At 40.4% G+C, this 245,327-nt stretch overlaps 1 protein-coding gene across 2 annotated transcripts; it reads left to right on the top strand.

The window, feature by feature from the left end:
- Positions 1-2,306: 2,306 nt before the first annotated feature.
- XKR4 (XK related 4) lies at positions 2,307-233,311 on the top strand. 2 transcript variants are annotated; one of them, XR_012994613.1, is made up of 4 exons: positions 2,307-3,196; positions 145,140-145,339; positions 229,003-231,174; positions 231,789-233,311. XR_012994613.1 is itself a non-coding variant. In XM_076329703.1 (3 exons), exons 1-3 carry the CDS (start codon positions 2,337-2,339, stop codon positions 229,947-229,949), a joined length of 2,007 nt encoding a protein of 668 aa, XP_076185818.1. In that variant the 5' UTR covers positions 2,307-2,336; the 3' UTR covers positions 229,950-231,551. The 2 variants fall into 2 exon arrangements, 1 of the variants encoding a protein (XP_076185818.1); XM_076329703.1 differs by lacking the exon at positions 231,789-233,311 and having other exon boundaries at positions 229,003-231,551.
- The last annotated feature ends 12,016 nt before the right edge of the window (positions 233,312-245,327 follow it).

The following is a 245,327-nucleotide window of genomic DNA, read 5'->3' as shown; positions in this document are numbered from 1 at the left end:
GTCTAAGGCAATAAAGATCATATGGATTGTAATAAGAACGAAATTAATATGGGGTTACAAAAGGAATAGAAATAAAGGCACAGCTACACCACTGTAACAGAGATTGCAGAGCAAACGTGTATTATTTAAGAACCATTATGTGATGATGTAATTAAAGACTCTTGTAATGTGTCATAACATGCAAAAATAACAAGCCAAATTAGTTTTATGTGTGCTCTTCACATTTCAAAGTTTGATTTTTGTGTGCTTAGCACTCTTTGAATAATACAGTAATGCGTGCTGCAGCCTTTTCTTGAAATCTGGGGTATATATCGGTAAAAGCTAATTTCCAAAAGGCAACTTTATACTTACCATGTACATTTAAGAGTTAGAAGGCAGATTTTTCAGCTGTCCATATGACTACTTCTCTTTAATTAATGAAGTTGAAGGGGCTATATTTAGTCACGTATCTTAACGTAACAGTGCCCTATCGCAGTCTCACTGGCATTCCTATTAAGATATTCCAGCAATGTGGTTGAACTACCTCACTGCTCTATTTTAAGGAGGGAGAGGACATGCTTATAAAGCACTCCAAAGGAGCAAAAAAAAAAAGGGAGTCGAAGAGGTCAATCAGTTGCTCATCCCGTACGTTTTGGAGATGCAGGAGGGCAGAGAGGGCAGAAGGGCCAAGGGTGGGTGGCAAACGGCCCTCCCCGCCCGCACCCCGAGCCCTGCGCCCGGCAGCTGGGCTTCCCGGCCCGGGTAACTCCCGGGTGACTCCCGGGGGCAGGAGGCCGGTGGCTCTCAGGGACCGGGGAGCCACCCTATACCTGTGTCCCCCGCCGGCCTCGGAGGGCGGCGGCTGCCGCGGGGCCGCCCGGGGGGTCTGGGCTCCTCGCCGGGGAGCGGCCGCCGGCTCCGCCCGGGACGGCTCCCCCCGGCCTCGGCCGCTCGCCGCCTAAGTTGAAAACTGCAGGCGGGGCCACCTCTGCCACCGAAATACCCGGGTGAGCTTTGAGGAGCGGCCGCGCTCCGGGGGCAGCCGGAGCTGCGGGGAAAGGGGCGGTGAGAGGCATCGTGAGTTCGCTTAGTGAATTTTATGCATAAAATGCGATTTCTCCGGGTGGCGGAGTAAAACGGTGTGTCCTCAGCTTCCCCCGAACGCCTCTAAGCGAGCGTGAGTCACGGCACAATTCGGGAATTGCACCTCTCAGCCGCATTTCGCAAAGTTAGGGGAACTACGGCAGCGTTTCCGACGGGACGGGCGGGGCAGCGTCCGCCCGCCCCGCGCGGGACTTCCCGGGCCGGGGGGGTCAGCGCAGCTACGCGGGCGCCGGCGGCTGGCTCCCGCTCTGAGCGCCGGGCGCTACGGCTCGGCATCACCGTCGGTCCCGTCCCCGGCCCCCCGTCACCGCGCTGGGGCGGCGGCGGCGGCTCCCTCCGGTCCGAGGATCCCCGCTCGCAGCGAGAAACCCGGGGGGGCCGCCGCCCTCCTCGCCGCCCCGTCCGCGTCCACCCGCGTCCCGCCACTCCGCCCCCCCCGCCGGGGGGGCAGACTCACCCCAAGCGGCGCCGAGGACACCGGGGGGCGGCAGCGGAGCCGGCAGCAGCGCCGCGCCCCTCCCGCTCCCGGAGCCCCAGCCCCGGACCCGGGGGGCGCCGGCCACACCCCGCCTCTCCCCGCCGACCCGCTCCCTCGCCCCGCGGAGCAGCCGGCTCCCCGCCGCCGCCGCGCCCACCTCCCCAGGCCGGGCAGCCGAGCCGCCGCCTCCCCCCGCCGCCGCAGGGCCCGTGCTCCCGCACGCCCGGGGCCGCGCCGGGCCCTTCCTCCCGGCGGCCGAGCGCCCCCTTCCCCGCCCCTGCGCCAGTGCCGGTGCCGGGCGGGGGGCGGCGGCAGCGAGGGAAGAGGGATGAGGTCATCCTCTTTCCCGGCGTCAGTCAGCTGGGTGGTGGCGGCGGCGGGTGCGGGCGGAGGCGGGCGGGGAGGCGGGGGCGGGATGCGCTGCTCCGGGCAGCGCTGCCCTGCCTGCTCCCGGCTCGGGCAGAGCGCGGCGGCGGCGGCCCCGGCACCGCCGGCCCCCGCGGAGGCGGCGGCGGCGGGGCGGGCGGGCTGAACGCGGCTCCCCGCAGGCAGGCGGCGCTGCGGGCGCGGCCGCCGCGGAGGAGCCGCCCGCGGGCGCGCAGCCCGGCGCGGAGCGGGGACAGGGCACGAGGGGAGCGGCGGGTCCGCGGCGGCTGCGGCGGCGGAGGGCGGGAGGCAGGAGGCAGGAGGCGGAGGAGGAGGAGCAGGGGGAGGCGCGGGATAAAGGAGCGCTCGCTGCTCCCGCTTGCTCTCCGGCGGGGCTGAGGGAGGCATCATGGCCGCGAAGTCGGACGGGCGGCGGAAGATGAAGAAGGGCGGCGAGGTGGCGTTCACGCCGCTGCAGAACTCCGAGCACTCGGGCTCCGTGCAGGCGCTGGCCCCGGGGCTGCCCGCCGGCGCCGGGCCGGGCGGCGGCAGCGACGACGACGAGGCGCCCGGGGGCGGGTGCTGCAGCGGCGGCGGCGGCGGGGACGGCTCGGGCGGCGGCTCCCGCTGCTGCTGCTGCTGCTGCTGCGGCGGCGGCAGAGGAGGAGACGGCGGCGGCGGCGGCGGCGGGGGCTCCCGGGGCTCGGGCGGGGGCTCGTCCTCCTTGTGCCTGCGGCTGGGCAGGGAGCAGCGGCGCTACTCGCTGTGGGACTGCCTCTGGATCCTGGCCGCCCTGGCCGTGTACTTCGCGGACGTGGGCACCGACATCTGGCTGGCGGTCGACTACTACCTGCGGGGCCAGCGCTGGTGGTTCGGGCTCACCCTCTTCTTCGTGCTGCTGGGCTCCCTCTCCGTGCAGGTCTTCAGCTTCCGCTGGTTCGCGCACGACTTCAGCACCGAGGACAGCGCCGCCGCCGCCGCCGCCGCCGCCGCCGGGCACTGCCCCGCCGCCGAGAGCAAGCTGCTGGTGAGCAGCGGCTCGGCGGCCGCGGACATCGACGCCGCTCGCCCCTGCACGCCGCAGCGGCAGGCGTCCACCGCCAGCAAGAGCAACGCCACCAACAGCAGCAGCAACAGCAGCAGCAACGCCGCCGGCAGCGGCGCCGCCGGTCCCCGCGGCGGCGGCGGCGGCCGGTCGGCGTCCTGCGCCTTCTGTATCTGGCTCCTGCAGTCGCTCGTCCACATCCTGCAGCTCGGGCAGGTCTGGAGGTGAGGAGCCGGGCCGGGGCGGCGCGGGGGACGGGGCCGGCTCCCCTCGCCGCGGGGGAGGGAGCACGGCCGCGGGCGGGACCGCGCAGGGCGAGCGGCCGCCTGTCCCCCCTCGGGGTCCCTCCTCGGGCCAGCGCGCCCCGGCCCGCCGGCCCGTGAGGGGGCTCGGGGGCGGCCGGGTCCCCGCGGGGCCGCGAGTGGCCGCGGGCGCGGGGCGTCCCGCCCCGTCGAGGGGAGCCCCGCCGGGTCTCCGAGCGCCCTGTGCCGCGCCGGCGGCCGCCGCCCCGGGAGGCGCCCGGCTGACGCGAGGTGCCCTAAACTTCCCGGGAAACCTGTGCCGAGTAAAGTAACCTTTAAACCTTTAAACCCGGGCTAAGTAAAAAAAGGGAACAGGCGGGGGAAAAGGGGAGTATCCCGATAACGTGCGTCTCCCGGTCTCCTGACGTGTGGCCAGGACAGCGTTGCCGCCAGCAGGGAACTTCACTGACAGCGAAGAGTTGCTTTTCAGAAACTGTTAATGAACACCCCGTTGCCGCGTTTGGATATTTATATGTAAATATGCTGCGTGCAGTCGGCTCCTTGCTATGCGTCTGCGTTTTCTGTATATGTGATTAGTAAAGGAATGTCTTCTAAATCAAACTTTTCAGTAGCTGCTCTCAAAAACATTCGCAAGCGACGTTACGTGCATTACGGAAAGGATGTGCTGAAGCAGGTTGTGGAAGGCACTTACTGAAAAGGGAGATGACATCATAGTTTGCAAAAGTAATGTTTTCCTTTATTTTAAGCACATTTCCAGGAAAGATTTATATGGAGACAAAACGCCCTGCAAATACATTTAGTGCTGCCTGAAAAGTGCAGAGTTCAGAATACATAGAATATAAGGAGTTAAAATTTCCACATAAAATCGTGGCAGATAGATGCTGTGTTGAAGAAGGTCGTCCAGTGGGGCAGTGCACTAAAGCAACAGCTGAAAATACTTTTGGGGTTTCTTGTCTGATGGGTGGAAAGGAATTCCTTCATGTTTCTGTTCTGGAAACACTAGTTTTTCACAATTATTTCATTAGAGAGTTTAATTTGTTTTTACTCTAAACTTCTAACTGTGGCCTTTTTAATCTCTGTCCCACCCCTTTGGACAGGGACTGTCTTTTGCTCTGTATTAGTGCAGTATCCAGTACGGCTCAGTTCTGCTTGTGGCCTTCAAGCATCAAGGAATCCAAGTGCTGCTAGATAATAGACTGAAGATCTTGGGATGCCATAACTAAATATCTTTCACTTTCCAGATTCTTTGGTTTATTATAACAAATACAATTTTCTAAACTTGTGAAACTAACTCCAAGTTACAGGTGTGCTCGATATTAACTATGACACAACTTGAGAGGGAAGCGGAATTTTGAACAAAAAGCGATGCTTTGTTCTGGATCTTGTATGCTTGTATGTTCCTGTATGCTCTACCTCTATGGCTGAACACAAGTTAAATTTAGGATTTTCTGAACGAGATGGTTTTATGTAATATTTAGTCCTGATCCTGCAGAGACAGAAGAGTAGGTACAATGGCTCAAATTGTACATAGAAATTCATGTTGATGCTCATCCATATAGAAGATAAACAGTGTGTATCATGCTGAGTGACACAGAAGAGAGTTTTACAAAGTCTGGTGTCGTGACTCTGTATTGGAAAACACAAAGAGCAGGGCTTTGGGTGGAGCAGGGTGTGATCTGACATTGCACAGCACTTCTGTCAGATGAGGTAGCTGGGATTTAGAGCTCTCCAGCTGCTTGCTTTTTGATGAAGCACAGTCTCTTTTAACATAAGATTTGCTCCTTGCAAGAGCACCTAGTCCTCTATATTTAAAGCTAGCTCTAGCTAGCCTCTTTTGATCATATGTAGCTTTTCTTCATGTTTTATGTGCAGTAGCATAAGACTACCAGAATATTAAATTGACGGGGAGTGTTAGGACATTATTTACGTTTTAGCCTCTTAGGCTTTTTTTTTCCAGTGAAACAGAGCCATAGAATTGTTTGTCTGTCAGTAACTTAGTAGTATTTATTTGCAGTTTTCCACAAAAGTACAAATTATATGGTCAGTTGTATGCAGTCTTGCATATCAGCACTTCATAATTGATTAAAGTGACTTCATTTTAATTCCCTAGGTATATTCCTCATAAGGGAGAGCCTTTGGAGTCATCTAAAACTAATAATCAGCACCAAAAAGGAGAGGTCACATCAACCCCTGGGAAACTCTGTATATAATCATGGAGTCAGAACTAACGTGATCTGTGGAAAACAATTATGATTTTCTGGAAAATGGCGCACTCACACTTCGTAGTCCAAAACTTCTGCTCCGCAGTGTAACATCTGCACTGGCCTGAGCAAACAGTTCCTGAGCATTTAGGCTGAAGGATGATCTAAAGTGTTTTCCAGTTGCATGTGTTTGGAGACTAACTCCTTCTTTGATGCAACTAAACAGACCGTGCCAGCTGTGTTACCACCACAAGTGCTGGGGGCACTGTCCCCACAGTTGACAAAACCCACGTTACCCTTTATTCTGTGTCTCTATCTCCGTGTTTTCTCCCAGCTTTCAGTTTTTCCTTCTCTTTTTCTTTTGGCCCTGGTTAAAGCTCTCCTATACCTATATTTATGTCTTCTGTTACCTATTGTATTGAATCCTGCACAAGCAAAAATTACAGTACTATTTCTGTCGTTTCTCTGTCAACAAGGAGCCCTCAGTATGAGAACTGAGGTTTTGGTGTTTGTTAGTTTTGCATATGGGCAAGGATACCAGGGTACGAGAAGAGAGGTTTGCTTGTGCCTTGTTCTCAGTATACTGAGATTGGTGCTCATTCTGCTTTCATTTGGCGTTCACTGTCTTCTGTCTCCTCTTAAAGTGTTGAATTGATTCTTGAGGTCTTCCATTTCCCTTTATTTGTCACATTGCCAAAGGTTTTGGGAGGAATTGTGTCAATTGCTTATTTAAGGAAGCCATCCTGAGGAACTGGGGGTACAACTGGCAATCCCAGGGTTCTTAGATTAAAAAAAAAAAAGTTAAAAAATGTGGTTTTAGTGATTAGTTCTGTCAGGATGATTTTTAACAATTCCAAAGCTTTTCCTTGTCTTACATTCGAGATTAATTTTTGTTTACAAATATATTGAAAGCCAGATCATTGAAAATGATTATGTGTTAATTTTAACTAAAACGTGCTAATGGGAAATGAATGAGGTCTTTAATGCGGCATGGAACAATGCTGGAAATAGGCAATCTAAAATTACTAAAACATTTTTTTCCTAGAGCGTAAAGACGAGGAGATGCAGGAGCAGCTAAGCTGCCAGTCAGTTCTGAATAAAAATGTATCTTGTTTTTTCTTTTGAAATTGGTATAACTTTTTTTCCCCACAAATTTCAGAAGACTGAATTCTTCCATTTTGAAGAATAAGCATATACATTTTTTTTTTTCAGGGGGTTGGATGTTCACAGACTTCCCGATAACACTGTCCCTCAGTTAAAATCCCAGTGAAGTCTCTGAGGAGTTGCTCGCCACAGCTGAGTGCAGAGACTAGGCCTTTTGTTGGCAGCTAATTTCATATTAAAGTATGATCACTGATGAGATTCTGCCTTCAGAGGCAGATACAGATACATTTCCTTATCCACACTTCCGGCGTGTTGTGCTTTTTACGAATATATGGGCATGGAAGCCACACTACGGAGCCCTGTTCTCCCAAGTAGGTGCTGTGAGAGACACGGCTTTTTGTTAGTAGACTCTGGGGAGTACAAGGAGGATGTAATGCACGGAGTCTTTGTATTCCGTTGAAAGGAAAAAAAGGGAAGTGGATGCTTTAATTTATAGCCTGTAAGGACTATGTAGAAGTATATGGGCCAGTAGGATTCAGGTAAACTATTGCCCTTCAAGCCTGGCATGAAAGTATGTAACCGCTGCCCTTGAGCATCCCTTTGATTCACTAAGCTTCCCAGGCTTAGCCCTGGCTTTCAGATTTCACAGTGGATAGCAGGACGTGGTGAATGGATGTAAGAGATAATAGCATTCACTTGGCATCTGTGGAGCTGGTTAATTTCCTTGAAAACTTTTTCTCTGGATGAGATTCCTTTGGGCTGGCAGGACCGGAAAACCATGCTCCTGAAGCTGGGTAAAGGGGTCCTGAGAGCCAGCTCTGGGGGGAGCATGGGTTGTGGGAAACTGGGTAGTTGAGAGAAGGAGACTGGAGGACTTGGTAGTGCCCATTTTACGGTGTCTGGAAAGCAAGAAGTAACTCCCCAGGACAACTGTTGTGCCTTGTAGGGGAATGGTGTGAGCAGGCTGCCTGGGTGCTGGGAGCGCTTGGAGGTTCCCATGGTGGCTGTCATGTTGTCTGAAAGGCTGCAGTCGAAGTCCCTGAAAGGGAACTGTCAAGCTTCTGTAGCCAACAAGGCCAGAGGAAGGGTGAATCATTGGAAAGAAGAGGACTGGAAATTACCCTTTAAAATTATTTCTGGGTAGCTGAGATGATAGTGAGATGATTAAGTACATCCCTCTCAACAGAGTGAGGGGTTTTGGCTTAGATTTGCTAGCTGTGTGGGAACCCACCTAGAGAAGGAGGAGACGCCAGGTTAATCACTGGCCCTTCCAGGTGGCACTTGTCCAGGGCAGGTATCTGTGGGTCTGGTTCCCTGAGAAGTGATGCTATGATTTAGCTATATTTGTTCATGTGTAATACTAAGAAATCATTGTTTTCCTTCTTCCCGGTTCTTATTTGGAAAAAAAAAACGTTGGAGGAGGGTTGAGAGGTGATGCTGGGTTCTTGAAGCACTGTGAGTTGCAGTCTCTATGGTGCCCTGTGGAAGCATTTTCCACAGGACTGGATCATCCGCCGAAGAAATTTCATTGCCTGCATTCATAGCTTCACCTCTGTAATCAGTTGATGCTCTTGCAATTTTCAAAAAAAAAAAGGGGAAATGGCGTCTGCACTGTGTATGAGAAGTCCTTACAACTTCCTCGGGTGCTCACTATTAAGCATGACTGCGGCCCTGAGCTGGAACTGTGAGCAAGGTAGTTGCAATTAAGAAAAACATCACCAGTCTTTAAATCAGCTCAACTCCATCCTTAAATAGGTTCATTTGTTTTCGCGCTTTTGCTCTGCATAGTAGTTTTGACACTTTTGTTCAGTAGTAGTGTAGAGTTCAGTGTGGTTAGGTGGTCAATAATTCCAGCTGCCATTGGACTTCACATTGAGATGTGATAATATCTCAATCTGACACCAGTTTTTCTCACTGTTTTGAAATCTGTCAGATAATTTGTCACATTGAGTCCAAATTTATGAGTCATAGCCGTTTCCTAGACAAGATTATTGCATATCCTCCCCATCTGTCTCTTAGTGTAGTGAAATGCTACCACTCAGCAATACCATATTTCTTTTATTGAGTTACTGCAGTGCTTGAGTTAAAGTCCTATTGGCTAACTATTTTGTTTGCTGTGTCTTTAGGACTCAGGAAAGGTGATAGACTGTCAGAAATAAGAATTAAACTTTTCATTTTTTTCCCCTCAGAAAGCAGGATTAGAAGGGGCAGCCCCTCCTGTAGGTGGCTTAACTACATTTAAACTTTTGCTAATACATTCAGCAGAATAAATATTCAAATTTTTTAAAATTTTTTTCTTCTTTTTTTCTGGAGACAGTGATATGCAGATGAAGGCTGTGCCTTTCGTAATTTTTTTGAAACACAAAAGTGAATCTTTACTATGTTCTTAAAAATCTCTTACAAGTCTGCATACAAATCAGATTTGGTATTCAGTTTATTCTAATAACCTAAGCTACATGTAAAAGATGCTGATGTACTTTAGAAGAAAGATACTATACTTTAATAATTAATAAGGGTTCTCACTATAGAGAATATTTCTCAGTTATGTAAGTGTTCAGATTTTCAAAGTACTGCTTAAGCACTAAATTTTCTGGTTGCTCAATTGGCTTAGTAGGAGAGCTAATATTTTATACACAGAATGCTTTCTAGAAACTTATATATAGGAAGAATTTATATTTGGCTTTTTCCAAAACAGTGGAAAAATCTGTAAGAGTTTAAAGGTTTGTGTTTCAGAGGATTTCATGTCACCATGTACAGGTATTATTCCAGAGTTCTCCGATGGCGTGCCGGAATGGCTATACGTACATACCATAAATTCAAAGAAATGTTTCACGTTAGTTTGTTTCTAGATGTTGTCATCTTGCAGAAGGTTCTTGCAACCAGATGAGTTTTTCTAGCTAAAATTTCTGTGTTACTTACATCAGGGAAAGTGTTTAGTGCTGAAAGGTCAGTTTGCATGTCCAAGGCTCCTGTGGGAAAGCAAGAAAGTGTAACATCACAGCATGATCTATAGCTTCAGTTAAATCCTGCTCCATATCTTCAGGTTATTTACATCAGAGTTTACCTTGTCCGGAAGAGTACTCTCTCTGTCAGCTGGCTTAGTCCTTAATATTTGTCCATAAGGACTGACTTGGCTACAAAGATACAAAAGTTCTAGTAAAATTAAAATGAAATCAATTCCTATGTCACTTATAAGAGTATTAGCTCGTTCTGCCATCTCTGTGTTCCAATTAAGTAGCTTTTAATACACAGCAGATTAATCACAGCAGTGACTTACAGTTTTAGTAAACAGGTTGTTTGGGAGGAATTTATCAGGCACAGACAAAATCAATAGCTTTTTTGCTTGCATTTCAAGGTACAGTAGAAATTTGTGGTTGCTAAAGTATGTTTACAAAGTGGTGCCATTTTTGTCCATTTTAGCACAGCTGTAAGTTGTATACATTATGTCAAGTAGACATATAGGAGTGGAAGTGGCAAACAGGCTATAAAAAGAACTGTTTTGATTTGTTTGATTTTTAAAATGGAAGGAGGCTGATATAAAAGAGAACATGAGGGAGAATTGAGGGAACATATAAAAGGAAGCAGGTTATGAAAAGGCACAGGAATACCAGTTAATCCTTGTATGCTGTGTACCTAAAACTCCAGTTTATTTCCCTTCAGCCACTGACCGAAGAGAGATTATTTGAATAATTTTCTAAGTGACTGCTTGAGAGACTGGAGAAGGAGGCAGGAAAAAAGAAGAGTTTTATGTCTGGGCAAACTCACAGCGAAAATGTTAGATACACAAAGAAATTGTTAGATAAACTCTGATTGCAGTGAGTAGTCATCTGAAAAATGATAAATACAAATGTGTGGTATCAGTTTGACAGTTTATAGGGGAGGGAGTACTCAAGTATTTTTTCATAAATTTTAGAATTAAAAGTTAATAGGTCTTGGAAATACATTTTTCCAAGAGATTTTACCTGAATTTCCTGATAACCATAACCTGAATTATCATCTCCCTGTGGTCTCTGATTGCTGAAGTGGTTTCTTACCACTCCCTCTCATTCTGTTTCCCTCCCTGAATGGCTGAAATGGGTAATAATGTATTTTTTTCCCCCAAGATAAAATAATTGCTATACTATGTTATGATTTCCATTACTTTTCCTTTGACAACATGCTTGTGCTGTTCAAATGTTCATGGTATAAGATTTGTATGGCGAGCCATATAAATCTTTTTGATTGGCAGGGATAGTCAGTGGGGGTGGTTAAGGCTATCAGTTACAAATGATTTGATACCACGAGTTGAAGCAAATGGAGCAAGACTGTTTTGTGGGGTGTTTTCAAAGGAAGTTTGGCAGCCAATGATGTGGCAACAAAAGTAACTTCTTGTTCTTCTAAAATTGGAAGGTGTGACTTAAGCAAGACTAATGTACCAAGGATCAGTACCAGCTGCTTCAGCGAAAGATGCAGATGTTTTAGCATGAATAAAAAGTGAATTAACCTGCAGATGGAAGAACAGTTTTCCTTATCTCTATCAGCTACTACATACCAGATTGATTTCTGCCCTTAAGAATGAAGGTTAGCAGTGCCACAGTTTTTGACATTACTCACTTTAATGGGATATTTTCATGTAAACCTCTGATCTGTTCTAGGATCCTGCCAACTTCTTTGAGTGGTGTTTTTCCATGTGTGGTGCGTAGGATCAGTAGATTAGTTCCAGCAGGTCCAAGGAAAGTATCTTGTAATATCAAGCACTAGACTTCAGTTCTCTGTAGAGGGATCTATACATGCATAGAAAACAACAAAAAGCCACTGTGCTGATACTTTAATGGTTTAATAGGGGCTAGTGTGGAACAATAAGCTTTGTCATTATAAATGTGTAATCTTTTTTTATCTTAAAGTGGGATATGGGTGGAGTTGTGTCTTTTATTTTTCTTTAACCCTGATCTTTACATGCTTGCTTTATATGGAAATCTTTCTGTGAGCCAGATCTAAAATAGGACTTAGCTCCGCAAAGCAGAACTTAGATGGTCTTCAGGCATATAGACCTGAAAATATGATCTAGAAAATTGACTCAACAGCCTTGTTAGGAAGTTTGTTGAGGAGCTTAAACACAACGGACCATAATGTTCAACTTGAAACTGTCCTAGAGGCTTGTATTTCTGTGTTTTGGCTGTGTCTAGAACCTCCCCAGCACACACAGCCCGAGTTCCTGTTTCTCATTTAAGCCCATTGCAAACCAGAAGCTAGGCTGGAGTGGCACCAAAATCCCTTAGTGGATCCGGTTGGCAAGCATTGTTTAAACCTGCTTTATGAGCAATGATGAGCTTAGATTCCCGACAAGTATTACTGAATCTGCCTTGTTTTACAGTACTGGAGAAATGTCCCTTGTGATTAGAGTATTTGCTCAGGTTTTAGATCTGAGTGCACTGCCCTTTCCAGCTGTGAGGGCTCAGACCCTGTCTCCCAGAGTCCTTTCTGCACTGAGGATGAGGTGAGACTGGATGGGGACATTTGCTGTCCTTCCGGCTGGAGCTATGTCATCATGCTGACAGAAATATCATGTTCGTGAGACCGGAGAGGAAGACCTAATACTTAGGGCCCTCAAATGGCACCAAATGCAGATTTCCTTGTCTTTCTTTTTTACTGCTTAATTAAATTTTGTTGCCAACCTTTTAACCTTCTCTCTCTCTTATCCTAAAAGCACACCATCAGTATTTCTGTTTACAAACATTCATCCTTCATGTGTAGTATAACCACAAAGAGGACCATAATACATATCTACATGGAAATGCCTGCTTAGTTTATGGGAGTGGCTCTAGATGATCTGAATTGGCTGAGGGATTGGTTTATTAATTTTTTCATCAACATTTCTCTGTCATATGTAGTCAACCTTAGAAAAAAAGAAAGAGGAAAGGCATTTTTGATGTGTCACTCGGTAGCTGTTTCACCTTTTTCCTCTGCTGTCTTGTGCAAAAGAAAATTAGACAAATTTAAAAAATGCTCGAGTTCCCAGTTCTTGCTCTGAGTTGATTTCCTGATAACATTTTTGTAGTTGATTTTTATCAACGTAAGCAGCACAGTTTTGTGGCTGAAATAAAACCCCAGGAAATCTTTATCTTAGTGTCCCAACTTCTTGTCTCCCAACTCACCACAAGCTCCACAGCAAGTGGAGCCCAAATTTTCAGTATGCATAATTTTGGTTGCCTTTTTTTACCTGAGTTTCAGAAATGAAGAACTACATCTCCCTTTTACTGTCATTGGAGTGGGGCTTATTACCATTTTAGTTTTTTTCTTAAAAGGCAAAGGAGATTTAAAATGGCTCAACTTGGACAGTCAAAAGCAGTGCATACTTCTGAAAATGTTATCCTTTAGTTGTTTAGTATGTATTTGCAGTCTAGTTGCTATATGGATATTATGAATCTTAATTTTTGTAAAATATTTTAAGATACTCAGATGGAAAATGATTGAGGTGGAAAAAATTCAAAACAAATTATCATTTCAATGTGCCTGTCAAAACATGTTTTAAGTTAAACATGTTGAAAACATGAACATCTCTCCATAATGGACATCACTGTGACATTAAAGCAAAATTTTTTATATTTTAAGGATTTCTTTCTGCAAGGGTTTATGCTTGTTATGCCCATAATATGCTACGCAGCTTAAAAAGTTCTGTCCTTCACCCTGTTTCCTTCACCTACCCACTTTTGCTGCTTTAAGTTAGCTCATCACCTCCTCCCTTGTGCTGTTTTCCTTATCTCTTAGTTTGCTTTGTAAATTGGATCCAACATGCTATGGAAAAAAATGGCCTGGGTTCCTAACAAGGGTTAGGAATTTTTTAAAATGCAGTGGAGGTGCTAGAATCAACTTCAGCCCAAAGCTTCCAAGCACTGGGCGTTTCAGCTTCAAAAGCAGTGACATGTATGCCTGAAAGCAGACAAATGAACTGAGTGTAGAACATTTCCACCAGTAACGGTGGAAACTACGTTCAACACAGAATTATTGGAAAAAGCATAAATGTAAACAGAATTCATAGTATATTAAACAAAGATGTTCTGCAAGTAAAGACTGGGCAATTAAAGAAGATTTACCCAAGTGAAGCCAAATACAGTGCAGAGGATAATTAATGTGGCTGAGACAACTCAATAATAATGGCTTTGAACTTTTACAATAGTGCATTAATGTATGTGTCAGAAGGAGACATTGCATTTACAGTCAACAACCATTTGTTAGGAATTTTTACTGCACAGGTTAATTAAGAAGTCATGATAACAGAGTCTGAAAATTACCTTACTAAACTAAGGGCTGTGTTTGGCACTTAAGTATGCCATTCATTATTTTTCCTGTACCTAAAAAATAAAATTTTGGAGATGTATGTTTTTCTATAACCTGTCTTCATTCTGTTAGTGTCACTTCTGTGGCAGAGCTACTCCATTAATGATCCCATTGACTTAGAGAATTAATTAATTGTTGGGTGTGTTGCCTGCATGGATGGATTAAATCAAGAGGGCTGTTGAGAAAACTATCAAAGGGTTCAAAACAAGCCACCCCACCATCAGTCCCTAAGTTTGTCTCTGAAGAGTCTGGCTCAGGCTTTTGTAGAGCCTGCTGGTGGTTTTGGATAAGCAGAGCATAAAAGGCCAGGAGCTGAGAAGGCTTTAGTTCAAATGGACCTGTTCCCTTGCCAGGTAGGGCCTGTTACTCAGATGCTGTCAGGTAGACTGAGAACTTGCGAATTTGGGCTTGTTTTGTGAGTTTGTGGGGGTTTTACATTCATCAGTGTAAAATTACAGCCCCTCTAGAGGGAGAATACTGTCTCATGACCAACCTGTGATTTGGGCCATGGGAGGTTCTTCATGTGGGACTTGCCTCAGGTAGCCCACAGCAGGTCTTTAACCTTTGTGTCTCCTTTCCTCTTCCAGCGAAATGTATTAACAGTGTCCAGCCTCACCTGTGTTGGTAAGGTGGTAAGCTGTTTGGGAGAAGGATTTCTTTCCATTCCTTTGGCAACTTCCTAGCACAGCAGGAGGCTGATATTATGTGGAGGTTTTGGGATACTTCAGTAATGAGGAGTTGCTACTACTTGTGGTTTAAGAGCATGTTCAAAAGAGAGCGGTGTTTTCGAGCAGGTGCCTTTCCTAACTCATCTCAAAGTCAATTCCAGAGCTGGACTCAGTCCTTCTCCTTGAATCTAGCTATTCCTACACTGCCCATCTCTTTATTACACAGTGTGTGGATTCTCACAAGGGAGTCAACCCCTTCTGTGATAAGAGCCAGAACTTTTCTACAGGGCTAACATCTTTTAACAGGACAGGTACCAGACTTGCGATACATCCTACTGCTGCAGAATTCATATTAATAAGTTGTTATCAACATTATTTGCAGTGTTTTACAAATGAGATATTTCTATAACAAAAAATGAAATGATACATCCATACCTTTCTATTTGTTAAATATCAGGTACTCTGATTGGCTTTCCTTAAGTGCAGAAGGTATTGGATGGGAAGAACATTTTGAAAAATGTTGACTGTCAGCTGAATTAAGTATATTTCAGTAATGACATAAAGAATGTTCCTAATGGATACTCTAAGTAAGAAATAGAAGTGTATTACAATAAAAAGTATAATATTTCAATTTTTTTAATATAATGCTATGTCTTAAAGGATTTTAAATTTCCATAAAATGATTCATTGAGCTTTGAAACAATTGGGGTTTAAACTATCAACTTGTATTAACACAGGATGTTTGCAATACCTCAGCAAAACCTATATCCCTAATTTTTAATTTTATACCAGCACCTAAGGAGGAAAGATGGCCAGTAGCTTTATTTGACAGCTAGCACTAATATAGGAGTCCAACTTAAAAGGACACTGTTCATAACTGTCATCATAAAAACCTTACAAATATTCTTTTGAAGTTCACTTATGAATTCAGTTTGACTGTATTAATGACTTGTACTGATTTTTTGAGCTTGAGCTTTATTAGTGCAAATACTTACAGAAGGTGTATTTTAAGCCTGAGTGCCAGAATATTAATCAAAACCTTAATTACGTATTCAGTAGTAATATTCACAATTCATATGGGTCTTACTTAATTTCATTACTCATCCAATCAAGGATCAAAAGCAATGATATACGATTTAAATAGCAAATTGTTTTGGATATTTCTAGTTAGTAGACACAAAGGATTGGTTATTAAAGGAATTAACTTCGGCACCTTGAAAACTGAAGAATAACCTTGAAATAAGAATAAACTTAACATTCAAATCTGTTTACAGAAAATTTACAGAAAGATTTGATCTGTCTAGTGTATATAAACTATTTGCAAATAAACAAACAATAGAAATATGATAGAAATATGTCTTCTAATAGCATGCCATAAATCATTCTTTGGATAACTCTTCATGAATAGCAACCTTAATAATAGTTGTGGGGAAGGAGAAAGGAAGACAGAAGGATTATTTACATTTATTTCAAGTAATTGTTTTGCGTTCAAATATTGCAGCTGTCACTCAAGAGTGCACTTTATTGTGACAATACCTCTTTGACCAAATAAATTCTAATTTGGTTGTAATGCAAAATGTGTCACACTGGATTTATCTTATTATGTCTGCTGCTGCTTCACCTGTGTTTTCACTTTCCCATCCTCAAAAACCTGTGAAGAATCCTATTGAGGGGGCAAGGGTTTGAAAAATGCATCTGAGAACTTGAAGGACCAGTGGGAGAATTGGGTCCTTCTCCCTGCTCCTACTGTCACTCCATGCTCCGTTAAGTGTCCTTCATCTCCACTACAACCCAAAGCTCTTTGATTCTGTGATGTACCACTCGATGCCAGAGGAAGGCTGCTCTGCGGCTCCCTTGAAGCTGCATTTCTATGAGCAGTGTTGGATTCTAGAGGCAAGGAAGCACAAAGCCATGGGACTAGTCTAGGACTCCTATTCATTGCCATCACTGAATGTGTATGTAGCTGTGATTTGTTGCAAGCAATTTCCTGACGCAGGCTGTCCCACGTCTTATTATTTTTTAGGTGAACATCATTTTAGCATATAGACTTCACAAAGAGAAGAAATGCATGAAAAACTCAGGTAAAATCTGGGAGCTGTCAGTGATAGAAGTATCTTTTTTTTAATTTCCTTTTTCTCTTGGCAACTATTTTTATCATATTCAAGCATTAGGTCTGAGAGAGAGATAATGTTCACTTCAAAAGCCACTTCCTCCTCAATAAATAATTCAGAGCCATAGATTGTTCATGAGGAAATATCAACACGCTAGTAGTAATTTAATATACTGAGCAATTGCACTCACTTTAGCCTACATATGATTTAAATAGAATATGACAGTTTAGGGTCTCTATTTGCCCCATGGCATGTTGGGATCAAACTTGGCAAGTGATTGCAGTGTTCCCATATCTTCTTCAGAAGTGAATGAAAGTTGCATAATTCAGAGAGGATTTCTGAATTACATGCTAAATCAGAGTTTGCCTGCTTGTGTTCTGAATCCAAATTGTTGCCCAGGACCAGCTTTAGAGCATGTGGATATTTTTTCTGTCCTTTGTTAACTAGCATCTCACAATTGTGTCTCTTTTTTTTAACTTGTTGAACTATTATTTTGAAGCACAGTTTCAGTATATTAGTTACCTTTGCTTTATCCTGTGGGTGAAAGGCTGTGCCTACCCTTCCTGAGCTGCCTGACCCACGGGATCCATCTGCTGAGGACAACTCGCTTTCTGGAAGTTTTACCTCATTTACTTTTTAAAACAGTCTCTTTTATTTATTTGTTTTTTTCTTCCTTTGCAACTAGTAGGCTGACACCCTATACCGCAGAGTGTTGGCTACTGGTTAGAACCATAGAATAGTTTGGGTTGGAAGGGACCTCTAAAGGTCATCTAGTCCAACACCCCTGCCGTGGGCAGGGACGTCTTGCAACTAGATCAGGTTGCTCAGAGCCCCGTCCAACCTGACCTGGAATGTTTCCAGGGATGGGGCATCCACCACCTCTCTGGGCAACCTGTGCCAGTGTTTCACCACCCTCAGCGTAAAAAATTTCTTCCTTCTATCTAGTCTAAATCTACCTCCCTCTAGTTTAAAGCCATTCCCCCTTGTCCTGTTGCAACAGGCCCTACTAAAAAGTCTGCTGCCATCTTTTTTATAAGCCCCCTTTAAGTACTGATAGGCTGGTTGTGCTGGGAAGGTTTGTGTTTCTTTCTGTCTTAAATAGTTATGGTTAAAAATAGACAAATTCCTTCTCACTCTAATGCTTTTGCCCTAGCGTAGGAAAACGCAGAGCTGGGAGTACATCTACAGCATAGATATTGTGTGCTACTAGAACAAGGCTACAGATCTGTCATACCTGAACTCAGGTTAGGACTTTCACTACATCACTTTTTGTGGAGTGGCTCAGCTGTATTCAGGCTGGTCTGTGCTTGGTGCATCACAAATATGGCATAAACTTTCTTCTGTTCTGGCTCTACACTAACAAAATTAGTCTAAACACTGAATGAGAATAAGGACTCTCATGAAGGATTATGGCTATAATCAATTAAACCATAGCAACTTATCTCTGGTTCACATCCATGGAAGTGGGTTAAGGGATGCCTACAATCAAGAGATGTTAAGTGCAATGCATACTTTATGCATTTGTCCATTGCATCCTTTAGGGTCTGTATCTTCTAGCAAGCCTATCGGTAGGAAGCCTTCTAACTGTAACAGTGTTTATACCAAAGTTATATAATGAAATCATACATGGGGACATGTAATTGTCTTGGTATAAGATGCAGCCCAGGGCTGTATTTCCCCAGGAAAAGAGCAGATTGAGATTGGGGAGTAACATGTTTTTCTGTGTTCTTGGGAAGGAAATAATTGCCCTCACTACTTCTAGTCATCTGGCTGATAAGGGGAAAAGATAGCCAGGGCTTCTCTCACAACCTGTTTGCCTACAGAGAAGGCTGTAGCTGAGTAATTCTTTCTCCAAAGTTAATAAGTAATAAAGTATAATCTGAATAGATCTAGGAAGGGTTCAAGGGGAGCCATCCCCTCTTCATATAAATCCATGCTTACCTGAGGAAACATAATGCCACAAGATTTGGCTCATTACTGTGAATGTAACGCTGGCCTTGCTGTTTAACTTCCTGGTTAACCTGGTCTTTCAGCAGGACTATGCCAGAGATTTTCATTTTGGAAACAGTCTGTTGATCATATGGCATGCAAGTAGAAGCAAGGAACATTAGGTCAGTGGCAGATGTGTTTCTGCTTTGATTTAAAATGTCTTTAAGATGTTCGGAAATTTCCTGTATGTTCCAGTGGGATAAGAGAGTGGATGCATGATGGAGCAATGGTGATCAGCACATAACTCATAACGCTACAAGGGATGTGTTTTGAAGCACTAGCCATTACTGTGCAGCTGGATGAGAGAGATGTCTAAAGATACACTCTTCTTGTCTGAGAAACTGGCCTCAAATTGGTGCTGACACATCTGGAAGAAGGACTTTAAACTGAGAAATGAAAGGAGAAGATTGACGGAAACTCATATATCCCCTATACTTTTTTTTATATATATAAAATTAGTGCAAGAGGTAAAATGGGGAAAATGAGGACAGAACAGTGGATATAGGAATGTTAATAGTAATTTGGTTAGCAAAGAAAACTAAGCTGCTGAGAAAGTAAAGTGTCGATGACACATTGCTGCTAGGATTGTGCTTGATCTGTTCAGTGGCTGGGTGTTGTCCCTAAGGAAAAGCTGAAACATGGATACAGACCTACCAAAAACCTGTGCGAGAAAAGGGAAGAAGTAGGAGCATCTGTGCAGAACTTGAATCAGGTGAATTCATGATGGAAATAGGGGCTTGAATGTTGTATGCTACTGAGGAAAGAGAACTCAAACTAGAGACCTGCTGGTGTACTACTGAGTATTAATGATATAATAACTTGAAAGTCCTGTTGTGAGAAGGGAAGGGTAGGCATTCCGGAAATCTGTGGAAATGTTATCATCGTGGGGGATTTTAACTACTTAAATGGATATGGGAGAACACAGCCTATTAGTAATCATCATAGATGTTTTCATGTGGTAGCTGACAGTCTTCATCAAGTAGCTAATGTATCAATAAGACGTGTTACAGTGTTCTGTTTTTTTATGGGGATGTTTTGGAATTTTTAGAATTTCTCAGTAAGCAATGAGGACACTACGGAAGGCTGATAACACCAAATAACCTTCAACAGAGTAATCACAGATATCTTCCTTCTATGTTTCTTGAGGAAATAAAAAAGTTGCTAAGTGTTTGTTGTGGTTTTTTTTTCCCCAAAAGAGCAAAATTTCATAACTGAGGGAAATGGCTAGTAGGAGAAACTTGCAGATATATTAAATTTCTTTGAAATTAATGATGCTAATACTGCCAGGAATCCGAACATCAAAAAAGAGAAAAAATTGTAGGGTGTGGCTATAAAATAAAGTGTATGTGTGCAACACCATTACGAATATGCAAGCGACACCTTCCCCCCTTGCACCCTTTCCTTCCCAGTTGTCTGATCAGCACTATCTCAGAGGTCGGGGTTGAAGTGAGACTTTCCAAAGCCAAGCTGAGCTGGGCTTTACAGAAGAAATAACAAATAGCAAAACACTCCAGCTACGTAATAGCAACAGAAAAGGGAAGAAAGAGAGCTGCTATCTTGTGAGGGTGGATATTAAAGATAATCTACATATGGCTCGGTGCTTTCCCTCATTTTTCAGTAAAGATGATAATATTAGCATGGTGGCAAAGGGAAGACAGATAATGTAAATGATGGTATTAAAATAGAAATAACCACAGCTGCAGTGAAAGCAACAGTAAATGAGTTTATCTTTGTAAAATCAAAGGGAATTAATAATTTCCATTCCAGAATACTGACAGAACTGGTGAATTACATCTATATTTTGAATCTGTTAAGATAGAGATAGTACCATAGGACTGGAGAACAGCTGCATATTCAGCAACTATAGTTCTATGAGTAAGTGAAGCTTTAAGTGTCCTTTCCTTTAAAAACTTTTCTAAAGACATACAGTTAAAGGAGGGAATGGAATAAAGTGCAACAGGATTTACTAAAGATCAGTACTGCCAGAGTAACCTGGGAACTTTCTCAGTACTGTACTGAATTTTATAGACGAAGGCAATGTAGTGTGTGTACTACATTGTGGCAGGAGAAAACTTTTGAAGTTTGAATCCTGGAAGTTTTCAGCAGAGCTGGACGAGAAGGGGATTAGCAAGGGGCTGTAGAGTAGGAAAGGAACTAACTTGCTAGCAGGTGTGTTTATAAGTACAACCCATGCAACTGAATTAAGAGAGGGGCACTGTGCGGCCACAGCCATGGCTTCACTGAGTGACCCAAAGCTCGTGGTGCACTAAGTGAGAGTTTACATTCCTCTTAGCCTCTTCCTTCTCCTCCTCCCATCCAGGAGACTTATGTTTAAATCACTGCATTGACATTTTGCCAAAATTTCCAACCTATAGCTCCTTTTGTTTTCAAAATTCTGAATTTTATATGAGATAGAAGTTTGCATTTCACAGCCTGGTCTGAGCATATTGGGATTTTGTTTATTCTCCAGGCAGGATCTGAACAGATTAAAAAAAAATGCTGGTAGAAATACAGTCAAAACAAATTGAGGCTTTCTACGTTTTGATTTTGCTCTACAGAGATGTATTGTCACATGCTATGAAATCAGAGGACTTAAAAACTTCAGAGTCAATGATTTAAGCTTCCGCTAAATATCTTCTCAAATAGGATTCAAGCTTGTGTTATCTGTGGCATACCCTGAGACCACAGTTAAATTAGAGCTCTCCATATGTTGCAGCATGCCAGAAAATTTTGCTTAAACTTTGCTATGATAATACACATGTGGGACCGAGATTTTTCAAAAGGTACAATCCTCAGTTTAGACACATAATCTCAGTGAGAGTTTACTGGCTGCTCAGCAGCCGTGAGCATTCAGGTGTTTAGTTAGGTGTCTGCAAAGTGACAGGGGAAACTAACTGTTATAGCTGAAGATGGTGACTACATCATTTAGATCCAAAGCGTAGAGATAAACTACTCCAAACAAAAAGTAGCCTGGGTATTTTACTTGACCATGTGCTTTGTACTTTGTAAGACTGCCTGCTTGGAGTTTTCAGGGTAACAGTAAAAGGAGTTCCGTCAGTTCCTGCAAATTGAGGTGGAGGTGGTGGGCTTTGTGTGTGTAGCAGTTTGTAGTATCCTTAAATCAAAATGTAAAAAAGTTACTGTGGAAATGGCTTTATTTTAATTTTGATACTTTGAAACATTTTCACCTGCTGCTGCAGAATGAGCACAACAGCCAGAGAATGAGACTAATTGAGAAACAGAACCATATTGCTTCACTGAGCCAGATGATATATTCCTTGTCCAAAATTGTAACGACACAGGTATATGTCAAGTAGTTTTGAAGCGCTTTCTTTAGGCTGTGTTTGGTAGTGTTTGTTGGCTGGTTCATACTAGAGTTTTTCTAACCTCAGGCATGGAGGTGTCCCTTTTCCCTGGTGTTACATAAATCTAGGTGCTTCAGAAATTGAGTTAGTCTGAAGAAAAAAAAAATTGATGTTTTGGACCGAGTCTGGAATGCATTCCCTCTCATGCAGAGTACCACAGCCCGAACTGGTGAAGTAGTGCTTAACTTAGTGTTAAACCAGATTAAAGTACAAGAGGTAACTGGGCACGTTACCCTGCGTGCTGGTCTGCAGGCAGAGGCACCCCTGCCTCAGGATCCACATGAAGTCCCCACAGGCTTAATAATGTCTCTGACTCCTTTAATCAGCTTACTGACTCCAGTTCAGCAATTCACAAAGTAAGTAGTATCTTACTCATCCTGGGGGGAAAAAAAAAAAGGCCCAATCAGGCCATTAGGTTGTATTGTAAGTTTGCTAATAATAGTTGCAAAAGGGATTACTCAATCACTGTGAGCAGCGGCAGGTGTTTTTTTTTCCCAAAGAGTTGGGATTTTTGTTTGGTGAGTAGTGCTTCAGCAGCCTTCACAGTGAGGAAACGTATACAGAGCTCTGGTCCTGCAAACACCACACCACCTGTGTTAAGTACATATACAAGCAACTGAAGAATCAGGGCCAGACCTTACTAAGCTCAAAAAAATGCAGTCACATGAGTGAGCCGGAGAAATAAATGAGTAAATAAATCAAATATTAAGTGTGTGTAATACGGAAAAATCATTTTGGGTTTACATTGCTTTTTTTTTTTCCCCCTTTTAAAAAAGGTAACTACCATTCATTCAGATACAGCAAAATATTGTTGGGCCAAAAGATTCTTCAATTTCAGCTGCAGATTTGGACTCATGAGTAGACGTGAGGCACCTTGGATGGCACATTAGTTTGCACTGCCAAAGCATCCAGAGTTGTATATTCTGCTGATATTCTGTATTTGCATACTTCTTGATCTTAGAACTAACTTAAAATTTTTTAGAAGTCAGCAAAAGTTATTCTGATTGTGCTTTACGCTAGTGAAATTTTTGCTGAAAAACAGGACACATTTCAATAGTGAGATTAGCTAGACTGTGAAATATTACCCCTCAGGGATGTTGTAGGAGACCAGTTGCACGGATCATTTAAATGCAATTAGAAAAAGCAGCAGAGGATGGAGCCAGGCAATTTTCCCCTCCCCCCTTTGCTTCCTTCCCAAATAAGTTTGAAAAATGTCATTTGAGGAAATAATAACAGATTCAGGTTGCATTTAGCAAGCAGTTTTGGCTGAAATTGGCAAATTTGAAGATAGCTTATTCCAGTAATTTTGTGCAAATGCCTGCATGTTTGGAAAAGAAGTTTCATGCTAAAAATGTGACTTGTCATTTTGAAATTTGGTGCTTTCATTTATGAATTGGATCATACTTGTTACAGGTTGATGCAAAAATATGTAATCATATTTTTCTTTTCCTGCTTCTGTCTCTCCCCAAGATCAGATTTTAATTGAGCTAAACTTCATTTTTTTCTTTCTTCTCATTGAACCAAAGAATGTATTATTTGCACAGTTCTAGAAAATATACTGAGAAGTCAGTTTCAGGCTAATGGCAGGACAGGCTTCATGTCTCTTCCTGTGAGGTCTCTTTCATTTAGAGTCTGTGATTTACAGATTGAGTTGGCTGCCTCAGTTTAAGTGATGCCTTTAGTAGCTTTCAAGTTTGATTTTTCCGACAATCTGGTGATGTGTATCAATGACTTCAGTTTCAGTATGAGGTACACTTTCTCAGCCCCTCTCAAAATTAGGGTCTAAGTAGCTCAAATTTGGTGCTTAAAGTTGAAGCAGTTCTAAATAGAAGTAAAGACTAAGGATCTTTAGTGGTTCATAAATCTTAGATTGCTTTTCTGAACAAGGGTGAATTTTACCCACTGAGCCCTCGAAAGTTGCCTCCTATGTAACTTTCACTGTATGCATGTCAAATTCTCTGACAGATGGGGAAGAACTGAAACCAGTGAGGCTTCATAAAAATAAGAGTTTTGGGGCTACTGGGATTAACACTGGCAATATTTAGCAATCTATAGTAAAGCAACAGGTTTATAATTCAATATACATAACTTCATTAATCATGTTTCTTTCTTAAATGGTCATCAAAAAATAAATATGTGCTTAGAAAGTTGTCTACAAAAGCTTGGTTTTGCCTAGTTACTTCAGAAAAGTGGTGTTTTTCCCCCTCTGTTGCTGTCTGTTGTTAATTAGGGAAGTGGAGATGGATGTGTAGAATTAGGTTGCACATAATCTCATCTGAATACTTAATCATAAATGATTAAGATGAAGACTTATAACACAGATTTTGACATTCTGGCTGATATAGCAAGGTTAATAGAGCTATATTCTCCCCAGTTACGGATTGTCTGGGAAAGCAGGAAAGACAATAGCGTCTACAGACATTAGAGGGCAATAAGATCTCCAAGAATGTTCTTTCACTTCATTTTTAGAAAAACTTGTGCCGATAGTCTGATGTAACATTAAAAGATCCATGAGAGAAAATTTAAACAGAAAAACCAAAACTGAAAGGAAAATTTTTCCAATAAAACATACAACGGTGGATTCTGATAGAAAAACAAAAGCAGATCTACTTTCTCTGTAAAATCTGAGATGGCATTTGATGGAATAAACAGCTAACGTGATATGGTATGACCAAGGTCAGAAATTGTCCTATACTATCTAGTTGTGCCTTTTTGGGTTAGAGACTGGAGAGTTGCTTGTTACACCCACTCTATAGAGTACCAGACCATTGATACCACCAGGACCACATGAGTTGGATACGGTCACATGCATTAGCTATAGAAATAAGTGTAAAGTTATCAGGAAGTACAGTAGTACTACAATTATTAGTACATTATTAGTACAATATATTACCTCATCATCTCCCAAATAAGAAAGAATGATTGATGCTGCTGAATGCCAGTCTGAAGGACCTGAACTATCATTAGACAATTCTTGATTTGCTGGAGGAAGAACTGAGATACTGAAAAAGATGACCAAAAAAAAAAGCCATGTATGGTGGAAATTGAGCATCTACATCAGTTCAGCCACTATCTCAGCCTGGAAATGTTCAAACTCTGTGGGCATCATAGTTTAGACTGTGCATTTGTGTAGGTGAAAAAAGGACTGCTTCTGACATGTAGAAACATCTCAGCATTAATATAGCTAGTCAAGTTGTGGTCTGTGTCAACCCTAGCTCTGTCTGGGATCTAAAAATTAAGAAGTGTTCTGCACATCTGTTGTGAGGATGTGCTGAGACAGACAGTCTCCAAGGTTGCTGATGAATATTTCTGGGATCAAAATCTCTGAAATTATTAGCTCGCGTGTTGTGCTGTTTTCAGATCCTGTGCTAGCATACCCACACGGTGCCACTTGGCTTTGTGCAGGTGTACTACCTGCTACCGATCACCCTCTGATTGTCTCTTTTCTCCCAGTTCACAGTAGGGCTTAGGATAGGGTACTCACTAGTACACAGCATTGGCCAAAGTATATTGTCACTCAAGTCAATGAAAATTTTTACCAGGGCCTTTAAAAAGAGAGTTAGGAGGCTGACAGTTTAAAAAATCTATGGTATGGGAATTCACAAAGACTGAATTTATCCTAGGAAACCTAATCTTGCATTCAGCTTAAAGGAGAGAGTCTCCCCCAGGAGGGGAGTTGACAGCAGAAGACTGGTTATAGCTGCTTGATGCTTTGAATTATCACCCTGGAAGAGCCTGTCTCCTCTGCTGCCCGTAGGAGGAACCGGAGCCTGGGAAGAAGTCAGCCACTGTAAATATCCCCCCAAGTGGCTTTCTCTCCTGTCCTCCTTGCTTTTATCTTTCTAGCCCTGGGCTGTTGTTGCTGCTCCTTTCTTGCATCCTCTGATATTCCCCCTGCCTACCCCTATCATTCTTGCTCGCTGTTAGCAGATTTCAGGTGGAAGCACTATTTTTCCTCTTCACAAATGCCTCCCCTATAACATTGTCCCACTTCTGGTGGTCATATCTGCTCACCTATGAAATTTATCACATTATTTTTGTCGAGGATAGAAGGATAACTGTTCTGCACCATAGGTAGCTGTCCTTTTTGATTTTGTAGGGGGTGGAGAGGATTTTTTTTTTACCAGACTTCACAACTTCCAGCAGTAAATGAGCTATTTAAGCCTTTTTGCAAAAGCCATTGTTCTCTTTCTGTAAAGTCAAAAGAATTGACATGTCTCATTAGTCTGTTAAACAGTACAAAGATAAATTCTTGTATGAGAAGGAATACGGATGATGATACCAATTAATTGGTAGGCTTCATAAATCTAAACTACAGTGTCTATGAAGGGCTTTTCCTTCTAGAATTTCTCATGAGTTTTTTTTTTTTTTAATTTCCTAGATAATCATAGTATTTTAAATAGATGAATACTAATATTAGGTGGTCATAGATGACAACTGTCAATCTACAGTAAGACATGGCTAGTGTCTGTGCTTTGTTAAGCAAAAATATATTTAACTCCTGTTTGTGTTTCTTTCTTAAACAGTTGGAGATTTTGGTAGAATAAAGTTTTTTAATGACTTTGTAAACAAGATATGAGATGATTGAATTCTCATAGGCAAGTGGTGAGTTGTGATCACTGTTTCTTACTGGCTGCAAATTAATTATGAAACTAATCCATGCTAAAATGTTTGAGGTCTCTTTCTGTATTGTTGTTCAGCTGGATAGTTATTTACTAGTGAAAAATGAAGATTGATACACAAATTCCTGCTATTTTTTACTCAAGTATATATAGGTGTACGTAAGGCAGAAAAATGTGTTGTCAGAACCCACTTCATTTGAAATTCAGCCCTTCTCAGCAGATTTTGTTCCCTTATGTATTTGTTTCATTTACCTTCCGAGCCTTGTCTTAGAATATGTTTCTGTGGGTAATTACACTAAGTACCCCCATTTGAAAGCCTGCTGAGCAGGGCTGGACCTTTAACCTGTAAACTTTCTCAGGCAGAGACCATAACTAAAGTGCTTATAAATTTCGTATCTTGGCAATGATGGCTAATATGCCTGGAATTGGAAAATAATAGCAGTAGCTAATGAGGGGATTTTCAGGAAATTAACACAATCAAGTAGGCCATCTCAGCCCTGATGGGAGAGATGCATCCTTTTTTAGTCAGAGCGTCCTTTTGCATAGGAATTATGTGAGGTCTGGTGAAGGGACAGCATACCCTAATGACTGGCTGCTTTTCCCAGCTGTATCAGCAGGACTAAGAAAAGATATTTCCCCTTCCTACAAGCCTTCTTCCCTTTTATCCTGAAGCCATCATGCCTACAACAGCACTACCAAATTACAGTCTGAGAGATTTGTGATGGGTGCTTGGGAGTAAGTTAACAGCAATGAACTGACAGTGACCTGTAACATAACCCAGGGTTGAAGGTACTGGAGGTAGGCAGAGGTGAATGGTAAATGTGTTAAGATACGATCCATGTAGCAGTCCTCCCTATGCAATTCCTGAAGGGGAGGTATAGTAAATCCAGATGACAGATATGCCTTTTTGTGCGCACACTACTTCATTCATAAGGGGAAAGTAAACACTTTTTTTTTTCCTGGTGAGTTCACAAAACTGCAGACAAGTGACAGTGTTAGTTGGTAAAATATAAATAAATTGTTCATCTGTGTTGCCGATGTTAGAAGAGCAGATGCGATAGATTTTCCTAAAAGAACTTTTCCTTCATATGCTGAAGTCAGGAAGAGCATAATTATAAGTTAACTAAAAATAAGAACCAGTTTTCTTATTGACAGCTGTCAGTAAATATCAGTACAGCAAAAAATATTTGACCACAACGTGTACTTCTAAAATTGCTAACTGCTAAATTTGCTGAGACTGGTCATGGCATTGTTGGTTTTCTGCTGCTAAGAAGTGACACTAATGATTACATTTCCATTTTGAAGCAATTTTTATTGCAGTACTTAGAAAATATGAAAAAAATCTTTACTGGTACTATTTGCAGGAAAATTAATTTTTTTCAAAGCCATTCTACTAAATGGAGTAGAATTTCCTAATAGCTTTTGATTAAAATAGTCTTTTTTTCTGCATCCTTTGAATATCTTCTGCCAGTGCTTTATTGCATTACTTCAACTTTACTGCTGTCAGTGCAAAATTTCTCTTTGAGGGACTTGAATTCTGCCAATAGGCAATACCTCTTCTGTTCTAGACAGTGATGTAAATAATTTCTTTTTTTTTTTAAAGGGACAACTCTATCCAGAAAAAAATCCCCACAACAAAGTTTTGCAGAAAGGCAGTTTTCTAGCATCTCATTCATAAGCATATGTATATGTATTCCTGCAAACAGACACAGACCTTCCCTTCTGCATACTATTTGATTGGCATAAGAGATGGCATAAGCATAAGGATTTGTGCCTAGACCTACAAATTACAATATTAGCCATGTCCAGATCCATCCTTTCCCACTATTTCTGCAGGTACCTTTCTGGTGCTTCGCAACGACTCAATTTCAGGCACTGTTACAAATGCCATCCCTTTATACTTGGACCAATTCATTACTGGTATGAATTTTGACCTAGTGATAACTTGAGGCCTAGCAGCCGTTTCCCAGCAGTAATGGCTGAGAAGGCAAGAATTGCTTAATAACTGTGTATCATTTCAGTTGCTGAAGTGGAAATTGAGAATTCTCAGTATGAACCTTATTAATCCTGTCCAATGTATATGAGGAGGGATGGTATGCACGTTTGTAGTACTGGAATGGTGTGCACCATGGCTCTTGGGACCATCAAGCTGAGCAACACCTCCAATAGACAACCTAAGTCTTTCCTCCTGCTGTTTGGTACGAACACTCACTGTGGCCTGCCTTAAATTAGAAATAAACTCTTTGGAAGATCGCCTCTGCTGGTGGCTTGCTGGAGAGCTCTCTGGAACCTGCATGTTCACGAGGCTCTCTGAATACTTCCATCACGAAAAATTTTCAAAGCATTTTCTTTAAGTCAAGGGGATCACTTGTTTCAGACTGTAACGGCATCGCAGTGTTGTTACTGTTGAGCTCTGCCTTGCAGGACCTTTGTGGAAGCAGGTGGGGAGCCTGAACTGCCAACAGCATAGTGAAAAATGACTTGACAAAAAGCATGTCAAATGAAGTAAACAGTCAAGAATGGGGGTGAGGAAAAATCAGTTAAATCTTACCTAGCTCTGTTAGTAGTATGGGTTACTATTGATGACAACAATAAACAAATTAATTTCACTTGAATTTAATTCCAGTTTTTAAATATAGTATTTTGATGAAAAAGTTTATCAAATAACTACTTTCGTTTTAACTCATCAAGCTTAACACTTCAGAAATGACAGAAAGAAATCTAATGAGGATAGCTTTCTATCATGAAGTTTTAAATGTATCACTGGCCCATGTTTTATTTTTTAAATGAAAAATTCCCATCTTCTGAAAATTCTGGCCCAAGTCCAGCATCAGAGCTATTGTGTACTGGAACCCTCCAAAAAGGTAATTCAAATTAAATAGAAGTGTGAATCCACAGTGGATTAATTAAATGACATTAAATTCTCATGTGGATACTCTGAATCAGAATTAAAAGTGTCTTGATTCAATTTAACTTAATTTTGAGAGTAAATTAGTTAATTAAGTGTGCTGTTATTTTGAATGAAAGTGTCTACACAGAGGTTTAATATGTTTTGACTAATCCACTTTAAAAATTAATTCAGATTAAGTTTCTTGAGTGACCCTTGTACTGACAAACCCTCAGTAACTCGATAAAAAGTTGAAATGAGCAATGCTGAAAGGCTAGTGCTCAAAAAAGAATGCAATTGTTGATTTTTGTCTTGGAATTTTGTACAATTAAGAAGCGGCTTTATTTCTTGGGCCAGAAATTGTTCTTCATGAATAAAATTCGTTCTGTCAAAGAAAGGGAAAATAGTCATTCAGCCTTAAAAATGTAGTGCACACGATGGTGCAGTTGGTATTGTCACAGGAGGTTGCTATATATGATACATTTTTGAACATCAGGGCAGGGAGATCCCAAGTATTTCTGGTATTACAAGAACAGAATAACAGCATTTCTCAAATGGTGAAGTCCAGTTAACATTTTTTTTATTCGGAAAAAAAATCATGGACCACCATGGACCTATTCCACTATTGATTATAAGCTGGAAGGGAATCATTGGGATGAGGTTGTGAAGGGAAGAGTACTGCCCTGATATAAGGAAAAAGCAAATTAATCAGTAGCTTTACATGATCAAATAATGTAAGTTTAAGAGTGGTTACAGTACTGGCAGTCGGGGGTGGAGAAGAGAAGGAAATGTGGCTTGGTATCTGCGCAGCAATGGAGAGGGGAATGGCAAGGAAGAGGGAGGTGAAGAAGCACAGGTACTTCTTTTGATGGTGAGGATTCCTGTGCAAAAACTGTGGGCACTGTTCCACCTTAGCCTGGGCCACAGGTCTCCTGAATGAGCTATGAAGCATTAGCTGGACCTGGCAGGGCGGAAGTTGGGGTGAAAGAGTGACAAACCTAACCTGTGTCTATAAGGGGTTCCCTGAGCCACCATGTTAATCTGTCCCATGCTTCCTGGCACTGCTGTGACGTTTTGGACTTGTTGACTCTGTCTCAGCTAAAGGCACGGAGAGGGAGATGTTTCCTCTTCCTTCAGCTGATTATGAAGAACAACATACAAGGAGGAGCCAGTTTGGTGCCATATGAGACCAAAGTACTACCAAGTAAAGAGCAGAAGGGCATGTTGCCCCTTTCAGATGAGATGGGAAAAATACCAGGAAAGAGGGGTAAGGATTGAGCTGCTGTCTTGAAGAAGTAGTGCTTCCTCCATTGATCCAGAGACTAACATATTTATCTTGGTCAACTTTTTTTTTCTTGATTGATATTTTTGTTATAATTTTTGTGGTAAGTAATTTGTGGACTCTTTAAGACTTCAGGACTCAGTGCTTTGTAATGGTAATGCGATACAAAGAAGCTACAGAGCTAGACAATATCAAATGCACGCTTTAATTATACTTCGAATATTTGTCCTTATATTTATCCCCTTTTGTTATACTGTGTCCATTGCAAGAGCCTTTAAGACCACATATCAGCCTTCAAGCACTTACAAGAATTAGAGCAGCTACTGCTAGTAAAAATGGAGAAACAGGTGCATAAGAAAATGAGATTTTTAAATGCCTGCTTTAATTTTACTGCAAGAATAAGCTCTGGAAACAAAGGCCTGATTGGAAAAGTGCAGAGAATCAAAACCAAGTTGTGTGAGTGTCTTCACTACATCTTTTAATTATGAGGAAATTTTGCCACATTTTCATTCTGTATTATTATCAGAGCACAATTTTCATGCCTTTCATATTCTAAAAACTCCAGAATGACATACACATTTATTTCTAGTATTAAATTGTGCTGCTAAAGCACATTCTGTTTGGCGTGACGTCCTTTCAGTTTAATTTTCTCCAAAAATCCGCTTCATCTTTTCAGAATATAAATGGCATACCATTGACCCTTCAACTTCCTGCTCTTCCCTCCTGTCTTCAGTACTCAGATGACTAAGTTGGGACCGTGTTCAAGTGGTGGCATCTGGCTCTTTGGGGAGCTCTGTGAGCAATTATGTTGGCAGCCTTACAGATGGCTCTTCATGCATTGTGGGGTGAATCTGAGCTTTTATCTTTTAGATATCTGTGATTTGGAAGAACTTGCATGCTGGTAAATAACTGCACTCTTCCCTTCTTGAGCACCCGTTCAAGGCTAAACTAAATGCTGCTGCATTAAAAGCTCCTTGTTTTATGAACCAGACAGAAATAAAAACCATGCAAGTGGTCATCTACAAAGTTGTTTTTAGAGGCTTGGATACATGAATAGCATCCTCCTCAAAGACTCTGCTCTTCGTCTTCCAGATCACAGACATTGTCTTGTTAGCCGAGTATTTTCCAACTGGAAATTTAAGTGCTAATCCCTGAAAGAGAATCTGTTAACTCTTTAAAGAGAGTATTTCCTTAGTTTATAGTCCCCTTTAAAGACTAGTTGATTCAGATGTGTCTGGAGGATCTTAAAACCTGGATGCTTTGGGGTGTTTTCTATTTAATATGTGTATCTCAGATTTATTTAGAATAATCAGAAGACGACCTTCTCAAAAGCTTGTATCTTCTCAGAAAACAGTCAGTTAATACTGAAGTAGAATGTGGGGACAGGCTGGAGATCAGAGAGCACTGACAGGTGCAAGAAGGTGAGAGCTTCCAGACTCTACATCTTTGGGTTTTTTGACCCAAGATAAATGAAAGTGTGGAGGTCAAACAATTAATTTTTATTTTCAGAGCACATCTGACTTGATCTCAAGCAATTTACTTTATTTCTTTTGGGGACATGGAGGCATGTGTAGGTAGGTATGAATAAGACTTGAAAAATTGTCAGTATGGGTAACAGAATTAGCTTGAGCATCTGAAAGACATCAAAGTCCAAAATGAGATGTCTTTAAGTGAAGATGTCTCATTTCATCCCCTTCCTTACCTGAATCCAGAGGACAGCAGATTCACATGTGAAAATGGCATGAGTGCACCTAAGATAGTATGCTCAGGGATTTGTATGTAAAATCTGTGTACAGGGCAGAGGGGGCAGTCTGGTCCAGAGCTTTTTACTTGGAGCCTGTAAAGGGAATTGCTGGTAGGGTTAGTCTGCCAATCTGCCTACCTTCTGTCTGTCTAGAAGGGATGCTTTTAAGCAAGCAAGAGGTTGCAAGAGAAATCCAGACACTGATTATTTACATTACTGATTCCTATAGGTAATGGATTAATAGATAATGTCTTGTTCTCCAAAAACTTGTCCTGGGTCACAGAAAAGCATTTGATAAGTACATTACTGCCAAAACTACGCATTGCCCACTGGGGTCTGAGCTGCTGAATGATCAGCTGCTGAGTGCTGAGTGAGCTCGATGAAATCAAGAGGGGTTTTTTTGCAGGGGCCAGTTTTTATAGTTGCACAGCTCCTCCTGGAGCAACATGAGGGCCTGGGACCTGGCAATGAGAGAGAGACACTCTCAGAAATACTGAGGAAAGGCTTGGGGTATATGATGTAACCTGTAAAATCCTGGCATCAGGACGTTGTGTTGTTTGAGAATGTTCTCTAGAATTTTCACTTTGATTAAAACTGCTTGATTATAAACTTTGATTATAAAATGTTTTATAATGTGTTCTTTATGAAGCATTCCAGGAATGAGGAGTTCTACATAGCATTTCTAATGAGATGGATTTTGAGCAAATACACCGTATCTGAGTTGTTATGCGTTCATAATCTTTTTTAATACTTAGAAGTAGCAACTTCTGACTAATCTTTTTCCAGTTATAAGACCATAATGTACTCATTTGAAAGATTAGCTGATATTCTGTAAGGATACCTAAAGTAAAATGTAAATCAGCTTAAAGGACTTAGCAGAAAGCCAGAATTTTCATGTATCTTATAGAAGACCGAGTTGCAATCTCTGAGGATCCTGTGTTCATACGCCCAGTCACAACCAAGAGACAGTAAAACCTGTTAATGAACTGTGAAGATCCTATGACTTTCATGTGTCTTAGCTGATTTGATTATTGAACTGTACCTGGTTTTAAAGAGTTAATTTCTGCCTGAGACAACTGGCACACAGACAACACGGCAATGGCCTTAGACAACCCTTCTGCTGGCGTTTAAGAGAAAAAGTAGGAAGCTAGCAAATTTTGAAGATGATCATGACTCTCCATTCCCGCTCCCTGGGGGAGGGAGATGAACAAAACTGGCCAGACTCAGAAGGGCCAGACAGGAGCCTCAGGGAGAATGCTGAAGTTAGGGAAGATAAGATGTAACCTGGCTTTTGTGTCAGTGTTTTCTCCAGTTGTTTTTTCCCTATGGTTTCTGAGGAAGCTGTTCTGAGTTACTGTATTTATCATCCAGCCATGCCTCCAGAGAGATGTCCCTTGCAGATGTCAAACTCATTAGGACCTACTGAAGAATGAGGCTGGTATACAGTGAAGACATCTAACTGATGAACCTAGGAGGTTTTTTTCTGTTTAGGTGTGCAGCCTTGGAACTCTTCCTAATATCTTGTGATGAAACCTGAGTATATACCCCTTGTGTCTCTGAAAAGAAACCTGGCTATATAAGTGAGCTAGGGTACACACCAGCAGATCATTTGATCTTGGTAAGAGAAGCCAAGGCTTCAGAGTATTGTGGTGTGCATTTATTCTGTGCATCAGAAGCAGTTTGGTGCTCTAGCTCAGTGGCCTCCAAAGTAGGGTGTATGCACACCAGGGGGTGCATGTGCAAGACAACCCATTGGAGTGTGGGAAGAAAATATTTTTTGTACCATTACTAAATAAAATAGTATTTTAAAAACAGTGTTTATTTCACCTTTAACTCATCCTTTTCAATTTCAGTTTTGTGTATGCTTTACAATACGGTAAAGCGTTAGTACGGTAGTACATGAATATAATTCATAAATAAATAAAATTCATTTTGCTAAAAATGTTTTTACTGATAGGCATGCATGATCAAAAAGGTTTGGGGACCACAGCTCTAGCTGATTTCTCAGGTGAAGGAATATTGGGCCCTTCTGCAGGGCAGGAGAAGGTAGAACTCTGTCTGAGAGAGTTGCCTGAGGAAGATACTCTCTGAAAAGCCAAATGTACAGTCTCTCTGCTGTAGATCTTCCACGAACATCTAAGTCATGTCTAAGGGTAGCATGTGACTGGGGAAAGATTTAGAAAAGGGGCAATTTCTAACAGCATGGAATAATCTCTGTTTGCATAATGTTTAACTACTTCTTAGTAAAAGGTAGTTAAACTCTCATTATAATAATTTAAAAATTACTGCATTTAATCAGAAACAGTGAATTACTGACTGAAGTGACCTAAATAAAATAATTCATCCTCTTAAGCAGGTAAGTTTCCTGATGGAAACTCAATTCCAAATTTATAATAACAAAAACCAACAAACAGTGATTTTGAGATATTTGTTGCTGATGCTAAGTATTATTCAAAATAATTATAAGTGTACAGTTCTTTTTTTTTTTTAATAAAAGAATTTCCTAGGCAGATGAAGTCCTCTCTTATGTATCGAGTAGGGCAGAAGCATGACCAGCTTCATGCAGTTGTATCAGGAGAAAAAAATAGCATGGAAGACAAATGGAAATTAAGTAAATGTCTAGCATTAATTAGTAGGATCAATTTTGGAAGGCATGTTTCTGAACTTACTTTAGGAAACAGTATGAATGGCATGAAAATTCTTAAAACTACAAATAATTTATTATTGGTTTAAGTACTTAAGATTCTGAATGCCTGCTCTGTGCAGCTCCTTGGCTAGCACTGGAAAATGTCCAATAAAAACTCTCTGTGCCCCCAGGTAGTATGATCTACGTATAAAAAAGAGAAAATCAGTGAAATATTCACTTCTCATCTTCCTCTTGGGCTTTAATCTACGTTGTTGACGAATTGAAATACTTATAGCTTATATATTAAACACAGACTGACAGTAATACACCAAAGTCTACCACAATGTATGTACATAAAGACAACCAGGATCAAAGCCTATAAACAATCATTTCCAAACTCTCACCCCAGTGAGCTCAGAAGAGAAGAGCCTGCAGCGTACAGCCTGCAGCATGCCCTAGGTTTGGCAGAACTGGGTCTGTTGACCTGACAGAGTGAAAGCGAGGACCACACAGGAAGAAAGTCCTGAGGGCACAGCTTATGGCAGTGGGTGCTTTCAGTTTATGCCTTTCAGCTGCTTCCAGCTGACACTGAATCATTTGGAGCAGTCAATTCTCTGGTTATTTAGGGCCAAAACAGGTTTTTTGTCAATTTCTGTATCTTACTATTTGTATATGCTATAGTACAAAATTCACATTCTACATTGTCCTGGCCTCTTATTAGTTTCCAAACATATATATGAGGGTATCTGTGTAATATGCATGATATAGGAAAGTCCATGCTTTACTAGCTTTTGTTTCCAAAAGACTTTGAGGCATAATGCATTAGTTGTTTAATGTGCAGAGTCATGGCTGAGTAGTTAAAATAAGTTACTTGCTGCTGCTTTGTTTTTAAATTAAGTGAGCAGTCATGTTAAAAAGGTTCTAGGACATTAACAGCACCTCTTACTCTGCTTGTTGTAAGAACACTGTAACTGTATAGAGGATGAGCGCAGTGATATACACATATAGTTATGCATTCCATTGTGTAACTTAAAACAATTTTGGGAGAAGTAAAGAAGCCTGTGTGGTAAATGCACAGCACACAAGCAAAACTGCCACTAGCAATATTTGATGGACTCAAACTGCAAAACACTTTCAGTGGTCACTATCTGCTGTCAGCACTGCTGCACCCCAGCTCAAGCCATGTAATTCTCCTTTGGAGATTTGAATTAATGACGCTTCTCCCAGACCCCTCATGAGGTGAATCCCTTCCTGCCCCTTCTCACACTGTCAGTCCTTTGCTGACATGGCCCTGACTTTTCATGCTGATCCACCACAGCGGGAGAATGCACACAACCCTGTAGTCCTTCACTGGTTTAGGCAACAGCAGACAGTGTCCAGTTAATCATAAAATTAAATCCACTTAAATGAGAAGATTTTTTTTTTTCCCCCTCAAAGACAGATACTGAACTTGTCTTCTGTACCTAAGAGTAACAAAATTCTAATCCAGAGCTCATCTATGTAATACATGATGGAGAGGTAAGTAGAAAATGTGTACAGCAGTTGTGGCTTGGAAATGGAATTGCTAACTGTGCTGGCATTCCTGCAGTATTGCCAACTTGATCTTTAGGTGATCTCCATTGGCTTAAAAATTGTGAAATTTTAACTGTAATGAATTTCAGAATTTGTTTCCTTCTATTTGTTGGCTTTTTAATATCAAGGAGAACAATTACTTCAAGGTTTTTCCTAAGCATATGGCTCAGAATTGTATTAGTTTTTAAAGATGTATTATTTTTATGTAATCTCATTATACCAGCCTCAGGGAAAATACCAATTATTGGGTGATTTGCATGAGTTGGCAACACTGAAACAGTAGCGTGGTATCGTGCGGTGTATCACATGCTAGTATCGCAGCACTGAAGTGACTAATCTGCTGTGTTAATTCTCTGTTCTGTGGGGGTTAGCTTGAGAAACCCCTTCCTTGACAATGATAATCTCACTGCTGACCCTTTAAGTATCTTAAATTTTTTAAAAGCTCACAGAGAATAATGTGACACTATTTTCTGTTCTCTATCGTGGATCTAATGAGAAGTGATGAAAAGAACAGATATACAACAGACAAAAGAAAACCCACAGGTTAATGCTTCTTTTGGTTTACTTCATATTACACATTACCACTCTTCACAGAAGTCTTTCTAGCAATCTTTTAAAGATGACATTCATACCTGTCAAAATAGGCACCACAACGCATCTTTCTTTACCAGTTCTGTTAAAACTCATGAGTAATGAGTTAAAATTAATTTTGCATGTTCATTTAGTGTTTCAATTGGCAAGTTGAAGGTTTTTATGGTTTTAGACTATGCTGTGATTTATTGTCTTTATGGATTTATTGTCCAAGATTTAGACTGAGTAAAAGAGTGGCGTGCAAGAGACCAAATTCTGATGGCATTTACCCTCTCGTAAATTCGAGGTAACTTCACTGATATTAATTAATAATACTGCAGGTTTACACCGAGATCATGTCCATATTCAGAAAGCTTTCCTGATTAAAGCTAAACTGAGAGGGCAAATTATGATTCGTTTAATTAATAGTCTGTAGTTCAAAAGATTATAATTCAGGACGAGATCCAAGAAGACTCATCTTTGAGCTGGGTTCCCAGTCCACTCAGTGAAAATATTAATGTCAGCTACTGTGAGACTAGAGTTCAGGGCCTTTGGAAATCCCCGTTGGGTTTGTGTTAGTATTAAAGCTTTTGAAAGAAAAGCTTCCGATGCCTGGGTATTTTCAAGGCAGTGTAAGGGCACATGAGACATTCTGAAGGTGGCTATAATGCAGAATTGTACCTTGTAATCATGTGGTTGTTGATCCTGAAGCAATAAAACTTGCCTATATTGTCATTTATTAGACATGCTACTATTGCCGTGTTTACAATTTTATTTCAATACTTAGTTCACAGAAGTATTCAGGGGCTCTGTCAAGATAAAGGGAAGAGAAGACCAATAACTGTCTTCCAAATGGCTATTTTAAGACAAAAAGTAATCACTTGTTCTCAGTGGCCGAGAGGGCCAAGAAGTCTTTAACTTGGGGTGAATATTAGGAAAGACTTCCTGTGCGGAAGGAGGAGGGAATGGCTGAGTGGATGAGATTGCCTTGTCCAAGAAGCTGTGCATCTCCTTCATGGTGGTGTTATTTTGTGGTACGGAAGGGGAACAGGAGCTAGAACAAGTTAGGTGAACATCTGTTAAGGTGTTTGATCTTCTTGGAAGATCCTCACAGTTCTACTGTGAAATAATTACAGTATTCTGTGAAGGACAAGGAAAACATCTTATTTTGGGCAGCTACTACAGCAAAATATTTATGAAAAAATAATGTATGTACTCCTGCAGTCCCTTTTCAGCTGAAGGAATAGTGATGCTGAATGTGTTTAATTTGGAATTAGAATACTAATTATATAAAAAAAAAGAAGCCTTCTAAATATTGGGATAATGACAGTTCTAGGGGTATATTAATGAATCTGTGTGAAGGAAGACAGGGCTGGAAAATGGCTAATCAAAGCACAAGCTATTTTAAAGTGATTCCAATTTTATCTCATGACCTTCACGAAAAATATGCCATATTTGTATCAGTAAATACTCTGCTTTTTTTGGCTTGCTTAGCGCTTCTGAAAATATTTTCTTTATACTCAGGAAATAGAGAATACATAACACTTTGGACTAAATAGGGGTCAAAATACATTTCTTATCATTACCTGTATTTGCAGAGCTCTGTCAGCAGTTGAAACCAGCCAATTATTTTCAAGAAGGGTAGATTTGGAGAAACTTTAAAAATCATAGAATGGTTTGGGTTGGAAGGGACCTTCAAAGATCATCTAGTTCCAACCTTCCTGCCGTGGTCAGGGACATCTTTCACTAGATCAGGTTGCTCAAAGCCCTGTCCCACCTGTTCATGTATTGTTCAGAGCTGATAAAAATAAGAGGGGAAAAAAGCCCTACATAGTGTAGGGCATAACTTCTGAACATCCCAAATAAACATTTAAATATATTAGAAATTTAGTCTTATTTTATGAGTTTATGAAGCCCAGAATCATCATCATCATCATCTCCTAATCGATGGGGTGCTGTATAGTGCCCCTTGTTGTTCTCAGCGTTGTCTGGGGATAGAATAGCAGTGTGTTTAAGAGGTAAATTGTCATTTTTTTCCCCCAGTATAGGATGTAATGGTAGTACAATAAAACTAATAACGGTTTGACAGCTTTTGCATTCTTCTGTTGTATTCTCATTTGTTTCTGTTAGTCACGCAAATGCTCTGATTGATGAATTAAATCCTAACTATGGCACTTTGTGAATTCAAAGAGTAGTAGTGATCTTCTGGAGCCATGCAGACCCTTTACCTGTACTGAAAACCATAGTTGGAGACTGTGAGGTTGGATTATGCTCATAGTTAAAGGTTTTGATGTCTTTATGGGATGCAAGACAGGAAATTAAAATATTAAGAGTTCATCATCACACATAGAGGTTGGCAACATTAAGGCTTGCATTGTGTTGTGGTTTAACCTCAGTTGGCAACTGAGCACCACGCAGCCGCTCGCTCACTCCCCCCCCGGTGGGATGGGGGAGAGAATCGGAAGGGTAAAAGTGAGAAAACTCGTGGGTTGAGATAAAGACAGTTTAATAGCTAAAGCAAAAGCCGCGCACGCAAGCAAAGCAAAACAAGAAATTCATTCACTACTTCCCATCGGCAGGCAGGTGTTCAGCCATCTCCAGGAAAGCAGGGCTCCGTCACACGTGACGGTTACTTGGGAAGACAAACGCCATCACTCTGAACGTCCCCCCCTTCCTTCTTCTTCCCCCAGCTTTATAAACTGAGCATGACGTCACATGGTATGGAATGTCCCTTTGGCCAGTTTGGGTCAGCTGTCCTGGCTGTGCCCCCTCCCAGCTTCTTGTGCACCTCCAGCCTTCTCAGTCGGCAGAGCACGGGAAGCTGAAAAGTCCTTGACTAGTGTAAACACTACCTAGCAACAACTAAAACATCAGCGTGTTATCAACATTGTTCTCACCCTAAATCCAAACCACAGCACTGTACCAGCTACTAGGAAGGAAATTAACTCTATCCCTGCCAAAACCAGGACACATTGCCACCTCCTCACAGGTTCACAAAAGCTGTACCCCATGCAAAGTTTTGTATTCTGCTTAGTGTAACATTTCATGTTAGATGAAATGATAGAGCTCTCTGTGCAGAACTTCCTAACTCATGGGCATTTGTTCTGTGTATTGCTGAATTCCACCAGCTCCTGGTCAATGCAGTAGAAAGTTAAAGTACTCAGCACCTTACAGAAAGTCTCAGTTCCTGATGGAATTGGGTCTTGGGTTTTTTGTTGTTGTTGGTTTTGGTTGTGGGGTTTGGTTTGGGTTTTTTTAATATGGGAATCCCTGGTTTCTTTAGTTCTACATTGAGTTTTGAAAGTGGACTTGCTCTTGCTTTAACTGTTTGGGTTCGACTCCATCAAATTTCTGATACTTTTGGCATTCCATGGACAGCCCCAGAGTCAATCACACAGGACAAGTAACAGTCAGGAGGTCCGTGGCTGCTATGAGAGGGAAAGGAGGGAATACAACAACAGGGAGATCAAATAATCCCAATTTGTTTTTTTTCTGCCACGGAAAGTCAACTAACAGCTACAAAAGGGAAAAAAGATCTGTTGCATTAGGTTGCCTTGTATGTATTATCCTCCATTCTGTTATGTGGTTATTTTTTAATAAACCTTGTTAGGAAACACTTCTCAAAAGGATTTTGATCTGAAATGCTGTTTTGGTAAAAGCTGGAACATTTTCTCAACCTGTTTGTTTAAAAAAAAATCCTTAGGGATTTTTTATGAAGTCCAGAATGAAATTCTTGTTCAAGAGCAAGAAAGGCTAGTAGCAGTAATAGCACAGTGATCCAGATTCACTTTGTAGATCTGTGTTCAACAGTCTGGCTTGAATTAGACACAGAAAGGGTTTACATATGTTTCCTGAATCAAAGAGAGAACTGAGCAGAGTATAGATACGAATCTGGGTCTCCCTCATAGTCATACCGTAGAATAAGTCTCTCTCAATTCCCCCCCCCCCCATTGGAGCTCTCTTGCTTCATATAGATAAATGCTCATAATGCTGGGAAAAGGAAGGCTGATTCTAGAAGTGGTGGGAAGATCCTATGTGCTTATTTTTGGCCCACTGAAATATTCACTCATTAGTATGAAATCAAATGGTTCCAACAAGAGTGACTAGGAGAGGTTTATTTGGCATCAAGTCAAGCTCCAGGGAGATCCCTAGCCACTTAATTATCCTGTGTGCCTTCTTTTTTCTACCCTCCCTTGCCCAGCTTTTATTTAGCAAGTTTTGATTGTGTATAGGTGTGGAATAAATATAATTTCTGAAACCTTGCATTTTTATGGACTTTTGTTTACCACCTAGTTTTAGATTTTAAGACAACAATGAAAATATGCATGTGTTCTTGTGTATTTTTATGGAATCACAGTAAAAATAGTACTAAGCTTATTTCAGACCTCATCCCTTTAATGTCTAAGCTGGTTTTGCTAAGGCTCATTTCTAAGACACTTACATTTTATAATTAATTCTGATATGGTACTTTATACTTTTATAACACCTGCTGTCTCTAAGGTCTTTATCTAATTCACAGAAAGTAACAATTTTAGCCTTATCCCTTTGAGGTAAGTAATAAAAAATATTTTCTTGTATAACTTCCTTTTTTTTCCACTGGAAGGCTGAGAAAAAAGTGTCTCTCCTTCTCAAAGTCTTCACTCTCTTTGATTTCACAGTGGTTTTGTTCCAATGATTTGTTTCTTCCAGGCACTACACAGCAGGGTCTTGGACTTTAGGGTCATAAGCTGGAATAAAATTCAAGATCTTTTTTATCAGAAACCACAGGCACTTATCACTTGAAATCAAATAGAATTTCCATTAACGTGTAATAAAAGTTTTCTTTTAGACTGAATACTAGAGGGCAGTATAGATGAAGCAAACTCTGAAATTTTATTAACATGGGAATCAAAATGTGCAGTAGCCTATTCTTATGGACAAGGCAGAATAAACAGCAACCCATAGCAGATCTGCATAGTGGGGCTTATTTAAGAGCCAACGAGAGCAGAGCTTTTACCCTACCTGATTAGCCTGCACACTCGCTGGTCGCTCTCCGTACAGCGTTACACTTCCTAGGTCTTGACTTTCCCACAGAGGGGTCACTGCTGCCCTGGGAAGGCTGGGCAGAAAGCCATGTTGGTTCATACTGTGTTGTTGTTCACAGTCACCTGTCTAAAGTGTCACCAGCTAAGGTCCCTGAGCATCCCCCAGCATCCATCTCCTGGATGGATTTGATCCATCAGATCTCAGATCTGATCTGTAGGATCTTCCCTGACTTCCAGGATCTCTCCTCCAGCCAAGATCTTCACCTTCTTTCCAGGCCCCCTTTGTCTTTCTGAGACTACCTCTTCTGTTCAACAACCCTTCCTTCTGGCAGCAGCAGTTTTCTCCAGAACACAAACCCCCGATTTCTCAGTCTAAATAGACTCTGTGCAGAAGCACAATGCGTGATCAGCCTCCTAATAGGTGACTCTGTCTCATGTCTCCTTAGTAATAGGAGGATTCAGGACATGCCACTTTTGTTTAGCCCGGGTGTTACTGAAATTTTCTCCTAGCTCATACCAGTTGCAGCTAGCGAGTTGCAGGCTTCTGCTCGAGGACTTGGAAGTTCAGTTTCGGACATTCATCCTCCCCCCTCCCCCCACATAGACCCAATTATCAGCTGCCTGTTAGCATTCACAGTTCAAGCTATTTTTTCACCTATGATGCCCATTTACATTGGGTAGACCAGGGAGAGTCTAGCATTACAGATTTCAGGACTACCCTTGCTATTTTCGCTCTAGCTATTCTCCTAGCTATAATATTCTTAAACCAAATTGAATTTATATCTGTGGAGACTGTTTGCACCAGGATTTCTTATCTGTAAACAATCTGTTGTCTCTTCTCTTTCTTTTTTTTCCCTCATCTCAGCCCTTTAGAGATTACGACAGAATTTGAGGGGGTTTTTTTGTATTCTCCTGGGCGTGTTCCCAAACCAGCCTCCACATCCAATGCTTCTATCTGCTCTGCACCCCTTTTTTAAATCTTGGCATTTAGCTGTGTTAAACTACCTTTTCTGGTCTGAGAAATGATTGATACTCTTGGGTGAACTTTAATTGCACTGTACAAGGATGGTATCATGTGATTCCCATTAACATTTATGGGAGTCGTATAATTAAATCCCTGTGCACCACAATGAAAATTTACCCTTCTATCTCCTCCCCTTTGTTGGGCAGTTGTATGCCATGTAGTCGGAGTAGTTAGAACGTATGAAGAGAAATGCAGACATACCACTCCCTTCTTCTTTCTTCCTTTCTTCTCCTTCCTGCCCCACCCCCCACCAGAAATTGTCCCTTTTTAAGGGGGAAAATTCTCCCTTGTCAGCACTGAATATGCCAGAGTCAGGAGGTGAGTTATGAGTGTTTCTTGCAGTTATCTGATGCTGTCATACTTCCAAGACTTGTAAAACTTGGATGTTCTCCCAGCAGCTGCCACGTAGCACCACAGATGACAGATTAAGTTTAATTTAGTGGCCCTACATAATGGAAAGAGGTCAAGGTTTTCACTTTATTTTGGTTGTTGATTTGAAGCCACCCAGGTTGACAGTAGCCAGAGTCATTACTGTATGATGGATTTGCAATTGCTTATGAAGCGAGCCCAATATTCTTAATAGAGTTCCAAGTGGACAGGTGTCCACATGGCAATTAGCAGTGAAGGAATTATTAGTGCTGTTGCAAGGAAGCCAGAGATGAAAAAAGCATTGGGGCTAAACAGACCTTGGACCCAAGATCGTGATTGCTTGTGGTCAATGGTGAAAGCAAAATTCTGGTATTGTAAAGAAAGTTTTAGTGTCATTGCATATGCTACCCGGATATTACGGCTAAATGAGATTCTTTTGCTGGTGCAATTACAGGCTTTCAGAGACAGTCACCTTTTTATTTATATATTGCAAAGAGGGTGGGTAAATAGCATTTATTTCTTTCTCTTTATAAAAGTCAAACTGGTCTCACTGTGATTTATCCACTTCTTATTAGCTAATTGTACACTGTACTGTGGCAAAAGAAACAGCTTTGTCCATTGCAAGAGGAATATTCCTATTTCTCATCTACATAAACTATAACTTGTCTTCTGATTCAGATAACCAATGTCTTAGCAGTCATCTGCTGTTAAATGCTGAGTCATTTGATTGCTGTTTCTGCAGTCTTTTGCTGACTCCAGCGATGCTTCAGCTTTTTGCTTCCTGGTCAAAACAAAGACCTGAATCACAAGTGGCAGCAGCAAGTTAAATACTGTGAATGCATTTTTAATTTAGAAAAGCCCTCACTAAGAACAAGTTTTTACATGTTCCTAAGTCAAAACAAGCTTCAAGGAATTTGGATGCATCTTTTATTTCCACCTGGTTGCTCAGGTCTTTTCATATCTTTTTTTATATATACGTGTATGTGTGTGTGTGTATGTATGTTTGTGCTTATACATATACATTCATACATACGGATGTATATATATTTAATTTAATCTTTTTTATCTCAGTGTTGACTAAAGTGGTTGTTGTATAAGTTAGGGTCCACATTAAAAATTCTGTGCATATTATAAAAAAATGAATCTCTAGGACTTAATTCCAAAAGGGCACGCACTTACAATTGGTTTGCTCTAGGCAGAACCAACATAAGGCAAGCTGGATCTTGGTCTCTTGAAAACGCAGTTCATAATTTTTAAGGGTTATAGAGATTTGCCTTTGCTTTGCCAATTAAGACTGGAAGTTTGGTTTATGTAAGCTGCATACAGATTGCATACCTTGATATGACAGTGGAAAAATCTATATGGACAAAATGTTCTAAACTTATTACTTTTTTATGAATCTGACTTAACATTTTGAAGCAATGCAGTGTAGAAACTAGGCTAATGCTGAAGAAAGCCTTCCTAGAGTGTGATAAAAACAAAATGCAAATTCCTGAGTGAATACTTAAAAGAAACCTGAAAAGGCTATTAGCAAGCAGATCTGCTTGCTGATTCCACATAGATTAATGTAAAAGTTCGCATAAATCATTTTTATTGTTTAAGTTATTTCATGCAATCGCTTTCAAATCCCAACAAAATATTTATTGTCCTTATAATATGTCCCGTTTTCCCCGTGTGTTACTATAGCCATCATTAGTTTTTGTAATGGACAGGCGTGTATTAAAAGTCCTCCTTCAAGTACACAGGACCTTCATTATCTATCTTCAATTTCTATTGATTTTCTATGTTAAATCTTAATTCATTTTTAAGACTAAGATTTTTAAACAATGCCAATGAACATTATTTGCTCAAGATTTTGACCAATTAGTAGGAATCATATTTCAAACACAGTTATTAAAATATTCTGGTTCTTCAATAGAGGGCTAGTACATATTACGGCAATTACTGTTATTTCATACAAAAAGCACGTCTTGCCCTATGGTCCTCTAATGACAGTTTTATAATGATTTGGTCACTTTTTGGTCTGTAATTCAGCAAGCCCTGCAAACATTTGCCCATCTGAATTCAGCTCTAAATAAATGAGCCTTTACCAGCTCAACAATGGTGAGTGACTTTTACTGAGTGCTGTGTTTAGTCAGTTGATTCACACATACAAATCTCGAATTTTGGTCTTAAGTGATAGTAAGTAGATAATACTTCCAACCTTTTTCTTTTGAATCAATCTCCCATTATATCAAGTGTATATATTGTGTAAACTTTCTTAATGTGTATTGTCTTATCTAATATTTCAACTTGAGCTTTTACTGGAAGTAGGAACATCTGTCAAAGCCTGTTTTCAAAAACCTCAGACCTAAATTTTTGAGTCAGTTAATGATTTCAGTGCACTTAATCCAGCTGGTCACAGAAGAATGAATGTACTAATCATTAGTCATTTTATTTGAAACTTCCTCTTTAACAAGACTTCATCTTTTACTTTCAATAAACCATAGTTGATTAAACTAGGGTTTAGTGAGTTAATGGTCATTAATATAAAAAGCAATATTTTCTTTTATTTTGCAAGTATTCCTGCTGTAAAATATGTCAATTAAGTTTCTGGCTGGAGAAGGCTTTTTCTGTGAAAGGCGTTGAATTGTCACCCTTCGGGATTTCCTTTGCAGTGTGCTGGAAACTAATACTCTTCTTTTCTCCTAATGGACCAAAATGTGTGTGCTATTAACATAGTGAGCTCAAAAACATACTTGTAGTTATGTCTTCCATTAACACCTTCACTGAACACAGGTCAGCTGTGATTATATTCTTGCTAACAGAGGGAGACGCTTTTTTGATAATATCTTCACACTTAAGTAGTTATCTTTTTTTCCATGTAATAAGGCATTGCGTAGTGTGACTTGGGTTCCCAGAGTCTGGCTGCTGATGGGAATCTGTTCCTATTTGCGGTGTGAAGAAATGGATGAGATGAAAAATGTCCCATGGCTCTGAGGGTATGTTCTGTAAACACATGGACTTGTTAGAGCACACAGACAAGGTAGATAGTTTTTGCTGATTCACTTTTGTGTGAGGATGTCTTCTGCGGTAATGCTGCCTTTGTTTTTTCACTGAAAAAAAGATGGAAGAATGAGCATAAGCATAAAATGTGATAAAGATGAATTAATAGACTTGCTACTTACAATGCTGCCAGGACTCATCTGCTTACATTACTGAAATAAATTTATGTTACTACAGTTTGTGCTAGCATGGAAGGACTTATTAAACTACAAGGGAGTGTATTGAATTGTGTTCTAGCTGAGGTAGCATGAACAGCTTTGTTAACTACAGATACACGTAGCTACTCTGCATTGCAGTGTTGAGGTGCTTCAGCTAAATTAACTAGCTAAGATAAAAAAAAAAATACAACAAAAAAACCCCCACAGAAATGCCCACACCTGCACAATGAAGGACAATTTACTCTTCTTCTTGGATAGCCTGCTTCAGGGCAGGGTGAATTTGGCTATGCTGAGCTCTGTACTATTACCCCTGGTTAGCTTGGTACCCAAGCCACTTCATTCGCAGCCAGCCTGGGCATCTTAAGACTATCCTGCAGACTGCAGTGTGATCTTCAGATAAAACAGGGATGATGTGGGAAACAGAAAACACCAAATTCAACTTTCCAAACCTAGGCTAACTTATGAGGGCCAGCATTTTTCCCATGTCAGCTTCCACAGAAGTAATTTGGAGACAACATATAACTCAATGCAGTTGTCTTTCCCGATTGAAAAATTAAAAAGTTATGATAATGTATATCTTTAACAAAACAAGTGACTATTACAAGGACTGAGATGTTCAATGTGTTATATGGCAATACATTGGTTATTTAGTTCAAAAAGGAAGGGAAAAATGAATATTGTGTGCACCAAAAGAGAAGGTGCTTTATTTAACGCTCTGATAACACACGATAGAGTCATCTGCTGAGCCCCCAAACTACCAGTTAGCTCTCTTTCAATTTGGCCACAGGAAGAAGAGAAACATCCAAATGAGCTTGGCAAATGCACTTTACATTGATTCTGTGCTAGATATTTAGCAATGCTTTAGAAATGCTCAAAATTAGTGTTTTTAAAAGAAAGATATTCATCATTTGCTTTGTCCGACAGAGATTTAAGACTGCACCAGATCTTACTTTCTCCACTGGGCATTGTGCCTGACTTCTTGAAACAAAACACCTCTCCAGTCCCCAGTAAGCAAAAATACTCCCATGGTAGCCCCTTCCTTTGGCCCCAGACCCTGAGTTTCCTCTTTTCTTTCACATGGCAGATTGTAGTTGGATTCCTAATATTAGAAATTCATTCAGCTGGTGCAAAACCAGTCAAGGTGGCTTCCTTATGATCTGTTCTGAACTCCTTTCAGAAGAAATCTGCATCGTGTGTGAGGGAAAGATGAAAACAAATGTTTTGTTGGAGCACGGCTGGGAGGAGAGATGGGCTGCTGCTTTGAGAGCTTACAGAAATTTGTAAGAGTGAACAGTAGAATACTTCAGGTTAATCTATTTCAGGGTTTGGTCCATGATACATGCTAGAACAGAATAAAGTAAAACTTGCCATGGAAGAGGAAGAGATAAAAGCAGCTATGCCCTCTAAATGGTTTTATTTATCTTTTAGTGCTAGATAACCACTTAAGCTCTCTGAGTTGATGAAGATAGTAGATAGATAAGGAGCAGTTGGGGTAACATAGCTTCAAGGAAACCTTAAGACAGGCGATGTCTTTGTATTTACATATGCTAAATTTAACAATAACAAAACGTTATCATATATAACGTTGGCTTATGTTAAACTGTTTAAGCAGTTCAAGAAACATGGATTGGTTTCCAAACACGTGATGTATCTCTCTCTAAGGTGACTGGTACCTGTGTAATAACTATTTCACTCCTGCACTGAAAAAAAAATAAAAGTGATCTCGGGCTTTGTGCAACTCACTCCCAACTCTGACGTTGCTTTCTGCCAGTGGAGCAGGCCAGCCATATCTTTTGTGACTTTTATTAGCACGAATGAAGTTAACTGAAAGGTTTGATTTATGTAAAGCAGTGTGTGCATATTTAGTAACACAAATGATTTAAAGCTATTGTTAAATCCCCTGAAGCATGCAAATTTTTGTTAAGCTTGATTAGTATTTGTTAGTTCCATATGTTCAAAATCTTTCCATTTTAGGCCGTCTGTTGTTCAGTAAGGAATTAATTTCCAATTTAATCTTTCTGTCTACAGTGTGTCCTTTACAGGTACAGTCCTACAAGATACTATCAGTGATTGTTAGAGACAGTAAATTGTACTATGCATATCAAAATACAGACTCATTTTCAAGATTATGTTCCACAAAGCTAATGGCCTTTACTTCAACAAAAAGTAGCTCTGTGCCATCTATACGTATATTTTGAGTAATATTCCTGTGCTTTCATAAATTACATCTGGAGGACTTGTCATTTAAGAACTCCCAGTGTCCATGGGCAGCAATTTCTTTCTCTTAGCAAAAAGCTTTTCTTAAAGCTCCAGTTATGTGAGATGTAAAGCTTAGAAGAGTTTTGCTTTGAATTTTAGCCCTTGCAATTGCAGACAATATCTCCAAAAACAAACTTTAAAGGAGTATAGAAGAAAACAGAAAATTAAAACCATTTATTTAAATTTAATCTGTGTGCATACAGACCTAGGTTCACTATTGCTGAGCATTTGCAGTTAGCCACATCTGTTAGCAAAATTAGTGGTAATTTTAAGAACTCACGTCCTGATGAATAAGGAGCTTTGCGTCTCTGCTTCTCCCTGTGTAGAATCCAGGTCTGTACATTGCTGGAGAATGCAGCTAATGTAGCATCCAGTCCTGTAGCCATTTACAATAGGAATTCGCACATTACCCTCTGCTAACTAGCTAACTGTGATTAACAGCTTTGGAAAGATGCTTCTTACCATTAGGTATGAAGAGTTAAAGTTAAGCCCTTTTCTTATTATTAGCCTGTCCATTGATAGCAAGGGTTTGTATCAGTTCATTCTGTGCAATAGGATTATTGTTCCACTGGCCAACATTGAGAGCAGACCTAGGTTTTGTGGCTATAGGCTTAATAAAAACAACGGAAAATTAATTGTGGGATACAACTCTGTTGTTTGCGTTTTTGTTGTAATTAATAACATTGGATAAACTTTTCTGTGTGTTGGACCAATAAATTTTTAAAATTTTTTTTTAACAGAAATTTTTGTATTCAGTCCACAGCTGCAAAATGATTTAACTGAAAGGTCAGAACAGCAATTGCCAGATTTGCATGAACTTATAAATGTCAGAGGTAGGTCCAGTCTGGGTTGCTATTTGAAGTTATTTTGTATGGGATTTTTGGTGTTAAATATCTGAATTTTTCACACACAAGGGGTCTTGGGTTGATTGGTTTCCTTGGTAACAGCTCTCTGCTCTGATTGCATAAGCACACTGGAGTGGTGCAGAACAGCTTACCACAGAAACACACTGGAATTAGTCTGATGTAATGGGATGTTGTTTGAGCTGTTACCGAGTTCTTAATTCCGTTATCCTTTATGTTATTCCCATTAATACTGCATTGTAGTGAAATAACAAGTAGCTTACTTAAGACTAGTCAAATTGCCTTTAACAAGTTAGCTGTTGGCTTCTGAAAGAAAATTTTTAAATGAAGGAAAGTAACCTAACAAAACTCTGAATAAAATATACTGTCATGATTGGTGCAGAAGAACACTTAATTCTTGGTGAGTTAGCTTGCAAGATAAAAATATTTATACAGCTTAAATTTTTGTTGATGGATTGTCTCAGTCATCCTGTCTTCTTGGTCCATGGAAGAGTTCCCTTGGGTATTTTTACCAATTTCTCTATGTCAGTCTCTGATAATCTTCAGAATATGTGTATTTTAATAGGAATTACATTATTCTGGAGTTTATGATTAAATCTAAAATAGCAGAGAGTTATTTCAGTCAAGTGAGATATAAACAGAGCAGAGGAATTTTTGAAATGGGTAAATTTGAAACTAAAGGACATCAGCTACAAAAATTAGAAGAAATTGCATGCACATGTTGTCAACTGCCACATGCCAGGTTGCTGCCCTGCTGCACTGGAGGCTTTTAAGTTTTCTGGAGTCTTGGGAAGCTCCTCAGGCACAGTCCCCAGCATCACCCCTGTGCTGAAATGAAAGCATCTGTGATCAGTCCTAGGATCTCTGGCTGTGGAAATCTGTAAGGCTGTGCCTGCGTTAGCTAGCACAGCAGTGCAAAAGGAGCCAATCTCTGGAGTGAAACATTGCTGAAGTCCTCACGTCCAGCATTTCTCTTGTTTCTCTTTGGACTAGCTCACTGGCAATTCAAGTGTATTAGGTGCACTCTGCGGCACGGCTTTGGGGTTTTTTACATCCAAAAGAGATCTGGTTGCATGCCCCGAGACCTCTTTATGATCAACAGATAAATGTGCCCTCCTTAAAGTAAATAGGAACAGCTGGGAGGTTCGCTTTAGAAACACGCTCCTGATCAAAGCCAAAACCCCTAGGGAAGGATGCCCTAAACATCTCCCAGAGCCCCAGCGATGTGGTCATTTTTATGTTCATAGATCAGCTGGTCAAAGGACATCTGAAAGCTGAAATGACCAGAAAGAAAACCTTTGGGCAGAGAGAAAGGGAGTCCTCTCTAACTGATAAAAGGAGTGTATACATTTGAACAAAGCAGCAGATCCTTACGTGTTTTCCTTAACTTATTTTCTTCACCTCTTTTTGAGTGTGATTAGTATTCGTGAGAGTCATGCCTGGGATCCGTGACTGGTCCCCCTTGCTATTCCCTTTTGAGTCATAGGGCACTTTCTTATTTCTCTGTGTAGCCAATTTACCTCATCCATGGTCTGATAATTACAATAGAGACTTGTGTAAAGGCAGCAGAGCTGTCTTGTTTCTTTTTCCTGTGACATTGAGAATCTCAGTTCCTTTCAAGTCGTTTGTGCTTTGAGGCCTCTGAAACCCAGCAATATGTCTGGTCTTTGTTTTGCTTTTGAGGAAATTCCACTCCTCCTAGCCCATTTCCTTCAGAGAAGCTCCCCAAGGGGATTTTCTGAGGTAATTCATTATTCTGAAGTGTTTCCACTTAAATAGGTCTTCCTAGCAAGGGACTTTCCCTTATTCTTGGCTAGAGAGAGACATGACACAACCTTGGTCAAGTCTATCTACCCAGAAGTATTCCGTGAAACAGCAATTTCATTAACACAGACAGGAAGCAATACACGGGCAGCCGTACCACACCTGTCATCTAGATGATCCTGAAAATCACTAAGGTTAAATACTGGAAATGTTACTTTGAGTCCACTTGAGAGATTCAGACAGAGTATTATCAATATATAGGATAATGACAGCATGCATAATAGCACATGCTAGAAGCTCTCTCAGCACTTGAGTTTATTTAGAAAGTTTATTTGCAACTTTAAACATTTCTCCTGAACCATGTCCTTGTTGCAGATGTTGGAACAAGGTTGTTTTTACTCTGGCTGAGTTTTGTGACCCGGTTTATGGAATAGCCCATAAACAACCATACTGGCACAACTCAGCAGATGACAAACTGTAGCATAAAGGCAAGAAATGAGCTGCGGGTAGAGAGAACCCCTTAAAGTGCTTTCATGCTGAGAAAAGAAATGTTCATTTCTGTATAAGAACAATATGTAGAAGCAAGGCAAGGGACTAAGACTCTGGCTGTCTACTTGCATATGTATATATACATAAAAGACAATACTCCAAAATTTTTCAAGGATTATCAATAACTTTGATAATAATAAAGTCTTACTTTATTACAACTTTAAAAAAAACTTCTGTTGTGCAATGACACTAAAAATCTAAGAACGTTACACTATATTGTGAATATTTTGAAGGCATATAATACACTTTAAAATAAACAAGAAGTAGTGTACATCAAAAACTAATTAATGTTCAATTCCTTTTCCACACATTTTATACAGTATTTTTAATGGTCTATAAGCTAATTAGAGTATCACAAAAGTAAACGCTATTAAAAATGAGTTCTTTTACTTAAAAATGACTAAAAATTACAGGGCTCCTGCTTTAACTGCTCAAGACCATTTGATTTACACAGGATTTTGTTAGGAAAACTTCTGCATTGTCACTTAGACATTTTAGAACAGTCCTCTCAAAGCTAGTGCAATTACGTTTTGTGATTTCAGCTCAGGCTGTGTCGTATTCAGGAGTTACTTATTTTTCCAGAGGTGCTTTCTCTTTGGGAGAGCATAGACTTCAGACTGCTAAGGCTTTACTCAAAGCTGAGTACTGGTTCTCCCCCTCTACCTCAGCGCACAGTTAATTTTGTTGGTTTAGCCTGAACTTCCTTGAGCAGAGACTCTTCCACTGTGTATTCATACAGGGACCGTCTCGAGAGAGCTTTGGGTTTGGTTGGTATTTCTTGGTGATGATGTGATACAAACAAATAATGACATTGTACCAGACATGAGGAAGGGTGGGAAAAGTTGACCTTGAAACGCACTCACAAATGATAAACTGTGTTCAGAATTCACAAATGTCCAGCTTACAAATATTACTATTGTTTATTATTGTTTAAGCTGATGCAGCATCTGATGGAAAAATTAATTTGTGGGTAGGTCACAGCTCAGTCAGAAACTTTATCTTCTTAACTTTTGATGAATGTCAATTTTGTTGAAAAAATCAAATGACAGTTACAACATTTTACAGCCAATCCTTTCCATGCCACCCATTCTCACGTCAGGCTGATCCTCCCACTTAGACCAATACAAATACAAAGCAGCAACAAGTCAGTGGACTTATATCTACTTGAAACTTGTGACTGAGAGAGAGGATTTAGCATATCTATGCCAGCAGAGGATTGGGAGCCTTAAGCTGCCTGCAAGCCATCCATGATATAGCTGTGCTGTTGAAAGGCAGGTGGCTTATACAGCGTGCCATAACTCTGCCTTTTCTTGCCCTGTCAAGTGCAGAGTAGACACAGGCATTGAAGCTGTAAGGCTGCAGCTCAGTCATGTTCTACACTGTCCAGGCAGAACAGGCAGGTGAAATGTGTTCTTCTGGATTTCTTCTCTTTCTTGGTTATCAAATTTTACATCTAAGTTCCCAGCATGTAGGGTAGGACTTTATCTCTTTCTATCCCTAAAGGAGTTTAAGTAGGTTTAAAGACATTGCGTATAATTTTCCTTAATAAAGATTAACAATGGGGAGTGAGATCAAAGTTGATGGCATGTGGAAAGTTACAGGTACTCAGCATTAGGAAGGGAAAGAATGGATAACCCACAGGAGGAATGGGGCTGGTTGCTGCAGCGGTGAACACTGCAAGTTCACTGTGCCTTTCCTTCTGCATGAGTAAACTGTATTGCATAAAATACAACCTCTTCAGAGGCAACAACAAGGTTTCTCTGAAGGATCCTGCAGGGATTAAGCAGCCTATTCAGACATTGTGATGTTAGAAAAAATATAAAGGCATAAAGAATGTAAAAGTAAATAGCACATTTTAGCTGTTAGACATACTTAAAGATGAGAAAAAGTTATGTCTGTAGCAGTGAAAGGGACCTGAAGAATTGTTTGTCAAGTCCCTTCTAAAACGAGCAAGGTCAGCTATAAGGACTGTATTATTTGTCACAAACTGCTGAAAAAAATCTGTTACTTATGGATCTGAAATCTGACTTTGTACAATGTTCCTGAATGAAAAACTTCATCAATAGTATCACATTAGTTAATGCAGCATGTGAATAAAAACAAAGATATTTGGCCAAATACCATTGTAGCTTGATGAAAAAATGTAATACTGTCTTTAGTTCATAAACACCATATGCTTCCACTGACAGTTTAACCTAGGAATATGTTTTAACTGTTCAAAATAATGCCTTTGCCCTTAAAATGTCTGTCGATACTAAAAGCTGACTCTTGAAATTAAATAGAACCCTATTATAGCTGCTGTCGCTCAGTGACTTCCAAATCAACTTTGGTCATTTTATAATTAAAAGTTTTATTCTATGGAGTATATGCAAACGACTAAATGTAGTTGTGTTGTCTAACCATCTCCAAAGAAATTTCTCATTGTAGGATTCTTTAAAATAAAGATCCTTCAGCAAACCTTTGCCATTCTTTTATCTATACTAGCATAAAAAAGCTCTGATGATAAAGCAAGGAAAGTTTCATAATTTTGTTAATGTATACATTACACATTATCAGTATTTATGTGTTTTTGTGGTGGGTTAACATTGGCTGGCTGCCAGGTGCCCACCAAGCTGCTCTCTCACTTCTCCTTCTCAGTGGGAGGGGGGGAGTGTCCTCATCCATAAGATGAAAAACTCGTGGGTCAAGATAAAGGCAATTTAATGAAGAAAAGCAAAGGCCATGCACGGAAGCAAAGCAAAGCAAAAAGATTTCAAAGCAAAGCAAAAAGATTTATTCTCAACTTTCCATCAGCAGGTGATGTCCAGCTACTTCCTGGGAAATAGGGTCTTAGTATGTGTCGTGGCTGCTTCAGAAGACAAACACCTTAATAACGAATGCCCCTCCTCCTACTCCTTTCTCTTTGCTCTTATTGCTGAGCACAGCGTCATATGGTATGGACCCCTTGGTCAGTTGAGGCCAGCTGTCCTGGCTATGTCCCCTCTCAAACTCTTGCCCACCCCCAGCCTACTGGCCTTTTAGCGAGGGGTGGTTGGAGAGACAGCCTTGATGCTGTGCGAGCACTGCTCAGCAGTATCCAAAACACCGGTGTGTTAGCAACACCATTCTAGATTCAACTACAAAGCACAGCACTATCAGGGCTGCTGTGAGGAAGGTTAACTCCATCCCAGCCAGACCCAGTACCGTTATACTAAGCTGGGCTCCAGTTTGCCTCCTGTAGCCAGGCTGGCTCTGCAGTGTAAATAAGTGATTTTGTGGTTGTCGTGGTTTAACCCCAGCCGGCAACTGAACACCACACAGCCTCTCACTCACACACCCCCAACCCCCGGTGGGAGGGGGAAGAGAATTGTAAGAGTAAAAGTGAGAAAACTCATGGGTTGAGATAAGAACAGTTTAATAATTGAAATAAAATAAAGTAAAATAATAATAATAACAACAATAATACAATAAAAGAATATACAAAGCAAGTGATGCACGATGCAGTTGCTCACCACCTGCCGACCAAAGCCCAGCCAGTCCCTGAGCAGTAGCCCCCCCGGCCAGCTTTTGCACAGTTTATATACTGAGCATGACACATGGTACGGAATATCCCTTTGGCCAGTTTGGGTCAGCTGTCCTGGCTGTGCCCCCGCCCAGCTTCTCGCTGGCAGGGCATGAGAAGCTGAAAAGTCCTTGACTAGTGTAAGCACTGCTTAGCAACAACGAAAACATCGGTGTGTTATCAACATTATTCTCATCCTAAATCCAAAACACAGCACTGTACCAGCTAATTAATTGTACCAGAAAATTAACTCTATCCCAGCCAAAACCAGGACAGTGGTATAAAAAAAGTAGATTGGGATAAATTCCCATATCTGCTCCTATAAAACCTCTAGACATCCCCTCTGCTGTTATTACTAAAGTAGGGGCAATATCCCCTTTCCTGTGCTTCAATTACCAGATTAGATGATAAACTGGGTGGCACAGGACCTCACTTTTGGTATGTCCGTACACACAGTGAGGCACTATAGGGTGCTGCCCCTCATTTAGGGCACCTCTGCCCTACTATAGTAACATGAGTCTTCACTCATGCAATTAATTATATTAAAATAATAATTTACAATTCTGAATAAAGTGGCTGAATAAAACATTGATTAAGAATGTGACATTTTTACAGGTTTAATCCATGTATTGACTTTTTCTTGCCCTTGTGCCTCATCCCATCCTCTGTCCCTCAGCTTCCTTGGCTGAACAATATTGATTTCTGGAGATTCAACTTAATAAATACAGTCCACTGGCAAATGCAGCTTTGCGGCTACAAGTAAATTTAAGCTATTTTTTCTGTAATTTTTACATTCAGACTTGCATGCTGTATCAAGCCAACTCTTGTAACTACAAAAAGATAGAATCTGGTTTCTAGAAAGTAGCATATATGTTGTTATTCAAAGTCTGCTACATTTGTTGATCTTTACAACGGTTTTTTAAAGTCCTTTTTTTAATCTTTTCTGTCAATGGCCTAGAAACCTCAAAGTTAAGGCACAATAAACTTTGTTATATCTGCCTAGTGTCAGTAGGTTTTTTTAAAAGACTTTCATCCATTAAAAGGAAAGAAACAGCCCTTTTCTTATTAAATATGCAATAAAAGTGATAGCGGTCTCAGGTTAATTTCATGATTTTGTGGGGCTTTTGGCCTAAGAAAATTAGGGGATTCTAAAATATAAGGAGGAGAATAAAAACACTTCTACATTATTTTTCCCCTTGCCTTTAAAGAACTGTCTAATGTTTTTAAAGAAAATTATTTGAAGGGAGTAGGAGGAATTAAAAAAAATCCAGATTTCAAAGCTAGTGTAGTTATAGAATCACATGAGACATTTCAGAGTTGACAGTAATCAGAAAGAATTGTCTTTAATGCTGTTTTCAAAGATATCAGAAAAAATGCTTTTCTGTGAGGGAAGAATATAATTTGACAAAACATGCCGGTAGTATGAATTCCTTCCATGAATATTGTTAAAAGCAGATTACAGTATGCAACTGAAAATTAGCACCTATCTTCTCTCTGAATTGGCAGAGAGGGGTAAGGACAGCTGAGGCTGTTAACCAGCGAGGAACGCAATTGTGGCTCCCAAGCTTTTGCAACTTTGAGTAGGGTGCATCAGAGAAGCACTCCTCCCCAAAGAGGCATTCGTCCCCCATTAGACCAATAATGCAGGTGTATTTCCATAAAGAGAGAATGCTATTGTTAGACCTATGAGGTATTTTTTAAAATAAAGACCATGTATAGTTTAGGGATCATCCACAGAGTGAACTCATATCACTTGTCTCTCCTACTCATGAGCATGGGGTCAAACCAATAGTTTTGGCTTGGACAGGAGATACTGGAAAGAACACCTGGGCCCTGTGTTCAGATTGTTTTACTACTTCTTGCTATGCCTTTTCTCCTTTCTTCATTCAGCATGCACATGACCCTCCTTCTCTTCAGGAATTATGCAGAGGTCACAAGGGACCTATCTGGCATGTAACAAAAATTTCAAAATTACCAAAAACTATGACAAGATTTGGTGACTAGGATGTCTCAGGCTCTCCTGTGAGACGTAGAAGAAATTAAATTTTGTCCTTTAGAAAACCAAAGATCTTTCCTGTATAATTATTGCACATCCCCAACATCTCGCAAACCTCTCTTGAGATTACAATTCTTTGAGATTCAGCACTGATGGCACTTGCTAGAAGTGCTGTGATTAGTTTAAATCCTAAACCTTACTATAATTTTTAAATACCCCACTGCAGTGCATTTTTATTGATGTGATTGATCAGGACTTTTGTGTTTTATTGTTACTGATCTTTAATATCCAGAGTGTAAAATTTTTATTCAGAAGTACATCTTACCCAATGTAATGTGTAGTGGTGAACAAACTGTCAGCTCAACATATGACAATTGGTATCAATAAAGGTGAATTTTACAAGGTATTTCCATCTTATGATGAAAGCTGACAAGCATAAGACCAAAGGTCTGTATTCAGAGGTGTATCTGAACTGTGTGTGCCATATTTCATAGCCGTGCAGCAAAGATGGTTGCATCCGCATTGTGGGTGTTGAACAGTGACTGTCTCGTCCCAAAGGTAAGTTAGAAAAACGTGTCTCGTTTCTCCTCCTACTACTTCTGCAATGCAGAGGTGTCTCAGCCATGACCCAGCTCCTTCTGTTATTCTTAATAACAACGTAAAGGTCTGAGAGAGAAGAGCTCTTATGATTGTTTTGTGTTATTTCAGGATTTGTACAATTCAAAGGAACTTTCTAGTTGGGGCAACTTTTGGTCTGGTTTATGCTACTGGTCCACCCAATGCAAGGAAAACTTTTGAGGGAGGGAGATACTGTCTGCAGGCCTCTGGGTCCGTCCCCAAAATATTCTGTTGTCCAGATATGGAATAGTTATATTACGAAAGGTACAAAAAACCTTCCGCTCCTGGTCATAAAGGTTGCAATATAACCTTCTGTAGTTGATCAGCTGCCAATTTTCATGTCTGGGACAGCAGAAGGAGGTGGAGAAAAAAACATATTTTTGTGGCTTTACATTTTTTTAAAAACTATTGTACTATATTGTCAGCAGTGTTTACTTTTCTAATGAATGACAGTGAACCTCCATGTGGCTGCTCCTCGGGTTCTTTCATGACACGACTGTGGTTTCACAGTACTGCAGAAGCATCGTGGGCACCCCGTATTCAGAGGAATTTGTGAGGTCCTGCTCTTAGTTATGCAGTGCTTAGTTATACAGTGCTGTAATGGTGATTAGGTAACTGCTGATTATTATTCATGCAGGATTTTCATGGTTATTAGAAGACATTTTAATAGAAAATTCCTGTTGTTTGAAGACACATTTACAGGTTTGAGTTGCGTTGGTCCGGAGTGGGATAACTGCCTCTTTCTCCTGCTTGCGCCTGGTTCTGTGGTTTGCCCATTCAAAGGCAGGGTTAAACGCTTCCATCTTGACTTCATGATTTTTTTACATCTTCTTTGATATGACTCCAGAAGTTACAGCTTTCTGGATCCTAATTATTAATTCACTGGCAATCAGAAAGAGTACTTGTAATGCAGGAAGTGGAAACGAGCTTGTAAATCCCCTCACGGGGTGGCAATGCAGGAGAGGTACACATCAGGTTTCCTCATCTCCTCTTCATATTCTGCTCACAACGCCTCTTGCATTTCACAGGTTTAGGGGTTTTCTGCTGAAATAGTAGAAACCTTGGGAATCTTAAGTGGATTTTAAAGAATTAAATGGTCAGTTTAAGTAATTTTTTTTGGTATTGACCTTAATAAAGAAGCTGCCAAGGAAGTAAATAGGGCTTTACTGTGTTGATTCCGTGCCATTACACAAACATTTTATGGACTGATTAAAAGATATAAGGATAAATTTATCACTAGTATAGTAGATGCAACTCCGCAGTCTACAGTGTACACATTTAAACTGTGGATAAGTATTGTTTCTAGTTCCTTCTCTGAGGTGTATTATATTTTTTTTATTTTCTTTTGTCTGATATATAGGATTGGCACATAAAGGATAAAAACTTTTTTTTATATAATCTAATGATTTTTAAAGCAAAGTGGACTTTGGAAAAATATCAACAGATGCTGTTTGAAAAAGTTATGCTGAACTTGCAGTTTATTCTTAGTTATGAAATGTTTTTAATAATTTTTGGGGAAAATCAAATTCTTGTGTTTTTACTTTAGGAGCTGGATTTAGGTAGGGAATGGATTTCAGGAAGAAAGGTGTAGAGAGAATATGAGTACAAATAAATAGGAAGCATTTCTATACTGCCTACAGCTCCATTTCTTTATATATTGTTTCCAGGAACTTTGCCCAGTTAAACTTTATTTTATTCTTAAATAGCTGTTGACTGTCCCTTAAATGAAGTGGACATGAAAACTTTGCCTATTAGGTCTAGCACCATTTCTTCTTAAATTTGCATGCTAAATAATGCCACAGAAAATATGTCAACATTTCCTAGTTAGCAGCAAAGGATGATCAATGGTTCTATGATAATTAGTATAGTTGACAGTCAATCAAAGTGATGAAAATAAAAAGCTCTGATCAAAAGACTTTTTCTTCTGTGCATTGTAAATTAGCATAAACATTGCCATGCTTTCATAATGCCAGTAAAACAGCAAATATTGCCTTGGCATGAAAAGAATTCTTGTATGTTAAAGGGCAGTGGAATTTAATCCACTGCAATATTCATCTTTTTTTTTCTGATTCCTTTCATTTAGATAAAACAATTTTTGGAAGAAACCCCAACCCAACAACTTGTTCTTGGGTGGGGCATGTTTGCATTCCTTGGTTTTAATGGCTGGGATTGGCAGAAGAAGGTGTATAAACTGGTTGAACAATCATGTATAAACCAACCAAAATTAGCAAGGTCTTAGGATCTGAATGACTATGCCAAGAGAGAAAATAGGTTAACTTAAGAAATCTGCAATTGCATCAGGAAAAAAAACCCTAACACCCCACAATCCAGTGTGGTACCCTTCAGTTCCTGAAACGCGTGCTCCTCCCTTCTGTCCCCTGATCTCTGGGAAGCTGTGGGAGCAGAGCTTTGACAGATCCCATGGGCAACACATTTTTACCTTGTCACCATCTCTGTTTTTAGTGTAGCACCTGTGACTTTCATTTATTTAACTTCACTGCCATTAGTGGGATGACTCATGATATTGTAAGTACTCACATGATTGAGCCCTACTATCTAACAATAGTTTTATTCCGTATAACAATAATCAAGAAAAATACGGAAAATAAAACCTTGTTTTCAGATCCACCTTAGCGTGGATCTTACTTTTAAGAGTCAGGGGATGGATCTTTTATGAACAGTCCTCATTTATAACATTTATCTCTCTAAGGATTAGAGTTAGACACTCAAGAGCTAAGAACATTAAGCATGTTAAACATTAAGATTTGTTTTTCTTGACCTCTATTAATATTCAGTGCATTCCAGCCTATAACTAAAGTGCTGCAATGCACAGATAGATACATGTTTCAAGAATAATCCCCTCTTTTATGTAACAAAGTATTTGTTTCCCTTTCAGCACAATTATTATTATTGATTGCTTATCACACGAGCTACCAAACATTGAAATAGCTTCACCTTTCTCCCTTCCAACTCTTGTAGCCATTACATGTTGTGGTGTGTTTGTTTTTTAATAAAAGAACCTGTGCTCCACTGTTGGTATTTGGTACTTGAAAGATGACCTTCACAATGTAAGGCATCAGTTATGAGTGAAGTTAAGTGAAAAAACAGGGCCATGCCCTCGAAAATTGCCATTCACCAACTACATACTTTGCAGTATTTTCACTTGGGGGGGCGTGGAGCTACACAAGCAATAATAATTTTTGAAAAATGATTTTTTTTTTTTTTTTAATTGGAAGTAACATGGTCAGGTACGGTCAGGTTTTGATTTAATTTGTTTGCTTCTTTTTGCTTATGATCAATTTACCATGATTGGTTTTGTGCTTGGAAACTGATGTGTAACTGAGTAGATAATGAAAAAGGGGCATTCAGATAAACTAGAAAATATATGAAGCAGGTTTTTTTCTTTTAATGAATATACGGCATGCTTTGAACTCTTATGCCAATGAATGTATGGTCAGTGCAGATCCTATGAGTTCTATAGTTCTATATGTCATTGTAGTCAGTTGGCTTCATGCCTGAAAAATGTGAACACGGTTTACAAAGCAGAGCAGAAACCATTTCATCCTCTGAACATGATTTCAGAAGTGTAATTTACCAGCAATTAAACCCCCCCCAGAATGTAAACTGAATTACTCTTCTCTTGGGATTCCTACCACCATTTAATTTGTGTTTGTTTTATCCTTTGGCATTTTATCTTCTAATAAGCCTTCAAGGGAGAATGGAGTATTAGCTTTCTATTTAAAGGAAAGGACAAATAGATGCAGAGTAAGTACACTCTAATGGCCAAAACTATTCAAGATTTTTGGCTTCAGCAGCATGCAAATAAATGTCTGCATTTACTGGGTTGGAAAGGTTTGTTTGTTTTACAAAAGCATTTGCAAGAGATTTATTTACAGGTAATAATATTTATTTACTACCTCTTCTCCATTTGAGTAGAAACAAATTTCCTTAGGTTATTTATTTGTGGAACACCAGCTGTGTCACTGTATTTCTGATTCATCATTCAGTATTCCCATACTTTGACTATTTCTCTAATGGAGAAGCTGACATAAAATTTAAATCCTTCTAGTTGTTCATTTATCAGCTCTCCCATGTGTGATCCACACAGTTTATTGACTTGGCCAGCTGGTGGTGAAAAGTGAATAACCAAAACACTACCAAAAAGCACCACTAAAAACCAGATAAAACCAGAATGGTCTTTCTAAGAGTCTTTTGCCGTTTTCTGAATGAACACATCTCTGAATTGGTTTTCCATTCTTCTAGCCCAATTTCTGGTTACAAAATTAGAGAAAAATGCTTTCAGAAAGGTTATTTTTATTTCATATGCATTTTTTTTCCACCAAGACACTTCAATGTATGTAGAAATACACTAGAGGAGCACAGTCTCAACTTGAAAGTGTTTGCAGTGTGATTAGTTTAGAAGGGTTTGCACTTTCTTGTACATTCTTTATGCTTTTGTTGTCTTCAGGTCTGCTTTTTATACCTCAAATTTCCAGAGAATATTCTGCTATCTTGTGTTATAAACTGTCTTCTCTTTAGAGACATTTTCTGAAAAGAAGACTTTGAAGACTGCAAACAACTCATTAAAGCCCCCAACGTGCAAATATTTACTTGGTACCCACCTATGAGTTGCTCTGTTTGTCTCCCGATAGCAGGGTGAAGCATTTCCATAAATGTGTGCTCAGTTGGGGTTTCCAGCCTGAACTCCCTTCAACACACTCCATGCTGATGGAGTCTGACTTAGAGCCCTGTTCATTAAGTCTAGCTGGTGGTCTAGGGTATGGAGTATTTCTTGGCCCCAAATATGTGTTGAATGAAGGAAGTTGCTGGCAGGTTGGTGCTCTGCAAATGTACGTACTTTTAAATGAGTGTATAAAGCTCACGTGCTATAAATTCCTTCTGCTTTTGTGGCATATCATGTAAGAGCTCTTCCAGCATGGTTCCTGCACAGCCACATAATATCCAGAGCTGTATGGGCCAGGCTTAGCGTGCACCTCCTATCCAGATGGAGGGAGTGAAGCTTCCACCCCACCAACATCCAGGAGTTTGCCCTGGGTGAGTGAATGGGAGTCGACTTGCACTGATGTACTGGCTAAGTTTGAGCTTGAGCTCTTGCTTGGGTTGTGGTCAAAATACAACCAGAATTAATTCTCTGTGCCTGTGAGGAAATTTACACAAAATAGTGCCTATTTATTCACTCATTCATTATGCTTATGTTGTAAGGGGCTAATATGCCCATTTAGGGCCTGGAATGACAAAAAAATTCTGCCCATACAGAACAGCAGTTGGGCTTTGGGTGCATTTGCCCCAAGTGACTACAGGATTAATGCATTTTTCTCAAAAGAGGAACAAAACTAATTGCTGAGACCTTTGTGTCCTAGGGGATGTGTCATGGCTAGAGAAAAATATTCTTCACAGCCATTACCTTCTCATAGTTATTTCTTGCCAGACCCTCAAGGGTAAGCTGTCAGTGCCCATATACAACAGATTATATAAGATCATCATTTTCCACTCCATATAAGATATTACTCTGAAAGCTATATTCTGATATTAAATAAAAATACTTTGTACTATATTAAGTCTTTCATCAAAAGACATAAAAGTGCTCTCCAGTGTTATTATTCATGTTTAAAAGAAGATTAAAATGAGCCATGCAAGGTGAGGTGATTTGCCCAAGGTTACAGGTAGTCAGCAGTGGTTATCCCAGTCTGAGACCCCCCTCCTGAAGTATAAGTGAAAATGTTGGGTGTTTAGGTCATGCAATTTAATGCAGAGAAAAGCCTCCCTACTCATGTATACCACTAACACGGCAGGAGGGTTCAGAGAGAGCCTACATGTCATTAGCCCAGATCAGATTACAAAATAGGGCTTTAATAAGTGTGATGTAAATCCAGTAGACAAGTTCAAATCTTCTTGTTGGACATAAGTATAGCTAGGTTTTACAGAGTACAAAGTACTACTAGATGTAGAGCTAGGCAAAATTTTTTCAGTGGGTCATTTGCCAAAACCTGCAGACTGGGGCTAGGTAAAACTCTTTGCTAATCCAGGCTAAAATGTTTTGTGCAATTCACAGTAAATTCTTTTATTTTGAGCGATACTGTCCTCCCCTCAATCACTAATCTGAGGTTTATACTCGGTTTTCTGTACTCACCCAATGTTTTAGACCACCAAACCCAAAAGAAAGACCTATTATTCTTAGTAGAACAGCTCAGAAAAAAAAAGACAATGAAAATTTTACTTAGAAGTGAAAAAAACTAAATCTTAGTGCATTTTTGACAGATAACTAGTATTACTGTGTACATGGACTGTACATGATGTAAATAGGTTTACAATGTTTAGAGGTATACTTTGTGCCCCTCATCTTTGCAGTATTGCTAACGTGGTGCAATAATATCTGTGTAAGCAAAGATAAAGAATTATTGTGGGCACTGGATATCAATTTGGAAGATTATAATTGCCAAGAGCTTTCCACACTCTTTGTTCTCAGTGTATCTCCCCCGCCCATTTCCACTCACTGCATGGAACTGAGCAGAGCTGACCCCAAACCCCCTTCCCGGCTCTTCTTTTGCTGGCAAGGAGCCTGCCTGCTCCCTTGCCTAGCCCAGGAAATTGCCACAGCCCTCACCAGCAATGATAGTTGGTGAGCCAGAGTAATCCTGTGCTGTGACCTTCCATCTTCTCCTGGGGTTTGGGAAACGAGGCTAGCAGGGAGACCTCAGTTTGGCAAGGACATGCTTCTGACTCTGCTGCGCCCCCTCTCCCCAGTCTGGCATCCCTGCTCAGAAGGGAGCCATCCTCCTCTTACCACATATAGTTGTGTCCGTGTGCATTAGCTGACTTACCTGAATAGCTGTCTTGACAATTTACAGGGACTTTCCGGGTTTGAGGAATGTATGCCACATAGCATGCTAAGCTACCATATTAATGTGAGTGATACATTAGGGTTTCGGTCTCACTCTACCAGCTAGAAAAAGACCTTGCTCGTGCACTGGGTGCATTCCTCTACACCGAGCCTTTCAGAGAAGCTCCATTTACAAGATTTTCATAATTCTGAGGTTTTTAGGGCAGTAAAATTCTAACCAAGACCTCTGCAAAGCTTTTTCACCAGCCACTAAAAATATCCTAAATTTCAGGATAATCCCTCAATTTTATTATGAGGGAGTAATCTTAGTACCAGAATAGCTACAAAACACATAGAGGTACTTCTGCAGAAGCAAACGAACAAACAAAACAAACTTCTTTTTAATGTTAAAGAGTGGCTCCTGGCATCCACACAGATATTTTCTACAACATAGTACCTTTACTCATGGCAAATACCAAGGCTAGATCAACAGAGGGACTTGAATGTTTGTTATTGCTTTAGAAACTTTAATTGCAGCATTTAGACACTATTGAGATCGGTTAAAACTTGCTGAGCTACTGCTTAATTTACATCAGGTAACTAATAACATCTGCATTCCTGCCATTGACTCTAACCTCTTCCCTAAGATGCTGGCCTTGACTCGTCTGACCTTTTGGAACATTGTCTGTGCACCCATCTGCAACTTGTGCTTTTCATTCCACAAAAGAAGTGTTAAAAAGTAGTATTTGTACTGAAGAACCTGACTGGTATGGAAATAAATATCTGCAGTATGTTTGCAGAATAGTTATACCTAGGACAGAGAGAGACAACTTTTTAAAATGACGTGATGATACTGCTTAGTAGTAACTAGCTTAAGTTACTTTTTAATACTCGACCACTGCAGTCTTCATCAGTGTCCTTGGCCTAGTAAGCAATACAGAAAGTAATCTCAAATCTCTACAAAAGCACAACTGCATAAGCCTAGCAAAACCTGCCTGCTATTACCCTGGTCATTTCATTCCTGTTATTAACCCTGATGGTGTAGCACATGCTGACATGCTTGTGGCAGGCTTCATAGACTTGAAGAATACTAGTACTTTGCTCTTCTTTTCTTCCCATTTTCCATTTACAGCTTTATTTTTTCAGACCATGAACTCTTCAGGTCAAGAATTACCACGTAGCGTATGTAGAGGATAGCCCAGGTATTAGAAGTATCACAGCTGTGCAAGCTGTAAGTTTGTTAGGATATCACAGTGTCATGCTAAGGCAATTAGAGTCCATAGTCTTAGATCAGGTTTAGACCATTTAGCTTTAGTTTGGTATCTCTGTGTGGTGCTGCGTTGTTTTGCTCTGCCTTTCTATTTTCTATCTGAATAGTGTAGAATAGCATGTCTATCTGATGTGATCATAATGCATAGGAAGAAGTTGACCTAGCATACATTGAGCAGCTATGATTTGTAGGGTTTTTTTTAAAAATGTGGTGCAAGGCAAGATGGAAGCAAAATTACTTTTTAAATTAATAGAACTTCAAGCAAGCAGTAGTAGCTATATTATTCTGTGTAACACTGTACCTATGATACAGTCCTCTGACAAAGAGCTTGCCGTATAGAAGCTCAGTCCTGAAAACTGTACTGGGGAAGATGCTTAATGGTGGTTATACATATTAGGGATGGGCTGTACATAGATAGCACTGTGAATGATGGTATATCAGGTATCATGCATTTCAATTCTACATTTTCTCACTAGTAAGAAAGGACAGTGATTTATTGCATATTGATATAATGAGGTTTTACAAGCCGATAGTTACTACTATACACTGCAGTGCATTAGCAGTGTACAGGAACAAACCATGAGGCATTTGTCAGTTAGAATATTCCTTGTATTTACAGATTTGAATGCCTTTAATGTTCGTCTATTAGAAGTTACCTAAGTATTCTCCAAAAATCTAATCCCTGAAGGTGAGGTGAAAAGAGCTTTCTGTTAGACGTCATTCAGCTAGAGTTGCAGAATGAAGAATGACAGCATCGTGTAAGAGCCATTCACCCGAACTGTCATTTTACATTTCCAGGAGGAAAAAGATTTAAACATTCAGTTTATATATACAATTGTTTCCTTATCTTTTTTCTCTTTGCTCTTGACCCTTCTGGAATATATTTTCTCCACTGTTTCTTTAGGGCAAAGCCTTAGCACCCTGTAGGTTTTCTGTCGGACTCTCTGGCCCAGCTGAGTGGACCATGGAATGTGTAACAAGATAAAAGTCTGAATCCTTGCTAAATAACAGCCATTCTCCACAAGTGCAATGCCAGTTACTGAAACAGAATTACTGCAGGTCTGTACCGAAATTTGTGTTGGGAAGAAAATTGATCTGAAAATTACCCATGTCAGCTTACCTATTAGAATAAAACAAATGATATTAAATCTGTTGGTGTGTCTTACATCCTGCTCCTCTCTCTCTAGCCTGTGGAGAGAGCTGCAATTAAGATTGCAGAGAGAATGAAAATTCAAAATCTGCTGCAGTTATAATTTCGCTTATTTCTTCCCACAAAGCACATTCACCTGACTGGTGGTGGTGCTGATGCCCCTCTTTTGGCATTTAATAGTTCATTATTTGGAGCAGCAGCACATACTTCTTTTGAGAGTGTGAGCTGGAGAGTGGGTCCAGAAGAAGTAGCTCTTATCCCTTTCCTACCCGTGCCACCCTCTCCATTATGTACAGCTCTCTGCATCTGTTTTATTAGTGAAGCAGCCATTTTATACCAAGGTTAGACACCTAGGACACTATATGTACCCTCTCTGGTAGTATTAAGTTGTGTCATACATTGTGATACAGCTGCTGTGAACCCCTCCTCACCATGCAGATGTACTGAGCATGCATGATGTGACATGGGGCTGATTTAGTGCGGTTTTGTCAAGAATGTTTAAAAAATGTCTTTTAGCATCCCACTTCTCAAGTTCTGCACAATTAAAAAAAGACATACTTGCCAGCAGCCTATATGACAAAGAAAAATGATAATAGCATTCAATCTGTGTAATAGCTTGTAAAATGAAAGGTGCAGATTACATTTTAGTCACTGGGGTGTTCTAAATTAACTGCTTTGACCAAACTAGGAGATTCTGAGTTGAGTCTGAAAATCGATTCTAAGAGTCAGATCTTATCCCTGACCATTTACAGAGAGCAAAACTGCAGATTAATCTGCACAGCCTTTCAGTTTAATCTTGGAGCCATTCTTTTCCTTTGTGTGTGTGTTGTTTGCTTTTCTTCAAAATAAAGTCTGGGACTACTAATGTGCAAGTTATGTCCATACATAAAAACCCTAAGCTGAATGCCATGTGTCTTTTTCCTAATTTGAGTTAATAAGCACATCAGGAAATATAGGCTGAAACTTGAAGTAGGACAGTTTGTTGCTTGTTAGCGTAACTGCCCTGTGGAGTGGACACCAGCTAATGCCACTCCGCTACTGGTAGTTTTCTGTTGTCTTCCTGCAACTCCGTGGATGTTTAGGAAAGAGAGGCAAGTTGTTCTGCAGGTCAGCTGAAAATAATTCAGAGAGCTTACCAAAAATGTCAACATTCCCCAGGAACAAATGTAGTGCTAATACGAGCACAAGTGCTCATAGTGCAGTATGGATACACTATGAGAAAAGTACAGTTACCCCAATGAACTTTGCACTGGTGAAACACTTTTGCTTATATTGTACTGTATATTCGGTTGTATCATGGAGGCCAACAGAATCAATATTAGAAATAGAACCAGCAGTTGTAACCATTTTGTTTTATATATATCATGTATATTTGGGTGCTGGAGCATATGATGTATGAAAGAGGAGAGAGGAGAGGAGAGGAGAGAGGAGAGGAGAGGAGAGGAGAGGAGAGGAGAGGAGAGGAGAGAGGAGAGGAGAGGAGAGGAGAGGAGAGGAGAGGAGAGGAGAGGAGAGGAGAGGAGAGGAGAGGAGAGGAGAGGAGAGGAGAGGAGAGGAGAGGAGAGGAGAGGAGAGGAGAGGAGAGGAGAGGAGAGGAGAGGAGAGGAGAGGAGAGGAGAGGAGAGGAGAGGAGAGGAGAGGAGAGGAGAAGAGAGAAGAGAAGAGAAGAGAAGAGAAGAGAAGAGAAGAGAAGAGAAGAGAAGAGAAGAGAAGAGAAGAGAAGAGAAGAGAAGAGAAGAGAAGAGAAGAGAAGAGAGAAGAGAGAAGAGGAGAAGAAGAAGAAGAAGAAGAAGAAGAAGAAGAAGAAGAAGAAGAAGAAGAAGAAGAAGAAGAAGAAGAAGAAGAAGAAGAAGAAGAAGGAATCTAATTTCTGAGTTCAGCTACCTCATGGTAGAGGACAGACTCGGAGGTGTGCAGTGAAAAAATGAGAAGCAATGGACACAAGTTGCAACCAGGCATAAGGAACAAGTTCTTTGCCTTAAGGGCGGTCAAACATGAGGGCAGGTTACACAGAGAGCTTGTGGGGTCTCCTTTCCTGCAGACATTCAAAATGTGACTGGACAAGGCTGTGAGCAACCTGATAAAACTTCAAAGTTGGCTCCATGTAGAACCAGATGACCTCCATTAGGCCTTTCCTACTGACATTATTCTACGGTTCCATGATTTTGATTTTTCTTCTTAAATGGATTTCTGAATTTCAGCAGATTTGTCCATTTATCTCTCATTCAATATGCAAGACCTGTATGTAGAAATGTGCACCTGCCTGTGCTTGTGTATGGTTCATGTGTGCAAGGTCACTTGCACATGGAGAGGGGACATGTTAGGCTGTAGCAGAGGAAAATCTGGATTCTCCTGGGGTTTCTTTGAGCCCAGAGCCTTGCCAGTTTGCACTCTGCTGCACTTCACATTGTCACACCTCTCCCCTGAAACATGGCAGGACCTACCTGCCAGGCGCATGCAGCCCTTTAAAACATGGGTAATGGAGCATGAAATTCACTGGAGAGTTGTGTTCGGCATATTGGGTCCTTCGATGAGTCAGGGGAGAATTAGGTATTAGTACTGAGTAGTAGGCTTAAGTCATGGAGTCATACTCAGCATGCCAGACTGAGGCAGACACTCCCCTCGATAGCTGGTACCACAGTGGGAAACAGGAGACTGGAGAAGGAGCAGAAGTGAGTCTCATGCTGAATGCAGATTGCGTAAGATTTGGCAGGTTTGCTCTGGCTGTGTTTCACATGGAAATATGTTACTCTCAGTTGATCCCAAATATTTAGTTCAGTCACTGAGTTCGCTCTAGAGCAGCTCCACAGTTTCTTTCAATGAAGAGTGACATGCTGCAGAGTAAGTGCTTACCTCCAGTTACCCTGGTTAAGACATTTAGAAGAACATTGCAGGCACAGAAAAGGCAAAGTTTGCAGAGACGTTCAGTTTCCACTAGGCACAGAAGTGGCCATTGTTTTCAGGAGAATTTATATTGATGTTTGGTGTCCATCATGGATTTCTTTTCTGCTAAAGTCTCCTCTCATTGTAGCTTCACCTAGTCCTCTCTGAAAAGTTAGCTCCGAATGTTCCTACATTTCACCAGCAATTTGGGAGGTAGAGAGGGTCCACACAGGTATACTTTATTTCTTTACTCACATAGCTCCCACTGATTCATTTTTAATGCCTTTGGAGTTCATTAGGAGTAGCAATTGCACATCCAAAAACAGAGTGTCCCCTTGTTTTTTTGAAGTTGAAAATAGTGGCAATCTAATCTCAGAATGTATTTGTACTAAATTCAGATATTAGCCATGTCACTGCATTGTATTTTCTGTGTTGTGTTTGGAAATAAATTCAACGATCCAACATGATATCTGAACCTGAAAAAAAGGAATGTAATAGCCTTCAGATTAGATAAGTACTTTCAAAAAGGATTTAACATCTATTTGACAGAGAGAACGCTATAGTTTTACAAATCCATGTGCAATTCTCTTTTGTGAAGGCAATCCATTCTGTTACCAACCTTTTAAAAATTTAAGTATGTTTTCCAACAATCATACTGTTGTTATATTTTTAGCAGTCTCATGTATGTCTGAGTATAGATAACCTGAAAACGTGTAAGTTTTTGTTAGCTTCTTGCCTATAGATTATACGCTTTTTTGGGTTTTTGATCACCTGTTCTGATGGCAATCAGTCAGTATCAAAGAATAAATGTAAATGTTTTGCTATAATGTACTGTAGTTCCCTTGCACTAAAAAAAAATATTTTCACTTTGTCCATCTTCAAATATTCTGAAGAAAATTTTGTTTTAATTTGGCTGTTGGACTGCTATTTCATTATACATCTAAAACAGATATGAGAATAATATATTTTCTTATTTCTAGTTAAAACAATAGCTTTTTTCATGGGATTCTTTGCTCTACATTAGATTGCAAACTCCTTGGGGTGGGAACTGTCTTTAATAATGTCACAAAAAAGCTCTAATGGGAATTTGGGGGTACTATTTACAATAGGAACATGATTAAATAATGTCTGCATTGTTTAAATGGGGTTCAGACTGGTGATGGTGGCTTTTTTGTGCTTTTTTAAATCATCTTTTCTTCATCAGTCTGCTCTGTGTGTGTATTCAGAATTAAATTGCAGATCCTTCCTTTTAATAAAAAGAGTCATTCTTTTGGAAACCTTTTACCCTTTCAGTGATGCTGATAGTGATGATGCCTTGCAGGATAACAAGAACATTGGTTTGTCTTGTGTCACTGGCAAAGTTATTTAATGAAGTTGTGAATGTCAAAATCTTGCTGATAAATGATCACGAGGAACACAGCTTGCTTTTCAAACTCCAGACTTTATTTGCAGGAATAACAATAAAAGCTGTCTCTCTGACTATGATATTCTTCATCTGTGATCACTGAGAAACAATAAACATGAGCAAGAGGTGTCTTTTGAAATATTATAGGATTCTAAGTATGAGACACATGCTTGAGTTCATTCTGTCACTCCTTCAGGTGATGGAGTACTGTAGGTTTCCAATACGGTGCTGCAGGGCTTGCTAAAAACAACCATGGTAAGAAATTCGTCTTAGATCATTATTGCTCAATTTTGAATTTAATATCTTTACTGCTAAAAGATTCGGCATCACTCTCACTGTTGTCCAAGTAAAGCAGACCTCTTCTAAAAGACACTGCATGTTTTTAGGTAGAAATTTGACAGGGCATTCATCGCTTCTTCAGGAGGTCTAAGATTTCTGCTAGGGATGAGCGAAAAGAGTACGGTTTGGACATTGAAGTCAAAGACCTTGCTATTTGGATAGTATCTTTAATACTGCACTCCCTGTCATTTTTGAAGACCATTCTTAATCACCCCTCTTTCCTTCTTTCCCCCTTGTGTATCTTGCCGGAGAAACCAAAGAAATCACTTTCTCCTGTCCTTCACTGTCTCTAAGAATAAAGAGTTAACAATACCAATACTGAAAAGTGGTCTGAGATTTACCAATAAAATGCTCTAGAATAAGGTTATGTTTATTAATAAATAACAACAGTCAACAATAGGGAAGTTAGTGTAATTGATGGGGAAGCAAAATAATCCATAATTTTATGTGTAATTGGTCTAGTAATTCTAAAAGGCAACCTATTGCAAAACATCTGTGATAGCCTGTTACTACTTGGATTTTTGGTCTTATTCACAGATGGGCAAAGATCCTGGTACCGGTGGGAAACTGAGTATCCTGTTTCTATAATGGACAAACATATAATTCCCCTCCTCAATATTAGCTGATGTGTTCTGCATATCTCCATCTTTGAAGAAGGCTAAAATAGCCACTGGCTAATTTTGCTACCCTTATTTACAGTGACAAACTCTTAAAATATATATTGCTTCTGAAATAACTGCTCCTGCTTAAAAAATATGCTTCAACTGTTTACAAAAATTGAACTGTGGTCTATACAACCATGGAAAGACAGAGTCTGGGTCTTGAAAGTAGTTGTTTCTGCAGTAACCCTTTAGAAAAGGGGCTGTATTAGGCACTCAGAGTAGCTCTCCTCTCAGGCATTTTAACCAATGTAGTATGCCATGTTAATGTCATTACACTGCTTCTGGTTTCCCATTAAGATCATCTAGGATGAGCTTATATATCCATCTACAGCACTACATTTTCATTCTACCTTGTGAAGTTTGGTCTTAGCTGGTGTTTCTTTAACAGTGTATTACCTATATACCTCCTGATCTGCATAGCTATTTGCTAATTTCTGGTTGAAACTCAGGAGCTGTGTTGACTGGGTTTTCAGATAGTGTTGATGTTCTTTAGATGGGAGTTTAGAGCACTGGGTTACTAGCAATGGCCTTTGATTTTAGAATGCTTTTGCTTCTTAGTTAATAGATCTTCAGGGTGTTGGTTATCTTCAAGGTACACAGCCTCTCTGCTTTATCATCTTGTTTCTGAGGAAGGCTTCAGGACAATTTGTAGAAAATAGGCAAACAGAAAATTATTATTGTGAGTAGGGTTTCTTTTTAGTCATCTCCTTTATCATGTTTATAATGATGCAGTGTTCATAGTGCTAAAATTATGCTTCCAACATGTTAAAATATGAATGCTTTGCTGCTTGTAATCTAGGTGCCTTGCTTTATGGTTCTGTTTTGTGTTTCTTTCACGCACTGGAATCATAAGATCCTCCCCAAGAATGACTGCAATCAAGCCATTGGTGTCTGTCTCTCTCCAACAATAAACAATAATAGCAGCTGTTTGTCGTTCCAACAACAGACTTTTTCTCTCGGTATTTTGCCTTAAAGATAAAACTTTAATTACATACTGGACAGCAATTTTGTCTTAGCAATATGGTTGAAGGATTAGATGATAGAATTAAAGTTACTTATAAACAAAAATCAGGCCAAAATACAAGATGCTTGATATTCCAGTTAAGTTAGTGGATTACCCCTCGTTCCATTCTATTAGCAGGGTTATGTGCCAATGATATTTTATTCATGAAAATTTGTTGGTTTATAATTTGTTCAGTTTCATGCTAGAGGATTTGACCAGTGAAGTTTTCAGAAACCAGTGTGTCTTTTTCACAGAGGGAAAATTAGGCCTTGAACATTTTGGTAGCCAACCAAAGAAGCTTCTATATACTGTTCCAAAAAGGCTGCTGTTTTAAAAAAACCCAAACACTAGTTAATTAATCTTCACTGGATGATGTGTGTTCATCTGAGAATTTATTCTGGGAGCTGTAGAATGCATTTCCATATTTAAAAGGAGCATTTATCTGTGATATTACCAAGCTTCCTAATTTGCCCTTGCCATCTTGGGTAGCACCTAACAGAATGGAACAAAAGGAATATTATTTGGTGATGCAACACCATGAGAATTTTCTGGAACTCAGTATTGTCTGACAGTGCAAAAATTTTTTTGTATATATTCAGAGAACAGTGATAACAGAATTTTGGAAACCCCTTCTCAGCATGTAGTACAGAATATAGATAAGCCTAAATACACACTTCTTAGTTTATTGGAATATTAATTTGAATTTTTCTGATTCATCTCTAAACTATGAATGAACTGAAGTTGAGCTGCTCTTGATAGTGAACTGCCCAACTCTTAATTGTCTCCTCAGATAGTCTTTGTCTCTCCTGGGTTCCTGTGAGACTTTTTTTCCTGAAATCCCATGTTTTGCCTTCAGTTTGATGCACACTTCTTTTGTATTGCTTTTCAGAAATTAGTATTCTATTTCATCTGTTCATCCACAAGAGATCGGTAGCTCTTTCTAGCTCTTCCTCTCTAAAATTTAGGAAATTTGACCTAAATAATCCAGGTATCTAAAATTCTTCCACTGAGGAATTAATCTCATGAAAGCATGATTCATTTAAAGCAGACACCTATCCAATACTCTATTTTTATATTTTAAAAGCTACCCATTTAAGAACAGTGATGGAGGTAAATACTTCTAATGTCTATGATACTTTTATTGGAAGATTTCAGTGTGCAAGAGAGAAAGGAAAAACTGAAATTCAGGAAACCGAAATTCTTTCCTCATTGTTAGTGGGAGAATGCCACTTTGTTATGAATCTTGCTACTTACTCTACTTCTGATGGCATCAGAAAACATTGGCTGATATTAGGACAATGGTCGGTTTTGGTAGGAAAACATCCTAAAGTCATAGACTGAATCATCTATTGGCTCTTCTCAAATTAATCTGAGAGAGAAACTGTTTCCTGTGAATTCCTGTGAAACATTCCTGTGAATGCTTTAGCTAATTTAGTATTAAACAAAATGGTAAGCTTCTGAATATTTCTCTTTGAAGATTAATTCAAGTCCTAGCAGAATTTGTTATAACAAAGAAAATTTGTGATTCTGAAATTCTTTAAAGGTGAATCAAATTTTGCCATTCATATTGACTGGCTATGTTTACTCAAAGAACCAACCCTGACTTCCTCTCCTTTCAGACAGTGTTTCAGAGAGCATTTTTTGATTTTGAGTCAAGAGGCAGTGGTGTTTCCCAGACTATATTTAACCAATACTGAGGCACAATAGAAGGATATGCAACTTCCCTAAAATTGCTGTCTTTCAGGTGAGATGACAAAACCATTGAGATTTCAGTTGGAAAAATTCCTGCGACATTGATCACATTGAAGAAGTGCATCATTTATTGTTTTTCAGTCAATATTGGTTAATTTCTGCTTGCCTAAAATTTTTTGTAGAGAACTAGCTGGGGGAAAGTATTCTTTTTCTAAATAGTTAATGGGTGGTAGTGAATCATCTCATTATACTGAAAGAAGTGATCTGTTTCTGTATAAGTTTGCAAAATACACTGTGATAGCATCATCTAACTAGTTCTTGTGGTCCAATACATCATTTTATTAATTGTATTCTACAAGCAGTGTTTCTTTGTACAGCATGTGTGGCCTCGTTAAAGGAGGATTCTCCCTGGATTCTGCTTGGATTTCACAAAAGGGAAAAGTATTTAGGGGGGCTGGTTTTGGATTTGGCAACTGTATTCTACTGTGTGTCCTTTTACTTGAGGCATTTTAATAGGTACCTTATTAATGAATCATACTTTTAGAAAGATAATTTTTTGAAGTAATACAGGTAAATGAGATTTTCTGTATTATACATAGGGACAGGAAGGACCAGTTTTCCCTTATGTGGCTGATGCTGTTAAAGTCGCTAGAGTTACAGCAGTGCAAAACTGACCCCCCTCTAATTCCACTGGCAAATGAAGATATGAGTCAGAACAGCCAGTAGATGTCAGTAAACACAAATCTGAATGAGAGAGGTCTGAAAATATTCTGCCTTTTGGGGGGTTTGGCTATTCAGTATTGAAGTGTGATTTACATGGGTGGTAAAAGACGATCAAGTGTCTCCTAAAGGACTTGATTATTGCATTTTTTGTGCGTCGGAAGTATAGGTGATAAGCCTTTTCTTTTTCCTTTTCTTTTTTGAAGCATCTTTCCACAGGTAGAGGGAGGAATATTTAATCTTCGCCTGCAAATTCAATTTAGCAGCTGGGCAAAATTACTTGATTCCAGTGCTTGACTTCAGTGGCAATCCATAGAGAGCGTGACTGGGAAGGGGGAAGAGGAACTGCAGCAGTAATTCCCAGGAGCTTACCCCTGCCCAAGTCTGCACTGCTTTACTCAGTCCTTGCCTTCCCTCTACAGACAGAAGACAACTGAGGAAACCATTACAGCCTATGTAATGGTCGAGGCACTGGTAGGAGTTATAGGAATAGGAAGATTTGGCTCCGAAACAGTTTCTTTTCACACTGAGCATTGACAGAGTTTAAGATAAGTTTTAACACTGGTGCCATTCAAAATTGTTGTGTTCAGAGAGTCAGGCTTCTAATGCTTTTCCAGTTGCAGAGAACGAACTTCATCAGCAGGTCTTCTGCTAATAAGAGCATTCTAATGACTCTGATTATGACAAAAGTACTTTTCAAAAGGTTTTAAAGAACAGCTGAAGGTTGCAGCATGGTAATGCATCTGTAGTACTTCTACCACACACTATTAATATACTAGGATAACCATTGAATTAATTAATAATGGATTCAGGCACTTCACATGAGGAGACAGGGTAGGCACTCTTTTAAATGGACCCATCAGAGAAAGTAATGGTGGAACCTGTCTTTTGTATAACATTAACGTGTTTTGAGAAGGAACCATGCTGGGAGGAGGTAGTCCTGGGGTCTTTACCCTCGGTTCTGTGAAATCTCTGTGGATTCATTCAGTAGTCTCAGCGTCAATAAGAAAAGGGTGATTTTCAACACCTTTTAACTTGGTGGTTGCAGCACACTCTTAGCTTTGAAATGCCTCATGCTGGAAGAAGAAAATTGGATGTCTCCCCTGTCTGAGTGTAATTCTAATCATGAAGATGTTACCTTACACACTGGTCTCAGCTGAGTACAAAACACAGCTATATTTTAAAATATAATTTAAAATACTCCTTTATTTGAAAAAGGAAGGGTTTCTTGGGTTGGTTTTTGGAGGGGGGGCAGTTCTTCTTAGGCAGAGAATGAGGCTTTCCATCTTTGGTGGCCTGAGATGCTTGTCTGTAGCACTGAGTCAGCTTCTTTAGCTTAGGAGAGAAATGGGATGTCAGATATATCTCTGTGCTAAGCATTTCTGGTGAGCAAGCTCTGGGTACTTCATTGTTTAAATGTGTTGGGCTTTTGAATCACCGTGCTGAGATGTTTTGCCTTGTATTATGCACTGCATGTGAGACTGTATGCTTAATACAGGTTTCTGAATACTACATTTCTATATTGGCTGTTGCGTGGAGGGGCTACTGAACAATGATGTGTGATTGAGGTCTTTGCACAGTGGACTAGGTGCTATCAACTGTAGACAGATTTCTCCTGTGATGCTAATAGAAGCCAGCCAGCCATATGTGTGTGTTAAGTGGCAATAGGAAATGCAGGGAGAATGCTATTTTTTGTTATTACTGTTGCTGCTTACAGCATTTAAGAAGGCTATTTTAACTGTACTTTAGAAGTGCTTCAGTCACTTTGGGTAAAAGAAGAACGAAATATTTTTTTAATGTGACTTTTGAAGGACTTCACTTCCAGTGTATGCCTCTTTCACCTCAGTGCTCCACCTCAACTATCTTGGTCCTCTTTTTCATGCCTGCAAATAAATTAAAGCAAGTCAGAAGTAATTTATTTGAAACAGAACATTATTTAGCTGCTTGCTTAAGGGTCAGCAAAGCAAATGGTAAAGAGCATGAAAGCTTCAAAGCACATCTTTGCTCTCACATAAATCTTAATCTTTTCTCCCAAGCTTTGGGAAATGCTGTTCAGCTCAGCCACTTTCACGAACAATCCACAAACTGCAGATGTTGTGATTTTTCCTTTTCAGAACTCTCTCAGGCTTCTGGTGATAGCCCTATCCATCTTCATCACCAGCCGTTCTTTTTTCTCTGCCTGCTTCCAAAAGGGAGGAATGGAAAAAAAAAGTATTTGCTAAGGTACATGTAGTCAGGTAGCAATATCCTCCAATTAATAGCTCCAGGCACCGTTCAATGAAAAGACTTTATGTCAGGTTTTGTTCAGTTTCCTGATACCTTCATCCATGTCAGCCTCCTGTGCTCTAAAACTATCGGACCGCATAAACTGAGGTGCATATGATGTATTTTTCATGTATAATGTAAATATTTAAGTGATGCAAGTATTGTTTTCCTTTCTCCACACTGCATTTCTCTTCTCCCTGTATCTCTTACTCATTGATTTGTTGTGATACAACTCATGTGCACTTTCCATATATTTGAGTTAATATATGGTTCCAAAGATTTAAGCTATATAAGAAAAAGTCTATTTTTGGTCTATCAGAATTTACCACGAGAGAAAATCCTGGCCTTAGGTTTTCCTGTAAATCTCAGTAGCCATACTAGAATTGAAACATGTAGATGTTGACTTACTGCTATGTGAATATGAAGACAATTCTTTTTCCTCTGCTTCTAAATTTTGGTTCATCTTAAAAGGGAACAAAACCGGTAAAAAAATTATTACCTTTGTGTACATGTATATGGATTTTATATTTACATTTTGTCTTTTACCTGTAATTTTCCAACAATCTGGTAAAAAAGAAAGTGCCAGCAAGCTTCACAACAAATTTTGTAAGGAGAAATCAAATACAGACTGCAAATTGAACTCACGTAAATGAACACCGTGTCAGGTAGAGTTGTGTTGGATCAACTGCACTGCTGTGAGTGAGCTGAATGCAATGCAAACGTCTGTATTGCTTCCATATTACTTACTGCTAGTCAGATGGAAACATGTATTACTGGGTGCAATACGTCGTGAAGTTGGAAGGAATGAACTTGGGACAAGGGTCGTCTCTTCCGTTGCTGAAGAGAGTGAGAAGCAGATAGCAGTCTAAAATGATTGAATGGTGTGTGATTACATGGCAGGCAAAAAGCATCCAAGATTACATTTCAGTCCAGGGAGGTCTGAAGTAATGTTGCAGCATGAAAACAACTACAGTGTACTAAATGCAGTGAACGTAATAGAGACTAATTCACAACAATGCTTTATAATTATATACGTAATTAAACCAGCAAACTAGCTACTTGTGTTTGAAAAAATATGTGTAGCTGAAGATCTGAATGTGGCAAGCTAAAAGTATACCTATCAGTTTCTGGGTTTCTCTATAAATTACAGACTTTTTATTTCTATTCTTTTTTTATTTTTCCTAAAATTGATATTCTAATGACAGCACTGCAAATAGAAAAAAAATTCTCTACCTTTTGTTCAGGCATGAGGAAGCTGAAATCACTTCAGTATTTCAGCAAAATACAACCTTTCTTCAAACATGTGAACATATCATATACATTTTGCAACTGTTCCAAAGAAGTCAACTTTAAGATATACTTCTCACAAATCCATTGTTTTGACCATTATTCAGTGCAAAGAAGTACCTTCTCTTAGATTTAAACTGCTTGCAGTTTTAGCACTTGTTGCACAAGCTGTTTTCCCATCAAGACAACGAGGTACACAAAAAAGCAGAGAGTCACAGTGAAAATGAATTTTGTTCTCACAGCGTGTTTGTCCCGAGGGAGATAGGCCCACACTCCAGAAGTAATCAGGATTTTTTAATGAAGCAAGTTAAAATGTGAATAAAAGCTCCAGCCTCTTATTCAAGCATGGGAGATCCTATTTTCCTTTTATTCTCTGTGGGGTTCCCTGTTTATGTGAGTGAGTCTTTATTGCAAGAAGTCGGCAGCGGAACGTGACCTAGCCATCCTCCCTCATGAGAGGGACTGCAGCCACGGGTTGTTCTCTGAAGATGCAGCTGGAGGATGTACCTTGAGATCTTCACCAGAAGCTGCAAAATGATATTGCCTTCTGCAGAGGCAGAGGTTAGCTTAGACAGCATAAGATACATGACTGAAGCATGTCCAGGCTTGGAACAGAAAGGTTACAGAAATATGCTTAAGCAAATTTTCCCTGAATCATACCACCTTTGCTGCAGGGTTTGAGTTGTGGAGTTGGCAGGAATACGCATAATGATGCTATGGAGACCTGCCCCAGAAAGAGGGCCCTTCCTGACAGAGGCGTTGATGCTCCACTACGTGTTGAACCCTCTACATGAGACATCAACAGAAATATGTTTTTCTCCTTCAACAGCCCAAGCTGTGTCTGAACGTAGTGCTCATTCGTGGGCCTCTCTCTACTCACTCAGCACCTACGTCTTTCAGGCACACACATCGTCCTCCTGTGAATGCTGAGGGTTAGTCCTAACCTCAGAAAACCTTCCAAGAACCTGTTTCTGTCATTTTATGTTTCTATCCACATGCTGCATAATAGTATTTCAGAGTCCCAAATTTATGTGGTTGGGTCTTTAACTAGTCTATGGAAAAAAATAATATGCCGGGAGTCCTAACCACCATAGTGGGTGAGTACCCACAATCCAATTATTATTTATATGCTTAATATATTAATATCGCAGCAGACTTAGAAAATTTAATAAAATGCTTCTCCCTGTCTTCTTCATATGTGTATTACTATTTACATGTCCCTTCTTGTCCATAGTCCATGTTGAACCAATGTAAGCCTTCCAGTTTTTCCTCATAACGTTGTGTTTCCAAACACCTGATCTGACCGTTTCTGCTGCTGTCTTCTAGACTCTCCCTAATGTGCCTATAACTGTGTTACTCTGATTTAGGCAACAACAGACATGGTATTCCAGCTGTGTCAGCACTAAGTAAGCACATCAGAAGGTTTACTTCTGGATGCATATGTGCAACATCATCATGCTGTTGGTCCCTATTTGTTCATAATCTGCTGTTGTTCCTGGTCCTATTGCTGTCTAACGTGCCATTACTCATTTATTGGTATACTTGGTATTTTTTGCCCGAGCATGCTTGTAATTCAAGCATGCATGAATTTCATAGGATTGAATTTGGGCTATTCCTTGAAATTTCCAGTATCGCTGAGTTCTGATCCTTCCTCTGGAATATCCACAATTCTTGCCCTTTCTGTTCCATCATCCATTGGAAAAGATTGAGATGGGTCTCAGGTAAAAACACACATAGCTCTTTTTGGATGACCGTTTCATTTTGACCAAAATCAATTTTTAAGAAGTCTTTGAGTGAGCTTTTTTCCAAGCAGAAAGGTGCCCTTTTATGGGGATTTCATCTAGACCATGTTTTCTAAGTCTATGGGACTATCATACAGCTTTTCTTACATTATGGGTTGCTTTATATAAAGCTAACCTTAATGACCTACTTAAGGGTGGAATTCATGTTTAGGAGATAGCGAATTCAGTCGTATTTTGGGGATAAAATGTCCAGAGTGCTGCAGTACTAAGCCACAAATTGAATGTTCTATTTAAATCTTTCTGCAACAAATCTCCTGTAACCTAGACCCACGTCATTCATATTCCAAACCTTGTCAGAGTCTGATTCACTCAAAACTTTTAAAACTTTTTTTATTTATTTTGGAAGTCAAGAGAGGCTTCAGTCATTTTAAATTTATTTTCTTCTGTAAGTATTTTAGGTAGTCGGTGAAGCAAGCACCAGGTTATTATTGTGGTGCAGGCTATACTGAAATAGAAAAATACTGAATGCTGAAATCTCCACAAATCTACTTTCTTGAACATATAGAAAACAGTGAAACTTCTGGGAAGCCAATGTTTTGAATAAAAAATGAACTGGAAAAAAATTTAAGGTATATCAAAAAACATATGTGAATTTTCTTGTCTTGTTTTGGTTTTTACGAGGTGAGTTTCATTGATTCCAGCACAGCATTTTCAGTAAATCCTTCTGTCAGTGAGGTCTGTGTGGCACAACAGAAAAGTTTAGATGTAATTTATAAATAAATCCAACATTCAGCTGACAAAACCACCAGGTAGACTAGCAAATTGGCTGGAATTCCTGGATTCAGATCTCCTGATGAGGTAATGCTTTTTGGTTTGACAATCTATGCTACAGAAATTACATTTTTGCTTTCAGTGTGTGCAGAGCTTTAGCTTTAGCGTTTGCAGAATATTCTTACCCTTGTCTTTTAAAACTGTGCTTTAATTTTTTTTTTTTTTTTTTTGGTCAGGTCCTGCTTCAGCCAGTTTTACTGGGACTTGAAACTCAAATGTTTTGAGACTTTTGAGAAATATTTTCTATCAAAGGGCACAATGATACATTCAGAAAGTTCATTCATGGTTACATGCATCATTCATGGGTTTTATTCATATATAATCTCCTATTTGTTTTGAAAGCCTCCTCCCAAAATATTCCATTGTGTAGAAAATTCCCCAGAGCACATTCCTTTTACAAGTAATACAGTCTTTTATAGGTCGCTTCTAATTTGGACACTTCACTGAACACAGCTGCCACAATTAGAGTCAAATTTGTGATTTTCTCCATTGTGTGATACCAGTGTGAATGATACATAAACACAGCTGGCCTGAATGCAGATTTCTTCACATGATGATGCCTATCAGCAGCAGCAGTTCTCTGAGGCACTGACCCACAGAGGCCAAATTAAAAATCAAATTAAGCATCATAAATGCAACTTCATTGCTATTCACACTTTGAAAATCATGAACAGATACGATTTATAGAAGAAAATCAACTGAATGTCTCTGACTGAAGAAGTACACAAGTCATTATAAGGCTCCATCATACCACAAGACATTTAGGCATAAAACTGTCCCCAGCTCCTGCAGATGTAAGTATTCTTTCAAAGGAGCGTTGTACCTGACAGGGTGATGCTGAAAGGCAGTCTCCTTCCCCACATGTGTGCTATTAAGTAAAAATATTAATTTTCACTAAAATGACATGAAAGTGCTGTTAAAATTGTATTAAAGTTATTTATTTGTGCAGGTACAAGACTCTGCAGCGACCAGCAGGAGTTGCATATTCCTAGAACTTAGTGTTAACAGATATTATGTCCTTCTGAAATTTTAACAGGATTTTGGGTGTGTTTGGAATAAAATTCTCCCATGAAAACTGGTGGTAGGGGAAGAGATGATGAGGAGATGGCAATGAAAGTTGAAAAGGATTTGGGAAGAGCCTGACTGTGAAAACAGATTCAAATGAGAGATGGATTTGGCAAATGACGGGAAGGACTAACTGGACAAAGGTGCAGAGGATGACCTGACAGTGACAGTGCAGGGACTTGGGTGGAAAAAGAAATGATTGAGGTAAAAGAAGGAAAAATACATGAGAACGGTTAGACAAAAAAAGCTAAATTCAGGATAAGTTGTTTAAGGAGGAGAGGCTGGGAAGGCTTGAAGCCTGGGCCTGTGGTGTGGATCAAAGGGATAGTGAAGAATCAAGAGTAAGAAAGAGAGCAGTAGAGCAAAAGTAGTCAAACGGTGATGCTGGAGGAGCACATTACCCATGCAATCCAAATTTCTGAGAGTGAGTGACAGAGAGGGAGTAAATCCAGACTATGCATTAGTGGAGCTCGTTTTTCTGTAAAATGCCTTTTAATCTGCTGTGAAATTTGAAAGTTTCTGAATGGCACAGGGCAGCTCAGGAAGACAGTTTCAGGCTCAAGGCAGTTAAATTTTCCTTTGTGAACCTGGATTCCATACCTGCCATAAGTTTTGTATAAGAATTCTAGATAAATCTTTTAAACCAGACCTCCACAAATGGACACTGATTGCATGTGTTCTTCTTTTTCTGGGTGCTCCACTGAATTCCTTAACGCTTGGTTTGTGCCTGCTCAAAACGAGTGGAAATTTTATACCTGAATTTACAAATGATACAGCTCCTCACATGCCAAATAGAAGCAGTTATACTACTATCTCAGTCGGAGAAGTGTTCAGAAAATAAATCAGTCAATATGTGTGAACCATTTGAGTATCACAGTGATGAGCCCTGCTGAAAAGCCCAGGAGAACGCTGATTCTGTTACTATAGCAAGGTTGGGCAGCAGGCAGTAAGTAAGGCGGCACAGGACCACATATTGACCCTGGAAGAGGAAACAAAAGAGAAACAGAAGCTTGTCCAGCTGATTTTTAGCAGAGCACTCTTCCTTCCTGTGAACTGAATACAGCAGTGGTCCTGAGGGGAAAAACAGTGTGTGAATGTGTAATTATAATACTGTATCATAATGTGTATACCCAAAGGGACTGGATTAATTTTGCACAGGCAACCTTTCTTCTGACATTGCCTAACTCTGAAATGCATGATTAGTGACTATAAGCAGGAGCAGAGGGACTGCTCTTTTGTTAGTTCTCCTGTGTTTAAAAAAACACCCAATAACAGCTCTGCAGCATTAGTTGTATTTTATATGCAATAACATTCCTGATCATTTTCAGTTCTGGAGTTTTAGCTTAGTTTGTTTGTTTTACTAAGGCTGTAATATTTGTGTTTAATGTAGGATTGTATTAATTATTTCAGCAACCTGAACTTCAGGTTAAATAGGTATTTAGCATGTGAGTAGCAATGTATGTAGGACAACTCTGAGTAATGCAACAATTTTCTTGATAGTCTGCAGGGCCAGGCAGAATAAAATTGCTTGTTTAATATTCAGATCTGCTATGAGATACTCTTCGCGGTCCTCTCTCAAATGACTCCTAGAGCTTGCTCAGAGACCCAGGCTGCTTGTGGGTGGGAGGAGGCGTTTATATTTCTCTTTGTTCTGAGGCTGCGGTACTCTGTGAGGTGACTGTGTCAAGCAATGGGTATCCTTGCCTGTGGGGCAAGGCTGAGTGTGAGGCTCCCACAGCAGAGCCTGTTTCTCTTCTGGCCTCTTTGTGTCCATGGCTCTCTGCACTGAGATGCTCCATGGCTCTTTCCCAGTCCGTAGTGCCAATCCAGGAAGACCTGCAAGAAGGTCACTTGAGGACTGAGAACATCCAGGTGACTAAAACTGGGTTTTAATTTATGAGACTATCATAGTGTGCTAGCCCTTGCTTAAAATTCCTGCTGACCTGCCACAGAGATTAGTGTAGGGTTTGGTTTTGGTTTTGTTTTATTTTTCCCCTCCTGTATGGATCTTATATAGTAGCGGTGTTATCCTTGCCCAGTATTCTCACCCCATCATACTACGATGACCCACTGAGTTCAGTACAATATGTCATTCTTTTATAGCTACACTTGAATTTTGGGCCAAACATTTAGCAAGAAAATGAAGATTCAAGAACACCAGAGCACTTAATGAATCCACCTTGGTTTTGCAGAGTTGTTCCTCTAGGAGAGGAAACTTTTTTTTGTCCATTCAATTTAGAATTAATTATAAAGATTTTTCAATTTTTATCACTGCAGTGTTTTTAAAAAGCAATTTAAGTCCAAGCTGATGTATTTGTTTTAAAGTCAAGCTCATGATTAAATGGGGTTTTTTTAGCTTCCAATTTCAGTCGTTGTGAATTATTTTTTCTTTTTCAAGATACACACTGAGCAGCGCCAGCAAGAAGAGTTAGAGAGTAACTGTATAGCAACTGTAGTTCACGGTACTATTTACTTTTTCTTACCAGAATTAAAAGTGGTGTGCTAGGGCTGTCTTCCCATTTTCTAGTATTTATAGCTTAGATTCCTCCGTTATGAGAAAAACTTGCCTCAGATTACCAGAATGTCTGACTGTTTCATAGTCTTATCATAATGTCCCTTGACTTGGTCTAGCTGCTATAAGATCATGTTTCTTAAGAGCAGATTCAGCCAGAAAAGGAGAGTGCCAGCTGGGGTTTGGGACGTACATGCATAAGCATTACAGCTGCTGTATCCCATGGAGGGACGAACAGTGTGTTCATACAGTCTTTTTCCATTTTGGGGGCCTATAAGATCATGCAGTACAGTATGTATCTAATGGACTACCTTTGAAATGCCTTTGAAGAGATGGTAAAATTTACAAAATTTCAAGATGGGGATGGAGAGTAGCTCTGTAGTATCAAATGCGCTTCTGTGTTTTTCATCGTATCCAGCCTTTGTCTAGACTCACCACAATCTGGTTTCTCTTGCATGCATTTGTATTTGGTTCAGTGGATTTTTATGGAAAGAAATATTTGATATTCTGTTTAAAAAATAGTGCTTTCTGAATCTCTTATTTTAGAAAAATATTTTGTATTCTTAGATCAGTGGCATTTCAGCATTTAAATTTATTGATGGTAACTCTTTGTAAGATAGGAAAGCTTCATTGTCTCCTCTTAGGGATAGCAATGAAAGCAAAATGACATGATGGCAGTCAGGCTTGAAAACTGAAGCAGAATAGGCCGTCTGAGATATGTAGCAAGCCAAAGTTGTGACTTAAATCTGAATTCACTTTAGTGGTATAACATTGCCAGGCAAGATCATATACTTAAATGATAAAAGCAAATTTGACTACAGTCTCGTCTATTTTATGATGTGCTAACTACAAATCTCTTTCAGGTATTTGATGGCTGGAATAAAGGGAAGGGCTCCTTCTATCATGGATAAATGTTTTGATCTTCCCAGGATAATCTTTCCAGCATGCTTCTGAAAAACCACTTTCCCATGAGATTCTCCTGAAAGCTATGCAGTCTTCCTAATGGCCATACCTTTTTCTTTCTTTCCCTTTTTTTTTTTTTTTTTAAACTAATGGTCATGAAACAGAGAACTTGGCTCCAAAATAAAGCAGGGCTGTGATTCCAGTTTGGCTGCTTCTACAGAGAAGCCATCAACACAAAATTTAGACTTGAAAGAATTTGGCTTTTAAAATGGGCTGGAAGTTGTGTTTATGGTATCTTTGACAACAGAATTTTATGGGAACGTAGACATAGTCACTTTACATCAGACCCCATGTTAAGAAAGTCTAATTATTCTCAGACACCATCTAGGGCAAACTTTTTCAGAAAAAGGATGTGAGAATCCAGTGTAGACCAAAGTGAAGACTATTTCTAGTTTCCTTCTGATTGGTAGGAGTTTGACTTAAATCTGGAAATTTAAGAATCAATGCTGCTGCCAAAAATTGCAACATAGTCGTTCAGATTCTGCTGTCTATAGAAATGTTTTTCTTTGGCTTTTGTATTCCTGACCTCAAGAATTCATGGGGGAAATTAATTCTATATTTTCATTGCATAGCATATCAAAAAAGCATTTTCATATAACTGTTTTGAAAATTCAGTGATATTATTTTTTCTGTTTCACTGGGTACCCTTTGACTTCATGTTTACAATTGCTAACTCCTGTTTTCATGCTTTACCTTTTTTTCTACCTGAATTATTTTGTATATTTGTATTTTGCTCTACTTTCATGAATATGAATTGAAAAGAACTGAAAAATGGGTCATTCCCAAACTATTTTGCTTAATTTACTAATTTTTAGTAAATTAGCGGTTCTTTATTGTACAGTAACTGAGAGCAATAGTTACCAAAGCATGGAAGCCCTGGGCTTAAATCCCTTTTCTTGTGGGAGGATTTCAGGCCATATCTTTTGCCTTTGGAAGAGAATGCCTTAACCACCAGCCTGCACAACATGCTGGGAAGAGCTTATCTGAGTCTCTCTTTTTGGAAATTGTTCCCTAAGTCAACCTGATATGCACTGAGCGGGAAGGAAGAGTGTAAGATCTGAATTCTTCCATTTGTATCAATAGCAGAAATTGAGGAATGAACTGAGATTATAGGTCCTTACCTGTTTCTCACATCTTGTGAATGTAGCTCTTTGTTCTGCAGGCAAAGCAAAACATCAGTTACTTACATATTCTGTACTAGTATCATTCCCATTTCTTTTACTGAGCTGACAGCACCAGTATTTTCCAATTATACTCATGGATGGAAGTTTTTTTCTTTTCTGAAAAGCGTTCTCATTTCTTTTCCTTGAGCATCTCCATTAGTTCAGCCATATTCTCTTTGAAAGGAGTAACAAGCTCTGCATACAATATTGCAGGTGAGAATGACAGAGTTATAGGGCGTACTGCATTTCCGATCTCTTAAAAGTGCATACCAATTATGTATAAAGCTTGTTGTCTTAATTTCCTTGGGGTGAGTTCATAGACTGAAAGAAATTCAAGCTCAGATCTTCAGTGGCTTGTGTAGCAAAGATGTTTAAATTAGCAGGTTTATCACTTGATCACTTGATTTTGTGTTTGTAAGTCTTCTGTTTTGGGAGGTGGGATCAACAGTAAATACAATATGCCTTTGTAAAGGAAAGCATCATTTGGTTTAATGAGTGTGAGCAAGGCATGATACCACAGATTTCTGCAAGAACGATAGACCATGTATAGATCTGGTATATTCCCTTGTCCTTCTACACTATAAAAGCTTAGCTGCTCAAGAGCTCTGTCTCAGGCAGTAGGATAACCAGTATCTGGCCTTTATAGAGAGAATTTTTCATTCATTTTTATCCTTTTGATAGACAAGCTTCTAACCATGTCAAACATGCTCTGTAGCATAACTAGAAGAGCTCTAGTTATGAGCAAGTTATTCGTGCTTGATAGCTCTGGAGTCTCTTAACCCTTAAAAACTTGACAGCTTATTTTATATAGAATTTACATCAGATCTCAGCTGACTACTGTTAATTTAAGCAAACATATATACACATATGGAGTCAGAAACTTGGCTCCTGGTGAAGCTTGTTGCTGTGAACCGTTATAATACCTTTATGGACTGCAATTTGGACTATTTGTTGCTACTTCTTGTTTTAAGGACATGAAAAAGTGAGGCTATGATCCAGTCTGCCTAAATCCTGCCTACAATGGAATTAGAATGCTTTAAACCCTGCTGAATCCTAGACACTGATCCAGCTTGCTTACTTACTTAGTAAGGCTATTAAATCCATCAGGCATTGAAATGCATTAGATGCCTCCCGTGTAGTCTGAGTGTTCCCTAGGCACTAACATTTTGTCAGTCTGTATGCACAGAAGAGCCTTTCTTTCTGGGGAATTGAGTGCCAAAAGGTGTATCACAATCTAAGTCTTCTCACAGCTGAATGTTTTTACTAATAAGCTGGACTTGAGCTCTTGCAGCACTTGCTCCCCTTCAATGTGCTGGACACAGTGACATGGTGTCTAAAGAGCTCTCGTTAGAGCATTCACTAGGCCACTCTCCTGAGACATGACCTCAGCTTTGATCAGGCTGAAGATAGCCTGCTGTCCAGATCTTCCACGTCTTTCACACACTGTTATTGCCAACGCAGCTCTGTGAAGTGCCACCGCTCTGTGGACTAAATGAATGGAGCCGTCCAAAATTTTCCTTTAGCTTCCTGTGATCTCAGTGAAAAAGATGAACCCCCCATTTAAGCAGACTGGATTGATGTTGCCTGGAAGTGCCTGAATTTCATATATTGACAGGAAAAAAGGAGAATTATGTAAGCTGGGAAGACTGGATATACTTTTGCAAGTCTTCAAAGGTACCTGAATCTCTCCATTGACTTGTAGAGAAGCTGGGCAAACTAAACTGCCTTCCCTCGCCAAACACGTAAAACTGAGGTGATGCAATATCTAAATTTGAGCAGACTGGATAATACCCTGAAAAACAATGTTCTGTGGCCAGATGGTTGAATGAAAATGGCATGAGTCTCCTGCGGTATGAATATTGCGAATGGCAAAATTTCATGTTACCCTTGCCAAGGAGAAATTTTGTATAATGAACCTTATTGCTGGAGGGAGGAGTCACATGTACAACCTTTTCTCAGACTCTACATGAACTCCTTCGTCCAGAAGGTGCAACAGCCTACTTATTCCTTCTGCCCTGTTGTTAATGTACCGTTCTGTCTGAGCAATACAGCTTGAGAGCAAATTGTTTTGATGGATCCAGATTCATTTCTGTATTTCACCATCGCTGGTTTATCATGATGTTCAGGGACAAAGAGCAGCAGATCTGTATCTAACACGTTTTGATGTATCACACCACCTCCACAAGCCAATGGTTTTGTTTTGAACATTATTCCTAAATAACCGCTAACCTAAGGTATAGAGAAGTACTTGCTTAAAAGCATGAACGACTCACACGTGGTAGGGGCCCTGAATTTTTAGGAGGGGTTGAGGAAGGAGGAGTAGTTGTGTGTGTTTGGGAGGTGGGGGGAGTGTTTTGTATTTCTCCACTAAGCGTCAAGTTTGTGCTTCCTGTTTTAAAGAAGTGGACAAGTCAATGAGATTGAATTGTATAAACCATATTCCATTTGACCTATTATGAAAATCCCATGTGGACTTCGCAAAATGCTTTTTCACAGAGGAGGGTTTGTTGAAAGCAAATCATAAGCTACTGAATGGAGCCTGTTCAGATTCCTTTGGAGTCCTTGGATATTTGCCACAGTCACCAAATGCACTGTCTTGAGTTGAGCTCGCGGATGCTGCTTTACTTTTGTTCAAATCATATTTAAATTATTAAATATGGTGATCCTCCATACGCCGAGGACAAGCTTGGTCCTTCCTGTTCTCAGGCCCCTTGGAGATGAGTGATAGATGTTTCTTTTACCTGTGAATTGTTATGTGCTGTTAAAGATATTTAACTTTTTTGTCCAGAGTAATCTGAATAGTAGTTGTCCTTCTGCAAAAGCACATATATATTTTGAGTTTATCCTGTTTCTTCAAACAGTGAGATTCCAACCTGTGAGCACATATATGTAACCTCTTTTTATCCTAGCTCCGTATAACAATATTTTTTACTTCTAAGAAGGGAGATGCAAATTAATTATAATTTACAATACATAATAACCTTTAACACTTAAAAAATCATTATACTGAGGATCTTTTTTAATCAGAAAAAAGATAGAACTACTACTAATCTGTGTATACCTTTCATTTTGGGGGCTGATTACTCTAACCTTTAACAGAGAGTTCCTGTATCTTTGAGGTTTGGCCTTGACATGACATCTGATTACTGGTTAAAATAATCATTTGTCTAGACACTTCAAATTAAAAGAATGTTTTGCTGCTTTTTTGACTTTTTGTATAAAGCACTGATGATGTTGCTATGAGCCTTGAAGTAATTCTCTGCATGATTTCATTTGATCTTTAACCTTTGATTAATTATATAAACCAAATTGACAGTCAGAGAGGGATTATGTAAAAAATTCATGGACTAGCCAAGTCACCTATTCTCTTCTCAGATTCTATCAAGAGCTTTTCCAACAAAACTCTGCTATTGAGTGTGAGGAGGAGGGACAGGGCAGGCAGTTTGCTGAAACCCAGTGTTTTGAAGAAGTGCATGTCGTGGTTTAACCGAAACCAGGACAATGCATAAGTTGGTTTTGATGATCATCTGACCCCACAAACCACAAACAGGCTTCCACAGCATCTGGGCCTGGTTTCTTCTCATGCTTTGCCTGGCAGAAACCCTTCCCATCACTTCTGAGGTCTTCTGCTCAGAGGTGGCCTGGGATCAAGGACTACTCTGAGCCTGAGAGCCACTTGGGGGTTTTGCCAGCCCTGCCAATACCTTGATGTGTCTGGGAATCAGGGCTGTGCTGAAGCCCCTAGGACTGGGTCCTGCACACCCAGGCTGCGTGGTGCTGGATCAGGAGGCAGTATAAATGTGCTAAATAAGCCAGAACTATGTAATGTGTAATTTAGGCCACCTTCATAGCCTTAGGTCAGCTTCATGCTGGCTACAGAAGGGCAGGTGATGTTACCCTGCTAAAATACTGATTTCTGTATATTTTTTGGCCAGGATGAATGCTTCATGTCCTCTGTTGTTTTTTGTTTTTTTTTTAATCTGGGATTATCGGGAGCTTTAATGTCAAATTTGCAGGATTTATTATTTACAGCATTTCATAACTGAGATCTCTATTTTTATCGTAATTTGGAAAAATCTGACTAACATGTATAGTTCTTTCTCTCTCCCTTGATATGCATTCAGAGAAAGCATCCCTACCCAGAAACATCTATCTTTCCAATTTGAAATGAAACTCCTCTTAAATATTGACTTTACCAACAGTACAGTAATTGTGAGTTCTGAATATCTCTACAGATGATGTTGATCAAATTAATTTGTTTTAGGGATGCCATGTCACTGGTTTTACATGACTAAGTGCCTTCTTGCAAGAAGAAGCAGTTACTGTTCTGTAATAATCTGAGAAATTCATGGTGGGGGTCTTTTCTTTTCTTTTCTTTATTTAATATAGTATAGCCATCCTGTGGTAGAATTACAGAGACATGGCTCCAGCTGTGCTACTCAGCTTCTGTAAGCAGAATTAAAATTGCATATAAATGGTTTAATTGCCCTTCAGTTTGTAATATTGCAAACTCAAGCTGTGGCTAATTTTTTTTTTTTTAATCTATAAATATAGGACCAGCATTTGTTAATGTTTTATGCACAGCCATTCTTATTTATGTTGTGGGTTGTGGGCAGTAAGATAAGGTGTGTACCTCAAAAGACCTACTTTTGGTAGATGTAGCTCTACAAAGCTGCTACTTGACATTATTTTCATACCTAGGGTAACTCACTAGATTTTGATTAATGTTTTAAAAGAAGCCAACACTCATTAAATACAGAGTGGCTGTTATCAACAGCTACTATAAATGAACCCTAATGGGGGTTATTGAATTTCATTTTACATATCAGCAACAGCTGGTCCGTTCAGAGACTTCCCATTCAGCTTCTTACAGTCCCAGGAACTTGAATTTTTTTTTAATACAAATGAGGGGTCCCATCTCAAATTGTTGATGGGAGTAGAGGCCTCCTGGTGCCACTGGGGAAACTATTAGAAGCGTGCAAGATCAGGGATAATAAAATATGACAACATTGTGTGTCATACCGTTGAAGGGACTGATTTTATTTTGTATTCACAAAGGCTTCTCCGGTGAGATGAAAAGGTGCAATCAAGCTCATCCTTTATAAAGGGAGGAGTTTGGCCCTTCTGTGAAGCCACACACCCTAGATCAAACAGATCATATTTTTCTAGTCTTAGGTGGAAGACATTTTAGTTATTGTTACGAAGAAATGGTGTGCGCGTGGCCATGCTTACATGTTTATTTTGACAAGAGATTATTTTGACTGCTATTCTAATTTAATTTTCTCCTGAAGGAAAAGGAGGAGACAAACATCTACATTTTTCCTCTTTTAGTGTTCACTTAAAGTTGAATGTGTATTCAAACGTGAAACTTCATATTGCTGTATCAGCAAATGCCTGTTCAAAGTCTATGAAACTATGAATTTCTGTCATTTCATAGCCCAGAAGATATTATTATTCATTTAGCATAATGGATAGATTGTGATTGCATATGCTAAATAACCTAGACATCAGCCAGATACTATCACAGAGTTAACAAAATGGTGTAGCAAGCATAATATACTGCTTCTATAATGGAAAAGCATATGTTTTTCAGTTTTATAGCTCAATGAGGAAAGCACATTTAGTTCATCCTATCCTGTTTGGGGGCTGAGATAAAAGCGTATGCACTTTTCATGGAAAGAGGCAAACACCTGAGCAAATTATGGCAATGTAGCAATTGGGGTTTTCTGTCTATAGTTCAACAGTGACCCTAAGTACTCAATAAACTCCTCTCAGGGAATCATACCTTTTGCATACAGTACTGCTATATTTTTCACCTCCACATCTGCAATAACATATAGAGTAGTAGCGTACTCCTGTCAAGGCCCTATTGAAATAAGTCAGGTAGCTGTTAAAATAAAGGACTCTTCAACAAGAATATAGCTGCTGTTATTAATAATATTATTTGCAATTGCAGACTATGGTTCATGCATGTCATAGTCATGTATGTCTAAAGAATGATAGCAGAATGTGAATTCAGTTTAGTCAGACCTTTAGTGCTGTCTTATTTTGATGAGTCTAGGTTGACTTTCTCTCTTCTTTTCTTTTTCTTTCTTCTTTTTCTGTCTTTTTTCCTTCCTCTCTTTGTTGTGCTTTCAGAAACAAGACATTACAGGTGAGGGTTTTTTTAAAGATAAAACTGCTAACAGTGTCTCCCTGCTAGTCCTGTGTGTAATTTAGTAGCTTAGAAAAGACTCTAAAGTACATGCAGCATTAACTTTACTTCTTATTCTAAATCACCACTCAGAATGGACAGGCTTCTTATCCTTAAAACTATACCTTGTGCTAGGTGCTTGCACCTTACTGTACAAGAGATTTCTACTTAAAATGACCACAAGCAAAAGGATATCTGTGAAAACATCCTTCCTAAAGGCACTGTCATGCATACCTAACTTGTCAAAGAGTGCATTGGTTGCTAGTAGTGAGGCTTACAGCACATGCTAGAGCAAGCTGATTGTAGGAAATAAATTGCTTGATCCTTGCAAACTCCCATTTTAAGCTGACTGCCATCCTCTTATGCATTATATGTGAAACATCCTGCATTTGTCCAGAAGCAGTAGTATTTCAGGATCAAATTAACTGGCAAATATAGTACATAATTATGCTGTAAAAGTAGTCTTGATTAAAAAGTGACCAGATGAGATTAAAAATCTCTAGTGAAGGAAACAGAAGGACACCACGATTATAAAGACAGAAAAGAATAGATGCCACAGTTCAATTTGCCTTTGAGTGCAAATACTGAGTTTGGGTCCTGATTGCTGAATAAAGCTTCTTCCTACTCATATGATACAGCAGTCGTTGAGTGTCTCTGAGTACCATGTGCAGGAAATGTCTGATAAAACAAAGTTTCATCCTGAAGTGCTCGTTCCTGGGGGCAGAATTCTCTGATTCAGAATGTGCTGTGTTTGATGAAATCTCAAAAACAAAGCAGAGTTCAAAAGAGAAGCATCTACTTCCCTGACGGCATCAGCAGTGAGTCTGATGGAAAAGTCACTTTCACCAAGCATCTGCAAGGCTCAGGGGGATTCTGGTTCTCTGGAAATACTGAAACATTTGCATTTAGTCCCAATTTGACCAAAATGAGACTCAGTAACAACAGGAAAAAAATCCCTTTTCTGCCATCAGGGAGTCCTACTTGTCAACCAGCTCTGTCTGCATCTCATGTGCTGGAGAAGACAGTTGTCTGACGTACAGAGGTTTGGCTGCAGGGAGTTCCCAAAGAGGAGCTGGGCTCAACGTTAGGCTTGCCTTTGAGGTCCACCTGTGCCACCTGTGCCACCACTTTTACATGTAAAAGACCTGCTCATTTCCTTAAGGCTTTTTCTGTGGAGTGAGCAGTGGCTAGTGAATGGAAGGCTTTGACTGATGCAGTAATAGAAACCAGAGTTGGTAGGAAACAGATATTTCAAATCTGTGCATAATTCCAACATTTCAGCGTAGGTTGGTGGCAGATTTGTGCTAATGTGAAATGGAAAGAAACCCCAAATTTCAGTTTCTCATGAAACAGACATTCCTTTCTTTCTCATTGATTGTCTCCAACATAAGTGCCAATGGTTTCGGTTTTTCATTAATGCAATATCCTGTATAAAATTTAAAAATAATGTCAGCTGTAGGCCCCTAATTAGTATTAAAGCTTAATAGCTTAAAAAGCATGAATCAAGTACTGTCAAAATTTGACTTTTGATTTTCTTCCATTGAAAAGCAACTTGTCAGTCAACAGAATTCCACAAAATAGATGTATTTTTGATAGTTGCATGTTTAAAGGAAAACTGTATTGCCTCATCATAACAAATACTTTCTTGGCAGTTAAGAACCAGCTTTCCAAGTGCTGTGTTCCTAAAAGTGATATTACTTGTTGTTTACTTTTGTATTTGGTCAAAGCTTCTGTTTAATATGCCCAGTGTTTGATTTAATTAAGATTTTAAAAATCTAAATAAATTTATTTATGGGTAGACATTGTCAAGGAATTGAATGTTGGCAGGAGTATTAACAAGCCCTGTCATTGCTACCAGGTAGCAAATAAGTAATGTCTCCTTCACGTGAATAATGCGTGTGAAAATGCATCAGTTTGCATTGTCACTTTGAATCTTCCTGCTACTGCTTCAACAAGCATTGGTGTGCCAGAGATGTCTATGTAAAGGTGTAGGTTATGGGTGCAGTAAGCATACACAGGAAAAACGTAATTGTAATACAATCACTAACAGGGAGAAAGCTAAAAAAATCTGGACTACCACTAGTAGTGCAGAACCTCAGGAGTAAAGGGTTCCTACTCCCTTTTTAAAATGTGACAGAACTGAGAGAAGGAAGGATGCGGAGGACCACATGGAAGTGCAAATAAAAAGTAACTAGAGGAAATAAACAAGAAATTCTTGATGAGGTGGCAGTAGGGTGGGGACACCACTTCCTTCCTGAGAAGGACAAAAAGGACTGCAATTGGAGAGGATGCATCAGAGATGGTGGAAGATAGTATGCACCCTGAAATGAGAAAGCAGTCTACTACAGTGCTGAATGCTCATCCTAGTACGGTGCTAAGTAACTCCGTAAAATCCCTTCCTCTGACAAAGCAAATGACCCATTTCTATCTGGCAGAGGATGAAAAATAAAATCCATAATGATAGAAGTGTGTCCTAGGAGTTCTTTGGTTCTTAAGCATATATGGTGCCCTGCCCTTCAACGCGTAAGTTCTGTGCCTGGTGCCAGCTTTTGTCTTACTCAGCATGAGCTCTCTTTCTACGGCTCCAGGGGGAGAAGTGCCCAAATGGAACAATGCTGAATAGTACTCAACTTTTCTAAGACAAGTGCCAAATACACATTTATACTAAGGACTCTATCGCAGCCTGACAGGGGAAAGTTCATTAGTGAGTAGGGGAATGTACTTACCCCAATCTTCGCATCTTTTTTTTCTGCTGTCTAAAGGAACTTAGCGTTAATGTTTTCTCATCACTGCAGCAGTATTCTCTGATTTAATTAGATGATTGCCAACTATCCTAAAGTATTAAAGACTTTCTAACAGCTAGTCTGACAAAATTTCTCTTCCAAGTTACAAACGTCTGTGACTTGTCCAGGGTTGAACTTCAATGAAGACTAAAGCACTGTGATAATTTAGCCCTACATAGTAATGGTTCCCTGGGTGAGGTCCTCCACTGCTGTGATTTGCTGTGACCTTTCTGCTGTTTCCACCCACCATGTAGAAGTTTTCACTAGCTGGTGCCTAATCACCTTCAGATCCATTTCTGGTGAGATGTCTGATCACTTAGTACAACACCAGGCAGATGCCTGCTCAGGTTTTGCAGGCAGGATGGTTACAGTACGCATGCACCAGCTAATAAGCCCTTGCTCTCAGCCAGATTCATCACCCTGGGGGCAGCACCAGAGCGACAGTGGCAGAGCAAGATCTCTTGGTGCTGTTCCTCCCTTGTCCCTTTCTCCCCAGGAGAGCAGAGCAGAGAGAGGGAGGTGTTAGAGAGAAAACAGAGGGGGAAAATTCATCCTGCCAGGAGTGAAAACACTTAGGCCTTCCAACCTAAAAAAAAACCTAACAAAAAATCACAAAAAGCAAAAAAAAAAAGGGCAACAAAGTAAAGGGTAGATTTGCTTGAAGTAGTTTGAATGCTGCAGGTGACTGTACTGAGTCACATAGCCAGACCTAGAGGCATTTGGAACGTACGTGTGTGCTCAGGTGCAGATCGTTTGCCTCCAGGGGAGGTCTTTGACCTGGAAGTGCCCAGGGAGCCATGTTAGAAGGCGGCTGTGCTGGAGTCTTCGCAAACATTTGGACTAAGGTTTCTAAATGCCACCTTTTAAGTGTTCTCTTTCAAGTCTGCTTTGTAAGTATTTCACCAAATATTTGTTCCAGCTTTTCAGGAAGCATGTCAGCCTTGCTTTCTTCCCTTGCACCTTCCTCAACTTCCAAGTAATGATGTTTTACCCATGTAACTCTTCAAAAGCATTGTTTCAAAGTCATATGCCTGAATAGAGGCAAGGCTTTTGTTTAACACTGGCACGGGTGAAGATCTTGCACCACAATACAGACTGAAATAAAAATGATTGTGTGACTTGTTTGACCAATGCAGTGATACTGCACAGTTCAGATATCAAATATAACAAATAATTTTATGATTAATCCACAGGAGAAAAAAATGCATCAAATACATTTGAATTCTAAATTTAAAGGAATTACAATCTGCTTGCCGATATTTTGCAAGGTAAACATGGGGCTAAATTGTTCACTCCTAAAATTATTCACTCACTCATAATCACAGTCAAGAAAAAGACCTTCCTTGAGAAGAATAAGTGCAAGAATAGCATTAATCTTAAGAAAGGGCTAAATCACTGAACCTGTAAACCAGAGCAGTAGACTCGGGTGATGGAAGGCAGCCACTGTTATTTGGCACTGAAGTGCTTCCAGATTGCATCAAATTATCAAAATGCTTCAGAGGGCTGGGAAGATGGCATTGACCCTCAAGCCTTTCTACATGCAAAGTTCCAAAGCTTCTGGTATTTCTTATGATCTTTTACTGATTTTCTCTTACCCACCACACAGGAGAAAGAAATTAAGAAAAAAAAAAAAGTCAAAATAGTTTGCTTGCTTTTCCTTCATAATAAATTTAATTTTGTATTCCTCCTTCTCTTCCAGTTTCTGTTACCCAATATTTACTGCTTATCACTCATTTTTCATTAAATATCATTTATGCTAAAACTGGATTAGTGGTAGGAACATCTATGCATGAATATTTTGTCAAATTGGAAATTGCTGACTGCAGCTTTCAGAGTAGATCAGAGTTCATTACTAAATTAAGCCACCCTGATTACAGTTTTGCTTTGCGATGGTTTTTGCATCTGTACTAGATACGGGGATAGCCTGAGTGCCACCCATTTATATTTTCACAGTGCATATAGGGCCTTAGTGTGTGTTACATTCAATTGCACATATCCATCTGGGCACCTATGTGCACATTCATTGCATATCTCCTTGCAGGTTCCCAAAGTCTATATTTAGTGGTATTTAAACATTATTCCACTCTCTGTTGCAACAACTTACTCTTGTCGGCTTGTATACCGATCCTGCGCACAATCTTGTGCATAGCCTGTGCACAGCCCCCCATATCATGCCTAGGAGGAATTTCAAGGAAAGGTTTGCAGAAAATGGCCAGCTGAGTGGGAAGCCCTGTAAATTAGTCAGAAGTGAAATGAGAGAGGTGTGTACAAGAGAGGGAGGATCTCAATACCTGAGGTTGTGAGGACTGCTGGCAGGCCAAGGTGAATGTCCTATCTCTGTCTTCACATCTTGTCATCAAGCATCAATAACTGCTGGAACTGAGCGTCTAAGTCAGATCAAGTATTTAAGTAGCTTGTGCTGTGTTGTCAAAACTAGTTCAGTTTCTCACTCTTTCTTAGCTCTTTGCATTTATTTACCTGTATTCCCTGCTCTGCTTTGGGTGGCAAGCTGCCTGCCCCTCATCCCAGCTGTGTCATACCTAATCCAGGATGTTAAGTGTATTTGGTACCCTCGGGGCATGTCCACAGGACCGGGGGCTGCTGTGGAAAAATGTGTTCCCTCATCTGAACCAGGATCCCCTTCCAAGTCTGCCTGGTTCTGCGTGTCTCCGGACACAAGGGAGGGCAGCGGGAGCTGCAATTTAAGTGGCTTTTCAGCTGATCAGTGGTAGAAACTTAGGTGTCCAGGGGCCTGGACCTAGGAGTACTGGAAGCTGGACAGCAGGTGAGTGATACCTGAAGATGTCAGTGGCATGTCCTTGGCAGACATCAGGACCTGGATACCAGGTTGCACTGGCTGTGTACATACTCTTAATAAAGCAAGGCCAAAGCACCAGCATGTGATTGCCCTTACCATTAGCCTCATCCCTGGCATAGCTTTGGCATGGGCCAGCTATCACTCCCACAGCAGATCAGAGATAGGCATGGGCGTGAGCGGTCAGTAGCGCATTCCCAATGGACATTTGACTTATAGGTAGGGTCTTGGACCACATTATATATAGTTGTAGCCACAGGTTCTCTGAAATGAAACAAGGAAATGTTTCTAGACCTCCCAGTCCTTCAGTCTGATCACTCAGCCGTGCTCTCACACTGTGCAGCAATGATACAGAGCTGACTGTAATGAGATGACCGTGCAGTGTCTTTGATTTTCTCCCATGAATACCTCTTTCTGGAATATTGGCCTGACCGAAGCTTCTAACAGAGTGGAAACACATGAGTCACTATGTTGTTTAGCTGGGTCAATAGATAATGGGTTCCCCTGTTTAGCAATTATATTATTGAAGAGGCTTTTGGTTATAGATTTTTCTCAGACCTATGATTTCCGTGAAAATATAGTAATGGAGAACAGCTTCTTCAAAAGAAAGTATTTTTCCCCGTTAGACTGTAACAAGCAGGAAGGAACAGGTCAAAAAGGCAAAGTTTAAATATCTATTGTTTTGCCTAAATCTACCATTTTTCTCATAAAGTTAAGTAGCTTTGACTTAGCCTTAATCCTGTGTGGCCTTTCAAGGTCTCCTGAGCCTGAGCTTTTAACTGCTTTTTGGATTTATATTTGAGGAGTACCTACCAAAAAATTGTCAGGGTTTCCATTACCACAATCTTCACACCACCAATCTAGCTGCATGATACTGAAAATAAGTTCTGAGAAGTCATCATCTTGGTTTTCAGAGAATTAGCTGTTCAGGCTAGCTGAAGACATTAATTTTTGGATCGTACAGACGAAAGCTACATTCAGGTCCCAATTGTTCTTTAAATAACCACACGATAACTCCCAACCATATAGCAATATGAATTTTTGTGTATCGCATGCACTAAAATATTCACAAACTCAAAAGGTATAGGTAGACTCCATCATCTCTTTTGTCTCTCAGCAGGGTTCGCGTTATTTTATTTTCATTTGGTTGTTACTTGACTTTCCATGCAACCTTTTCTAATTCTCACCTCCCTCTTCATGAACTGAATAGTTCCACTGCTGAAGTTAGTCTGCTCATACTGAGTGTAATTTTCAGCAGAAGTTTTCCTGGCTCTTGTGAGGTTTGTGTGCTCTCTGAGCCAACTGCTGGGCCAGAAGGCAGACGCAGGGATGCTGGGAAGCAGTCTACACTGCTTCCTATAAGAGTGTCCCAGGAGTCCATGCCAGTCTCCAAAGGTTGCCTGTAGGGCACGACTAGGCTGCAATCTTGTGCCATAGCAATAAAATGTTACCCAGCAGCTGTCCTGCCAGGCATACCATTTATTAATGACAGGCTATATGTCCCAAACTGGAGCCACACCGCAGCTATTTTCAAGCCACATATGGCTCAGCAATTTCAGCCTGGTGATTCTGAAGTAAGTGAGACACATTGCGTAAGCCATGTGCACTAACATGTGTGGGAGGAATTGTGAAATGTTGCATAGATTAAATTTTGTGGTATTAGAGTGGTGCCTGTGATGAAATCTTGCCTGAGAATTTCGGATACTAGAGGGTCTCCTGAGTCTAGGTTTTGGATGCTAGATACTGCTTCATGCTAGCAGTTCAAATAAAAGTTCATCTGTTTTATAAACTTGCAGCAGTATTTCCATTTTCTTGCCTATAGGATGGTTTTCCAGTCAGACAAACTGGTCTTCTGATCGAGATTTCAGGGACTAAAATTATGACAAAGCTTCCCAGAAATTGATAGGTCTGTTTAAGATTCAGATTTTTGCCTATAAATAGAATGAAGGACGACATTGAACATAATGAAGAGTGCACATATTGTCACATATTTAATATGGTAATGGTGCTGCAAATGGATAATTGAGGATCGGCAACATGAATCATTTAGAAATACGTTCTGGATTCTATGAATATTCTTATGGGCTGTTATAAAGTCAGTGCCAATTAACAGGGGCACCTGGGCTCCGAGATAAATGTGTTTGTAGGTATCTAGGACAAGAGCATTCTTCAAGTTAAATCTTCCTCCTTTAATGACTCCCTAAATGAGTCCCAGGTTAGGAGATAAGCTGCTCCTTGTGGATAGCTACACTGGGAAAGTGTCTGCTACGATTTCTAGTAGTAAAACTGACTGACCAGCCGTGGGAGTCTGATTTACTTGCTTATTTATTTACGAGTGCTGGACCCTTTGACTCTAGATGCAGCTGAGGGAACTCAGCCACTGTGAACATCAAGCTTAAATTAATACAGATGGTCTGAGCCTCACATGAGAAAGTTGAGTCTGTGTTCAGTCTCAGACTGAAAATACGTGACTCCGTTCAGATGTCTTTACACTGTGTGTAGAGAGGTATGGGGAAACCAAGTATGTGTGCACTCTGCATAGAAATTTTAGGTTTTCTTTCTTCTCAGAAAATATTTATATGTCTGTTTGGGAGGCTAAGCCCAAAACTCCTCTATGATTAAATAGTAAGAGCTCCTGTCGGCAAAGTTGTCAGATGTGTGTTAATATATGGTGCTCTGGTGGAGTTATTTAGGCTTTGCTACTTACTAAACTGTAAAGGATTTGTTTCTCAGTGGTCAGATGTCATCTTTGATCCAGTAAGATTTAGATTAAAGACCTTTTCCTCTGCTCTTTGGCAAGCAATCAAATCCAGCTTTCTTTCATAGTCTTCTGAGAAACATATCAAGATTATCAGGATTTCTAGTACCTCACATTTTTTCACTGTATTTATTGAACCCCATAGATTCCAACTTGTTCTGCAAAAATATATGAGCTGGAAAGTCATGTTGCAAGTAAGAAAAAGTCAAATCAATTTAAACTAAAGTATATATATTTTGGCAATTAGGCCGTATTCCCTGCTAACATGTCTGTGGAAATTTTCCAAGGTTCTGCTTCTTGATCAAAAGAGCTGAATGTATTAAATGGGATGGGATATGGTTTACAGTGCTACTTTGCTCAGAGATTTGGAAGAGGACCTCAAAATGCCATGCCTTTTCCTCTCCTGTCTTGTCTCTTGATGCACTCTTGCACTACCCCGCAGTGTGTTTTGGTTTTCTTAAGGCAAAATGAAAAGTGGTGCGGTCTGTGGCCAATGTATTTGACCTTATTAGGTCTACAGTACTTGAGTCTCTTCCTACCCAGCAATACCCCAGTGAGATTGTCAAATTCCCCTTCTGCTTGCTGCCCTTCTGAAAGGGTTCAAATTCAAGGTCTCCATTTTAGCACATTTTAGGCAGCAGATTTAGTTTCCAAATGCTTTTTCCCTTGTGGGGGCTTGTCCTTTTACACTCTGATGGTTCACCTTCTTATATTAGAGGTGTAAAATATATATGGCCTGAATGTTTTGACTGTCCCTCCATAGGCCAAAATGTGATTGGAATTTATTAAAATGACTTATTCTGTTCTTCCTGGAGGCCTTTGGAAAATCTGGCTGGGAGTTTGGAAAAGGGATTTGATCCAAAAGGCAGAATGTAAAGGAAACAGAGAAGTCTCTGTGGCTGCATGGAAACACACTGATTGTCTTTATCCCTCTGTCTATTCAGCAAAATCATTACATTATTTGTAAGAGGGTTGGCAACATATTCAATGCCTTTACAGAGTCCACAGAATCCTCTCTTCTGACCCCTAAGTAGAAGGTGATGGGTACAACTACAGGAAAAGTATAGAAACTAGTGTAGAAAGCCAGTGTATTTCCTTGGCTGGCATTATATGTTTCTAACTAATGAATGACTTAGAATTGTTAGGAGCTGTAGCAAAGCTTATTTACAGCTCTATTGATTTTTGTTATCATGAGTGCCATTATTGCCTTCCCTAGCCTTAGATGAATGATCAGTAACTTAATAAATGAAAGCAGTGTACATTCATGTTAAGAAAAGGAAGCAAGCTAGCGCAAGATGTATGACCACTGACAATTAAAATAAAGATTTTAAACATTTCTTATTAAAAAGATATATCCAGTTTGTGAGCCCCAGCTGTTGATCTGGATTCTGTAATTCAGTTAAGCAGCAGACAATAAAAATTAGTAAATAAATGAGGCAGGAGACAGCAGATGGTACAAGCCTGGACTGGGGTGTCAGTATTTCTAACTCTGCCGGCCGTTTGATCTGTCGTAATCTGTTGCTAGGCTGTTGTAATCTTTTTCTCTTTGCACTTTTTGTCTGCCATATGCAAGCCCTTTTGGAGCATAGTTTCCTTGTTACAGTCTTTAAAAAGTGATGAAATGGATCCCAGTTTCTGTCAGCATCAGTGGATGTTAAAACAATACAAAATTAAAAACCCACACCTATTACTCAAATTTATCTTACAACACTAGATCAAGACTGAAAGAGTTCTACTACAATTAATAGATACATATTACATATGACAACCCCTCTAATTAAGGTGGCACAATGTTCTTTAAATGTTTCCATTGAACCACTTATAAAAGGACTTGTCAGGAAGCTGACTCTCCCATCTGCAAAATGTTTCAGGACTGCAGTAGTTCTTTCATTTAGTGTTAGCATTGCACAATGTTATCCAAATGTGTGTATCTGCCTTCCATCTGAGATGAGCCAATAGTGCTCTGGTTAGAGACAGGGCTCCTTCTGGGCAAGGTAACTTCTTAAAATGAGATTTTCCTGGTCTTAACTTCTGTTCAAATGAAAATTTTATTTGTAAAATACAGGTTAAAAAAACCAAAACTGTTTCCGAGAAGAAGAATGTAGGGAAAAAAACAAAATTAATCATTCTTAACCATAGAAATAGCATGATTGGAAAATAGTTACTGTAGAGTAGAAATGAGTTGCTTAATTTTGAGTATAAAATATATTTACGTGATTGTTTATGTTTGATTAATTGCTAAGTTTGCAGATTAGGAAAATTATATCCCAAAAGATGTAGGGAATGAGGATAATTTACGTTGTGCCAATGTACCTGGAAAATCGCATACAATCAACTTAGAGCATTTCTTGTCCTGAATTGGCATGTTTCCTCCATGAAGTGACAAGCAAATAATAGTCTTTAAGATGGACACATAGGAAACACTTTTATCCCTCTTTTTTTCTCATTCCTGCTGTGGAATACTTTATTTCAAAGTTTTACCATGGACCTTGCACATTTTGGGGCTAACTTGGGCTGTGGAGCGTAGAACCTGTTGCACTTCTCCGCTCAGTCATTCGAACCTGTGGGAAGCACAGTCACAGATTCTTCTTTGCAGGGAACACAGCATGTTTCATTCCAGGTACCTCCAGCTGGTCATGAAATCTTAAAAGAAGATGGAGACTTTTAATGGTATGCTTTCCAAAATTATTTTTGAGTTTGTGCATCCACATATGTCAAGGACGGATAGAAGTAAGCACCCAAAAATACTTAACGTATCTTTCAGAAACACACATGGGATAGATTTCTTGGATTCACAGTAGGATTTGGCAACTTTCCAGTTTTGAATTTATTTCAATTAGCGAAGCCCTTTTTCTCCTCCAGCCCTCATAAAAGTGTAGTGTTTATCCTTACATTTTTCTGTATGAGACACCAAAGCCATGAGAGCAGTCTTGCCCACGATGACACAGCAAATACAAATCTGAGACTCAATCCCAAGCCTGCCTCTGTTCCATAGATGGTTGTAACTATTAAAATATGGGTTAACTAATGTTACTGAAACAGCAGTTATCCATGACTAAGTAGCAGCGTAGGAGTGTGGAAAATGAAGGTCCAGCATAACTGTGCAATGAAAGGCAGTAAGTCCCCACACAGATGATGTGTTTTTTCAAAACTGAGTTGTAGGCAGGTCTTCTGTCAGTAAAGCACATGCTTAGGGTTATATGGTGCAGTACATTCAGGTGCTTGTGAACAGTCACCCTCAGAAATGCCTGTTGGCTTCTTCCAAAGAGTGCAGTGTTCTGAATAATCCCAGCACACCAAGTACCATCAAATATAACACAAAATTGGGTCAGCTTAGGGCTCAAGTACACAGCATCAAAAATGCCCTGTAAATAGGCAATAATTGATCACAAAATGGTATCAGCAATTAAGACAGGCTTTTGTCCTCTTTTCTTCCTTCCAAGCTGATTGAAAGGGAAAAGATGAAAAACATTTTGAAAGACATGGGAATCCAGCATTAAACTCAGGCTGCCTGGTGTTACTACTTTGAGGCCAGCTTTACTCAGGTAAAACTTTTGAATGCAAGTTGACAGAAGAGCTCTGGAAAAAAAAAAAGCTAAGTCAGGAAAAAGCATGGGAAGATCAATGCTTTAGTTCTCCAAAAGGCTTCATTTAGTATTTTGCTGAAGAGGACAAGGCTTTGTTTTGGTTTCTCCCTTGCATGTTTTAATTTAAGTATTACTTGTAAATGTTCTTTGCCACCAATTCAGAGCTCTGGGAAATATGTCCAACACTAGGTTATTGCTGTCTAGGTTATTTTACTAAAAGATCATGCACAAAAATTTGCACTGGGTGCTAGGATGTGATAAAACCAATTCCCAGTTATGGATAACAAATAATACAGGAGGATGCTTATAGCACTTTTTTATAGAAACCATTAAATCGGATATTTACTCAGTTTCTCATTGGAGGCTGTTCAGAATTGTACTGACTCACAAATGGATTATGCAATAAAGTATGGGATAGTATAAAAATGACAAAACAGTAGATTGAACTGAGGCAAAATTATACCTTTGTTCTTTTGGGAGCAATAGGGTTTTGGGGTTTTGAGGTCTTTTGTGTCTATTGCTTCCTGGAATGTCAAAAGATTTAGGGTGGGTCTGGGAAAATTGTAAAGTTGTTGCTGTCAACCAAAAAAAAAAAGAATAACTGGTACATATGTCAATGAATGCCTCGAATGGTCTCTGTAATTAGCTATTGCTTGCCGAGGGCAATCACTCTCCAGGTTATTGATTTCTGAGCTCTCTGGAGAGAGGCTGTGCCCAAAGCACTGTTGTTGCAATGAGAGACACTCTGGGAACTTCTGGACTGCCTGGGAATCTGTTCTGACCTGCTGCTTCTGAACGTCACTGACTGCCTCTTCCTCCCTCCTCTTGGCTCCTCTTGCCTTCTGCAGGCCTTAAGATAGATCCCGTTGCTGCCTACCCTTGCTTATCCTGGCTCTGCTCCTTTTTTGGGATCTCCTTTCCCATTTGAACTTCTGTGAAGAGCAGGTTTTGGCCTGATTCCTGACTGTGTTCCTCAACTTGGTTTATATATTGTGCTTATGGACCCCAACAGCCTCTTTCTCATTGAGACAGTCACTCTTTTTCCCCATATCCACGCTAAGCTTATTAATCTTTCTGCATTTTTTTCCCCATTCTTCATCTGCAGCTGGGACGGTATTCCCAACCTAATACTTCAGCAGGCATCAAGCCAGGCAGGCTGTGGGTTTCTCCATCTCCTACTGCACAGAAAGTGCATCAGTATGACATGAGAGTGCATAGTCTGATTACAGCACACTTAATTCAAATCAGTAATACAGTTAATATTTCTTTTCCCATATGTGATACTCAAACCTCTACCCAGTAGTAGAAATCAGATGGCAGTGGTAGTGTGATGGAAGATGGTTTCACTTTGCTACGACTTCCGTGTTGCATTAGTACAAAATGTTGACTGATAATTGTACCTCGTTTCCAGAGATGCCTGTAAACACGGACCTGGCATGCAGTTTTATATTTGAAGATGTTCCCATGAACATTGCTTGCAGGAAGATGCCTTCAGCACATTTATGGTGGAAAGGAGGTTATGTATGTTCTGTGTCTGTATTAGCCTTCTGACTCTGCACTTTTGCTTAGATCTCTTGTGGCTGTTACACGTAGTTTGCACACTTTGTGCTCCAAACCAGAAGTAGGCAAAGTCCCAAGGAAATACGTACGCTTTTGTTCAAGTAAAGTAACCTGCATACTTTTTAGGGCTTACAGAATGCGAATATGAAACCTAAAAGGCTGCCAAAGATGCTAGGGAAGGTCGGGTCTGTTAATATAATGTAAATCTACTTTTTAAAAAGAGTAACTAGCAGAAGCAAAACTGGAAATCACAAAAGTGGTGTGAGGAAAAGTATGTATTTCCCCTGTGCATTAGAGGGAGCCTTATATAGACACTCGGGAGAATCTGCCTAATGATACTTTCTTTTCTCTCTATGTAGAAGAATTTACAAGGTAGTATTTTAAAAAAATCAATGTTATTCTAACCTCATTTACCAGCAATATAGTCTCTTCTGGACTTTGTGCGTGGGTTCTGGTCCCACTGAATGTTATAAAAACATACCTGAGGGAAGTGTCTGGACTTCGCTTGTGATATACTTTTTTCTTATTCGCTTTAGAAGAACCAGAAACATGTTTAATTTGAACTGGTTGATGACGGTAAGAGTTAAGTGGCCGAACACTGGTAATGGAGACTTGTCGCTAGGTGAGCACTTAACAGCCTCACAGTGCCCTAAAGTTACACAAACCGGTAACTATCCTAAAGTAATTGCTCTTGGCTGTATTCTCCTTTCCTGGCTCATGATGAAGGGGCACCCCTTCCCCCAGCGAGGAGAGGGAGCCTGTGTTTTGGTGTATGCTGCGGCACCAGCACCCGCCTGCTCCTCCTCCAGCCTCTGCCCACCGGTGCCTGCTACAGCTCTTGGCCATGAGGTGACCTGGACCACGGACTTCGTTTTTGTTACCTGCACCCTGACCCCCTTTGCTGGGCAGCTGACCACAGCAGTGGTGGGGAGGGTGTGGGGAAGTAAACGGCACATCCCACCCTAGAGAGGTGCTAAAGAGGAAAAACTGCTTTTACTAGCAAAAACAACGCTGCTGCCAAATAGCTGGCTGCAGTTTATAAATACTAGGGCAGAAAGTCTTGCTCTCTCTGAGAAGGTAAGATTAGGCTCTAATTAAGTAACTGCAGGGGAATCATTGCAGTAGTCAATGTGCAACACCCATGAGAGCAAAAATCAAGTTAGAATGGAAAGGTTTTATTGAGGCAACTGAGACTATATCTGACGTGCTACTTAGACTGATCCTGCTATGCAGGAGCCAGAGAAATTAGTTTTAACATGAGAAGCATTGTGGCATAGGGTGCGGGACTGGCTGAAACTCATGCCTCCTCTTTTCTGGTAGATTGTCCCACTTGAAAATGCTATAGTAATTGAAATTACAACCAAATGAGTCCTTATCATGGACAAACTAAATATTCAGGAACATGCAGATTGTGATTCAGTGGATTGGTGGGTAGGGCATTCAGCTGGGAGGTGGACACGCGTGTTTGAGGTTTTGCTCCAGGAAACGTTTATATCCTTGACTTGATATATAACTAAATCTTTGGATCTTATATTTTGCAAGGAAAAAACTTTCAAGCTGATCCAAGCTGATCTTCCCCCCCCCCCAATGTGAAACATAAAAACCATTAATATGTACTGCCCTAAATGCATAACTCAGCCTTTGATTTTAGATCACAGCAGATCTTGTTTACATTGTCAGTCCATTTCATGTCCTGAAGCAAGGTTCAGAAAATGAAAAGAAAACCTTTCAATAAAAAAAATTTTGAAAAATTTGAAATTGCAAAACAAATCTTGAGTTTCTGAAAGCTTTCAGAACTAAAATTATAAAATGTTTGCAATTGTTTTTTCAAGATACATTTAAGAAAACCTGTATGGAAAAGCAGTATTTTTAACCTTAAAAATTCAATTTTAAGTGGGCAATAGTTACTTATGTTCTATTTACTGCTCTAAAAGGCAGTAACAAAACCCAGTCAAGAATTCTAATTTTTTAATTAGTATTATTAAAAAGGGAAGTAGCATCAATGAGCTTGTTATACTTGTCTAATTGGTCTCGGCTGAGTATGTGTGGGACAGTCCACTGAGAGCAGCCTCAGCGATGATCAGACCTCATCCCCTGGTGCCCGTGGCAGTGCCCTGTAGCTGGGTCATTGCAGGGAGGAAGCCTCCTGTTTTGTTGCTACACATGATCATGGTCCATGCCATGCAGCCTTTCTAATAGGGGAGCTGCTTGAATTGCATTGAATCTCTCTACTAAATCAGTGAATGAAGAAAATGTTTACACCATTATCTATTTAACTGGTCTCAATTAGTTTTCTCCTAGACTTCTAAATGAAATGGTATTAAAATTAATGCAATTAATTTATCTTCCAGCCATTTAAAATTAGCTGTTTACCTAAAGGGTATAGGAATATAAGTGCTCTTTAATGAGAACATGGCTCAGGGTTTCATTTGGACTTAAATTAAATTAAGAGTGTAATTAGAGCACTGATAACAAAGTATGTGTTCCTCAGAAACTAAGAGAAGGCTTTTGTTGTCCATCTTCTGTCCGTATCAAGAACCTGGGCCCTCTTAAAGCCCCCTATGTATGGCCTGTATCTTCTCAGGTCATATCTGTAGAGGTCTGGGTATGTTACCTTTGATCCCATTGCTATGCTAAACTGGCTCTTGAGGCTATTATTTGGGATGTGTAGGTTCAGGATGTAGTTTCATGCCTGATACAGGCGTATCGGGTTCTCGCGCCGTTTGCACTGCTGTCGTGTTGCCTCACACTGGACGAGCTGTGTTCCTCATGTCAATCACATATTAATGATGAGGCACTGTGACAGCTGCTGTTTGTAAAAATCATGAGACCCGAGTTCAATGTGAGTTCAATATCTGTACTTACATATTAGGGGAAAACAGTTCCTGGAGGAAAAAATGGCCTCTCAGCTAATTGTTGGATGAAATTCTTTGTAGCTTCTGTTATTCAGGAGGTCAAACTAGGTGAGGAGAGTGGTGTCTTCAGGTTGTAAAATATATGTCTGTAGCAAGGCTAATGAGTAATCAGTGGCTTTTAAGGACTGGTAAATTCTAAGTTTTATTTTTAAATTATGATATCACTAGGTTTAAAGTGTGATGGAAGTAGGATCCATTAAATGTATGAATTAAGGTGCAGATAGAACTGGTACAAGGCATATCATAATAAGCAGAAACCCTCCTGCCACCAGATGGTGTGTACAAGCACTAGCAGACTGCTGCAAATTCCACCTCGTTCGCAGGCGTGCAGCATATCAGGGAAAAGAGACATTGGTTCTGGTAACTCTCAACAAGGGCAAGGATGCCCCTATCGTGTCTGGAGGTAGAGGAGAGAACAAGGGCTCAGTCTGAATGCTCCTGAGGGAAAAAATGAAGAAAAAGAAGCCCGGAGGGATGGTGAGAATAGGTGAGCTTGCGGGTGCTCCCCTATAGTTATAGCCGTCCCTTTGTGCTTAGTATGTTCAGACGCTACATGATGTGTGGAGGAAAGTCATCAGGCTAAGATGTGCATGTACCCAAAATCCCATTGCCTTCCTGGGAGCGCTGCAAAGAGAAAGATGGCAGGTTTTGTTTTCTTTAGACACTGTAATGATTTGTTCTTTGAAATGCATGTGTAAATTATGAGTGACTTTAATTATTTTAAAGATGGGCATTACTATGCATGACTCAGTTTTGCAGTGCTTCAGAGAGGAAGTTTTCCTTTGTCTTCAAGATACTATCAATGCCCAGTATGTTGCCAGTGGGGTGCTGTAACTTAAGTCAGAAATACAATATGATTAAGCTGTGGTGAGCCCAGGCAGAGGAGAGAGAAATCAGCCTTCATCTACAGCAATTCCCGAATTGCCATGGGACTCTTGGTTATGTAACGATTGAATTGGCTGAGATTTCATCTATGAAGTGCAGCCTCGTCATTATGTATTAAGAAATCTCTTGCATCCACTTTATTTATTCTTTGATATTTATTCTTAAATCACTGAAACAGTCAGCAGGAGGGAATAGACAATTAAAAGGAGAATTGCACTACTGAACACTATGTAGTGGTTAGTCATTCCAGTAAAAAGTTTTTTTTTTTTCCTTGATATATTTGTATTAGACAGTACAAATACATTTAACTTTTAGGAGACTATCACAGCTGAACGGTACATTTCCAAGATGTTCTAAGAAATTAGTCTTTCTCTCAAAACTCTTTACAGTTTTATAGGTGAACTGTGAACCATCACCTCTGAATCTGTTCATAAACTGCGGTAGGCACTTACTCCAATACCTCTCTAATGCCTCATATTTTGAGGCTTGTTGCTCATTTTATCTCTAAAGTTGTCCATGTTCCACCAACCCTAGTATCCCTCTAGTATCCCTCCAATATTCTGAGTATCTTCTCTGTTATTGAAAACTTCACACCGTAATTAAAAGATGCCAAAGTTTGTGTAGAGAAAGCTATTTATACAGGAGATACGAATTCTCCAGCTTTCCTTGCTTCCTGCACTCTCTCTTATGTCACGCAGTGCCTAAACTGCAGGAGGGATGTGTTCAGTGCTGTGCCCTGCAGCCCTAACCCCCAGTCATACAGACCTGCCAGGGCACAGGGTGACTGTCCCCAACCTACCCATGTCCTCAGCCTTGGGCTGACATGCAGCCAAGGTGCATAGCCAGAGCCAGGAGCTGGAAAGTGCTCCTGGGCTCAGAGTTCAGCTGGGCCTGTGATGTCCTAGATTAAATTTTTTGACGTGAGATTTTAATACTTGTCACTACAGATTTCTGTCTGAAGTTAAGTGCTTTTCCCAATGTCTACTGCTGTCATTTTATTTTTAGCATGTGCACAACTGGCCAAACCAAACCATGACAATCTTGGCAATGTTCAGTGTGTTTAGAGCCTCCCTGGCCAGCAGATCATCCCCCGTGCAGTTAATCATAACAGCACCCGGCCATGTAGCCAACACAGATTGTCCTAAAAGCCCAGCTGTGGGTGCTGGCTACACATTGGCCGTAGCCAGCAGCAATTTAGGAGGGACCAGAGGTAATGCAGTCTATCAAAATCTGTTATCTGAATAATAGGCTTTCAACACAGAAGCAGATTGGGACCTTTTCTGTCTGCTGGCAAGATGCTACTGTGCCACTAAGAAGTTATGGCATAGCTGAAATGATCATCAAGGATCTTGGGATTTGAGACGACCTGGAAGGAGAGAGGAGGGGAAGAAAGCTACAACAGGAAGTTGGGGGTGTGTTGGTCCTCGAGCTGAAAAACCTTCATGGTGAATGTGCAGCAGAGTGATGTTGCTCAGTGATGACAGCACGGAGTTAGGATTTGGGTCACAGTCTCTGAGCAGCATGGTTGCACACAACAGCACCTTGAGCATAATACAAGTGGACCTTGACTGGTGTTATGGTGGCAAATAGCAGACGAGGCAAATATCAGAAGGGTGCGAGTGTTAGATCGCTCAGCAGATTCGTAAACTTGACATCTGAAGTATTTCTTGTCTTGTTTTTGGCAGCCAGTTTTATCAGGTGGTCATATAAAGTCAGCCTTATCAAGGCGAATGCTGAGATGCACTGTCTGTGTGGATTGTGATCCCTGTTGGCCCAACAGGGAAACAGTCGTATACACCAAATGCGAGTGGGAAGATGATTTGAAAGTGAAAAGCACACACAACTGATTTAAAAGCATTCAGCAGAGCAAGCACTGTCTGTGGCTGTATGGGATGTAGCTGCTAAGTCAGCATCAAAGAGGCAATAAGTTCTCAAAGACTGAGAACAGGGACCTAAAAATAAGTACCTGAGCAGAGATCATCAGCTTAAAAAACCTATAGAGGAGTTTCAGGTGGATCAGGGAGGTAAAAGTTACAAACGGCAGGTGCTGAAGACGATGACTGAGCTGAAATTTCTAAGAACAAGCTTTGTAGACCACTGCACTCGAAAACAGCAGCGTGTAAAACTTTCCACAGTGTAGCCAGCAATGCGGGAATATTCTGGTTTCCCGAGCAGATTTCTGGGCCTCACCAACTTACTTGACACGGGCATTTACTGTCCAAAGTTGCATTCGTAGCTCAGGTTCCTACCCTCAAGAGAGAAATTGCAGGAATGTAGGTTCAGTGCTTACGCATCCGGCGTTGGCAGTGAAGGTGGAATGGAGAGCAACTGGCAAACTTGCTACCCAGCCTTTCTTAGCAATCATTAAAGTGTCAGTTCTCACTATTTTTTTCGTAGCTGCAGGCAGGAACATTACTGCTAATTTTCAGCTCCCTGCTAACACTTAAATTAAGACTCTAGAGAGACTTGGTTGGGTTTTTCAGCGCCTGAGTAGTCATTTGACAACTTGCGAAGTAGCAGATGAATACTGGTGAGGTTGAGAACTAGGTGTTGTCCAAGGGTAAATATGTGTGGCAGGGAGGCAGGGAAAATTTACAACAAAAATAGGCTGTACTGACCTGGGAATGAGGATACTTGAAATAGAATTGCTGCAGGCAAGCCTGTTCTCAGAATATAAAGACCGAAACAAGCTCCCTTGCCTTGCTGATGTGCTTGGAAGACCTTAATATGACCTTGGAAGAGTAGTATGCTTAAAAAACAAAGGTCAAGAGACAAGCGTCTAGGCTGGGGACTTAAACAGAAGCCAGGATAGGGTTCAAACCCTGGATTTTAACCTGGCATAACATGCAGCATGAATGCCACAATAGTATGTAAGAGTCAGATGGAGGAAAACAGGTCTTTAGCTGTTCCAAATAGCTGTTTTGAGCATGAATTATCAGCGTGAGGAGATCACACGTGTTTGTGCCCATGCTGAAAGCTGGCCTGTTGCACTGTTAAAACATTCTCTGTTATGGGAAAGAAAGATTTGCTAAACCTGATGTTCCAGAAGCTGTGGTAAGCAACGAGCAGTAACACAGGCTGATGGTACCAGGAAGCTAGCTAATTTCTGCATGGTTTTAATATTAAGATCTTCCACTCATACTGCAGCTTTGCGCACACAAATTTCAGAGAACTTTGGATAAAGTCATAAATGAGGTGACGGGCGATTAGAACTTTGGAAGTTGGGCCAAATAATGTGATAAATTTGCATATGCTTGATAAATTTGCATATGTTTATTCACTGTTATATGGTAGTTTTATACGATTTTTTAAAATTTACTCTAACAGACACATATTTTGATCTTATTGAAAACCACAATGAAAATCTACAGTGTAAATTTGTGTAAACAGTTTAAAATATTGAGAAACTCATTAAATAAAGGCTGATCCAAATCAGTGATACTAAGAGCTCTGTGTATAACTGTATGGATATTATTAAGAATTTCTAAATCAGAAGCCAAAAAAGGGATCTGTGTGTAAATCTAGAGATTTCCACTGCTTTTCTAAAAATTTGAGATTTTAAAAAAAATATTAAATGTCTAAATGAAGGAATCCTCAGAAAAGTAGCAGTTGGGTTTCTGCAGTCTGGAATTCTAAAATTTATACAATAGATACCTGGAGAACTTGAGTCAGGTATTGCCTTGTCTTGGGCAGAGAGGAATGTCATTTTAGTACTCTCTTATGACATTTGCATAATGTGAAATGCGAAACATTGAACTAAAAGGCATGGCTCATTTTATTTAAGTGAAGACCTAGATCATTTAATCATTACTGCCTGCCAAAATAATTTATAAATTACTAAGCAGTCTCTGACAGGGAATGATACTTTTTAAAAAAGCACTTATTTTGAATTATTGTAAGCTGTTTCCATTTTATTCCTTTTCTAAATGAAGCTGCACTTACTTACCCCAAAGCTGAAAATAGGCTCTAAGCTCAAATATTTTAGAGCACTGGGGAGAAACTTAGGGTAATACCGTATCTTTCCACAATCTGTAATGCATGATTTCAGTGTTTCTTGGCTCATCCTTGTGTGTTAAAAATAGAAGCACTGTTCGAAAGCAAGTTGGTTTATAAATTTGACTCAAATACCCACTTGGCACCCTGTTTTCCTGGTGATGATTGTGTAGAATATAGTCCCCTTTGGCCTCTTTTGCAGCTCCGAATGCTCCCTTGCAGGGCTAGTGTGACAGCTGCAAAAACAGATGCCAAACTCTGTACGATACCTTATTTTTCTGTGTATAATCCTTAAGTAGTTTGTGTTAAACAAAGCGACTCTGCCACTGCACACCCAGGCCATTTCCTCTATGATTCAGCCATAAAAGAAAGTTGTTTACCTCTATGGGTGATATGATGGGAAGTTTACCTCTTTGCTCTTAATACCTCTGTTTCTACTATTGCAGCAGGTGCTTTCTCTTCCCCAGTAAGCTCCTGTCTCTGCTTCTCATTTGTTCGGATTATAAAAATATGTCCCAGTACTTCACTGGTACTTAGCTGGTTTATAACTGGCTTATTGGAAGTACAGGTGATATACACGAAACATTATTTGTATTATGATCTTCAGTTGGCTCCCTGAAGGTCTCTCTGTAAGCAGCATTTCTGAATGTGTAGGCACGTTAGAGCTGAAGTGGGGTCAACTGGGTGTACATGCCATGTGAGAATCATTTCTGCTTACTTTGTTTTATACCATAATTTTTTTCTTCTCACTGTACTCAGTAAAGTATTCAGGAGATACCCATTAGCATAAATTGGAGTTACATAGCAGTATATCACAGCTAAGCTGTACTTACTGAGGCTTTTATATCTACAGTACTTAAAGCATCACTATTTTTATGCTACTTTTTTCCAAAGTATAGAAGTTATTATTATTTCTATGTACCATTATTTAAGCTTGTTTTTTCAAGGAAAAGAAAAGTCTTTCCTATTAACTCGCCATTTTCAGCAGCTGTTTGCAGATTAAATATTTCCAGGCTTTTTTCTTCTTAAAATATAAATTGGAACAGTGTTCCTAAGCTTTGCAACTTGGCAAAGTCTTAATCAATTTTTTATGATTTCTTTCCACTTACTGTAAATGTAAGAACAAAGAATATATCCATAGTAACAAGAAGGATATGTAAGCTTATGTTCATGTGTCTGTTTGGAGAGGTTAACAGATTATTTGACCTTGAATGGCTGCGGTATGTGTGTAGAATTGGAAAACAGCATTCTCTCTGCTTTATAATATAATAAAATTTACAGTACTTATGTCACCCTGATTTCTTTTCACCGTCCTTCTGCGTTTGTGACCCTTTGGTTCAGAAACAGTGCCCTAAATCCTTATTAAAGTACCCTTTGTATCAAATTGTACTTGAATGCAGAGGGACAAATCACATTGAACATAAAGGAGCTAAAGTGAAGAACAGTTTGGATTTAAACATTTTGCAGTGTTCTTGGCAAGATGTCTTACTGAGTAATGCTTTAAAGGCATAGCTCTGCATGCTTTCAAAATTATTTTCACTACCAAATAAGAAGGATAAAACTCTGAAGTCTACTGAGAGGTTACTGTAGAACAGATAGATTGACGATATGCTTACTCTTTGTGTTTTAGGGCAGATGTCAATGTATAACCAGAGAGGGAGAAAATCATGCATCCATGTTGGTCCCTTGCTTAGGCCTACAAGATGAGATTTCAGGAAAGATGAGTTTGTTAGCTTAATTCCAAGCCCAAGGTTATACGATCATGGCCTCTTTTTTCTGCCTCGAAGTATGGGCAAAATAAGCTGATGTCTGCTTGCAGCATGGGCAGAAACAAGTTTATATCTGTCCACAGAGTGTGCGAGTTGAACACGTTCACAAAAGTCTACCGACCTGTTGAGGCACACTTCACTGAGGTGAAGAACGTCTCATGGTTTCTGTGTCAGTGCTCAACTCTACCCTGCCGCTTGGCTGTAGCTCTCGACTGAATTACAGCGTCCTTTATCGTAAGCCATGGAGCAAACTCTAATACCCAAAAGCAGCTGTACAGATCTCTAGGTCTAAAGTCAGGAAACTCTTTTAGCTCAGATTTACAGTGTGGTTGCTGAGACATATTGTGCTTTCTTTGAACATCACAGTTTACTCCAAGGATCTCCATGAATGCAGTGTAGCCACTAAGAGCTTTTCTCATAACCTACATGTAAAAATGCTTGCATTGCTCACATATGCATTTAGCGATGTTGTGGCCACTGAATGTACCTTTTCAAACCTCAGCTTCCTCATTTGTAAAACAGTATTAATGATATGTATCCACTTCAGAGGCCAAAGTACAAATTCCTAATGCTACATTTATGCAAAGTATTATTAAGGTGACCATCTGCCAAAGAACAGATTCTGGCTTGCAGCCCTTTGTTCTTTCATCTAGCCATTCTGTTACTATTTTTTAATATCTCTGAGTTCCAGACAGGTCTGCAAGCCCAGCAAACCTTTTAACACCTCTGAAAGCTTGGGATAAGCTAAAGAATTCACAGCAACTCTTGCAGCACACAGGGGAAACGGGGAACAAGAATCCCAAATTCTCTAAAATAGCAGAGATTTTGTTCCTGCTATCCCCAATTATTCCCCACAGGAGTGGATGACAGTTCATGGATCATTGAGCCTGGTTCCTGCAAACACAACCAACCATGTAATAGATGTAATAGTCCAGAAGAGACCAGAGGAAAAGCCAGCCTGTGTCTGCTACACCAGCCGCCACAAAATGCTTTCCTTCCCAGCATTCCTGTATGTAAGGTAAAAATGTCCCAGAATTACAGAGTGTCACGTGAAGAGAGTGCAACACGTGTCCTGCACCCCCACAACACTATGGGCTTCGCGAAAGTGCCATGCCATTCCTGGGAAGTAGGCTGTGACCATGGTACAGAGGGAGGCAGGTTCTTCCATCCCCACTGCCTCTCAAGGGGTAATGGTCCACAGGCTGACCTTTACGTCTTCCTCCCCTCAAATCTGGTCACAAGTGTTTTACCTCTAAACACACAGACAAGTCAGAAAAACCAGGAAGGCGAGAGCTTTCACAGCTCCGCCAGGTAACCTGCACTTCCTGCCCCAAACCCCAGCATCCTTCCTCGGCTGCAGCCATGTCTTCGAAGGATGATTGCCTGCATCCTGCGGAAAGGGGAAGAGAGTGCAGTTCTTTCTGCCTTAGTCCCTGCAGTCAAAGCCCTGAGTCAGAGGAAGGCAGGTCTGAAGCGTAATTTCAAAGCAGCTTGATTATGACTTTGCATTAGTGCCTGTCATAGAAGATGATGCATATACTCCTACTGTAACATTTGTTTTTGCAAGTGAGAACTAGGCATAATGGGAGATGAGATGTTTAAAAAATGGAGCAGTAGAATAAACTGAAATTAGGTAGTGGGCCTAGCCACTGTTCATGCAGGAATTACAGGGATGTTTGAGAAGGAAGTGTCTGAGCTGCTGATAAAAATGTAGCTTCATGTTTAGGTAAGTCAATTACTTACCTAGAGCCCTGGAGTGTAACAAATACTACACTTCTCTTAAAAAAAATTATTAGGAATGACCTGAGGAACATAAAGCACTGACCTTAAATTAGGATCAGGAACATTAGTTGAAAAAAGCTAGCTAGAGCCTATAAAACATTAAACTAAGCATGATACAATAGATGCAAATCAGCCAGGCTTCCGTGAAGAAAAGAATCCAATCTTACTAATCTCATGGAATTTAAATCTGTCATTAAAATAGCAGAAAGCGTTTTGTCAGCCAGTTCTTTATCTAGACTTTTGAAAAGACTTTGCCAAAAGTCTGTTAGAGGATGCCATGTCTGGCATTTGTCATAGTAGGAGGCTGCCTAGGGCAGGAGGCCATTTGGAGCAGCAGATGACTTTGCCAATGATAAAAAGACAGCCTAGATCAACTGTTCCAGTAAAAGGTGCCTCCCTTTGCAGTTCTGCTCCTGCTTCTCTTCCCAGCCCCTGTGTGAGGCACAAGGCAATGGCTGGGGGCTGCTGCACAGGAGAATGGTACAGGACTCCTTCGACGTCAGGCTGGAGTCAGCAGAGAGATGTTGGCAGTTTCTCTGAGTAGGGTGAGGGTAAGTATTACAGGAGGGATAAGCACAGGAGCCAAAAGAAGCCCGTCACATAACTGCGTGAAACTTCATAGAATCATAGAATCATTGAGGTTGGAAAAGACCTCTAAGATCATCGAGTCCAACCATCGACCCAACACCACCATGTCCACTAAACCATGTCCCTAAGCACCTCATCTACTCGTCTTTTAAATACCTCCAGGGATGGGGACTCCACCACTTCCCTCGGCAGCCTGGTCCAATGTTTCACCACTCTTTCAGTAAAGAAATTTTTCCTTACATCCAATCTAAACCTCCCCTGGCACAACTTGAGGCCATTTCCTCTCGTCCTATCGCTAGTTACTTGGGAGAAGAGACCGACACCCACCTCGCTACAACCTCCTTTCAGGGAGTGGTAGAGAGCGATGAGGTCTCCCCTCAGCCTCCTTTTCTCCAGGCTACTTCAGTCGTCTTTCCTAGCATCCATGTGTCCTGTAACCCAAATTAGCCTTTTCCTGATTTCCTTCCTCCCAACAGACCTTCAAAACCCCACTGACTCCTTTCAGGCTTCTTAGGAACCAGCTCTGCCATCACAATGCTACTGCACCAGGAAAGAGGGCAAATTCAGCTATGCCTCTGTGATCTTGATATGGTTTTGTCAGAGGTATTTAAGGAAATTAAGCATTCAAGGTAGGCAGGCCCAAAATAAAACAGTGTTAGAGACTATAGACTGACTGAGGGAAACAAAGAGGAGCTATAGATGGCTTATGGTCAGTATGGAAGTAGGTTAATTACCAGCTTTCTCCAGGGCATTGTACAAGGACTGATGATCCACGTGTGCATTAATGACCTAAGAGTGAAATGAGATGTGGTAAGATCTGAGAATAACCAAGTATTAGATTAATCCCAAATGAAAAAGACAGTGTAACTCTCTGTTTTCTTTTTTAACTTAACTAAGGTCGACACCAAATGTAAGAAAAATGAAACTAACATGTAGTGTTAGGATTTTTTTCCTGCATGAATATATTAGTCTATCTTAAATGCATACCAAACATCATAATGGCTTCCCAAATGAGATCATCTTGGTATACATTGCAAAGACAGTGGAAGCAGCTGTCAGCTTAAAAGCCCTGTTCCTCACCTTCAAGATGCTGAAAATCTTGTTTTACCAGTGGAGATTTAAAGTTGAAAGGAAATCTGAAAAGCTGTAAGAGGTCGGCATGTGTGAGCAGCTGTCTATAGAGACAAGCTGGCATAGAAAGCCCGGCAGAACTGAGCCTTTTTGGTCCAGAAATGTGAAAAATTAAATATGCACACAATATGGTTTTGATATTCTCCTGAAATCTTGTTTCTAAAGGTTTTCTAACTAACTTCATCAAAGGGATGATCTTCAGTCTTTGTCTCCTGCTCTCACTGTCCCAGAGGGAGCAGGAAAAAAAAGTCTTGAGCCTATTGTACTCAAGTGTGTGTCAAGATGATCACAAATGCTCTACAGAAGGCTACTACCTGGGTCTGAGTGTTTTCACTTTGGGTAAAGGCATGACGACATGAAGACTAAAACGCTGGCAAGGTGCATTGTCCCCCTGAGACAGGGGACAGTAATGAGGTTCAGTTGGTTGGGTAAATACAGCACTTAATCGGAAGATCTGTGGCAGTTGAAATTCATCACAGACTTGTAGAAAATAATGTGTTTTGGAAGAAAAAATTGTACCAGCTCACTCAAGTGTGTGAGTTCTTCACTTTTTTAGCAAATGATGTCCTCATTAGCCACCACAGAAGCTTCTGAAGTTTATTTGCAAAGTACTTCAAGATTCAGCACAAGTCAAGAAAACTGTCTTGCCTGCATGCGTGGATTTTACTCTGAAGTAGGAAGGGTCTACCATTGGATTCTGGTCAAGGCAGACAGATTAGACAGTCTAACCAGCATGACAGTCCTTGGTGTATGCTCTGTGTGCAACAGCTGGGCACTCTAGCAGTTTAAATATTTGTATCATACAAAGAAATGAAACAAGAAACCAAAATGCGCATCAGTGAAATGAAATACCTATGCTCATAATTCCAGAACAAACAATATTTTAATAAGATTTGGTTCAGTTATAATTATTCTCACATGGTTTTCTATTTATCTGGAACATGTAGGGCAAATGAAACCTGACAAAAAAATAAAACACCAGCAAGCTAATAAAATTATCTGAGCATCTTTAAAAATACTTTTTTTCTGAGGAAAAGCACCTACAAGTATAGTCTAGAAAGAATTGAAGAACTTGGTGAATAAATTGGTGAATCTGAATTGTAAAGCTAACTGCTGATGCCACTAAGATCTGAACACACAAAAAAGCATACATGACATGGACAAGTGCAAAAAACAGCAGGATAGGAGAATTTCTTATGCTCTTCCTGTAAATCAAACGTGGAAGATTGACCCTGATACGTTTTTTCCAACCCACAAGCTAGAATAGTTTAACTATTGCCTTCGATAGCAATAGTTAAAAATATGAACCTGACATTTTAAATAGAGAAGGCAGCTGCCAAACACATCCCTTTACTGTATTTTCTTGCTTGCAGGTGAAGTGTGCAAGCTCCAAGGTTATAACAGAATAAAATAGAGGTACACTAGTTCAAACAATGTTTTTATTACTGCTACCTGAATTTTCAGTCTGACTGTGTATTACTTGGAGGAGGTTGAGGAGTGCAAGGGAGCACTATTCCAGTAATGCCCTTAATCCACTGCCTTTATAGCTGAAATATTTCAGTTATAAACTGAAAAATATAAAATTGAAGTTGGTCCTTTGAATGATCCATTTAGATTCTTTATATCCATCTAACCTATTGACTGCAATAGACATTTATGTGGACTGGAAGACTAATCGGATGCATTATGAGGAAGTCACATCATTGTAATCATATTTGAATGAAAATTCAGGATATTAATAGTGGTTATAAACTAGGAATACATACATTAAAAGGTCACAGATTGATTCCCCATTGAGATATAAAGTTCCTGGATGTATGCTAATGATTGCCAAAATAGAACTTTTGTTTAATTTAGGCTTAGTAATGTCATCTTAGGACCTGGTGTTACAGAAAGTATGAAGAAGCGGAGAAGGCAAGCTTGCACTTGTGAGAAATAATTCAGAAGTATAAAAATAAATGTAAAATAGGAGACAAGTTTTGGATCTGGGATGTAATACTTTCACCCTGCTTTATGCAAGTGTAGGTCCAATACTGGTGTAATTGCATTGGTACAGGTGGAACTGCTACTGATTTATCTTCGTACAGTAAAGTAGGACAGTGAGATTTTTGACCTATTACTTTGCATATAGATACCTGTATCCAAATTTTTCAAATAAAATCACTTGAGAAAAAATTATTTAAAGGAGGCACTGAGCTTTTATTGTTCCTGATGATTTCAGTTTAAGACTACTTTACTTCTGAAAGGCAGCAGCCATACAGTGCATTAATATATCTTAACTTTAGGATACAGCCCCAGTTTGGGTCTGGTTTACATGGCCTGGAGAAACCCATGCTAAGGAGGAAAAGGAAGGACTATGGGTTTGTAGCTTCTTCAAACCCCTGAGAAATCTACTCTGTACTACATGTATGTAGTTGAATTCTCTTAATTTTCATGAGTGATTGCATTTTAGAAAAGCCTCATCTCCTTGGTTCTGTACCTTCATTGCATGTGATATTAAGAAAAGTTTTAATAAAATACAGTAATTAAAAAGCAAGAAAAGTACTGCATTCAGGGAAAAGGGTGGGGATTTGCCTATCCACATTAATGAATCAGTTTTAAATAAGCTTTTTTAATGTACAGAGGAAACTATATATTTTCTGAGTCTGTTCACTCCAAAATGCACCATTATCGAGTGTTGAAGCGTCCTGTCACCATCTGTGTCAGATGTTGTAATTTAACTATCAAGAGTCCTAGATTACCATGATAATTGCTTTCAGTGCTTCTGTTAATGGGCAGTCATTCTTGAAAGAATACAAGAATACATTCTTGTATACTTTAAAATGGAGGGCTGGAGAATTTCTGTACATAGTTATGCTACTATAATTATACTGTATGTAGCTACATTCCTTGTGGGAAAAAGCTGTAAAAGGAAAAGTCATTTCTCAAGATTTCATTAAGACATGCAGTGACAAATGATTTAGTTCCTGAATGCTGCAGTGCTCAGGTCAGTCCACCCTTGTCTGCTTCTCAGTTTAAGCTTTGCGAGACTAATTTTTCAGGCTCTCTCCTATTTGTTGGGATCTCAGAGAGGGTGTAACTGATTACAATTTATCATGGTTTAACCCCAGCCGGCAACTGAACACCACAGAGATGCTCGCTCACTCCCCCCCCAGTGGGATGGGGGAGAGAATCAGAAGAGTAAAAGTGAGAAAACTCATGGGTTGAGAGAAAGACAGTTTAATAATTGAAATAAAATATGATAATAGCCATCATAATCATAATCATAATCATAAATTGTAATGAAAAAGAAAGTAACAAAAAGAGAGAGAAATAAAACCCAAGAAAGACAAGCGATGCAAATAAAAAACAATTGCTCACCACCAATGGACCAAAGCCCAGCCAGTCCCTGAGCAGCGGCCCCCCCCGGCCAGCTTTCCCCCAGTTTATGTACTGAGCATGATGTCACATGGTATGGAATGTCCCTTTGGCCAGTTTGGGTCAGCTGTCCTGGCTGTGCCCCCTCACAGCTTCTCGCTGGCAGGGCGTGAGAAGCTGAAAAGTCCTTGACTAGTGTAAGCACTGCTTAGCAACAACTAAAACATCGGTGTGTTATCGACATTATTCTCATCCTAAATCCAAAGCACAGCACTGTACCAGCTACTAGGAAGAAAATTAACTCTATCCCAGCTGAAACCAGGACACAATTTTATAAGACTTTTAAAGGGTATGATATTAGTTTTGCTACTTGTTTTGGATGCCCATGTCGTAACATCAAGAATTAACACAAAATTGCAAAAACCACAGAGAATATTTGTGTGTGTTTGTATTTGTGTGTATATGTGTATGCATGTGTATATATAGAAAGAGTGTTATTTGCTATGTTGTATATACATAAAACCACAACAGGTCTGCTACCACTACTTCAATATTCATATTGAATATCTGTCCAATATCTACGTAGCTCTGATTTTAGAATTGTAGCCTATAATCCTGTCTAAAACTATTGCATCAGTTCTGTCTCATATTCCCAGATTTTGCTAAGAATATAAGTGGAATGAGCATTGTCATATGTATATAACAAACAGGTTTTTGCAACGTATAAGCCATTGCCAAAACCTAAAAAGGTATTCAGCAGGATACAATCTCTGGGTCCAAGCTGTAACTAATCCTTTTTAAATACATAGGACTTTTTTCAGTATGTGTGTTAACAATTGATTTTATTGGGAAGAGGCCAAATTTGTTTGCTGCAGCCAAGGACTGTGGTGGTTTTGGATGAATGAAATGAAAGCGTGCATAAAGGAAGTCTTATATCGTTCATAGCTAATGAATTTCTCTGGTGCAAATTCAATATTAAGTGCAGATTACAGCTGCAATGGTTCTTGGGGGAATTCAGGAGGATATTGCATCTTATGGGGGATGCTAATTTAAAAGAATGGCTGGCCAGGATGCATTTAATAACCATTGGAAACTGTGATGTAAAAGAGGAGACGAGGGAAAATATAGTGCCTGATGTGATGCAGATGGAGGGTAGCAGTCTTCATTAGGAAGTACCTGAGATTGCCATGACTTTTTTGGAATGGACATAGTGCTGTTATTTCCTGAAATGTGAGAAGAATCCTGCAATTTTAATTTATAACCAGTATCTACTGTGAAGCAATTGTTTTCCTGGTCAAAATTGAATTGGTAGGGTCCTTACTTGCATCTAGCCATTTTAGAAGAACTGGAATCAGTGCTCTGCTAACTCATTAATTTAACAGAGTAGAAAATGAGGCTTAAAAAGAGTTTAAAATGGAGGAACAAGGTGGTAAAAGTTCCCAGACATTTCTTCTTTGCTACTAAAACAATGTATTGTTTCATTTAACATGTAATTGTATTTGTGTGCATAAATTTAGCTACCAAACATGTACATATGCATTCTGCAAGTGTGTTCGTATGTGTGTCTGTGTATAAGGTAACCTTGTATGTGTGAGACAGAGAGGCATTTTAAGCCCTAAAAAGAAATAAATTTTTCCTGTTGCTTACTTTGAATATTTCCTCTTTTAAAAATGCCAGGTTTTCCTTTGCCATTCTAGATGCTTCGAGATAGCTGGTGTTTGGGGGAAAGAGTGGGAGGGAAAAGAGAGAGTTTTGGGAGGAGGGACTGGTGTTGACAACTTGTTAATGAAATTTCAACTTAAAACACATTGAGGATTTCTGCGAGATAATCTTCTGGAGAAAAAAAATTCCCTTAACATGACATTTTAAATATAATCTCTTTTACTTATATAGCACCTGCCATCCCAGGGAGCTAGTATTTTGCAGATCTTAATTTAATTAGCCTCCAAATATACCTACAATGTTACTGAACAGTACCATTCCCATATAGAGATGATGAGAGATGTGCAAGGAGATAAAGCTACTATATTGCATTAGAATTAGTGGCTTGTCTCTTGTTACCTTCGACACAGGAGAATACTTAGGAGGAAATACTGAGGAGGTATCTGAACTCTCATCTGCTTTTGGTTACCTACTGGATGCTGAAAATCAGCTGCTGGTTCTTGGTAATTGTCTTAAAACTATACAAGTCGTAACAGGGCCAGCCTGCAGTCTGGTGGGCAGAGCACTGTGCATGTCCCCCCCAGCCTGCGGGGAGTCAAGCCCTGGACTCAGGTCTCTTGGGAGTTACTCAGCCAGAAGGCCACAGGAAAGATTTGCAATAAGAGCACACTCTGCTTTTGATCACCAAAAGGTGGTTGGGCCAAGGGGGCCCAACGAAGAACAGGGGACCAAGGGGCACTTCGTGTGCAGGAGTGGCTGAGGTTATAGCCATGACTGGGTCCCTATCGGAGTGGCAGTCATATACTTTTTGGTACATCCCATATGGACAAGAGCAGGGAGGAGATACCAAGCCATTCAGTGGGGCCTGTGTGGTGGTAGCTCTGGGCATTGCCATAATTCTGGCGTTCCTTGTGGATGAAAGTGGAGATACCACCGGTTGGTTGTTCCTGAGAGGAGTAGTCAAGATTTTCCTCACAGTCCCTGTGGGTGCCTAAATTGAGTTGCATTCAACTGTATGTTCACACTTGGTTTTGTGGATCTGGTCTTTTGTACTGAGTATGTTGTTAGCCTATCTCCATTTAAGTGATTCTGCAACCTTATATGAGATACTGAATTAAGACCGAATTTTCCTCACTCCTAGTGCTAATCATTTAGAGCATTTCCTCCCTCCTGCTTGACGTGTTTCCCCTCATCACGAGGATACAGTTCAAATCAAGCCAACAAGATAGAGACAGATGAAACCCCACAGGTTTGCCTTGAAACAGCAGTTTCAAATGTGAAAAGCTTAACAGCAGCTTAGTCAAATTCCTCAGTTCATTAAAATTAATTTGGAGGTCTCAAGAGGATCAGTCTTCTTTATGACTTCTGGCACTTCCTGCGCCTAGTTAAGGTCCACCCATTGCAAACATAGGCCAGATTCCCAGAGTGCTGAAATTTGTTTCAGTGGCTTCTGGGCCTGCTTGATATACTGAAGTCCAAGAGCGTGAAAAAAACAATGTTGAAAGCCAGCTAAATGAAGGGATTTGGACTGGCTCATTCAGGGGATTTTTTTGTTTGTTTATTTGTTTGGTCTTTGTTTTGAATTGCAAACACCAGGTTCACTTCTTTTTAATCCACTCTTCTTTTAGACAAAGTGGTCTAAGCCTAGCTATGGCAATTTAATGCTAAGCGCCAGATTCCCACCTGCGGGGGAATGATGTGTAGCAGACCCAAGTACAGCTGGACAGGGGATTGTAGCACAGGGAAGGTACTACAGACACCATTCAGCCCGGGGAAGTAGCACACGAGCCTGGGGACCGTAGGGGAAACCGCATCCCGCAAGATGGGATGGCACGAGAACAAACCTGTGGCTTGTTCTTAGCCTTTGGCTGAACTTCCTGGATTTACCATTTCAGTGGATTTAGCTGGGAGAGCTTCTATCAACGTTGCCTCAGTTCTTTGCCTTCATTTCCCTCGAACGGTTTTGTTGAATCTCGGTCTGCATTTGGGAAAAAGAGTTAGGTCACAAGCATGCAGACTCCTGTAGAGCATCCGGCAGATGTATAATAATATGGTATAGCATGTGAGTGCGTATTTATGGGACGTGTGCATGTATATATGTGTATGCATGTGTATAAAATCCTCAGCCTGTCCCATTTTATCAATCTGACCCAATATTTAAAGGAAGCTAGAGGTCTTGGTCCTGGTGATTCCAGTAAGAGTTGGGCCTCTGCCAATGCTTTCTGGGAAGTGGTATGCTTCAGCGTTCTGTGAAGATGTAGCTATAATGTGCTTCTAACTTAAGGTAATCTGGAGCCAAGTTTAATCAGATACACATTAGTGAATGGAATGCACTTTCCAAATAACGAAATTCTGGTTGGACCACTCAGTGCAAGATAAGAAAATCACAGCAGATGCTACTAAGGCAAAGGTGGGAGTTGAGGGCAGAGACTGCCAAGAAACAGTAAATGTCTTTTGCAGAAAACCCACTGATTTTTTGCCAGTGTATCTTTCTTCGCGTGCCACTTTCTTCTCTCTGCAACTAATTTTCCCCTAGGAAGTTGTAAGGTCACATTGACCTGTATGTTCAAACCATGCGGTCAGGAAGGAAAAAAAAAAGATAAAAATGCATTTGTGAAAATACTTAAATAGTCAGTACAAAAGGAAGCCTTTGGCACAGGAACAGGTTTTCTGCAGACTTTTTCAAATTTAATTTCAAAAGCCAATTAAAAGAGTGAATTATGGTCTTTATCTTGACCTAGGGTTTCAGTGCTTCACAAGTATTTCATGCCAGTCTGCAGTTTGGTTTAGAACACGCACAACAGTAAAGAAGAAAGAATCACAGGTCCTTAGAGACAGTGTTGATCATTAACGTATTTTACAAGGAAAATAAGTATTCTTCTGTAGAGATCTTTTTGGTCTTTTTCTTTCATGTCCATCTTGACAAGGACAAGATGGAAAAACAGAATGAATGAAGAAAACCATTCACAAATATACCTCAATACTAGAATGTTTTTCTCTTCTTTTCAAGTAATTTGTAATACAAAACAAGAGCTTTAACCCTTCAGTTTAAAAAAAAAATAAAATTGTAGTGCATCGAATAAACAATGCACAGAGAGATTTTTATTGCCATTATGTGCCTGGTATAAGTTGGTTAATAAGCAGGCAGGATTCTCCGGAGAACAGTTAGCCATATTTGACCAGCATGCCAGTTGAAATGCATTTAGATACCTGCATTTCAAATGTCAGTAAAAGGTAGGGGGTTCTAATTAGAAAAAGAAACAAAGTATTCCCTGGGGAAATATGGCAAGGCAAAACTGCATCCTTGGAACCACTGAGGTCTTTCCAATAAATTAAGCTGCCCTGCCATGGCAGTGGGACTCCCTCCAAGTGCTGGGTGATGTGGTCCCACCTTTTTCCTGCCTTTGTCTGCCCACGGCTTACTATTCTCTTCCCTCTCCCTGTGGTTCTGGTGCTCTGTGATCCTCACGGAGCCACTCCAGCGTACTAATATGACAGGAAACTAACCAAAATTAAATGAGAAAAACAGGGGTAGTTCTTGACCTGCATGACATGTTGAAACAGCTCAGCGCAGATTCAGCCATGTGCAGGAGCTGGCACAAAGGAGGGAGTGGGTTTGCACAGCCAGGATTTGTGGAGGGTGGGTGTCAACAGATAGGTCGATGTAGGCTTCCATATAGCCATGGCTTTAATTGCTTTTTTGAAATGGCCTTCAAAGCACAGGGTCAAGTTTGTCATGTATCTCTGTCGGTGCAAATTGCAGACACAAGTAAATGTGAGCACAGAAATGGAGGACAGTAGCAGGAAACCTTTCAGATCATTATAATTGTCTTCTTGCATGAAGAGATGCTTTGAGAGAGCAAAGAAATGCTGCCAGAAGCAAACATGTCAAAGCCCTTAGAAAAACATTAGAATCGAACACCCTTGGAACTGAGACAATCATCTTAAAAAGGTGCTTCACTTCCTTCGAGTGTTTTTTTCAAAGACCAGTTCTCAAACTTAATTAGCATTCCTAAGACATAAAAGACCTTCTCTGACATGGAAAATGGTAGAAGATATGTAGAAAGCAAATGCGTTACCTTAGCTACCTGTTTGGGGTGACATTTTAAATACGGAAAATAAAGCTGGCAGAATTATAGTGACCTTTCAGCCTGAACAAATAAAATAACATCTGCCAAATCTAAATGGCTGCTCTAACTGTAGGAAATGATATGTGTCTTTGAACACTAATACATAGGTCTTTGGTAGAGCTAGCTTTAGTAATCCCTCCTAGACCTAAACAATTTATTTCCCAGCAGAGCGTGGAAGGCTGAAAATTCCAGGAATATGGTGCAAGTGTCAAGGGACACATAGGGACCAGCCGTGGCTATGGGTGTGGGGAAGTCGTCTGCATAGTCTTCCACCCTCTTCACCTATCACGAGTCCCTCATTTTCTTTAGAGAACCCAGAAGGAGCTGTTCAGTTTATCCCTGTATGTTTGCTTTACCCCTCCTATATGTGCACATTTCTGTGTGCAGAAGCAGTCTCCCCAGTTACTTTCCCTCTTTCTGAATTTTCTCTAGAAACCAAGGGCATATGTGTGGCCTGGGAGCCAGTAGCAATCAGACAGATTGTTGTTAGAAAGGAAACTGGTAGGTCTAAAAAGGGAAAGCTTCTCTTTACAATATCCTCCATAGAAAAAAAATAACTGCAAAAATTATTTTTTCCTGCTTCCCCAAGCTCTTTTAGCTTCTGGTCTCAGCTATACCAGCAGAGAGAGCAAGTTCTTAATTATGCTCTCAAAAAGCTGAGAAGAGCAGTTCATAGTTTTTATTACCTCCTTTATGAGGCACACTTACGTCCCTACCCACCTTCACCTCAAATACTCCTTAAATTCAGAGCTGCCACACATGTGGAAAACCCAGTTCTGCACTTGGGTGACTGAGATCCACAGAGGAAGGAAATGTCATGGAGACACCAGTGTTTTACCTAGCTAACACAGAAGGCATGCAGGCCCCATGAATTGCAACCATAATTAGCCAAAAATACTGAATTTCTTAATGGTTTCCAAAGGTTAAAGGAAGTTCATGCAATTTGCTGTCTGGATTAATATAAATGGTTTTCAATTTAAGCAAATAATGCCAAACAGCCTTATAATTATTGACAGTAGTATTATTAGCATTACATATAACTTCAGTTGCACTTAGGATTTTGAGAACATTTTTATTCGCTGTGCAAAGAGCTAGGAAGACATGTATCATATATTCCTTGAAGAAGTAATAATCTGTAAAGTCTAGGCCAAGAATCAGGCTTGTAGCAGGTGGCATTTTGGAGATGAGGTGTCAGTCTGAACAAGGAATTCCAGCTCTGGCATCTGCCGTATGTCTGAGGGATTTTTGGTGGCAGGGCCGGGTAGTTAAAGCGCTATCTGCTTGCTATACAGATGCTAGGATTATATTTTTTTATATTTGATTTACTTGTAAGCTTTCATTTTTTTCACCAATGCTGTACCTATAAACCTGACCATAAGTTCTGCCATACTGATCTCTTCTTAGTTTTAGTATTAACCTTCCACGATGAAATGGCTGGCCTGGTAGGTGAGAAGAGAGCAGTGGATATTGTCTACCTAGACTTCAGCAGGGCTTTTGACATTGTCCCCCATAATATCCTCATAGAGAAGCTGATGAAGTATGGCTTGGAGAAGCAGTCAGTGAGGTGGATTGAGAACTGGCTGAACAGCTGAGCTCAGAGGATTGTGACAGTGGCAGGAAGTCTAGTTGGAGGCCGGTAACCAGGCGGTGTAACCCAGGGGTCAATGCTGGCTCTGATCCTGTTTAACATCTTGAGAGATGTTGCATCCATGATCTGGATGATGGGGCAGAATGTACCCTCAGCAAGTCTGCTAATGGCACAAAAGTGGGAGGAATGGCTGATACGCCAGAGGGTTGTGCAGACATCCAGAGTGACCTTGACAGGCTGGAGAAATGGGCTGACAGGAACCTCATGAAGTTCAACAAGGAGAGTGCAAAGTCCTGCACCTGGGGAGGAACAACCCCGTGCAACAATACATGCTGGGGGCCACCCAGCTGGAAAGCAGCTTGGCAGAAAAGGACCTGGGTGTCCCGGTGGACACCAAGTTGAGCATCAGCCAGCAATGTGCCCTTGCAGCAAAGGCAGCTAATGGTGTCCTGGGCTACATTAGGAGGAGTGTTGCCGGCAGGTCGAGGGAGGTGATCCTGCCCCTCTACTCAGCACTGGTGACGCCACACCTGGAGTGCTGTGTCCTATTCTGGGCTGTCCAGTACAACAGAGATGTAGAGCTACTGGAGAGAGTCCACTGAAGGGCCACAAAGATGATTAAGGGACTGGAGCATCTCTCCTGTGAGGAAAGGCTGAGACAGCTGGGACTGTTTAGCATAGAGAAGAGACAGCTCAGGGGGGATCTTGTTAATGTATATAAATACCTGAAAGGAGGGTGTAAAGAGGATGGAGCCAGGCTCTTTTCAGTGGTGCCCAGTGCCAGGACCAGAGGCAATGGGCACAAACTGAAACACAGGAGGTTCCCTCTGAACATCAGGAAACACTCTTTGACTGTGAGGGTGAACGAGCACTGGCACAGGTTGCCCAGGGACATTGTGGAGTCTCCATCCTTGGAGATATTCAAAAGCCGTCTGGACGTGCTCCTGAGTAACCAGCTCTAGGTGATGGCCCTGCTTGATCAGGGGGGTTGGACCAGATGACCTCCAGAGATCACTTCCAACCCAGCCATTCTGTCATTCTGTAATTAAGATTATAATGGAAGGGTGAAGCAGATCACAGTAAGTTTGCCAGTTTCAATGGACATACCACAGCCAAAGTAGGGTTTGTAGATACCCTTCAGAGCTCTTTTAACCTGCAGTGTGTTTAGGGCAACCAGTGCTGGGGAATGTTTCCTGCCCAGGTGCAAAGGGATAGTGCCGGATGCTGTGTGGGGAGCAAGTGTTCCCTCCACAAGTCCCAAATGAGCCTTCCAGCTCTGGCATTTGCCCCCTCACCCTGGTGAGGACCAGGTGGCCCTATGGCTCCTAGCAACCCCCTGTCCAGTTTTACCCTCTTGAAAGCACTCCTGTGCTACATCAGGCTCTTAATTATACTGATTTTCAGGGCAACTTAGGTGGCAATGACTTCAAACTTGATACTTAAAAGTGTTGCTCTTTGTTTATACGTACAACAGTTTGAGACTTACCTGCACACAGATTTTGTGTTTGTTTAGTTATATATATCTGGAGCATTTCAACAGTATGGTCTCCCAAGATTTACAAGCCTTCTATCAGATGTTATAACCTCCTCTACTGGAATAAGATGCCTATACTGCAGGGGGATGACAAGCTTATTCATATGCATCTGTATGCAAATATGATTGTGATTTGTGTTGCGAAACTTTACTGATCTTACACCCAACTAAAAATAGTATCAAAAAAGTGTTCATAGGCCAAACCTTAGCTAATTTTTTTCAAACCTTTGGGTGGAGACTAATTCAGTTTACTGGCTTATTTCAGTTTACCTTAAACCAGCTTTTAATCAATCCTAAACCAAAGCAAGCCTCCTGTAAGTCAAGAGTTTAAGTGCTTAAATCAACCATTATAAATTCATAATTTCAATTAAATGTATGTAACTGCCCATGTAGACTAACTCATACTGATCATACAGATTTTTCTGAAGTAATTCTTTTCTTAAATAGACTTTTCATTGGAGTTGCTCCTGCTGCACATGAATGAATCTTTTCTGAGCTAGTAGGTAACACATAATATGTGTATAAGGCTCTGACACACCTGACTGTTTTGTGCTGCCCCCTTCAATGGCCATTGTATTCATCTGCCCCTTAGGTTGTCCTTCTCAAAATACACTATAAAAGAGGTTGATGTGGTCAGGTCTCTTTTCTCTTGTTTGTCCAGGGAATTCCTGCCACAGCAAAAAGTCTTTCTTCATTCTTGTTGCATGTCTGTGTTATCTCTGCCTTCTTTTCTAAATAACTTTACAAACAAAATGGCTGTTGAATTCACAGTCAGTCTCAGGATTTGTTATATTCGTGCCCTTTGATACAAGCTATTCCTTGAAGCATTTGTTCTCATAAGCATTTTACTGTCCTTCAGTGCTTCTTGGGTTTTGAGCTATATTTTAAGATGGAACTAATATTGGAATTGAGAATTCCAGTTAGACTAAAAACTGTAGAACTCTAATGACCACAGTTTGCTTTCAAGTCCTAAATGTAATTGCCGTCTTGCCAGCTCATGTTATTTTCTCCTTTGGTTTGTGTGTTCCCGCCAGCATGTCACCTCTTACATTCCTTCATCTTTGTCTATAATATATTGATAAGGGGGCAAACTGGGAGGTCTGTAAGTTGGCAAAATTCCCCCTAGATTCCTCAGGGTCTTTTTCTTACTGATGCCCTTTGGATTTGGCCTATGGGAATTGATGAAAGGCTGAAATGAAAATGCTGCCATTTGCCCTAGAGCTTTTCCCCTAGGCAAAACCCAAGTCAGAAACTTTATTCCAAAGATTTCTGAATACTATATTTGCAAAGCAGACAGATATAGTGCATGGTGCAGTGTTCAGCTTAGTATTCAGGACCATTTCTTTGTGAGATGCTGTTCAGCACTACTAATACTATTAGCTGGCAAATTTGTTTTTGAATTGAATCTTATATAAAATTCTTCAAGCAGGCAACATTTAAAGCACATTCTCCATTAGTCAGGACCACTTATAAGCACCAACAGGAAGTTAGCCTGAATTCCTGTTAAATAATGCTGACAGCCATTTGAATATCACATAAAGATCACACGAGCACTGTCCATCCATATCTTAATGAGTGACTAATCCCACATGGCTTCCTGAATGCTTATAGATTGCTCCATCCAAACAATGAGCATTCAACTTACTAGGAGTTTTATATCGGAAGATTAGCTAATAGCTTTTCCTGAGTACTTCAAAAGAAAAAGCTGAAGCATAGACTGCTGTATAAATAGGATGAATAAAAAATTATTTACAGCGTAGATATTTCCAAACAGAATTCTCAGTTGTGTGTTTTCTCTGAGCTAGAAAGAGCAGGCAGGTCCTATAAAAGCTCTTATAAGCAATTTGGAAGGTTTTTTGGCGGAAGGAAGGGGAAAGTTGGCAATAGTTCATTTTTACTGGTTAGTGGAGGCAGCTAGCTCCTGCTGTTTCACAGTGTGAGATTACGTGCTAGGTCCCCAGAGTGACACAACCCAGATTCATCCTAGCACACACCGGTGGTCATGAAAGAAAGATGTGTATATGGAAGGAAACACATTATATTTTGTCTGTGGGGATAAAATATAGCCTCTACCCTAGCTGTTCTGATTCTCTAGTATTTGTACTACTGTTGCTTCTCTTGACTTTTGCAAAAGATACTGCAGGCATCTCCTCTGCTTTAAAAATGCAATTTTTCCTTTCCTGGACTAAGGAAATCACAACTACCTGCTTTTCTTCTGTGGAAGTTGACACTGGAAAGCTGCCTATTCTGCAGGCAGATTCATCTACTTAATTTATCAAAGACATCAGAGAAAGCAACAAACAACATGGGTTCTTGTGAATAATGGTGCGAAGGTGTTCCCTCTTACAGATGCTGAATTTGACCACGAGCTTGTGAGCTCACCACTGAAGGGTTCCCTAATAAAGCTGGCCAAGAAGTGGAGCAGGAATGCTCCAGGATATTTACCCCGCTAGCTGCTCTGGCGCTCCACCTCCATGTTGAACCCTCCCTTGTGGACTGTTCAGATTGATAAATAGCCCATGTCCCTCTGGAAATGGTCTGAGAGATGGATGCTGGGAGAGACTCGTCTCCCCCAGAGGGGCCTGAACATCTCCCTGTGTGCAGTATGAATAATAAACACTGGTACCCAGGAGAAGAGCCTGTCTCCAGACGGCAAAGCCTCCAGCTGTGGGACCCTGGTTTTCAGAGTGTGCCATTGTACACTTTGCTCCTGTGGAAACTAATATGGGGTAAGGAAGGCAAAGGGTTCTTGATGCCTTACCCTGGTCTTATCCTTATGTGGTGATGGGATGCTGGCCAGCTGCTTCTCCAGAGAGCTGGGAAATACACCTGGTACCCCAAGCTGAGAAGAAACCAGAGGCACTGTTCTCCAGCTGTGCCTGCTTCTTAACTCTACAAGTGGTCCTTTCTTCAAGTGCAGTCAAACAGGTGGTCGGGAGACAGGTGCATCTTCCTCACCAGTCTCACAAGGGGGGTCTCAGGACCATTTCCAAGGGCTATCATCATAAACCTGTCATAGCTGGGAAGGAACAGGGAAACAATTCAGCTCCTGCTGCAGCCCCAGAGGCTGGTGAAGTGAGGATGCCTATGATAATGATTATATTCCTGTGACAGCTGCATGGTACAGATCCTTGGCCATGACTAATTGCCTTTCCAGGGAATGCCTGAAGCTCCCTGGGGGGTTCTGTGCTTTTCTGCTCCCTGATTCTTCTTGATATCTCCAGACTGAGACACAAAGGCAAAACCAGGATTCAGTTCCCAGGGTGCTTTGGGATGACTAACAGGCAGACAGGCTTAGAAGCAAATGAAAATATGACATGGGGAGGAAGGGAGGAGAAGAGGAGAAAGAAATTCAGCATAAACCACTATTGGTTGGGGATCTCAACTCTTGTTCACAGAACAGAGACAGCCTTCCACTTGGGCACCCCCGAAAGTATGTAAGACTGTGGGAAGAAAACCAAAAGGAGACAGTCACACAGTAGACTGTGAATCAGGTTTTTAATTTAGCTCTTTGGAGTGTCCTGGCATTTATCAATAAAGCCATGTTTTCCTAACAGTTTCAGTTGAGTGTTGTTGCTTCAGGAAGCCCACATGGACCTTTCCAACACGGCGGGAAAGCCCTCAGCTTCTCAGAGGATGCAGAGCAGGGCAGATCTCTGCTCTCTTGGGAAGCTGCTCGCCCTCAGGGGTCTGGTCTCACACGGGCATCACTTCCAGGGCTGCAGCCTTGACGATACGTAAGAAACTCCAGCGTTTCCCGCAGGTGGAAACCAAGGGGCCTCTGAGACCCAAAGCAATTTCATCAGCTTTTGATGACGCAGTGGCTGTGGTTAAAGAGCACGCAGGTGTGCGGTGCCGTACAGGAAATGAGAGCGCAGTAAAATTTTCTAGTTGTGCTGCTGAACATGTCTAAATGGCCTTGTCCCCTGATTGAAACAGGAAAGGCAGCTGTTATGCAGCACCAGTGGCAATGCCTGGTGAAGAAACTCTGAGATACAAAGCTATAGACAGCTGCGGCACGCTATGAATATTTTTTTTTTCATTTCACTTCTTCATTCTCCTTTTAAATTCTAGCCCATAGTTGATAGTGCAAAAAATGCACTAATGTTTACTCCTGAGAAGTATCGGGGCAGCATCTTGAGGAGCTGCGGCCAATGGCTGTATCACAACCCATGACAAGGTTAAGCCATCCTCGTCACTGGCAGTGACACCATCAGCTGCCTGCCCAATGGGTCCGCAGCCACCGAGCTCCGTCTACCCCTGGGCCCCGGCGCTGCAGAGGGGAAAGCTGACACGAGGATGAGCACCACAGACACGGCAGGGACAGCCTGGCAGCATGGGGAGTCACAGGCCGGTCAGGATGCCACAGAGCCGCCGGGTTGACGGGGAGCCCTGGGAGGCGAGCGCATACTGGGAATACCCCAGTTTTGAAAACAGAAACACGGAAATGATTAAACTAAATGGCACACTTGCAGGAGTACTTCTGTCCTATGTGGCAGCACGTGGCGGGCATGGTGTGGGTGTATGACCTCCCTGTGTGCATAGGCAGGGGGTTTTCTGCCTGTCTTACCAGAACCTGCAGGGCGCAGAGAAAAGGAAAGGATGGCAAAATGCTGTAAAGCCGGAGGGGTGCTAGGGCGGGACAGCCCGGCACCCATGCCGTTCAATGCAAACATGCAAGCTGCACCTCTCTTCCAGTACAAGCAGATTTGTCTCCTGGAGGGGGCCTTTGCCTCACGCAGGGTTGAATCCAACTGTAGCCTGAGCAGTGGGGCCGAGCAGCCATACCCTGCAGGTGAGGGGGGTTAGTAGGGGAGCAGGGGGCACCAAGGATTTCTTTAGGCCACCCTGCCTTCTCCGCGTTAAACCTGTACTAGTCCTACCTGCTCCTACTGTCTCCCTACACCAGTGGTTCCCATACTGGAGGTCCACAGTTTGGCCATGTCAGGAAAGGAAGGAAAGTGCTGGGCATGACTGGTTACATTTGGGGAATTCAAATAGTAGCTAAATTCAGATGGCCATTAAAATTTAGATGACCATAAAATGCTGCTGTAATACGACTCGTGGCCATTTGGGAAGGATCACCCAGTCGTGGAAGATGCTGGGGAATGCTTTATAGGTCATAATGAAACAGATGTAATAATTTAGTTTATGCTCATAAAGTGTCTTGCTTTGTTTTACAGGAAATAAAGGAGATATTTCTCTGATATCTTAAATACTGCAAGGGAATACAAGAAGTTGGGGTTTGTTTTTTATCTTTGTAATGGAGGTGTATTCTGGAAATAAGTCTTTTAACATCTCTTATGATGAAATATTCCCCAGTGGGATCTGTCCTCACATGGATCTCATCTCAGTGACACAGATGAGGATGCTGCACTCATAATTTAAAGTAAATTAAGCCCAGACTTCTGACTGCTGGTAAATTGCCAGAACCGTGCTTGGTTGGACAAGCTTTGGTCACTGCTGTGCTACAGAATGCATTTCAGTTTCCTTTTGCACATTAAACCTTAATGCTCCCATCAAAAAATAATTTGATTGGAAAATTAAAAATTGGCTGCTTGTTCCTTTCTAGAAAAAGGAATTAAAACTGAAGGGATTTGTCCATTTCTTCAGAACAAAAAGAATAAGCGTTGGCACAGACTGATAAGGAAGTAAGTATTCCTGCTAAAGAAACTTTTTTTTTGAAAGTATTTAGGCACACCTAATAAAAAGGCACATAAGAAGCAAAATAGGACAATCTGTTGTTATTTAACACGACAAATACTGTTGAGATACAAATACAGTTAAGTTTTCTCTGGTAACTAAGCAACAGAAGAAAATACCACTTATGTGAATTGCTGTTTATTCTACTGTTTTTTAGCTCTGCAGTAGTGATTTTTATTCTCCACCCCTCAAACACAGAAAGAACAACTGTTTATGGTATGGCTAAATTGTTTAATGTACTGTTTGATACAGGGGCAAATTAGGCAGCAGAATAAATGTCTAGGACTGCTACCACTAGCCATTAATGACTTTTGATCTTCTTGCAAATGTTTCAGTAGATTATGTAACATAAGCACATGTCCTTTACTGACTTAAGCAATTGTAATAAATATGGACTACATGAGGCATGAAATCAGAACATTTTCATTTTTCCAAAGAATGCAAATGGTCTCTCATTCATGTGTATCATCCTAAGGACTTTTTAGATTAAGCACATGGTAGCAATGTAGTCTTTGACACTTCTAAACGGAAGACTTTTTTCTAGAGCTGTGCATATTACCATCAGATGGATGGTTTCATTATGGTGAAAATCTGTAGCAAGAACTGCTTGGAGCCATAGTCAGACTGGACTTGCATATGTGCTTGCGTACGCGCATACTTGTGCACACTGTCTAAATGAAAAGCAGCTGAACAAAACTCTTCCTAATCTCCAAAATCTCATTTTGTAGCTAAAGATTTGCAATAAATTGTGGGGCTGAAAGAAAGGAACTAAGGGCAAATGGCAAACTTTGGGATGGGAAGTCCAGAGGAGCTCAGAAGACTGAAAGGCATTGATTGAGCCAAACTATGTGCAGCAAGAACAGTTCAGTCCCACACACATGGGAACAACAGGTCCACCAGCAATCAGGATTCAGTTTCTCTGTTCCACTTATTATAAGCCTCAGCTGTCTGTACTAAAAAGAATAGTGTCTGTGAAGCACAACGGAGCAGCTTCTGACATCATTTCTGAGAGAGAAGTAATGGGCATAAATGACACCCAGCTACTACGAAGTAAACTGGGTAAAAACCCAAGCTCTGTTACATCACTGCCAAAAGCCTCTTCAGTTTCAGTGATACCAGAATATTCACCGAAGGTCTTTTATAAAAGAGTAGATGAACTGTAGTCAGCTTGGAAACCTTTAGCCCAGATGCCAGTGGCATCTGAACTCTCTCTTCCAGAATATCCGAGGAATCGCCTCCTGTTTGGAAAGTATTTTGGGGGCCTCATTGCCTACCTTGTACTGGAGCAAGAGCTGAGAAGAAGGTTTTTTATCCACAAATTCCAGACAGAATACCACATTCCTAAGAATAAGGGAGAAAGGAGTGACGTTATTCTGCACACAGGAAAAGGGCAACTCATCCCCATCATGGGCTTATGAAATCTCACCGAGGTTTGAGTTTGCTGAGTAAAAGATATACCTTGCTCCTGCAGGAAGGTATTAGGTTGGTCAGCTGCCAATTCCTGGGGAATGAACCCTGTGAGATTATTTACATTCATCCCAATTAATCAACTGATGTTTGTAAAGCACTTTAAACTTGAAAAGCACTCCTATAAATATTTGGTATTATCATATAATTACACTACCACATCTCAATTAAATGCACAATTGGCCATGCTTCAGTCATGTAACTGAAGTGTCACCAGAAGTATTTCAAATGTAGGTATCAGTCTATGCTGATGATCCTCAAGACTGGTATGTAAACCTGGAGCAAAATGAGGACTCTTGATTTTGGAAACACTGGAGATCCACTGTCTGATCAGAATGAATGTCTCTGTCCCTAGAACAGAAATACATTTTTTCCACAACTACAAATATAGGCAATTTTTTGCTTCTGTTTGTCTTGCATCTTGAACACTTCTTGTAGGCAGCGCAAGGACTAAGCTGCTTCTGTTTTTTTTTTACTTTATTGCCTTCCCTCATTAATATAATGGAAAAAGGATGTCACTTGTGATCTTGTCTCAGATTTATATCCTTTAGGGTTGTGCTTTATCAATGGTCTGTATACTGTACTGTCTGATGTACTGAAATAAATTAAAACAATTAAATGCTGAAGCATTCTCCATTTCCCCCAGAGGGTAAAAAAGTTATTAAGCCTCAAATTACGATATATATGTTGCCATCTGATTATTAGCAATATAGGAAGTATTGCTTCCTACTCCATTGTCTTTATTCTGAATAGTAAGCTTGTTTATATCAGTGTTGACAATCCAAGCAGTGGTCTGGCTTCAAAAAAAAGAGTAATTTTAAAATAATAAAATTTGATATTGCTTTTTCATAGTATATTTTATAGTCTTCTAACTGTAAGATCTTTAGGAAACTCAGTTGTTTCTAAGCTTTTCTCCACAAACATAAGAGCTATGAAATTGTGGAATTTTTTTTTCGGGGGGGGTGGAGTTTTTTATTTGTTTTTTACTTTTTCTAATGAAATCAGAAACTTTAATGGACTATCTTGATTTATTAGATGAAGTAGTTACTTTACTAGATGGCAGTATTGTTACCATACTTCCCATTCCTCTTTTTTTACCTTCTTCCTCTGGTGCTCTAACTCTCACTTCTTCACTCCTTGTCATTTCTTTTCATGTCAGTTAAATGCTCTTTGGGGAAGTGGATAGGCAGTTTTTGTATGTTTGTACAGAACCTGCACAAGACTGTAGTTGAGGCCTCTAGATGCAATCACAACCAAATAATAACGTTTACATCTGGTCTTTCAGGTTCATTGGCATCAGTTTACCCTACAAAGAACCCAAGATATTTTCCAGTGTAGAGCTGTTACTACTTCTTCCTGTATCTTTCTGGAATAACTGTATATAAGAGCCACAATGTGGGCTCACAGAAAGACGTGCATTTCCACCAAAATGATGCCAGAAGACAAAAATATAAAAACTCTTCAGGGCAGGAGCTACCTCTGAGTGTGTCTGTATAGCATCTGCTGACAATAGGACTCCAGTGAGGGTGTCTAAGATGCAGTTACATAATGCATATACATAAAATGGAATGTGTCATTACTGCAGTGTTAAGCTATATTTGGAAACCACAACAAGAAAAGCACTTTCTCCCAATTTTTTTTTTTTTTATTTCACGATAGGAAAAAAGTGTCTTTGATATATGAAGCATTTTATGAGACTATCTTTTTATTTTAATAACTGCTAATTTGCACACCTAACATCAATTGCTGGTGCAATTAATTGTGGATGCAAATGAGAATGTTTAGCTGTCTAATCACCTGATTGTGCCTATAAATCAGTGACAGTAATTATGTGTGTAAATGCTCATTTCAGCCTGCAATTAATTTGGCCAAAATTGATAGGACAGAAAAAAATACCACCCTAGGCTGAAATTTGGTCCCCAGTGTGTAAAAAGAGAAAGTGTCTTCCTCCTCTGCCTCTTGTGTCTAAATTGCAGAGAGCTAAGTAGACAAAGAGCAATGATTCCCCAGTCCCCAATAACTCACTGCCAGTGTTTCACAATAAAGTGCAATGGGAGAGGAAATATTTCCATAAGGGTTCATTAATCACAGCATATTTGCCATGCACAACCACTCCACAGAGCAGGTAAAGAACCCTAGGGGATGTTGCCTGGCACAGCACATCATTTTCATAATAGGAAAAGTATTTTTTGCACAAATGCTGTAGAACTGCAGTTGCAGATGGCTCCGTTGGCAGAGCTGGAGCCTCCTGGCACAACCCTCAGCAGCCAAAGCTACTTTAGGTATTTATAGCAAGTGTTAGTGATATCTCAGAAGAAGGATGCTGAAGATGCTCTCTGCCCACTATGTGCAATATTCCCAGGTGTGCCCCTTGGGGGGATATGTGAGGCAGGGCAAAAAAAACCCACCCAAAATCCAAACTACAGAAGGAAATACAAGTCTTACCTGTCCCTGTTGTGCTGGAGGACACTAATGAGAGGTCTAGGAACAATTAAACTGATTGTGACTGAGAACCTGGGGGTCCAACAGACCCCATTAGCAGAACTGGGCAGCAAAAGATGCCTTTCCAGCTGAGTGGCTTCTTCAGATCTGGGCAGCAGGCCAATTCACTTTACCTAATCCTGAAGACATCAGACAGCCCCTGTTATCCCATCATACTCTAACCCATCTAGACCTGCTTAGTGCTTTGCATGAGAGGTAGGGTTGATGTCTTGCTTATTGTACCTCTGTCGTCTCAGTCTCTGAGTGCTTCATTGCTGCTTCACTCCCACATGGGACTTTGATAAAATTCAAAGCCACCTGGTGTGATTTTAATTTAAATGTGACTTTAATGTGTTTTCCTTTTATATTGCTATGATGTGCATTGTCAAGAGAAATGCTGCAGGCTCAGATCTGGCCTCTCAGCTGTTTCTCTGTGCTACTCCCTGGTTTTGTTTGATGCATATTCCTGAGTAAAGCTGTTGCTCTGTGGTGGCATGTGCACTGGGTACAAGGGTCCATTGGGTACAAGCACAGCAGTCATTCTTTGTGGGGGCAACTGAGTCTTGGGCTGTTCTGCCAGTCAGAGGCCAAAAATCTTCTCATCGGCAAGGATACTGCCGGAGTTACAACTGAACAGAAGAGGAATGAAAGGTTGCATGCAGCCTATATAAAAAGAGGTTCCACAATTCACCATGCTCCTCCAGTCATGAAAAGGGTTTTAAGACAAGGACTTGTGAAAAGGAGGAGAAATACTGAAATGTTTTATCTTAACCAGTTAAAACATTTCATATTGGAAGTGGTTAAAATTTACTAAAATTTTTCTTGTTAGAAAATATAATCTCACTAAAAAAAAAAAAAGCTGCTGTGAAAACATATTAAAAAGATCATAAGGAAATGCTTTCAGGACCAGGATGTGAAAGATACGGTGAGAAAAAGAGAAATGGAGATCCATATCATTTAGTAGCCCAACAGGGCACTCTGGTAGGATGCAAGACACCCTGATGCAAGACAACATCTTAATCTTCAGAATGTTTCATTAAGTGAGGCTGTTTTTTCAGCCAGCCTTACTTAGTTTTGAACTAAAATTGTAGGAGCAGGGTGGGAGCCTAGACTTTCTGACACAGAATAACAGAGAGCAGATCAGAATAATAGAGCAGACCAAAGGCCACCCAGAGTGGTCGTTGCGCTGTGACACACGTGTGTCACAGGAGACCGCTGCAAGCTCTGCAAGGGTCATGAAAAGCATAGCAGCAGCCAGGTGGCTTGGCCACCAGAAGACATCCCTTGCTTTCTAAAACCACTCATTGCTCCTGCACCCATTGAAATCTATTTAATTGGCTGGTTGCCAGGTGTTTTTCCCCCTGCTTGCACAGGCCACCAGAGCTGACACATGCTTTCTGACCGTTACTTCTCTCATCTGCTAGTTACTACTGCCAGCAGCAGCAGCCTCTTGGGCTCCTGGCTCCTGCTGCTTCTTACTGTTGCTGCTGCACGGGAGCTATCATAGTGAGTCACTTCTAATCACCAAGGGAACCCACAGCCAGATCTCCGCTCCTCCTAAAATGGGAACTCACAGCTACATCTTCTTTCCTCCTAAAATAATCAAACTATGAGAACAAGCACTGTATATTTGGCAGTATCTGAAATATGATATTCAATGCATTAGACGGGTGGAAAAGCAGGACAATGAGCTCAGCCATAGCAGGGCCCCAGGCTAAGACCACCCCAGGCTTGCAGTGCAGGTGGTCTTCCGAGTCCACACAGAGTCATGCAGAAAGGAGATCAGTTCTTTGCAGGTTCTGAGTAGAGACCATTGCAGAATTAGCTTTTTTCCCCCCATTACTTGAAAAAATTCTGAGGGAGGCCTTATTATCAACACATCCCCCTTATATTTCAATTCGGAAAACTGGGTCCTTCAAAGGAACACCATTTAACAAATAAGACAATGCTAAGCTTTTTAAATGGTTTTATGAAGGCAAGTCTTGTCTTCAGTTTAGTTTACTCTTATCACGTCAACTATTATAAATTGCAATACGATAATCCTTTTAAATAAATATTCATTATTTTGAAGTACATTGAAAAAATGTTGGTTATTTTCCAGCAGAAGTGTTACCTGTAAAATATTGTTCTGCATTTCTATAACCTCTCTTTCTTATTCCTAGGTATTTCCACACAATATACTTGGGTATCCGGAGTCGACGGAGTGGAGAGAATGACAGATGGCGGTTTTATTGGAAAATGGTGTATGAGTATGCAGATGTGAGTATGCTGCATTTGCTAGCCACGTTTCTGGAAAGTGCACCACAGCTGGTCCTGCAGCTCTGTATTGTTGTACAGACTCGTACACTCCAGGCTCTCCAAGGTAGGGGTTCATTTAATCTATTTGTTTTTTATCATTTTAGGAAGATGTAATTTCTATACATACATATTTATCCTTCTTTCAAACTGCTGTGTGCCTTGTACTCCTGGCATAAGAGCAGATCTTGCCTGCTAGCTCCTGTTAAGCTGTTAACAATGACTGTCAAGAAAGCCTGTGTTGTTGGAGGTTTTTTAGCCTTTCTTATTGGCCCTGGGTTGTGGGTAGGATTTATAATGTTTTCCTTTCTGCATGGCCTTGTAATAGAAGAGCTCTTCTGATTATCCACTGGGCCAACGTGAAAATTGTATCAATCAAACTATTGCTCTTCTCCCTATGCTTCTTTCTGTGAATGTTCAAAACCCTCAAACTGCAGTAATGAGGTTCATACGGTATTACGCAAAACAGAAAACGGCACAGCAGAAAACAGCTATTCTGTGAAGAAAATGCCAGTGTCTATGGAACACGTCCATCAGTTCTCGGCCATGTTTATCTGAAATAATACAAGTCATCTCCTGAGCATTACAACAATACTCATTCCTTCAAGCTGTGGGTTTCCTTCTAAGGCTGATGCTTTCAGCAAGCATAATTACTTCTTTAAAATGGTACATGCGTGCATATGTCCTGCCATAGGGTTTTGTCAGTCAGCGATACAGATATAAGAATATGTCCTTCTCTACTGCTCTTTTGATGCTACTTTTGGCTACCTGATAGCTTTCCTTTTGTATTGCACCATTGTTTTGCCTTATGGCTGCACCTGGGCAGAAATTATTAGCAAGGGAATGAGGTGAATGAGAACTTGGGATCCAGAAGGTGACACAAACGTCATGAGACGGTGAAGAGTGAAGGGAGGAGGGGAGGAAGAGTGGAGGGACAGAGGGAGGAAGGAAATGCAGCATTTTTGCCATTTGCTTTTAAGAAAAAACTCGTGTGCTTGCCACTGTACAAGATAAAACTGTGACAGCACCTTGCTCCAAGAAGCTCTGGGTCTAGTTAGCTTATTATGAGTAACACGCAGTGAGGCTGATCAGGTGAAAAAGGACTGGGAACAAAGTGGGTAACTATGTGAAGACCTTGATCCTGGGCAGTTTCCTGTGGATAAATCAGAGGCTTTTCATTTACCTCCTCTTTGAACTGACGTCTAATAACAGCTGTCCTGCTTCCGGTGGTTTTTTGGTTTTGTTTCTTTAGATCCAAAACTCTGCCACCTTAAGGGGGAAAGAAAGCTAAAGTTTCTATTTTAATTAGTTGGTGCTCTGTACAAGGAAGGTTGCCTAAACACTTCCTACAGCTATTTCTCAAAATGATGCTGCCCCACACCAATCAGTCCAAACTATTATCATTCAGGAGAAGGTATTATCACTTCAAGAAGCTTTGTCCCCCCGGAAAAAGAGACTCCAGAGAGAGACTTAGGAGAAAAACATAGCCAGAATACTGTATGGTCAGCTGTAATTTAGCTATCTTCATAAACTATTAATACAGAAGGCCTCTCGCCTTCATTTTAGTGCAATAACAGATCTGTCTATGAGAAACCTGGCTGGTGTGTAGGCACTAAGCCTGTGATGTACTCTGCAAGTGGTTGTTAATTAGAGAAAACCTGAAATGCTTCAATTTAAAAGGCAAAGATGGTTCCTGGAGCCTGCAATCAGCTCTGTGAAATTTATGTATCAGAAACCAGAAAGGAATAAAACTATAATTATGGATTTCAGCTGAGAAGGCTGAAAATACTTACTTATCCTCTCTTCCCCCATTTTCTTCCATCTTCCAAGGAGAAAAGGCTCCATTTAAAAAAACTAAGAAAATTAAACAAGGTTGTAGCATTTTCTTAAACAGTAGTACCATTATATTCTCCTGATGAAAGCTAATATGTTTTAGTACATTGCCAGCTGTGAAAATCCTTTTTCTGTTCTCTCTCCTTTTTTAAAGAAATGTTAAGGATAATGCGTTGCACTATAGGATGGTAGATTTGCTGTGAGGCTGCATAAGGAAAGCATAATTTCTCTCAGTGGTATCATGCTACAACTGGGTGTTTTAAAAGGCATAGCCATAAGGTACATGCTTCAGCTAGCTGTCCGCTCACTGAGCCTGTTATAGAGATTTCTAATATGGATCAATAAACAGAGTGTTTGATTGATTTTCTTTGTTTAGAGAATGCTACTTGGTTTTTATTATTGTTCTTTTAGTTCTCTGTCCCGCAGGACAAAGTTATCATGACAATTGATAAGTGCCATCACTGGTCCATGTTCTTAAAAGTACACTTCCATCACAAACCACAAATTTGGCATGGGAAATGAATGATACTGGAAATGCCTTGGTCTATAAGCAGGGTATTTCTAATATCGAGCCATTAATGACCACAAGAAAAACTGTTAAATATTTTATTTATGAAATTGTATATTTTCCATTCCAAATGCACCAAAATAGCATCATTCCCAACAGGAGAATGCTGTCAGTGTGACTGAAGATTCCCCATTTTGTAATGGGTGTTGGCTAGGTGTGGATTATTTCTTATTTCAGTCCTTAAGCCCTGCTAATCAAGGTAAGAAACACATACAGGCATGTACAGACGTCCTTATGAAGATCAAGAAAAATATTGCACAATGTGTGCAAAACCTTCCTTCTTAGTCTTCCATACACTGCAGTGAGGGCCACTTCAAAAGCCCAGAGGATGCACCACAAGGATCCTTTAGCACTTGCCTGGGCTCCGCAAACATGGATTAAAAAACTGCAATGTAAACTTCTAGCAAGGATTGTGTACCACTGTACCGTGACTGCTGCAGCAGAACATTGCTTATGCGGGAGGCCATGGACAGTCATTATGGAGTGGCATCTCTTTTCTGTGTTGGCACCCAGAGAAATCTGAGCATTGATAAAACAGTATCTAAATTATTATCTAAAAATCTGATTCTTCTTTAAGATTTCATCAAAACTGGCACGATTAAAGGCAATGATCTTTCTTGTTCTGCCTACAATCAGCAGCCAGGTCCCTCCCAGAGTGGAAGGAGTGAAACGACTTATGGGGGAAGATGATGATTTCTCAGTGCTAATTTCTCAAGAAGACAAACAACTTCAATATGATGCTGGACTAAGCTGGAGCTCTGCTAACCCCCCCTATTACCTCCATGTTTTCCACCCTGGTGGTTCCCTTGAGTCTGAAGAAATATCTATAGAAGACAGATGTGCCTTGAAAATAAGTAATCCCTCAGTCTTTTCCTCATGGGAGTCTCTTTTCCTTCCTTTCTCTTCATGTGCTCTGAGCGCAGCACTCCCACAGCAACTTCTCTGCTGAGCCAGCTGCACCTCCAAACTGCATTGCTTTTGTTTGTTTTTTCTCCTCTCTCTTAGTTACTCTGTAGAAAAGTCTTGTCCTAAGCAGCTTCATGGTGGGAGTCACGAGCTTCACCAGTCTTATTCTAGGTGGGAACTGTATGAGGAATGGGGCAGCTCTGCATGTGGGGGGAGCAATGGCAGAAAGTCCAGTGAAACAACTGATGCTCATCCTGCATCCATCTGTTTGCATAGGGGCATATATGTGGACAGAAGCCTCTGAACCATCTGCAGGTAAGCTAGTTCAGCTACCAGAAACAGTCTAATAGCAATAGCCTGGAGGCCAGGGCGGGCTAACTGATCTCAATGCCAGCCTACATACACCAACCACCTGAAACTCCTTGTGGACCTGGGCCCTTCACCCTGTGTTTTCAGTTCTGCTCCCAGGGCTGGGCAACCAGGTCCTGCACTGGATCTAACTCCAAGTCACAGGAAAACAAAGTATCAGAGTTGGAAGTGTTTGGATTATTGGATTACCCAAATAAATTCAGAAGGCTGCAAGTAATTCCCTTAAAAATGCCTCTACCCTTCAAGCCATTTAGAAAATAAGCAGTAGTTTCACAGTCTTTGCTATAAAAACGAACACTTCCACAATAATAAGTATTAGGCAGATTTGGTGACACAGTAAGATCAGTCTAAAGGCTACGAGGCTGGCGTTCCTGTGGCTGCACACTGGGTCCCTCGGACACTTTTATTTTCCTCATTGCTAACTTCGTTGAGTCTCAGCAGGATCCAGTTGGACTCTCTGGGGCATGGGGGTGTCACACAACTGGTAGTGCCAGCCTTGGGGAGGCAGGGGGGACATGGCATCAGGGTGGGTAGGGAAGGTCAGGGCTGTCCCTTTCTGTGGCACCTTGTTTTGGAATCGCGCCCACAGACTGGCAGTCATCCCTTGGCACTCTCCTTTTACTTCCTTCGATTTTCCCACTAAGCCATTCGATTTTAGAAAGACTTCCCATCTTAAAATTAGTAAAAACCAGGGAGCAAAAAAATCCTGCTGATCATCTGATTGGAAAGAGACTCCTATCCGTTAGCATACAGTTACTGTCATCTTACTCAAGGGCATGGTGTTCTAGCTGCTCCTAGATGAGCAGATAGACAAGATTACTCCCTGGATTTACCACAGATTTCATTATTTATGCTGTATTAATTAACACATTGTTTAAATTATAGATTAGCTTCTCATTCCTGTTTACTGCATATTATGCTGGCTAGTCAGCACTTGACGTTTTTTTCTTCATCAGCCCCTGGGGGGTTTGTTCTGGCTTCTCCATACAGTACTATTAATCAAAGTCTCTATCAAAGTTTAATCAAAGTCTAATCAAAGTTTATATCATATAAAACTGCAGTTCTTAATATAGACTGACAGTAGCACAGAAGCAAAATGAGATGTTGAGAACAATTCATAGAAATTCATCAAGTTTCATTGAAGTCACCACACTGCCATAGAGCTGCTGGATTCTGCTGAAACTACATTTCCATGAGATCTCCCTGGCCAACCATTTTCCCATTTTCTACCAGCTCTGTTGGAAACTCCTGCACTGTTCATATGCTGACACCGCAGCCAGCGTACAAAAGTTCCCAGTGCCACCAAGCATCGCTCTCCAGTCCTTCTACTGCAAACAAATTGCTGTTCCTGCCTGAGCTGAACAAGAAGTTTAGAGACTTGATAGCAGTTTAGGACATGGCTGATAGGTTCTAACTTTATCTGGCAGAAGGAAATTATGTGTTAGCTAGCTCATTAAAAAACCCTCTGGCAAAGCTCATCCTCATGCATCAGGAATTCGAACTCTTTTCATATCAGCGCAATAAACTGAAATTCATTTAAGTCTTTACAATTTTTTTGTGAGGACAACGCTATGCTTTTACATGGCTTTTCTTTTTTGTGACCTTCACAGCAATTTTGGATTGCTCTGTAAAGTGCTGCCTACATTTGCAGTGCTCTTTAATTAAAAAAAGAATTCTGATGTAAAATCTTATACAATTCCATGTGTATTTGTATGGAAATAAGGGGCAGCACTTGAGTTCTGGGCAATCTGCCACTGCTTTTCTCCGTGCTGTCAAGGTTCTGCACCACTGCAGTCCAGCGCCCAGCCTTTCCAGAGAGAAAGAAAAGCAGAGCAAGCAATAGTCACAGATTCTGCCTGCAACTTGGCAAAACAGATTTTCAGTGACAAGGATGAACAAATATGATATACTGTGGAGTAAATGTGTCTTCTTCAAATGACTTTTAAACTGATCTGTAGGCCCCTTTGCAAATCTTAAAATGTTATCTTGCACTTATTAGGATAGAGCCATCACATTAGCACACCCTTGTTTCTGATAGGACAGGAGAGGACTTCCTGAAGGCAATCATGTCATATAATCCATTTCATAACCTGATTACAATCTTAAAACTAGTTATACCCTTTCTATCTAATATACCAGTTGGAAGTTTAATCCTCTGATTGATAGAGACCTGCTGCTGCTGTCCTGCCTTTTTAATTTCATCAGCAGTCTGTCCCTATTTATTCTTGTGCCATCCCTGTTTTTACACTTGTTCCCTAAGGAAATGAGGTTCATGTGATTATATAGTCCATTTCTGACCTTCAGTCCTGACTTTTAAGAACTTCTGATCCATTGTGCTATTTCAATCAAATATAAAAGAACAGCCAACATCTCAAAGATAATTATGTTTCTTTAAATGTTGGGGAAAAAAGCAGCCAAGTCAGAGGAAAAAAAGACAAATGAGAGCCTCCACTAAAGGGAAAAGCAGGCAGACTTCAGCCTGTTGTTTTGTAAGGCACCAGCCACCAGCCAGTCCTAATATGCATCCTTCCAGACAAGGCATTGCACTGCTTTCCCCTGCCCAGTGGGACTATTGTGATAGACAGATGGGATCAGGGAATAAGAGACACGTTGATGGGAAAGTAAGAATCATTCTTCCTGCTGCTCATTCTCTCATCTCATGAGAGGTTCTGCATTCTCTTGATTATCTTCATAGACTTTCCCTTCATCAGTTCCAGTCTGAATTCATCTTTGCTGAATATGGATGACCAGGACTATATAGAGTACTCCAGATTACATTTCTCCAGAGCTCTCATATTTCTCATGGCAATATCTCACTAGGTATGATCTAGGATTGTAATTCTCTGTTGACTCAGGCATTGCACTGGTTAATCCTAGTTATTTCATGATCCTTTAAAAAACACAGGTTCTTCTGGTGTCATGTCACTCTGATGAGGCTTCAATTACATTAAAAAAAATTATTAGCAACCAAATGCATGTAATGAAATTTCATCTCATTTCTACTTTTCCAGCCTGCAAGCTACTCCTGATTTTTCTACATATCACTCTCCTTTTCTACATTGATAATGGTTCCCAAAACCTTATTAGTATATTACTTTTTACAATCAAGGTCATTAAAAGAAATATTCAGACAAGATTGGTTCCAAGGGTAATCAGTGCTGAAAAAAGTAATAGTAAGCCTTCTCCAGCCCGAGTTTTTCAACAGCATTTCAACATAATCCTGCAGTATCTTTCTTTAACTAGTTCCTTTACCTGCCTTAGCTATCTTTTACTAATCCCCACCTTCTCAAGCTTCACCAGTACTTTCCCATTAGCATGGTAATCACCATTATGCCAAAGTTTTGATAGATCTGCCACATTTTATTTGTTGAGAAAGGGGTTATGAAAGAAAGATATCAAGTTAGCCTAGACTCTGTGGCTCTCTTATGATCTAGTTTTTTGCAGAGATTTGTTATTTTTCATCTTTTATGTTTACCTTCATTTTCAATTAGTTTTTGCTTTAAAAGCTGCTCTAAAGCTTTGTATTGTATTGAAGCCTGCATTATAGGCCTGTTTTAGCCAGGTACTTGGGAAATGCACCAGATATTGCCTCTTCTCCAGTCACATGGCACCAGTTCTGAGTGGAAAGACTTACTTAAGATGCTTCTCACCAGCAGCAGGATTTCATACACCAGCTTTTTTTTAATCCTGAAACAGAGGTTTTCTGGTTGCACTGGGTGAAAACAAGGAGCTCCGAGTTTTGCTTCCATCTACAGTAATGCAGATTTCCTTTCTGCTCTCATTTCCTATCAGCTGGCTCTGTCTTTGAGCCCTTGTTTCAAGAGCCCTTATTGAAAATTGACCTGTAAGGCACAGCCTTTATTGCTGATCGTCCTTTTTCCATTTCCATCTCGGCACCATTTTTGAGGTGGGTTTGCATACAGCTAGGTTTTGAGGCTTTTCCCAGAAGTTTTTTGCTTTGCAGAGTTTAAAAGCTCCAGAAATTCTTCCGTGTTTTGCCTTAAAGAAAATCCAAGTCTCCTCCCCAGAGAAGTCCCCAAACAATTAAATTCTGCTGCCTTCACTCATTTCTTTAAAATTCTGATAGACAGACTTACTAACAGATCTATTTTTGTTTATCCCTCCATTTTATTTAAATTAAACCAACATTCATGTGATCCGATGCTATTTTTTACAATTAGCTGTCCTATAACAACCTCAATACTTTCTGTAACTAAGTTTAGAAAGAAGCCTCTCTGCTTTCTGTCAGAAAATCTGTCAGTTGTCACACTCCGGAATATATGGGCTGCCTTCAGTAGCATTTGTTCTCCAGTCTATGTCTGAGAAATCGGAGTCTGCCATAATGAGACAATTCTCTGCAGAATTTCTCCCTGTAATAACGGTTTGAACATCTCTATCCATATCCAAATTTAACTGTGGAATTCTACAGCAGACTCTAACAACTACCCACTATCTTTCCCCGAAGTAATTTTGTATGCAAACAGAATCTGTTTTATCGGGATTCTGAAACATCAGTCTGTCATTCCATTCACACACACCGCTTTTACCATTATTTCCATCTTTTCCGAATACCAGCTCCCTTTCAGTACCTATGTCCAGGGAGGGATTACAAGTCCATGATGTCTCTGCAACCCTATAGTTCTCTTTGCAACCCTATAGAGCTTTATGTCCTGCACCCATGACTTTATTTCTTGCGTTTCCAGATGTCCTGCCCCTGTCCATTCATCTATCTATAGGTATGATACATCAATACAACTTGTAAATGTAAAAGAGGCAATGTGGCAGGTATTGTCAGGAAGATAAGGAGCTGGCAGATGGTGGTGTTTCTTAGTACATTCATAACAAACCCAGTGTACAGGACCTCAACCTCTGAAAGTCAACCAGAGAAGATATCAGTGAGCATTTTTCTTCTTTCTGTTTAAGTGCAGTAAAAAAACCTAATTCCTCTAGCGACATCAGGAACAAGAGTGGAACTGCCTCCAACATTTTTTCCCAAATAATATGTTCTGGTGACTCTTTTTTACTGAGTTTGCGCTGGTACCTTTATCCTTGTTTAGTTCCTAGTAACCAGTCATAAAAAGACCACAGGATCACATAGCACTATATAGACATATCAAAATGAGTTTGTGATATGATGCAAAAAATAACATTCGTGGAGCTTGGCCACTCATTGCCCATTTTTTGCCACTCATTAAATCACAGGAAAAATGAATATACTATGCAGGTCATTCTGAATGAATGGCAGTAAGGCTTCATAACATACCAGCATGAAATCTGCATATGTCATTTTAATAGAAAAAAGTAATTAAAAACTGCATTAGGAAGATTTAGTATACATTTTACTGCTACTCTTTTTGTCTTCTTTCTTCTGGCCATGTTAGATATCCTAGCTACATTTGCAGAAACAGATGTTCCCAGTTAAGCTTCAAAATCCTATTGAAAGACCTCAATAAATCAGCTGATTACCGAAGATATTAGGTGGGTGTCTCCTTCACTAAATTTTGAAAAATCTTGTCATATATTTACATATGTGAGCCCAAATTTAGGCACATATTTTGTAATTTAAATTGATTTTGTAATTTAAAAGTGTCATGCTAGTCTGAAAGGAAAGAATTATAAGTGTGTTTATAAACTTCTGTTTGCATACAAATACAATTTCAAGATCGGTTTCTCAAGGCTTTTTGACGCAGCTTGTCCCAGTACCAAGCTGATAATCTCACCTGTGGGTGGCATTTCCAACTCATACAGATTGAGAGACAGCATTTCTTAACTTGTCACAGAATCAAAGAATAAGTTAGGTTGGAGTCTTCAGGAGATCACTTGATGGAGTGACTACATCAGTGGACATGGGAAGGGCTGCAGATGTCATCTATCTGGACCTCTGTAAGGCCTTTGACACGGTCCCCCACAACATCCTTCTCTCTAAACTGGAGAGGTATGGATTTGATGGGTGGACTGTCCAGTGGGTGAGGAATTGGTTAGATGGTCACATCCAGAGGGTAGTGGTCAACGGCTCAATGTCCAGATGGAGATTGGTGACGAGTGGCCTCCCGCAGGGGTCCGTATTGGGACCAGTGCTGTTTAATATCTTCATCAATGACATAGTGGGATTCAGTGCACCCTCAGCAAGTTTGCAAACGACACCAAGCTGAGTGGTGCGGTTGACATGCCTGAGGGATGGGATGCCATCCAGAGGGACCTGGATAAGCTGGAGAAGTGGGCCTGTGTGAACCTCATGAGGTTTAACAAGGCCACATGCAGGGTCCTGCACCTGGGTCGGGGCAACCCCCAGTATCAATACAGGCTCAGGGATGAAGGGATTGAGAGCAGCCCTGCTGAGAAGGACTTGGGGGTACTGGTGGATGAAAAGCTGGACATGAGCCAGCAATGTGCGCTCGCAGCCCAGAAGGCCAACCGTATCCTGGGCTGCATCAAAAGAAGCGTGGCCAGCAGGTCGAGGGAGGTGATTCTGCCCCTCTACTCTGCTCTGGTGAGACCCCACCTGGAGTACTGCATCCAGCTCTGGAGCCCTCAGCACAAGAAAGACACGGACCTGTTGGAGCGGGTCCAGAGGAGGGTCACAAAAATGATCAGGGGGATGGAACACCTCTCCTATGAAGAGAGAGTTGGGGTTGTTCAGCCTAGAGAAGAGAAGGCTTTGGGGAGACCTTATTGCAGCCTATCAGTACTTCAAGGGGGCTTATAAGAAAGATGGCGGCAAACTTTTTAGCAGGGCCTGTTGCGACAGGACAAGGGGGAATGGCTTTAAACTAAAGGGGGGTAGATTTAGACTAGATAGAAGGAAGAAATTTTTGATGCTGAGGGTGGTGAAGCACTGGCACAGGTTTCCCAGAGAGGTGGTGGATGCCCCATCCCTGGAAACATTCCAGGTCAGGTTGGACGGGGCTCTGAGCAACCTGATCTAGTTGCAAGATGTCCCTGCCCACGGCAGGGGGGTTGGACTAGATGACCTTTAGAGGTCCCTTCCAACCCAAACTATTCTATGATTCTATGATTCTATGATTCTAGTCCAAACCCTGCTTGAAGCAGTGCCATGTTCAAAAATAGATCGGGTTCTTCAGGGCCATGTCTCTGAGTTTTGTGTACTTCTGCGGATGGAGATCCCGCAGTCTCTCTGGGTGAACTGTACCAGTGCTCACCACCCTGGTGAAAATTTCTTTTCTTACAGCACATCAGAACTTCCCTTGCTGTGATATGTGACTGTTGCCTCTTGTCCTTTTGCTGTGCACCTCTAAGAAAAGTTTATCTGAGTTTTCTCTATAGTTCCCCTTTAGGTAAGAGAAAATGACGATTAGATCTCTCCCCGTGCTTCACACCCCTCTCTACCAGCCCTTTCTCCAGGCTACACAAACCCAGATCATACACTGTGTGCTCCAGCCCCTAAGCATCTCGGTGGCCCTCCACTGGCCTCACTCCAGTTTGTCAAAGTCTTTCCTATACTGGGGGCCCAAAATCACATGGACATGCAAGAGTTTTCCTTTACCTTTCTAAGTCTTTTTGCGGCTCCTCTCAGCCTGCCGAGATCCCTCTGCAGGGCAGCCCTGCCCTCCAGCGCATCAGCTGCTCCCCTCTGATCGGTCGAGGCTTTAAGATCATTATGAGCCTGGAGGTACTGTGAAGAGAAATTCCTTACTGTAGGGCGGAATGGCAAAAAAACCCCCAAAATTACTTTCAGGTTATCTACGTTTTTTAAATTTAATAGTGGCTCCACAAAGCTGCTAATATATACATAGTGGTAAAGACAGCCCAAGACACAAAGTAGTGCATTTAGTTTCTGCGAGCGTGATATATTGCCTACACACTGAATGTTATCTGTTGGGGAATGTCAGAAAGTTGGTGGCATATCCTTCTGCTCCCTTTTTGTTGTGCTAAAAGTACATTTGCCAAAGAACAAATTCCTGGTTTCGTTTTGGGTTACTGTGTTTTCTGTGAGTGGTACTTTTGTTCATGGGTGGGAAAAAAGTGATGCATGCTTGGCACAGAAAAAGCTTTCTCGTGTCTAAAATAGCAGTGAGAAATTTCAGTCATGATTGTGTCTTAACCAAAGATTGCACAATACTGCAAAGATAAGAATTAATGTGAATTCTTCATCATGCAGTGGCCTTTGAAGCTTCTATCAGGGAGCCAATGTATGCACCCAGCTTTACTCCAAATACATAGATCTGAAATTTTCTCAGCCATTTTCTTTGTTTGTGCATGATATATTCCTTCCCTTATTCATCTTGCACCTTTTGGCCTATCTGAAAAATTATTTTATAAGTATTTTTCTGTTGTGCATACACTAGGTGAGTATCGAACTGCAAATATAAACAAAATCCATTGCATTCTTGCTTTGTGCTCAGAGTTTTGCAAGTATCAATGAATAGCCAGTGCTACAGTGAGACTCAAACGAAAGGTCCAGTCTGGCATAGGAGGGTCACCCCTGTGGGCACCTTCTCACTGGAGTCAGTGGAACTGCTTTCATGAATAAAGACTATTCACTGGGCTGCGGTTTACAGGACCATCGTTTTACAAAAAGGTATTAAATAGCTCTCTCTTGTGTTAGGCTTGACATTCCACCTAACCTAATGGGGATACAAACCTATTAAACGTATTTTATTAGTTTTTGGTTTCCCTAACTAAATTATAATGAAAATAAATTTCAAATCCCTTTTCTTTTTCCTGCGGGTATTATTTCTCATAGTGTGTCAGTTAATAAAGCAGTAAACTATATTCATGTTCTCTGTATATAATGAATACAATTTAAAAACAAATCATTAATGGCTTTTGTGTTACAGTTGAAGAGAGAATTTCTAGTTTTAGTTTTGATTGGGGCATTTAGCGTATCGTTTGTGCATGGGTGGCCAGTGTGCTCTCGTGAGTTAAATAGCCTGGGCAGGAAGAATCTCATGATGTGAGGCTACTGAATCACTATCGATCCCAGTCCATTACATTTAATAGACACGGCGTCTGCATGCTCTTTCCCACCCTGTGGACATTTCAAGATGCAGAGGAATTCTTCCATTCTCACATAATTGAGTCAAAAGCATGAAGTGAATCTTCTATCAGTGTGGCTTTTCTGGCACCGCCACAAATAGTCCTCCCTGTCACCCCCCAACAGCCATCCGGGACTATCACAGGGTTTTGCAGGAGCTCTGGCAGCAGCACCCTTCTGGAGCACCCACCCAGTGTGACTGGGAGGACCCAGCAGCCCTGTGGCAGGGTCAGAGAGTGGCGGGGGGACAGATCGGGAGCATCCTGCAGGTGCTGGGCACTGGGGCTGCAGGGCTTTCGGGACTCATGCGTAGCAGAGATCAGCAGCAGCAAGCCCTTTCTGCCAGCTGCCGTATCGCCCCGAGGAAGGCTGCTGCCGTGTCCCCGGCAGTGGGGACAACTGAATGACTCATGAAAAACCTCCTGATTCGCTGCAGTTTTCAGTCTGTGAAATTAAATAAACTAACCCCCATCTCAGCTTACTGTTTTATGCTGTGCTAAAATCTGCGGTAGCTCAGGGGCTGCTTCGTGAGCCATGCTGTCGTCCCCATCACAGGGGCAAGCGAACGACGGGGTGTACCCCTCCTTCAGCCATCTGCTACCACCCCTGCATCAAAGCCCTCAGAAAGCTTATGCAACTTCAGGCTGTTTTCAGGTTTTAACGAGTGCCTTCGGTGCTCTCATATTCTCTTTCCTGCTCTGTGGAAAAATGTATTGCGTGGTTCGTTATCACTAGAAAGGTGGATAGATAGGAAAGAGCTGTTCATGCACCATCTAGTTAAATTGGATCTTTCCCAGGTCTCGTGCCACAGAAGGGTGTTCAGAGCTCATTTTGAACTCCTAGGTTAGTCACTCTTGGTAGTGAAGCTTAATAACTAAGATGCCCCAAAGCCATAAAAAATTGAACTCTGGTGATCTTCTTGGTCCTGACCCTAAGTGGCATGGTAGAGTTTACTCTCTGGGTGCTCATAGCAGCTTGTCATCCTTATTACTTGTATATAGCACAAAACATAACTGCTTTCCTAGGTAACTGGGCTCTCTGCTGGTTTTGCTCAGCAGAAGGCAGAAAACATGCAACGTGAGTCCAAGGCAACAGTAAAATGAAAATAGCTTCCTGTGCCTTTTCTTCAGACCCACTGTAGTCCCAGCAGATCTCATAGGCACGCCATGAGACCAGGACTCTCATCGAGAGGCTTTTAAACAGGCATTTTCACCTGCAAGCACAATAGACACTAAAATGGTTTGCAGTAAAAAGTTATTCTTCTAGGTGGTGAATATTTTATCTCTTTTTCTTGGCATTTCCTTTAAAAAGCATGATTTTACTTTCCACTCCTATGGAGTCAGTTTTGTTTTAGAGAGCTGTCTCAGAAATGCCTGAGTGTCTTGAATGGTGATTCAGCAGGAAAGAAATGGGGTTACAATCATCTCCTCAAGAAAAAAATCCAAAGGTGTTTTCTGGTTTTGATGGGGTTTTTTTTCAGACTTTGAATTTCACTTCCTTGATAATGAGGGTAGCAGCAAAACTGGGAAAACAAGTTGGAAAGAGTGCATGATGTAGCCAAACACCTGGCTGACTCATTCCCCACACCTGCTCTGGGGTGGTTCACTTTCTGCTACTTCAATGTCATTGCTTGAGATGTAGAGCCGTGCAAGCAAGGGCAGAATCAGGCCTTTGGCTTCGCAGCAGCAGCACATCGTGTGGCAGCAGCCTTTGGAGCCAGATGGGGTTTCTGAGCAGTGCATAATGGATTGCAATTGAATTGATATTTTAAGCTAACAAATGTTTAGATCAAAGAGGTTCACAACACAGACGCTTACAATACAGGGTTGATTGCAGCATGACAGAAGCAGCTAAATGCTGTAATGGGGAAGGTGGTGTCAGCATTTCAGTTCTAAATTTCGATTCTCAATGACTTCAAGCAGCTGTAAAAATTCACTTTTAGCTGAGGCTTGATCAAGGACATGGGCCAAGACCCAGAGCAATCTAAAAAGGGATCCCAGTTCATCTCTGTATGAAAGGCTTCCCAGTATGAAAAAGCTTAAATGTAAGAGGGTAGCAAAATCTGCTTCCCCACAGATAGGGTCCTGTGTTTGTTTCTGAAGCGGAGACGCAAGTGAGGCAATGAGAATGAACAGAGCTTTGAAAAAAGCTGCTCTGAAAAGATCAGCTGGATAAAACATACAGAGCTGCAAGTGATCTCTAGGAAAGCACATCAGCCATACTTCACCTAACATGAAAGCTAAAGGACTAGTAAATTGAATGGTGGCAAAGTCAAAACTGTGTATTAAGAAAGTGCCTGCTTTAAACTATTAGCCTGTATAAGGTATCCCTTCGTCGTAAAGTATCACTGAGGCCAAGCAACCAGTAATGGTGACCAAGGATTGAAGAGCCTTACTATTATTATCATCATCATCATCATTATCATCATCATCATTCTAACAGCAAATGCTTACAATCCAGCCATTCTGGAGGTATTTACAGGCTTGTATCTTTCAGAGTTCTATTTCCTGAGGTAGAAAAAGCCCTTTTCTTCATGGCAGGATATTCCTGAACTGTTTATTGTAGAATTTCTTATGCCTTTCAGTGAAGTGTCTTGCACTGTTGTTATCAGCAGCACAAATGAAATGGCTGGCCTGCAAGTCCAGTGCAGCTGACTTGTCTTATGGTCATCTGTTACTACACTTAGAGAACTCTTCTGCATTATGGGCTTTTTTTCTCCTACTCGAGGTGTCATCAATAGGGAACAGTCACCAAGACCAATTCTTTCAGATTATACATTCAGAAGTATTGAAACTGGCTCTGCAGAACAAATTAGGAAGATCAGACACTTAAAAATACCTCCTGTTATGACAGTCTTGATATCTGTACACACTGTGAACCAATTTCCAGATTTGATGCTAACTAGAGAGTTCTTTACGCAGCCTTAAAACAGAAGAGGCAGATCACGGCATATACAGAAGTTAAAAGTAAAATTGAAAGGTATTGTAGAAGATGGTTAGACAAATATCTTAACATGAGTCATTTGTAGAACAAAGTCCTCAACTAAGAGAGAATTGCAGTTAGAGACTTTCACACATTTTTCTACATATGAGCCATACCTGCCATGAAATAAAATACCCCTGCTGGCAAGACTATGGAAAGATGGTTCTCGGATACCAAATTCCTGGTCCCAAGAACTGTATAGAAAACTTTGCCAAATGTCTCCACTGCCAAGTCTGGAAGGAGAGAAGATAAATATCTGAAGTCTGAGGAAAGCTGGATGATAAGAAGACAATGAAGAGAACACCAGACTTTTAGATGAAGTCTTTGGGATGCTATTTTGGTTTCTTCCTGTAACACACCAATAACCTGTTACTTTACACTTCAAAAATTGGGTGTCTAAAGTTAGGAAAAGGGATCCATAGTTAAGCACATAAATAAGCAATCTGCTTTTCAAACGGATAAGCATTTGTAACTTAAAAAAATTTTGCAGTTATGTGTTTGCAAATATGTTATGGCTACAGAGGAATTGTCTAAATACCTGTTGACGCAAATGACAGCTTGCCCCATTAAAAAACTGAAATCATATAACGTTGAAAGCCATGAAAATATTTGTGAGTCTTTTTATGATAACCTGTGAAATCATTAATGTCTTGTAGTCTTGTGACTATTAAATAATCCAGTCACAAGATATTTTACAACTTATAATGCTTTCTTCACTCCATTAATAAGTGCCATAAAATCATTACTGGATTTTGAATATATCTATTTCTTTAAAAAATAGGGTTGTCTGGAACACAATTAGATTTTCTTTCATTTTTGCTCTTTTATTGAAGTATGTGTCGTGGTTTAACCTCAGCCAGCAACTAAGCACCACGCAGCCGCTCGCTCACTCCTCCCCAGTGGGAAGGGGGAGAGAATCGGAAGGGTAAAAGTGAGAAAACTCGTGGGTTGAGATAAAGACAGTTTAATAGGTAAAGCAAAAGCCGTGCACGCAAGCAAAGCAAACCAAGGAATTCCTTCACTGCTTCCCATCGGCAGGCAGGTGTTCAGCCATCTCCAGGAAAGCAGGGCTCCGTCACGCGTAACGGTTACTTGGGAAGACAAACACCATCACCCCGAACGTCCCCCCCCTTCCTCCTTCTTCCCCCAGCTTTATATACTGAGCATGACGTCACATGGTATGGAATGTCCCTTTGGCCAGTTTGGCTGTGCCCCCTCCCAGCTTCTTGTGCACCTCCAGCCTTCTCAGTCGGTAGAGCATGGGAAGCTGAAAAGTCCTTGGCTAGTGTAAGCACTGCTTAGCAACAACTAAAACATCGGTGTGTTATCAACTTTGTTCTCACCCTAAATCCAAAACACAGCACTGTACCAGCTACTGGGAAGGAAATTAACTCTATCCCTGCCGAAACCAGGACAGTATGTCATGCCCATCAGACTGTGAACTTACTTATAAGTGGGGCTACATTTTTGCTGCCTGATAAGATGGCCAAGAGGAACAAAATCTTTCCTTAAGGATAGTATTAATTAACTAAATAATATTTAGTTTTTGATTGCTTCCCCCATATGGACACAAAAACATACATACAAATTCATTAGCACCTTGCCGGTGAGTGCTAAAATGTTTATTAGTTTTTCGCAGTGACTATTTGATGCTGGTTCCAGTTAAGCACTACTGCCCAAACATTCATTCTCTGTTTTATTAATCCACCGTGACAAATCCAATTTCCTCCTCCTTCCTGTCCTCCCCTCCATTCCCCCTCCCAAACACACTTTTCCCTCCCTGTCATTTGCAGAAGATGCTGGTTTTAAAGACAATGTCATAAATTTTGAAGAAAAAGGAGGTGACGCTTTCAACCAGTATTTCTGTTGTCAAAACCAGATGCTGTAGCTGCTGAGTGTTTTTGTATACAATCATTAAAATATGTTCAGCCCTCTAAAGCCATTACAAAGGCTGTAATGGTACAACTCACAGTGTGTTTTTATCACGGCCTCTCCCAATAGTTAAAGGAATGTCAGGTGTCGGATGAGAAGGGATGTATTTGGGTCACCAAACTCACTCTCCTGCAATGAAACACACAGAAACTAATGAAAAATACTAAGCTACAAAACTCAAAACAATAATCAACAAAAATTAGCAGTACGTCATCTAACTGTGTCAAAAGTGAGGCAAGAATAGGCAAACTGCCCAGAGTGGTTCATGTATTTATGTGTGGAGGGACTCAGGACTGAGATTAGAGATTTCTAGGCAAACAGGCACTAAATCTGTATTGTTCTCCAGCTAGGGCACAAGAAAGGTGCCCACCTCTCCTCACTCAGAACTGAGAATTCACCCTGCACATGAGTGTCCTAAAAGCTATATAGGTTTGGCAGAAGTCTGCATCTCTGCTAATATTTTCTTCAAACAATTGCAAGGAAAAAGAAGTTTAAAAAGCAGTAGTTATGTGCATGATCATAAATTGTTCTAGCCTTTGTGTTTCCATGTCCCAGTAAACTTCAGGGTTTCACCAGGGCATGCAAATTAAAACTGACTGCAACAGTTGGCTCCAGATTTTGTTGTCAGGGAGCAGTATTCATTTTCTTCAGTGCCTGGTTTCTGTTGTCTTTCTGCTTAAGAGAAAAAGAACAAAAGGAGGTAAGGAGGCAGATCGAGAGAGCATGGCATAAAAACTAAAATATGCTAAAATTATACCTTCTTGCTGCCATGAAGTGCTATAACCCAAGGATACTGAAAAGGTAGATCTAAAATAGCAGAAATGTGCTGTTCTGAGAGGGGAAGAAAGAGGCAAACAGATAAAGGTACTGGCCAGCAGAGTGCAAGCACATAACTGACCCACCAAACTTTAAATTACGTTTTAATTCTCATCCCTATGCAAGCTTCACTCAAAGCCATTGTGAGACATTGTGGGACTGAGTCCTTCTGCAACATTGTGCTGAAGAAAAGCCCATGGCCCATATCTTTTCTTCCAGACAAGATAGCTTTCTAGAACAATTGTAACACTGGCACCGTGAGCAGTACCTAGCCCTCACAGCAGCCTGCAGAAGCATAGCCTTCACCCCTGCTTAGCATTGCCCGCAGGGGTGCCATCCATGCAGGTCACCTCCAGCTGACCCCCCCGGTGTAACTCGTGTTGTAAGACCTGCAGGTATTGCGGGCAGTCTCTCCTACTGTGTATGTCAGTGGCGATACCCCTGTGAGCCTCGACGAGCACGCCAAGCGGATCTGTGTCCTGCAGGACAGCCAGCCTCACATCGCTCAGGAGCAGGCTGCTCCACCACTGCCCTGGGGCTGTTTGAGCAAGCCCTGGGGTACTGGGCCCCCAGCACAGGCATCTGACACTGGGGAGGGCACAAGGGAATGCTACACAGATTTCACACTAGCGGTTCGGGTTCAGCTTTCGTTCTTGATAAACAATGGTTTGCTCTGGTTTTGGCTCAGGTTTGGGTTCAGTTCAGCTCAGTGATTTTGAGTTATGCTTCCCAGACATCATCCACTGTCACAGGGTTGCTGTGAGCGATTATTTTAGATAGATTCTGGTGGAATATGCCAATGCTCTCAAACATCGTTGATCATCTGGCTCGCGTTCTTCTTCTGTCTTGTATATTAAATAAGCTGACATTTGTTTTGGCTTGTTTTGTTTTCTGCCAGAATTCAAGCTATCTATCTCCAATGAGCTTGTTTTAGCAATGTTCTCCTTTCTGCTGTCCGCTTGGATGGGGGCTTGGGTTTCCATTGGTTTCAGTGGGCTTTTGATCCACACCTTCTTATAGATACTTCTCTGAATATCCAATTCTTCTTGTCATCAGTGGGAGTTTTATGCAAGAACACGTATAGTTAGGTCAACAGGAGATAAAAACTGTCTTAAACTGGATATTCCTCAGCCAGTTGTAGAGGAAAAGTTTGCCTGAAATCAGCATTACACCAAACGGAGAGATGTCAACTGTCTGTATATGCTCCCTAGATTCTCATGTGAAGAAATCATTGGAAGCTGCTCAAAAAACTGACAAGTTTTTTGTATTTTTTTTAATTGGGAACATCAAGTGTCAACAATATCCTGCTTACACAATACTGATACAATTTATGGCCCAGTACTGTAATCTCTACCATCAACTGCCATGGGAGCTGCCTGAACAATGAGTCTTTATTATGTGTGGAGTATTTCATACCATCTGTGTCCCAGAACACTTAACAGAGTTCGATAAAACAGTCTCAGTAAATAACAGCAGAGAATAAATAAATTTAAAAGGTTTAGGCAAAGGAAAGCAGAAATAATTCAAACTCTTAGTCAGACATGTAGCATAGAGCATGGCAGTAAATGATGCCATGTATTTCTTTTGAAAATACCAAGAAATTAGAACAGTTTTTTTCCATTTGCCCTCTGAAATACCAATGCTACTGCTCAAGAAAACTAGAGAATTAGTGTCATAAACAAGCAGCCTGCAGTCTAACAAAGGCAGCCACGCAGTGTTAAGCGTTCTGTTCAAGAAACCATCGAGTCCTGGTATAACAAGATACTTAAGCCAGTCCACATGATTAGAGTTATTCTGCTGTGGAAAGCTGGGCATATATTTAAATACCTTGCTGAACTGTGAAGATGATAGTAAGGAAACTGCATGTTAACAGTGGAATTAATCTCACTGAACTATAGTTCTGTTTCAAAGTTAGATGTCCTGTTTAAGCTACTTTTATAGCCAATTAAGAGAGAGAGGCACCTGAAGGACATTCTTTCTTTCTTGAGGGGCATCTAATATAGGTGAGATGACTTACCCTATAGATATGTCCACTTCTCTCCATGGACGAGAAAGGGAGCCCAAGTGATTAATTTAGTTTCAATATCTGACTTTAAGATGGCTAAAATCAAGGGAGATGGACACACATTCACTTTTTCTACATCTTTCACTGCAAGATAGCTGCTCGAAAAATTTGCAGAGAGAGCTTTCACATGGCTCTGTGCACATGCCAGGAGTTTGCATTGCTTTAGAATCTGAGAAATTTTGAATTCCTCCACCACGAAAAGCTTTCCTGCATTATCACCCAGGACTAAGCTAAAAGTTAGTTTAGAATGAAAATAGGATGCTGCACTTGAAAAACTCATGGTTGAACTCATGGCAGTTGTGTGTCAAACCCGCAGCAATGAGAGACACTGCAAATGTTTGTGACTTAATACTGCTACAGGTCATACAGCAAGTTATAATATCTAGGCTGCCCTCAAAAATGACAGAGTGCTGCTCTCCGAGGAAGGAACAGCTTGTTCCACCTGCCACAAGATCAGCCTCACAGCCTTGTCCAGAGAATGCTCCAATATGATACCTGGGGAGTATCCTTGTACAACTGGTTTGTCTAATTCATACTGGCAGACACAATCTGAATTCAGTGAATCAGAAGGTACATGAGATTTCATCAGCGAGATCGTCTGAGTAGACCAACACAGGTGCCGCCAGCGACCATCAGCTGCTTCAGAGAACTGTTAGGGCAAAGGAGATAAGTACAGAGGCCAGCTAAAACCGCTTGATTGCAAGTGCCTGTATTGCAAACACTTTATCGAAGGGGTATGCATAAGGAAACTGGTTTTCTAGGGATGGAATATGAAATATCTGGCCCAGTCGTAGAGCTGGTTTAACTGGTTCTCACAGACAGACATGACGTGTGCAGATCTTGCACTACATTTTACAATTCCTGTCCTAATAATTATGTCTCTTGTATACTGAAGATGTATCTTCACTGTCTCAAAGATCTTAATAACGATTGAATAACAAAATGCAAACATTATATTTTGTCAGCATACACAAAACAAAAATTATATCAAAGGTCCTACAGGCATTGCTCATTTGTACCAATAATTCCTGCTTTGCAATCAAGCTGTACAAGATGCCAAGTTAATTATTTTAAACACTTTTCACCACTTGGCACTTATTTTGGACTGCAAGTGGGGAAGTGAGGAGAGGAACAAAGAACAGGGAAATGGAAATTCCTTCACCATCAAATAATTGAGGCATGTGACAGAAGAGGATTTAGGAGGAAAAAGCCCTAAGGAGATTTTTGGAGGTTTCACTAGTTTGTTTAATGGTGAACCATCCAAAAATGAAATGCCTGAAAAGCTGGAGGCTGAACAGCGTTAAGATAGACTGTGCACACAGAAACATGGCAATGTTAACTGCTGGAAGAAGCATAAATTATGCATTTCTGATGTGTCTCTATAGGCCTTGTAACCTTTTTTGCCCCCTAGGGTGCTCATTATCTGCAGGAGCAATTAACAGATAGTATCTAGCAGCTAGCATGATTTCTTACCTTTAGAGTGATTTCAAATCAAATAAAAAGGAGGCTAATAGAGCCAAGGAGGCCTGAGCTGTGAAGTTGTTTCTGAAGTATATTGGATAAAAATAATCAGTAAATTGAAGGTACATGGTGCCAGGGAGCCTGGATTATGTCTAGCTAGTTTTGCTTGCTGAATCTTTTATGTTTTGGATAGATATTGTTGTTACTATGAGAGATTATGCAAGTGACACAAATAATGGAAAAACCCCTCATTAAGTAATTCTGAAAGGAGAGGCCTAACTTCCCTTACTTCAGCAACTTCAAGCTGATTCATTAAAAGATCTGATTTTTCAACTACCAAGAATAAATTAAAGACAAAGGAGGAAAAAAACACACTTAAGACTAGCCTTGGAAAAAGAAGTTCTGATGACTAGCAATCTGCTTAATTCCCCAAACCGAGTGGAAAATTTTCAACATTTAAGACTTATGAATAGCTTAGAAAAAATAACTCATAAAGTGCAAACTACAAAATTCTAAGATAAAATTTGTACAAAACTAATTATTTTAAGTCTTCAAAAAATCTAAATGAAATGTTTCTTATCTGAAAGAGCAGACTGTTGAATACAAATCAGTCCTATGTTATGATACCTCTAGAGCTGTCCTATCGCAAAATGGAAGTCCATGAAAATGTTTAATATACGGAGCCTGTCACAGTCTTACATGCTCCTCTAGTACTAGATGTGATGCACCATCATTTTTTTTTTAAAGTGCTAACTTGCTTTATTTTCAGTTCTTTCCTAATGCATGAAAATCATTCCCAAGGCTACCACCTTACATGCACATTGTAAAAGCCACATACATTGTAAAAGCCACGTAAGTTTAAAGAAAAAAGCAATTTCTAAATTTCTGGTTAAAAAAACCCAAACGGAACTTTAAAATATATGCCAAAATGTTTATTACTGCTATATCCCTTTAGCCTATCCAAGCCACCAGTGTCTAATACCACCTTTTTACTGTTTCATCATGAGTGTATACTGAGTCTGGAAATGGAATTTGTGTAGATTCCTACACCATACAGATCTGCTCATTTCATTAAGGATCCAAGTGGAGTCAGGGATCTGGCTCACATTACAAAATTGAAGTTTTAAGTCTCAAGTTCTTGGGACTGAGGATATTTTTCTCCTCTAAACTACAAAGTCTTGAATATTTGAAAAAAAAACGCTTGCAGAGAACCTTGATTTTATAATAGTTTCATGATGATTTGTTAATGAACTACATAATTCAAAACTTTCTATTGTATTACATTAAAAATAAAAAATAATTACTGTAACTACTAGTATCAGGCTTTTAAAATAATCTAATTGCATCTAAATACATTGGGAATAGTATAAAAAAACTTACAGGGAAAAATCTTGGAGTCATTCAGTTCACCTGAAGTTTACCATTGCTCACATTGTGGCCAGGATTTCATGCCCAGGAGAAGCAAAACCAGGTAAGAAATGAGACTAGGTGGGTAGCAACATGATTTTATTTTTCTTAAAACTATAAAAATAGCTATTGAGCCTAAAAAGTATGTTCAAATTATGATAAAAAATGCAATTTCATCTTGCATGTAGAAACACCAGTAGATTTATTTTTTAATGTGTAAAATGATACCTAGATTTCAGAAGCAGAAAATGAAAGGATGCTATTGAGCTTGTAAGGAGGGGATATATTTTGGCTGACACAGCGGAGGCAGACTGGTTAGCATTTAGGACAACAAAGCAAATCATCTGACTGGATGTTGCTATCCTCCTCTACAGGAGTTAGAGAAAGTAGATTAGTAAAGAGGGCAGTCAGAAGGTCACAACTTTGATCTCGGAGGATTAATTTACTCAGGTATTGATCAGGATGACAATTATACAAAAGCTGTAGAGAGGAACACATTTGTAAAGGTTGCCCAGGATTGCTTTCTTTACCCATTTGTTGAGGTGACTACATGATGAGAGCTTATTTAAAAACTCATCTTAACAGACGTGACAGCTCTGATAAATAAGCAGAGTTCAGGAAACAGTGAGACCTTTCTAGGATCTGCTAAAATCTGTCTTGTGGTGAGGAAACACAACGCTGTTTCCCTATCACAACTGCGACCACTCCTTCCAGAAACTCCCTGTCAACTCACTTGTGAGAAATGACCGTACACCTTCCAAAGATCTTTTGTCCCTCCTACGTTAGCTCAGAATATGTCTCTACCCTGACTAAACTCCTTAAAAAGTCAGATTTAAGTCACGGATACACTACCAACACTGGCTTACAAAGACACATGTATCTGCACATGTGTGTGTGTGTAAATACTAAGTCATCATCCTAATATTAGAAGTTTTCTTGGGAGCGATGCTTTATATTCCTTCAAAAGAAGACCCATAATTAGGTGGAACATCCTCAAAAATTACCGTAATGGCAGTTAAATTTCCTGTGCATTTAAAAACATCTTTTCATAATCTTTGCCAAATAGGTCAATAGAAATGAAATCTTATTCAGTCAGAATATGATCCACCTCTACTATTGAACTGTTTACTCATCGTACACAGAGAGTGCTTCTTAGTTACCACAACAAAGGCTTTTCCAGGAGTTTCATTAAGCTGAGGACTGCTTCTAGGCCAAGGATCCCAGGTCACATTTGCAATTAATCCCATATATTTTTCTAATGCTTGAACAGTGTATTAATTTATAATTCATCCGAGGGTTTAATGCTACCTTCAGATATCCAAGCTCAAAGCCTTGCTAATACAGCATGTTTACTTCTTCACTTTTGAGAAGCGGAATGTGAAAAGGCTGGTATTGCCCCTAGTACCGTTGTTCACTTAGCATCCCCGTGCCCCATTTCAGCCAAAGGTGATTCCTCTGCAATTAAAAGGGAATTTCATCTATTTCCAGCCTGTGTTTCATGCAGCTTCTCTGACACGAGCTGTAACAAGCAGTTTGTGTCCAGCTGGCTCAGCCGTGTGTGGAATCAAGAAATTCCAGCCTCTCCCCATTACATCAGGGATGCTGTTGTTTGTCAGCTGCTGCATGTGCATGTTCAGTCCGGGAGGGAAATTTCTACAGAGGCTAGAATAAGGTCTCCGTGACAGGTCAGATCTGTTTTGAGGAATTTTGAAAGATGCAAAGGATTTGTGAGCACAAGTATCTCCTAAAATACGTTGGTATAACTCTGCTGTACAATTCAAAACTAAGGCAAGTGAGCTGTGAAGCATGATTTGCCACTCCGACAGGCCACACAGACTTTTATGTGAGAGAAACCACCAGCCTCCACGTGCCTGCTAGAAGAAACAGGCCAGAAAAATCCTGCTCGGTGCTTTATTCACTGTAGAGAGAGGGAACAAGACTATTCAGCTGGCAGATCCCATTTTTCTTTCGCTGTCGAAACGTACGGAAAAATCCTTCACAGCTTGCTTAGGCTTCATTCAGACACACTTTACGAGAGAGCAGGCACCGAAACGTCCCGGTGCCGGGCTGCTCCGCCGCCGTTCCCCCACAGCAGCAGCAGCGCAGTGCCACCTAGTGAGAGCCCGCCCTGGAGCCACCGGGAGTAACGCCCTTACAGTCATCGCAGTGTGTCATTTTTGAGCAGGGCTGGCCCTCCTTCACTTGCACAGCCCCAGCTCCGGGTTACGCAGCTGTGAGCATCCTGCAAACGCGTTTTTAGGGAGTTCCCCTTAGAGGGAAGAGTGCTTTGATTGAACCTCCTGCGGGATGGTGGCCCGGGTCCTCGCTGACGTCCGCGGCGCTGAGAAGTTGTACGCTGGAGTTATACAGCCGCTGAGCGTAGCTATAGCTGTTTGCTCTGAAGAGCATGAAGGAGGGAGAGAAGGAGAGGATGACTCTAGCAGTTCAGAGCGTAGGCTTTGGCGTTTTAAGCACCTGCTTGAGAGAGATGCTGGGGAACATTAGGCTTGCTCTTGCAGGAAAGACTTGGAAGCGCTCTGGTGGCTTTCGTCAGAATGGCTGGGGGTTGAATAGATGCCACTGGGCATATAATCTAGAGTTTATGAAGCTGAAAAAAAACAAATGGGAATTCAGGTCAAACTTTGTCCTTCACATCTCTGATAGTAAGTATACTACCAGAAACCCATAGTACAGATAGGCGAAGGGGAAGCAGCTGGATACAGAGAAGAATGAGTAGAAGGCTACAGCAAAGGAGTAGTCATGTAGGCTTGCAGTGGTTGGGCTGCTTTGCTCACCCGCGCTGGCTTCTTTAGCTTTCTTGCTGGGGCTGCTAATACATGGTGTGCATACAATACAGTTCCAAACTGCTAAAAGAAAGCACAGCAAGGCAGATTTGTTATATTGCTTGGAAAAAAAAAAAACTCCACACATAATAAATAGTCAGTGCCTCAAAACTCATACCTGTTTTTTAGGAAGATATGCACACGTTTATTACCAGTTTTAAATTCTTTATAATATCAAATGTAGCTACATCCAATCCCAGAGGGACTCCCCTGCAGAAAAAGGGAAATATATTGCATCAGTATTTCATTACACAGTCCACTGATCACAAAACACATCCACTCTAGGTTTACCCCAGAGTCCCTACCCAACACGCTGCTCACTCGGAACAAATACAAGCTCCAGAGTCTCAGAAAAGGGAGTTTAAACCACAGTCTTTCATTGTATCTTGTCCCCTGTAGATAATTAACACACTTCACAAAACTCTGATTAAAGTCGTCTTTTTTTTTTTCTTCTTTTAATCTTGCCCTGTCATCTAATGGTCCGGATACTGCAAAAATGAAAATGCATTCATTGAGTTAATGATTTTGTGGACTGAGATTCAGTATCTCCTGTATTTTCTGTCTTCCCTAATAACTACCTCAGGAACCAGCTGGTGTCTGCCATGTTTACACATTTTGGAATATAGGAACCTCCAGCTTCCATATAACAAGCTGAGCACACTGGCAGGGTATCCCCTCAGCCCCAGAGGTGCCATCTGGCCTATTTAAACTTCTTTATATTCCCTTTATGATGTTAATATGGGGAAAAGGAGATGGGGGTGCAGGAGTCAAGCAAGTTAACTACTTTAAAAATGCCCATTTAATTCATCAAGGCACTGGTTCCTGGAATGGGTGTGGGAAAAAAAAGATGGTTTTATGCTTCCAGATATGACAGATTTAGTAAGTTAAGAGATCATGATGTCTACGGTAATGGACAGCTGGAGTGACATATAGTCTGTTCTCTGCATCCTGCACAAAGTAGGTATGAAATATGATTAAACCAAAATGGTTTTTTTTTTTAAATACCCACTTTACACAGCCATAAACCACTTCAAGAGGTGCAAAGCAATGAGAAATCAAGCTCCCAGTGATGAAGAGAGCAGTGTTACGCAGGAACACTACACTATTCAGCAACAAAGTGGTTACAGTACAATGCAAATTGTTCACTTTAAAATTCAAGTTGCCTGCTCTTGCTCCTGGTTGCATAACAAACTCAAACTCCAATACTGATTGCTTTCCAGACTCAAGCACTGTTCAGCTAAAAGATCACTATTGTTCAGACTTTTCCAGGGAATTTGGAGTAGTTTATGCTGTTAAATCAAAATTCTAGTTTCCTGGTTTGATTCAAACTTTATGAATTCAGAACAGAACAGAGCATTTGTGTCAAATAAGTTAATACATGAAAGCATCCTGTTTTCCTCTCACAAATGGTCTACTACAGCTACAATTTCAACAGTCTCTCTTTCGTGATATCTTGTCTTTTGAAGCTGAAATTCAAAGTGTGACTTTGAGAACATAAAGATGAGAAATTGGAATCAGAGGATGTACCATAACAGTCTTTATAAGAAAGTACCAGAAAGCTGAAAAGCATTTAAGCAAGCAGGGTTCTGTCAAGGTACATCTAGGAATACACAGAAATTATTCTAAGGATTTCTTTACTTCTCTTTAATTAGTATTTTGCATTGAGGTAGTATTTATAAGTATTTGTCAAGCTTGCCAAATTGTGCTACATGACATCCCTACATATACTGAAAGCAATAACTCATAGTGAGTTAAAACATATGGAGGACAAAGTAGAAACATAAAATGGAAAGGGCAGATAAACAGTCTGTTTGCTACCACTGAATATAATAAACGGTTTCATAGGTTGTCAGCTGCCTTACCTATCACATGGAGATGAGATTTGAGGAAGAATGAAAAAGAGGATAGTTTTGTTCTGAATTTAGGTATTTTATTGAAGTTCTTGCTGTGAGTGAACGAGACCAGAGAGACTACAAAAGAGCACCAAGAAGATGTGGGCTGATGGACAATGAGGAGCTGTATTTTTGGGAAAGTAGAGGCAGAGAGAGAAATGGAAGACAGTAGATGAGATAATTGTGACATTTATGAGGAGGAATGTGACAGGTCTTGTCCTCAACAAGATGATAAGTTCATTGGGGTAGGGAGCAGAGTATTTTGGGTTTGCAGTTAGTATAAGTAATAATTACACTGGCTTTCCTGAAAAAGGCTCCAAGCCATATTACCATCTGTTCTCTTTTCTGGTACCTAGAGCTGGCTAGCACTGCAGACCCCTTGACCACAGCTTAAGAGGATCCGGATAAAGGAACAAAAGTGAAGAGACACTTAGAGACTCAATACTGCTAGAGCTGAAGAGCTCAGTTGAAGATCAAGTGCCCTGGAGTGCCTCCCCCTGTGGCATGAGTACTGGCACGAGGGCAACTCTCCCAGATTTACATTTATTTATTCAACCTCAACAGCCTTAGATTTCCCTTCGTCATACCTTGGTAACACAAACACTTTTGCTTTTGTAAGCAAAGCTTAAGACATCATCCCCATCCAGACACCTGTGAACCAGAAGCTGTTGCTACATTACAGCTGGGTCACAAATGTGAAGCTAGTTCTGCAATATTCACCTAACAGGCAGCGTGGCTTTGTAGCAAGCATCCATCCTTCTCTTTGTGTTCCTCATTTTCCCTTTGTTCTACATGTGTGGGTATCATGGTTTAAGGCAGCTGTAAGCCTAACAGGAGGCATTCCTCTGCACCTCCTTTGTGTGAAGCCCTGCTGCTCTGCATACAGGAGGGGAGAAGGACTGGGAAATGCCCCATGACACGTCATCTACCTAAAACAGTGGGTGGGGATGCACCACCCTGGTCACTTCACAACCAATACACAGCCTGGTGCTCTCTGTCCCCTTTCACTGGGCTGCCTATTAAAATTGTACAGGATGGTGCTGGTGGTATGAAGAAGACAAGCTGGGAGCTATTTCTGTGCGCTAAACATGGGCAGAACAGGGGTGCATCACTGATGGTGTGTGGGGTGAAATGCCAGATGACTGGGGCAAGCTTAGAAAAGACGAAAGCAGCAGGGTGACCGCATTTGAATGTGATATGCAAAGCATTGAGAAGCTGCAGGTCATGCTTAGGGATGAGAAAAAGGGAGTCTGAAACAGGAACATGTATGGACTGGAATCATCCATGTGGAGGGTCGGAAATTCATCCATGGGGAGAAAGTCAGAAAATGTGATTGCTAAATCAAGAAATGGCTAAAGCATCACCAAATGATTTGGTTTTGAGAGCCAGGGTCTGGCAGGTATCTATCAACAGAAAGCAACAGCGAGACTTATTCATGGCTGGAAAGTAGGAGATAAATGGGACAGAAACATTAAAGATTAGCTTTAAGCTATTATGGTGACAGTGAAGCAAATGACAGAAGAGGATTTAGGAGGAAGAAAACCCTAAGGAGATTTTTGAAGGCTTTGCACAATATAGTGGTGAGCCTTCCAAGTGGAAAGGTCTGAAAAGCTGGAGGCCGATCAGAGGAAGACAGGCTGTGCACACAGAAAGATCTGTTTATTACAACATCAAGTGGCACAGCTGTTCAGCTGCAGCTGACCCAGTTTTGTTGGGACCAGACACCATCTTACAAAGACAACAGAAAATACATCTGGACACTGACAGGATGCTGGAGCACTGCTGGCCAAAGAGCTTCATTTCATTCCTTGTATCCAGGCACAAGCCAGCTACACTGAGCCACTGGATCTACCATCTACAAGGTGGTAGAAGATCCCTACTGATACCAGTCATGCAGATAGAGTTAAAACACCTCCTGAGGAATGGAAAGAACTGACTGAACACAAGTCAGGCCAAGAGGGGGATTTTGCCATTTCTGGTGGTTGTTGCTACAGTGTATTGCAATATTATGTTACAGTGCACCATCCAGGAGAGGAGAAAAGGGTCCAGGACTGAGCAGAGGAACATCAAATCCAGCTACACAGAAGCATGCATGAATCTCTTACGGGTTTTGTAAATCCATGTTTGTAGGTTTGTGTGCCTTGGATAGCTGGCTGCAAAGCTAAATAAAAACCAAGGGTCCAAAATTCCTTCCCAAAAAAGAAACAAACAGCAAATCACAAAATCACAGATTAATCACCCCTAGATGAGGGTGGAAGAGACCTCTGGGGATCATCTAGTCAAACCCCCTTACTCAAAGCAGGGACATCACCTAAAGCTTGTTGCCCTAAACCATTCCAGGCAGGTTTTGTATATCTCCAAGTCTGGAGACTCCACAGCCTCTCTGGGCAACCTGTTTCGAAGTTTAATGGCCCTCACAGTAAAAAAAAAGTGGGGGTTTGTGTTCAGAGGGAACCTCCTGTTTTCAGTTTGTGCCCATTGACTCTTGTCCTGTCACTGGGCATCACTGAGAAGAGTCTGGCTCCATTTTCTTTACACCCTCCCATCAGGCATTTATATACATTAATAAGATCCCCCCCAAGCCTTCTATTTATCAAAATCCTTTATGCAGGAAGGTTTTATGAGGTATAAAATCTATGAGGTTGCCTTAAGTCTGCATAAACTCTCCATAAAAGAGCCTAAGAGTGGGGATAGGGAAGAGCGTTGGGTTAGAAGGGGGGGGGGAGAAGAAATCTTTGCTAAGACAGCCCTTGCTCCTGCACCTCTGAGCAGCAAATGGATAAAGCAGGATAGGAGGAGTTAGGAGTCTCCCTCTGCAAAAGAGGAAACTCTGCTTACTTCTCTGGCTGTGGGATCTGCCTTTGCAAACCATGCTTCAGTAATACTTCCCGCTCTGTTCAACAACAGCATATTCATGCTCCAGCCCAATGGCCCCTAAGAGACAGAGGACGGTTTTACTAACACTGTGGGTAGAGAGCAGCAGGACTGCTGGGCCAGTACTTCATGAGCAGGTGCCCAGGCAGCTCATCTCCCCTGAGCCTGTACCCAGTGCCACCTCCAGGACTTCGCATGTTAGGCGGGGGAAGTTCTCCGTGGAAGGGCACAGCCAAAACAAAGTGTTGCATTAAAAAAAGCCTCTGTGCAGGTGACCATCATGAATTAATTTCATAGTTAATTTTGGCATTAAAAAAGGAAGCTTCGGAAGACTATTTACTGTTATAATGGCTGTCACACAATGTATGGGAATCTGTGCAATGTGGCATTTCTTTACATTCTTTCCATGCAATTTTTCCTGAATTGAAAAATGGATGATGGGTTCCTATGCCACTACAGTTTGTTTAAGAAAAAAAAAAAAATCACAGGTCATAACTATCTTACATTGCAGTAATACAGAAAATTAATTACCTTTTCTAAAGGTTTTTTAGCTTTCCTATCCACTGTCTGGGACATGGTTTGTTCCTGATGCCTGTTTGTTCTACCACATGATGGACAACCACAGCGTCCTGGATTGGGGCAGCACTCCAGTCTGGTTCCAGAAATCATTACCAGAACAGGACTTTAGAAACAGGGGATCAGTCCCAGCCAGCACGGGTTCATGAAAGGCAGGTCCTGCTTGACCAGCCTGATCTCCTTCTATGACCAGATGACCCGCCTAGTGGATGAGGGAAAGGCTGTGGATGTGGTCTACCTGGACTTCAGTAAGGCCTTTGACACCGTCTCCCACAGCATTCTCCTAGAGAAGCTGGCGGCTCATGGCTTAGACAGGTGGACTCTGCGCTGGGTCAAAAACTGGCTGGACGGCCGGGCCCAGAGAGTTGTGGTGAATGGAATTACATCCAGTTGGCGGCCGGTCACGAGCGGTGTTCCCCAGGGCTCAGTTCTGGGGCCGGTCTTGTTCAATATCTTTATCGATGATCTGGATGAGGAGATTGAGTGCACCCTCAGTAAGTTTGCAGACAACACCAAGTTGGGCGGGAGTGTTGATCTGCTCGAGGGTAGGAAGGCTCTGCAGAGGGACTTGGACAGGCTGGGTCGATGGGCCGAGGCCAACTGTATGAGGTTCAACAAGGCCAAGTGCCGGGTCCTGCACTTCGGCCACAACAACCCCATGCAGCGCTACAGGCTTGGGGAAGAGTGGCTGGAAAGCTGCCCAGCAGAGAAGGACCTGGGGGTGTTGGTCGACAGCCAGCTGAACATGAGCCGGCAGTGTGCCCAGGCGGCCAAGAAGGCCAATGGCATCCTGGCCTGTATCAGAAATAGTGTGGCCAGCAGGGGCAGGGAAGTGATCGTGCCCCTGTCCTCGGCCCTGGTGAGGCCGCACCTCGACTACTGTGTTCAGTTTTGGGCCCCTCACTACAAGAAGGACGTTGAGGTGCTGGAGTGTGTCCAGAGAAGGGCAACGAAGCTGGTGAGTGGTCTGGAGAACAAGTCTTATGAGGAGCGGCTGAGGGAACTGGGGCTGTTTAGTCTGGAGAAGAGGAGGCTCAGGGGAGACCTTATCGCTCTCTACAACCACCTGAAAGGAGGTTGTAGCGAGGTGGGTGTCAGTCTCTTCTCCCAAGTAACTAGCGATAGGACAAGAGGAAATGGCCTCAAGTTGCGCCAGGGGAGGTTTAGATTGGACATGAGGAAAAATGTCTTTACTGAAAGAGTGGTTAAACATTGGACCAGGCTGCCCAGGGAAGTGGTTGAGTCACCATCCCTGGAAGTATTTAAAAGACGTGTAGATGCGGTGCTTAGGGACATGGTTTAGTGGGCATGGTGGTGTTGGGTTGACGGTTGGACTCGATGATCTTAGAGGTATTTTCCAACCTTAATGATTCTATGATTCTATGATAAACAGAAAATAATATTAATAGAATCACTGTGGATTAAAGACATAATTGAGCAAAAGGTATAGTATGTACAAAAAATTTCACAAAGATTATTAAAAGGTAAAGACGCTATGTCCAGTCCAATAAATACGCTCATTCTGAGAAGTAAAACTTTCAGGTAAGGAAGGATATTCATTTTTTCTGTTTTATGCCTGAGTCTTTATAGCAAGTAGCAACTGGAGTGAAAATTTATCTCTGCCTTTAGATATCCAAGGTTTTTAATCTCTGTTGAAAAAAATTATTTCAGATGGGTCACTGCAAGATTTTTCAATGCAGTCATTGAAATAAGTTGGCTAGGTTGGTTAGTGTTACTATCATAAAGGTAAAAGATCGGTTAGGAAATGTAGCTTTTCTGTGGTGCATGCTTATTTTAAATTTTGGGATATAATTGAAGACAACTTTGGTTAAAGGTATATTACAATATTAAAATTTGCAAACAAGTTGGCCATTAAATCGTCTATTTTCCTTTCTATTAACAAAATAATACTTTAAATAGATATTTTATGTGTTTCTATGCATGACAGAAAAATATGTATAGCAAATTCCTTCCACTTTGGTAAAAGTTTTACAAGGCTGGGATAAAATCCTAGTGTAGTGGGTTGACCCTGGCCAGCAGCCAAGCACCCACACAACCCCTTGCTCACTCCTCCTGCTTACTCCAGGAGGACAGGGGACAGAATAGGAAAAGCAAAAGCAAGAAAACTCCTGTCAGTTGAGATAAAGACAGCTTAATAAGTGAAGGAAAGAGAAAAAAAAAAAATGTATTAGTGATGCAAAGGCAAATCACTCACCAGCTTCCACAAGCAGATCGCTCCCCAGCCAGTCTCTGAACAATGGCCACCTTGGAAGCCAAAATCCCCAACTTCCTTCTTCCTCTACTGCAGTTTTTGTTGCTGAGCATCACGTTATATGGTATGGACTATCCCTTTGGCCAGTTCAGGTCAGCTCTCCCAGCTGTGTCCCCTTCCAGCTTCTTGCTCATCCCCAGCCTTCTTGCTGGGGGAGGGAAGAGGGGGAGCAGAATAGGAAAAAGAGAAAGCCTTGGTGCTGTGCAAGTACTGCTCAGCAATAGCCAAAACATCAGTGTGTTATCAACACTGTTTTAGCCACAAACCTGAAACACAGCACCATATGGGCTGATATGAAGAAAGTTAATGCCATCCCAGCCAGATCCAGTACTCCCCCTTTTACTGCTCTGAGAATGGAAAGGATTGTTACCGCCTCTTCCACCTGCGCCTCTAATTGACACTGAGATGCTGCACTTGTAATCTAGGATGGAAAAGTTAGGTAGCCTTCACTTCTGATCTCGTCCATAACCTCAGTGAAAAGAGGAAGACCAGTAGAGGTAGGCAGGAGCACAGACGTGCACAGAAGGCAGAAAGAAATTTTTCATTAACTTTAAATGCTTTGTAGCATGTAAATTCTGATAACTATGTCACTCATCGATGAATGATGGTTTTGGACCATGCCACAGTCACACACACTGCTCACTGATAGTAGCAGGCTACTGAGATGAGCAATTTGATCCTTCTTGCTGCTTTCACCAGTGCCAAAGTGAGGTGTTAAGGAGGAGTGTGCTACTTCCAAAAAAATCATGAGATTGGCTTACAAATCATGAGGGTTTTTTAATGGCACTGATTTTGCTTATCTTGTTATAATTTCACTTTTAGAGTGAAGCTGACAACTTCAAATTTGTCTATGGTCATCTCAGGTTCAAACTTCAACAATAAGTCAACCCCTACGCATGTAAGTGGCTTCCCTGCCCATTGCTTTGAGGCTGCTTTGTTTTCCTTTGCTATGGTGGGGATCTGTCTTGCTCCCTTACTGCATCCTACAGCAATTAGCCTGCACAGAAAGCTGTCCAAATAATGCTTTTTCCTGCTTCTCCACTAGTCCTGACTTCTGTGGTCCTTCACATCTGTTTGTGGCCTGTATTTCCCTCTTCTTTTGTCCGTTGTCACATTCTCCATGTGTATATCTATATGTACCCAAGTACATGAAACAGGACCAGGGTGTGGTGGACAGTGCCCCCCCAGGCCGCCAGTAATCCCCCAGGCAATGACTAGGCTACTCGGGGAATCAGCACAGACCCAGGGTCTGCGTCCAGAGGGCAGTTTGGATGACTCTGCCCTGCTTGTCTGGGTTTGGGCTTTTGTGGAGATGGAGCAGAAAGAAGATTATAACCGCAGGGATGCAAGTGAAGTTGCCCTCAGGGCCAGACAACAGCTCCTGGCCCATTTTATTCACCAGTCTAGATATTTTCCTGCAGCATGTCAAGGTTTTTTTTCTTCTACTTCTTATTGCCTTATATCCACCACCATTCTTGCTGTCCATTTTCTTGCTCCTTTACATCATCCAGTCCCATCTTCTCTACAGTTATTTGTGTAACCCCCAAATAAATCTTCTCTAAGGCCCTTCTGTCTCCCTGGAAACGCTGGGAACTGATGCTCATTTTACTAGGGCAGCAGCATGCGCAGTCAGCAGTGCCCGCATCTTACCTCCTCTGAGTGGGGACTATTCTGAAAATGGGAAGCTTTGCAAGCCTGAAATAGAAATATTGTTTGACACTAAGAGTGGGCAGACTAAAATACATATCGTGATAAAACCAGAGGAGCTGGCCACACTGCTAATCAGGGGCATTTGCCAGCAAGTGCCTATAGGTGCCTATAGGTAAGGTGGCAGCTCGTCTCATCACCCTGATACTCAGAGAAGCACCTCACAAGAGGGAAGTCTGGGATGTGACATCCCTTCAGACCCCCATGCTGTGAACTGTCACCTTGCTCTGGTGACACCTGTGTTGGATAGCTGTGTGCTAGAGGGAAAATATGGGAAAACGGCGACAGGCAGGGCCATACTGACACAAGCAGGTGCTGTGATGGAGCCCCGAGAAGCTGACCCCAAGGTTCTGTGGGGAACAGTGACACTGAAGCGACATTTAATCACTGGGACAGGATCAAACAGGGGGAGGGGGACAAGGGTGCAGTGGTGCCAGAGGCCAGGAGAGGGAGTCTGAGCCCAGGAGAAGGAAAGGGAGCCGGGAAAAATCCTCCTCACCTGCTTCCTTGGTGGTGGGATTGATGGGGCACATGGTGGGGGGACAGCAGAGCTGGAGTCAAGTCATTCTCACAGGGAAAGAGCCTGCCTGTGTGTGACCTTGGACCCTTGCCTACCAGCCAGGTCGGCAGGCTTCTGCCTCTCACCTGAAACCAGAAACACTTGATAAGGGGGGTTTCAGTGGTATCATCAGCCAGGCAACAGTAAGTGAGTTTTACACTAGGGCTATTAATTACTGTGACCATTTTGTTCTGTGAGCATCAGGTATGTTGTGTTTGAGTGCATGCATGCAAAACTGTGTGTATATATCTACTGAAATTTTTCAATCTATAAATAGTTTATATACATACATATATGCACGTGCTTAATTATACTAGTGACTAAATAAATCTATTTTTATCCAATCTTGTGATTCACCAGACATGCACCCTCAGTTTCCTGCTGACATACACAGTTGTAATCAAAATGTCATCCACTTTTTTCCCACCTTTATAATGTGAAAATGGTGCAGGCTGCGGATGTATGTAATTTTTAAACTGCATTTCTTTAGTTCTGTGTACTCTAGCTATGAAATAATGCTTAAAAACTTTCTGACTTCAAACTAATATGCATGGTGTGGTAACTTCTGAAAAAATCAGACTAAGACTAACCAAATCAGGCCCCAAGGAACAGTGATTTGTTCATTTGTTTTCTATTTGTCTTAAGCTAAACTGGCCTCAATGGGTGTATTTTTAGTATTTAAAGGAAGTGGAGGCCAGAGTCTGCTTTTGAGAATTCTAATTTGGTTTTCAAAACAGGCAGCATACTTTTGTCAAATTTATTTCAAGCCTTGAAATGTTCGTGCACTGATCTCTGAAACTATTTTCTCTTCTTTACTCCTCCTACCATTCTCCTTCTTGAACCCTCAGAGATAATATCTAGAAAGTATCCTCCCTCTTTTTCCTGATATCAACATATAGGTCCCTTTGAAACTATGAACAGATTAAAAATCAGTTTTGCTGATGCCTGGGTGAGGGTAGAAGAGGGTTAACCAAAGAGAAAAGGGTCCTAGCACCAATCTGAGAAATAACTGCAACAGGTTTTTAATCATCTTCATCGTGCCCTGCCATGGATCCCTCACAAGACAGCTATCACCTGAGTGCCACAAGCATTTCCTAACAACTGTCGTAACACCACCATCACTGATAACGAGTTTGACCTTGCTTCAGTCACCCTTGTGACAGTGCTGTGGGTTTGTCATCAGTGGCTCTCACCTGGCTGCGAGTGGGTGCTGGGAGGGATCTCGGCACAGGGCATCTGCTGGAGCCCCCGCCGCCTCTCGGACAGGCCCCCGCTGTTGACCAGGCTGGAAGGAGCTGGTGTAAACCTGACTGGGATGTTTTAGTGGTGTGGTTAAAACTTAAAATTATACTGCTTTGTTTTGAGGGACTACGAATCATGATACCTAATACCATATTTTACATTTATTCTTACTGAATGGCCCCAATCCAAATCAGATCTATTCCTGCAGACTGGGAAATCGGGCGTCAAGACATGGAGTAAAGGAATAATTCACCTTTCAGATGTGCCCACCCCTCTAAACACAGAAAATAGCTCTCAGCTGAAGACTGGGCGCACAGAAACAGTTTGGGATGCTCCTGGCCTTTGTAGGAGCTAGGTGAGGTCAGCATGGAGCACAGAAGCATTTGTGCCCGGTCACGTACGGTAGTTTCTCTCCTTTCTCCTCTATGTAGTTTAAGCTGAGGAGGAGTGTACTGCATCAAGCTGGATGTCAGCCTCAGAGCAATGCCTCGCTACTGGATTTCCCAGGGTTTCTATGACTTTGGTTATTATTTTTTGCTCTCCAGGAATGACAAATATTCCCTGTCCCACACCTTCCCCTCACACAGCAGGCACGAGGATCAGCTGGATGAAATTCCTGTCTTTTGGTAACATCTGACCCGCATTGCAGGCGTATGTTGGGTCACCTTTGAAAAGTAGTGACAGCAAAGTTTCTAGGAGGCTGATGTACTTAGGATTTTTCCTTAACTCCATTTTTGTTTAATCTCGGTTTCCTTGTCTACTGTGTCCTATAGGGCAAACCTCAAAAAAAATACCCTTGTCATTTGCCCAGAAGGGGCATTCTCAGTTGAAAACAGATATTAAACGTTCTGTGATTATGATGAATTGTGGAGCTGAGAGCAGACAACTGTGCACATAATGTTTCCATTATATTGTCCTCTTTAAATTAAAGTTTGATGAGAATCAATGTCAGTGTCCTCGCCCTTGCAAGAAGAAAGGCAATACTTCACCCAGAAGTATGAAAGTAGTCGATACTTCTAAATGGGAAAAGTTAGGGATGGAGTATGTATGTATGAAATACTAAACCTAAGGCAAAGGCACGTAGTGCCCACCCACTGTCTGAACATGGATAAAGATGTGATATTTCACCCCTGTTACTTTATTAAAAGGATGTAAGACACTTTCATGGGAAGGCAAGCTGAACTGGCTCCAAAACTGACAGAAAGAGAATGAGCAAAGTACATCTGCAGCAGAAAGGAAAACTAAGAAAGAGATAATTACATGGAGTTATCTTTCTCCATTAAATTAAGCTTTCATATTTTTTTATTGATTGACTAATCTCTGCAATTTGCCAGATTTTGAGCTGGTATTTTTTAATACCACAATGTAATGGTATCTGTTCCTCTCAATATGTCTATTTAAAAAATTTCTGCCAAGTAGATTTGAATCTTCTTTTAATGAAAATACTTTACTTCCAGCTGGATACAGAAGTATCTAGGCATGATGTCATGTTTCACTTGAAAATACATTCTCTAAATCCATTTGCTTAGGCTTAGAGAGAATGAAGAAAAGTAAATCTCAGATTTCTTTCTTTATTGTTATTAATGTTCCAATTGCTCTGTTATGTTGAAAAAATCAAGTTATAAATGTTTTAAACTCCCAACGAGTTATGGCATCTTAAAAAGAAGTTATGACAGTTTAAATTAATTAAATAAAAATAGCAATAGCTGTTCCTATGGTGGTGCACAAGGTAAAAGGTTCTGGAAGGAAGTTCAAAGGCATTTTGCAAGAGCCTAGCAAAAAAGTATTATAAAGCTGCTCCATGATGCACTTTCCATCCTATTGTGCAAGACAGTATTTTGAGTGCATTTTTTAATGGATTTGCTTTAGGAGATGCAGTGAACCATACGATAAACTTTCCACATTTTGTTATATCAAACACAAGTTTGTCTCCGGAAAGTATACCATACAGATCAGGCTGGACTGTGTAGGGCCTGGCCTGACTTTTAATATTAATCTTTGCTTTTCATATTTTATTTTTTCTAATAGAACTTGGAAATTATGGGCATAACTTTAAAGCCATTTTGCATTTATATTCCATGATAATCCATGGAATTAGACATTAAAACAAAGGTAGTTTATTTAGTTCTGTTAAATTTATTTAGTTAAAACACGTATTCAGATAACAGGTTCTAGTACTCCTGTGTGATCTCTCCCTCTCCCCTCATCTCTCCTCTTGCTATGCTTTCTTTTTTATTTAATTTTTCTGCTTTCCTTCTTGTCTTCCTTCTTCCTATCTTTTACTTCTGCTTTCTATGTCTCTCCTCTCCCTTCCTATACTCCTTCCTCTTTCAACCTTTATATTTTTTCTCTTTCCATATTCCTTTCCATCTCCATTGTTCTTTATTGTCCTTCTGCATTCTCCATGGTGTTTCATTTCTTTCCCTGCTTTCTCTCTTGCTCTCCCTTTCCCAAATTCTCTTTTTCTTTTTCTTCTCATACAAGGCTAAACTATGAGAGGAGAAGAGAGTCAGGTGGATATCAGCGTCTTTCACAGTGGCTCCATTCCAATGGCAAATACTGCCTACAAGGGTGAATGCTGATATCCACATTTGTACACAGATACCATGTTAAGGAATACCACTGGTACTAAGGTAGATTGTAACTAGTGGTTCACAGGCAGATAAGAAAACAGCTTCTCTGACCCAGTAACCTTCTAATTTAGCAGTAAAAGATGATGAAAGATAAGCTTAGAAAGGCACAGGACATGCTGCCCTTAATATGTGGGTTTTCTTTGTGATTCCATCACAGATTTAACACGTGATCCTGGGCAAGCCATTCAATCTCAGTGCAGCTGTTTCTTCACCTGAAAAGGTGAGGAACACGCATGCCTGCCTTACAAAATACTGTGAAAGGAACATCTGTAGTCCACGTCTCAAGCGTTATAGGAAGGTCCCTTAGAATTGCGAAGTATTGGTATTTATTTTTCTCCTGGATGAAATCCAGCCTTTTATCCATCTCTTGAAGCACAATGCACACAAGCACAAGAGGCCAATTATTTCCTAATATATCCAAGATAATCTCATGCATGTGTTGTACTGCAATCACTCAGCACCAGTGTGTCTGTAGAGATCAGCTTCATTGACTGATTTCTGATAATCAGTGCTGCATAATCTGAACCTCTCCACACCCTTATAACCAGTTCTGTCCCCCTAAGAGCTGCTTAAAGATGTAACTCTCTGCACTGTTGAGACTGCTAAGAAATGTATGCAATACCGTAACAAACACTCTGTACACAGTAATTTTTGCTTGGGGTAAACCTCTCAAGAAGTTATATCTTTGCATACTCACAGACATAAATACACAAAAATATAGACTATATAGAGACAGAGGGATAAACACCAACTCTGGTAGTGAAGTTCTTTGTGTTGTTTATCCAGTAGTTGTTAATGTACAGAATGTGATACCACAGTATTCCTTTTTCATGGGTTTTTAAGGGCTGAAAGCATTGTGTTTCATTTGCTGACATAATATGTCCCAACTGCTCGATCCTGGGGATAAATAGCACACTTTCATATATGTTTGGTCCATAGCAGAGCCAGTTCAAGCATTTCCTGACTCTAGCGTGAATCACAGAGTCACTGGAGTTGGAAGGGACCTCTGCTCGAGGCAGGAGCAGCAGCGTGGTCACACCAGGCTGCTCAGGGCTTTATCCAGTCAGGTCTTGAAAATTTCTAAAGATGGGGACTGTACAACCACTCTGGGCAGCCTGTGCCACTGCCTCACTGTCCTCATGGGGAAAAAGGTTTTCTGCTGCGTTCAGTATGAACCTCCCTTGTTTCAACTGAAGCCCATTGCCTCATCCTCCCACCTTGCATGTCTGTGAAGAGCCTAGCTCCATCTTATTGATGACCTCCTCGTAGGTTCTCCAAGCTGAAGAAGCCCTGGTCCTGCAGCATCTCCTCACAGGGCAAGTGCTCCAGCCCCTGACCATCTCAGTGACCTTCTGCTGAACTCACTCCAGCTGATCAATGCATTTCTTGTATTGGGGGCCCAAAACTGGATGCAGTATGTCCATGTGGCCTAATGAGTGCTGCATAAAATGGGATCATCAGTTCCCTCAATCTACAGGCTGTGCTGCTAACGGTACCACTCCGGATGCCATTCCACCAGGGCACATGGGGCTCATGTGCCACTTGCTGTCTGCCATGGCCCCCAGGGCCTCTTCATTAGAGCTGCTCCCCCACCAGTCCATCCCCAGCCTGCATTGCTGCCAGCCATTCTTCCTTTCCAGGGGCAGGACTATGCTGTTCTTACTGAATTTCATAAGTTTCCTGTTAGCCCATTCCTCCAGCCTGTCCAGGTCCCTCTGGATGGCAGCCCTGTCTTTGAGCATATTGATTGATCCCCCCCAGGTTGGTGTCATCTGCACATCTGATGAGTGTGCAATGTCGCAACCTCCAGGTTATTGATAAAGAGATAAAGGTCCCAGGACAGACCTCTGTGGTGCTCTGCTTCTCACCAGCCTTCCGGTAGAGTACAACCTGTTAATCACCACCCTCTGAGCCCAACCATCCAACCAATTTCTTTACCCACCCAGTTTTGCACCCCTCCAGACTATAAGATCCCAACTTGAATACAAGAACACTGTTGCAGACAGAGCTGAAAGCCTTGCTAGAGTCAAAGTAAATGACATCCATTGGTCTCTTTTGCCCAGTGTCCTCACCATTTTAGCATAGGAGGCAATCAAGTCAGTCAGGTATGATTTACCCTTGGTCAATCTATGCTGACTGTTCCTAATCACTTTCTTCCCCGTGTGCCCAGGAATGTGCTCCAAGAGCAGTCACTCCACAATTTTGTGTAAAAAACCTCTCTCTGTGTTTGTGCAGAACTGATTCTGCTGAACAATAACCTGGACAGAAATAGTTTTAGTTTTGGCTGCATGACATCTGTGATCCAGTTAGCTGCAGAGCCATGCTTTCACATGTGCCATGACAACAGTGAGGGAGGTGTGGAGGTGGGAACCAGTTCAGGGCAGGAGGGTGGTGACTGCTTAAACCAGTTTAAGCGGCACCACTGCTGAATACACTAAATGTTAAAACTTGAAATCCCTTAAAGCACACACAAATACATATGAAGCTTGCTTGTCTGTGACCTTGTAAAAGTTTTCTGCAGCTTCCTAGACAAAATAATTGCATATTCAAGGGGAAAATGACATATTTGCAGCAAATAATTTGTCCCTTGCCTGTTTAGTGCATGCAGTTACAGTAAACAGTAGGATTTGCGTTTTCTTACTCTCTTGGTCCATGTTGTACTCTGCCTTCATTTGGTAGGTTACAGTCTCTTCTCAAGTGAAAACAGTATGTAAACAGACAAAGTTTAGAGGAAAAGGGTATTAGGGCTTTTAAAATAGTTGTCCAGAGTAAAAAAGGAAGCCCACAGCACAACTGTGAAATCTGTGCAAATTTCCAATATTCTACTTCCAGTGCCTTAATGATTACACTTTTTTGTAACTGCAAAAACATACGTTCTTCCATGCACTACCTCAATAAAAGCCAAAATGAACAAAAAAACCCACCACTATTTGTTTTGCAAACCAAATGAAAATTTAAAAGTTAAGGAATTAGAGTAAAAAAGAACAAAAGATCTGCCATGCTTACTTTATGCTTCTAAAGTGTATTTACAACTTACTTTGTGTTTATAAGAAACAATGACTTAGGAGTGCATTTGGGCATTCTTTTAATTTGAGTAAATGTTCCAGCGACTTTTTTTGCATAACATTTACTTCAAATCTCTTTCTTTTGAAAGTGCCAAGTGAAGACTGTTAGTGTATGGGTTGACAGAGCCGATGAGGATCCCAGGTCCAAGAATGGCATGCAATCCACTTTTCTCTTTTCTAAGTAAATTGCATAATAATGAAACCATGATGCTCTAAGGATATAAGTGAAGTTGTTATAATAAAAGATGTTGTTTCTCCCTACAAACTTATCCTAAAGTAAATTGTTTTCTTTAAAGAAGTAGCAGGTTTTACAGCACAGGCTAAAAATCCTAAGAATAAAGGAGATGAAGGCAGAGGTTACAAAAGGATAGTGGACATAAGGCAGTGCAGCACTTTCTCTTTAAGCCGTAGTAGAGAAATCCCAGTGCCCCATGTGCCTCTATATGCAACATAAACTCCAAAATGAATTTGACATATTTAAATGGTACGTTTGAGTTCCCTCTGCTAGTCTATGTGAACTCTGTGTGAAGAAATCAAGAGTGTGCTCAAATCATAAACTCAACACCAGCCCACTTTAATCTCTGATAACAATTCTGTTTGAGTAAGTCCCATTGAACCAGTCTTCTTGTTATGTGATAGCACTCTCTTGCATTACCCAAACCCTTTATGGTACACATGCTTCCAGCTCATCTGTTAACAAACCAGTCAAGTCACTAGTTTCAACAGCTTTGACATCACCTCCAAGCTGCACTCCTACAGGTCTGAACCTGTTGTTTCTGTGAGCAATGCCTGGGTGCCTCCCAGAGTGGGGGTGGTTGTAATCATGCATCCCCACCTCCATCGTAAAGCTTGCAGTTTCTTCTTCTTGCACATTTATATAAGAGCAAAGGCGCGAAAGTGCTAGAGCAGTGGGAGACGATACTTTCCAGTTCAGAGTAATAGTGACACATTTGCTAACAAATGCACGTTTGGCACCTACACTCTTTTTTAATGCTCCTTCTCAATGCTGTTCTCTACTTCGGATCCCTGCTCTGCAATTCACTAGGTTCTGTTGTAAAATGATGTTTCCCATGTGTTGTTTTATCAAGAAAATGAAATTCAGCTTTCTAAATTACAACATGTAAGGCATTTAATACCTTAAATAACTTTTGTAGTCTCTCTCTTTGTAGATCAGACCCTTTTTTGTTGCATGTTTCTATACATCAGACATTGCTGAGCAGAAGAAGTGTTTAAAAAAAGAAACTAGTAATTACTATTCAGTGGTCTATATAGAAAAGTAGTGGAGGTTCTGTCATAGGAATATGAGGCACTGCACTTGACGAAACTAAAGGTTCTGCTAGACCAATAATTTATTTCTGATAGTGGCCAGTAGGAGAGATACTTAGGGAAAATGTGTAGGAAATACTGCTCACTACTCTTGGCAGGTTCTTTTCTGTGTTGCCCAACAGGAGTATGAGAACCAGCATTCATAAATTGAAACAGGAGATGTTCTGACTGTATATAAGAGGGGAAAAAAATTCAGCAAGAAGAGAATTAATCATGGAACAGGTTGTCCAGAGACGTTGTGAACCCTTCCTCCTTGGACATTTTCAAAAGCCCTGAACAGCCTGCCTTCTATTTGGTGTTGATCCTGCTTTGAGCAGGAGTCTGACTAGGTGACCCAGGTCCCTCCAACCTCAGTGATTCATTGATTCTAGAAACCCTATAAGAGTAATTGTCCCTTCTGCAATCAGAGAGCTATCACATCCCTAAGCAGTTCTCACCCTGATTGCATGTGTCTAAATCTGTTCTTTGCGAAATGAACAGCTGCAGTTTTGTCTGTTCTAAAGGCAACAGTATTTAGAGTATAATTTCATAGAATTTTATTCTGTCTGAGGCCATGATTATTTTTATTCAAACATTGGCTCAGATGCCCCCCTTAGATGCATGGACTGGCAGCTGTAGCTATCAAAAAGAAATCAGTGACATTTGCAGTATACCTTCTTCTGTGGAAATAAGTGTTCTTGATAAAAAAGTTTTAATTATGGCCCCATGGGGCAATTCTTTTGAGTATATCTGAGATGCATTTAATGGGATGCATCTGCTATAGGTATCTGCCCTGCTTTCTACCATAATAATGCAACATCCCTCTGTTTATGATATGAACATCCGGTAGTTACATCCTGTTTATCTCATTATCCACGTGTTCATGGACTTCAGTAACAATAAGTACTTAAGTATTATTAAGTTCATTGCACATTCAAAGTAATCTACAAACAGTTTGAGCTTTTTTTATTGGTGTGATGCTTCAAATTTCTAGAGCAAACTAGAAATTAACCCTGCAGATTGGTGCCTTGGCAGTTACAGCTAGGACCAAAAGTCCTACTCAGTCTGAAAAAATATATGTGCCCCATCCAGTAGTTCTGGCAAGGCTAACGGAGAGCACAGTTACTTAGCATGTAAGCACAGGATCTTGTGAATCTCTATTCCAGTGGAGACAACTTGAAAACATTTTTGTATTGTGACTAATTTAACAAAAGCATTCTGTTAATATATTGATTTCAGACTCAGTGAGTGAAGATGTGCATTTTTGCCTATTGTTTCTGAAAATAATTATGAAGCTAAGGGTATACAATGCCTGTCAGATTTCAAGGGATACGAGCCCATTGCCAATCCAGGCATACATACAGTTTTTTGTAGAACTTGACTTGAGATGACTAAACTAAAAGATTTCCTGTCATGTTTGATGAATGGGATGCAAAAATCATTTGTCCTTTACAATGTCCTAGGAGGCAAAGAAGAAATTTCAGAGACTGTCCAACATGGCTTTGATGAGAAAGTAATTAAAGTCACTGACTGAGCTGTCCACATGTTTGAGTCAGATAACAATGTAATTGACTGTAATGGTCTCTGTGCTGAAGGACAGTAATCAGAAGATAGATGTGACTGAAACCAAATTTGCTAAGGGAAATTTTATTGACATTTCTAGCTAGTAGTAATAAGTCAAAAAATTAATTGTACTATATGCAGGAGTTAAGTAGGCTATGTTATGCTGATTTCTTAAGAGAAAAAGAGAACATAATTCAGTGTCTAGATGATTTTCTTTTTTTCATGATAGTAACCTGCTATTCATAGTTTACAGTTACTATTATAGTCTCCTTTGTCTTGCCGTGGTTATCACATGCGCACCACATATGCACCTCAGCAGCTCTACCCACAGCAACGGACTTTGCGAGTACTGCTGATGGGCTCAGCCTACATCACAGCCTCATCACAGCATACAGTAGTTTTAGGAGCTCATCTCCTCCCTCTCCAAGATGGTTAGAAACTAATTTTAACTACAGATAATTTTGTAATTTGCAGGCAAAGAAGTCAGTTTGACATACTCCTCTTAGCCTGATTGAATTAATTTTAAATGCTTTGGCAGCTTTTCTCCATGCTGCTGTTAAAAGAATTGTAGATAATGACACAACTCACAGCTGATCTCAATCCTTCCTCTAAAGCAAGAAAATAGCAACCCCTACAAAAACCACAGCTAACTTAATACTTTTTGGTCATCATGCAGCTAGAATTGCTTCTTTTCTCCCCCCAGTTTTTTGTCAATTCAAGCTCACATGGTTATTTTGGAATGTAAAGTAACCAAGCATACATATTCTGATTTTTTAACTGTATTAGGTTTTCTGGGTATGCTTAGAAACAACTAACATTTTCCACTTCTTATGTCAATTTTTACAAGATTTGATGCTCTAAGTTACATTGTGAACTTCCTTCACTGTACTCCATAGATAGTCCATTTACTTCTGCAAAAAATTCTTCCAGAGGAGCCAGGGTGACACAGTCTAACTGTAAACCATTACTCTTGTTTTCCTTTATTGCAGTTTCATGCAGCTGTCATTTGTGACCAACCAGTTTAAGCTGTGTGAAGTTGAACACAATACCTAAGCACCATACCAGCCTTTACCCAAATGGTCCTTGAGCCTCTAACAAACCTGCAAAGCGTGCTGCTGTTTCAGCTTGTGCATCATCGAAGTAGTTGGTGACTTTTGTCCCAGTCTTCAAGCACCTCTAAACAACGGCTAGCACTGCTGGGGAAGGAAAGGTTACTTGTTCCTATTCTTCCCTCAGATCAGCTGGGAGAAACATCTAGTTTTGCCCGTGAAACTCAATGCATTTTGGAGTATGATGGTCATAGTTCTCTACCAGTCAGCAGTGTGTCAGTCCTAGGGAAGTTTTAGCTCCTTACTTAGTCAAAAGAGCACCAAGAGACCTTTCTATGAACCAGGATTTAGCCCTCAATTTCAGGTGCACAGTTCTCTCAGTTGCTGAAGTAAGACACTAGCGTCGCTTTTAAGAGTATCCTGAATTTGCATTACTTGCAGCAAAAGCAGCACACCTTTAAGTTGTACAGTAAGTAGATTGGATTTGAAAGAAACAAACCCTACCCCATACTTTTCTCGCAATATTGTTCTTCCAGTAACTTTTCAGCAAAGAACAATGCTTAAGGCATCATTTTTAAAGGAATCCACAGTCAGCCTTTAATTTGCATGTAAACTAATCATTTGCACAGCTAAGCAGTAGAAAGGCACCCACAACATTTTATGTCTATTAAAATGATGCTGACAACTTCTGGGCTGTTAAACTGGTCATTGAAATTCAGCATGTAACAAGAAGATAAGTTTCAAAGCAACCTATTTATTCCTGTCCCCTCCTGAAGCTGACCACTTGCACTTGTGCTGGTGCAGCTGCTTATGGAATTACCTTCTAAACTGGATAACTTAAGTGATCAAAGTTTTTAAACTCCTGTTTTTCTCAAAGGCTTCCTTAATAATATAGATGTTTCTGAAGATGAGGTGAAGTTTAAGGCATATGGGGGAGAGGGGAGAGAAAGAAGATAAGAACTTTTTAAGCCAGTGTTGCTACTGAGGAGAAAGTATGTGGGACCAGACCTTCAGCCATTAAAAACACAGGTTTGGAAAATATAAACGAACTAAGGAAAAAACAAAAAATTCATCCCTAGCACTCCATGTGTTATTGGTCAGTTCTTTGTAGATGACTATATTGATCCTTCAAACCTATATTTCTCCTTTAGACTCTAGTTCAGCAAAATCCTTAAACAGGTACTTGGCTTTAAGCATTTGAATGCTTTTATCAAAGCTCATTGTAAATAAAATTCACCTAAACCTTAAGTACTTTCCTAAATTTGGGTGTCTTTGGTTGTTGGAAGTTAAGCTTTCATCTAGGCATTCAGCTGAATCTGGGCCCTCTTAATTGCTATAAAGCCCCTGCTAAGGAATATATAGCTGATAAATGTCTTTAAACACATCTTATGGAAGGAAAGATCTTATTTTTTCTTGTACAAGTGGCATTTTTCAAGATAGTTGTCCAGAAATTTTAGCCCTGTGTCGTGGTTTAATCTCAGTCGGCAACTGAGCACCACGCAGCCGCTCGCTCACTCCCCCCCACACCCGGTGGGATGGGGGAGAGAATTGGAAGAGCACAAGTTAGAAAAAGTCGTGGGTTGAGATAAAAACAGTTTAATAATTGAAATAAAATGATAATAATAATATGATAATAATAATACACAAAACAAGTGATGCACAGTACAATTGCTCACCACCCGCCGACTGATGCCCAGCCAGTCCCCGAGCAGCGGCCCCCCCGGCCAGCTTTCCCCAGTTTATGTACTGAGCATGACGTCACATGGTATGGAATGTCCCTTTGGCCAGTTTGGCTGTGCCCCCTCCCAGCTTCTTGTGCACCTCCAGCCTTCTCAGTCGGTAGAGCATGGGAAACTAAAAAGTCCTTGGCTAGTGTAAGCATTACCTAGCAACAACTAAAACATCGGTGCGTTATCAACTTTGTTCTCATCCTAAATCCAAAACACTGTACCAGCTACTAGGAAGGAAATTAACTCTATCCCTGCCAAAACCAGGACACCCTGCTAAAGCAGACTGTGTACGTCTTTCAGATAACGGTGGCCTCTGATCACTGGAATGAAATAGCTGAAGCCCCGGAAGGTGCTTCACACTGAGATCCAGAGTCAGCAACACATTAATTCTTTTCAAAGCATTTTTCTATTTAGTATTTGCTCAAAGTAGGAAAGCGAAAGCAATTGTTACCTAAAATTCATTTCTAGGGCCAGTATCACAAGGCATCTATGCCAATTTAAAGTCATATTACTGAGGAAATGGCCAGTCCTCCCACCCTCTTCTTGGCAGACTTTTCCTACCTTTCCATTGTCTAGTGGTAGGACTTTTGGGGCCACGCAGATCCTGCTGAAACTAACCCTATGCACAAACAAAATGTATTAGTTTTCAACCAGACCATCTTGCCAAACCACTAACTGCAGAGCTGCATAAGTGCTGCTGCGGGCACAAGGGATGTGCGGGAATGAACAGGATGGAGTAGGAGCCTGAGAGCCCTGTGGAGAAGAGGAGAGGTGGACTGGGAGACCTCACCCCTGTTTTCCTGGAGGAGAAACTCCCACTCTCCATGCAAAAAGCCTTGTTGAATCAGAAAGCTGTTAGTTAAATGGGAAGTTCACTTAGAGAAGGTCAAACATAAAAGTACAGTGAGTGTACTTGAATGTGCCTGGATGAATGAAACCAAATGTTTATGTCTTAGAAATTGTTTGGCCAATTTTACTGTCATTGTGAAAAAACAAAAAGAAGATATTCAATCTTCAGCAACAGCTCTTTACAAGGTCAGGATGGGAACTTGTTTTATGCTTCTGATGTCTAGACTGGGTAGAGGAGATGCTGAGATAAAAACAGATCATTGCTTGTATTACATTTTTTCCTCTAGCATTTTCACACAAGAAAAAATGGTTTTCAATGCAAAACTCATATATAATTTACAGTGTAAGCTATTCATTAACAAAAAGCAAGCTTTTACTGGTAAAGCTATCAGAAATTGAGATAAAAGTATATATTTTTATGCTGTTTGAAGACTAACCCTAGGTCTGGTCTGAACAGGAGTCTGTCTTTATTTCAGTCTTAATGGGTAATGATTTAGTTTCACTGAGCTTAGATGTTTAAAATCTGAATCCAAATGTTTTACTGTGTTCACTTTTTAATTTACTCCCATTTTGAGTGGCCTGAATCGGCTAGGGAATAAATAGTGCAGAGAGTTAAGCATAATAGCTCAGAAATGTCTAATTTTCAGTGTAGTCTCAGCCTCTGAGACTACAGACTGCAAGACCTCATGCTAGTTTCCTAACCTCCTCCCTACCTTGTTTGCACCTCAGATAAAATTGAGACAGTAAATTTCCTTACCAAAACCTGCACGGTGCACTCATCTCAGTGGTGACTGAGCAACTGAACATACTTCACAGAGGCTCATCAAGGATTACTTATTTTGTACAGCACTTTGAAGATTAAAATGATTTGTTAGGTTGTAAGGCACAGTGCAAGACACATCTTGCTCCAAATGGTCAGTTTACCAAAACAAAAAGAAAAAACCTCCAAACTAGCCATGTTGCCCTCGGCGCTCTGCAAACTCCCGGTGCTTGCTGTCCTGACTGCAGGGACCCATCTCAGACTCATCTGGCTGCAAATACCAGTTTCTTCAAAGTTCCTAAGCCCAGGAGGTTTTGTAACTCAGCTCTTCCCTCAGCATTTCCAACTGGTGCAGCCAGCATACAGGCTGTTAGGGACTGTTCCTTAAGCACCTGCCTCACCTCATTTCATGCCTCACCTAAGCCGAGAGCAAGGCACCCATCTCAGCAGGGGGGATTGCACTGCAACACGCAGCATCACAGGGGCTGAGTCTTTGGTGACTGAGAGTGAAGTTATCAATACAGTGTGAGCTAGGTTTTCTAAACAGTTTCTAACAGACCTAATTTCCTTCTTTGAAAGGATGGTGCCCTCCCTAGCCTAACCACTTTTCATCTTAGATCTGCACAGCAGACCCCAATGTTTTAGGCAGTAGCATGAGCTTTGCAGTCTTTTTTTTGTCTGCCAGCTGAGGTAGCGGCTAATAGAAATGATTGTCCAGCAGCTTCTTCAAATTGAAATATTATTTACAGTTTCAGGTACAGAGCAAACAGAGGGAGAATAGACCCTACTTAAACCATGGTCCTTATAAGCTTCTACATCCAGGCAAGTCATCTGCTTCACTGTGCTTGGAGAAGTAAATGCTGTCCCTCTCTCTCAGAGAAGACAATGTTGCTGCTGTTGAAGCACCTACCCTCTCCAGCTTTTTAGGAGTTTGTCTACCTATTTAAGACTCTAAAGCTCTGGCATAAGTCATGGGTCCCCTAGACACCCGTGCTCATAATCCACGACAGTATCTTCACCTGCTTCATTTTAGGAATGAACTCTTTCTATATTTGCTTTTCATCCACAGTAACTATGCATAGCTGCTGCTTCTTACCTCCATTTTACATTCAGTGAAGATGATTTCAGCTAAATAAAGTGAATATCACATTTTCATCCAGCACAAAGCCTAAAACCCAGGGTCCCTAATTCCTGGGTCAGCAATGTCTACAGTACCTAGACTATCTCTAAGGTCTTAAATTTTATATTTTATTTCACTCAAATACCATTAGCTGGAATCCTACTGAGATGCAAGAAAAATTGAAATTGGTCCAGAGCTGGACTATTCTGTTACGTAAGTAGTCATGATACTAAAGAAAGGTGAGGGGAACCTTGGAAGAATTCGAGAGATGTGTATTGAGAGATGCCTAAGCGCTTTGGGCCATATAGTCCAGTACAAAGCACCTCAGACCCAGATTTACTGAGCGACTGAAGCATGATTTTCTATAGCCCTACCAAAATCCCCAGAGTTACAGATTTGGAGCTGCTTAATTTAAAAGGTGTCTTTAGAGAAAGTCTGTAATAATGATGCTAGTCTGTGTAAGCAAATTTTAGTTACAAGGCTAAAATGATCACCAGTCTTTCCCTCTGTTTCTTCATGGCTGCTTAATGTATTTCTAAATTGGGAGAGTAACAGAACTGATGGTTGTATAGGCTATGCTATGATGTTTTTCCTTAGATAACTCTCTCACTCTGCTTTAGTTTTACCGACAATGAAAATCCATGCTCACTGAGTTTAAAATTCACATCTGAAGTGTCTCTTTTTCTGTTCACTCTTCTTTTTCATCCTATGTTAAATGTCAGCATGCTACTGTCTTTTGGAGATCCTTATCTTTTCTTTGAAAGGCTTTTGTACCCTTGAATATTTGGGAGTATTAATAAGCTCCTTGTTCATTCTTAAAGATGGCATTTTTAAGAGGAGTGCAAGACAGAAAAGGCAAGGAAAAGTCGAGGAAAAGGCAAGGAAAATGCAAGGAAAAGACAAGGCAAGACCTTTTTGACATCAGGAAGCCACCAGTAACCTTTCTAATGCTGTAGCCTGATAAAAGTAATCATAGAATAAGAATTTCTCAGGCTGTGCAAAATATCAAGAAATCAACATTTGAAATGTATTTAGATATGCAGATGACTGTTACCCTAAAACAAATGTAAATGACATAGCCTTAGATGGGTAACTTGTTGGCATAAATGAATTCCTCACTTAAGCTTTTATCAGAAACTCTTAATATCTGTGGTGACCCTTATGCAACTGCAAACTGTTGAGTCTGCCTGCAAAGAGCCTGGTTAATTACAGTATTATCAGCACTATCAAAGAAGCTCTTAGAAACGAGTGTGACATTCCTTTTAAAAGTGCATTAGAGAGATTGAACGCTACCTTTGAATGATGTAGCTTTTGTTTAGCAATTCCAAGCATTCCACCTGGTTGTATAAGCCCTCTTAACAGCTGCAACGGCAGTGATGAGTCAATTCATGACATGCTTATCTGATCCACTCTCAACAGACGCATTTGAACTGTTTCACATCCATACAGCGCATAGGTAGTGCGCTACCTGTGTTTACATCACCAGGGTGTGAGAAAATCAAGACAGCTCCTCTTGTTGCCTTTCCAGAGGCAAGAAAGGGCTTTCCTGTGCAATGGCATAGCTAATCCACAGCAGGCAAAGTACAGAGGAACAGGAGGAAGGAGAACTAGTCAGTGCACGCACACAAGCACAGTAAACTGGCTGATCTTTATGACCTTTTGACTGAGCTCAAGTGTAATACCCATTTGTACCAATTTAATACCTGACATGACCTCAATATAAGGCCTTGCTATTAAAGGGGCTTTCTGGTGCTGGATGAAGGCCCAAAGACTTACGCCAGCCACTCAATGCATTGCCCTGGTATTGCAGTGGCCTGCAGAAAACTGGACGAGGGTGTGGGCAAGACGAGGGAAGACAACGTTGTGCTCTCTTCTGTTTCTGGCAAGGGGAAAATGCCATAGTTGCTAATCAAGTATTCATTGAGTTTATGAGCCAAAATCATGCTGTGTGTCCACTGTATCCCTAATTACTTCCGTAAAACAATTGCAGTTGTAGCTGGGCTTTCTAGAAGAGCCTGAAGACACTTGTTTGAAGTTACACTGAATAATATTATAACCGCATAATGTGAGCAGAACCTTTTAATATATATGGAGAAATATCATGCTTACATTTCAAATTTTTTTTTCTGCTAAACTTTCATAAGTTAGGAAAAGCCCTTTTGAAGTCTCTTTATAGACTCACATTTCAGCTTAATTGAAATACTTGGATAAAAGTGAGACCAAAACTTTACCATTCAGGCATTTAAGTAGAATATCTTACTTTTCATAACACCTTTAAACTGCTTCTAGATCTGATCTAGTTTGGCCCTCCATAGCTTATAAAATCCTCAGAGGCAAGTAAGAGAAAGATGTAATCTCTAAGTAGGCTGTGAATGAATCATTTCCAATAAAATTTCTTTATAATGATGATGTCAGCTTACCCTGGCAAACATAAGTAATATTATTAATATTTATATTTCTTGTTTAATTGGAAAATGTAAGTATTCTTACATAAGGACCAAAGGTCCTGAAAGCCTTTGCAATAGAAATATATCAATTATATATCAATATATTAACTGGTTTTGGTTAAGACTTGGATCAATAATATGTTGTGCATCCCATTAGGGAATATGTAGCAGGTCTTCTTGCACCTGTGCCTAGTTTCTTACAGTGCTACCTAGCAAATCTGCATTTTTTAGCTCAGGCTGTAGTATGTTCAATTTTTTTAGCTATAGAGGTCCCCAGTTTAATCTTTCAAGTTTTGGCCAGCATGGGTATCCTTATGGCAGTATCAAAAGACTCCAGCTACATAGCGCTTCAGTGATAGATATTGCATAAAACTTTACCATTATAAAATGCACAGCTTACACGTACTTCAGAAACTATACCCAGCATAAAAATGTGAACAGGTTCCATGCACAAATCCAGCAGAAAATCTTTAGGTGAATTCTTTCTAATTCTGCTCACTAAAAAGCAAAAATTAGTTTTCAGACTCTAGGGTCTCTCACTGTATACACCTTACCACTGTTATTCCTGCCAACTGATAAAAAGGAGCTGTTAGTTTAAGCATACTTTTTCCAGACCCTGATGGCTGTCTGATAGCCAGGATCTAAATCAAACAGAGCTTTGTGCCTTGGGCTGTGCCTGTGTAAATCTTACTGTTTAATTAAGCAACTGTACCAGAGATCATCCACATCATATAAACGCTGTATTACTTCTTCTAAATGCTTACCTGGTAGCCAAAGAACACTTGGGGGTTTGTGAGTAAGAGAAACATCGGAATTAGAAATTCAACAGCCATTCATGAGGAATCTTAAAGTTATTGCATGCTTAACTACTCTTTGCATTTAAATCTTCTTATCTAAGGACCCATTTGGCTGTTAAAATTTCCCAGGACTACAAGACTATATTAATCCAGAACAGAGAACAACAATACAAGCTGCCACTATGGTATTTTTTTTTTCACTAAAATATCTTTGACGCTTTTAGATGGGAAAACCCTGGGATGAATATCAGCTCCAATTTCCATTTAGTATTCCCAATGAATAATGTTTACAATGAAGATGATACACTAGAATGCTTCTGCTACCAAGCTGTATGTTGTATTTTGGGCAACCAGAGGCAGAGTTTCCTCTGAGATGATGCTTTTTTTCTGTAATCTAGTTAATTCAGAAAATCCCAAGTTCACTGGCCGTGAAGCAGCACTACAAGGTTTGTCTGTTTATCAAAGTCATATTCTTGGCGAATGATTACAGTGGTGAATGGGAACAGTTTTGCTATCGCTGTTGCTTCACTAGTAGGCAGTACGATTTTATCTTGAACATTCCTACAACTCATTACTATCTTTTATTCTTCCTCATAGACTTGCAGATGAATAGTCAGAGGAAATATCACATGCATCAGCAGTTCACAACATCAAGAATCGCTTCTTTTTCTTTACAAACTGACTTAGAAGACTGCTCCAAGTGGTCATTAGCTGAGTTTTCTTTATTTAGTTATTTTGTAGATTAGATATCTCAGATCTATACTGTCCTAAAAACAGTACTGGAAAGACACCAGCTGCTGAGTCAACTTTTGAGTATATCAATGTATGTTCTAGAATGTCTTTCACCTACCAGACTGTGAAGGCCATGTATGCATGGTTGTTGGAGAGTGTCAGTGCTTCTCCTGAAAGGGAATAGATTAAGCTGTTCAGCTTTGCACAAAAACTCTTGACACTTCATGGTGAAAGTCTTGACTATTCTCTGAATTGCTCTTCCTCCACTTTTTTAGGGAGGTTTTTTGAAAGGAGTTGCCAGGGTAATTTTGGTTCTTGGTTTTCATCAGCTTCTCTGATTGGAATCTGAATGTGGAAAAGAAGTTGCATGACCTGTTCACCCATTCCTCTGGCAGCAGAAGGAACAAGTTACAAACTCTGATTCTTCTAGATCTGTGAGAAGCTGTGAACTATTATTATGAAAGAGACATTGCAGGTCCTTACATTGTTCTGTTTTTGTCCTCTGGCACGACCTAATGAGTAGCTGTGGGTAATTGCTCTCCTGTCATGAGGTCTGTTTAATATGGATTATGAGTAGATGCGACGTACTCCCAGCTGTGTGGTGTTCTGTAGGAGGGATGTATGAATCAATCCAGACTGAAAAGTGATAAATGGAGAAAAGCTGGCAGAGATAGCAAGGGATCATACTGATATTAGCAGACAAGGATGACATGATTTGTATCACAGGTGAATATACTGGCCTCCTTCTGCTCTGGCTACCTATAACCAAATGCAATTTCTTTAGCTTTTAGGTGGCCACTTAAGTGCCACCTCTTGCTGTCGTTGCAGAGTTCAGTCTCTCACCTTCTTGCCCACCACACAGCCAGCATGGATACCAAAATAACTCAGGAAACAAGACTTTTCCATGTTCTCTCCTTCAAGTAACATGCCAGAACAACAGCTGTTATCACTTCTAAGCTGATTAATTCAGTGCAGCCCATTTCTTACTGTTGCAGCTGGTATTGCTGAAGCACTGCAACTCCATTGACATGAGTAGGTGCATTTGGCCAAATACTCTTCATGATGAACTTCTGAGCTCTAGACTGTGTCTCCTACATGATCCATCAAGGCCTTTATTAGTTATCTTACAAACTCTCTAGAAAGCTCATCTTTAGTATAAGGTATTTATAGAGGGAGCTAGGTGTAGTGCCTAGGATTTTATTTAATTTCTTATTTGTCAGAGCATTTATTGTTGCGGGGGGGGACTAGATTGATTGTGAAATTAAATTACATTAAAATACCCAGACTGCGGGGCAGAAACTTATTTGTGCTATGAACCTAAATAATGCAATAATTCTTCATAATAAAGTAGTGAATCCTACATATGTTTTTAATATAAGCATGTCCTATCAACTGACTGAAAGATATATTTATGACCCATAAATCAGAGTTGGCCTAGCCATCAACTACTGGCAAACAAGGAAGCAGAACAAAACTAACTTTTCTACAAGACACCTTCAGTGAAATTATATTGAAATGTGTCTGGACTTGTCTGATAAAGAATCTAAACCTGTCTTAGTACAAAGGCTCCAGTTGCCACACTCAGTCACCATAAAGATAAAACTTCCACTATGTCATCTAGTACGTCATTCAGGCCATGCAAGTAGATCAGAAACGTGCCATTTCCTCTGCTGAAGAATTGTATTTCTTTATAAGAATAAAATTGATATGTTGAGCAAGTGGCTGCCATAACTAAGGTGAGCATTGTATTATATTCAAATAGCAAACCATTCAGAGTCCATACAATGGAAATTAATAACATAGATTTTTCCAGGTTGAGGGTTCTTTTTTTTTCCTAAGTTACAGACAAGGCTTACTGAGGTAAAGTTTTTTTAGTGTTCATTACTATGTGCTGTAACAGTACAACATACTGAATATATATATTCTCTGTACATATTTTCAGCTGGTAGTGTATATTACAGTGTACATTGCTCTTATTGCAGAATGTCACTTGTGATGAAGTTCTGCGAAACAATGCAAGAAAGGCACAAGCTGGCATTCATTGCCAAGAAAACAGTCCCTATGACATATACATACATAGCTCCTCTGCGAACCAGTGGGGATATTTCCAATACAACCCATAGAAATACGTGCATGGAACTGCTACAGGAAAGTAAAAATTGGTCGCATGGGCCCTAATGCTAAAGTACATGTCACCAGTACTTTTCAAAGCCAATTGGAACTGCTGGTTCAGAATATAATACCGTAACAGCTCTAGGCCCAACACTTTAAAATAAAATTGCCTAATTGCCAAAATTGATTCTAGGACAATTGTCCAAGTAAGCAGCATTTAGGGACTTTGAGGGCGGCGGGTCCTGTACACATTCTGTTGACTTCACCGTGTTCTTCAGCCAATTCAACATAATTGCCTCTCTTACAAGCAGACATCAGTTCTCCATTCTTCTTATTTTCTGGAGGGAGCACGAAAAGATAATCTAGTAATAAAAGAAGTTCAGGTAAGCATGCTTAATAGCTTCTTTTTGCCTTCCATGCAAGCCTGTTGCAAAGGTACATGTTCAAACTATGTGTTTCTTTTTAATTGTTTTCTTAACTTCTTTGATTCTTCCTATAAATGACATCATCAGGCCTGACACCTCAAACTTCCTTGGCTCATAAACAGAGATACCAAGCAATACTGAGCAACTGGTATGTTGCAGGCTTCCATTTTATCATTTTATTTCTTGTGTCTATAAGAAATACATGAAGGTCTACTGACTTAAATAGACCTGATTCTTTTCCAGTATCTTCCCTAATCAACAGGATGAGTTGGAAGGTAACTTGCTCTTGTTTGAGGCTGACATTTTGTTCTCCAGAATCTCAGTTTAGTTATTTTTAAAGTTACTAATCCCTATAGTTATGAAGTAAATTGAAACAACTCCAGATCAAGTAAGTGATGTGTGCCTGTGTTTGCGGAAAGTCTAAATAAATTATGTTGAGCACTGTGAAATATCTCCTTTGTGTCAATGTGTTGTCAGGTGTTTAGTGGCAGTTATTGGTCTGAGACCACTCTGTTAACTATTTCACTGCTGATTACAGTATATAAAAATGAAGATTAGTAAATACATAGAAAAAAGTATTGTATATGTAGACATTTTGTTTTGATCCCATCCTTAGGGAGTTTACTGAGAAGCTGTATCATTTTCTCCCTCATCTTTCTGACTGGAACTGCCCATCTGACTGGAACTGCCCACTATGCAGCAGGAAAAACCTAGCTTTGGCTTTTGCCCACCCTCCACCAGGGATGAGTCAATCCTACGGTGCCTGATTCAGCTCTGCAGTCCCTTCTTTGTCCTAGCGGCAGCTCCTCGTCTCTTCTCTGGAGGACAAAAGTAGATGTGACATTGAAGACATTGAAGACATTGAACACACATGGGCCATGTTTTCAGCCTTTTCTGAAAACTGAAAGCTAAAATTATTTATGTGAAATATGAACTTGTGAGTGCAATGAGGAGTGACCAGTGGTTTGTGGTTTCTTTTGCTACAAGGTCTGATGACTAAGAAGGGAAGTTAGCAGATGGTAGGTTCAGAATGAATAAACACATGTGGCTTCTCATAGAGCATGTATTCATTTAAGGTGCGGAGCTCCTTGCTAGAGGATGTTCTGGGTGATAAATGTTACACAAGTCCAAAGAGAAGCTGGAGGTGGTCATGGAGGAGAAAGAGAATTAAAGGTAGCTAAAACATAAATCCACATTTTGGAAAAGAGGAGACTATGGCTGTCCTGTTTGTATACTCTTCCCTAGGTGACTGATCTGGGCCATTGCCAGAGATACGAGGCTCCATGCACCTTTGCCTGAGCCAGTGTGGCAACTCCTATCTTCTTAATCTTTCTTCATTGGTATTTATGTATGAGAGAGGTTTTTCTTTTGCTTTGCTATTAATAAAAAATAATGAGTCATCACCACTACTTTTTGCAGGTAATCAGGTATTTTAAAAAGACTCTAACAAAGTGGGAAATTATCACAAGATGGTGTCTGTCTCTGTTGAATCAGCCACCTAAATATTATGGGGTTTCTAATACTTCTATCAACTAAATAAGCAAACATCCACTCCTGCAGGACTCCTCAATGCTCATCACCTCTCAACAGCAAGGCCTAGGTTTCCATCACCCTAATTCCCCTGCCTAAAGGATGGTATGGACTCCTGCAGAAATTGCATCAGCCATCTGAAACTTATCCTAACCATAACAATGGTCCTGTCAGGACCATTATCTTTGAGGATGCTCCCTCAACACCATCGTGGAGTCGGTCACACTCACGTAAAGCCGGGTGAGCCAGCGTAGCCTGCCAGAAGGATTAGGCAAAGGGTGGGGAGATATGGATACATGGGGAAATGGTGCTGCAGAGCTGCACAACCTCAGTCATATCCTGCAACATAGGACCACACACCATACTGGCTGGTCTGAAAAGAAGACACTAGAGATGACTTAGCTTCACTGGTAAGCCTGCATCTGCCTGTATGCAATTAGCTGGTTCTTCTGTTTTGGCCTGCACAAGGCAGAACACCTTTCTTTTGAATTTACTTTCTCTTTTAGTAACCCTTAAGGGCAACATTTTCTTTCAAGGCTTCTTTTTGATAAGACTTTTTATATTTTTAGACTGTTTACAAAAACACCCTACAAAGAAAAAAAGTGTGTAGATTTTGAACATGAGTGAATGGCTTTTCCTTAGTTGTTTTTTTTTAATCAATGTCTTTAATAATCAGATACTATTGCTATTACATTTCTATATAACAAGCAAGGTGAACAATCTGGTTTTGCAGAGAGTTAACATGCCATAGACAGGTTGTTTGCCTCTCTGAATTGTACTTTTGTGACCATCCCAACACATTTCTGTGAAAAAGAATATTGCATATTCTCAAGCACAGTAAGTATCATTAAGGACAGCTTCTGGTATCCTTACAATGATTCATGCTATCTATCATGAATAAGGATATATAAACACTGCCCTACAGCTTTTTCTCTTTCATTCACTGGAGACTAACAAAGCCATGTATTTTTTACTTTGGACTACATGTGACTGATATTATCAGTAATATCATAACTGCTGGGTGGGTTTTTTTCATTCATTTTATTCTTATCCTTTTGTCTCCATGGAATACACTTTCTGAAATATCAGGGCACTGCATGCATTTGAAGATTTATTGATGGGTTTAAGGGAAAAAAGTATGATGGTTTCTGTAAAATATTCTTCACCCTGGAATTATCTGTTCTTCTTGGCAAGAGAAAATAGAGCCTTGTTGAAAAGGAAGGACCTGAGACATGGGAAAATGGATTAATCTTGCAACTTTTCCCAAAGGTCATTCTGTTGGTTTGGACAGTTGCAGTTTCATAGAAATTAAGGTCCAACTGTCTGTATATCACTATCCGTTAAGTTTTACCTAGCTTATACCAAGCGCAAAGACTTGAGTCAGATTGCATTTCATTTCTAAAAATACCTAACCTGGCTGCATGGAGAGAATGAGACGAAGTGATAGTTCATCAGTGCCTGAAGTATCAAAGAAACTGCTTAAATAAGCTACATTTCTTGAAGGAGTCCATGTATGTCTCAGTTTTTAATTTATAAAATGAGAATGGAGACATAATACTTTACAAGGGTGTTTAAGGTTCAACCATAAACATTGAGGAGACTTTAATTGAGAGGGTTGTTTGAGAGTGTAGGCTCTACTAGCTGGAAGAGGAGTGCATCACAAACTGGATTTACTGACACTCAGCTCATATTTGCTTAGAAGATTGTCTCAGGACAGATGAGTGTGATACATGTTTCTTTTAAGTCTGCACGAAATTAGACCCTGAAAATCTTTTGGAGAATTTTTGCATGCTCGTCTAGGGTGACTGTGCTAGATGCCTTATATTTTTTAACTAATACAGTATTTAAAATATATTTATAATAAATATATTTACATACTATCTAATATAAATAATTGATTACTTAGAATAAATATTCATGATCTCAGGCATACAACTCACCCAGGACTAAGTCAGTTGTGAGACTATTCCCAGTCTTAAGATCCATATCATTGACCTTCCTACAATACCCTGCAGATTTTCCATCCTAGCATTTTAAAGTTGTAAATTTTCATCCAAATAAGCAGCTGTCTCCTTTCCTGACATACCCACAGCTCTTCCTCTCTGGTGTTGTGGGCAGCCAGTTGGCATCCACAGGATGTCAGAGCACATCATGGCTGAGGAGGGTTAACCTTTCAAAACTGTTTACCTCCATATGTGACCAGTTTTTGCAGCACTGCAGTACTGTGGCACAACCTCTAAGTATAGCCTTTAGATGTGTTTCTAGGAACACTGACTTATACATAAATACAGTTGACAATCTGCTGATCAAAAGCCTATATTTACCACAGAGAAGTTGACATGGTGTCATGTAGGATTTGACAATTAACCTTGAAAATTCCTGAAGTGTGTTTGACATTTTTTTAAAATGTTTCTGAGTAAAAAAAAAAAAATTAAAAAAGAAACTTATGGCACAGTGTTCCTTTGGATCACAGAAGTTAATCACAAACAGTAAGCGGGCAATAATAATTTCATCTCTGTCAGAATCATGGGTAGGATTTTTAAATGTTTTCTGGGTTTGCCATTTGATGTTTCAACTGGCTGTACATTAGTGAAGCAGTTTGATATATTACTGCCTCTTCTGTTCCTCTGTATTCAGTTAATTCAGAAGAAAAGTTGGCCGTGTCTACTTGGTTTTTTCTGTACCCTGTGTCTTTGCCAGTAATATATCTGGTCAGATGGGGGAGTGTGCTGTGTTTTGGGCAAAATGACCCTGGGAGCATATGCCAGAATGATGCCTATGCTGTACCTTGAATACACGGTGAACGAGTCCCTCTTTGCATTGGCCTGGATTTCATAGACAGTTCTACCTGTCTATGGCTATGGCCAGTTAGCGTGCAGCACTTGTGCACTTGATGGCAAGTAGAGCAAATTCTTGTGTGACTGTGCTCGGGTCTTCAGTAGTTGGAAAGGGTCCTTACATCCATTCACACTCACTTTACAGGGTTTAGTGAAAACCATGGACTGCTGCAAGGAATTAGCAATTTGTCAGAGGACTCTTGCTCTAGAAATATTTTGGCCTCTGAACAACAATGTGTTCTCCCTCCTGGAAGGTTGTTCTAATGGTGCTTTTACCTTATCTTGGATTTTTCATTTATTTCTATTGTTGTTTAAGTAGGATCTTCAGCAAAAAGGAAAAGCAAGTCCATGGGTGCGTGACTGACCAAAGGCAGAAAAGGATATACAAGTATCTTAGCTAGATAGAGCCTCTTTGTCTGCCCCTGGAAACAGCAGAGCAAGGCTGAACTTTTAAAAGCAGAAGAAAATTACCGTTGAAAACATAGTTCAAGTCTTGGGGAAGGTGTAATTTTCCCAGACAGGCAGTGAATATGTCTTCAGCGAGGGACCAGGTCAATGTGCCCTCAGGTTACATTTCCAAAACTAGTCTTCACAGTTCAAAAACTGTAGTCAGTCTTCTTTGGCAGGAAATGCTTGAGACACTGAATCTGTTTTTGTCTCTGCACAAGCCACAGCAGCATCTGCTTCTAAAGAAGTGCAAATTGCTAATTGCGAAGTGGTATAAAGCAAGGATAGAAATTAGTGTTACATTAAGACATTGTTGCTAGATGCTAGCCTTAGAACAATAATTATATTTTAAGGCCCGGTTATGAGATTTATGGTAAAAACAATGAAAAAATTAGAAGCACCTAAATCGTACGTAAATAAGACATTTAGGATATGCCAGTTAGACTTTTCTAGAAAATATCAACCCTGATATTAGCAGCAACCATCAGCCCACCCTTAATCAGACCAAGCAATATAAGATAGCCTTTTCCACTTCCTTCATAGTGAGCTACACAAGTGCTTCATACTTGCAGTGCAGAGCTCTTCCACAAAGGAAGTATAAAGACTTGGATATCAAGAAGAAAGAGCTGTGAGGTTGGTGGTTCTGGACTTCCTAAGCCTGAGGTCTGCATAATTGTGTAATCCCTAATTACGCTGCAAGAGGTGGAAGAGTGACTGGTGATGGTCAATGTTATACTCTGAAGTTCAAAAGAGCTTTCCAACTTGAATTGGAACTGGCACTGAGGATTCAACGTAAGGGTTCATTTTGAGCTGTAGTAGGGGTCTTATAGCAAACGTAATGTTATTTTTAAATGTGGAGATCTTGACCCATAAGATTTCATTTGAAGTGCTTTCATGTCTGATTCCCACTGACATCACGGGGGTTAAGTACGTAAATACTGCCAAAGATCCAAGTTTAAGTTACTTCTGAAACTGGAACTAGGACTTTTCACAAATTTCAACTAAAATCTTTCTTATGATGGATTTAACGTGACTCAAATCCTACTGTGTTATGTGTTTCCTTTGCACCTTGTTGTACCATGGGTGACCATTCAGCAAACAAGAGTAAAAAGTTTTACCCCTAAGGTGAAATGTTGGCAAGTACAGTCAGCACAAGAAAGAGAACTGTATTAAGAAACAGCTCTTTATGTTCCTTTGCAGTACCCTTTTCCTCCCATGTGACTATGTACTGAAAGCAGTTCTGGAGAGCCTTATTTTTCCTCATAGAAAGAATCATAGGTGTTTTCTAGTTGCTTACAACTCATTAAACCTTTGCTCCACTTTCTTTCCTCCCTCCCTCACCGTCTTCTCTCTCAAACATTTAGCTTAGATGGTTTTCTGGGGCTTTGATGCTTTGTAACTGAGGGAAGAGCCTTGCATTGGTTGACAGGCTGACCTATTTCACAAGCGCAGGCAGTCACTCCCACCACAGAGCAGCCCTTAATTCACAGCCAGGGACTACAGGAGAGCTTTCCAGTGTGCAACGATCCCCTGATGCTCTGGAAGGCAAGTAGCTGTTCTCTACTCGCGAGGAGCGAGTAGCTACGCTCCTCCAAAGCTCATCAGCTGAATCGATAGTCCTTTAAAACTGTCGGCAGCAAAGGCAAATGACAACCACCTTCAGGCTGCTTTAATTTATACCAGGTTAACATATTGGCAAACTCCCTCGTTCCACTCTCCAGATGCTCTGAGGGCTGAGGACCTACATTTCCTATGACAATTATGTGTGATTATTTAAGCATTTGTCTTCAAAAGTGCAAAGGGTGCTTTGATTAATTTCATTCCAGGAAACAAAAAATGAGCAAACTAATTATATTAACAATTTATTTAATTAATTGGAATTTTAGCCAAGGTATGTGGTATTTGCCTTTCAGGATGTAAAGGCATCCTGTGCTGTGGATGCCTGCTGCCTGCAGCCCACCTGGATTGGCGTGCCATTTTTCCTCAGTTCTGTTATCATGCATGCCGTACAAAGTCATTTATTATACAAATTGGCTACTTCAATTCCTTTTTCTGGATGGCGTTTGCATTTTTAAAATGCAGTGTGGGGTGTTCGCTTGTTAGTCAGTTTTCTTTAGCTGTCACTCAAAATGACTGCATGACTTGATTCCCCGCTGGTTAAAAAAAAAAAAATTTAACAGAGAAGCTGCCAGTCAAGTTTACCAAACAATCCAACAATAGAGAAACTGCAAGCCCAGAATATTCTCCAGTGTCTGTAATTATACACTGTGCAGAGTAATAATTGTATGATAGCCTGGCATTCATTATGTGAGTTTAAGTGCTCACATTATAGACTTCTATTTTGAGGACATTATTACCATGCAGTAATAATTCTGTTCAGGTTGGTGATACCTAGTGTACATTAGCTTTTACAGAGCTAGGGAAATTTGTAACTATTCTACTTACAAACATGCCAATAAAATTGCTGCTTGATTTCTGTTCTAAAATGCAAAAGAATTTTTTAAAGACAAGTAGTAAATCTTTGCCTCCATTCATTTTGAATATTTCAGAAAATATGGGTTTAAGCCAATATCCTTATTTAGCCAGTGCTGCTATTAAATTGCTATTTAAACAGCAAAGTATATACCCTATGGCAACAAGTACAGAAGTACCAGATGTGACTGTGCTGGAATGTGCCAGTGGCCAGAAATAATAAATTCAAGTCACAGTGTTTGATTGAATAATTGTACTAAGTATATCAGAGAAGACATTTTGAAGAGGCCCATAAGGGTTTAGCGAACCAAATTCTGCTAATGATCCATAGAATTTATGCTTATAAATACCGGGTCCTCAAGTCTCTTTCAGATGAGGAAAACTATTGAAATTTTACACTTCTGTAAAACTAATCTAGGAAGAATTAGTTCATCCAACAGTTATTGCCAGTGAATTAGCATGAAACCCATTAGAAGTTTGTTTGCACAAATATGAAGTCTTGAACAAATCTAGCACCACTGTGATAATCTTGTGAACGGCATCTAATGTTGGAAAAGCTCCAAGAAAATTTCTCTCATATTCACCCAAAGGCGTGCCAGTGTTTGTGGCAGGCATTCTCAGCATGCTCGAAAGGTAGTGGTTAAACACTGTCTCAGGTGAGCACAAGCACAGAACTTCACCTGCCATGGTAAGACAATAAACTAAGCACTTATTGATCTAAGGTGTAGAAAGCTGGTAAGTAAGTTGGTAAGATGGTTTTACTTATATAGCTCTTGAGAATAGCTAATTGTGGTTGTTCTGAATTGTAATTGTTCTAGCCATGTCTTGTAAGAATGAAATCCCTGTCACTGCCCAGTACTGTTGAAGGCTAATTTGAAAACATTTTCTCCTTGTTGCTTTGAGCTATTTTCAAAGCCCAGTTGCTTTTGGTAGATTGAGTGGAACTCAACTGGCTTCCCAAATATACAAGTTGTTTATCTTTTTGGTAACCTGATCTCTTAGGAGATAAATTTCCAAAGATCCAACTCTATGCTGATAAGCTAGCTTTTGCAGTGCAGGCACAGATTGTAATGCTGGCTCATGGACAATGGTGCTCAAGTCCACTGATAAGCACAGTACCGATGCAAACAGCTAATTTGTTGCTTGAAAGTTTGGCCGAGGAGTCTGCTGCAAAGTGGTACTGAGGTGCCACTGGAGGCATGTTCTTTGTGACCAGGGTAATAGACTGTGCTTTAAAACTCCTGGGTTCCTTCTCTTGAAAAGGCTTTGTACGTTGATATTTCAGGCAAATCATTCAGTTTCCTCTTTCCCTGGTTCATCCATCAGGAAAATGGATGTCATACTGACATTCTTCATGAGCTATTTTAAGAATAATGTAATGACTATAGAGAATACTAAAATATTTTGAGAAAAGGTGTTAGACCTGCAAAGCATTGTTAAAATGTCCCATTCACAGGAATACGCACATTCTGGGAGCTAATATGTTGCTCAGCTTAAAGAGCTTAGAGGAAGACAATGGAGCTATAAGGGGAAGTTTTGTCACCTTTTCAGCACAGATAAAGGAGAGGGAATCTTATACTGGGGACAGAAATAATGTTTTACTAACTGAATATTGGCAGACATCTTTTGCACAAACATCACTCATTTCCTATAAGCCTTTGAGATACACAGTTTATGAACTCTTGCAATTGTACTGAGAATAGGGTGTATTGAGTTCATGCCTATAATTTTATCTATTTTAATGTTAAATTATGAATTTATGCACCTAGATACTCTGTGAATAGCATAAATTATTTTAATGCAGACAGAAATACAATGTGACAGCAAATAATTATAAATATATTCCTGCATTCTATGGAACTTTACCTTGATTACTTGACTATTGTATTCAGGTTTTTCTCACCTCATTATGAGAAAGAGAGGTAATAAAAATGAATAGAGGCACATGGCAGGGGTTGTTCTGATGACATAATTCAGCAAGTAGGACCACTAGTCAAAACAGAAGAAAGTGAATTGAAATGCCCTAGATAATGAGGGCTGCTTTGGAAAAAGTGAGAAGCAGTGAATACCCTTGCTTACTTGGTAGTTAAGTCACACAAGCAGACCTTTTTCTTCAGTATGACATTTCATATTAAAATATGAAGCAGTTAATAAAACTAACACTTTCTTTAAAATTAACAGGAATATTAGTTTCCTATGAAATTCATTGCTGTAGGAGGATCTTTTAAAAACAAAACAAAACAAAACACCACAGTTGTTTAACAGGATTTTGAAAGAACTGGCTGTTTAAGGAAAGTGGAAGAGCTGACTTGGGGGGAAGGCCTGAAGAACAACAAATAGGTACAACCTATCTGTGACTATGTACAGGCGGGACACCAGAGCAGTGCGTTGCTGGGACAGCCTGCTGCCGAGAGAAGTGAGCACAAGATGGTAGCTGTCTAGGTTTTATGGTGGACCACAACACATTCCTGAACCAGACAGCTATGGTCTCAATGCCCCGGTCATCAAGGAGTTGTATCTAAAAGCAGAGGCCTGGGCACCTTGCCCCAGTGCTGGGACGGCCATGGGGACCGGGGAGACACCAGGTGAGATGGGCATGGGAAGGGAGGAGGCAGGGCTGCGGGTTTGGAGCACCTCTACAGAAAACACATATAGGAGCCGGGAAACCTGTGGAAAAGCAAGAAATATGAGGAGCATTGGGAAAAGAGTAGTTTGAAAACCTTGCAGATGAGGTGACAAAGAGGAAAGGGAGGTGTCTCAGGGAACACTTGGGAGGCAGGTGATGCTGAAGACTTCTAGGGGCAGAAACACTGGAAGAAAAAGATGCAGAACCAAAATGGATGGGATGTTTAAGCTATCGCGTATGGCAGTTATTTTATGAGAGGAGAAGGAAGCATTGAGTATCTGAGAAAGCATAAATTGACTCACAGTCTTGCACCTCGATAGACCTTACTTTTCAAAAACAGAATAAGGAAAATCTCTAAATAAGTTTGTACTCATATATTGTTCTAATCCTAAACAAAACAAAGTCTCTCGGTCTCCTGCCTCCCAAATCACGTTAAGATTGAAAAAAAATAATAATATTAATAATTTAAGTATATTAGGTTATTGCAAGAGTGTTGCATTTATTCCTAAGCTAGTATCAACGTCCATAATAAGTTGTTCCAAAACAGTCCATAATAGTGACAGAAAAATGTTAAAATTCATTAGGGTAGAACCAGGCCATAAAGTGCTTAGAGTTCCAATTAAATACTAATATCTCACAATACAGCTTATTTTGGTATCCTAACATTAAAACTTGTAGAGACAATCTACATGCATACTGAATGGATTTCTGATTAATGTGAAACATTTTTTTCCCACCAGTGCCTGAGTGTTTGGGGAAAGTTATTTTGCATTTGCTTTAATAAGAACTGCAATTATAAAAAAAGGTTTTGCCTATTTACTTCATCTCTCTGTGGAAGATAGCTTACACAAATAGAGCATGACACCTTTTTTTGCTATAACTGGGAATGTGAACTCTTTGAAGCATATTTCCATATTACCTTTCAAATCTTGAAATGTGATATTTGTTTGTCATGGTATTGGTTTTGATTCTTTGTCAGTGTATTTGTGGCATGGCTCAGAGGGCTTTCTATGAACCCTCTTTTCTGAGGAATAGCTATGTTTTTAATTGACTGAGAGGCACAAGTTATCTAAATGTAGTAGTAGCAGGGATAAGCTTCTTTTCTGCAGGCTGAATGAGGAGTCATTCACTGTTGCACATCCAGACAACTACCAAAGTTGAAGGGAAATAGCATATTCCTCACCCCACCCGCCCGCAATCGTGGGCACATGCTCTATCCCGATTCCTCTCCAAATCAGGATGATTAAGGTGGACCAGAGTGGAGGCATTTTGTCAGTGTGGTGTATTCATGAATAGGTTTAGAGCTACTGCTTCTGAGCTTTTATCAGTTGTTGCTGCTGCTCCTGTTGTTGAGAAAAGACTGGATTTTTATACTGAAATGTTTAGTGTTGTTAAGTTACTAGTGTAGATTGAATGCTTTGTTATTGTTATTCTGTTTGTAAAAATGTGCCAGTGATGGGAATTGATAACTTCTTGATCATCTTCAGTGCCAGAAAAAATGCCTTGCTAATTTGCTGTCACACCATATCAACAAACCAATAAATCAAATAAATATTAGGTATGCAGCGGACTGCCCCTTCCCCCTTTGTGTCTGCAGAGAACCTGATTTAAAGTCACACTGCTGTAAAACAAATACCCATTTCTTTACTCTTTGAGGTAGATGCTCAGTAATGTCTAAAACATAATCTGTCTCTGAGTTCCAGTTACGCGGCCCTCTTTTAGTTCTATTTCCAGCCTGAACTGTACTGTCTCCAGCTTGGAGGACCCTGTTCCAGATGTCTATAGACACTGAAACATTAATTTTTAACAAAATATTGGAGAAGCAGGTGAATTCCAGAAAAGCAGAATGCCTATTAATATAATTTCATAGGTCCTTCAAGCAGCAAAAGTAATGAAGCCTTATTTACCACTGGCTTCTTTCTATCCCTATTGTAGGAATAAACACATAATGTCCTCATAGCCTTCTCACACAGTGTCTCCTGCTCCTACCCTGCCCTTAACCATTGCCCTCAAAATATCTCCAGTTTTTCCTCAGATCCCCTGGATTGCCACCTGTACTGTTCACTCCCTGCCTTGTTCCCAGTTCTCTCTCATGACTCTGGGTTTGGATGGGTAAGAGGCAATATCTGCTGGGGTTAGCTCAAAGTTCTATCTATGTGGATTTGCCAGCTGCAAGGAACATATTTATTCACTTACTAATTGGCCCCTGGCTCTTGGAATAAAAGTGCCTGAAGTCTGCTTTCCTTTCAGTGGGAAGACTTCTTTGGACCCTTCTCTAGCTGCCGTTTTCCCTGAACTTTACAGAACTTGGTATCTTTGAGACATCTATTTCTGTGTCGAATTCTGTTGACATCACTTGATCATTCTTAAAAATTACCACGGAGCAGACTGATGTGCAGATGCATAAAGAAACAAGTCTTAAAATGATAAAAGAAAAGGTGCACAGAACTAAAAAATAAGTATAGATTAGCCTGACATTAATTCAGTATAGTAGAAAGGTTAACTGCGTACTCAGCTAACAAAGAATTAGAGGCTAGGTAGTAGAACTCTGCAAACAATTGTTTCATGAATGTTAGGTCTTGTCACCCAGGCCTGTTATCTTTCATTGACAAGCTTACAAGTTAGAATGCTGACAGCAACTATAATAAAGAATGTATTTATTTCTTTTTAAGTTCATGGGACTTAAAATCATATGAGATCTTGAAGTAGGACTGAGAAGGGCTCACATTAAAGTGAACTAAAAGCTGTCTTCTAGATGGATATGAAAATTAGGAAAGAATGAGTGAGGAAATGCTTAGCAGCACCTACCAAACACTTGCCCTTGCTCTCATCTTGTTTGATAGTACTATGAATGATGATATGTAATATTTGCTGGCTGGGTTTCCAGTGACTGGTTAAGTTTTCCCAGGCTTTGCACAGAGCTGTGAGGGTAGTTAATAGTGCGTAGGACAGGTTACCATCACAGGTTGATCTGAATCATTTGGTCAAAATTATCAAATCCAACTAATTATGTTTTAATACAGAAAAGTGTATTTGGGAATCAGAAACACAGACTGTCTCTGTCTTAAAAAACAGTAATTCAGAAGATGACACAGCAGTCAATGGAGAGAAGAGCTTTTTTGTGAGACCTCAGTGTCAAGTTGTGGCTTCAAGCCTTATTTTGATCCATGGGTGTAGAGGGAAGATACACAACCGACACACACCACTGTGAACACCACCAATAAGACCATTGTTAAAAGCCTGTGCCCTGTTCTGTGACTCACACCTCCTGGAGGATGGAGATACTGAAAGAAATTCAAAGGAGGGGAATAAAATAGTCCCAGAGGCCATTGATCAACCATTTGGATATAAGACTTTAAGGGACTGATCAGCCCAGAATATTGGGAAAACGTCGAAGTAATTCTATCATCCTCTATGGGTACTTGTACATGAAAAAAATGTTTGATAGCAGAAGCCAGGGAAGCTTTTTCAATCTTCTAGACAAGTACCAGAAACCGAAATTAGATTAATTTAATCTTGCAATGAGGTGCAATTTTTTGGCACAAACCACATATAAATATTGAAAAAGCTTTTCAGAGGAAATGTTGAGTCATTATTTTTCTTGGAGTCTTCAAATTGTGCCAGTTTATCTGTCTGTATGTAGTATATAAATATAAATATACTGTACCTATAAAGTGTAGACAGATACATAATATTTACCTATGTATATCGTGTGGACATATTCTAGATATATCAGAGATAGGTAGAGATACAGTTGTAGACCTTCCTTACTGATAACAAATGGCTTTATAACTAATATTGAAGACAAAGATATAAACATGACATCTAAAATAATCCAAAGCTGGGCATGAGGTAGAACCAGAATTAATCTCCAGACTTCCCAGAATACGCTGAATATTCTTCCAATCGGTTACTTAGACTTTGCTTCAATTTACATCATTGGCACAGTAGGTGAAAATATGGATTTTCTTTTGGGAGGGGGGAGAGGAGGTTAGTGATTGCTTTTCTACTAACAGAAAAATAAGTCTATTTAATGAATTATTGTGAAAATGTATTTGAAGTTTTTCAAAGTGAAAGAAACATAACAAAGAGTGAGAACTGTAATGTTTCAGTTTGATCCAGAGGAAACTTAAATAGCATCATGTACCAGACAAAGCTAACAGCTCCAGTTTTCCCTCTGCTAAGAGGGATTGCACAAATGCTAAATCGATTTCCTTTTCAGAGTGATACTAATTGCCTTTTGTCCCTGAGCACCGCATCAGGCATTATCCTCAGCATCTCTTCAGAGCTGAAATGCTTAGAGAAGCTTAAAAGGCAAACACAGAAAAATGCTATATATATAAAATATTTCTTAGATAAATTGTGTCAAATAAGGTACTAACTTCAGAATGACTTTAATGTGCAAGTGGGAGAAATATCAGTTGCTTAATGAGGCTGAAATTTATCCCCTTTCAGAAAGCAAATACAAGCCTATGAACCACTGAAAGCCGACCCTAAACTTCTGGCTTCAGGAGTTTTAAGGGGAGTAATGGTCCCATGCTATCTTTCTGCATAGAGTCAGTGTTTCATTGCCGGTGACCTGGTCCCATGCTATTGATTTGTAATAAGACTTAGTATAAGGTATTTGGGATATTTTTCATGCCAAAACATGTCTTGGCTTCTAGTCTTCTCTATGTTGGATGCTGGCCACTGCTAGTGCAATATCTGGAAAAAAAAAAAAAAAATCTCTGGTGTATTTGAAATACTGATTTAGCCTTTCCTCTTCCAAATCCTCAACAGACATTTCTAGAGCCAGTGTGATACTGCTATGTGTATTTTATGATATTCAGTATCTCTTGAAAAAAATACTTAGAAGAGATAGTTTGGATCCGCCAGATACTATTTCTGATACATTCCACCATATTGCAGCCAGGGTGGTCATTTCAAGCTGTTTTGCTTGTGGGATGCTGGTGGAAAACATAATCAGAAAGCTTGGTTAATACTAAGAACATACATCTTTCACCAGCTCATTTCAGGCTTAGGAAAATTGTCTTCAGATATTTAAAATTTGTTTTAAAGTTGCTTTGTCCATGCTCTTGACATTTCTATGGATATTCATTTAGCCACACAGATGATTAAGAGCCTTAGAGCTATCAGGAATAATGATTTAAGCCCTCATTCTGAGGGCTATATATGATGGGACTTTCAAAGTCCACGTCTCCTTTTCCAGTGTTTAGTCTTTACATAAGTGGACACATGTATGTTCTATTAATTTAAAAACAACTGCTTGGAAATACCACTAACCATCAAGTCTTCTTTGTAGATTATACCTTGATCTCTAGTATCATTGCATATTGAGAAGGGAAGGAGAGATCCTCCCCCCCAAAAAAAAGAAAGAATGAAAGAAAGAGAAAAACATATCTCTAAGGATGTCCTGACATTATGCTATTTCAAAGGTACTGAAGGCTTCTAAGTGAAAAATTGATGTCCTGGAAACTTTTGCTTTTAAAATTCTGAAGATCTGTGAAATGTTACGCTGAAGTTGTTTGAACTCTACAGAACTTCAGCCAAATCAGTGGCTGAAAACCAAAGGTAAAGTCAGACTGGAAAAAAATGTACATTTTTAAAGTGAAGGTAAATATTCCTTGGAAGGATGTTTTCTCCCTTGTTTGAAATGTTTGAATTCTTATGCACCTGTTTTAACACAAGTATGGGATTCACTCAGTCTGCATGAGGCAAAGCTCTGTGCCTTATATTGTACACTGACTGATTGTTATCATTCTATCTCACTTTAAATGTGTATCTACACCCGTGAAACACATCACTGAAGTACTGAATTTTGTGCATGTTTCACTAAAAAAAAAGAGAAGATAGTCAATTTGTTGTGACGAAGTTAAATTGAAACAAACAACTGTTGAGATATTCTTCCTTTTTCCAGAATTTATACTTTTCTCTACAGACATAGAAAAGCTGTTATTGTAGTAACATTCCAGTCCTCCCGAGTATTAGGTGCATTCTGCTCCCACATCATCTAATTAAATCTCAGGAAATTATGTGGCAGCTTTGATATTCTCAGACATCCATTCTTTGAGCTGGCCAGTGCCTTGTAGGGTCTCAGCAAGTAGCAGGACACATTTCAGAGGAGAGTTTACAGAAGTTTGAGGTATGATTCCACGTATCCCTGTGCAAGGAAGTCTTTTTCTTGAATAGTCCTGGAAGGAGCAGATACAGCCTGGCCCCTGAAGCCTGAATGTTGCTTTTTAATGACCACATGTATGGTTTGTGCATGCAAAAATATATTGCAGTGAGATCATTGGATATGGTGGATTGACCTGCAGTCTGCAGCCAGACGCCCACCCAGCTGCTCACTTACTCCACCTCCTCAACAGCACAGGGGGAGAAAATAGGATGACAAACTATGTGGGCTGGGGCAAAGAGAGGGAGATCCCTTACTAATTACCATCACGGGCAAAACAGACTCGACCTGTGGAGAATTAATTTAATTTATTGCCAGTTAAAATAGATGTGGATAGTGAGAAACAAAGACAAATTAAAACAACACCTTCCCCCCTGCATCCACTTTTTACCAGCCTCAACTTCATTCCTTCATTCCTGATCCTCCTACCTCCTCCCCCTCAGTGGCGCAGGATGATGGGGAATGGGGGGTTGTGGTCAGTCCATAACACTTTGTCTCTCCTGTTCCTTCCTCCTCACACTTTCCCTGTGCTCCAGCATGGAGTCCCTCCCACGGGATACAGTTCCTTCAGGATAAACCTGCTCCAGTGTGGGCTGTCCACAGGCTGCAGTTTCCTTCAAGAAATATCCACGGGCTGCAAGGTGGATATCTGCTCCACCGTGGTCCTTCACAGGCTGCAGGGAAATACCTGTTCCACCATGGTCCTCTTCCACCGGCGCCTGAAGCACCTCCTCCTCCTCTTTCTTCTCTCACCCTGGTGCTTACACTGCTCTTCTTCCTTTCTTCTTTTGCCCCCTCCTCTGCCTATCAGGCGTTTTTGCCCTTTCTTAAATATGTTTTCCCAGAGGCGCCACGATCTTGGCTGACGGGCTCAGCTGCGGCCTGCAGTGGCTCAGTTGGAGCTGGCTGGAACCGGCTGGAACCGGCTGTGTCCGGCATAGGGCAGCCCCTGGCCTCTCCTCACAGAGGCCGCCCCGTGTGTCCCGCCTGCCTGCTGCCAGCACCTGGGCACCAACACCCAGTACATTAGAAAACAGTTTTATGCAGAATTGATTAGGAAACCAATGCTGTTTCTAGCACCACCATGTTTTCACTTTAATGGATGAGTTTCCAAATCATGGACTTTTTTAGTTCTGGCTTTTGTATTGTTGCTTTGAGAGCTGCTATTCTGAAGTTTTACTTTCCTGCCGTCTTTTGATGTACGGGCTCAGTGCATACCCGCAGCGGCCCCGAGCCAGCTGCCAGGGTCTGGCAGGCCACTGCCCTGTGGACTGGGAAGGACGGCATACAGTCCTTGGGACGGGTGACCACAGCGACTGTGTGAAAGAAACAAGTACTAATACTAAGTTTCTCCCTATTCATTCCCGTACACTGTTGTAGACTAAATACAATGTCTTTTTTTAAAAAATATTTGCATATTCCTAAAGAAAAACTGTATTTTGTTTTCATAAAAGACTGGAATAATCTAAATGGCATTTACAGTGTACATTTTTTTTTTCACTTGATGAATATTTTTCCAAAGTGTTTCAAATAAAAGAATTCCAGTCCATCTTGTTAGCAGACATGGAGTGAAAATCTGTGTGGCTGGTTCCTCCGAATCAGTGGAATATACCAAGAGAAACTTTGTTCAGAAGTTGCATAAGCAAAAGTATATCAAAGCTCAACAGAAAAATAAAGGTAAAATCACAGAAATTTGGATCAACAGAAAGGTGTTTCCTCAAAACTTATGTTTTAACAGGATTTTTTATGTCTAGTAGACTACAACTTTTTCTCTTTCTCCTGTTGGGCCGCAGGGAGAAGTGCTTCTGCTTCTGCCGTTGCCTTTATGGAAGGTGTCCATATGTGCAGTGCATTGGGACGAGCAGTGCAGATGGAGCCTTCTCCCATAGATGGTGCCCTATCTTTAGCTTAGCATTATGTTACCATGATGTTGTTTCTCCTCAAGAGGTAATGGCAGAGGTTTTGTTCTGCTTGGAGTTGCTGCAGTCTCCAGATAATCCCTTGATTACTACAAGCTACTTGCAGCAACCTCAAGACATCAAAAGCACTTTTTGCCAAAAAGAAATGTACAAATCATGGAAATGAGCCTGGAGTCAGTGGGTATGTTTATGCTGTACATACTTCACTGGAATATAAAGATACCAAATTACCTAACAGGCAAGGAGTCTAGCTGTGAAAGTACAGAAGTCAAAGTTTAGCTTCCTAACAGGAGAAATGATCTCATGCTGTCTTGCCAAGACTGGCAGCATACAGACTGCATGACATACATGAGTACCTGATGGTTGTCACTGCCTGTGAAGGACTGGACTTGATTAGTGGCTAATAAGGACTCCTGAATTGTAATTTATAAATATAACACGTCTTTAGAAGAACAAGAAACTAACAAATACTAGGAAAATGTACTTCTGAGAGAGGAGAAGAGGTCACCGGGATACTCACTCAGCTAGTAACTGGCCTTAGCTAGCGTATTCTGGCAGTATGACTTCAGTTCAAGTATCTTAAAGAGTCAATTACTTTTACAGATTGATGAAAAGGTAGCAGAGCTTTTGGATGTTGTGTCCCAAAACCTTTTCATCATTAGCTGTCTGTGGAGAAAGAGAGGCCTGAATTACTGTCTCTTGAAAGACAGGAGAGGTCCAACTTTTATGGTTCTTGTGGTCCCTGCATGCTAAGTTGACTTTCTTTATCTGTAGTAGATTTTATTCATAGTTTCCAAAAGAACTCCTGAGATACTAACAACAAAATTTGGGTAAAAGACTTAGTTTGGATTTGAGGGAGAGGCAAAGGGAAACTGTTCTTGATGTTAGCTTGAAATAAAATTATGACCATCATTCAGCTGTAGACCTGTTTAGACCTATGACCAGGATTGCTGCTCAGCAGAAGCATCTCAACAGTATGTCTAACAGTTAGATTTGCTAAGGTGGATATGACCTTGAGTGCAGCAAGAAGCAAATCATTAGGCAGGTGTCTGGTACAGGCCCTAAGAATCTGCTAAAGGTATGTACAATAAGCCAAACTTTTGTCAGTTGACTTTGGTGCTCTACACAGAGTCCAAACCACCACTGGAAAAAATTTAGGAGTAGGTAAAATGAGTAGGGTTGAAAGTAACATTTAATATATATAATGTTTCTAGACTTCCAGGGCAAAGGTAAGTTGTTGTGGAGAGCCAAATTAAAGAAACAGCTGGAAGTTGTCTCACCAGAAGTATTATAGAAAGCAGCTGAAAGGAATCATGGGAGAAATTATTCCTATATATGCTAGCATGTTCTCTAAGCATTACGTAACACTTAGGAGAAGTAATGTCAAGCATAAATCTGACTTACATTTCAACAAGGAATGGTTTCTGTCATCCCTTATGCTGCACTACCCCACCACAGTAGGCAGTGGGAGAAAGTTAAGCTGAATGTTGGCAGATGAGCTGATGAAACCATCTATATTTCCTTGAATATCCCCTTGTGAATGCAGCCTGTGGCAAACACTGGAAATATGAACTACTAGAGACGCATCCCACTCCCATGTTTGTGGGTAATGAACAGTCTAAGCAAAACTACAGAAGTGGAATATTTCAGTAGGTTGCCTTTTCTATCTGGGCACGATCAGATCTAGTGGCCCCTAAGAAAGAAAAAAAAAGTCCCTTTCTGACCTCAAGCAGCTTATTTCAATTGCACAGAAAGCCTTTGACTATGATTTAGGACAGCTAATGTAAGACAAACTTGCTGATGTGGGAAAGTAATAGGATTATCTTGGCAACATGCTTATGGAGAATGACCCTGGACAACAAGGCCGCAAACCTTGGAGTACAGAAAAGTATGTTAAGATCAGTGTACAGCATATTTTAGGGGGTTGGACCTGGCTGCAGACATTAAGTTAGCGGTGCTTCCCTCTTCTGATAAAAGAAATGTGCCAGCAAACACTGTGTCAGCAAGGATCCTTGTACATGAAATGTCCCTGACTATGAAACCTGATGACAGACGCTTAAGGCTGTAAGGACAGATTCCAGTACGGATACTTCAGTACAGTGTTACAGCTTACCCCAGCAGGCTACATCTGCAGTCATCAAGGAAGGAAATAACCCAGGTGAGGGCAAGAGTTTATATTGTTATCCCTTTAGATAATAGGAAAGCATAAAAAAGTAAGCTTCATCTTTAGGTTTCATCTCACAGTATTGGTGAGGGAATGAGACCCACGAGCATGAAACACATATTGAGAACCTGGACACACAGCCCCTGATATGATCAAAAGCTGCCCCTGAAGCATGCAAAACGTCCTGTGTATGAAACCACATGTGGAAGCACGATGTGTATACCATGTCATACATTGCCATACTAGTGTATAGGAATAAAAGAATTAGTGCAGAAACCCATAAACTATTGTCAAGCCTCCACATGAACGTCAAGCTTGTGGCAATACTTGCAGAGCAGCATGGCAAAAGCTGTGTAAATATAGCAAGCCAGTTTCTGAAGCTGGAGGATGCAGTCATGATATACAGTTTCCTACAGCATTAAGGCCTTAAGGGGGACTATGAATGTTAGACATCCTTGGCTTTGGTTCAGAGAAGTACCTGGAAGCTTGGATACATATAATGTCACTTCTTCAGCTGGGTAGGAAGCTCGTTAAAATAGGCTTTCTTAAAAAGTGTTTCATGATCCCAGATCCCAGGCAATGTTGTCATGCCCATATGTCCTGCTGCGTTTGGTATTACTGCTTTGACATGAATTTACTCCCGGAAATGATGAGTACAAGTTTAAAAAGGAAGGATGAAGCAGAGACAGAAGCCTTGGCAGCAGTTTGATTTCTGAAATCAGGTTGGTTGCTCCAATGTCAAGGAGCACTTTCTCTGATCAGTTCATTCATTTGTAGGGTTTTCAGCCGACCTGAGGTGTTCTGTACTTATTCTGTATAGGATTTATGGACTGATGTGATTAGAAAAAAAGTAGTTTATGGACCTGAATATGCCTTTACTCTCTCAAGTACAAATCAGGAGTAAGATAAAATTAGTGCGAGAATGAGACCCATATTTTTTCAGTTACACCCCAATCAAGATTATATTGTGGGAGTGGGAGAAAAATACAAACTAGTAAATCATATATGCTGCTTAGACATTGAATTGCTTTCCTCAAAGTTAAATAAATTGTGCGTGTTTGGGAGAACCATAATGCAAAGGCAGAGGTGTCAGCAGGATACAATTAAGTTGTGAATTGCCAAGCAGAGATGTAATACGGAAAACCCTTATCTGTTGTGAGCAATTCTATTTAGATTACTCATGAACATTTCAGTCAAACTTCTCACAAGTACCATTGAGGAGAACTTCATTGGCTCTCCTGTAGCTATTTCAGCTTGCTTCCCTGAAATAATATTACATTTGTGAATGTATCCATTTCTGTATATATTCTCTTTTCCCTCATATATGTTTGCTTTCACTTGTGAAAGTCATGTTCGTGTTTTTTTTATCTTGTCTTTAATGAGCTGTAGCTCGTTGCAGTGTATTATGTATTATATTTAAAATACCAGTGCAGATATGCCACGCTCTATTAAATGCAAGAACATCTCTTATATATGGAGAAATGAATCATTTCCAGGGAAGGAAGTTAAAATTATAATTCAACCAAGGCAATTCTGTTCTTTGTTTTCAGACAGGAAGTGCACTATCTTAAGGACATCTGAATCTCATCTGTAATTACAAAGTTGTCATTCCTTTATACAAATAATATAATTAAGTAATGCAAACCGTTAACAGAATAAAAGAGGTTAAATTGCCTTTTTTCACTCAAAACAGTTTCTAACTAGTTCCTGACAGAAAGTTGTCCTAATACAATGCCTTATTGGCTAGTCTCACTATTGAGACTATTGTCAATGGGCTAAGCTACGAAGGCTGGAGGTGGGTGGGTACACTCCCGACTAGTTGCTATTCAGAGATTTTGGGTGTCCATTTTAGAAACAAACAAAAGTATCATTTGCCTGATGCAATATGTGAAGTGATCTTTTTCCTGTGCAAAGCCTGTGTTTCTTCCTCTTCAGGACAGAACTTTAGAGACCAAATCATATACTGCAGAAAATATTTGAAGGTTCAGCTTTAGAAAAGGAAGAAACAGGAACATGCTTTCATGTTTCCCAAGGCCATTTTATAGAATTCCTGCTTTCCTGGACTGTTACAGACAACAGTCTGTAACAGATGACCATATCGTTTCTTGAGTATATATTCACTGAGAATGGCTAGTTAATCTTGATTTCCAAGATCAAGACCCTAAATACAAGACTCTTGTATACAAGGCTGTCAAATACACCAGAAAGCTGCTGCGGTGCCCGAAGAGTCAGTGCGGAGGCTGCAGCTGAGCAAGCGGGAAAGCTGGTGCTTGTTCTTCATGAACGGTGGCTCCACAGATCATGGTCCAATCGTCTCTATTCACTTCTGAATGGCAAATAAGCCTTCCTGACTGCAGAAGTTAAACCACCTGCGTTGTTACAAATTATTTGTTTTCCCTCAGGTCTATAGGACATTCTATTCTTTTTTCCTGGTGCCATACTAGTGCCTTTAAAGTTTTGTTTTGCTAGTAATAGAAATTTTTTTTAGTTCTTCTTTTGAAATATGGATAAAGAGGTTTCTACGAGCACATACTCAGCAAATGCATCGATATGTTCTAATTAATGAATTAGCCATTCAGTACTACAATAATTCACTTTATCTCTAACCATTCCCAGTGAATTATTTAAATAGTGACATTTCTTCATTAGCAAACTGCCATTTGCATCACTTTTACATTATTGCTCTCATTATTAATTATACTTTTAATAATTCTTTAGTGCTTGGTCTCATCAATAAGGAAAAATGGATGGTGCCAATGGAGCATTTAGCCTTATCTCAATTCTGTATCCCTAACACCATTGCCAATAGCACAAGAGTAGATACATAATGCTTTAACTGGCAGTCCTTCCCTTTTGTATATTCCCTTGTCTCCTTTTCTCTCCTGTATGCCAGTATCCCTGAGTTTGTTCTGTAAAAGCAAAGGATGTTTCTGTATTAATGACTATTTAAATAACAGAATTACATTGCTGCTGTACTTGCTTCTTTCCGTCCCAGACAATGACTATGAATTAATTAGCATTAGAACATTGGAAATTCCTATGAATTTTAACATTTTATTTGGAACAGTCTGTGTGCATTATTGAATGATTTTACACCTCCTAATGCAAAACTGATGCTATCTCTACAAACCTCTGGGGGAGTGTGTGAGGTCATTACAGTTAGATTTGCAAAGAAAATACATGGATTTCTCTCTCACATTATTCTTTCCTGTGCTGATAATGCTATTTTTGAGCTCTTGCTCAAAGTGGCTCATTTGTATTGAAAGATTCTCTTATCCTTTATCCTATTCATCTGCCTTTCCAAACTTTTCATTTCATAAGGGAAATGAACTGTGTTTTTTCAATACTTAAAACATTCTTACAGGAAAATGAGATCTTACGTTTTCAGCTGTTGGTGTTGTCTCCAGAGGCAGTGGTCACTGAAAGGCAGCCTAGCGTGAAAAGCAAATATACATGTCAGAAATGAAAATAACAATTTATACCATGTCTCCTTCCTGTCTTCATTGTTGATAGTTTATTCCCTCCATGAAGGAGGATTCCAGAAGTAACGTTGCTGTTTTGGCCTCCGGGCATCTGTGTGGGAAGAAAAATGATGTTTTATTAAAAATTCTCCCTGGAATCCTAAGCTTGTTCTATATTTCTGCTGACTGTTTATTATTTTATTTTTAAAACAAAGGTTTTTTAAATTCATGGATTCATGGGAGCTCACAACGTAATTAGCACCCTGCCAGTGACTGAGGGAGAAACACTGACAAACACAGTCCCTCCTGAAAGCAATGAATCCCTCTGTACTACCTACTGAGCAAAATCTTAGTTTGTTAAGCCAGGTGGATTGCTTAAACAGATTTTTTTTCCTTCAGAATCAGGTATTACATCCATAACCTACATTTTTCTTTTTTAAAATAAACTTTTTTTTCAAAAGTGAATAGCAACATGTATTTAGGCTTAAACTTACCACTCTGTATTAACAAAATTTGCATAGAATTTATAATATGTAAGATTCTTGATGATTAGGTTCTAAAGAAAGCTATTGAACAGAGAAGAAAAATACTGTCTATGCATCCAGAACCAAAGGTTGTTGAAATGATTAAACAGCTGTTAACAGCAGACAAAAGAAATGTTTTCTTCATTTCAGTCTGATTTACTTCAATAACTAGTTCAAAGTTAAGGAACTGCTTAGAAATAGAGTAAGCCGAAGCATCATTATCTTTAAATGGTCTATGAATAAATTCTCAGTCTGGGATGCTGAGACATATGAATTCATTCATTAACTGTATATAAAATTTGCTTTGGTAATAAACCAGTTTTACGTATAAAATGTTTGATACATTTTTCCTCTGTATACAACATATTTATTGCAATTTTATTTAGATAATAAATACACTAAAAAGGCCAGGTTTTTGCATTTCAATTGAATTCCCATTTCCATCCAAAGCAGCTTGATACGAGTCGTAAGTAAATAAAAATTAATCATCTGTAAAGAAGAATTATCATTCATTTCTAACAGAATGCTATGTAAGCGTTAAGCATTTGAATAATTATGCTGAACTATATCACTTCTTAAATGGGAATGTAAGGCATTTTTCTGGTAGTGTATGGAAGTAACAGATTAGTTTAAAACCTAGATTCAGTTGCAAAGCAACTTTTTTTTTAAGTTTACCTACCAACAACAATCAAACTCACTTGAGGAAAAAAGAATAATACACATTCAAAATAAGCATAGAAAGGTTTTTTTAAAAATTTGTTTTATGGTTTTCATATCTTCTAGTGAATATGAATTATTTTCACAAAAATAATGTTTGAAAATCTCATAAGAAATAATTTTATATTGAATTCTTTTTGTGAGAAATATTTGACAGGTTTTCCAGAAATATTATAGTTCAGGGCCTTATAAATAGGCAATTCTGCGCTATATGGGAGACAGAATGGCGATACGAACAAACTCCCTACCTTAGGAGCATCTATACTCAGAATTTTAATTCAGTAGAAAATTCCAACATTTCTAAAATTAATTGAATTTCCAACTGGAAGAAAATGGAGTTTTGACATTTTCTACTTACTAAAATTCTGTTTAAAAGCGGTGGAAATATCAAAATAGGCAATACTTTTCCCTCAGTAAGAGTAAAGCAGTTAAACTTTGATGTAACAAGAGTTACATTAATTTATTTTAAAAAGGTAGATTTATGCTTACATTGTTATTGATTTAGTTTATATGTACATGATGCCAGTATTTTAATTAGAAAGACTTGGTTGCTTTATATTAGGCTTCTTTAATGGCTTATCAATATCAGAAAATTCATATTCTTTCTTTAAAACAATAACAACAGTGGGTCCTGTTAAATCACACAGCTGACAGAGACACCTATTCCCAACTTGCTGAAAGCTGTGAATTAAGGAATTCGTTTCAAACCTAAATTTGCTAGAGAAGCTTTTCAGAGTGTAGTTTGCTAGCCGCTCTTGTTCGTGTGTATCCAACACGACAGCGTGCTCATAAGGGGAATGAAATCTCAGCAGTAGAGGTCCATTTCTCAGTGCTGACTGAGCTAAAAGAGAAGCAAGAGATTTTGTCATGTGAGTGGTGAAGAGCACATTTAAAGCAGCAAGGATCTCACCGGTTTCAACTAAGTGCTGATATACTAATTATGCCTTAACTGCATCTCCTGTTTCCTCCTAGGTCTTACTGCTGCAGCATCTCTTGTATCCCTGGCTTGGGCTTTGGCTTCCTACCAAAAGGCCCTCCGTGACTCCCGTGATGACAAGAAACCCATCAGTTATATGGCTGTTATAATCCAGTTTTGCTGGCATTTCTTCACAATTGCAGCAAGGGTTATTACTTTTGCTCTGTTTGCCTCGGTTTTCCAGCTGTACTTTGGGATCTTCATTGTGCTGCACTGGTGCATCATGACCTTCTGGATCGTCCACTGCGAGACAGAGTTTTGCATCACTAAATGGGAGGAGATAGTTTTCGACATGGTTGTTGGGATAATCTATATCTTCAGCTGGTTCAATGTCAAGGAAGGAAGGACACGCTGTAGGCTTTTCATTTACTATTTTGTGATCCTTTTAGAAAACACCGCCTTGAGTGCTCTCTGGTATCTGTACAAGGCCCCACCAATCTCTGATGCATTTGCCATACCAGCACTGTGTGTAGTGTTCAGCAGCTTTTTAACAGGCATTGTTTTTATGCTAATGTACTATGCCTTCTTTCACCCCAACGGACCAAGGTTTGGGCAGTCGCCAAGCTGTGCTTGTGAGGACCCTGCCGCTGCCTTCACCCTACCCCCAGAAGTGGCAACAAACACTCTACGGTCCATCTCCAACAACCGGAGTGTCACGAGCGAGCGGGATCAAAAATTCGTGGAGAGGGATGGGTGTGTGCCTGTGTTTCAGGTGAGACCCACCGCACCGTCCACACCTTCATCCCGGCCACCAAGGATTGAGGAGTCTGTCATTAAAATCGATCTGTTCAGGAACAGGTACCCAGCGTGGGAGAGACACGTGTTGGACAGGAGCCTGAGGAAGGCGATCTTAGCATTTGAATGTTCCCCTGCTCCTCCACGGCTACAGTATAAAGATGATGCCCTTATCCAGGAGCGCTTGGAATATGAAACCACATTGTAAACGGAACAAAAACACAGCTTGAAGAAGCTCCGACATTACAGTCCAAATTAAGGGTTGACAGTAGGGCTGTAGGAATAACTAAACTGCGTACTACAAGTAGAGCAGCAAGCTGTAGTGTTCTTAGTCTGGCTATCATCATGATTATCATTTGATCCACTGTGTGCAGTCTATCTGCAGGACACTGATACAGCAGCGTCACCTGAAAGCCTCAAAAGAACCCAAACCCTGACCCACACATACAGATCAGTTACTTCAGCTGGGGAAACTCACCCACGACTCCGTGCTGCTATGAAACTCTGACTGCACAGTACTTACAATCAAACCAATAGGAAAGCTCTGACCAGAGCTTTCAACTTTAGCCAGTAGTGCATTTTATTTTAGAAATGAATGATTGATATTTGCATAATCAATGGCAAAAACAAACAAAAAAAACCTTTTCAAAAATAACAAAACTGTAGCACTCAATGTTGCTGTTATGAAAACTGTTTTCTGGGGAAAAAAATAGGAGCATAGTAGTCTTCAACACTCCCATAAATCAACGATTCAGGTTAGAGTAAGTTTGCAAAATAGTTCTTAACTAAAAAGATACATCATCATGTTTGTAAGGCTGTCAATGGAAAGTAAACTAAATTCTGATTAATTAGGTCATAAACATTAATACTACCAGAACTGTTTGTTTTCTGTGGAATTTCAAAGTCTTTTAAAATGCAATTTAAGTTCTTTATGTTACTTTCAACAGAAATCCTATGCAGCTCACTTCTGGTTTTCAGGAGAAATAAGGAGCTCTAGCACGTAGTGATGTAAATTAAATGATAATCATGATTCAGTGTTCAATTTGCAAAAATATATATATATGTGTAAAAGAACAGGGAAGTATAGTTTTCGTATTCTAAACTTTTTGGAGGACCCCATTCAGATATTTCGGAAGAAACTACGAGGAGATGAACACACTGAAACTTCTCTGTTTCAGGACTGAGAATGCATGATTCAGTGTGTGAATGTATGCAGGGGTGACAAGAGACTGTGACATGCCATACCCTTCTAGTGCCAAACATTGTATAACTGCAAGGTTGATATTGCCTGAGGGACAGATAACGAGTGGCACGAGCCCTACCAGAACAAGAAGCAGGAAAGACCAATCAAGTTCTCAACGTGTAGAGACAGCTCTGATTTTTCCCACCCAAGGTGAAAGTGATGTCTTTTAAAGGCTTTCAGCCACGTCTTAGTAAGTATATTCACCGAAGTATAATATAAGCAAGTTATGTGGAAGATCCTCTTCTGCCTGTTCAAGACTTGTGTCCAGATACGTCTAAAAATTACGTTGAATCTCTTGTAATAGAGTGCTTTTGCTGCAAGCTTTTGGGTTTTAAATACCTCCCTAAATCTAGTCAATGGTATCCTTCTTTATGTTAAAAGTATCCCCTGATGGTGCTTTCAGAAGCATTAAAGGTGCAAGTCAAAATTTGATAGTATTTTTTTTAAAGCTGGTGCAGAGTGAAAAACTCATGAATTATTTCAATATTTTTGTAAAGTAAAAATATGGTATAAAAAGGTTACTTTTTATAAACCTCAAATCTTTTAATACATTTCATTCTCTTTATAGCTTAGATTTTAAGAATTGGTCCATGAATTTTATCAACTGGCTTCTGCAGGTTGATATAAACCTGGTTTTCACACATTATGGATTTGTTTTGCAGTGAAATGCCATATGAAAGCCTACATGGGTACTTTTAGAATACTCTATAAACCGTGGATCCTGCTTCAAATGCGAGTGGCTTGTAAAGACGCCAAGCGATTCCATAAGAAACAATTTGCTGTAACTATTTCCATCCGTTTTAGGAGAGCGAAGCAGAACTGAAGAGTTACTGTTGTAAATGGCATCGTCAGGATGGAGAAGACCTGATGATTGGTATTGTAACCTTCACTGTCAGGTATATCCAGTGTAGTCACTGTTGTACATGCTGCTGGGTAAATTTCAGTCTTTCCTGTTATTAATATTTATACTATGAAATGGCCGAGGTTACACAGCCTATGTTTATTTGTATGCGTTCAATTAGCCATTTTTAACGTTGACTTTTTTTATTAGTGAAACGTTCGATACCTGTTGTTCTTTGCTGGGGCAAGTTCCTCAAAACAAAACATCTGTGGAAGTGCAGGAATCTGCAAGTCAGAGGGAACTTTACACAGATCAGAAAACACCCGTGCTTCAAGGGTTTCTTAGGTATTTGCAAATTAAGCAGTGGCCAACTGCGTCTATAATAATTTTTTAAATAAAATAATTCTTTGATAGTCCAAACCTGAAGCTTTGTACAAAGTGATTGCCCTTCCCTCCATGGAGATATAGCTGATTATTTAGAGAAAAGCACTCATGTTTTGTCAGAAAATATACCACTGCAAGAACTGCTAAAAAAAGATTTTGGGAGCACATCCTTTGTCCTGTCAAATTCAGTAGAGCCTTCACTGCAGAATCAAACGCTAGGTCGCACAAGGAAATTGCTGCTTCTCTTTACAAACAAGGCAAATAGTAAACTTTGTAATCCAAGATGTGAGGGTTTCTTTTGGAAACAGTTCAATGTGTTTGCTGCTGCTTTAACAACTCAGAAATTTTAGCATGAGTGAGGCACAGCAGGCAGCGGTCTCAAGCCCTTTGGTCAGGGCTTACAGAATTGAAGAAACATTGCTTCGTACAGAATTTAAAGGGTTACGGTCTGGACCAGTGCTTGCATTCCAAGGTTTCTGAAGAAGGTTTGGGGTGAGTTTGTTTGATTTGCTCTTGTTTGGTTTTGGAAGGAAGGACACAGAGGCATTATTTATCCACGTGGTTTTCAATATCTGGCATTTACTTTCTTCACTCTCCCAGCATTTTTTATTTTTTTTAATAATGTTTGTAAATTTATCTTAAGCAAACCACTGTAAGGTCTGAGTGCACAGCGCCACACATAGCAGCACGTATACACAGCTTGTCTTCAGAATTCAATCTGGCTGTTTGAGGAAGGGGAAGAAGTCATTTTATACCAAGTCAAAATTTGCTTTCCAAAATCTTGCTCTGTTATGTTCATAATGTCAGTGATACTTGCACTGAGAACAGGATGGCCATTGAAATCTTAACACTCAGATGACTACATGGACAGTTTCTTAATTTGCTTTGCTGTGAACAGTCACATTAAAAACTGTGAGAATTTTTTATAAAAGTTGTCAAGATTAAACATAGTCCACGTTGAAATCCCATGATGGCCTTACAGAGAGTTAATAATCAATATGCACTATTCTTTTTGCCACAGACAGTTTTAAGATCTATTAATAAAGTTCAATTAAGACAGCAATAGCAAAAAAAAAAATTGTAAAAAAATTTAACTTCTGCTTTTGAAATAATGAAAAAATCAGGTGTTTGAAATTTCCTTCCAGAATAACATACAAATTAAAAAAATCATAATTATATTCTGGTAAAGAAAAGCAATCACATCTCTTTGTTAGAAGTAAGAGTCATGTAAGCATTGTTCTAATGAATCAAACAAATTTGCCATCAGATTTAATAGTAACTTATCTGGTTAAAGACTTGGTCCTAAAATTCTGAGAGTTGTGAATTTGTGTGCTACAGAAAAGACAATTTAAGTAGCATTCACTACTCTAATTAGATAAAGGAGAGGTAATGAATACCCATGTTCATTCAGAAAACATATAAGAAAATGTAAGATAAACCTTTTGTCTTATTTTAAAAGAAATTTGTTCTATAGTAAGATAATCCTTTTTTAAAAAATGAATTCTTTAAAAATATGTGCAATACTTTTTTTCATGCAGATTTTATAATGAAAAAACTCATTTCCACTTTTGTTTATGTCAGTTTAAATATGCTTCTTGTGCTAGAACAATGTTTCTGTGCTTGGGTTATATGGGCTTGATGGCATATAAACACTATTTTCATTGGCAAATCAAAAAATTTTTTATTAATTAATTTCTATAATATTTGAGAAAATTTTCCTTCCAAAATTAAATGCTAGGCCTCAGCTGCCTGATTTTGTAAACTTTTAAGCAGAGGAGGTAAATTAAAATTTTATTGGAGCTGCAATTTTTAATATGTGGTGAATAGCTATTAAACCCAAATTTGTTTAAAATGTATGCTAGTCTAGCCAATATATCATTATCTCCGCAAAAGAGCAATTCATGAGTGGTACCAAAAGTACGAGTGCTGCTTTATTTGGAAAGGGACTCCCAATCACACAATATATTCATTTACTTTTTATTGGCCAGCAAATATTTGCAGCTAGCCTGTTGGTTTTTTTAGAACCCAAATTAAAGCATTTTGAAGTGCTGGTGATTTGATCACACAACTCCTTAAGAGCCTTAAAAGTGGCGCTGTACTGAGTTTTAGTTGGCTCTGCCAGTGATTCAGCTCCCGAAGCCACTGCTCTTTCTGCGCTCCGTCCCTGAAGTCGTGCAATCCGGAGCGACTGAGATGCTGCGATTTACTCTGCACCTCCTGCACTGCCCGCACAATGCCAAGGAAAAGTCTTCAGCAGATTGCTGGGGTCCTACTGCTGCCTCTCTTACTCCTGTGCATGGTGGGAAGCAGAGTAAATTGCATTTGTGCATCTATCTAAACAAGCTTATTTAGGTTGAGTCCCTACAAGAGGTGCGTGATGAAAATAATCACAACATGTGTCCATGAATTTACAAGCCCAACACTGTAATTACTAATTCTGTAGTATAACAATGCAGAATGTGGGAAGAATTGTCTAAATACACGATAAGCCATTTAATTTTGCTAATTGTAGCAATTAGACTAGCTCACATGAAGCCCATGCTCTCAGCAGAAAGCCAAATGGAGTAAGTGGCAAACAGCCATTTATATACCAGAGACGTTACATTATTAAACCCTCCCTTGATTGTTTATAGAACTATGTCTTTTCATTACGGCATTGAATCCATTCCTCTTTATTCTGATAAAACAGATAAAATGCAAAATGAGAACAGATTCTTTTAAATCTGAGAATTAAAAAACCCACAACAGATTACTGCAATTCACATATAGTGATTTTTTGGGACAAATTCCATCATCATTTTCACTCGGCTCCAAATTGCTGCGTGATCTGCTTCTGAGATGATTTCTCACATCTGGTCTGAGCAGATTTCCTTACAGGAGAGACGGAGATGACCTCGTAAAGCCTTGCTCACGCGAGGTTAGGGGAATAGTGACACTGATCTACAGATCATTTGCAAAGCTTTTTTAACACGTGAGGGGTCCCCTGAGACCATTTGTTTTACTGTAGTGACTTCACTGCAGGTGTTTGGTGAGATTTCTTCACAGTTACACTGGCCTTGAGTGAATAACTGCATGAATTCAGACGGTGGTAGTGAAAGTCTTCACCTCCTAGCTCCTAACTGAAGTCAGCTGGAGTTAGTCTGCTTCATACCAAAGAGCCTGAACGTCACTTGGCTCAAACCGAAATACATACTCTAAACTTAGTGCTAACTCAGCATGAATCAAAACATTTCTTCTTCTTTCCTTTTTAGTTCAAACATACAAGAATATTTTGACTGAGTTGCCGTTTTGTGATCCTTTTAAGGAAACGTTGAAAAATGTCTCTGAAACCAGTCATTTCCAGTGATCCTTACAAAAGCCAATTGCTGACCAGCGCATTCATTAAAAGGAATTTTTTCTAAACACGTAAGCTTGGCTCCTGTACTTATGTTTTGTTCTGAATGCTTAACATCTAATTCTTATGCAGAGGATCTTATATACCCATTAGTAAGCCGTGTGCCTACTCTGAATCCTGGAGCAAAGAGGACAGACATGCAAGATGCAGAGGAAAAAGTCCTCTTCAGCACATTTATGGGGTGATTTGCATGAGCTAGAGAGGTAAGAGAGAAGCTTGTGTATAATTACAACAGTAATAGATGCTGTATTCATTTCTAGAGATTTACAAGAAATTGTGAGATAAGTGGCCGACTAATAGAAAAGTCAAATCTAAACTTCTACGTGCAAGGCACTGTAAAATAAAAAAAGCCAAGAAACTTTAAAGTATAACCAAAAATCTCGTTTCCAGGGGTGGTTGGGATAAACTTAAACATGTAATTGTTTTGTCAGTGTAACTAGATGCTACATTCATAGAAACAAAGACATGATTGCTATGGATACAAACATTTTCTGTATCTGTAGATTTCAGCTTCTTATTTCAGATATCTTTGGAAGCAATTGCTTCTGGATCTTACTTCTGGGCATGCTGTAGCCCCAGGCATGCTAGCAGCTTTTCTACACAAGAGCCGTTCTGCTGTAGGAAAGTCCACATCCTTTTAACAAAGCGTTGGGTTTGGGGTTTTTTGCACTGAACTAAACTTCACAGAAGCATTTCTAGTGTGAAATAGGTGTGTCCACTCAGCCATCTAGTGTGTAAAAGGTACTGCAAAACAGAAGTTCATGGATCAGTGATTTCCTTGAGGTAAAAAAGCTGCTAGTTGAATGTCTAGAAGGGCCTTCAGAGACGTAACATAGCGCTAAGGCAAGATGTAGGCTGTGTTTGTGTGCTACGAGCCGGCTCGGGGCAAGGCCTGGGCATAGTCCAGCACTCTCTCCCCCACCTCATGCACCAAAGAGCCCACAGAGAGGAAAACCACGGGCATGGGCTGGACGAAAGTTACAACACACGGGGACCAAATACCTGGCATGCTGAGGCACACACACAGAGGTCAGCGCAGGCACAACAGGGGCCTCAGGCTAATACTGTGATCCTCCAAACTGCACTAACCAGGAGTTCCTGAACTTTTTATGCTAGATGTTCAAGCACCTAAAATTTGGCTCCTGGACTTGGTCAGAAACACCTCAGTCTTCACAGCACAGAGTAGCTCAGCTCCTATCTCCCACCTAAGCCTGCCAGGATCCCCTGAGCAGGTATTCCTCTCCCCATTTTACCTGAAGGACTCAGGTCCTCTGGGGTGCTATCAGATGGAGCTTTGCACAGAAACACTCATGACTGCTTTTCCAGCAGTAGATTTGTGGTAAGCAGAGAACAAGGGGAGAGCCAGGCTCAGTTATCTCTTCAGCTAGCAATGATTCGTATCTCTAGCTACTATCTCTCAGGGGAAGGCTATAGGGCTGCACGCTACTGAGGAGAAGGGCATGCTCCCTCCCTCTTATTTTGAGGCTGTTCTTCCTCTTTGTGCAAAACTGAAAGGTTATCCTGTGCAATGTAGACATACTTCTAGTATTTTGATATATTCGGTCCTCTTAGTGCTGAGGACTCTGAAGTTGTTGCGCACATCCAGTGCCATTGCCTGTGTCCAGCTAGAGTGATGTCTCCAATAAAAAATTGGGACAGATCAAAATCACTCTGCTCACCTTCCAACCTGACCAAAAGCTGTATGAACATGGTTAGCACTGTGACAAAGCCTGAATCTCTACACGCTGCCTTGAATCAGGTCTATTAATGCACTGTGTGCTACTCTGGCCACGTTCACCTGGTTTCTCGTTGGAGCTCAGGCAGACTTTGTGTGTGCACCAGAGCTACACCATGTAGCTTAGTTCCTTGAGCCTGTGGTGCACTCCCTTTGCGATCCCAGTTCTTTTGCTGAGCAAAGATCAGTTTGGGCTGAGCAAAGGGCAAACAGGCTCTGTGCTGTCTAGTGAAGCATGTGGAGCAAACATGGTTTCTCTGGACGGTACGTTTCAGCCACAGTTGTGTGCAAATTGCCCAGGTTATGGCGAATGCAAGAAGTAAGTTCAGTGCCCACAGTTTGGAGCATGCTATAAAGAGTACTCTTTGTGAAAGTGTTTGTTTTTCTCATAACAAAAATAATAGGATCACGTCTCATACTTGGGAGCAAATTTACAGTATCAAATGAATTTTTTTATATATATATCCGTATATATATGTATGTGTGTGTGTGTATACATGTGACAATGAGTCCTGAGATTCTATTAGGATTCAATCTTATAGTTCATTTAAATTCTAAGCTGAAAAAAAAAGCATCAGGAGCATTGTCATCAGGTTAATCAAGTGATAACTGCAAAAAGAAAAGAACATTATTGGAAAACACATTCCAGTCATTACTGGAGACAGCTTTGCAATGTATTATGCCAGTACTTTAATGAAAAGCTGTGGAGGAAACATGTCTAATGCTATATTTCATCGTCTTAAATATTTTGGTAAAAGAATAGAATGGGAAAAAAAAGATTTGTACAAAATAAATAAGGACTTACCATATTTAGTTAATCAAGGAAAAAAACCATATAGGCAAATGGCAAAGAGACCAATTAAACCTTTTGTTTCATTTAATGTTGGTTGTATTTGTTTCACTGAATATCAGTTATCAACATCAGTAGTTTATGAAGGAAATAATCTGCAATAATTAGGATGGTTTACTTGAATTTTGTCTGAAGAACACTAAAGAGTGTTTGTTGTCCAAAAAATATGCAGTTGCCTGATACACACTGTCGGAAGGAAAGATTTGCTAGCTCATGGATTATGTACTGAAGATAAATTTCAAATGCATGTATTTGAAAACAATACCCCTGTCAATTTAAATGTACCGTGAATACACAGTAGCTATTTTTCAAATTTTAATTACTGATGCTTTTTTCACTGTGTTCTGCATTATTACCTGTGTATCCCAGATTGTTTCTTAGACAAAGCTTGATAAGAATTAATTTTAAATTTTATGAAGCTGAGGAAAAGATAACTAGCCAGTGAAGGCACTTGCTGCATTGAAGCTCAAATATATGTCTTGAGTTTCTGACCTGAGTCGCCATTCAGCATTAAGGATAGTGTTTGAAAAATACAGTAATTTTCCAACAGGATCTGATTTATGGACAGATAGATCTAAAATTGTCACAGTGACTGGGTCAGACAACGGCAGTAGCTACAGAGGGAAAGTTCAAAAGGAGTCACTAATGACTCCCAAAGTCGTGCCCTGCGTTCCCATTTTGGGACACACGTAGCCTTCCTGTCAGGCAGCGTCTGCACGTGCTGTGATCGGTCCCAGTGCCGGCGCTGCGGCTGTTGGCTCTTGCTGAAAGGGAAGACAAAGTAGGCAGCTCATTTCCAGCTACAGTTCCCCCTGGGTGATCAGGCTGGCCCACAGGAGATATTTCACTGAGAACGCTTTAGCCATCGGCGAGATTGCCACACCGATCTGGGCAGGATTTAGCCTCTAGACAGCGCTGTATCGACAATGAAAAATCTTCCTTTGTCAGCAGAGAGGGCAGCTGCCACTATTTATAGTCGCAAAGTGCCAGCATATTGTCATGTATTTGTGGCTGCTATCGATTCCTCCTTTTTTATTTTATTGGAACAGCTTGGAACTTGTCAAGCTTTGCTTGGGTTGATTTGCAGCTAATTAATTCAACAGACATTTTTAATCTTGCAAATTTGTGACTTGTAATACAGTAATCAAGCTCCCGTGAGCAAACATTAATCAGTTAGGGGGGAAAAAAGAGAAAGCCGTTGTTAGCTGTGTTCAGCGTGGTGCCCACAATGGAAAGAGAGATCTAGAAGAAATGCAACATTAGTAAATTCATCCTAGCTAAACTTTCATCATTCATCTTATGAAACATTCATCCATTTGATTTGTTTTGTACGTGCAAGGAGTTGTATTTAAAAGAGGATTGCTGGGATTGAGACAGCTCTAGTTACTGTCAATGGGGAACTGGCCAAATTTCCTTCTGGTCATCGATTTCCTTATCAACCAAAAAGTCATTCTACCCAGCAGCAGTGCAATTTCATTTCTGAGATGACTGAGCTGGTTGTAGAACAGTTTATCCTGGAGAAATGACTGTACCAAAACACATACAGCATTTAGCAACAGCACTAAGAACTGGGTGAATGAGTGGAGAAAATATTTCATTCATTGCTTTTAACACACAGGTGGGTTTTAGCTACTTTGACGTGAAGCAGAAGGGAAAAAAAATCTAACGTTGCCTATACCGAACCTGATCTCTAAATAAAGGCAGGCTTGTGATTAGCAAAGCATTTAAGTCCTTTCATAAGCAGAAAGTATGTAGGTTAGTACACTTGCAGTTTCTAAAAATCAGTAGGAACAAGTGGGTGGTTTAATATTTAACCTAACTCTAGTACTTGGAGGAACGCAGTTGCAGCAACAGGGGACTTGGCAAGAGCTCACGGCTTGGCTGTACCCCCTCCTGGTACAGAGTTTTCAAGCCGGGTGCTGCCCCAGCCCCCTCCGGTCCGTCGGCACAGGATGCACGTGTATGTACGTCAATGAGTAATCTGTACATACGTTTTATTGTGGAAGCATCTCCACTGGCAACCTTGGCAGAGAGGCCAGAGATCAAAAAGTCACAAAAGCAAAGAATTGATTCCTTCGGTCAGGATTAAGAGATGTTTGTGAAACACTGTGGAAAAGCTGCCCCTGCTGTTTCAGTGAAAAAAGAGAGGAGCGGAGTCTTTTAACAGCAAAAAAGAAACCCAACAAACCTTAATGCCAAAATACTATTTATGGTGCAATTACTCTCTCCTCTAGGAAAGATGTTGAGTGAGGAAGTTCTAGATACGTTACAAACTAACTGGAACATACAGGGGGACAGTGAAAGATACTTTTTAGATATAACTTCGTTGCTATCGACAGGAGTTGTTTATTAGCAATAAGATATAAAGGTGTCTCAAACTAAGGCCTGGGAGACAAGGATTTTGTATGGCTGTTGTGCCAGTGATTGTTAAATTTAGAAATCATAGATCTTTATAATAGATTATAGGTCAAAGAACTTTTTTTTTATTATTTTCTTTACAGAGGATAAATCTCAGATGGCTTCCACAAAAAACATAAGGTTTAAAATAGGCTCAGAAGATGGGCTTTTCTGTATATGGAATATTACAGGCTTGGTGTTGTTCGAGTGCTTGTGCGTTTTCTCATGTTCTCAGTTTCTCATGCAGTATGTCAATAAGCAAATAGTGGATTTGCAAGTCCATGTTCCTTTAGCGCTGATAGTCCTGACATCAACTTATTCCTGCACAGCTGAGGAGCACATACATGGTGGGGTGGGTACACTTGTAAAGGTGTACAGCAGGAAAAAAATAGAGAAGATTAGTAGATGACGTGGTAAAAGCCTTATTATAATAAGGGAACAGCTGCGAATCTTTACAGTAGGTGAGCCCTCACAGTATTTGTTCATGCTCAGGTATTCTGTCACTCACCTCATCATGGAAATCACTGCTGAAGGACTTTCAACTGTATTATCAGTTATCAATTTTTGCTTGTTTAGAAGCAGGAACAGTATCACCCTGATTTCAGCAGAAGTCGCTCTGGAGGCATCCATAGCCTCATGCATGATCTGTAAGTGTAGCACGTCATGACAGGTCTGTTTTCTTCAAAGATTCGCTCAAACAAGTCTGCGAATTTACTAGAAACTGTTCTTTTTTTCCTTGCTTCCATTTTCCTCCTATGCTTATGAGTCTCATATGCAAACCCCACCGATGAGAGAAGACAACGCTCAGGTTATCTAACAGATTTTTTTTTTCCTCATGTAGTAGTACAAAACTCAAAAATTCCTTTGCATAACACCTGGCTATTGAGGTAACCTCTATAGTTATAGAAGGAAAAGCAAGTTAAAGATGCAAATACTGAAGTAATTTTATCGAGTGCAAAGCAGGAACATTTTTAAAGATAGCTGTCACATTTTGCTGCTCAACTGATCTTACTTCATCATTCCAAAGCCTTGGTATATGCCCATAGCAACCCAGAAGAAAGTATCTTTTGTTTCTGAGATAATTTCTGACTCACAGAACAGCCACTAACTGGGGATCGTGTTGGATTAGGAAGCACAGATCCTCTATCCCACTGCGGTTCTTCTTTAACAGGACTGCAGTTCCTTTAAATCAATTCCCATTGATTCTCAAGGGCAGAAACTGTCCCCTGCGTAATTCGTTCTACTTGAGGGGACAGATATTTTGCTGTCTATTCTTTGAGTTGTGTATTATTAACAAGCTAATGTTTATTCTAACAAATAAGCATCACTGTATTTTCCTGCAGGTGCCATTCCGTGTATAAGGCTGTCTCAACAGTGGGAGCTGGCTCTGTTCTTCTTCCCATGCTTACTTACCTGCATATTTAATCAAATGCTAACTTAACAGTTGTTATTTCTCATGCTGCAGAGCCATGCAAAACCCAGTTTGACTTCTGGATTTGACCCATGGCATTAGCAAATGAGAGAGTCATCTTCTCACTGTAAGCTGAGTGCATTGGAAATGGTACCCACTGGGACGCAATAAACACAGTTCCTTACCATATTGATTTTATAGTAATTTTCCAGAGTACAGCTGTGCTTTAAAACTTTGTGCAGCTCTCTGTAATCTTCTTGTATTAAAAAAAAAAAAAGAAAAGAAAACCAACTTTAATTGTTCTTCCTCAGTATATATTTTTTCTCTTGAAATTTGTCGGTTAATGGAGCATGTCAGTTAATTCACAGTGGACATTCCAAATGGATTCCTACAAAAACTATTAATAAACCCAGTAGTAATTAAAAAGAGCATATTCTCCAGTCATTACATCAAAATGTATACTCAGATAAGGCTAACTAATTTGTGCGTGCTTCCACCCTTCATCTCTTAAGATACAGAACTCGAAGTTTGTTTTCAGATTGACTGGTGAATTTGATTTGTTTAGGGAAAATGTGTGCAAAAATGTTTCTAGGCTATTAGTAAAACAGGTAAGCCTTCCAAAGCAATTTCATGTGAGGCAAATGATCCTAAAAGAGAGACTTGATAACAGTTGTGCTTATAAAACCTTCTTGGATGATCTACAGCTAAGCAAAAATAAAAACAAACCAAAAGGCACTCTTAAAGGACTGATAGAGAAATTCTGCCTGGTGAACATGTCAATAAGTCATACTTACACCAGCACTCTGGACAGGAGCATTTATTATACTGGGATTTGCTTTGATTACAGGCAGTTTATAATCATAAAGGGCTTCCCTGAAGGTCCACTGTAGCAAATGGATGACTTTCTTTTGACTTTAATGGAGTCCAATAAGCCCCAGGAGTAAGCACATGGGCATTTTGCTTTTAAATTTCACAATGCCTCTCTAAGTGAAATTTATTTTTAAGGAATCTCTTTAATAACTATTTTACAGCTCACTTGAACTTTACTGTCAAGTGAAACTGTCAGTCATTGTGCACCCAATACTGATTAGGCTAAGTCAATGAAAATGTCTGAGGAAGGAATATCAGGCTTTGTATTAAAAAACAGTCCACTGGAAATAATACTAAAGCATTTCTAGGTCTTCCAATTCTGCTAGTCACTGGATGAGGCCAAGATACGTGGCTGGATTCCAGGATAAATTAAAACAGCTGTTTAAATTTTCAGATGGCTTATTAATATATTAATAATATTTTAATATTTTCTATGAAAAAAGTATCCTTTAAGCTACACATTTCAGTTTCAAGAAAATTCTCTCTATAAAGCCTAAGTCACTGGGCGTTAGGGCAGCAGGGGAAAAAGTGGACAAGTGGGAGCGGTGAAATTTTATCCTAAGTTCAGGCAACAGTCCCCCTGCTTTCCCCGCCAGCCTGCCACCCCAGCCCTCCACGATACTTGCCTGTCATGCTTTCACCACTGAAACCCCTGAAAATGGATCTAGGATTTGGATCCTGACAAACCTCATCTCAGTCTTTAGTGCTGGGTCACACAGAGGAGGGACAGAGGCACCTTGACGGCACGAGGGTAGGATCAGGCAGGTGCAGGTAGATCCTCTTTTGTTCCAGTTTCTCCAATGGCTACCACTGACACAGCTGAACTGATGATGGGGAGGGGGACTGCTTCTTCTTGGGGCAGATGTTGCCTGTGAGCACTGAGACTTGGGGATATTATTTGTAGCATGCCTCTATGAAAAGGAAAGGCGGCGAATAATAGTTAGTGAAGGGGATGCCTATGTATGTCAAATATGCCAAAACACTGAAACATCAAGCTGGATGCCTAGTCTGAGGAGGTTAGCACTAAGAAGACAAAGAAGTTTATTAGCTGGTGCAATGCAGTCCTCAAAAATGCAGTTTGTAGTTCTCTGTCCTTTGAAAACTGATACGCATAGGGAAAAACCAAGGATTGCCTTTACTGTTGTTTCACATGAAGAAAAAAATTTTTACATCTGTTTCAAAGGCATGCCTTTTAGCCTCTTTGTGTTTTATGAAATAAGGCCCGAAAAATACTTCTCTCCCCTTCAAAATCAGATTATCTTTTTCTGCTTAGGTTTACATAAAACTATAAAGCCTTGACTTCTCTGAGAACCTGAGATTCTCACAACCCCACTCCCTCCCCCCAGAAAAAATCTGAGTAACTGAGCAAGAATACCTGACAAACATTTTGGGGAAAGCTGCAATACCATGCCACGCCAAGAAATCTCACACTCCAGTTTTCTAGTTTTCCACTTAGTTCTGTGGCAAGAGCAGGAAAAATTAAAGGCCACGACGTGCAGGATGTGCAAGTGTAATTGGCAATTACCAGTGGCTCTGCCACCATAGTACATAGGTTCAGCACACTGTGAACATCAGTGACTTCTCATTTTGGGCTGCCAGAGATGAAAGTTGGTCAAAACCACACATCACTTTTGAAAATCATAATCAAAATACAGGGAGCTTAGAAAGGTAAAATTAAGCAAAAAAAAACCCCTACTTTCACGATTTCCTTGTTTAATAGAAAACAAAACCGAAAGAAGGCATGAATACATTTTTCTCTTTCATAAGTTATATGTAAACCATATGCACACACTTCAGAAGTACAAACCCTATGTTTTCACAGACCAGTCAAAAAAAACTAACACACCAAAACCATTTCAGTTTGTGATGCTCCCTGCTGTGATTTCTTCAAGCCAGGTGCCTAGTGCAGGATTCATGACACCAAATTGCTTGTACCCATGTTGTGACCGTCAGCAGTGGGATCTAACAGTAGGACTCAGAAGAGCCAACACATTGCATGTTCAGTAATGGGATGTATTAGGTTGTTGCCGCTAAAGGCAGGAACACATCTCCAAATTTGTCTGTCTCCTAGAAGTAGGCTTTTTTTGTGCAATTCATTCCCAGAGCCTGAAGTCTTCTCTTGCACCTGCACACTCAAGTTGTGCATTTCGGTAGAGAAAACCACCTGCTCCTCTTCCTAGGCAGGAACGGAAGGGAAAGCTGGGGCTTCCTCTGTGCCAGGGGCTGTTAGCTGGAGCTCTGGGACCATGATGTGAGCCCAAATCCCTGCTCATCCTGAGTGGACTCAAGTCAACACTTTCTTGGAGACTGTCCTGTCTGCAGGAGGAACACCGTCCCTCTCTCCAGATGAGAAAAGGTCACCATGAGGGCTGAAATGCAATGGTGCTGGGCGCAGGCAGGAAGGCCCAAGAGGAGCTGGACTCTGTGGTCCAAGGTGGAGGCTGATCGTCTCTTTGGGGAC

The sequence above is a fragment of the Aptenodytes patagonicus genome, chromosome 2 (genome assembly GCF_965638725.1).
Source record: "Aptenodytes patagonicus chromosome 2, bAptPat1.pri.cur, whole genome shotgun sequence".
NCBI classification, from domain to species: Eukaryota; Metazoa; Chordata; class Aves; order Sphenisciformes; family Spheniscidae; genus Aptenodytes; species Aptenodytes patagonicus.
The sequence above is the reverse complement of the archived record's forward strand: the minus strand, read 5'-3'. Positions and strand labels throughout refer to the sequence as shown.

What these genes read in the sequence shown, in the direction of transcription:
- XKR4 (XM_076329703.1), top strand. Translation starts at nt 2,337, where the DNA reads ATGGCCGCGAAGTCGGACGGGCGGCGGAAGATGAAGAAGGGCGGCGAG. An exon ending in CAGCTCGGGCAGGTCTGGAG is followed by an intron (nt 3,197 to 145,139) that starts GTGAGGAGCCGG and finishes TCTTATTCCTAG; the next exon opens with GTATTTCCACACAATATACT. An exon ending in TACACTCCAGGCTCTCCAAG is followed by an intron (nt 145,340 to 229,002) that starts GTAGGGGTTCAT and finishes GTTTCCTCCTAG; the next exon opens with GTCTTACTGCTGCAGCATCT.